Source organism: Peromyscus eremicus, chromosome 9 (genome assembly GCF_949786415.1).
Source record: "Peromyscus eremicus chromosome 9, PerEre_H2_v1, whole genome shotgun sequence".
Classification (NCBI taxonomy): domain Eukaryota; kingdom Metazoa; phylum Chordata; class Mammalia; order Rodentia; family Cricetidae; genus Peromyscus; species Peromyscus eremicus.
The window spans coordinates 89,649,349-89,877,159 of NC_081425.1; the positions used below are offsets into that span (position 1 = coordinate 89,649,349).

Here is a 227,811-nt window from a genome sequence, read left to right on the forward strand (position 1 = left end):
AGATATGGCTGTCTCCCTCTCGGGAAGATCTGGTCCTGTACGCAATTTTCTACCAATAAGCATTTTTTTCCTACGTGCAGTTTTAGCTGCTGTTAATCTTGTTTGGTGCTATTTTTACCAGTGATATTCATTATTACTTTGACAAAAGACTGAAAACTTGGATTTACTTCATTACATAGCCAGGAGGGAAAAGAACAGAAACCCAAAGACATTATGCATGTGTCTAAGAGAGAGCAAGGGAGATGGAGTGTGGGAGTGAGAAAGTGACAAGAAGGGACATGGAAACAGACTGAGAAAGAAACTACAGCTGTTAAGATCCTGTTTGCTAAGCTTCAGAGGGACAAATGCCTTGGGGGTCAAATGGCATCCTTAAAACAATATGGATGTTACCACAGGGTTGCCCAGAAAGGGTTGGACAAATAATTCAGAGCTTTAAATCCTGGGAAATTAAACACACAGCTGTCATCTTGCCACTCCTACCCCTCCACCACCCCCTTTTATGACTCTTTTTATTTCTTGTCTATTCTCCTCTGTTGAGCTCACTCTCTCTCCCTTGCCCATAAAGCACTCTTAGCAGAGGTGGCGGCCCCTTTGAGTTTTACTCACGACTAGAACAGCATCCTCCATTGAAAGCCCCGTATTTAATTGTCCGCTGGTTTATCTTAAAGTGCCACCCTTACGATTGCTTCCCCCTCCCAAGTTAGGCAGCTCTGAACAAATCACAACTTCGGGAACTTGACCCACCACTCCCTGGGGAGGGGGAGGGGGTAGGTGGGTGGACGGAGCCCAATTCAGCAGTTCTGAACTGCTGCGCGGCCTCTCTGTCTGCAGAATCGAAGCTTGAGAAGTTTTATTTTTTGCCAGCTTTCCCTAGCAAAAGCCTGCTGCACACCCACCCACACGTAGCCAGCAAGGGAGAAAAGAAAGGCTGCTGGGAGGACTGCTCCCCCTGGGAGCATGAATCACAGGAAGCAGCCACTCCGAAGCTCCCGTACCAGACTGGGTCTTCTAGTCCAAACTCATGCCTCATGGGGGCTGAAGCCACGGAGGGAAGCTTGAAGAGAAAGTGAGGAGAGGGGCCGCAAATAGTGACCTGGGAGAGGGACACGAAGACCCTGGGGAGTGACCCTGGAGAGGATGGAGCTGAGAGAAAGGCTAGCAGCGGAGAGCACAATCCCTAGGCTGTGTCTAGACACAAAGGTTTGAGGGCAGCACCCCACTATAAACTGTGTGGCTACTGTGCTCCAACCCAAGGGTTAGCAGGAAGAAAACAGCAGGCTGAGGCAATGAATCTTTTCTTTCCTTTTTTTTTTTTTTTTTTAAGGAAGGAGGGAAAAAGAAACAGCAACGGAGAGTAGGAGGAATCCAGTCTTCAAGAGTGTGGGAGCAAGAAGGAAGAGGAGGGAATACCTAGGTTCTCAAACTTGGGGGGCAGTAGGTATCACCCAGTGAGCGTTATGGCGCAGACCTGGGCCCCACCAGAAACTGATTTGGTTGCTATGGGTGGGTTCTGACCCTCAGGATTTGTTTAAGCACCCTGGGGAGACTCTACAATCCGCCTGAGTAGAAGCCAACTATGGAGGAGTGATCTCCCTGGCCTTCTGTGCTCTACTAGTACAGCGAGAGGGGCCTTGGATCTGACTTCCCCTGGTGTCTCTGGGGCAAGTTCTGAGGTTCAGTGCAAAGAACACGGGTGGCATAGGTCCTGGGTTCTAGTATGCGACAGGCCTGCAATCACTATGATCTTGAACACTAAAGATAGAGGAGATCCTGCCCCAGGATTCGCTGTGTGCTGAGCTAACTTCTCTCACTGCTCTCAGTTCCCCCATGAAAACCAATGCTGTTGCTCTCCAGCTCCCCAAACCCTACTTTCATTAAAATAGCCCAGTCACTTCTAGTCCGACAGATTTTTTTCCCCCTATGAATTATTCAAACTGGGGAGTTGGATGTTGAAAATACAGTGTTCATGGTTTCCTCATTAGGAAGCTGTTAGCTGTGAGTCTCAGCCTCTCTCTCTCTCTCTCTCTCTCTCTCTCTCTCTCTCTCTCTCTCTCTCTCTCTCTCTCTCTCTCTCTCTCTCTCTCCACCCTCCCCAAGCCTGATTTCTGCAGGGGGATGAGTACAGCACATCATTTATAAAATCTCTAGAAAATGTCACATGAAAATAAAGTAGGTAACGAACACTCTGTTGATAAACAGAAATGATACAATAAAGGTAGAACATTCAAGAACTCCACAGCTCTTAAACAAGTCTCCCAGCCTCTCAGGAGTCAGTGAATCTCTGTGGCATGTTTGTCTTTCATAAGGAAAGCAAGCAGACAACATGAATGTAAGGATCCCCAGTCTGGGGATCTGACAGACACAGAAACAGAAAAAAAGTGAGTATATGAATAAGGAACAGAATTGGATACAGACTCTCAAGAATTAGCTTTCTCCTTGACTTAAAAATTATGACACTTATTTACTTATGTATTTATTTCAAGTGTGTGCACTGGTGAACATGGAATTCAGAGGTCAACTTTTGGGAGTCTGTGTTTTCTTTCAGTTACCTGGGTCCCAGGGCTCAAACTCAGGTTGTCAAGTTTGGCAGAAAGCATCTTTACCCACTGGCCCCTCTCCTGGACTTAACCAGACTGGAATCCAAAATAAAGACTTAGAACTGTGGTGCGGCCGGGCGGTGGTGGCGCACGCCTTTAATCCCAGCACTCGGGAGGCAGAGCCAGGCGGATCTCTGTGAGTTCGAGGCCAGCCTGGGCTACCAAGTGAGTTCCAGGAAAGGCGCAAAGCTACACAGAGAAACCCTGTCTCGAAAAACAAAACAAAACAAAACAAAACAAAAAAAAAAAAAAAAAAAAAAAAAAAGAACTATGGTGCTGCCCAAGCTTCTGCCTGCAGGACATCATGACATCATCACAGATGTCACCACAATCCAGACAATCTGGGGCTTCTAGAGATGGGATTGTGATTTGCGTGGTGTGTAATACATCTGCAAATACACTGTAACTCTGGCAGAATGGTAATTATAAAGAGCAGGTGGCGGGGGTTGGGAGGTGGATATAAAGAGGGCTCAGTCAGTAAAGTGCTTGCATCACAAGTGTGAGGACCTGAGTTCAAATCCCTAGAATACATATTAAAAAAGCTGGGCAGGTTGGTATATGTTTTTAATCCTAGCGACAGAGCAATAGGCACTGTCGACTGGAGATTCCCCAGAATTTGCCAACCAGCTGTCCTAACCTACTTGGCAAAGTTGCAGGCCAATGAGAGACTCTGTCTCAAATAAAAGGTAGAATGACTACCACATGTACATGCACATGCGTGTGCACCCGCTCACACACGTGCAGAGAGAACAGAAGGAAAAGCAGATTCATTTGTTTAATGTGCAGACTCCTCTGGTATTGCTGCTTCCTGATAATCAGAGGAGTAGTCCATGCCCATGCCTATCTGTGCAAGGACTGGTAGGAATGCTGTCTGAGAACTCTGCAGTGTGCATGTGTACATCAAAGAGGTGAGGAATTTAAAGTACCGTGGCGTTTATGATTTGCACTGGGAAAGAGAGCTGTAAGCTCTTCTTATGTGCGCTAGCAAGCGCCAAACTCAAGATGCATCAGAGCCATGTGGAGGCCTTGCTAGAAACACTCCCAGGCTCCCTGATTCTTTACTAGGTTTCCAGGAGATGTTGACTCTGGGGCAGCCACACTTTAAGAACCACTGACAGGAACACGCAGTTTCACTGTGCAAATGTTGTGTGAAGCAGCAAATGAAAGTCGTCTGAGGACTCTCCATGGTGTTCCTTGTGCTCCACTGTTTATCTCTCTCCTTGTCTGTTCATGTTCTCTCTTTGCAGTGACGATGACCCATAGCACTGATCCATGGCCAATCAGCTGTAAGAGGAAAACAAAGTGTCCCTTCTGGGCCACCGTCACTGCAAGTTGTTATTAGCACCTAGGTGCTATGTGAAATCTAAAACTTGATTCATTACTGCAGATTCCTTTTCTCTCTTATTTTTTTCCCCAGAAACCCAGAGGCCTTAAAACCTTGCCCAGGGCAGAAGGGATGGCTCAAGGGGGAAGGCACTTGCCCCACAAGCTTGATAATATGGGTCAGATCCAGGGAACCCACAGCGGAAGAACATTGGCTCTCCAAACTTATCCTATGACATCCGTGTAGTAGTGTCGCTTGCGCATGCCCACAGTCATATACATCATGTCGCCATCATCATCGCCATCTAAAATGTTTAAGACCTTGTCCATGATCCCATGATTTTATGAAGCCTTTTTTGTTTGGGGAAGGATGAAATCAGTTTTGTACAACACCTACTTATCTACTTATGTGCTAAGTGCCATTTAACTATCCCAAAGCCATTTGAGAAGACACCATTTTAAAGACAGACACTAGAAAGTCCAGAAGAATATGGACACAGAGGCAGGGTTTGAATTCTGAGCTGTCCCTGCTCTCTGTGGTATGATTGTTCTTGGTGTAGGGACAAAGTGAGAATAATGTCAGAGAAACACTTCCTCCCACGGACTGCTCGTGGGCTTTGAAACTTCACTAACACTCATGTGTTTACACCCAAGAGAGAAGCTTTGGCCCCAGGCACCCTTGTTTACTGATCTGCAATCCCACACACAGGAAAAGTGAATGCAAGGCCAAGAGGGTAGGCAGAGGACTAGGCCAAGCTGGGATGGCACAATTGTCAATGCAGCAGAAACACAGAGAAAGGAAAAGGCATCTCAAGACTACAATCGGCCATTTTCTTTTTGCTAGAAATAGCAATTTTTGACCTTCTATTTGAATAGGCTTTTAGTTTGGTGTATATGTGGGGCGGGGGGGCGGGGGGGGGGGGTCTGTCTGTTTCTAACACTCCTAATGACAGACGAGGCCACAATGCTCACAAGGTGACAGGAGGAAGCCTCTCTGTAACACAGATGGGTTTGTCCAATCTCAACATCCACTAATTCAAAATCCCAGGCTCCAGCAACACTCCGAGGAAAAGGATCTCTCGTCCAAATCTGATCAGGGCTATCAGCCAACATTTCCCCAGGGTCCCCGTGGGACCATCTGGCTTGTCACAGGCAGCCTTGGAATGGTGTGCAGAGTCAAAAAGGCCACTGCAGTCAGCCCCATGGGCTGCTGGAAACTGCACCAGGTGACTCCCTGGATGATGGAAGGTAGACGCGCAGGAGACAAGCAAATGGCTGCTTCCCCTGGAACAAAAGGAACCTGAGCACAGAGTCAAGGCCAGGAAGAGAAAGCTGGCCCAGTGCTTTCTTCAACTCTTGAATTTTGCTCGTTGCAGATTCTGCCTCAACAGGTCTGGACTGGGCCTCCAGTTCTGCATTTCTAATGGTTCTCAAGTTCACCTATGTCAGTGGTCCCAAGAGCATATTCCAAAAGTGTTCCCACTTGGAACTTCTCACTTGGAATCCTGGGTGATATTCTGAGGGCACTTTCCAAATTCTCCATGCTCAATTATACTCTTTCCTAAAAACCTAAAAACAAAACAAAAAACGGGGTCAAGGCTGTAGATTCTTGTTTACAATGCATTCACCCTCTTTTCACAGAAGGCCCCCTCTCTTCCACTCCAAGTCTAAAAACTGGCTTTTTGCCTCAGGATACAAAAACTCAGGTTACCAAGCAAAGCCGCAACCTGAAATATTGGTGCCATTGTTGAGAATGTGACTAACAGTGTAAATCAGTGACAAATATTTTCACAAGTCAAATGGCATTGATTCATTGCTCTCAAAATTGTAAGAGGTGGGAATTATTTTCTGATGGCTGTTTAAAACTCATCTTGAGAGAAAAAGTCACGATATTCTTTTCACTTTTCAACTCAAAGAGAATTCAAAACATTAAATGACATTTCTACAATAAAGCTTCCAATCCTGCAGTCTAAACAGGAACAGAATTCCTCAGCATTTCTATCTACAAAAAGAAACAAAAAAGGGGGAATGTTAGCGATTTTTTTAATAGCAACAATAAATGTAACTAATTATACGAAAGCGAAACAACAACAACAACAACAACAACAACAACAAAGACCCTTTCATTAAGGAGTCAATTTCCAATAAAAGCTATGTTTCATAATCATCAAAACATATTCTGTTTTTTTTTATTTTGAGCTTTATTTATTTTCACTTATAAGCATATGTGTGAGCCTATGTGAATGAATGTATGTACCCTGTGTGTATGCAGAAACCCTAGGAAGCCAGAAGGGGACACTGAATCCTCTGGAGATGGAGCTATAGATAGTTGTGAACCATGTGAGTACTGGAAATCAAACCCAGGTCCTCTGAAACAGCAGCCAGTGCTCTTACTTGCTGAGCCATCCCTCCAGCCCCTTTGTGTTGTTTTGACTAAATATACACCAGTAATTACTGTGATAACTAAACCCAGAAAAGAGAGTCTACCTCTCAGGGCCTTATGAACTCTGGGATATTATATTTAATGACAATGATGTTCTACGGGGTAAAGAAGGATGATATGAATCCAACCAGAAGAATGATACAAAATCCAAGAAAAATCCTATTTCTAATGATATAAAATCACTTGATAAATATTAATTAATTAGTTAATTTGAAGATAGCATTCTACTGTGTAGCCCAGGTTGACCTCAAACTCAGGACCTCCCTGCATCTACTCTCTAAGCTCTGAGATTATAAGCATGTACCACCATGTCCAACTTGGAAATCTTTGTTCTAAAATATTTATCTAAAAGTAGTATTTCAACTATCAGTATTTCAATGAGATTATTCTTGTATTTTGCATGTATATGGTGTACATGCATATGTTATGCACATATGTGTATGCAAGTACATATGTACATGTGTGTTTGTATGCATGGAAGACAGCAGTTCACATCAGATTCAGATGTCTTCCTCAATTACTTTCACTTTATATATTTGAGGGAGAATCTCTCACTTCAACTTAAATCTCACCAATTTGACTAGCCTCATTAGTCAGCTTGCTCTAAAGATACCTCTTCACCTCCTGGGCATTGGGATTACACCCACTCACCAGTTATGTGTGTTCTAGGAATTCAAATTTTGTGTGTTCTTGTGTTTGCAAGGCAAGCATTTTATCCACTGAGCAACAACTCAGCCCCATGTTCTTGCATTTTTAAAAGATAAACATATATCAAATTACTGTAATATATGGAGTTCATTGAAATAAAATATATAATGGCTTGTTTTAAAACGTCCCCATGTGCAATAAGTGGAGAGTTGCATTCTGCTAGGGCAGGGTGCTTCCCTTGCCATTCAGGAGGGCATCTTGTTTGTTGTAGAATATTATTTTAAGGTGTGCTACTTTTGTTTATGTTGCATTTGTTTAACTCTGTGAAGCTGTGTTACTGTGCCTGTCTAAAACATCTGATGGTCTAATAAAGAACTGGCCAATAGCAAGGCAGGAGAAAGGATAGGACGGGCTGGCAGGCAGAGAGAATATATAGAAGGAGAAATCTGGGGGGAGGAGGAAGAAAAGAGATGGAAAGAACTAAGAACCAGAAAAGGAGGACTCCAGTGGCCAGCCACCCAGCTACACAGCAAGCCACAGAGTAAGAGTAAGATATGCAGAAGTAAGAAAACAGGAAAAGCCCAGAAGCAAAAGGTAGATGAGATAAGTTAAGTAAAGCTATCAAGAAACTAAGTCAAGCTAAGGCTGGGCTTCATAATTAAGAATAAGCCTCCATGTGTGATTTATTTGGGAGCTGGGTGGCAGGCCCCCCAAAAGAGCAAAAGAGTAAACTACCAATAACAATACTTGGTTTTACAGATTTGTTTTTTATCTTGACTTCATTTTTAAAGGCCTGATTTTACCCTCACTATGGGTTATTCACTTATCTAATTAATTTTGTTTTCTCGGCATGATGTAGCAGGGTTGCAGAATTTTGATAGAGAAGACACAAGAGAAACACTGAGCTGGCATCTCCAAAAGATGTCACTTCCTCAAGTTGTTGACTATATAGCCATTTACTTCTTCAATCATCTTCTCGTCGCTAATCTCCATTCCCCTTCCTTATTTTTTACTTGTAAATATCTATCAAATATATAAAGCTGATAATGGCAATAACATTAACGTGAATATTGATTAACAGACACACACACACACACCCATTTGCAAGAAACAAAATATTCATGGCTTGTCATGGTGCTGAGAACAAGCTACTGATGAGGGCTTATCATGAATATCACCCTTCTACATCACCCTTTCCAAGGTGCAGAGAACACTGCAGATGATAGCCCTGAAGGAATAAATGCAGGATAGTAGAGGGCAGGTCTAGAAAAGCTATTGCTAGGCATGATGTAACCATTACACTCATGAGCTTACAGCAGAGAGAAGCTCATGGGTCCCTTCCTTGGGAGCGATTGGTCTTTGATGGCTGAGAGGATAAAGGGAGACACTGTCGCTCTGTATGCTGTGAATGTGTTGTTCTGATTGGTTGATAAATAAAATGCTGATCGGCCAGTAGCCAGGCAGGAAGTATAGGTGGGATGAGCAGACAAAGAAAATTCTGGGAAAAGGAAGGGCTGAGTCAGGAGGCACCAGCCAGACACAGAGGAAGCAAGAAGTGAAGGCAGAACTGAGAAAAGGTACCAAGCCACATGGCTAAACATAGATAAGAATTATGGGTTAATTTAAGTGTAAGAGCTAGTTGTAATAAGCTTGAGCAAATGGCCATACCATTCGTAAATAATACAAACCTCTGTGTGTTTACTTGGGTCCAAGCGGCTGTGGGAATGGCGTGTAAGAGAATTTGTCCTAACCATGGGCCAGGCAGGACACAGGAAAACTTCAGCTAAAGTCTTCAGTGGTGTAGACACTGGTGCGCCTCTCATGCTCCACACCCATGCCCATGCATGTAGCTCTGCTTAAACTTGGTGGATCACAAAACAAAAGACATGATAGTGGGAGGGGGAGAAAGATGTTGGTGGGGTTGGGAGGGGGATAAGGGAGTATGTGAGGACAGGGTATGACCAGAATGTATTTTATATACATGTATGAAATTGTCAAAGAATAAAATAATTTGAAAAGAAGAAAGGAAGTATTTCTAGTTCTGACCCCTTCCTCCATGGCCATCTCTGACCATCCTTTCTCTGAAAAGCAATTTTGTGTCTCTCATTCCACTATTTCATTACATTAAAAAATTATTTATTATGTGTGTATGTGTGTGGGCACATTCTACTAAGCTGCCTTGTCTGTTAAGGTAGGAGGGGGAGTCAGTTAAAAGGACACATCTTATAAACATTCTTCCTCCTACTTCAGAGCATATCTTATATAACTGGTTCAACTGAACAGTCTTAGAGGGCCTGAGGATGTAGCTCCTTTATTATAGTGCTTGCCTCGGATGCATGAAGCTTTGGGTTCCACCCCCAGCACCATACTTATTGGATGTGGTGAGTCAGACCTATAATCCCAATATTAGGGAGGTCGGGAATTCAAGATCACTCTCAGCAACAGACCATCTCAGAAGCCAGCCTGGTATACATGCAAACAAATACATACATTTTTTAAAGATATAATCACAGTCCCATCTTGCCTTCCTTTGACCCTACCCACCTCTTTAGCTATGCAGCAAATGGTTGTGAATCAAGAAGACTTCCCTCTAGGTTTAGCCCACCCACATTCTATACAGATTAGGGATTTGCCTTGCATCAGTCCTGCCTCTAGGGGGTTCTTACGAGGATCAAATAAACCATATATATAAAATAGTTTCTAATCTTAAAAGTCCTAATCTAAAAAGCAAAGCCCTGTGTTCTGTGTATATTTATCATATCATCCTACTAGACTGTGGATGACTTGAGGGTAGCCATGAAGCCACACCCATGCCTGGATGCTCACACAAAGCCTTCGCAGAACTGAGCAATGACTGAGGTTCCAGACCATGGGGGATTGATCCTGTGTGGACAGACACAAAATTTCCTTATTGTCCAGGTAAGGCACAAGGCAAGCAGAGGATCCCACTAATACTTCCTGTCCCATGAGTCCCAGAGCATTGTAAATGAACAAGAAAGTGAAGAATTTTACATGGCTGTAGCTAGAGTTTTCCTGCCTGGCCCACAGTCAGGACAAATCTCTCTCACCCGCCAGTCCCACAGCTGCTCAGACCCGACCAAGTAAACACAGAGACTTATATTGATTACAAACTGTATGGCTGTGGCAGGCTTCTTGCTAACTGTGCTTATATCTTAAATTAATCCATTTCTATAAATTTATACCTTGCCACGTAGCTCGTGACTTACCGGCATCTTCACATGCTGTTTGTCATCGTGGTGGCTGGCAGTGTCTCTCTGACTCAGCCTTCCACTTCCCAGCTTTATTCTCCTCCTTGTCCCGCCTACACTTCCTGCCTAGCCAATGGCCAATCAGTGTTTTATTTATTGACTAATTAGCAGCACATTTGCCATACAGAACATCCCACAGCACATGGCTTCTTCACTTTAGAAGGAAACGTGCTGGTGACAGTTGCTGGGAATTGCCAGGGATGACAATGGAGATTAACAAGGAGGATGGATATGTGGTTTTGGCTGGAAAGAGTGGTTTCACATAAAACCACAGCTCATTTTTTTTTTTTTTACATTTTTCTTTGATTTCTTCCTAGTCTATAAAAAGTCTATTTCAAAAACTATAGACTATGGGCTGGAGACATGGATCAGCAGTTAAGAGTACTGGCTGCTCTTCTAGAAGACCAGCTTTGATTCTCAGCACCCACATGACAGCCTACAACCATCTGTAACTCCATTTCTAGAGGATTCGATTTCCACTTCTGAACTCCATGGACACACATGATGCACGGACATACACGCAGGCAAACAGACCCATACACACAGAATAATTTTTAAAAAATTTAAAATATTGAATACATTTTCATAAGCAAAGTCTCTATTTTTTTTCAAGGAGGAAAACAACTTGTCAGTGATTTATCTTTTCCTGATCACTAGAAATATCTTTTCTGGGGGTTGGAGGTTGAGACAGGGTTTCTCCGTGTAGTCCTAGCTGTCCTGGAATTTGATTTGTAGAACAAGTTGACCTTGAACTCAACAGAGATCTGCCTGCCTCTGTCTCTCGAGTCCTAGGAGTAAAGGTGTGTGCTACCATAATTTAGCCTACACCAGAACCTTCTGAGAGACTTGCTAAAACACAGGATACTTTGACTGGACCCCTATAATTTCTGACTCAGTGGTTCTGAGGAAAATCATCTAATGAGTCTCCAATGCTCTAGGACTAAGGATCAAGCCCAGGTGCCACTGTCCCAAACCCGGGGACCTTCAGCTACCTTGCGTTGATAAACTGCAGTATGCCAGGCTCAGTGCAGGAGATACCAAGATAGAAGGGTCAAAGTTCATACTCTTGAGATCACCCCCCATTCAGCCTCTAAACTACAGATTTTCACAATATCACCTTTAATTTCAGGCTCTGTTTGATGCTACCATTTCCATTAAGCATTTCTCCCCTAAGCTCCCCCTCCACTGCTCCCCCAAATGCCCCATGTTATTGTTGTGCTGCTGTGACAACATAGCAAGAGCAATGTAAGAAAGAGCTCATTTTGGTTTATGGTTCCAGAGGGCTAAATGTCCATAATGGTGGAGAAGACATGTGGTCAGGAGGAGGAAGCTGAGTGATCATATCATAACTCCACACAGGAAGCAGAAAGAGTGAGAACTGGAAGTGGAGTGAGGCTATAAACCCTCAAAGCCCGCCCTCAGTGACGTACTTCCTCCAGCAAGGTTCTTCCTCCTAAAGGTTTCATTACCTCCCCCAAACAGGGGACCAAGTTTTCAAATGAGTCTATGGGGAATAGTTCTGATCATAAAAATAATGTACTCTAGCTGGGCATGGTGGCACACGCCTTTAATCCCAGCACTTGGGAGCAAAGGCAGGCAGATCTCTGTGAGTCCCAGGCCAGCCTGGTCTACAGAGTGAGTTTCAGGACAGCCAAAGCTACACAGAGAAAACTTGTCTAGAAAAAAAACAGAAAACAAAGAACATACAAACAAAAAAATTCTAAATACAAACGATAGGATTTTACTCTTACCACTTCTCAGCCACTTCTTACCATTTCATAGAACATTCTGGGCTTACATCCTTTGCTGACTTTGAATTCTACCTTTTCTCAGAGTTTTCTACTGCATGTAGTATTCAATACACATCAGATTGTTGTGTGGTATTTTGTTTTGTGTTCTAATAAATAAAGCTGGCCTGGAGATCAGAGGGCAGAGCTAGCCACTAGTTAACCATAGAGGCCAGGCAGTGGTGGGTGGTGGCACACACCTTTAATCCCAGTACAATCGGGAGGTGGAGACAGGATCTCGAGCACCCCTTCCCATTTGATCAGAGGATCGAGAGAGGTAAGAAGTCACTGGTGGCTGCTCCTTTGCTTCTCTGATCTTTCAGGTTATTACGCTGATATCTGACTCCTAATTTTTATTGATAAGACTAATTAGGTTCAAACTTCATCAGATAATTAAATAATTCTTAATTCTGAAGAGTTATGCCTATAGCAGAGTCCACGCTATGGAAAGTATTTGCCCTCAAGTTCACAATGCAAAAAGGAGGTTGGAGCAGAAAGGAAGCTGAGGAGGAGGAAATCAGAAATGGAGGCAACCAGTTCCAAAATTCATGCCTATAACAGGGTTAGACATAATTACGGGTTTGCTAGTGATCATAATAAGCCAGTAGCAGATCATAGAAATGTCTGGATTTAGTCATTTGTTTAGCTTTTCTTTAGCCCTCTAGTATCCTGCATGCGGGCAGGTTCCCTTGGGCTGTAATCAAATCCTCCTTGAAGCAGAACTTGGCATCTGATACAGATTCCTCCCTCAGAAAATACTCACAATGTGTTAACAAAAGAAATCACTTACTTAACATTTTTTTGAAAGCAGAGAGAAGAGATTGACTCCATACACCACATAACAAACTTACCACATTCCACACTAGACTGTCAACCTAACGATGGAGAGTTACTTTTCGTGTTGCTGTGACAAAATATCTCACAGAAGAAACTTATGGAAGGGAAAATTTGGCTTATCATGTGGGATGATCACAGTCCATCATGGCAAGGGAGGCCAAGTACAGCAGTTCAGACCACGACAGCAAGAGCATGTGGCAGAAGTCTGCACCCAGCAGGGGCCGTGATGTAGAGGAAGCTAGGCCAGCCCCTTGTGAGCTACTTACTTTCGTCAGCCACACTCCATCTCCTAAGAGTCCCACAGCCTCCTAAAATATTACCCCACTCCAGAGAACCAACATCCCAAACATGAGCCTGTGGGGGACATTTCAGACTCAAACCACAGCAGAGAGAGATTCCCCGAAGATAATGGATTTATTCAGGAGTGAGCATTGCGGTTGGAATACACATGGGTATATCCAATGAGGGAGAGAAAGACAAAAGCTTTTAAGGGTAAAAAAAAAAGGAAAACATTACATAAGATTCTGTTTGAAATAATTATCTTTGTCCTCAAAGATCAATAGCGAGGTGGCTGTGAGCCAAGGTAAGGTGGTAACTTACTAGGCATGTGCTCTTGCAGAAGTATTTTTGTTGTTTGTAGAGGCCTTTGTGCAAGGCTGTGGTTCTGAAAGTCTTTTGTTGCAGTTTGTAGGCCATATACGCATGAATTCCTATCCTTCACAACCTCTCAGCCTTGTATCTTTCTTTATTCTTGTTAAGGTTGATTCCATTTTGCTCTGACTGCTTTCACAGAGCATCTTGGCTTCCTTCAGACGCTGCTTTGGTCAACTCTCTAAATTCAATACGCAAGCAGCTTCCAAAGTCCTTTTTGCTACACCAAGTACTTCAGCTCTTCCCAGGTGCAATACTCCTCTCTGTAAAATTGAAGCCACAGTCATGAGTTGCCAAGCAAGTTCCATTAGGAGTCCCCCAGCATCCCTCTCCCACGGTGCTGTGCATACTGTATGGGTTATATAAACTCTCAGTGGCCAGCCTCTGAGTTGTCTCTGTATGTGGTTCCCTCCCAAAAAGATTTAGAGCTGGCCCTGAGTAACAGAGTGATGGAAGTACACTGTGTGATATCTGGAGATAGTGCAGGACAGCCTTGGGACTCCCTCTCTAAGACAGCCTTGGGGCTCTCACTCTAGGACAGCCTTGGGATTCCCACTCTGCTCTCCTGGAGCAACTACCTGCCAGCTTCTAGAGTCTGAGCTGCTGGAGGGGATGACTAACTATCCCGAGATCATCATGAGGAACCTCACTGAGAAGCACTGGGACTACATGAAGAGAGAGTAAGAGGCCCAGCCAACACCTCACTCTTCATCCTGGCCATCCCAGTGACCTCAGCCAAGACCCCAGAGATAGTGTGAGGCAGGGAAAAGCCATCTCACCAAGCTTTGGACAAATCTCAGTTTCCTAAACAATTTCTGCTTCATAAGTCACTAAATTTTGGTATAACTTGTATAACAACAGATAACAAGAAGATCTTCCTACTCACCAGACTGCTCATTGGACATTGGGAAAGCGAGAAAGATGCTGACTGAAGTGTTGACACAGAGTCCCCTTGGAAGTTCTTTCTCACTGCTGTTCTGAGTGCCCAGAGCAGTTCCAGAAACCCAGACCAAAGGCCACCCTCCTCACCTGGTTCTTTAGAGCCTTCTCTAAATGTCCACTCTTGTCTTGAAGGAAGTCAAACTTTCTGATAAAAATCCCTGTTGAATTCCACGGCTCCTAGAATCAAACCCAAATGCTTACTGTGGTTCATGACTTAGACCATGCCTGGTTTCTAGCCTCATTCTAGGTCCTTCCTTCCATGGCTTCTTGGGTCACCACATCTCAGCCATCCTGGCTATCTTTAGTTCCTTTAACAAACCAAACCAGGTCCTTGCAGGGCCTTTTCCCACACTGTTCCCTCCCTCACCTAGACATTCTCTACACTTCCCAGGCTGGCTCTTTCATCTCATCCCATCGGTCTCTCAGTTTATAAAACACCTTCTATGAGATATTTTTTTCTTAGCCCCTTTGCAACCAAGTCTATCCCAGTCCTTATGATCATTACATTTATCATCAGGCAAAAAAAGTTTCCGAAATTTATTGATTTTTAGTTAATCATGCCCACTAGAATGGAAGCTCTGAAGGGTCAGGGCGGTTATGGTTTGAACATGAAACGGAACCAGTAGGGTCAAGTGTTGGGTGTTTGGCTAGCAGATAATGGGGAAGTAACTGGATCCTGATGGCTCTGACCTCAATGGATCAATGGATTAATCCGCAGATGAATGAAAAATTAAATAGACTGCTGGGAAGTGCTGGGCAGCTTGAGGACGTGAGGACTAGCTGGAGATGTGGGCCACTGGGGGGTATTCTTCCTTGCTGTATCTTGCCTTTGCTCCTCCCTATCCATCACTCCTCGCTGTTTCATTACTATCATGAAGTGAACAGTCCTACCAATAGTCTGCCACCCCCATGGTGCTCATCATCCCCATAGCCCTACAGTAATGGAGCCAGCCAGCTATGGAGTGAAATCTCACGAACCATGGGCCAAAAGCAATCCCTTCCTCCTTTGATATCCTCACATATTTTTCTTTTTTAAATTATTTATTTTTACTTTATGTCCAATGGTGCTTTGCCACGGGTGTCAGGACCCCTGGAACTGGAGTTACAGACAGTTGTGAGCTGCCATGTGGGTGCTGGGAGTTGAACCTGGGTTCTCTAGAAGAGCAATCAGTGCTCTTAACTGCTGAGCCATCTCTCCAGCCCCCCTCATGGATTTTTCACAGCAACGAAATGTGCTGTGAAGTACAAGGCCAGTGTCCCCTCATCAGCAGTACTCAGGAGTAAGGCTCTCTATGCATATGTGGGTACCAACTAAGCCTGACAAACTGACAGTTTTAATAGCAAGGCCTCAGTTTGCACGTATGTGCATGGAAGCTCTGTGTATCCACCACCGTCAAGATCCTTATAGCTTGCAAAATCTTGTCACCATCAACACATTATAAATAAACTGATTTCTTCTTATCCCTGACCCTGAGAGCAAATGATTTTTTAGTTTTCAGAAAAACATTAGTTTTAATCTACTGTGGATAATTTCAAACACATACAAAAGTGGAGGGATTATAGTATTAAACAAGCCACATAAAGCCAACCCCAGCTTCATTAAAGGTTAACTCCTAGGCAATTTCATTTCTCATATTCTCTCACTCCTTGCTTTCACTGTCCCATTCCATGTTATTCTAAGCTAATCCCAGATCTCACATCATTTTAGCTGTGAACATTTCAATAATGAGTAATTTTACAAAACTATGATAGTAACTTTGTTACACCTAAAAGAAATAATAAAAATTCCGGGTTGCTGTGACAAAATACACGTCCTGGGTGGCCTTAACAGTACATGTTTATTTTCCCTCTGTTCTCTCAATGTTAAGTTCAAAATAAAGGTACAAGTAGAGTTGGTGGCTGGGAAGACCTCCCGGCCTGGATGACAGATAGCCACCCTCTCACCGTGTTGTCGTGTGGTGTCTCCCCTGTAGGCTCCTAGGAGATAAAGAGTAGTCTTTTCCTGGTGTCTCTTTCTTTGCTCTAAAACAGTAGTCTGGTCAAGTGTGCTGGTGAACATTCAGAATCCCAGCACTCAGGAGGATTAGTCAAGAGTATCAGGGGTTAAAGGCTAGCTTGGGCTTACATAGACAGACCCTGTCTCAAAAAATACGCCAATAAATATATAACTAAACCAAAATATATTGTTAGCCTTAATTACCACCTTAACGGCTCTACTGCCAAACAGCCACACTGGAGGTGAAGGCAGTGATTTGGGGAAAACACAAATCAGGTCATATGGATACAGCCTTGACTTCATGTTACATCCCCACGATGATGTCGCGTGTGTTCTATGTCCTCTGTGTTTTCTGAATCTTAGACAGTGGATCTGGAAGCTTGATAAGATTAAGCTTAATTTCTTGATGACTTCATAAAAATATTGTATAGTTACATCTACAACTCTAATTCATATAAACAAGCCTATATATTAGCAGACTTACAATTAAATTGCCTGAGACTGGAATCCAATTCCTCAAAGCAATCAAAATACTGGGTGTGTTTTTTAATCCTGTCAGACTTCTCAAAAGTGAAATCATAGATAATAATAACGGCTAACAAATATTTATTGAGTACCATGCAACATTTTCTGTTCATTCTTTACAGCCTCCTTGTTAAGCAAGAATTTTAATTCTTGATTTTTCCAGTGAAGGAAATAGAATCTTAAATTTTTATTTACTTCTTTTGAAACAAGATCTCATTATGTAGCCCAGGCTATCCTCAATTTTGTGATCTTCCTGTTTCGATCTCCTGAGTACTGGGATTATAGGCATGTGTCACCAAGCCAAACTAGAATATTTTCTTAAACTAATTTAAAAACATCTTAAATATTGGGGCTGCAGAGCTAGGTCAGTGGTTAAAGATACTTGCTACTCTTGTAGATGATCTGGCACTCACATAATGGCTCTCAACATCTGTAATTCCAATTCCGTAAGATCCAATACCCTCTTCTGGATTCAGGCTGCTGGTAGTGTATATACATACAGGTAAAACACTCAGACACATTAAAAAGAAAGTGCATTAAAAAAATAGAAACTTCTTAAACATTTAGCCAAACACTAACTGGTTTTCTAAAAAGTTGTGAATTTGAGGCTGGAGAATGGCTGAGCAGTTAAAAATACCTACTGCTCTTGCAGAAGAACCAAGTTTGGTTTCCAGAACCCATGCTGGGCAGCTCACAACTGCTTATAACTCCAGTTCCAGGGATTCTAATGCCACTGGCCTCCACAAACACCTACACTCACATGCACATACTCGTATGCAGACAAACACACATAAATATAATTAAAATATAACTAACATAAAAATAAAAAGCTGTGAAGTTCTTGAGGCATTAGATCATGACAGTGTCTCCCTGGCAGAGTTATAGTAGATTGCTGATACGTATTCACCAAGTTAATTATTGAGTTTTACCACAGCGAATTGATCCATGGTGAAACTAAGATGGAAAAAAAAATAGCATGAGCCAAAGACACCCAACCTGATTCAGTATAATTCCTGTTATTTGCATTCCCACCAACAGCCAACATTTGCTTCACTTTAGTATATTTTTCACCATGCTCTTTTCTAGTAGAAAAAGAAAAAAGAAAAAATCTGTATCTGCTTAGACACTAGGCCTGAGAAGATTCTAATTTTTGTTTTCATCCGGCGACAAGGGTGTCAGTCAGTCTTTGACATTCATTGCTGCCTGGAAACCTCACGGGAAAAAGGAATTTTAGGTCAGAAAACTCTGAGCCTCGGGAAGGAATTTTACAGATGGGATTGGGAATTTTGGCCAGCACATGGAACTGAGGTGGCTTGAGGAGAGGTTCTTCCTCGTTTTGCTGGCCAGTGTGCTCCCGCACTAGGTGCTGTGGCTTGCTTCCTGTCCTGTTCCATGCTGAGAATTCTGACCCTGCTGAACTCCATCAGCCAGGTGCTCTGGCCAGCTAACATCAGGTGGGATTCTCCAAAAGATGACCAGGAGGGAGGAGAGAGAAGGCAGGGTGTTTCTTCTTTGCACACATCGGGCCATAGCTGCACCCTTCATAAGTACAGCACTCACACACGCTTTAGTAACTCTTCTCTTGGCTCTTTCCAGGTTTCCAGGGTTGTGCCCGCTCCCCATCCCTCTCACTCTCTCGAGTGCCTGTCCTCGACTTGACTCAAACCTCTACAGCCAGTTTCTTCATTAAAGTCTCTGCCTTTGAAGCCCGGACTGGTGGAACGCACCTGTAATCCTAGTACTCAGGAGACCGAGGCAAGAAGATCAAGACTTGGAGGGCAGCCTGGGCTACTTATCAAGTCACAGTCTCAATCCCTTCCTGGCAAATACAATTCTCTTCAGCTTGTATCATTGAGACGAACCTGGTTTCATGATGAGACTGTAATTTAGTGACCAAGGTGGTACCCGTGAACCTGGCTGAGTGGGTAGAAGATCCAATACACTACAGAATGGGCTGAGTTTATTTTAGAGCTGCCTAGCACCAAGTCTGTCACTTAGTCCCCAGCGGTGCTCCAAGAGGTGATTTGGAACCGCTGTATTTAACATCCACCAGTGTTGGTAGCCTCCTTCTTATATGAGAATGACTATCCCAAGTTTCTTAAGGTCCTTATTGTGGCTGGCAAGAGCATTGTCATTCTAGAGCAAGCTGGTAAAATCTTCACCAACACCCATGATTTTGCTGGGGCTCTAAACACTGCAACATGCCCTTTCTAGTGTGGATGCCATTACAGTGTTAGAACTGGTGCCAGACCATGGTTCAACCCCCAGATTGCCCCAGTGGCTCCAAGTAAGTAGATAATTCCTCTAGGATTCTATGTTTTCATTTGTAAAATGGAGTAATAATAGAGTTGGGGCAGGGACTTAATGACCTATTACACAGCTCCGCATAGCATGTGACAGATTATCTCTGCCACGTACGAAGCCACATAGCCTTGGGCAATTTACTCAGCTTCTCGTGTCTCCATATCCTCCTCTATTAAATGAGTTGATGGCACTGACTTAGATTGGATTATATGGAAGTAAAAATGAAAGAAATGTCAATGAAAGTATTCTAGGAACTAAAACATCTTATGAATGAATGGTCTCTTAAAAATACATGACAATAATTATCAAAATAAAGACGAGCAAGGGAATCTAAACAAGAATTCAGCACACTTTAGCACCAAACCCATAGTAACATAGAGGAAGAAAGTTAATAAAAAGGCCATGAGACATTCTTAAAGAACAGACCATGAAAGGGAAAAAAAGAGGAAGAAAGGGAGGATAAGAGTCTATTAAGAACAGATTTGACCAGGTGTAGTAGTGCATGCCTTTAATCCTGGTATTTGGTGGGGAGAGGGCAGAAACAGGTGGATCTCTAAATTCAAGGCCAGCACTGTCTATAGAGTGAGTTCCAGGAGAGCCAGGGCTACACAGAAAAACCCTGTCTCGAATCTCCCCCACCAAATACACTCAAAAGAAATAGATTTGGTTTTATTTAAACTGCTGTAAAGTAATTTAATCACAATAGATATTATCGAAATTAACTGACCATTAAACTGTGAACAGTAACTTAAAATACATGCATTGCGCCAAATGTAGTCACCCCCTGGAAAACTCCTAGAGCCAGCTTAAGGTGGTTTGAATGTGAAACATCCTTCTAAAAGGCCAATGTGTTGAAGGTGTGGCTGCCAATACAGCATAACCAGAGGCAGGGCTTTGGGGAAGTTATTTGGTCAAGACTTTACCAATAGATCAACCCATCAACGGGTTCATCATTTGAGGGCATTCTCGGCAGAAATGTTGGGAGGTGGGGCCCAGCTGAAGGAAGCAGGTCACTGGTGTTATGTCTGTCTGGATGTACCTTGTGTTCAGCCTCTTCCTCTCCAGCCACTCCCTGGCAGCTATGAGGTAAGCAGCTGTGCCCTGCCATGCTCTCGGTGTGGTTGATATTCTTCCTCACCACAGGAAAATCTTTGTTCTTTGAGTTGTGTTACTGGAATGTTTTACCACAACAAAAAATTGCCACATAAAATTGGTAGGGAGAGGAGGGGTCTCTGGTGTGACTATATCTGCCAAGGCATCCGGAGGGGTCACACCGTCTTCAGAACAGCACTCCTCCCTTCTACAACTGCAAACAGCTGCTCCCACTCAGAAAGCAGACAGCCGCAGTCCAGGTCCATGACCATGACTTTGGGAAACTAGACTTGTCAGACTAGGCTACTGCTCTCTCCCTGTCCTTCCCTCTCTACCTTTTACTTCAAAATAAAATTATTGGCTTTTGTCGTCAGGTTTCCCCAATTTTTTGTTTTCATTTGTATGTGTATATGTGTGCATAGTTGCATGTATGTGGGTATAGAGATGTATGAGTACATATATGTGCATATATAGAGAGGCCTGATGTTGACTTTAGGGAATCCTCCTCTATCACCTTATTCACCGACACAGGGTCTCTCAATCAAACCCTAACTCTTACCAGCTTGCTAGGGATCACCCATCTCTGCTGTTCAAGGCTGAATTACACACAGGCCACTGCACTCACCCACAGTCTGGTGTGTTCTGGGGATCCAGACTCTGGTCCTCAGGCCTGTGCAGCAAGCGCTTTAACCACTGAGCCATCTTCCCAGCCCCGTGGTCAGGGTTTTAACTTCCGTGGTCTGTGGTCTGTGGGCCAGCAGTAGTCAGCATTATCACCTTGAGATTTTTAGAACTGTACATGCTTGGATGCACCTGCACTTGTTAAATCAGAACTCCGATTGGATTGTAAGTCCTGGTGATTTGTACCCTTAGGAAAGCCTGAGCTTTCTCTTTCTGGACCTTGTGTGTATCTTGCAAGGCTTCTGTAAGGGTTAAACAGATTCAACAGCCTGGCAAACTGAGTGCTGAGTGTGTTATCTGTCTTCTTCCCCAGAACTGGCACTGTCCACGCCTCTGCCTGTGCCCTTCTCCCTGGTCTGGGCTCCTCAACACTGACCTTAACTTGCTTTTTCAAACTCTGCCTCTTGGCTGGAGCCTGGAGCTCTGACCTCAGATCTTTGCCTGGCAAGTTGGCTGTGGCCTGTTGCTTACTTTTTTACCCTCCCCAAACTCCACCTCTCTTGGCCTGTCCCTTTCTGGGGACACTTAAGAAGAGCCTACCGCATCGCTTAATTTAGTCATGCTGCCTCTGCACAAAATGACCTTGGAATTTGCCTTCACAGCCTCAGAAGGCAGTAGCCTAGCACAGGCACTCAACTAAATATTCCTCAGGAGTATGAATGAGGGACAAGGAGCCACCTCGTCTTGAGCCTCTGTCTTGGCATAGTTAGCTCCCTCTGGGGGTTCTCTCTGCTCTTCTTTAGTCCAGCTTTTCTTGGATGCACACAAAAGATATACCATGGGAGGCTGAGACATAACATACCTAAGAGGGGGTCAAGAGAAATGCTTTGCTTGTTTAGGACCTGGATCTTAAGCTTCTTTGTAAGGGAGTTCTTGTAGCCCCTCAAGACCCAGCCCTGTCTGCTGGGATTCCACCCTGAGGCCTGACGCCAGTCAATGTTCAAATGGCTCTGGTCCTGGCCTGTTCCTCTATATGTAGGTCACTGTAGGTGACTGACATCCTGCCCAAATCACTAGCAAGTACACTCTCTCCTAGCTGCTCCAAGTGCAAAGTCCAGCCAAGGCTGGACTCAAACTCATGGCAATCCTCCTGCCCAGCTGTAGCCAGGTTTTGATCAATTGCTTTGGTGTTTTGATCTTTCCTGTCTGTGTGCATCTTGAAAACACATGTTTTGGCCTGCTACTTGAAGACCAGTGTGCTTAGTAGCTCAAGCTCTTGAATTTACATCATCTTTGATAAGCATAGTGGTTTTCAACTTTCCTGAGACTGCAACCCTTTAGTACAGTTCTATAGCTAGAGTTTTCCTGCCTGGCCCACAGTCAGGACAAATCTCTCTCACCTGCCAATCCCACAGCCGCTCAGACCCAACCAAGTAAACACAGAGACTTATATTGGTTACAAACTGTATGGCCATGGCAGACTTCTTGCTAACTGTTCTTACAGCTTAAATTAATCCATTTCTATAAATCTATATCTTGCCACGTGGCTCGTGGCTTACCAGCATCTTCACATGCTGCTTGTCCTGGTGGTGGCTGGCAGTGACTCCTTCTGCCTTCCTGTTCTTTCTTTTCTCCTCTCTGTTAGTCCCGCCTATACTTCCTGGCTAGCCACTGACCAATCAGTGTTTTATTTATTGACCAATCAGAGCAACACATTTGCCATACAGAACATCCCACAGCACAGTTCCTCATGTGTGGTGACCCACAATCATAAAATTATTTCATTACTACTTCATAACTGTAATTTTGCTACTGTTATGAATCATATAAATATAAATATTGGATATGCAGAATATCTAATATACAACCCCCAAAGGGGTCACAACCCATAGACTGAGAACCACTGCTAGCATCTGATGAGGAGCAAGCCAGTAAGCAGCACCCTTCCATGGCCTCTGCATCAGCTCTTGCCTCCAGATTCCTGGCCTGTTGAGTTCCTGTCCTGACTTCTTTCAGTGATGAACAGTGATATGAAAGTGTAAGCCAAATAAACTCTTTCCTCCCCAACTTATTTTTGGTCATTGTATTTCATCACAGCAATAGAAATCCTAACTAAGACAGCATATAAAGCAGCCATTTATAGTCAGACAAGAGCTGATATTAATTCTGTGTCTTTAACTAATTCTATTTACTTTAACTAAAAGAACAAGGCTGAGCTACATTGTAATCTAGTGGAAGTGCATCCCACAATAGAGAGATCAATTGCCTCTTGAGGTAGCCTGGGGTAAAACCCTGCCTATCAGAGCTTTTCCATGGAGCATGGTGGCATAAGGACAATTACATTCTCCTTTGCAAAGGATGAATGTGAGAATCACAGGGGCCATGAAGGCCACAAGAACCTAGGATGAAATATGACCAAGACGAGACTCAAATACATAGAATGGCATCGGCCTTGGAGCTGTTGAGAAGTCTCAGCTGCCCTTGTGTCTCAAGTTGGGTTCCCTGAAGCAAACACTAGAACAGGAATTGCTGTGCAAACATCATTAAAGAATTGACTCAGAGGGAAACTTGTGGAAAGTGGAGGGAGCAGAAGACAGAGGAAACAAGTCTGGTGCCATGTCAGGCCATTCTACTGAGTGCAGAGTAGCTGGAACCTAACCTAGCTAGAAAAGTCTAGAATATAAATTACTTACTGAAGATGGTCCCGACTCAGAGTGGGGGCTATAGCTTTTGTACTTACCCACAGTCACTCCTTTACTGAAGGCCTCTTGGCAAGAGACATAAAATCGTAGATACATGGAACTTTTCAAAGCAGGTAGAGCAGTTTCAGGAGCTGAGAGAGTGACCAGAAACAGTGATGGAAATGAAACTTTGGTGATACATCCATAGTGTCCTCAATACTCTGCCATGGGAAGTCCCCTGTTTTTTTCCTGCAGCCTCCAGGGTACATCTGGATCAGCATGCTTATGATCTTTGTCCAGTTTGTCTTAAAGTCAGTGCTTTAAGAGCTCTCTCTTGGGCACTAGAATTTCAACTGATAGGGGATCCATTCTCTATTCAGTCCTAAGTGGAGAAATTCTGGTATTTTGTTTTACATATTGAGTGTCTATGTGTGCCTTTGCTGAAATACAGTTTTCCATGGCTACGGGAAGACTTGAAACTATTTTGATAGACTATCATCAAAATGAGCATATTAGTTTTCTATTGTGGTGTAACAAACTTCAGAAAACTTAGATTAAAACAGCACAGTTAGCCGGGCGGTGGTGGCGCACGCCTTTAATCCCAGCACTTGGGAGGCAGAGCCAGGCGGATCTCTGTGAGTTCGAGGCCAGCTTGGGCTACCAAGTGAGTTCCAGGAAAGGCACAAAGCTACACAGAGAAACCCTGTCTCAAAAAACCAAAAAAAAAAAAAAAAAAAAAAAAACCAGCACACTTATCTGCTCAATTTATACAGCTCAGAAGCCCAGGCTCAGCCCATTGTCTTTGCCACAGTCTACCATTTACCAGCAGGTTGGTCTTAAACAGGCAAGGTCTTTCTTATGTCTATCCCAGTAGGGGGTGAGTGTTGTAGCCCAGGCTGGCCTAGAATTCAGTGTATAATTCAGTCTGGACTCAAAGTCATGGCAGTCCTCCTGCCCAGCCTATCCTGGTTTTGATCGACTGCCTTGGTTTTTGAATCTGTCGTGTCTGTGTGCATTTTGACAACACATCTTGACCTATGTCCTGACCCCTGATTCTACCGTGCCTCTCCCTAGCTAATTAGCACCTTACCTCAGCATTCTTGCAGCTGTTGCCTCTGGGCCCACACTCACAACTGTTATGAAATGAATGTCCTGCCTCAGTTTTTACATAATTAGTCATAACTATCATATGAGAAAAGGACAAAGTTCACTCAGCTGTACATAGCATATCATATTTATTTCAAAAGAAAATCTTTGAATTTCTTCCTTTTCTTTTTTCTCCTCTTGTTTTTCAATTTTTCCTTTCTTTAGTGGTGGGGGTTTCTTTATGTGAATGGCAGGCAAGAACCCTACTACTGAGCTATATGGTAACACCCACCTTTAATTTCAACACGCAGGAGGCAGAGGCAAGCAGATCTTTGAGTTTGAGGCCAGCCTGGTCTACAGGGTGAGTTCCAGGACAGCCAGGGCTACACAGAGAACCCCTATTTCCAAAAACCAGAAAAAAAAAAATAAAGGTTATTTTACATTAATTATACTGAACCGCCTTAATACATTTGACATTATTTAAATTTATATTTAGCCTTGTGATAACTTTTTAAAAAAAACATGTAGATACTAGCTTTGGGGAACTTGGCTGACATTACTAAAAGCCACATTTTGCTGAAAGCTTTTGGATTTTATGTGAAAGCTCACATTTTGTATGAAATTTAAAGTGTTGATTCTTAATAGCTCCAATTTATTATCTCTCTTTCCTAAGATCTTAAAGTGTCACTGTATTTTATTTCACCAGTAGTAACAGTTAGCAGGAAACATTAGGAAATGAATAACATGTTACTTACCCAGCATTATCAGAAAGAAAAAAGAAACCCAAACAACTAATCATTTATCAGAGAAGCAAAGGGAATTTGTGAGTTAGGTCATCATTTCAGAGGTTGACTGAGCAGGAACAGAAAATATTCAACATAGACGCTTTAGCTTCCAATTCTGAACCATGACAGACATCATCGATCAATCACTGTATTCTTTTGCTGAGTCTGAATAGAGCTTCAGAGTTTTTAATCAACTCTGGTCAATTATTACTGATTTAGACAGAGCTCGTCTGTATTAAGTAACAGAGACCAAACTGAGTCTATTTGGGAAAACAAGAAATTGTATCCAAATGTAAAGGAGTGACCCAAAAAAGCCAAGCACAGGAATGTAGTTAGGCTTCAGGAAGTAGGAGCCACAAGGCCGCTGCCAGGACTCTGCTCTGCATGTGTTTGCCTGTTTCTTCTGTTTTTGCCTCCATGGTTTGGCTTCCTCTGCATCTCCAGCATGCTTGACATCAGATAGCTGCCCTTAGCACCCATGTTCATTCATCCCCATCTCTGGGCCCCCTTGAGGTAGGAGAGCCCAGTGAGGGTGGGCATTTAGGCAGGTAGGCTTGGGCTGTGTAAGAAGGAATTTGTCTCAATTTCAGTAGCAAATTCCCAAAGAAGAATCTCTGACAGACTGTGCTTGGGTCAGGTGACCACCTCTGGTCCAAAGAGCTCAAATCTAGAGGAACATGGCTGCCTACTCTTACCCTGTGGAATAGAGAGCAATGCTTAGAAAACGTATGGATGGCTACCAGGTGGAACTGAGACCTGAGATGCTTTACAGTACTATTAAATCATCTATCGGCAGTCTCACTAGAGGTGGGACAGATTTTCTCTTCAGGATCTGCAGTGCAGACCCAAAGAACTTCCTGTGACAATGTATGTTTTTATCTATACTCTCCGACACAGCAGCCACTTAGTATAGACGAGCATTGGAGTACTTGAACTATATCTGAGGAATTTAAAATTCATTTAAATACTTGTAGATGACAAATGGCAGCAATATTAGCTGGCCTAAACCTGGGCCTTTCCAGTTTAAAGATAAGAAAACTCAGCTCCTGGACTATGTACTTGCTCAACACAGAGCAACTAAAATTTCACTTCCTCACCCTTTAAAATCGTTCATTAGGTTAAACAGAATTGAAGAAGCCTACAGAACTGATCTTCTCACACAATTCTAATTTCCATTTGAATTTTAATTAATTTGTCTATATTTTATTTAATTTATGTTATTTTGTTGTTGTTATTTTAGGGATTTTTTTGAATTTTGTTTTTGAGACAGCATCTTATTATGTAGTCAAGGCTTGTCTAGAACTCACTATGTAGCCTATGCTGGCTTGAAACTTGTCATCCTCCTGCCTCAGCCTACTTATTACTGGGACTTCAGTCATGCACAACCACACCTAACTCCAATTTGCCACTGAAAATGTCCATATCTAAGGCTGGGGAGATGTCTCAGTAGGTTAAATTATCTGCTAAGCAAACACAAGGATCTGAACTAAGATTCCCAGAATGCCCCTGTAATCCCAACACTGGAAGGAAGAGAAGCAAAAGGTTCTCTGACATTTATTGTCCTAATTAGCTTTAGGTGTCACATTGATGCACCTGAAAAGAGGGAAGAACCTCAACAGAAGAATTGCCTCTACCAGATTGGCCTGTGGCAGCATCTGTGAGGGCATTTTCTTAATTGCTAATTGATAGGAAGGTCCAGCCCACTGTGGGTGTTGTGGGCCCTTGTCTTGGGCAAGGTGGGCTTGGGCTGTATGAGAAAGTGAGCTGTGTGTTGGACAGATAGTTAAGAGCCCAGCACCCACATCAGGTGGTACAGCCACTTGTAAGTCCAGCTCCAGGTGATCCAAAGCTCTTTTGGCCTCCAGAGACATCTGCTTTCACTTGCACCACCCCCCTCTGCCTCCAGCCCACAAACACACATAAACATAATTTAAAAACTTTTTTTGAAAAGAAAGAAAGACAGCTACCTGAACCGGCTAGCCAGGGGTCACAAGTTATTAGGTGACATTCCTCCATGGTTTCTGTTGGAACCTGTCCTGCCCTGCTGCAGTTCCTTCTCTGGCTTCCCTCAATGATGGACTGTAACCTGTAAGATGAAATAAAGCCTTTTCTCCCCGAGTGTTCTTGGTCATGGTGTTTATCACAGCAACAGAGAGCAAGCTAGAATATTCATTGGCCAGCTGTCCTAACTGAACCAAAGAGCTCAGGTTCTGTTAGTGACAGTCTATCTGAAAAAACAAAGGTGAAGTGCCATCAAGGACTGACACCTGTTGTTGACCTGGGGCTTTCCTATGCATATGCACATACATGCACATGTGCGCGCGCGCGCGCGCACGCACACACACACACACACACACACACACACACACACACACACACAGGAAATGTCCCCGTCTGACCATTCCTTATGTAAAGTCTTCTAACATGTAATGCATACAGACTCTCTTGCATTGGGGAGGAAAACCAACTGAGGAAACATGCAGACTTCTCTTAATGGCACAAGTTTACAGTGGGTGCCTCACTTGTCACTCTGGATCCTAACAGTGATGCCCTTGAAACACTACCTAGTGAGACTTCCAAGCCCTTCTTCATAGTTATGTCTGCAGCTGGGGGTGATCTGACAGCTTCCACTGTCATTGTCACAGCTTTTGACGGAAGCCCCGATCCCTTCACTAGCTCAGTAATGAACCAAGGGATAGACATTTGACCTGCCACTGGGCTCGATTTCATTCACACTTCTGAACCATTAAGCCTGGAGGAGAGGCAGGTATTCACTAGTAACACAGTTGCAAAGGGTTTTGTGCAAAATTCGCCAGAACATTCGGGTTTTATTTCTGTGTTCACAGTGAATGGTGAAAGCCTCAGAAAGCCAGCTGCCCCATCGATGGCTTGCCACCATATTTAGCTTTCCGTGTGCCATTCTGGATAGGTCAGTGTAGGAATACGTAGGGTACCAAAGCCAGGGAGGATTGTACACAAAATATTTTGAGAAATGAGATTCAAGGAGGTACAGACTATTTTAGTTTCCTGAGCTGTTTCTCCTGAGTGTATTCTGGAGTCACAGAATATGAATGATTTTAGGATCCTCTTGAAAATATTCAAAAATCAAAGTGCAATTTAAGAATGCTAAAAAATAGTCATAAACGCACTTTGGTTATTTTCCAGACTTGCAGTAATTATATCTATCCTCAACATATTTGAGATTGTAAAAAGACTCAGAGGGAGACAGTTGTCACAAACCTGTGCAGACTCATTTGTACCCAAGAAAAACAAGACACTCTGAGGACCCCTAAACTAGGTCTCCTGTATTGGGCAGGGGACACACACTGAGAATGTGTTAGCAGGGCAATGAGAAGGTAATCAGGTTCTGCTACTGAAACCTGAGTCACTAAAAGCCAATGAGTGGCATTGCATTTTGTCCAGCATTTCTATGGAGAATAGAACTCATTTTAGAAAGATTTCAAAATACAGGCTAAACTGCTGGATGTTTGGGCATCTACAAGGAAAGCTTCCGGTTATCTGGAAAAGGTGTTTCTGCAACGTGCTGCTGCTAAGCAGGTCTTCCTGCTTTTTGGAAGGGCTTGAGGATTTGCTCCAGGAAAACACTGCTTTCGCCTGTACACCCCTTTAGAAAATAACTTCGCTAAACAGGCGCATCCTTCCGTTTATTTATAGTCAAGTTTTGATTATCCACTAGGCAGGTTCCTGGCTCCATTTTCAGCCCTCTGTTTGCCTTTCTCACCTCCCACTGACACACACTTGCTGCAGCCTGCAGCATCTGAGAATTTCCCCTGAGTCACAGCTCTCCTTCCCTGCTCCAGTTCAGCACCTCCTTCCCCCTCCAACACCAAAGGCAGCTAAAAAACCAAAACAACACTTATCTACACCCCCCCCAGCTCCCCCCAAGATTGGCACAAGGTCGCCAGAGAAAACTCAGCTGTGGAGTGAGGCTGTGGAGTACAAGAGAGCCCTGGGGCTCAGGTGTCCCTGAAGTCAGAAAGCTGGCAAGGGGTCACTAGCCAGGGCCAGCCTGGGCTATTCAATAGCTCCCCATCTCTTTTCACAGTGCCGCAGCGTTTGTGGGCTGAAGTGTTATGTAGTCCCAAGACATGTGACACACCCTCTCATACTCAAATTCCAGATGCTCACAAAAACCACATTCCTCAGCCTCGTCTGAATTCTTTCTTTCTGACTTCTCTGTACTTTGAACCTCAGTGACAGTGGCCCTGGCACTTGTTTGCACTGAAAGATTTCTTCTTCTTGGCCTCCCCATTCCCCCAGGCAGAGCCATTTCCATGCTAGCTTAGAGTAACGGATGGCAGCTGTGGCATTCTGATGTCCAGGTCTCTGCTTCAGAGATTCTGGTTTTAGCTGATCTGAGGTGAAGCCTGAGCCTTGAGATTTTCCACAGTCCCCTAAGTGATTATCGAGTACAGCCAAAGTTGAGAACCACTGCCTGGGAGCCTCACAGGTTAAAGTGATTTCATATGTGGCTCTTCTAGTGTACACTATGGCTCCGCTGATGCAGAATAAATGTTGAGGAAGTCAGGGGAAAGATGTACACATATAAAAGCCAATTCAAGACTATTGTGTACTGCCAAGATCAATATTTCATTTACTCCTTGCCTTTAGCATTTATGGAGGGCAGCTACTAGGGTGGGTGTGTACAAAGATGCACAACAAAAATCCTGCCTTTCGCCGGGCGGTGGTGGCGCACGCCTTTAATCCCAGCACTCGGGAGGCAGAGCCAGGCGGATCTCTATGAGTTCGAGGCCAGCCTGGGCTACCAAGTGAGTTCCAGGAAAGGCGCAAAGCTACACAGAGAGACCCTGTCTCGAAAAACCAAAAAAAAAAAAAAAAAAACAAAAATCCTGCCTTTCGACCTAACCATCCCCCAGAATCCCTCTAGCCTCCTGGGAGCACATTCTCCACATCCCCACCTCCCCTTTGTGCACAACTCTAGTCCTCCTTCTCTATTCACTGTCCCTAATTAGTGTCTCAAGTCCCCTCCATTCCCATGTGACTATGTGTGTCTATGTGAATATACATGTGCACATGTGGGTTGCTCATAAATTTGTGTGCATGTGGTAAGGAGACCAGAGGTTGACATCAAATGTCTTCCTCAACACCCTCCACTTGATTTTTTTTTTAAGAGGTGTGTCACCGAACCCAGAGCTTACCAGTTCAGCCAGATTGGTTGGCCAGCAGCCACCAGAAACTCTCCTGTCTGCCTCCTGAGCACTAGGCTGGCTGGTATGTGCCGCTCTGCTATGATTGGCTTTTGCACATGGGTGTTGGGGCTCCAACTCAGGCCCTCACGCTTGATGAGGCAGGCCCTTTACTGACCGAGCTGTCTCTCCAGCCCCACTTGTATGTGATTTGACCCAACATATATAATCTTGATGCCTGTCATTCCTAGGTGCTCTATGGAGTACAACTGATTGAATTATGACAGTTATCTCTGCTAATAAAGTTCATTTCTTTTACTGCAGAGTTATAAATATATATGCCACTGGCGTATTTGAGGAGGCATGTGGGAGGACATGCCAAGCTGTGGGCCTCTCTAGAACAGAAGCTTAGTACCTCACACACACAGAGCTTTCCTGAACCCCCCCCCCCCCCCCAGAACCTTGCCCTTGGGTCTCTCTCATAGAAAGGATTTACTCTACAGAGTAAATCAGAAATCAGCGTCCTAACAGTCGAGTCTTTCTTCCGGTTCCCAAGATTCAGAACCAGCTTTCTTTTTCCCAAGGGGAAACCAGTCCTGCAGTCTCTAAGAAACTAGAATAGAATCCAATGGGTGTACTATGACAGCCAGCAGCAGAGAGAGGAGATGGCTGAGCCTGTAAACACCAGCTGTGCAAACAAGTCGGTTAATTCTAGGATGTGCCGGGATGCCGGTACAACCTATGTAGATACAGCAGACCAATGAATCTGGCCCACTGTTTGAGGGGGAGGAGCTAATGGAGGCGTTTTCTAGGGGAGCTTTAACTTCTTACTGAGCACAGTAACGTTAAACATCACCAATCAGCCAACTGTAATCTTACGGTTTAGCCTGGAACTGAATTGCTTTCTGGAGACTGTACTCTGTGGGTAATAACAGGCATGTGTATAACAGACAAGTATTATATGGTATATATTTTTTAAAATACATAACTAGCTACTTTGGTAACAAATATGTTTATTTGCAATGAAAATTTTAATTACAGTGTGGCACAGCAGGTAGGAAATACTGCCAGTTGTCTAACCAACTTTTTTATGTTGTTGTTTGTTTTTTTTTAACTTCCCTTGCTAGTTATGGCCTGATTTGGGAGGATGGTGGGTGGGTGTCAATTTCTCCCTGTATAGCCCAGGTGGGAATGGCCATAACCTACCCCTAGGTTCAAGGATGAACCTACATAGGCCTAAGGCAATCCCGGTGGCCTGTTTGCTGGCTGGGGCTGGTTCAGGAGTGGGTGTTCTAGAATGCCTGCTGCCAATGTGGTATCATGACCTTCCTTTCCAGGTCCAGGAATCATGCTTCCTAGAACACCATCCTTGTCCTTTTCCAGGTCAATGATCATGATAGGAACTGAGGCAAGATACAGAAATAGAAAAGCATTTTTCCTCTGGGAATGGTTGTAGCTATATAGATGGGCAGATGAGAGGTTTCCAGAAACTTCCTGGAACAGACTTGAGGAAATGCACACCTAAGCATTTCCTCTTGGAGTCTGTTGAGGTAGAGTGTCTCCGCTCTGTTCTCCCCACACTCTGCTTTCCCAGCTGCGCTGGATGCCCTGATTCTATGTTAAACCTTTTATACCCAGAATGAACAGGGTGACTTGAGAGTGTTCCATCCTTGATGCTATGGCATTTGAGGGGTACAGTTCCACCAACAAGAGGAGAGAGGTGGTGTGGTGGGGGGCTTCTTCTTAGTCTTAAGAAGGCTCTAGAAAAGCCATCTCCCACCTACATTTGATGCCCGAGACAGCTGTCATGATTTCCTGCCAGCCTGAAATAGAGCCAGTATGCAAATGGAAGGCAGCACCAGGAAAAATGCCCAGAAAGAGGAGCCAGAGTCCTGAGGTGCCTGCACTCAGTGGCTTTCTAATTGGCACAAACTCATGTCTTAAGGAGGGGAAGGTTTGAGACAGTCTGCGGTTGGCCACCAGAGTTTCCAGTGAAATATTGTACAGCAACTCACACCTGTGCTGTTCTCCAGGCAAATGAGTATCCAGAAAAATCTCAACTACAGCCCACAGTGTTGCACGAATCCTAAATGGTCTTATAATAGAAACCTGGAGCCAGATATCAGGGTGAAAGCTGAAAGATCAGAGAAGCAGAGCAAGCCACAGCCACCACCTCTTACCTCACCTACTCCTCAGCCTGAAAGAGCCTCTGCAAGAGAGTGAATTCTTGTCTCCTCCTTCCTTATATTCCTTTCTCTGCTCAGCTGTATCACTTCCTGTTTCAACCTTCCTAGTGCTGGGATTAAAGGTATGTGATCCCAAATGCATAAAAGTGTGTGCCACCACTGCCTGGCTCTGTTTCTCTTTTACACTGGATTAATCTCATGTAGCCCAGTGTGGCCTTGAACATACAGAAATTCAGACTGATCTCTGCCTCTGCCTTCCGAGTGCTAGGATTAAAGGTGTTTGACACCACTGCCTGGCCTCTATGTTTAATCTAGTGGTTTGTTCTGTCCTCTGATCTTCAGGCAAATTTTATTTGTTCAAAATACCAACCACACCACAGCATTGACATAGCTATGTGAATTATTGCTTTGTATTGTAGATATGTCTATAATATTACTGTAACTTTGTCATTTTTGAACCCTAGTTATACTTTAAAATACACTCACATTACTAAAGCATTATATGGTCCTGCTATTTTGAATTTCTTCTTGCCTTGCCAATAACAAGGCAGCTTTTATTTTTGCATGGTAGTGCATAATCATAAAAATGCCAGTGCAAACTGAGCAAGGGCAAAGCGATCTTAATAATCAATAGGTGGTACACACCTGTAATCCCAGTGCTCGGGATGTTTAAAGCAGGAGAACTACAAGTTCAAGACTAATCTGTGTTATATATCAAGACTCTGACAAAAAAAAAGGAAAGAAATTACTGTTTCCAAAATGTTTAGTAAAATATCAAAAACTCTCTTTTCTGCATTATGAATGCACAGGGATTTTTTTTTAAGCAAGGCTGATTTTTAATAGGTTAGACTGAGAACATTAGAAGCATTGATAAAATATTATTTCCTTGTAAAAATCTTATCAAGAGCAGTTTAATCAATGCTTACTCTCAGAGCATCTCTTTTGTGCCTTGACACACTGTCATACCCTTTCCAAGTTTGGATCCACTCCCAACATTTTATCCTTTGTGATTCAGCCCATCCAGACAATGTGAGATATCCCCAAAGGACAGCAGTGAGGATCAGAATGGACATCTTGGGGGGGGGGGGTGCATTATTCTGCCTACTGTAACTGCTTAAACAGAAGACAGAGAGCTGAACACATCTGCTTGTCCTTCCTTCTTCCTTCCTGGCACAAATGTGTTTCAGTAGTCACCTTAGTTGATAAAGTAACCTAACTACACAGTAAAAATGCAAATAGAAGAGACTTGTATTCCTAACAGCCTTGGAGCCACCATCCATTCCAGGCTTACCTTCCTCTGGAGTTCTTTTCAGTTTTTAATATTATTTTCTGTTTTGTGTATATGTGCATATGTGTGTATGATGTATGTGAGTACATTAGTGTCAGAGCACCCATAGGGAGTCAGAGAACAGCTTTCAGGAGTCAGTTCTCTCCTCCAGCTTTGTTGAGGGTGTCTCTGTGTCTGTGCCTTGCTCTGGATTCCTGGCTAACTGGTCTGCTTTTGGGTGATTTGTCTGTCTCCCGTCTCTCCATAGGAGTGCTGAGGTTACAGATGTGTGCCACTGCATCTAGCTTTTTATGTGGGTTCCAGGACAGAATCCAGGTCACTAGGCTTATAGGACAAGGGATTTTTACCTGATGAGCAATCCTCCCAGCCCCTGAAGTTCTTTTTACAAAAATACAAACAAAATCTCATTTCAGCCACTGTTTGTGGGCCACTTTTATTACTTATGATCAAAATAACCAAGGCATACAAGCCACCATTACTATCATATACAAAAACATCACACATAGCCATAGAAGAAAACTTTATAAAGACCTTTGATCTTGTTTCTGGAAAAACAAGAAAATATGCAATGTGAGTTCTGTCATCCTAATGAGTCTTGACTTTCTGAAATGCCAGTTTTCTTCCAAAGGTCCCCATTGTATACTGCAAACCTTCTGGATTGTTGGTCGACCCTATTTTTCCCTTCTGAGAAAAATAAAGAGCAGAGTGATGTCATGGTTTGTCCTGAGGCTGCACATTAAGAAAGCTGGTTTTGTTAGGTCACTGTCATACAGGCCAGCAAAACAATACGGTTTCACGGGTCAAATGACAGTAGCTTCCTAGAGTATCCTGTTAAAAAGGACTTCAGGCTATGTCTAGACTCACAAAGAAGAGCCCTGAAATTGAGTGGTGATGTCTAGTGTAGCTGAAGGAACAGAAAGTAAACAGCTGTGTACAGGTCACTTCTGGGCTGGAGCCTGGCTTTCTGTCATTAGGTCAGATAGCAAGTTTGCCAGTTTATTAAAGGTACCCAGTCTCTCAGGGATGGATTTGTGCTAACAAAATTCAGAATGCAATGATTTATAAATCATAAGTCTTTGGGCTAAAGAGATGTCTCAGCAGTTAAGAGCACTTACTGTTCTTCCAAAGGAACGGAATTTGATTCCCAGAACCCATGTTGGGCAGCTCATGGCCAACTGTGGCTCCAGCTCCAGGGGATCTGATGCCATTTTCTGGCCTCTGTGAGCACCTGCACACTCATGGCATACACTCACATAGACACACAACACATAAATAAAAAATAAAAATCTTAAAAATAAATAAACAAACCAAAAAGCCAGGTTTGGGACATAGCTCAGTTGGTAAAGCATCTGCCACTCAAGCATGAGGACCTGAGTTTGATCCCCAGATCCCACATGAAAAAGCCAGATGTAGGGGCTAGAGTGATGGCTCAGTAGTTACGAGTACTTGCTGCTCTCACATAAACCTGAGTTTGGTTCCCAACACCCATATCCCAAAGTTCACAACTAACTCTAACTCTAGCTCTAAGGGAATTCAGTGCTCTCTTTTGGCCTTCCTGGGTACTTGGCATGCATGTGCACATGCATATATACATACATGCAAATAAATAAAAATAAGATCAATCTTAAAAATAAAGCTGGATACAATTGTGTACTCTTGTAATCCCAGCCCTGGAGAGGCAGAGGCAGGCAGCTCCTGGGGTTCACATTTGAGAGTGTACACACGCACACACGCACTAAAAATAAATATTAATCAGAAAGCCAGTATAGTGATCTAAGTTATGAGCAAACATAACTGTGTACTTGTTGTTGGTTGTTTTATTACTCTTTACTCTTTGGGAAGTCCACCACCCAGCTCCCAAATAAATACTCAAGGAGGCTTGTTCTTTCTTATAAATGCCCGGCCTTAGCTTGGCTTGTTTCTAGCCAGCTTTTCTTAAATTATCCCATCTATCTTTTGCTTCTGTGCTTTTACTTTTCTCTATTCCTGTATACCTTTCATTATGTCTTACTCTGTGGCTTGCTGTATAGCTGGGTGACTGACCCCAGGGGTCCTCTCTCCTTTTCTTGCTCCTTCTTCTTCCCAGATTTCTCCTCCTATTTATTCTTTCTGCCTGTCAGCCCCACCTATTCTTTCTCCTGCCTTGCTATTGGCCGTTCAGCCCTTTATTAGGCCAATCAGGTTTTAGACAAAGTAACACAACTTCACAGAGTTAAACAAATGCAACATAAAAGAATGTAACACATCTTTGCATCATTGAAACAAATATTCTGCAGTATAAAGAAATGTAACACATCTGAAAACAATATTCCATAACATGTTCTTGTTATGACATGTTATCCTATGTGGTATAATGAAAAAATGCAACCTTTGGAATCCGGCAGCTCTCCTTTTTCAGTGTGTCTCCAGGCCTTACAGCTACTTAGCTTCTCAGAGCACAGTTGATAGGAACATTTGTTTTATCTGTGATCATCAGAGGAGAAAATGTTCTGCTCCAATAACTCTCTGAAATCAAGGTTGGGGAGTAGGGGACAGTCCCATTGGCACAGACTCTCATACTTTCTAGCTTCTACCCACCAATCATTCCCTCCCAATAGAAAAGTCTATTTTCCTAGAACTGAAAAACTGTTTTGTAGGGACACAGACATAAAAGATGTTTGCTAGGTGATTTTTATGGCTTTTATTATTGAACTCTTTCCACAGTATAAACCAAATGATACAGGAATAAGAAATGGCAGTTTGTGTTTCTGGATGCCCATTGCCTTGTTAAGAACTGGAAGAGAACCAGGCTTTGGTGGTACACCTTTAATCCCAGCACTCAGGAGGCAGGGACAGGCAATCTCTTTGAGTTCGGGGCTAGCCTGGTCTACAGAGTAAGTTCCAGGACAGCCAGGGCTACACAGAGAAACCCTGTCTCAAAATACAAATAAAATAAAATAAAATAAAATAAAATAAAATAAAATAAAATAAAATAAAATAAAATAAAATAAAATAAAATAAAATAAAATAAAAAATAAAAAAAAACTGGAAGAGAACATGATCAATGTTTTTCTTCTGTTTACCTTCATTTTATATATGCCTTATAGACCAGTATTAATAGAAATAAAACACAAGTCATGACTGTGAACTACATAGGTTAGAACTTTCTAGGAGCCACATGAAAACAGGACAAAATTTCATCATATAGTTCTATCACTCCTTGTAGACTGCCCTGCATATCCTCATTCTCAGAGGGTAATTTTTATGCTTAGCCCATGGCATTAGGTTTCCCTGGCTAAGGACTGCTATCTCAAAAAGGATGCTGGAGGCCCGGTCCTCACAAGCCTTAGTTAGACCTCTTTAGTTGCTCTTATTCCTGGGTGGCAGAGAGCAGTTGCCCAGCCTGGTGGTTCTGTTTGTGGAATAGGTTTTCTCCACAGCTACTGCTCTCTTACAACCTCGGCCAAGCCTTCTATTTCTACCTTCTATTCCTTCAAAGTTTCCCCTGCAATCAGCAAAAACATTAAAAGTGGGCAAAAGAACAGACTTTTTTGGGGGGACGTCCTTAAACTGCATTCACAGAGCTCTCCCTACTTTCCTCTAAACCGGTGGATCTAAAAACTTAAGCATCAACATCACCAGAGGGCTTGTTAAAACACAGGTCAGTGGGCCACCTCCAGACTTTCAGAGTCAATAGGCATGGGGTGCAATTCAAGCATTTGCATTAACCCTTCCCAGGCCATAGTGTTGCTGCTGACCGAGGGGTCACACCTGGAGATCCACTGGAGCATGGTATTTACCTACGGGGAAAGGAGGGCAAGAGGTCAACTGAAATGCATCGGGTTACATCTTTGCTCTCAAATAAGCCGAACCCACTTGCATTTTCTCCAGAGGCAGCATCTTAGAAGGTGATGAGATGCCCTCTTTCTATCTCCTGTTAAGGACATGGTAATCAGTCCCTTCTATGCTTTCAAAGTCTTGATATGGTCCTTTGTTATTTCATGGCTATAGTCATCGTTTTGCTTTTGTGGTGATGAAGTACTGGGAGGAGGGCTGCTAGGTGCTTGTTAAGGAAAGAAATGTGGAGCTGGAGAGATGGCTCAGCGGATCCGGGTTTGATTCTCAACACCCATATGGTGGCTCACAACTATCTGCAACTCCATTTTCATGGGATCTGGCCTCCCCAAGCACCAGGCACACACACACACACACACACACACACACACACACACACACACGAGTGCTTTAGGGTGTTGGTGGTGTATACCTGTAATCCCAATCCTTCAGGAGGCTGAAGTAAAAGAATTCTGAGTTTGAGGCCAGCCTGGACCTAGCAAGACCATATCTAAAAAGAAAGTGTTAATAGAGAGAACAAATTATATATGTTTGGAAGAGAAGGGCCCCCGAACACATTAGTTAAAAAGAGATAACAATTACACTGGAAATTATTAAAAATCAAGCAAAACAACAAAAAATAATTGATTCTCTAAGAACCCATTATAATTTTATAACATAGAGGTCTAAGTATCCATATAGCTCTTAGATATGTGCCTTCCAATCAATATAGATATTATTATATAAACAGTGGATTAAAAGTATGACTCAACAAATAAAACAGATTCAGTGTTCTTATAATGCTGCCCCAGAAGCCTTCCTTCTTATTTTAATATTTTATTTTGGGAAACTTCAAATATATTAAAATGTAAAGAAGACAATAAGAATAAACCTTATTGAACCGACCAGCCAAATTTCACTGATTATTAACTTCTGGGAAATTTTGTTTCTTGTGCAACTTCACTCACTTTACCAACTTATCTATTTTGAAAAATTATCAATGGAATAGTCTTTTTTCCATATACATGTTGTATGTATTTCTACCATATATTCCTTTAAAACATAAATATACTACCATTATCATATCTTAATAATAATTCCTTAATGTCATCAAATATCTCACAACTGTTTACATTTCCCATTACCCCATAAATGTTTTTTAGTATATTTGTTTAAATTAGAATACAAATACAATCAAAAATTCCAACTTGCTCATAGACTCCTTAAGTCCCCTTTTAAAAACATCATTAGGTTCTCTTCTCATTTCCTTTACATTTTATTTGTAGAATAAAAAGCTAGAGTCAAGTTTAATCGTACATGCCTATAATCCCAGCACTCAGGAGGCTGAAGCAAGGAGGATGGAGAGTTTGAGTATGTATTTATGTAGCCTGGGCTACATCAGGAGACTATCTCAAAACAAAAACAATGGTCAGTTATAAAGTGCTTGCAAACAAGCCTGAGGACATAAGTTTGAGTCCACAACACCCATGTGAGAGCCTAGCACAGAGCTGCATGGGGGAGCAGAGAGCGGTAAACCCTTAGAGCTCACTGGTCAGTCAGCTTAGATGAACTGATTAATTCTAGGTTCAAGGAGAGACCTTGCCTCAAAAACACAAGGTGGAGAGCGATCAAGGAAGACACACAACATTGACCTCTGGCCTCCACATACACCTGTGTACCCACCCCTCCCCAACACAAGCCTATACATAACACACGCACACACACACACACACACACACACACACACACACACACAGAGTTTGCATGGGAGTGTTCAGGGGTGGCTTGTTCCTTCTACATGTGATTGAGTGGGGCAACTTGGATGGGGCTAGAGAATTTAAGATGGTTTTATTCATACTTCATATGTCACAGCAGCTAGACTAGGGCACAACTAGATGGCTTCTCTCCATGTAGTTTCACAGCTAAGCTTCTTCTTTCTTATTTATTTTTATTCTATGTGCATTTTTAATGTGTTTTGCCTGCATGTACATCTGTAAGGATGTCAGATTCCCCAGAATTGGTGTTACAGACAGTTGGGAGCTGCCATGTGGGTGCTGGGAAATGAACCCAGGTCCTCTGGAAGAGCAATCATTGCTCCCAACTGTGGTGATATATTGTGTACCCTAACAAAATTTACCTGAAGATCAGAGAACAGAACAAGGCACTAGATTAAACATAGAGGCCAGGTAGTGGTGGCACACACCTTTAATCCTAGCACTCAGGAGATCTGGATCTCTGTGAGTTGAAAGCTACCCTGGATTGCATGAGATTGACTCAGTCTAGGGGAGAAACAGAACCAGGCAGTGGTGGCACACACTTTTAATCCCGATACTTGGGAGTCACACGCCTTTAATCCCAGCACTTAAGATCTCATGTCTTCGCTTGGGAAGCACATATGCCTTTAATCCCAGCACTAAAAAGGAAGTGATGGCTGAGCAGAGAAAGGTATATTAGGCATGAGGAGACAGGAACTAAAGGCTTTCCAGGCTGAGAAGTCCTAGAGGTAAGACGTGGCAGTGGCTTGTTCCTTTGTATCTCTGATCTTTCAGCATTTACCCCAATATCTGGCTCTGTTATTATTATTATTATTATTATTATTATTATTATTATTATTATTAAAAGACCTTTTACCATTCGAGCTACACCCAACCACTGAGCCATCTCTTCAGCCCTTTCATCTAAGCTTCTTAAGGATGGTGCCTAATCCTGTTGTGTAGTTGGGTTTTTTGATTTTGTTTTTACTCTTTGCTCTTTGGGGGCCTGCCACCCATCTCCTAAATAAATAACTGGAGATTTACTCTTACTTATGAATGTCTGGTCTTAGCTTGGCTTGTTTCTAGCCAGCTTTTTTTAATCTTAAATTATCTCATCTACCTTTTGCCTCTGGGCTTTTATCTTTCTATATACCTTTCTTTCCTTCTTATTCCGTGTCTTGCTGTGTAGCTGGGTGGCTGGCCCCTGGTGTCCTCTCTCCTTTTCTCACTCCTTGATCTTCTCTTTTTCTACTTCTATGTATTATTTCTGCCTGGCAGTCCTGCCTGTCTCTCTCCTGCCTTGCTATTGGTTATTCAGCTCTTTATTAGATCACCAGGTGCTTTAGATAGGCAAAATACACAGCTTCACAGAGTTAAACAAATGCAACATAAAAGAATGCAACACATCTTTGCATCATTACAAAAATATTCCACAGCATAAACAAATGTAACACATCTCTAACTAACATTCTACAACACTGTTGTGGGTTTATTCAGAAGTCCCAAGATCTTTGAAGGATCAGGTTCGAAAGTTACAAAATATTACTTCTACTGCATCTTTTTGGTCAAAGCCAGTCTCGAGGATGCCCTAGAAATGGCTCGGTGAGTAAAGGGCACTTGCCTAACTGAGTTCGATCCCTGAATGCACAAGGTGGAGAGAACCAACTCTTGTAGATAGTCCTCTGACCTTTATATCCATGCCACACTCCATCCCCACTGCCACTACGTATTCATACACAAACTAAGTAAATAAGGGTAAGTTTTAAAAGGCTAGATACAAAGCTGTTCAGATTCAAGGGGTGGGTGTGTGGAGATAGACTCAATAAAAATGAAATAAATTTATTTGTTTAAATAAATAAAACTCCTTTGGAGTTACCTCTATTGTTATGCAGTTGTATGCACTATATAGGTTATAAATATGTACTCTGCTCTTGCCTATGCCAGCCTCAGCAGAACTTGTGGAAAGCACCCATAGTGTCAAGAGTCGAAGCAACTCTTCTCATGCCATTTTTAGTTGTGAAAAGTGGCAAAGCTCAAGGGGGTCAAAAGCGGAAGTTATGTCTACCAAAGAAAAGGAAGAAAGCCTTGTTCTGTGATGGGGCAGGAAAGTCCATCACCTACCTAGGGCATAAACCTATAATAGCTCTCCTATTCATTTATCCTGTTTGCTAATTCAAGAGCATTGCTTCAAGTAGAGGCAGGAGCATCAGAAGTTCAAGGCCAGCCTTGACTGCAGAGTGAGGTTGAGGCCCGCATGGGCTATTCTAGATCCTCTCTCAAAAATAACTAAGCCAAAACAAACCCAAAACCGAAACAAACAAACAAATACACAGACTGCCACCTCTGCCTAGGAAGTATAAACAACGAAGTCTGGCATCTTAGCACTTACATTGCAAGTGAGGAATTTCAAGCAGTGACGCAGAGTAGACAGACATATAAGAGTGTGCTGTGGGATGTATGGCAAATGTGTTGCTAATTAATCAATAAAACACTGATTGGCCGTTGGCTAGGCAGGAAGTATAGGCGGGGCAAGGAGGAGAATAAAGCTGGGAAGTGGAAGGCTGAGTCAGAGAGACACTGCCAGCCACCACGATGAGGAACAGCTTGTGAAGATGCCGGTAAGCCACGAGCCATGTGGCAAGGCATAGATTAATGGAAATGGATTAATTTAAGCTATAGGAACAGTTAGCAAGAAGCCTGCCATGGCCATACAGTTTGTAACCAATATAAGTCTCTGTGTTTACTTGGTCGGGTCTGAGGCTGTGGGACTGGCAGGTGATAGAGATTTGTCCTGACTGTGGGCCAGGCAGGAAAACTCTAGCTACAAATGGCATCCAACGTGGTGGCAAGAGTTTCCACCTAAAAACTGAAGAAAAAAAAAAAGATTCTAAAACGGAGCTAAAAACAGTTCCTAATTGTCTCTCTCAAATGAGTGGCAGCTGCTGGTTTGAGCTACTGGCGGGTTTCTAGCTTGTGCACTCGACCTGCTGCCATATGGCGGGAATGAGGCCTCTGCAAATGGCACATTAAGCTGCATGGTGGATTTAGCCTTTGCTGGTACAAAACAAAAAAAGAGGTTTCTGGACTACACGCTGCTTGGATGAAAGCATAGACCCAGGATAGCTCCCAGAGCCAGTGGTAAAGTACCACGGCCATGTTAGGAAGCTGAGGTGGGCGGAGCCAGCAGCCACAGCTGCTGCAGTTTAAAGCAATAGATTCACAATAAGACAGATTCAGATGTAATAGTTTACAATGTGTAAAAGATACGTAGGCTTGAAAGAGACAAAAAAGGTGATATGTAGAGTTATAGAAACAAATACATAGTTTTAAAAAATAAAGTCTTTAAAGAGACAGTAAAATTAATATATAAAATAAGCCACGTAAAGATGAATATTATACAGAGAATCTGGATTGTGTTGTCTTTGGGATTTTTAACTGCAGAAAAACATTTGATTGTAAAAGCTGTTGAGTTATGCCAAAATGTATATTTTAAAGATACCTTGACTTCAAAATTTGGATATAAGGATATGTTGCTTTGGAAAAGAGTCTCTTTTGTTCCCACAGAAAGCCAGAGGCTATGGATTTGTTCAAGATTAAGATACATCAGGTTTGACCAGCCAAGACCCCCTGAAGGTCTCCAATGACACCATGGCCCAGATGATCCAACATCCAGAATGGTTTGAAGGCATCTGGCTCAGACGATACAGCCTCATGGACTATTCCATAATTCTAAAATTTTCTTTGTTTCCCCATAAGATACAGCGCCCCCTTCCAGCAGGAAGTAGTAAGAGAAGCTACGCCCAAATTCCCAAATTATATGTAATTTTACTTTGTTAAGGTTAAAACCTTCCTTTTTGAAAAAAAAAAAGGGGGGGAAGTGCTGTGGGATGTATGGCAAATGTGTTGCTAATTAATCAATAAAACACTGATTGGCCGTTGGCTAGGCAGGAAGTATAGGCGGGGCAAGGAGGAGAATAAAGCTGGGAAGTGGAAGGCTGAGTCAGAGAGACACTGCCAGCCACCACGATGAGGAACAGCTTGTGAAGATGCCGGTAAGCCACGAGCCATGTGGCAAGGCATAGATTAATGGAAATGGATTAATTTAAGCTATAGGAACAGTTAGCAAGAAGCCTGCCACGGCCATACAGTTTGAAAGCAACATAAGTCTCTGTGTTTACTTGGTCGGGTCTGAGAGGTGTGGGCCAGGCAGGAAAACTCCAGCTACAAGAGTGTCCTGCCCTTATGGAAGTTACAAAGTCATTAAAAGCAGAAATGATAAGCTGCCATGACCTAGCTAGAACGGAATAGAGAATAGAAAGACAAACTGAACATCTGCTCTGAACAAGCATCCACAGCACAGGAGGAGTGTCTATAAAGCAGCAGGGACCACGGAAGGAAGGATGGAGAGAAAGAGGGGTCATTGTAGACCTGACGTTTTGCCCACTCTGTTTCCTGATGTCTCATCTCAGGGTTCTTTTTCTCCACTCCTTCCTAACCGTGTTCTCCCATGCTCTTTCTTATCCCACGATCTGAAATCCTCACCGAAAGCATTTCATTATAATGAGTATTTCCTTCCTTCCTACTTCACTCATTCTGATAATCCCCTCTCGAACAATTCTGTAGTCCAACCGGGACCTGGATCTTTTGATTCCCATCGATTTTTCCCTGACCTTCCTCTCTCCACTCCCGTCTTCATCCAGCCTACAGTCTATGGCCCATCACAGTAATTATTCCCTTCTGTCCACCCACAAAGCCCTTGCCAGTGTCTTCCTTATCACACGTTCCAGGAAAATCATTGATTCTGGGGGCAGGAGAGACGGCTCAGGAGTTAAAAATAGATACTGATCTTCAAAAGGACCTGAATTTGGTTCCAAGCACCCATATCAGGCAGCTCATGACTGTCTGCAACTCCAGCTCCAGGGGTATCTGATCCCCTCTTCTGTTCTCTTCAGGCCCTACACTTACTTCTCTGCTGTCTTTCAAAGCAAGAGTCCTTGGGAAAGTTCTCCGTTTTCCTTCTGTCCACTTCTTTCTCACTCTCTTCTAGCTTGCTCCATCTTTCACTTGTAGTATTTCCCCCAAATACTTCTTACGGTTGCCATCAATCTCTATGTGGCTCAATTCAACGGCTGAGTCTTAACTTTCTGTGTGTGGTGCCAGGGATTGAACCCGGGCCTTTGTCCATGCTCAGCAAGCCCTCTACCATGAGACTTCAGCTCATTTTTCTTTTTTACTCTCAGTGTTAGCAGTACTCATCTAGTGAACATTCGTTTTTTTCTTTCCTTTATTTTTATTTTCATACATTTCCTTTTTTTTTTTTTTTTTTTTCAAGACAAGTTCTCTCTTGCTATAGCCCAGGAGATCCTTCTGGATCCACCCCTGTGGTGCTGAGATTACAAGCCTGCACTGCCATATCTAGGTTGTTCCTTCTTTCTTGAAATATGCTCTTTTAAGTTTTTGGGTTCTCCTGTTCCACATATTTCCTTTGTTGGCTCTTCTCACTCTATTGAGAACATATTCCACCTACCTCCTTTTATTGCAATAATAGTTTGTGTTATGTAAGTTGATTTTGAGGTATTGAATTCACCTTCAATAAATCCTTCAATTCCTTCATATAAATTGCTCAATTCCTTCAATAAATTCCTTCAATAAATCCTACTTGGTTATAGCACATAGTTGCTTTATGTTGCTGATTTCACTTTGATAATATTTGGAGGAATCTTTCTGCGTCTTTCCTCATAAGAAATATTAGAGTATAGTCATCTTGTTACATTCTCTGACTTGGATATCAAGGTAATCCTAGCCTTATAAAAGAAGCTGGGAAATGTCCTATTTTCTGAAAGAGTGTCTGAAGGATTATCATTGTTTCTTTTTAAAATATTTTATAGGATTCACCAGTAAAGCCATTTGGTGTTGGCTTTTCTTCATGAGATTTTGAATCATCAATCAATGTCTTTTCTCATTGTAAGTTTAGTCAGATATTTTGTTTCTTACTGCGACTAGGTAGTGACTACAAGTGAATTTCACCTAAGTTGGTTAATTTGTTACCAGTAGTCTATTCATTGTATCACTTTGCAATACTTACAAGGTGTGTGGAGTTGCCAGCAATACCCTGCTTTCAGCCCTGATTTTAACTATTAGTGCCATTTCTCTGGGTGTTTGTTTTGGTTTTTGTTTGTCGTTCTTTTTGGTCTGTCTAGTGAAAGGCATTCTAATTCTGTGTCTATATATTTTTAAACATTTGGAATTTCATCTTGTTGATCTGCTGTCTTCCTGCTGCAGTGTTGATTGTTTGGCTTGTTCTCTTAGTTCTTTGGGTTGAACAGCCCCTGGCCCTGTTTCTTACGGTAGCGGGGGAGGGTCTTGGTTTAAGACCTTTCTTCCCTTCTGACACAGACAGCTCCAGTTTCACATTCCATGCAAGCATGGCTTCAGCTCCCCACCACATGCTGCTGAGTTGAGTTTGTACTCAGCCTAAATAACTCCCCTTGGGACTCCTTCCACTCACGGGTTACTTAGATATGTTTTAAAATTTCCAAATACTTGATGTTTTTCCAGATTTCTCTCTCTTACATGCTCCTGCTTAATTCCATTGTAATTAGAGATTGTGCTTTATAGAATGTGGTCTCTCAATTTTATTGAGATTTATTTGGGGATCTAACATATGGTCTATCCTGGAGGATTTTCTATGTACATCTGAAATGACATGTTGAGTCTTTAGTGAAATGTTCTATAAATACCAGCTAAATTGATGGTGCTGTCAGTCTCAAATTTCTTAACTGTTTGATCAATTGAGAATTAAGTGCTAAAATCACACTTTTTAAAAATAAATTTTAAGCCGGATGGTGGCTTAAAGGCACATGCCTTTAATCCAAGCGCTAGGGAGGCAGAGGCAGGCAGATCTCTGTGATCTACAAAGCATGTTCCAAGACAGCTTGGGTTGTTACACAGAGAAACCCTGTCTCAAAAAACCAAATAAATAATTTTTTAATATATTTAAAATCTAACCAGGTGGTGGTGGTGCATGCCTTTAATCTCAGCACTCAGGAGGCAGAGCCAGGCGGATCTCTGTGAGTTCAAGGCCAGCCTGGTCTACAGCATGAGATCCAGGACAGGCACCAAAGCTACACAGAGAAACCCTGTCTCAAACAAACAAACAAACAAATAAAAAACCCAAAATATATTTAAAATCTAAAACATAATACCAGGAGACACACCTATACAATAAAATATAATGAAGCAAATTCACACATTCATCACTTCACATAACTATCTTTTTGTGGCAAGAACAGCTACAATACTCACGTAGTAAAAGGCCTGAATACGATATATTCTAATTAACTTGTTACATTCAATTTCTAGACATACTCATCCTACACATTTGATATTTTGCTTTGACTAATTTTTTCCCATTTTCTCTTCCTCCTGCCTCAGGTAGGTAATGTATTATCTATGTCTATTATTTGGCTGGGTTTTGTTGTTGTTTGTATGTTTTTTAGACTCCATATGAAAGGGAAATCATGAAATATTTTTCTATGTCTGGCTTATTTCTCTTAGCATAATGTCTTTTGAGCTCATCCATTGCAAATAGTAGAATCTCCTTCTTAAACTGATGATAGTGATGATGATGATGATGATGATGTGTGTGTGTGTGTGTATGTGCATCTATGTGCACGTGCAGGTAGAGGTCAGAGAAGTTAATCATCTTCTTCAACCACTCTGTATCTTACCTCTTGAGACAGGGCCTCTCACTGAATCTACAGCTCACTGATTTGGCTAGTCTGGGATCCTCCTATTTCTGTGATTATAGGTGTGCATGGCCTTGTTAGTGTTTTTACTTTTTAAACTTGAACACTTAGAGCCTGAACTCAAGTCCTCATCCTTTCCAACAAGCACTTTACTAATAGTATCATCTCCCTAACCATTTTGCTCATTAAAAAATCCAGTTATATGTTTTCTTGCTTGTGACTTGCACAAATTCTTTTTAAATTATATACCCCTTTATCAGATGCATAGTTTGCCTATTCTTCCAGCCTATAGGTTATGTTTTTGTTGATTGTTTTCTTTACCATGAAGAGACATCTTAGTTGGATGCATTTTCATTTATTTCTTCTTAGGTAGACTGAAATTTTTTTTTTTTTTTTTGGTTTTTCGAGACAGGGTTTCTCTGTGTAGCTTTGTGCCTCTCCTGGAACTCACTTGGTAGCCCAGGCTGGCCTTGAACTCACAGAGATCCGCCTGGCTCTGCCTCCCGAGTGCTGGGATTAAAGGCGTGCGCCACCACCGCCCGGCTAGACTGAAATTTTTGATGAGACATCCAAATCATTACCAGGGCCAGAGCCAATGAATTTTCTCCTAACAGTTTTATGATTTCAGGCCTTTTCTCCTTTTTGAGTTGATTTTTATATGTGGTATAAGATAGGGAACCAATTTCATTAATTTGGGTATGGAAATACAGCTTCCTCATTATTTATTGAGAAAGTCATCTGTTTCTAATGTGTCTTTTTGGTGGCTCTGTCAAGAATAAGTTGGTCATATATCTTTAGATTTATTTCTAAGTTCTTTACTCTGTCCCACAGGCCTGTAGCTGTCTTTATGCAAGTGTCATGCTGCTTTGATTACTATAGCTTTATAATATAACTTTCAATCAGTATGTGAGAGGCCTTGAATGATATTTTCGTTCTTCAGAATCACATTGACTGTTTAAGATTGTTTTGGTACCATAAAAATTTAAGATTTCAGAAACAATCTCTGCGATGTGTCCTTGGAATTTTGATAAGGATTTTACTGAATCTGTCTATTGCTTGGAGTGCCATGGACATTTTTGACAATATTAATTTTTATGATCCATGAGCACAGGTTATCTTTCCATTTATTTATGCCTTTAATTTCTTAATCCAACATCGAATAGTTTGGAGTGTACAAGTCCTTCACTCCCTTGGTCAAATTCATTCCAAAGTATTCCATAAGATTCATTTAACTATTTTTAATTATGTTTAGGTGTGTGTGTGTCTGCATGTGGGTATGTGCAAGTGAGTGCAGGTTGGAGTTACAGATAGTTATGAGCCAACCTGCCTGACATAGGTGCTGGGAACTAAGCTCAGGTCCCCTGGAAGATCAGGAAGCGTGCTTAACCTCTAAGCCATCTCTCCAGCTCCCCTAAATACTTCGATGCTGTCATAGGTGAGATTGTCTTCTTAGGAAATCCCTCCCTCATTATTCATTTGGGGGGGGCAGAACAAGACATCAAGTGTCCTCTTCCGCCACTCTGTCCCTATCTCTTTTGAGGTATTGTCTCCATGAACACGTGGCTCAAGGTTTTGGGCTAGGTGGGAAGCCAGCAAGCCCATCAACCTCCTTGAAGCTGAGGTCTGCGCATGCTTTGGATGCTGGCTTGTTATGTGACTGCTAGGACCCAACTCCAGTCCAACTGAGAGAGAAAGGTAGCCAGTTGCTACTCTAACTCTCTGAGCTCCCAGGTTTTTCCTCTAGCTTTTGAATCATTTTATTAGAACGATAGAGATTTTGTTAAAGCCGCCTTCAGTGGCAGCAACAGAGCCATTGTCTGGAGGAACAGAATTCCCCCCAGGCTATGGCCTTAGTAACTGGGCCACTCATAGTTTAAAGCACAGGCACTGCGACAAAGGTAAAACAGCAAGTTTTCACTTAGCTCATTTTGAAGCTAATTCTTAGCATTACAACGGTCATGCCTTCTGAGTGTATTAGCCTCTTATCAAAATATACAGTAATCTTCCTAGTTTTAAGCTTTTTTTGTTTGCCATACAATCATTCCAGATCTTATATAGTTACTACTGTATATTGTATCTTTGGTTTTGCTTTCAACCCACTTACATTTGCAGTCTTAGGTATTTATTTCAATGTCTTTACTTTGAGGGACTTGTTTTGTTGAGACAGAGCCTTGTTGCATAGCCCAGGCTAGTCTTGAACATGGACTTCTGAGTGCTGGGATTACAGCTAAGTGCCATTGTTCCCAGTTTAGGTGTGTCTCTTGTAGGCAACATAAAATAGGGTCTTGCTGTCTCACTAGTCTGAAAGAATATACTAAGTGTATGTGAAGCCACGGGTCCAGTCTCCAGGACTTAAAACAAAGAGGGCAAAAATAAAATGTAAGTGTAAGCACATTAGCTATGGGTAGACTGAACACACTAAGTGTATTCTCTACCTGAGCTCTGCTGTCTAGCCCCTCTTTTTCCATTGTAGTAATTTGTTTTGTCTTTCCTTATTCTACTGAATATAATAATTGAATAATATAAATGTACATAAAATCCTAATATAGTAAAGAAATTTTGCAAGATAAAGATTTCTCATTAAAGAAAATGTGCAAAATATAGAAAACAAATGGTTCATTTCTGTCATTCAATCATAACTCCAGTTAATATTAGCATAAACTTTCTCTGTTTTCATTTTCCCAAAATGTTTATTTTTTGTTTATATCATATTGTGTCTATAATTATGAAATGTTTATCTTATGCAATCTACTACATGTATTGCTCATATATGTCAAACATAGACGTGGCATCATTATCAGAGGGGAAGCAGTTGTGCAAAGTCCCCCTCAGAAGAACTTGGAGTAAATGAAACTATTCTCAATAGCCTGTTGTTGACACAGGTGGTCACTGGTCAAAAATGGGATGTCTGCTGGGTAAAACCTCTGAAACTGTGAGCCCAAAGAGAGCTTCTGCCCTCTATATTGTTCTCTCAAGGATTTGCCACAGCAATTGAAAGTCTAACACAGCTAAGCCTAGTGACTTAATAGTGTGAGACCCTCATGTTAGTTTGTGTGCTATTTGGATATTGTCTTTGCTAACTTTCTTAAGCAATTCCATAAATTTTTGCTTTATGTAACTAAATGCACACAGGTTCACAACCATGTATTTAAAAAAAAAAGATTTTGAAAAGCTTTAATTATGTGTGTTCATTGAGTGTGGGTATGTGCATGTGAGTGCAGTTCCCTGATGAGGCCAGAGGCATCAGATCCCTAGGGCTGGAATTAAAGGCAGTTGTGAGCTGCCCAACATGGGCATTAAGGATTCAGTTTGGGTTCTCTACAAAGAGTGCTCTTAACCACCGAGCCATCCCTCCAGCCTACAACTATGTATCTTCTTTACTAATTAACTGTGTCTTTTACTATGATAATGTATTACCTATTTATTCTTATCAATACTTATCTTAAATTCTGATACATATATTTGACACTGATATCTAGATGAGCAATCTTTTGTTTAGTATTTTCTTGGTATGTAATTCTTTTTCTTTTCCCAAACTTTTTTGACTACATGTTTGACCATGTGAATAACCCATAGCTATTATTTTTTTAATTGAGCCTGAACATGGATGTGTATAATGTCACTTTTTATAGACAGGTGTAACCCATTAACTTTTATTATGACTAATTATATACTTGGACTTCTTTCCATTATCTTGAACTAAATATCTGTCTTGGTGTTTATTTACCCTCCCCACTATGTTTCCCTGTCTCTGTCTTTCTCTTCTTGATTTATTAATTAAATTTTCTTTAGGCCATATTTGTCCTGTATAGGTTTGGAAGTTACACATTTTATTTTCCTTATTTTGGTGAGTATCTCCCAATGTAGGCAGAGTTTTCCTGTCTTGACCATCTGCTCCCAAATAACTAACTAGCAGCCGCTTCCCAAATAACTGACTCGAGACTTAATATAAACTATAAATGCTTGGTCAATAGCTCAGCTAATTCTTACATTTAAATTAACCCATATTTCTTATCTATGCTTTGCCACTTGGCTCATGGCTTGTTACCTTATTTTCTACAAGTTCTGCTTCCTCCATGGCTGGCTGGCATCTCCTCTGACTCTGCCGTTCTTCCCATCATTCTTCTAGTTTGGTTGTCCTGCCTATAATTCCTGCCTGGCTACTGGCCAATCCACTTTTTATTAAACCAATCTGAGTGACTAATCTTCACAATGTATGAAAGGATTATTCCACAGCATCCCAATGTTCCACATACATGTTAGTAACAGTTTATTATATTGAAGGCTGTCATATACGTTAAATAGTCTTATTGTAGGATAACTTCCTGGTTATAAATTCCGCCTCCCTGGAGTAGAATTCAGAACTCTCGACTTGGCTCAGGAGAGTGGAAGTCACCCACAGGCCAGCCTGGGTCCTCAAGGCCTGGGCTGGCTGAAGACATTCACAGGCTCACCCAGTGCTGGGCAGAAAGGTGTCATTATGATGAGCAAATGTGTTGTGGAGAAATGGGAGAGAAAGAAGTGGAATGGGTCGTGTGCTGTGGAAAGAGGTAAGGTGGAAGAAGTGAAGGTGGTGAGGAGCAGGATGAGATGGGTAGCCTGTCATGGGGTATTTGTATACTGTGTGAAGATATATTGTTATGATTAGTTTAATAAAGAGTTGCATGGCCAATAGCTAGGCAGGAAGAGGTTAGGCAGGACTCCTGGAGACAGAGAGGACTCTGGGAAGAAGAAAGGCAGAGTCACCAGCCAGATGTGGAGGAAGCAGCATAGGCAGTATGGAGAGATGAGGTAACAGGCCACACAACAGAATGTAGATTAAAATAAATGGGTCAATTTAAGTTATAAGAGCTAGTGGGACAAACCTAAGCTAAGGCCAAGCTTTCATAATTAATAAGAAGTTTCCATGTTGTTATTTGGGAATTGGCTGACAGGACAGAGAAAGACTCATTACAGTAGCCTGCTTGCCACCCAGGATCATGGTGACATCCCGGCCCAGGCTCCTGCCAAGGGCCATGACTGAGTTCCATGGTCCTACCACAGCCAGGGTCTGCGTTGACATCTGTCACCCATGTTGCCACCAAAGGCCACAAGGATGCCCAGTGTCTGGGCTGCCACCTGTGGCCACACGGGTGTTGGAGGGCCATGCTACTGCAGGGGCTTTACCGATCTCAGTGGCCTACACTGCCACCCAGTGCCATGGTGATGTCCAGGACCGAGCTATAGCTGAGGGGCATGTCTGGGTCCATGGCCCTACTTCAGCCAGAGTTTCATTTGATGTCCTTGGCTCCTGTTACCACTGAGGACCATACCGATACCCAGGGTCTGGCCCACCTCCTGAGGCCATATTGGTGTCTGAGAACCATGCTGCCTCTTGGGCCACACTGATCTGGGTGACCTGAGTTGCCACAGGGGTCATGGTGATGTCTGAGCCAAAGCTGCTGCTGAGGGCCATGTCTGAGTCCATGGTCCTGCTGCAGCTGGGGTCTGTGTTGTCTATGGCTCATGTTACCACAGGAGGCCATAAGAACCATACATGATGAAATCCAAGGACCAGGCTGAGCCGTCCCTGCCATTCAATGGCCCTGGGAAAGCTGGCCCTTCCCCTTGCTGGACACTGCAGCAAGAGAGCTGCCCCCCTCACTACGGGTGTGGGAAAGTTGGTCCTGACGGCATGGGTGTAGGAGAGCTGGCTCTGCCCCTCACCGGAGGGGGCAGCCACAGTGGCTAGGTCTGACCTGCTCAACTACCACCCAGACGCACATCCAGGGCCTTGGGTTGGCCCACCCTAACATCTAGCCCATCTGTGACCTACTAGAGCATGTGAAGGGACTGGTCCTGCGGAATGATACCCGAAGGATCTCCATGACTCAGGGCAGCCACTGGATATCCCAGAGGAGATTCAGTGAGGATCCAGTGATGATTGTGTACCAGAAACCAGAGTCCTTGAACCAGACTCATTGCAATGAACATTTGCAAGTAAAGCAGATAAGACAAAAGGGTACACTGAGTGACACACAGTGACTCCTAATGCCACTAAGACAAATGAAGAGATGTTGGAGAGGCAGGAAGGACCAAGGAGCAAAGTGGTTTGTTTGTTTGGTTGGTTTGGTTTGGTTTGAATTTTTTTTTAATTTTCTTTTTTTATTTTTTTTTTTGCAGGGGAGGATGCTGCAAGGGTGAAGGGTGGATATGAAGAGACTGGAAATGAGCAGAATTGGGATGTGTTATATGACATTCCCAAAGAATCGATAAGTTATGTTGAAAAAAAAAAAAGAATCCAGAGCTCTCATTTTCTGCTTCTCTTGCAGCTAGCATGAGGCCTATGGCATAGGCTGTGCAAACCAGAAAGACCAGTGAAAATGTGAGAAATGGATGTACATAAGCTCTGTACACAGCATCCATTTTGATGGTTTAAAGATTAGGTTTCTGACAGAGAATTGTCACTGATGTTGAAAGCAGAAGAAAATGAAGCAAAGTTGAGCTCCTGGTATTGATGCTTGATGGAAATAGTGCATCATGCCAGTTCTATTGTGTGGTTTATGAAAAAATTTTTTTTCAAAAGCCCAAACTTGTTTTTTCTAGCTCTCCCAATAACTCTATACTATTCTCATTTTAAGAAACCCCTCCATGGAACAACACTCCCCACTAAGGAGCTTAATGTATATAACAACTTGTCAAAGAATAAAGTCAATGAATATTTCTATTCTGAATAAATCTAGAACATCTGAACTCTGAACTGTCTCCTAGTATAATCTATTGTATTCCAAGGGTTAGTAGTTTAATTGCATCTAATTTTCAAGTTCTAAAATAGCAGAATCTAAAAAACAAACAAACAAACAAAACTAGAGCTTCAGATTGACTAAAACATTTACTAATTCATTCATTTATTCTTTCATCTCTAACCTCATCTCATTTCTTTCTTGGTATTTAATCTCTTTTTTTCTTGTGAGACTATATTATTCAGGATTTCTTCCTTCCTTCTTTTTAAGATAGTTTATAGCCCTGACTCCATAAGTAGCCGAGGATGATCCACTGAAGATAATCCTCCTGTCTCTACATTCCCAGGCTGGGATTTTTGACATGTACCACCACATCCAGTTTGTAAAATGCAGGGTTAAACCCAGAGCCTTGTGCATGCTCGGCAAGCACTCTACCAACTAAACTACATCAACAACCCTAGCTCCTTCTTTCAAGGAGCATCTGTGAGTCTGGATTTTAAAATGTGTTTACCCTTTCTCTTGAAATTTAGTTTAACTAAGCCTAGTGGTGGTGGCACACACCTTTAATCCCAGTACACAGGAAACAGAGACAGGTGGATCTCTGAATTTGAGGCCAGCCTGGTCTACAGAGTGAGTTCCAAGACAGCCAGGGCTACACAGGGAAACCCTGTCTCAAAACAAAACAAAGATAATTCAGCTAGTGTTTCAGGTATGGATTCTCGGTCCTTCGGAGACCTTTCCCATCATCTTCATGTCACTGAAATACCTGCTGGCAAGTGGGCTGTCATTCCTCTAGGTCAGCTTGGCTTTCCTCAGCATGAATGGCAGCATTTCCATATCCTGCTTGGTTTTCTAGACTTTCACTACTACCTGCTTCACTTTTCAGTTTATTCCTATTGAGACTCAGTTTCGTCCTTTACCTCATGTTTTCCTTCAAGTCTGAAACACTCAGACATTATCTCTATGTATATTACCTTTCATTCACTCTCTATCCCCCTCCTAAACTCCTTGGCCCCCACCATGTCTTCTGGGGCTCTGAATTCACCTTCACTGCTTTGGCAGTCTCGTATTTCCATCTTTTGGTAGTTCAGATTCTTCATAAAAAATCATTTTAATGCAGAAGAGATTATCTGGCTCAAAAAAAAAAACAAAAAACAAAACAAAAAAAAAAAACAAAAAACCCACCACCCTCGAAATAGTCTATTTCCTACCATAAAGGCCACTTTTCTGGTTTTTAAGGGTATTACACATCAGGTCCTGCCAGTGGTAAGCTGGGTGAGTCTGGGTACAGTTAGCTTCTTTAGGTATCAATATAAAGAGGTTAATGAAAATTACATCAGGTAAAGAATATAAGGAAGGTACTGAGTAAGTGTCTAACATATAGTAGATTAGGAAATAAGATTTTGTGTGGCTGCTTAGCTTACAGTAACTTTTCTGGTGATTATATCTCTGCCATTTATTTTGGACACGAGTTCTGATGGAGACTGTCATCAATTCCCAGACTTGGCAGTAGTGAATGGCTGAGGCATGGACACATGGGTTTAAGCCAGCTAGTCAGCCTTTACTTCAGTCTTGTTAGGAATACTGACTATTTTATGACTGAAAAGTAATGTGTGAGCAGGGTTGCTGGGGACTGTCAATGGTGTACAGAAAGAGACCTAAGAATTGGGAGATGGCTTAGTGGGTAAAGTGCCTGCCACACACGTGAGGACCGGAGTTCAGATTCCAGATCTTGCTGGCCCCACAGTTTAGCCAAAACAGGGTGTTCCATGTTCAGTGAGAGACCTTGTCTGAAAAAAATAAGGTGCAAAGCGATTGAGGAAGACATCCTGTTAAGCCTCCACAAAGATGCAAGGATGCACAGAAGCATGCACACACACACACACACACACACACACACACACACACACACACAGTTGTGGGGGGGGGAGATTATGGGCATCATTTTAGTATTTGGCCCCACTGGTTACTATGATGTAGTTAGGACTTTTCAGGAATATAGATTTATTGTTTTTTGTTTTGTTTTTGAAACAAGTTCTCACTATCCTGGCCAACCTGGAACTTACTATGTAGATCAGGATGGCCTCAAACTCACAGAGTTCCACCTGCCTACTCCCAAGTGCTAGGAGTAAAGGCATATGGTGCCACACCTGGCTGAGTTCTTTAAATTTTTAACATATGAAGGAATAATAATGTATTTTAATGTTACTGGAACTTGAACATGAATATTTCCATTTTATTGCTTAATTATATAGTTTTATTTCTACTTTTTTCCAGAGTCAACAGTTGTTACTATCTCAACAACTATGGAAACATAGTTGTTAAAATACTAATATTAAATTTGGATGGTCCTTCAGAATTTCCACAGCCTTTCATACCATTATCCTGCTTGGTTGTGTGAGATGAATAGGCTGGGTAAGATTAAACTTAATTTTCTTTCTTCTTTCTTGATTTTTAAATAAAGGATGAGCAAGAGACATAAGATGTTAAACTGTTCAAAACGGAGAAAAGTGAGTCCACCTAGGATTGAAGGCACCTCTGCAGTATCACCACGCCCACAATAACACATAGATAGTCCACTGTAAAACATTTTCATCAGTTACTCTTAATTAAAATGTCATCAGCTCAATCCTAAGACACTGAAATGCACATTTGGTCCATTCTCTCAATTCATACCCTCAAAATCACTTGTATGCTCTCCAAAGTCAATCTGTGCTGTGTTGTGCTTTTAAATTCCAGAACTTTAACCCAGAGAAATTACTGAGGATGGGTGTTTGTTCAGTTCTATCAATTTCTGGGTCAACCTCCAGTGTTAGACAGGCATAGATATAGAGGAGAATAAAATCTTATGTCCGCGACTGGCTGTAGTACATGGGAAATCGTAATCATAAAGTACTGTAGTAAGGTTGTCACAACACCTTTGTCTCGGAGAAGTGAGGCTTTCAGACCATCAACTCACTCAGTCTTCAATGCACTGATAAAAGAGAGATGGGGTGATAGAATTCTTATTTCATCTCCAGAGCTGATGGAGAAAGGAATCAGGTACTCAAGGAAAGGCCAAGCAAGAACCATTTGTCTTCCTTTGAAGCCTCTTCCATCAGTTAGGAGAATTCCTCCATTTTAAAGTAGCAAATACCGAATTCATATATGGTGAAAAATATAATTTTAGAAGAGATTCTTTCAACAGATTTATGGCATGGTTATGTTAAGATATATCAGAAGGCTCATAGTATTAGCTCGTTTGATCTTGCACTTTGATATTTTCTGTTCTTATGGGGCTAAAGAGTTGTTTTTAAGTGCAGTATTATAATAAACTGACAGTCCTGGCACAGATCCGCGTTTCTCTAGACTGCCATTAGGCTCAAATCGATTCTCTAAATAAAGTCTGTCCCAAGAGACACACTGATGCAGGGAAAAGAGGAGGTTTGTTTTTGTTTTTTTGTTTTTTAAACCAAGCCGCACGTTTGTGTTCTAACCATCTGTACCTTTTATTAACCAGGGGCTGGAGCCGCCCAAGCGGACAGACATAGGCGAACAACAATCTCCCACACAAGCCTGGAATGGTAACAGTGCGCCGCCGCCTAAGAAAGAAAAGCCTCTTCTGAGCAGTGGGTTGGCGTGGGTGCGTGTGTCAGGGTGAGGGAGTCATTCCTCTTCTCCATCCGAGGATGCTATTTATTGGAAATCTTGCACATCTTTTTGAAAAAAATCGATTCCTCTCGAGTGGGAGGCAAAACCCTTTTGATGATATAGAAAGGGGGAAAAAATACATGCAAGATTGAAAAGGGAGCTTTGGAGAAAAACGCTCGCCGGTCACAACCTGTTCAGGCTATGAAGACCACGCCCTTCCGTCCCGCGTGCCAGCAGTCTCCGGTAACCACTTCTCCCCCAAAGCCGCAGAGGCATTCTCATTCTCCCTCCACGTGCGGGTCCGGTTCCCCGGTGCCTTCGCTACTCTCAGGGAAGCAGCACCAGCCCCGAGGCCCCCCCTTGCACCCACTCTGGCTGCTTCATTCACACCTGGCTGAGCCGAACCTATGGGCGCCACCTCCACGTGCCACCCCGGGCCGTTACCCGGTCGGTACCCTGCTTCGGTTCCTCCCCACCTCCCGCCCCGGCTCCGCCCACCGCGCCCCGGGCGCGCTCTCAGCCGCCCCGCCACCTGGCCCGCCCGCTCCGCGCGCCGCCGCTTCCTGTGCCCCGCCCCTCCTTCGGCGGGGAGGCGGGGCCTGGACGCGAGCGAGCGCGGCGGCGTGGCCAATAGGCGCTCGGCTTACTCTGGCCTCTCCCCCGCGCGGCCGCCAATCGCGGCGGGCGGTGGTGGTAATATTGTGGAGTGGAGTTTGGATGCCGCCGCTGCCGCGGGCTGGAGCGGCGCGGCGGCGGGGGCTGCCGGGGTATTTCGGGAAGGGGGTGTGAGGTCGACGGCGAAGGCAGCGGCTGCGTGTGGAGGCGGCCGAGAGAGAGAGAGAGAGAGAGAGAGAGAGAGAGAGAGAAAGGAAGAAAGAGGGCGGGAGTCCTCCGTGGAGGAGGCGGGACCGGCGGGGCTCTTCGCGGCGGCGGCGGCGGCGGCGGGCGGCCGGGGAGGCGGCGCCGCCCCCTGCCCGCGCTCCTCTCCTCAACGAAGCCGGCCACCTACCCGCCGGCCCCGGGCAGTGGCCGAACGGCGGCGGCCGCCATGGCGTTCCTCAAACTCCGCGACCAGGTAGGTGAGGGACGGCGGAGCGGAATCGCGCCACCGAGGAGCCGGAGGAGGGCGGACCAGCGGCGTGGGCCGCCCGGGCGCCCGCTCAGCGCGGTGGCTGCGAGGGAAGCGGGTGTCCCGGGCCGGGAACGGCGCGAGGCTGCAGCCTGGGACCGCGGGCCGTCCGCCTGTCAGTGCAGCCCTGGCTCCGGGAAACCCACGTGCTGCCGGGGGATCGCGGCCGCCACCACAGGGGCGGGTTCCGCGCTCGCCGCCCTCGCGTCCGGCGCGCTGCCGGGTAGGCGCCTCCTCTTTCCTGCCAGGTGAGGCTCGGGCCTAACAGGTGGCTTTGCGATGCGGAGTGGCAGCGGTGCTGGCGGCCGTGACCCTGGGGTCACGACCTTGCTCTGGGTTGGCTTCGTAGGATAGTTCATGGTCCAATGCACTGCCTCGCAGAGAGGTGGTGGCGGAAGAAAGCAAACCTACCAGTCTTGACTGATTCTGCTGGAGACTGGTGGTTACTGTGCAAATCCCCGGACTTGTTTTCTCTTGACATTTTCTGCACCATCTTGATTAGTTTTCTTGACTTAGGAAGAGCTTGTCAAAGAACACCTGAAATACTCAGAAGACTCATTCTGAGGGTCTGGAAAAAAACTTTGTATCTACCAAATGAAATCGCAACTATGTGTGAATGCTTGTTACCTTTAAAAACGTGAGAAGGTGGACTATAAGACTTGGTAATCAGCATCAAGAGATGCACACTCCCCAATGTTTGGGTTTTTTTTTTTTTTTTCTTTCTTTGAAGGAAAAGGGAAATTAACTTGTGAAATTTCGGAGTCGTGGGAACCTACTAATGCTGAGTACTTATTTCACCATTATTTTCCTGAATAGGAGATACTGAACAGATTTGAAAGGAAAGTTATTTGCATGTATTGAAAACCATTTCGAAAGTGAGCACAGGTTTAACAAAAACAATAGGGAAAAACTTAATATGTATTATATTATTTTTCTACCAGTTAAAATTTAAGTTGTGAAAAATGAATATTCTATTTAGGCTGATGGCTGGCTCTATGTATCATTTGATATCAACATAGTTTTAATTGATACTGACATTAAGATATGATACTTTGAAAAACTTCGGTTGACAGTTTGTATTTCAGATTAAGTGAATAACTACTATTCAACATGTTACCATTAGCCATGTATAGAGACTTTAAATTAGTTAAATTAAGAAAACCCAGTTTCTTAGTTGTGCCAGTCACTTTTCAAAAGTGCTAGCCACAGGTAGTTCTTGGTTACTGTGTTAAATACCACAAAACCTTTCGTTGCTCAAAGTTCTGTCAGAAAAAAAAAACAAACAAACTGAATAACAAGCCTAAATCATCTAATTCTTATATAGTTAATACCATGAAACTCAAGATCTAGATTTTCCACTACTCTTTATTATTCTAGTAGCACTTTATACCTGCATATTTGGTTCTAGCTCTTCACTTTTGGAAAGATTATTTTGTGATTTGGTCATTGTGTACATTAGGAATCTGGTGGATTTTTAGAACAGCTTAGTTTATAAAAACCATGAAATAAAAGCAGTCCATTTGCGTTTTTGCATTTGAGTATTTGCATTTGAGTATTTAGGAACTACAATTTTGAAGCATTTATTATACTGATCCAGTTTTATGTAATATCCTTTAGTACTTGGTGGTGATATTGATCCTTAAAATGTCACCTGTAAACTTGAGAATACTTGAACAAGTTAATGAGATGGCATTGTGAGGGAAGACTTACTGTACTACTAAATAATTGTCTCATCTAGTTCCTTTGAAAGACTTTAAGAACTGAGTTTATTTTGCCTAATTTAAGGGGAAATGCCCTTTTTAGAAACCAGTTTATGTATTGATAAGTTACAAGCTGTTAGAAGTGATGACAGTTACAAAGTGGAATGCAAATAGTTTAACCTTTCCCATTTGTAGGAAAAGCACTTCAGCTAGATGAAGTACTTTTTTGTTGTTGTTGTTTTGTTTTTCAAGACAGGGTTTCTCTGTGTAGCTTTGTGCCTTTCCTGGAACTCACTCTGTAGCCTTAACTCACTCTGTAGCCTAGGTTGGCCTCGAACTCACAGAGATCCACCTGCCTCTGCCTCCCGAGTGCTAGGATTAAAGGCGTGTGCCGCCGCCGCCGCCGCCGCCGCCGCCGCCGCCGCCGCCACCCCCCCACCCCCCCCCCCACCCCCCCCTAGATGAAGTACTTTTTGGAGGAAGGATGATGTACACAGGATTTTAAACCTGGAAGGTAGTTGACGTAGCTTCTAACTCAAAAGCTTTATATACATTTGAGATAATGAGTAATATAATTTGTTGTTGCTGTTGTTGTTGTTGTTTTCTCTAATCTTGCAAAGCATAGTACATAGAAGCTAGAAATGAGTGAGGGTTTTTCTTCAGGCGTTTAAACATGAGGAGGGTTCTGCATGGTATAGATATAAAATTAGAGGTGAAGAGACGGCTCAATCAGTAAAGTGCTTGCCACCCACATAAGCATGAGGGTCTGAGTTTGATCCCAGAACTCATGTAAAAAACCTGGGCACAATGACACATGCTTATAATCCCAGCTCCTGGGAGGCAGAGACAGAGAAATCCCCAGGGCTTCCTGACCAGTCAGCCTAGCCTACTTGGCTTATTCTTAAAGAATAACACTGCAGGTTGACTTCTGGCCTCCATATGCATATATGCACCTACAGGTACACAAACCAACAATGTACATATAAGATACACAAAGAAGACAGATAGAAAATCAGTAAGCAAATAAAGGAAATTGTTCTCATCCATTCAGTAATCAGAATAAGACAGCATTCTCGGTTTGTGCCAGTATGTAATTAAGGAGATAAGAAATAATTACTGTGTTTTCTGCCTATGAGTAGATGAAAATATTTTTTGAACTGTTAGGGGCTAGAGAGATAGCTCATTGGTTAAGAGCATTGGCTGCTCTTCTAGAGGGCCTAGGTTCAATTCCGAGCACCCTCAGGTTCGATTCCCAGAACTCATATGGCGGCTCACAACTGTCTTTAGCCCCAGTCCCAGAGTACACAACACTCTTCTTACTTCCTAGGGCACTAGACACATATGTGGTACACAGATACACATGCAGATGAAACACTGAGACATACAAAATAAATTAAAAATTGTTAGTAAAATGAAACTTTTGTTTTCTGTTGGTAACAGTAGACGTGAACTTTTTTCCAGTAGCAAGAAAAAGGATAGGTGGGGCTGGCAGGCAGAAAGAATAAAAAGAGAAATCTGGGGGGAGGAAGATCAAGGAACAAGTAAAGGAGAAGAGGAGGATGCAGGGGGCCAGCCACCCAGCTACACAGCCAGCCACGGAGTAAGAAGTAAAGAAAGATATACAGAAATAGAGAAAGATAAAAGCCCAGAGGCAAAAGATAGACGAGATAATTTAAGAAAAGCTGGCTAGAAACAAGCCAAGCTAAGGCTGGGCATTCATAAGAAAGAATAAGCCTCCATATAATTTATTTGAGAGCTGGGTGGCAGTCTGCCAAGGAGTCAAAGAGTAGAAATAACTAACTACAGCTAGAGAAGGTGTGAGAGTCATTGTGGTCCTCAGGCCTGGAACTCTATATAGACCAAACCGGCCTTGAACTTGCAGAGATCTACCTGTCTCTGCCTCCAGAGTGCTGGGATTAAAGGCATGTGCCACCATATTTTTTCCTTATTACTCCAGCTGAGATTTAGTAAATGAGAATGTAGAGAAGGGACAGTCCTGTCTCATTTTTGATGCTTTCAGTTTTTCCCTATTCAGTGTGAAGTTGGCTATAGATTTGTTATAAATAACCTTAATATTTTGAGGTATGATCTTTGTATCACTAGTTTCTAACAGCCTTTTATCGAAGGACATGGATTTGTCATAGGCTTTTTAGGTTTCTATTAAGATCAATTGATTCCCCTCAATTTTGTGTATTTGTTGCCTTACATTTATTGATTTGTGTATGTTGAGATATTCTTACATTCTTAAAGAGAAACAGACTTGATCCTAGTCTTTTATTGAATTTTTAAGTTTATTCTGCAAATATTTTTTTTTTTTTTTAATCAAGGAAATTAGTCTTTAGTTTGTCATTGTTCTTACTGTTTTCTTATCTGTGCTGGACTAGTAGAATGAGTTTGTAGTCTTCCTTCCCTTTCTATTTTATAGAACAGACTAAGTAGCATTAATGTTCTTTAAAGATCTGGTAGAATTCAGCTGTCGAGGAGTTGAGAATTCATCTGCTTGAGGATTTTTCCTTGTTGAGATTTTTTTGTTACTGTTGTAATACTACTTGCTTTTGATCTTTTAAGGTTGTCTGTTTGTTTTTGTTTGTTTTTTAATATACCTTGTGTCAATTTTGATAAGTCATACATATCTAGAAGTTTGTTCTAGAATTTTCAATTTATTGGAACACAAGATTTCAAAACTACCAACAATCCTTTGTGTCACTGGTATTCTTTGATAAAGCTACTTTTTTGGTCTCTACTTTTATTAATTTGGGTCATCTCTTTTTTTGGTTGGTTTAGATGAGAGTTTGTTAATCTTGCTTAATTTTTCAAAGAGACAGCCTTTTGTTCTTCTTGGCCCTTTCTGTTGTTGCTTTAGTTCCCATTTTATTTATTTCTGTTCTGATTTTCTTTCCTTCTAATTTTGGTTTTATCAGACTATATGATGCATCATTAGATTATTCTTTTGTGATGTTTGGTTTTTTTTGGATATGCACGCCCGTAGCTATAAGTTTCCCGCTTAAACCCATATTTTTTTTTTCTGTATCTCATCCACTTTAATAATGTTTTCATTTTTATTGGGTTTAGGAAATTTTTAATTTAATTTCTTCAAAAATTTATGGTTTCTTTCTCTGTGTTTGTATATTTTCTGTAGTTTCACTTGGTTTTGATTTGGAAAGATAAAAGAAGCTATTTCAATATTTTTGTATTTGTTAATACTCTGGAGACTGGTGGTTACTGTGCAAATCCCTGGACTTGTTTTCTCTTGACATTTTCTGCACCATCTTGGTTAGTTTTCTTGACTTAGGAAGAGCTTGTCAAAGAACACCTGAAATACCCAGAAGACTCGTTCTGAGGGTCTGGAAAAAAACTTTGTATCTACCAAATGAAATCGCAACTATGTGTGAATGCTTGTTACCTTTAAAAACGTGAGAAGGTGGACTATAAGACTTGGTAATCAGGATCAGGAGATGCACACTCCCCAATGTTTTTTTTTTTGTTTTTTTTTTCCTTTGAAGGAAAAATTTGTTATGTCCTAAATGTAATCATTTTTGGAGAAAATAACTTGGGTAGCCATGAACAGCATGTATTCTGCAACTCTTGGATGGGATATTCTGTAGATGTTATTAAATCTATTTGATCTATGATATAGTTTAACTTAAAGTTTCTTTGTTGATTTTTTTTAATCTAGATAATCTGTCATGAACGAGGAGTATTAAAGTCATGTCTTGTAATATGTACACAAGTAGTACTTGTTTGATAAAATTGAGTGCATATGTATTTACAGTCATAACTTGACAAATTGCTGTCCATTAATACTCATTTTCTTCTAATTTTGGTTTAAAGTCTGCTTTTAATATACAAGTATAACCTACTCCTGCTATTTGCTTGAGATGCATGCGCTTGTGAGGTGATTTTCTTGCACACAGTTGGCTGTTGTTTTTAAACTAAACATCCAGTTTGTGTGTTTGAATTGAAAGATAAACCTTGCCTTTAGGGTTATTAAAGGCATGTACAAAATTTCTCCTTATTCACCTTAGAAGTTGGCTGTCATATTGAATTGATTCTTTACTAATTCTCATTTATTTGTTCTCCTAATGAGATTTTCTTTTTTCTTTGAGCTTTCATGATTGTGCTTGTCTGTCTTCCTCTTTGTGTAGTATTCTTGGAAGTATATACTGTTGTTTTTGTAGTCATGACTTACTTCGGTTTATGCTTATTGTGGACATTATTTCTCCTTCAGTTTTTTTTTCTTTTTTCTTTTTTTGTGACAGTTTCTCTGTGTAGCCTTGGCTGTGCTGGAACTCACTCTGTAGACCATGCTTGCCTTGAACTCAGAGATTTGCCTGCCTTTGCCTCCCGAGTGCTGGGATAAAAGGTGTGCGACACCACCATCCAAATCTCCTTCAATTTTCAAAGATAGTTTTGCTAGATACAGAAACCTTGGTTGGCAATTACTTTCAGGCTGTTAAATATATTAGTACATGCTCTTCTAGCGTTTGGGGTTTCTGTTGAGCTTTTTTGTTATTTTGATAGGTTCATAGTAGTAAGAACATAACTTCTGCCTTGAGGCTTTCAGTATTATTTGTTTTGTATTCTGGGCATTGTAACTGTAAGATAATATGGAGAGGATTTCTGATCACTTCAATTAAGAATTCTGAATGTGTCCTATACTTGGATGTCTGTCTCTTTCCTTGTATTTAGGGAGTTTTCTACTATAATTTCTCCTCCTCTCTTCCCTTCCTTCCTTTGGTGATAAGATCTTGCTGTGTAGCTCAGGCTGCCTTAGAACTCACTGTGGTGATCCTCCTACCTCAGAGTCCAAAGTGCTGGGAATATAGGCATGTACCATCATATCCAGCTATTGGTTGTTGTATTAAGGCATCTCCACGTAGTTAAAAGGGAGGTTTATTTTGTGGGGTAACTTACAAGTAAAGGGATAGGTTACAGGGTCCAGGAAAGGTGTAGTGCAGTCCAGCAGTGTTCTCTGGAAAACTCTGCTCAATCTACCTCCAGCGTCCAGGATCCAGGAACCAAGAGAGCTGGCACATCCGGATCTCAGGTCTCGGCCCCGCCTTGCAGGCATGACAGTCACCGAAGCCTCAATGGGGTAGTACTTCCAGGTCAAAGCTGGAACAGCTACCCACTGTACCCAGTTTTACAGCTTCCTCTTCTACACCAAAAACTTATATTCTTGATTCTTAATTATATCCCAGAGAGCTTAAAAGTTGTGATAATGATACATTACCCCCTTTGTTGCTGTCTAAAGTGTGTATTCTCAAGCATTTCTTCAATCCCTGCTTTTCTTCCTTCTACCTGCTCTAGTCTGTTGGTGGTACTTTCCATTGAGTATTTTATTTGATTATTGAGCTTTTCATTACCAGGAGCCCCTCCCCTCCCCATTATGTATGTCTTCACTGAATTATCCAGGTTGTTGACTTTCTTGTCCAAGACTTAAATTAACTTTGACATTTATTTGTTTATTTGACTCTTCTTTGAGGTCCTTGATCATTTTAAAATTCAATTTTTTAAAGTTCTTTTTAATCTAACATTCCAACCACTTCCATATTTCTGTATTTGGTTATGGAAAATTTATGCAGTTTTGTAGGAATTATGTTGACTTTCTTTTTCATATTGTTTCTCTGCTATGCTTGTGCAGCTGTTGGGACAGATGTCTCTTCTGGTTTATATGTGATCTTCTTAATGAGCAACCTTTTCTTGAGGACTCAGTTCCCAATACTATTCAGAGGAGAAAGCCAATGATGGTAACAGCAGTAATACCCAAGCAAGCCAAATATAGAAATACAATAAAACTTAGAGAGACTGCTCTATCACTGTTAACCATAGAAAAAGAAAGGGCAATGTGCAATAAACTGTGGAATTAAAACTATGAAGGTAAAGTTAGTAAAAGAGTGAAAAAGAGCAGGTAGAGAGAAAAAAAGGATAAAGAAAAAAAATAAAGAGAAGAGCAAGAGATAAAACTTTGACTGAAAAGTTAAAAAAAAAAGTAGGTAAAATATTAGCTCAAAGGAAGAAGAGGTAGGCTGGAGAGAGAACACAGCAGTGGTAGAGCAGCCTTGCATGCCCAATCTCCAGGACTGTGAAAATAACAGCAACAATAATAAAAACAGCAATGCATAATGAAACAAAAGATTTTTTTTTAATAAAAAAAAGTCCTAAGAGGTAATAGAAAGGAAAAGAAAGAATTAGGGTCTGGAGAGATGGCTCAGGTTAAGAGCACTGGCTGCTCTTCCAAAGATCCTGAGTTCCATTTCCAGCAACCACATGGTGGCTTACAACCATTTATAATGTGATCTGGTGCCCTCTTCTGGCGTGCAGGCAGACATGCAGGCAGAACACTATATACATAATCAATCAATCAATCAATCAATCAATCAATCTAACAAAACAAAAAAGAATTAGAGGATTCTTTCCAGAATCTATAATAATTGCAATCATGCAGGTCTGGAGGAAGAACAGTTGTTGCCATTCTTCACTGTTTTCACCATACTGGTTGGTGCTGTGTACAGGTCCTCTGTGTGTAGATCAGCCCCAATGGGACATTAGTGACAAGGCCTTAAATGACAACATAGTTTAGATGTTGTACTTCTGTGTATACCTGGGTTTGGTGCTAACCCCTGTGGGTGAGGAGAGTTCCACTCACACTGGTGGCCTCCAAGTCAATGTGCCTTTGAGTGATAAACATCCAGATGAGGATGTCTCCAAGTTCATATGAGAGTGAGGAAAACAGTACTGAAATCACTTTGGAGAGAACTAAGATATCCCGTCAATCACAGTGCCTGCAAGGTCTTAGTCCACAAGAAGCAGTAAACCACCCTGTAGGTGGGAGGAGGCTGTGGAAATAGAGCAGCCTGCCATTCTTGGGTTCCTCTTGTCAGGAAACTACTGTGGCAGTGAGGCACAGCTCAGACTGGAGGTAAGAATGGCATGTGGAGATGGAAGCAAAGCTTACAGTGATGTAGTTCTACGCCAAGGAATGCCTAAAGCCACCATATTGGAGAAGATAATTTTTCCCCTAACATCTTCAGGGTATGTCAATTTGAGATTGTTAACCTCCATGACTGACAGGAAAAAATGTTGGTTTTTATTTTATTTTAAGAGTTTTTGTTTTGTTTTGAGACAGGGTTTCTCTGCGTAACATTCTTGGCTGTCCTGGAACTCTTTTTGTATAGACCAGGCTGGCCTTGGACTCACAGATATCCGCCTGCCTTTACCTCCCAAGTGCTGGGATTAAAGGTATACACCACCACCGCCTGGCTGATTTTTATTTTCTAAGAGAGAAAAAGAGTGTGTGTGTGTGTGTGTGTGTGTGTGTGTGTGTGTGTGTGTGTGTACATACGAGTGAAGATGCTTGTAAAGGCTAGGCTTCAGGTTCCTCTTTAACTGTAGTTATCAGTGATTGTGAGTTGCCCAACACGGGTGCTGGGATCCAAACTTCGATCTTCTGCAAGAGCAGTACATGCTCTTAAGCACTGAGCCATTTCTCTAGCCCAAATTTCTATCAATTTAAGCTACCAGGTTTGCCTTAACAGTAGTCTTAAGAAACTAACAAAAAGATTTAATACATTTAGATTTGTAATCCATCTTGAGTCTTGTATATGCAGTGTGGTAGGACTACAATTTCATTTTTATGTCTATTTAGTTGTCCCCATACTATTGACTTATTATAACATCTTTATCACAAATTAGACAATTGTGAGACTTTATTCATTCTCTTCCACTGATCTCTGTGTGTCTGTGTACCAGTACTATATAGGCTTGATTTCTATAGCTTTGTAGTAGGCTTGAAGATGGGGAATGAATCCTAACTTTGTTCTTGTTTTTCAAGAATTTGTCTTTATGGGTCATTTATATTCCTGTATTAGTTTTAGCAACAACCCTGAATCTGTCAGAAAAGACATTTGGAGTGTTTCATAGCTATTGTATTTAATGTGTAAGTCAATTTGAGAAATACTGAATCTTACAAGTAAGTCTTTATCTGTGACTATGAATTGTTTCCCATTTATTAAGGTTTTTAAATTTCATTCAGTGTTACTGTGTAGAATGTATGTTTTAGACTTCATTTGTTCAATTTATTATTTTTACAATGTTTATTGGAAAATGGATTTCCTTAATTTTATTTTCAGAGTGTGTATAGCAAGACATTTTTTTTCCTCTGTGTAGCTCTGGCTGTCCTGGAACTCACTCTGTAGACCAGGCTGCCCTTGAACTCACAGAGATCTGCCTGTCTCTGCCTCCTGAGTGCAGAAGATTAATGGCGTGCACCACTACCTCCCAGCGACAATTCATTTTTTTAATTGCTCTTATACTCTGCATTACTGCATTAGTATTCATTTATTAGTACTAATAGGTTTTTAGTGGATTCCAGGGTCCTTTTTTTTTTTTCCCTATGTATAAGATGTATCATCTTACTGGATGTAACTTTACCTTTTCTTTCTGGTATGGATCCTCTTTATTTCTTCTAGCTTGCTTGCACCGAGGAGAATCTCCAGTACAATATTTCCAGTACAATATTAAATAGAAGTGATGAGAATAGACAGTTTTTTGGGTACAAGTGGTAACAGGATCTCAGTGATGGCTTACACTGTCCTGTAACTCAGTATGTAGCCTAGGCTAGCCTCAAACTCATGCCAGTGCTTCTGCCTCAGCTTCCCAGTTGCTGTAATTACAGACATGAGTCACCAATGTCTGGGTTGCACATCCTTGTCTTGTTCATAGTCTCCTGTCATTCATTATTAAATATGATGTCCTCTGTGATTTTTTGTAGATGTCTTTTACTAGACTGATGAAATTTTCTCCTCTGGTCTTAATTTGTTTATTGGTAACTTCTTAAACATGAATATTAATTGTTTCCTCTTGGGCATTGTAACTATTTGAGTAAAATGAGAACTTAGGAAGAAAAAATTAATCTTTGTTTCACCCAAGATTGTTTTATTGATACAGCTTTTCCATCCTTAAGACTTCTAAATACTTCCTTAATAGCAAGCCCCAATTTTTTGATTATGGATTTGAGTTTTTATTTAAGCTCAAATCTTTCCAGCATTTTCCTATTTGATAATTTCAGTCAGCTACATTTCATTCCAGATTTAACACAACTTTTTATTCCTTTGATTGGCTGATTCTATTTTGCATCAGATTCTATAACCAGACTGTAAAGCATACAAAAATGTTTTTTGAGAATTGTTGACAGGAAATAGTGGCCTCTGCCTGTAATCTCAGCATTTAGGGGAGGTTGAGACAAGAGAATTGCTGCAGATTCAAGGACAGTCTGAGCTACAGTGAGTACCAGCCCAACCCAGGACTACATGGCAAGACCTGGTCTCAACAACACCCCCCTGACCTCCCAGCCAAAATGTTAGAATATATGATTGGAGCATAGGGCTTATGGAGTGTGAAGAAGTTATTTTGCTGGAGAGGAGCCAGGTCATGAATAGTCTGCATTCTAGGGAGTTGGAACTTGATTCTGAATATCCCTGAATAATCTAAAACAGATAATACAAGATTTCTATTTTGAATGAATTCTGGAGAATTGATAATATTTTAGATTAGTAAAGTACAGGAATTGGTAGGAAGTTAAATCCATTTGAAATGCTGGACAGCCAGTAAGATAAATTTGATTTTGGAAGTATTGAAGTTTTGGTGGAACTTCTAAATGTTGAAGTGTCCTTGAGTAAGCTGTTAAATATGAGAGTGATTTCATAGAGTGTTGTAGGTAGTAATCAAAGTAAATGAATTTACTTTGGGCTAATGATCAAGGAGAATATAATGGAGAACATAGACTGGGTGGAGGAAAGAAATTCTGAGAAACCACAAGAGGTAAGAAAAAGCCACCAGAGACTGCTTATCACAGGCCAAAGAGGAAAGACTCTGCCAAGTGGCAACTATATTCTCTTGGGCTTTGTTTAACTTAGGCTTAAATTGCTCTGATTAAAGAAATAATGTTTTGAAGTCTGGAGAATAGGAAAATTATATCTAACATGATCTTGGTTGAACCTAGAGTAGTTTTCCTTCCAAGGCTTTTATTTTATGTAAATAGTTACAGTCCCCAAGGTGGGAATTACTATTGAATGTCCATCATAATTCAGAATATTATTTTAAACTTTTGTTTGGAAATGATTTTTCTGTTTGCCCCAAGCTCTTTACTACTTAGGTCACTGTTTATTTATGTTTATATTGGAATCACTTGGCAAACTTAAATACAAATTCTTGATGTATGTGTGTGTTGTGAGAGTCCAGTAAGACCATAGACCAAGGATCACCTTGGATATTGCTCTAGAATCTGAATCTTAACACTTCCTGTGGTCAAGGCTGTTTTGTTCTTAGTAAGTGGGTACCAATTAACTGATATTTACTACCTGTTCATGCATTTCGTGGTGGTGATGGTTATATGTATGTGGGCGTGTGTGTTTGAGATATAGCCATAGGAAATATAGCCCAAGTGCTGCATGTTACTTCATTTCTGGAAAATTTGTTTCCTCCCTTGAACATGCCTCTTATTTCCCACCTGTTACCAGAGCCGCTTTAGAAACAATGGGTTCAGATCCTGAACTTCTGTCAGCCTAAGTAGATTCTAGCTTCCTTAGTCTCCCAAGGTGATCATTCATTAACTTGGAGTTTTCTGAGGATCAAGATTTGCTAAGTGTTGCTCTCAGCTTGTGCTATTTGTGTTTAAAAACTTACTTGTATGGTAGGTGTATCTTCAACAGTTGACTTCCAGTTGTTGTATGTTGTTTTCTTTGTAATACTTTTAATGGAAACACCCTGATTGTTGGATTAAAAAAAAAAGAATTCATGTCTACTATCTATTGATCCTAGATACTGGAGATACATCTATTTATATAACAAGTTATTGCCAGGTGGTGGTGGTGGTGTTCGCCTTTAATCCTGGCACTCGAGAGGCAGAGGCAGAGGCAGGTGGATCTCTGTGAGTTCAAGGCCAGTCAGGTCTACAGAGTGAGTTCCAGGACAGGCTCCAAAGCTACAGAGAGAAACCTTGTCTCCAAAACAAAACAGAACAAAACAAACAAAACCCCAAGTTATCTTCTTCCTATTATGGGATAAAATGAAATTAGATAAGGACAGTTTTATTAGCCATGAGTTGGAAACATTGAAGAAGTGGCTAATTGCATCCAAGTGTGAAGTTGGAAGGATTTTTTGAAATTTTTAAAATTATTGTAATAGAATTTTATTTACTGGTATTACTTTTAAGTTTGCAGTTCTTTTGCCCTCCCTCCCTTGTTGTAGGGATTGAATCCAGAATCTTGGGCATTATAAGCTCAGCCTTTTTTTCTTTATTTTGACTCGAGGGAATTACTATTAATTTTTTCCAGACTGTACTCTTAATCTTATATTAACTGAAATTTAGATAGATTGTTTATCTCTTTTTTTTGTTTTGTTTTGAATTTTCCCCCTTTCTCACATATTGTTTCATATTAATGTCTGGGTGTAGTATGCCTGTTAGCTAAGATTGTAATAGTTAGGTTGGACAAAAATCAGATAACAATGCCCCTTTAGTATTTGGATTGGTTTTGTTTGTTCTGTTTTGTTTTGTTTGAGATGGGGTCTTCACTGTAGAGCCTAGGCTGACCTTAAACTTAAGATCCTTCTGCCTCAGCTGCTCCAAGTGCAGAGACTACATGTGGGAGACTGGCTCCCACTTTTTCCCCAGGCTACACTTGAGTAGGGAGGAGTGAGAAATATTAGGTAGAAGTATAGAGGGGGAGAGATACAAATAGAAACACAGGATAGCCTCGGGAGGGCCTGGATCAAAACCCACCAGCCCCTTCTGTCTCTTCTAAAGGGCTTTTTAAAGGAATGCCAAAGGGTGGAGCAAAAGACCTTCCCTTAGCACACCCAAATGCAGACCCTTCCAAATACCTGGTAACCAGCAAGTGGCCAAGCAATCCTTTAATGCAGTTCTGCTGAGTAAAGCAAGCTCAGATCTCACTAGGAACCTTTGTGGGCCTCCACAACTCCCCCTTCTTGATATAATAAAGGCTCCCCAGGCCCCTCAGATAGACTGTGCCTGTTTTAGGTTGTTCTCCTTGATTGATCTTCCTTACCTGTCATAGAGATATACTTTGCATCAAGCATACTCTGGCTTAGATTGGAAGCTAATCTTTTTTCAAGAAGAAAGCTGTCCATCTTTGACTACCAGCCTCTGGTACCAGGAGAGGGTACAGTGCTTAACTAAGCTCTAGCCCAGGTCCCTTCTGAGCTTGCAAACATCCACAGCAGTCTCCGTAGCTGCCACACCTTCCAGTAAAGGAGTAGAGGATAATAAAGATAGAATGTTCTTTTTGGAATGGGGCTAAGGTGCTTACAGCAGTCTCAGCTGCACCAAGACCTTTTCCTGGATCAAAACTCTCTCCTAACAGATGTTCAGTAAAACTTTCAAGAAACTATTTTGATTCCCAGGAGAAAACAGTCATTTCAAATCATTTCAAAGTGTCTACTCAAGTAAACAAAACCCAAGTTAATTATAAAGACACTTTTACAAACTTACTCAATTGTGGGAGACTTAACCCTTTGTAGGAGACATACCCCTTTCTAAACCGAAACAGAAGGAGTGGAAACTTCTAGGAAGAAAACAGAAAAGCTCCCCTAATTATGACACCTTCGTTAATTATATTTTGGGCTATCAAACATATTCCTTTAAAAATTAATGTTACCTAATTTGTCTAGACAGATATTAATGGAGTAATAAAAATAATTGTAGTATGAACTTACATTTAACATTTACACATTTTACAAACTTACATTCAACATTTACACTTTACACAGACCTACATTCAACATTTACACCCTTCACAAACCTACATTCAGCATATACTTATTTTTACAAACTCACATTGAAAAGGAAACTCTATAGAACTATTTTACAGACTTTATATTCAAAAGGAAACTATAGGACTGTTTTACAGACATTAGCACATATCTAGAAGAGAGTTCTTAGAACTATTTACCAAACTTATATTCAAGAGGAAACTCTTTTAGCAAACATCTAGAAAGAATTTTTTAATAGAACTAACTTATATTCAAAAGCAAACTCTATAGGACTACATTACAACCTTTAGCAAACATCTAGAAGAGGTTTTTTAACTGAACTATTAATAAGACAGAAAGTATACAAATCATTTCTAAAGTTCAGAGTTTATAGTCAGCTTTGATATCATTCTGAAAGTTTTCTTGAGAGTTTGAAGTCAGAGCCTAATTTATCAGTGACTCTTAAACTTGAGAGTAATATTCTCTCTTAATTTTTTTTAAGCTTAAGATTACCATGGGTTCTTTTAATGATGCCAAGGTTTCCCTCTTGTATCTTAAGCATAACTCAATCTGGTAAGGTATTTTTTGTTTGTTTGTTTTTTAACACCTGAAGCAATTTCTCAGTGTAAAGACCATTTTCTCTTGCTTTCTAAATGAGTTCAAAGTAGCTTGTTGAAAAACAGTATTAGCATTTTAATTATTTTAATTAATTAACAACTTAGAGGCAAGTTCACCTGTTCTTAGTTCTTAGGAGGTAAGACTAAGCTTTCTAACATTGCTTTGAAAAGAAACTGCATTTTGAGCTGAAAAACTACATTTCCCATACTGCCTTCCTCTATCCTCACTCTGTTATGTTATGTACTACATTTTCCAAGCTACTTTTTGAACTGTATTTCCCAGGTTGCCTTTCTGGGTCTGGCAGAAAACTTCCATTCACACAGTCTGTTTTCATACTGAAAATCAAGATCAAGTGAGCTTGCCTTTTTTTTTTTTTTTTTTTTTGGCCACAGGAGGTTTCTGATCTCCCTGAGCTAGCATTGATAGGTGTTTTTCCTTCATTATCCCCAGAGTGGGCCACATCTATCTGCCTGTGTGCAGATAGATAGATTGGATTGGTGCTTTGGTGCCAGAAGCAAAAACCCCTCAGGGCTTATTCCTTCACCTTACCGGATCAGTGAAAGAAAATGAAAGCTCTTGAAACAACAGCTTTTTCAGAAAGATTTTTCTTCCTGATAGATCTCTTTTTTTCCCTGCTTGTTCCCTCCTCCAAGATGCAGAGCCCCTAATGCCACTGCCCCAGCTTAGGACCCATGCTCTTCTTCTGCAGCCTGGATCAACCAAGCATCCTGCAACAGACACACCTCCTCTGCGCCTCTGCAAACACTCTGCCCCTTGCTGCTTTTTGTAATACTGGCTTGAAGGGGAGCCAGGACTAGCAGAGAAGATTTGCCATATTTCAAGAGGTTTTTTTTTCTTAGTGCAATTACAGGTGATTTCCCCATACTAATAGATGTTGTTTCCAGGTGAGTTAAAATTTTGCCCTTACAGAAAGAGAGAAAAATCTAAGAAAAACCTGAAAAGCTTTTAGTTTTTTAGAGAGAGATTACTAAAATTTCTGTAAGACCTTTATTATCCTTGGCTTCATAGCCAAACATAAATTACTTCTGATGGTGTTGTGTTGAATTGGGGTTTGCTGGCGGGTGGAAACTTTTGTTTCTCTTGAGTCCGCCTCAGGGAAAATTCCCCCCTGCTTCTCCAAGGTTTAGATCTAAACTGTCCCAAATCAACACCCACAGGCTAAAAGCTTCCACAGGCATCTTTTTCTGCCCATTTTTTCTCATTTTTGGTAGATTTTTCTGATTCTTCCCTAGGATTTTGCATTCGTAACCCCATAGTTAGAAAATCAAGGACATAGTTTAGAAAATCAAGGACATAGTTTCTCTGTCTTGTTGCTTATTCTAAGTTTTTTTCTTATACTATATTTCTACATTCTACTTTATATTTTTCCTTCTTACCCTAAGTTTTTTTTTTAATTTTATAGATAGAAATCAAGAGAGAGAGAGAGAAAAAAAAAGAAAGAAACCTAGATAGAATATATACTGCAGCCTCACTTTCTAACTTTGGCATTCCATTGCTTAACTTGACTCCCGAGAATAAATAACCCCGCTTTCATTATACTACAATACTAGACATGTCCAACTGCTTCCTGTGGGACCCTTTCCCCACTTTTGCCAAATCCCTGTTTGGTTGCCATCTGTGGGAGACCTGCTCCCACTTTTCCCCCAGGGTACTTTTGAGTAGGGAGAAGTAAGAAATATTTAGATAGAAGTATAGAGGGGAAAGAGAGAAACACAGGATAGTCTTGGGAAGGCCTAGATCAAAACCCTCCAGCCCCTTCTGTCTCTTCTAAAGGGCTTTTTAAAGCAATGCAACTGGGTGGAGCAAAAGACCTCCCTCAGCACAGCCAAGGGCAGAACCTGGTAACCACGCAAGTGGTCAAGCAATCCTCTAATGCAACTCTGCTAAGTAAAGCAAGCTCAGATCTCACTAGGAAACTTTGTGGGCCTCCACAACTGCAGGCATTTACTACCATGCTTAACCAGAATTCTATTTAATGGTTAATTATGCTGTGTATTGTAGTGCAACTTAAAAAAATACTACTTACTTCACTAATTAACGAAAACATTTTCCATTGTCAAATAAAAATTGTAAGTAAGTTTTGTGTTTGCTGGCAAGGGTGGTTCTGGCTTCTTGTCATTTTGCATAAATATTTTTAAGGTTCAATTATATTTAAACATGCTGGGTTTTTTTTTTTTTAACTACTTAATAGTATTATTTTGTGTGATATACTGCATACAGTCCAGTTGATGAAAACTTGAATGGTTTCCCAATTTTGGAAATTATGAATAATATTGCTCTGAATATTCACATATGAGTCTTTGTAAAGATGTGTTTTAATTTTTTCTGGAAGTAGTCCTAGAAATAAAATTGTTAGTTGTGGTAAGTTTATGTTTGCAGACTAGATGAATTGTATATGCTATGTATTCCTGGATTTGGCTTCCTGGCACTTTGTCTTTAACTTTCATATGGAGGTATTGCTTTCTTCAGAATACTTCTGAGTAGTAGTCTATCCTGTTAAATTATCTTCATGAGTTTATGAAAAATTAATTTTATTATTTAGACCATTTGATACAGTGAAACAATGTAGGTCAGGACTTTTTTGTGGGAGAATTTTAAGTACTAATTCCATTTCAAAAGGTATGGGTTTAGTCATATTTTCTGTTTTCTCTTGAGTTAGTTTTGTCTAGGAGTTTGTTCATTTTTATCATAGTTAGTTTGTTTTTACCAGTTTATATTTTTCTTTATAACCATTTTAGCTTCTTTAAGTTGGGTAGTAATTCACTTCCTTTCATTGCTTAACCTCTGAGCTACCTGGTAAATATTTTTAAACGTCCCTGGTAGTGGGTAACTCCACCCATGTAATAAGCCAAATCAAACTGAATTAGAAGTCCAGATTTAATGAGCAAAGCATCCCGGGGTGATCTCAGGGGAAGAGAAGAAACCACGAGGCTCATCCCAAGGAGGGGGGCCTTAAATACCCTCTAGACATGGTCTTTGAGCAGCTCCAGGGGAGGAACTGACCCTTGGCAGGCTTTCTGAGGGGCGGGGTCTGGGATGGGAGGAGTGGGACCAGAGCGGAGATTTCTAACACTACCTAACCCCAGTTTATTGCTTCTTGCTGGAGAGATGGCTCAGCGGTTAAGAGTACCTGCTGCACTTCGGGGGGTCCTGAATTCAGTTCCCAGCAGTGACATGGTGGTTCACAGCTGTCTATAGTGGGATCTGATGCCCTCTTCTGGTGTGTAGACATATGTGCAGATCACTCATATACATAAAATAAATCTTTTATAAAAAGATGAAGTCAAATCTTACAGGTTACATCAAGAACACTTTTTTTCCCTCTTGCTCATTTTTGGCAATACCTAGGGACATTTTTTGATTGTTAAAAATGGGGAGAGGAAAGGTGCCTCTGATATCTAGGTAAAGGCCAGAAATGTTGCTCAAATTTTGCACTGAATGGGACATTTCCTTTTAATAAAGAAACATCTTTATTAAAACATCCCCATCTGAGGATGGGGAAATGGCTCAGTAGGTAAACTGCTTACTACGTAAGCATGAGTTCAGATCTCTAGCATTCACATAAAAGTCAGGTGTGGTGGTATGTGTCTATAACCCAGTGCTGAGGGTCAAGACAGGCTAGTCCAGCCAAAATAATGAGCTAGGTTTAATGATAAACCTTGTCTCAAAATGTAAGGTAGAAAGGTCTAGAATATTAGCTTAGTGATTAAGAGCAGTTGGCTGCTCTTCCAGAGGACCAGAGTTCAGCTCCTACCTAGTATCTACATCTGGCAGCTCACAGCCATGCATAACTTTAACTCCAAGGGATCTGACACCATTTCTGGCCTCCATGGGCACCCTTACACATGGTGCATACATATACACACATACATATAAATAAAAATAATAAAAATCTTAAAGAATAACAACTAAGATTTCATATTAGAACAACTACAGGGATTCCACAAGTTTTCGTTATGGACTACTATCCAGAGGTAAAGAGGTTAAATAATATGGAAGATCTGACAAAATTAAAGGTGGAAAACATCACCTAAGAAGGACTTTCATTGTAAGTTACCAGTAGCAATTGTCTCAGTGACCTAGTTGGTTTCTACACAACCTTCCGTAGTTAGTGATAAGACATCAAATACCCCAAATAGCAAATCCTTTTGTGCATACTATGGGAATTTGCCTAGTATGAATACAAGTCAACTTGGATGAATGTGTTTGTTGAAATGATCACAAAAAGCTCCAGAAAGGAAGATTACATTTATTGGTACATGAAACGATAGTGACTACTAAGGATAGTTGGTGACACTGACAGACTGATTCAGGGTGTCTTGAGGGAGAACTAGAGTTCTCCAGGGGATAATATCCTCTTGTAACATCCACAGGCACACATATCCCCAAACATGGCATATGCACATACACAAACACAAAAATGTTTTTAAAAAAGAAAATAAGATAGAGAAGGGATTAAGAAGGATGTCACAGTGTCAACCTCTGGCCTCCATACATGCCCACACGGGTAAATGCACCTGCACACACATGCAACACACACGAGTGGTGGTGGGGGACCCATCTGATTGAAAATTTAATATTGCTGAGTTTGAGAAACCTTTCTCTATAACATTCCGTGTGGCCACACAGTCCACATCTTTATTATTGTGTGGATATGTATATGGATGTGTATATTCATGGAGACATACAGATACACTAGTTTTGGGGCCTGAGCAAAATGGTATGTCTCATGTACACAAGCCTGTAGGTGATTAATTTGCTTTCATGTACCAAGGAGTTTGATTTTGACCAACCTTATTTTAGAGGTGACCAAGACCATTGAGTAATTTGATTGGACTTAGAGGTCTCAGCAAAACAGATAAATTAATAATGTGGTTTATTACATCAGAGTAATACAGGTTTAACCCACTAATAGGTAAAGATGCACAGGCCTGGGTCCTGGAAACTTTAGGCACAAGGTAGCAATTGTCCTCTTTTTTGGGTGAGATTTGGTTTTTTTGGAGACAGGGTTTCTCTGTGTAACAGCTCTGGCTGTCTGGAACTCACTCTGTAGACCAGGCTGGCCTTGAACTCACAGAGATCTACTTGTCTATGCCTCCTGAGTGCTGGGATTAAAAGCATACACCACTCAACATCTTTAAAATTTTATTTATTATTATTTTTCCTTTTTTTTTTTTTTAATTTTTTGGTGTCCTCTTTTATAGCTGTGTGGTCGGTGGATGCTTACTTCTCCCAATAGTTATGTAAGACTGAACTTGTGGAGGTTTACTAACCAGTAATACCCCACCTGAGCTTTGGTGTGCAATGATTTTATTGAATAATCAATCACAGATAGAGTTAACCACATATGTGGCTGATCTTAGTCCTTTTCAAAGGTAAATCAGATGCTGTATGGCTTAAATTTCTGAACATATATCTTATTGTTTAGACTATTAGGAATAGACAAAGACCTCTAGTTTTTGTTTTTTTTTTTTTTAAAGTAGGTCATTCCAAGGACTTAGAGTTTACCTTCATGATTAGTAAGGGCCTAACCTTTCTTTGACTAAAGTTAATTTTTCACTGTATACTGTGGGCTTCATTGTTTTCATTTTTGTTTTTCTCCTTTGGAAAGAAATAGCTACCGGAGGGCTGGAGAGATGGTTCAGCAGTTAATTCCACTTGAAGCTCTTGAGAAGACCTGGGTTCTGTTCTCAGCACCCACTGGGCAGCTTACAACTTCGTGGAACTCCAGTTCCAGGTGATCTGACATCCTATTCTGGCCTCTGTGGGCATCCAAACACATACATATACACACATGAAGGAAAACACATATGTACATAAATGAAAATAAAATATTTTAAAATAATAATAATTATTATAGCTACCTGAGTTCTCAGAGACTAATTTAAGATCTATAAATGGATTTAAGATTACTTTGTACCATGTATTGTTTAAGGAACTCTTTTGTCCATTGAAAGCAGTGGTTTTAAAAGTATACTCCATGGACCCATAGTCCATTTTACCCTGGGGTAAGATTTCCACATAATAATTAAATGTTATATGCTTCTTGTACTTTGTTGAAATTTGTACTGGTGGTATAAAAATGGTAGTACCTACTGTGTATCTTGTTTAAGTGTCAAGATGTCTTAGTTATTGTTCTGTTGCCATGAAGAGATACCATAACTAAGGCAACTCTTTTTTGTTTGTTTTTTTGTTTTGTTTTGTTTTCAAGACAGGGTTTCTTTGTGTAGTTATGGTTCCTGTCCTGGATCTCGCTCTGTAGACCAGGCTGGCCTTGAACTCACAGAGATCTGCCTGGCTCTGCCTCCCGAGTGCTGAGATTAAAGGCGTGCACCATCACTGCCTGTCACCAAGGCAACTCTTATAAAAGAAAGCATTTAATTGGGGGCTTGCTTACAGTTTTAAAAGTTAAGTGAGTCTATGACCATCATGGCAGGAAGTAGACAGGCATGGCACTGGAGCAGTGGCTGAGAACCTTACATCCTGATCCACAGGCAGCAGGCAAAGAAAGAAAGCTGGGCCTGACATGGGTCTTTGAAACCTCCAGTGGCACACCTCTTCCAACAAGGCCACACCTCCTAATCCTTCTCAAACAGTTCCACTCTCTGGTGACTAAGCATTCAAATATATGGAGGCCATTCTTATTCAAACCACCACATAAAGGCCCTATGTTCCATTCCTACACAAAGAAAAAAGAGAAAACATGTAGAAATTACTTTGATTACATTTAGCTCTTGGGTCTGTGGAAGATAATGCTTCAGTACTTCACAGACATGCCTTGTGAATTGCTTACCTAAACTAAGACTTAAAAAATAAATAAGAGTACATTTTACTTTAAAGAATAACTGACAAATCATATTTACTCAGACTCAAACATTCCATTGAAAAGGAAAAAAAAAGTAAATTTATCACTTCAAGAAATATACCTATTAATATTTTTTTACTATCAAGAAAATTAGAACTTTAAAACAGAAGTTATAATTGGAAAGATCAGTACTGCCCACCTACGCTTAACTTAACAGTATTTAGACTTTCTGGTCATTAGCATGAGCAAATGTGTTGGGTGTTTTAGGGGGTTGGTATTGTATATAATGAAAAGTATGAATAATTGAAAGATTTGTATAATTTAGTAAACTAACATTTTCCAGATTATTGATTCATGGTGTTATTAAATCACAACAGGTAAAAGATCCATTCAAAGTGTATTGATTGTATATTTGTATATATTCTTTTTCTAGGGGTCAAACTCAAGGTTTCGTGTATGTTCTACCAAAATGTTCTATCACTGATTATACTTCTAAACCCTAGCCAGTGGATGTTAATGAAGCATGAAAAGTTTGTTGATATGGTTCCATTGCAGCTAGAGAGATCACTGTATCAATTTAAAAATAATACTTGTCAAGTTCTGATGTAGTCAAGAGAAAATCCACAGTTACCTGAAAAAGATTTTTAAATGCTGCCTTTTTCTGTTTACTTACAGATACAGATTTTCTTTATATAATTGAGCCAGGATGACTTTCTGCTACTGATTGGATACAGAAGCAGCTGAGACTTCTGTTAGTTTTTGTTAAGCTAGTCAGACATTAAAGAGTTTGTGAAAAGTTAAAACAGTGCTACTCACTTCATTTTTAACTTTTTGGTTTTTCTTTTTTTTTTTCTTTTTTCTTTTTGGTTTTTCAAGACAGGGTTTCTCTGTGTAGCTTTGTGCCTTTCCTGGAACTCGCTTTGTAGCCCAGGCTGGCCTCGAACTCACAGAGATCCGCCTGCCTCTGCCTCCCAAGTGCTGGGATTAAAGGCGTGTGCCACCACTGCCCGGCTTTTTTTTTTTTTTTTTTTAAAGTTTTTGTTGTGTGATATTTTGTTTGTGTTCTGACAAATAAAACTTGCCTGGAGATCAGAGGGTGGAGCTAGCCACTAGTTAAACATAGTGGCCAGGCAGTGGGGGCACAGACCTTTAATCCCAGCACTTGGGAGGAGGAAGCAAGAAGATTAGGAGTTCAAGACCACCCCAGGCTACACAAGATTGAATCAGTCTAAAAGAGAAACAGAGTGGGACAGTGGTGGTGCACGACTTTAATCTCAGCATTGGAGAGGCAGAGACAAGAATAAAAGGCAGGTGGAGACAGAATCCCGCCTCTCCCCCCCTCCCCCCAATTCTGTTTGAGGATTTGTAGAGATAAATCTCTAGTGGCTGCTGCTCTGCTTCTCCTAACTTTCAGCTTTAACCCTTGATCTCTTACTCTGGGTTTTTATTGTTAAGACTAATTAGGATTGTGCTTCAAGTTTTCAGTTATTTATATTTTTTTTCAGTTTTAATTTTGAATATAGTAACTATCAAAGGAATTACTCCCATAAGCAAAACTCTTTCAGCTCCCTAGGAATTTAAAAGTGTGAAGGGGTTAGGAGATACAAAAGTTTTAGAGCAGATGGCCCACTAAGATTGGTTGCTTAGGTAGTTTTGAACATACATTTTTTGTTGGGTTAGGCTGCCACAGACTAGATTTAAGTTCCTTGGATTTTGATGAAATTTTTTTTCCCCTAGACCTGAGTATAGTTTTAATAAACAAAATTTAGGGTAGAATTTAATAATAATCAATACATTCTGGCTTCATGTGGCTCAAAAATTTATTATAAATCAGATGATTGAAAAATTAAATTAGAAAGAATGAAAAAAAATTAAATGATGAATGAATTTTCCAGTTCATAATAGACAGGTGATTATGGAGAAAGCATTATGTTATGAAAGTTGAAAAGAAGCAAGATAAAAGTTTGAAACCTTAAAGGTAAGAAAATGATATACTGGTAAAAGGATAAATAATACAGAACATTTTAATTTTTGACATATCTTTATTCTAACCTTTAACAAAGATAGTAGGCTTTCTGTTCTGAAAATACTCTCTGTAGGTTTTTAAATTTTGATTTTTGTTGTTGTTGTTGTTGTTTTGAGATAGGATTTTTCTGTGTACTCCTGTCCTGGAACTTGCCATGAAAGAATTATCTGTTGTATGATATTTTGTTTGTGTTCTTGTAGTCAAAAGTTTCTCCAGGTCCTGCCTGGCCACATGGTTGGGACACATGGTTGTGACCAATCTCTCCCATCCACATCCCATAGCTGCTTGGTCCCAAGTAAACACACAACACCACTTGCTCTGTTAATGAATAAATTATTATTGGTTGGTAGTAGGACAGTATGTAAGAGAAGCTTACTATGAGTGATTTAGAGGACAAGAAATTCTTTCTCTTTGTTTTTTTTTTTTTTTTTTTTTTTTTTGAGACAGGGTTTCTCTGTGTAGCCCTGGTCATACTGGAACTCTGTAGATCAGGCTGGCCTCGAACTTGAGATCCACCTGTCTCTGCCTCCCAGTGCTGGGATTAAAGGCATGTGCCACCACACCTGGCTTCTTACATATTTCTTCATACAGTTCATCAGGATTGTCTTGTTTTTGCATTAGAATCCTGCTATTAACACCTTTGAAAGGGTTAAGTTTGGTCTGGTTTTAAGAAGACTTTGGGAAATATTTATAAAGCCATTGAAAAAGTATACCCAATAAAGCTATGAAGAATTCTGTATTAGTCAGGTTTCTTTAGAGGAACAAAACTGGTAGACTGAATCTATAAGTATTAAAAGAGGATTTATTTAAGTGACTTACATAGGCTGTGGTCTGGCTAGTGGGTTGAGGAGATGGTGTAGAGGGTAAGAGCACTTGCTGTGCGAAAATGAGAACCTGAGTTCAAATCCCTAGCAGGTACGATTATTATTCCTGTAATTTCAGCATTGGAGGGAGGAGACAGGTAGATCCTTGGAGCTTGCTGGCCTGCTAACCTAGATGAAATTTGAGCTTCAGGTTCAGTGAGAGACCCTGTTTCAAAGGTAAATTTTGATGGAACAGGAAACCTGACATCTTTCTCAGGCTTCTGCATGTGTACATTCATCCTCCTACATACACAAAAACAAGCAAAGACCACACATCTATACATCACACACAGAAAAAATTAGAAAGGGCATTCATAAAAGCCTATTTGAGTAAGATGCAAGTTAAAACATTAACTGAACAATTACAAAGTACAGAAATACAAGTTTTAAAAATTTTAAAATAAAATAAAATAATCTTAGTATTCTTTCCTACTTGGAATGATGTGGTTTCTACCTCTCCTTCGACTGTCTTTTGTAGGATTCTTTGTGAAACGTTCAAGATAAGTCAGTATCTCATGTTGAGGGGATTTCCCTGTGGGAAGACAACTTCTAGAATTTCTAAGGTCACCTTGCCACCAATTACAACCTTGTCCCTGGTGTCTTTAGAATTGTGCTTTCCAAGTGCCTGCCTGTTATTACTTTTGTCACTTGGAAATCTTTTCCCAGCCCTTTCCCTTAGGAGACTACTAAAATCCCCAGGGTACTTCCTCATTCCTGTATAATTCATTCATCCAGGCAGTGAGGAGGGTTTTGGCTTTTCCAGCATTTATCTCCATGGCCTCTGTGGAGAATCTCTCAGCTCCTACACTACACTTCAGGCTCTGTCTTCAGAACCTGCTATAGTTCAGCAGTTTTCCTCACAGTGTTTCCAGGCTCTGGTTACATCCCCACAAACTGGACAGTCTTCCCCAGCTCTGTATTGTCACATTGCCACTGTGTGTACAGGGAGAGTACCTCCTTAACTGATACCTCTGTCCCTGTCTTGGCTGTTGCTTTGTTGAGAAAAACGCCACTTTGGCTTAATCCCTTTTCTTTAGCTTGTTCTCTTATTGGAATAGATGATTTCACTGGGTGGTAGACAGCTAATAATCTGCCCTCTTACCCGGCAATCCGAGCATATTCCAGTATTATATTTTCTGTTTTAGCCTTATTTAAGGTCTTTTGTGTATCTTTTTGAGTTTTTGTTGTTTGTTTTGTTTTCTAGTTCTGTGGCTAGAATCTTGATGCTGGTTACATTGAATCTGTAGATCACTGTCAATACTGTAGCCATTTTCTTAGTATCAATTTAATATGTAACTTAGTTGGGAGATGCTTATTCCATCTAAGTGCCTTCAGTTTCTTTCTTTAGTGTTTTAAAGCTGTCACTGTAGAAGCTTTCTGCCTATTTGCTTATGTTTATTCCTAGGTCTTTTATTTTTTTAAGCTATCATGAATGAGATTTGTTTCTTGAATTCTTTTTCAGAAAGTTTATTATTGATAGTAAGAAAACCATAGAATTTTTGCATTGATTCTGCACCCAACTACTTTTGCTGAAAGTGTATTTAATGCTAAAGGTTCTGTTAAGTCTTTAGGCTCTTTTAAATATAGTGTCATGTCTGCAAGTAGGGATTTGACTTATTTTATATTTGTGTAGATGTAACCAACCATCTTATTAAATAAGAAACACAGAGCCGATTCAGAGAAGAAAGCCAAGAGGTCAGAACTAAGAGCCTTACCCTTCCTGCTTCAGCCAAGAGAGCTCTCCGAAAAGGGGACCTACTTCCTGTGTACATGTCTTTAAATAGTCTTTCTGTTCTGCCTTCTCATTGGTTGTAAACCCAAACACATGACTGCCTCGTCACTGCCTGTATGTACAGCCCTCCAGGTCCTCTATGGTATTGAGATTATCCAATTTTGGCTGTATCCTTGAACACACAGAGATCTACCTAGCTGTCTACCAAGTGCTGGGATTAAAGGCGCGCCACCGCCACCACGCTCTTGCTATGACTCTAATAGCTCTGACCCCCGGGCAACTTTATTTATTAACATACAATTAAAATCACATTTCAGTACAAATAAAATACCACCATATATTTGTCTTTTTTTTCTCTCTCCTCTTAACTGCTTGAGTACTACATTAATTATAAGTGGAGAAAGTAGACGCCCATGACAAGCTCCCGATTTGAGAAGAAATGCTTTTAGTCTTCTCCATAATATTGACTATAGGTCACATGCAACTTTATTATGTTAAGTTCTGCTTTTAGATTCTTTAGTGTTCATAGCCTGAAGGGATGTTAAATTTTGTCAAAGACCTTTTCTGCATTAATTGAGATGGTCATATGATTTCTGTCTTAAGTCTTTTTATGTACAGTGTTACACTTACTGATTGATGTATGTTGGACCATCTTTTTTGTCCCTGGAATGAAACTGACTTACTCATGGTATATATATCTTAATGTGTTCTTTAATTCAATCCCCAAGTATTTTATTGAGACTTTTTTTGTTGTTTTTTGTTTGTTTGTTTGTTGTTTGTTTTTTTGAGACAAGGTCTGTGGCCTGGCTGTCCTAGAGTTCACTGTGTAGACCAGGCTGGCCTCAAACTCACAGAGATCTTCCTGCCTCCTGAGTCCTAGTTTGAAGAACACTGGTGTTGGCTCTTCTCTAAAGCTTTGGTAGAATTTGACAGTGACTGTTTAGGCAAGGGCCTTTGTTGTGAGACTGTGTTACTGCTTCAGTTGCATTGTTTGTCTAGGTCTAAGTTGTTTGTCATCTCTATTTCATTTTTGTATGTCCTATGTGTTATGATACTGCACATAGCAGGCCTCGGCTGGCATCAGATAACTACTAGGTACCTGTCCCCCCCTCCACCCCCCCCCCGGGGGGTGTGTGTGTGGCTGAGACGGGGACCCCTTAAGAATGGGAGGAGTACGTGTTCTTCTCTCCTCTCTACCTCGTGGTCTTGGATGCTGGTGCTTCGGATCAAGACAGAGCTCTCCTGAGAACCACGTTGGTTCTCTATCTGTGTGTTCCATCCCTCCTGGATTCCGCGACCAACTCAACTATTCTTGTTGTGACTTAAACCCTGAATAAGTTCCTTTGACTTTCAAATAGACTCCAGGAAATTATCCCATTATCTAGCCCCCGCCCCCATTTAACCATTTATCTGGTGCCCAACATGGGGCAAACTCCAACAGGCATCAGTTCTCTATTTGAGCTACAGCTTATCCCCCACCCCCACCCCCTGCACACTGCTGGGTCGCGTACAGCCACTATGTATACCTAGTGAGTGCAAACATGAGTAGACTGGCGTTGCGGCCTGCGGCCCCCCCCCCCCCCCCAACACAGAGGCAAGGGATGAGGGGAAATTTTATTTTTATTTATTTATTTATTTATTTTTGGTTTTTCGAGATAGGGTTTCTCTGTGTAGCTTTGGAGCCTGTCCTGGAACTCACTCTGTAGCCCAGGCTGGCCTCGAACTCATAGAGATCTCCCTGCCTCTGCCTCCCAAGTGCTGGGATTAAAGGCGTGCGCCACCACCGCAGCAAGGGGCAATTTTAAAGGGTGCTGGGAAATGGAGTAGCAGTGCAGCCGGGCAGGAGAGAGGGGCACCCCCACCCAGGCTGTGGCATGGCATGAGCTGATGCAGAAGAATGAACTCAAGCCATGGGTTGGTGGCAGTGTTGGGGGGTGGAGGCTACACTTTGGCTAGCTTGACTGAACAATATGAGTGGCGGCAGCAGCAGCAGCAGCAGCAGCAGCAGCAGCAGCAGCAATAGCAATACAATCAAGTGACCACACATTTTGCTCAGCAGCCAGTGGAGCGGGGCTCTGGGCTGCACGCCAAGGTCCCATGGGTAGAATAGGCAAATGAGGTCCTGGCAACAGAGTTAAATGACAGAGAAAAGAGATTTAAAAGATAAAATTACAGACAAGGAGAGGAATTAGAGGCAAGGGAAAGACAAAGAGAACGAGCTTTGCCTGGTGGGCAGTTTCACATGTGGAAAGGAACCTGGCTACAGGTGATGATATAATTGCTTAGCAGAGACTGGAGGAGCATAGGGAGCAGGCATTGAGGTAGGAGCTGGGATAGGAGAGGGTAGGCACATTTTTCACAGTGAGGTACAGGGTCCAGCGGACTGACCTCCAGTGTCCCAGTGGGCCAACAAGGAACAATGATAATGATGCAAGATAGCCAGTGGACCATTGTACCAAAGGCTATGGGCCATGGCATTGAGTGGGCACATGCTTTCTCCATATGCTGCCGCATAGGGACAGGGGCCGGAGGGCTTAAAGCCCAAAAGACGTGTGGTTTCGGTACTGGGATGTTGAGAGACCACAGTCGAGCGATGAGTGAATCCTCACTTGTGGGAAATGGCCAGAATGGAAGGGAGGAATCTTACTGATAGGGTGAAGAGTCCCCACAGTCCTCCAGTCGGGAAAAAGTGGTGGATAGTACAGGGTCCCAGAGTTCCCCAGACTGCCAACGAGCAGGAGAAAGCAGTGGGAGGGCCTACCGATGTCATGGCACCAATGTTAGGATACTACTGCACGTGGGAGGCCCTGGCTGGGCAGATGCAGTGGCAGGCGGTGGCATGTGGACAGTCACTCACACCTAGGCACTGCATCCATGTGGAGAGAGTTTATTTGATAGAAAGATGGAGATAGTCAGAAGCGGGGGCGTGGAGGGGGATCGAGGTTGCACACCTCGTGGGAATGGAGGAGGGGAGGGACAGATTTCTTTTTTACAGGGACTTTGTGTCAGGATGCTGGGCGGGTCTCCAAGGTGTGAGTCAGAATACTAACGCTATGTAGAAATCCATCCATTTCATTTAGATTTTCTAGTTTGGGATAATACTGAGTTTTCAAAGCATTCCTCTGGATTTCCTTGGTATTTGTTGCAATATCTTTTTTTCAATTGTTCATGAAGTTGAATATATCTCTGTTTTGGTTTGTTTGATTAAGAGTTTGTCAATCGCCGGGCGGTGGTGGCGCACGCCTTTAATCCCAGCACTTGGGAGGCAGAGGCAGGCGGATCTTTGTAAGTTCGAGGCCAGCCTGGTCTACGGAGCGAGATCCAGGAAAGGCTCAAAGCTGCACAGAGAAACCCTGTCTTGAAAAACCAAAAAAAAAAAAAAAAAAGAAGAGTTTGTCAATCTTGTTTGTCTTTTCATAGAATCAGCTTCATTGATTCTTTATATTCTTTTATTCTCGATTTTTTTTTTAAAGTTTTACCCTCATTTACTTCTGTCTACTGATACTGGATTTGGTTTGTTTTTCTAAGACCCTGAAATACATCACTGAGCTGTTTATTTCAGATTGCTCTGCTTTTGAAATGTAAGCACTCATAGCTACTCATTTCCTGTTAGGAAATGCCTTTGCTGTATCTCAAAGCTTCTGATGATTTGTGTTTTTAATCTGGGAGTTTATAAATTTTTTCTTTAATTTCAAATATTTGGAGAGTCAGAAAATTCCATGTGCTGCTGAGAAGATATTCCCCAGCTGTTGAGTGGAATCTTCTGTAAATGTCTATTAAGTGCAGTTAGCCTATGGTGTGATTAACTCTGAATTTCTTTTATTGGTTTTTTTTTTTTTTTTTTTTTTTTTTTTACACCTGGAGCAACTATCTATTGATGAGAGTAAGATGTTGACATCACAGACTGTGTATCTGTTCTCTTATGTGTAGTAGCACTTGCTTTATAAAATTGGGAGTCTCCCAGCATCTAGTGCATATACATTTCAAAATGTTTTACCTTTTAAAAAATGTTTTAATTTAATTCTGTGTAAATGGCTGTTTTACCCACATGTATGTGTATGTATCACTTACTTGGCTGTGTGGTGCCCACAGAGGCAAGAAGAGACAGGTCCCCTGGAACTGGATTTGCATAAGGTTGTGAGCTACTATGTGGGTGGTGTGAATTGAACCTGGGTTCTCTGCAAGAACAGCCAGTACTCTTAACCACTGAACCATCTCTCCAGCCCCATAAAAATGTTCTGTCTTCTTAATTAATTATAGTGGCCTTCTTTATCTCTTCTGTCTAGTTGTGGATTGAAGTCGTTGATTTTTATTTGGGAGTCTTCCAGTCTGCCTATTTTTCAGGGCTAGATTTCTAGTTCCATTGAGAGGAGAAAACTGCTGTAACAGCATCATCAAACTGAGTAATATATAGATACAGATTTAAACATTGGTTAAAGGCAAACTTTGTTAGTGATTAAGAGCATGAACTGCTGCTCTTCCAGAGGACCCAAGTTTGTTTCCCAGTACCCACATCAGGTTGCTTACAACCAGCCACCTGTAAGTTCAGCTCTAGAGAATCCCACATTCTTTTCTGACCTCCAAGGCACCGACTGGCACACAGGCTTGAGAACACCACGTGAACATGCAAGCACATGCCAAATTAAAAAAAAAATTTTTTTGAAGCCCACTAATAGACCCCCCAGTGACCATAGAACAGAAAATGACAGTTTATTGCTCTAACACACTGTAATTACATAGACTTCAGTTTTGAGCAATTGTGTTATGATAGAAATTATGGTTTATCATTTTATCTTCAGTATTTCTTGATAAGTATTGGATCCCTGGTTGTTGGGTATCCTCCATCAATGCAACAAGCCAAATCTAGCTGAGTTAATAAAATCAGAATTAACAGTAAACAGAGCAAAGCAACTCCCGGGTGACACTCAGAAGGGCAGGAGAGAAAATCAGGGCAGGTCTGGTGACCAGGTCTTAAATATCCTGTAGGCGTGGTCTTGAGCAGCCCTCAGGGAGGAGCTGACCCCTGAGGGATGGGGTCTAGAGAGGACAGCTCCAGGCGAAGAACCACTGCTTGATGCCCTGAGGGCAGGGTTTGGAATGGGGGAGGGGAATGAGACCAGAGTGGAGATTCCCAACATTTCTGAGATTGATATGAGGAAACAGAATTACTGGTATATCTATATCTATAGATAGATCTTTATATAACTATAAAAAGATATGTATACATTTTATTATAATTATTTTCTTCAAAGTGATTATAACGTTATATTGCAATTATAGCAATTATATTGCTATAACCATTTGTTAATATCTCCTTATCACTTATTAACCACTTCTAATTTCTTGTAACCACTTGTTAATTTCTCTTTACTTCCAAATTTGCTAAGAATTATTTTAAATTTACAATCTGATGTGTGTATATCAAGTGATATGTTGTAATTTGCATTTCCATATTCCTACTGAGACTGAATGTTTTGGGAGTTTTTTGTTTTTGTTTTTCTGGTTTGGGTTTTTTTGTTTGTTTGTTTGTTTTTTGAGATAGGGTTTCTTTGTGTAGCTCTGGCTATCCTGGAACTCACTCTGGAGACCAGGCTGGTGCCGAACTCACAGAGATCTAGCCACTGGCCTCTGTCTTCTTAATGCTGGGATTAAAGGCGTGTGCCACCACTGCCCAGCACCTAAGTGTTCTTTCTAATGGTAAAGAAATTCTCTTCTACATTGTTTGAGTGTTTTAATCATGAAAGCATACTGGATTTTATAAAATGCTTTTTTCTTTGCATCAACTGAGATTGTCAATTTTCCCCCTCATTTAATTAACATAGTGTGGCATTTAAAAAATGTTAGACCACCCTTAAATTCCTGAGATTAAAGTCCCCTTCAGTTATGGTTTGTAATCTTTCATATGCTGCAATATTTAGTTTCAAGTATTTTTGCTGAGGGTTTTTATGTTTATATTCATAAGGGATATTGGCATGTGGATGTATTTTTCTTGTACTTTTTGGCTTGGGTAAAGGTTATACTGGCTTCAAGAATTATCAATATCTAACTCTTTTTTGTTAGAAAAACAATCACATGTTTCTTCCTCTGTTTTGAGAAGAGTTCATGTTAATTTTTTAAATTTTTGCTAGACTTCATCAGTGAAGCAGTCCATCCTGGTCTGCTCTTCATCAGAAAGTTTCTTTTTTAAAATTTTATTTGTGTGTATACATGTGCTGGTGCTTGCAGATCCCCTAAAGCTGGAATTACAGGTTATGAGCTATCCACGTGGGCTCAAGGAACTGAACTCCCATCCTCTGCATGAGCAGCAAGTGTCCTTAAACACATTTTGTGCTGCATAGAACCACATGTTTTTGGGGGCAAACTGCACATTATTTAAATCATAATTACAGATCATAATGTACTTTAGGTGTTGTTTTCAATAATTATAACATTTTTATTTACAAAAAAATTAAACAACTAATTAAACAATTAAACAATAATTAAACAAAGTTCCTAGTACTTTTTTCTCCTTTTTCCACAGGCGGCACAAACTCTGCAGGTTCTCATAGGAAATGTTTTCTTTCCATTCACTGAATACATGTAGGTTCATGCTGCTTCATATCACCTGACAACCTTTTGGGTGGATCTTTATGAGGTGCTCTCCTCGCACCCCCAGGGTGCACACATTTGTCTCTGTTTCCAGAGAGCCTTCATTATTGTTATCTGTTATCCATTTTTTTTAAGATTTATTTATTTATTACATATACAATGTTCTGCCTGCATATATGCCTGCAGGCCAGAAGGGGGCATCAGACTCACTATAGATGGTTATGAGTCATCATGTGGTTGCTGGGAATTGAACTCAGGACCTCTGGAAAAGCAGTCAGTGCTCTTAACCTCTGAGCCATCCCTCCAGCCCCCTGTAATCCAGTCTTGCACCACCGATTGCAGAAACTGTTTATATTTTGCTTTTGTTTGTGGACTGAGGATGTTGTACACTTTAAATGAAAAGTCCACAGTTTATAAGATACAGCACTACTATTTTTTCTGTTGTCTATTTCATTGTTTTCCTTGGAATGGAACAACACGAAAGGAATTGATCTGCACAGTCAACACCTTTCATGTGGGCATTGTATTCCTTGATGCAGGTTTTACAATATTCTCTCCCATTTTCTTTTTTCTGTTGTGGAGGCAGAAGTGTCATGGATCATTGATATCATTTGGGCCATGCACTTGTCTTTTCATGCTAGGAGAAGAATATCACCTTTTCTGGAAAATATTATGTCACCTTTCTTCATTCTTGATGTTTTCATTTTCAAATTTGGCAGTAAACCTCTGTTCTCCCTAGTAGTCCAACAGACTAGTGTTTTCTGTAGCAGCAGTTTAGCAGATGTAGCATGGTAATAATTATCCTGGTTAATATAGTGCCATATGCCAAGGTAGGGTCCAAGGACTGAAAGAATTACTTCTTGCAATTTCTTTCCTTCTGCAGTATATATCTCCATATTGCAGATGTAGCCAGTGTCACTCTCACACATCATCCAAACAAGTAAACAGTATTTTGTTATTTTTGCTGGGTTGTACGTGTGAAATTTTAAACATCCTCTCCCTGGAATCATTCTCTTATCCAAAGACAACTGTTGCTTTGGTTTGTATATTGTTCGGAATTTATGCAGGAAATAATTCAGCACAGTATGGATCTTGAAAAGTTTCCCCCAGCAACTGTCTATTTTGGTGTTACTATTGAAATGCCAGAATGTCCATATTTGTTCAAATCTATGATGACTCATTGTCTGTGGAAATACAGGAGTACATATCAAAGGATCTGTTGACCAATTGTCTTTCAAGTTATCTTTTCTTGTTTGACCCATCAGAATAAATAGGCCAAGGAATTTCCTATCCTTCTGTGTAACCAGATGCCCCGGCCAGCGGGGTGTCAACGGGGCGACCCACCTGTGGGAGAGAATGAGAGGGACAGGGGAGACACAAAAGGACGACAGCAAGACAGTGTGTTCTGATCAAGCTGCAAATTTTATTCTCCTCAGCAAGGCTTATATAGCATGGGAGGGGGCAGGAAGGAGGGAAGGGGTGCACGACGTGCCGTACGTGCAGGTGAAGGGGGACGTGCAGGTGAAGGGCTACGTGCAAGTCGTGAGGCTGCTAGATCGTAAGGTCACTGGTCAGGGCCCATTGTTCTGTTGCTATGCTACCTGACCTGCCTGACCTGTTCCTTATCTTTGGTTTAGGGTAGGGGCTTGTTCTCTAGCTTAGCTAGTACTTTTCCATGGTCCATGTTTGGTCTCTGACAACCAGAGACCACTTTACTGTCCTAGATGGTGTTTTGCATTTCATTGTGGTTTGATCGTGATAGTTGGACAGCTCTTTGCACAACATCTCAAACAATTCTCAACCAAAAAAGAGATTGGTCACAGAGGGTACAGAATACCACTGAGATGGATATGTAGTGACCCCAGCATGACCTTCAAACATATGTAAGTATGGTGGTGTGTCACTTTCAGACTAACAATTAAATCACTACCACCTTGCTCTTCCTTACAGGTCTAATAATTTCACTGTCAGTAGAATCAGTAGAGTTGTCTCCAGAATTGTCAAAACAGTCGTCTACATCTTCGATCTCAATAGGAATATCTGATAAATTATCATTAAATACTTCCAGAATTGTATCACTTCCATTGGTTTCTCTCGTTTTTCTGAGAGAGGGCATTTCTAAAAGCATTAGGAACTTGAAGACTGAAGACTATTTGAATGTAACTGTAATGCTTTATGGGATCATGCAGTTATATAGTTTTTCGTAGATTAGCCCGCACCGTTTCTACCAATGAGATCGAATGAGATTGCTTCATTCAATGTGGACAAGATAGTGTGTTGACTTCTAAGGTCCATAACAGATGGCTTGTGAAAAGTGAGAAAACTTGTGAGCTATAGAAAATGTATTAACTGCTGGGCCATCTTTTCCATCCCCTATTGGGAAGTTCTTGATTACCAGTTCAATCTTATTTTGTTGTTGTTGTTGTTTGTATATATGTTCAGGTACTTTTTGCGGGGTAGGGGGTTTGGGGTAGTTTTTTCAGTTCGTGTAAATTATCTTAATTTGTTGATACATAATTATATTAACCATAATAGTAGTACTCCCCTTCCCCCCAAGTAAGGTCAGTGTGCCTACTTCTAGTTTTTTTCTTTAAAATTTATTCAACACCACACAATCTCCATTTTCAATGAGATGGCTGACCACATCCATAACCAAAGCAGCCTCTAAACTAGAATTGAGTTGCTGAGCCAGCCCCAGCTTCAGCTTTCTTGTTGGCACCAGGGGGCACAGCACTCCTGTAGGTGTGTCTGTCTGCCTCCCCTCTTGTGAACCTTGCTGCTCACTCACCCTCTGGACCTTTGTGCTGAGGCCTGCCAGTTTCAGGACCACTACAATGCAGGGTGGGAGGCACGATCTCCGGAGGGAGGTGGAGGTAATCACGGAGATACTGGAAGCCATCATTAGTAAGGTACCAATAGAAATGTCTCCCAGCAAACTGCTCCTTCATGTAGCCTTGAGACTTTAGTGACTGCATGGCCTTCACTTCATGAAGGTTTGGCACATTCTTGTCTGCCAGCTCCGGGTATTTGGGCATATGGACACCTTCTTGGCAACCTCACTCCTTCCTTAAAAAGAAGTTCATAGATGGCAATCTGATTCTTTTTAGGCATTAATGTGGCAACTGCAGGGTCTAAGAGGGAGGCTAGAAAGGAAGGGGCATGCATGGCGCAGCGTCCCCCTAGGAATTGTTATTTCTGATTTTTATGACCTCCCCCCCCCCCTCTCTCTCTCTCTCTCTCTCTCTCTCTCTCTCTCTCTCTCTCTCTCTCTCTCTCTCTCTCTCTCTCTCTCGTAGGCTGCATTTATTGGGTCCTTCTTTTTGTGTTCAGCTGTGATTTGACAGAAATCTTCTTAATTATGTGCATCAGGACACAAAAACTCTCTAGTCTTTGCAGAGCCCTTCTGTATTAGAACAATTCAGTGTTTAGCAAAACAGCACTGCCTTTCTGAGGTCATTTCTGCTTGCATAGGAACTAAAAGGTGCACCTGAGGTGAAAGTTGAGGTTCTTACTAGATGTTTTCTGAGCTTTTGTGTAGTCATGGGTATTCATGGAGACTTTGAGAGTTTCCAACATGCATAGTTTTTAAAACCCGTGTTCACTTAATTATCTCCTTTTTCAGCCTCTTCACAAACTTTGAGGTTTGTCTATTGCTTGTTGCAACTGTTATATCTTGTCATGGGTGGCTGCAGGTGAACATTGGCCCCAAAATGCTTTTGATACATAACATCTGGGAAGCTACTTCAACCCTAGGACTCTCCAAGTCTTGGAAACCAAAACAAGGTCCAAACCCATCCTTGTACCCCCTTGCCAATAATTGAAAATAAGAGTCAGTTGGTACCAACAACTACAACAATGTGAATTGCTGTCATAGTGATTGCAGTCATTTAAGGAAGTTGTGGGTGGTGAATAGGTAAGTTAAATTGCCACAGAGCTTTACCAAAACTCAGCAGCTTCTCTCTCTCTCTCTCTCTCTCTCTCTCTCTCTCTCTCTCTCTCCTCCTTCTTTGTTGTTTTGTTTCTTCTTTTTTGGGGGGGCATAGTTTGAGACAGGATCTCACTATGTAGCTCTGGGTGTCCTGAAACTCACTATGTAGACCAGGCTGACCTTGAACTCATAAAGATCCACCTGCCTCTGCCTCCCAAGCATTTGATTTAAAGGCATGCGCCCTGGCAACAGCTTTTCTCTTTATTAACCATTTTTCTGGGTTTTGTAAGATTGATTAAATTTTACTTATGAAAATAAATGATTTTGATTGTTTTGTCATGTTCTTCATTACTTTGTGGTGGCATGGAGTTTTTTTGTTTGTTTTTGTTTTATTGATTGTTTGTGAATTTCATATCATGCATCCTAACTCTACTCATCTCCCCATCCCTCTGTATCTTCCCTGTGCCCTTGTAACCTCCCCCAAAAGAAAACAAAAATAAAAATAATAAAAATTAAAAAATAAAAATGCAAATTAAAGAAAGAAAAAAGTGGAAGCTGTGCTGTGTCACCCAGTCTACCCTTTTCCCAGACAGCTTCACTTGCAAGTGTTCATTGTAATGAGTTGTTGGTCTGGTTCAAGGCCTCTGGCTTCTGCTACACCATCAATACTGGAGCCATGGGACAGAGTTTTAGTGTTCCTTACTATGCCATATTTTAATTTCACTACTGCCTTTTTGAACAAGCTAAATGGAAAGGAATACAATGTTCATTGTCATGTGCCATTAAAAGTCTTTTTTTTTTCTTCTTTTTTTTTTTGGATTTTAGTTTTTTGAGACAAGGTTATTTTGTGTATTTCTTAGTTTGTGTTTTATATTACATTGCTTGATACCATGCTGGGCAAGTGCAGTTTATACCTTAATTTTCCAGAGTTTGAATGCCATTATAAATGGTATCTGAAAAACTTTAAATTTCTACTTGTTCATTAGTATTATCTAAAATGAACAACATACAACTTTTAATAAAATCCTACTTAGTTCTCGCAGCTTTTAAGTGGATTCAGTGTAATTTTCTACAGAGAAAAGTATGTCCTTTGCTAATAAAGGCAGTTTTATGCCTTCATTTTCCAAGCTCTATGTCTTTATTTCTTTTTACAGTGATGCTAGGGCTTCCACTGAATGGGAGCAGCAAGAATAGACATCCTGCCCTATTTGCTGTCTTAGAAATCAATCAATATTTCCCTCGTACCCTTACATTTCTTTAAATATATGTAATTCTCAGTATAGTAAAATTAAATAGTAGTCCAGTTTCCCTTCTATCATTAACTGACTGGAATATCTTGCAATTCCAGATGTACTAAAGTGCATGTATGTCTTTGTTTTCTTTGCAGATGTGCACATATGTAAACATCTATGAAAGCACTTCTTATATAGTTCATTTACCTTTCTTCCTTAAGAGAAGAACATTTAAGGAAATAGAAATGTTGTCTCTGGGAATTGTATGTTGTGGACACTTAGTATTTGATTGTGTGAAATTGCTCATTAGTTTGTAGACTGTAAATCTTACAGAAACAACAATATCCAAAAAAATGGAGGGAGGTTATGACACTTCTTACAACAAGATACAATTTTGTATTAAGTGTTCATTCATGAGAAAAAGTCCATCACTGTTCTATGTTCAGTAGAACACAGAGCTGATTCACATAATACACATGAATGAGATACAATCCATGCTCTTGAAGATGTTCTCTGAAGACTGAGCCTTTACAGTCTTCTTGTGTGTCTAACTACATGATTTATCTATCAGTATATCCACACATTTAGTCTGAGGTTGAATCAATCCACTTGTGATCCTAGTTTTATGATACCCAGTGTCTTCCACCATAAAACATTTTGGCAGTAATTTTGAGAACAGATTACTGAAAAACATACTTTGCTGTGCGATAATTTTGTGTAAGAAGCTGCTCTATATATGTTGTTATTATTAGTTTATGTGTGTGGCTGTTTTGCCTGCATGCATGTATGTGCATCATCACCTGCATGCCTAGTGCCCAAAAGAGGCCAGAAGATGGTAGCAGGTCCCCTGGAACTAAAGTTACAGCACACTGTGATCTACCATGTAGGTTCTGGGAATTGAACTGGGATCCTTTGGAAGAACAGCTAATGCTCTTAACTGCTGCACTATCTCTCCAGCCTCTTAAACACATTTTTAGGTGTTTCTAACTTAAAATATTTAGGTCAGGTTGTGGATTTGACAAGCTAAATAATTAATAAAGAACACCAGGTGCTTTTCCTTTCAAAATAAATATTTCAACAGAAGAGAAGGGCGATAATAAAGCAAACAGAATGGGGTTGTGCATATCCTTACTTTGCTCTTTTTGTGTAATTTTTTTTTATTGTAAAGTATGGGTGGAAGAAAACTACAGTCTCCTTTTTCTTTTTGGTTTTTTGGCTCTCAAGTGGGTTTTTTTGCTATCTGTTTTTCACTCTACTGTTCTGTATAACAAAATCTGGGTAAAAAATACATGCAAGATTTTGTATAAGATTCATGAAACCAAAAAAATCTTGTTCATTGGTGTAATTTTTGCACTTCACATATAAGTAGTTATTAACAAGTAATAAGTTGAATAAGCTGGGATAAATTGTTAGGCCGTCTAATTTGGTTAAAGTAAGAAAATGTAATTTATGTATTTTTTAATTTTGATACACATTATTTAGTAATCATCAAAAGAGTCACATACTTTTTGAAGTGACTAAATTGTGTCTGTCAGTGCTGTAATAGAAGGCTATTGTTTTTAATTAGAAATTTAAGCTTGACTGTGAAAATGTTGAAATCATTACTATCAAAGTTGAGTATGTTGGCTGGCACATGCCAATAATCTTAATAGTTAGGGAGCAGAGGGAGAAGAGTGAGAAGAGTTCCGGACTGGCATGGTCTTGTTTACGTATAACAAACAATCCAAAACCTCTCAAAGTTTTACTGGGCAGTGTTGTACATGCCTGTAATACCAGCACTCTAGAAACCAAGGCAGGAGGAGGGTTGTGTGAGTTTGAGGCTAGTTTGAACAACATAATCAGACCCTGTTGTTGTTTTAAGAATTATAAAGCCCCTCATTCATTTGAGACTTTGGTTTAAAATATAAGATTTGGAAAATACTTTTATATTGGTAAAATAGATGTACTGAAAATTTTTCTTTTGTATTTGCTGCCACCAAGTGGCAAATCCATGACATTACCAAGTCTGTTATATAGCTAGATAGTGTACAGAAAATATGTCCTTTTGTTTTGACTTAGTTTTGTTGTTGAAGTAGAGATTGACTCTACAGCTCAAGCTACACTTGCAGTGTAGCTCAAGCTGGCTTTGAACTCACAAGCCTTGAGTGGTAGGATTTACAGGTGTATGCCACCATTCCCAGCCACTGTGGTACTTGGAACTAGCTTCATTTGTTCATATTTTAACAAAAGATAAGTAACACAGTTTAGTACTTCACAAGCCATAATATTACCTTCTTGAACCAGAGCTAGATAAGATCATTTCTATGTTTCTTGCATTTTGCAAAGGCCTATTAGGACATTAGCATCTAGTTAGTGTTGACAAAGACGATTTTTTAAAAAACGGCAAGATTTTTCTAGTGTCGTATGAAACATGCTCGATGCATACTAGTTTACACAAGTTTAATTCTGACATGTATTCTTTAATAATATTGGACATAAGAATTATGTCATCATAATTTTTAAGAAGTGGTTTTGCTTATTTTGAAGATAAGCCATTTTGCTAAATTAACTAGTGGGCAACTTATTTTTATTCCAGGAAAACTATTATATAAGAATATATAACATTCTTAGCAAAGAAACTCAAATGTTTAATATTAGAAAATGGGTTGCATGAGCATGATTTACTTTTGTGTATAACTTGATGTCGTCTTTCAAAGTGTTATAGAGGACTGTATGGAGACATAGGTAAGTCACTCTCTTCAGAAGCACATGCCCACTCTTACACAGCTGTCCTTAAGTGTTTCTCCCTTAACACCCAGCTTAAATCCCTATGAAAACCCATTCTTAATAAACTCCCACTGTGTTTTGAGGGGAAGAAGCAAATTAAAAAGTACATAACTGAAAGTTTTTAGAAGCGTATATAGAGAAAATACCTAGCAGTATTTAATTTTTAAGAGGTATTGTGGTAAATTCTTAAATTTATATATTTGAAATTAATGTTTCATATATAAAGATGTAAACTATTTTATGCATCATTGGTGGCTTCTTAACTTAAAGCAAACCATGTATAAACATAATGGCTAAGTGGTTGGATATATTGTCAGAAAATATATTTGGACAAGGTTTTTGCTTGTGTGTGTGTATTTAAGATTTAAAAAGATAATTTGTTGCCATCAGTTCTAAAAAAGAAAGCCCCATACTTTGGGTTTCTTCAAGAATCCAGTAAGAATTAGCTTTTATGTAACGGCATTCCTGAAAAATATTTTCCTAAAGGATATATGTATACATAGTATGTGTTATATATAAATATGGCATGTATACATCTGTAATCCTCATAGTTGGAAATTGGAGGCAGGAGGATTGAGAGTTTGAGATCAGCCTGGACTACATAGAAAAACTTCGTCTCAAAAAAAAAAATAATAACAGGAATAGAAAAATATATCCTACATAAACTAGTTTTCTTCATAGAAGGATAAAAACTAAATTCTGAATTAGTAAAAATCAAAGTAAATTTTGTATCATTTAATAACTCAGTGTATTCTTAAAGCACATAGCCCCTTCACTTTGAAGGTTGGCATACTCTTGCTTTTGATGTCTGTTTTCTGTCACAGGCCTGTGATTGGAACTGAAACAATAGAACTACTGCTTCCACCAGAGGAAGTAATACGGAATTCATGTTAGGTAGGAAATTCACATTCTGTCCTAGTAGTCCTGGGTAGTAATACTAGCAGCTCTTGTAATTGTGGGTTGTTTTTGTTTGTTTTTCCACTACTTATACCTCCTTACAACATAACCTTAACACACATATAACTTATCTTTACACATAATTACATGTGAATTAATACTTAATGTCACTCCCAGTTGGAGGCAGTTCATATATAGTAGTGAGCTCTGTATTGGTGGAGGACTTTAATATGTAGCACCTTAGTGATTCTGATAGATTTTCAGTGAAAAGGGGCCCATATAGATCTTACTTAATGTTCTCTTTATAGCTTGGAGAAGAAAATATTAAATAGCTGAAGATAATGAGCAATGCTGCAGATTGTTTTATTTTGTCCTGTAAAACCAGTAAACATTTGCATTCTGTTGCCCAGCTGTCTGTTACTTTTCTCATTCTCTTAAATATTAAATGTAATACATGCTCTAATCATTATCAGCCATATTAATCATGAGGAGGCTGCAGTTATGTGAATGTCTCCTGTGGTTTTAGTGACAGTAGTTTAAAAACCTCAGACGGACTCCAGAGGAAAAGCGTTAGACTGGAGACACCAGGAAGGCCCTGAGTTTGATGTTTGTGCTGCTGTTTGTTGGGCTTCACGTTTGGAATGGAAACATGTTCGAGACTTTGTAGTCAGTAAGGAAGAAACTGGTGCAGTAGTTGTTGCTGTCTTCTTGTTAGATGTCTTATGCTCTCAAATCAGTAACGCTGCTTGATGTTAAGTAGAATCAATACAAAATGGCTTCAAAACAAAAGTACCCTGATTGGAGTTTTATGTAATTTGCCTTTAGTTTTATTTAACTTTTCCCCCTTTTTAAAGAAGAAGGCTGTTAGTTAGAAATGGAAAGCTACTTATTACCCGTCTGTGATAGACAGACTATTTGGTATGTTAAACTGCAGTGAATGTGATCACATTCACAATTCGTGTTCCCTTTAGCAATTCTGACGTATGATATGAGGTACATAACTGTTAGTGAGTCTTTACCTGGCCCCCTTTTAAGAAAGTCTAGATTCCGTTACAAACGACTACTGTTTTATTTTATTTTATTTATTTATTTTTTTTGCGGTGCTAATATGCACATACTAGGAAAGTGCTCTCTAAGTGGTCACCCTTCCATTCCCTGTTCTTTCCTTCATACCCCATTTCTCTCCTCACTTCTTACCACACCACAGTAGACACAGTGTCACTGTGTAGCACTGGCTAGCCTTGAACTCACTGAGATCTGCCTGCCTCTACTCTGGTCCACACCCAGCTACTCTTCTTACTTTTTTTTTCTCCGAGACAGGGTTTCTCTGTGTAGCTTTGCGCCTTTTCCTGGAACTCACTTGGTAGCCCAGGCTGGCCTCGAACTCACAGAGATCCGCCTGGCTCTGCCTCCCGAGTGCTGGGATTAAAGGCGTGCGCCACCACCGCCCGGCTACTCTCTTCTTACTTTTAAAAGTATATTGAATGGCTCATTTATTATTATTTGGGTTGGTTGATGATAACTACGTTTTCACTGGAAATCCTGTGCCTCATCTACTTTCTGTTCATAAACCGTTTTGTAACACCTGGGTCATAAAGGCTTTGGATAAATCATAAAATATACCCATTTTAGTTCTTTTCTCAATCCAGCATTTGAGAAATGGATGGGCAAAACAGAAAAACAAAAAAGTGCTATGCCAAAGAGAAAGACAAACAAAACAAAAAACATAAGGCTTTGTGTGGTAAATGATTTTAATTGGAAAAGTTGCAACAAATTGCAGATTACTAACAACACACAACACACATCTTTTTTCTGTTAGTAAGTGTTGGAGACAATTCTGAATTTTCAATCTGCATTTGCTGTTTCTTTGTAAAAGTTGTAGTTCTTATCTTTTGCCACTGGGTGGTGCATTTGCATTAGTACTACAAGCCCTTTCTAAATTTGTATAAGGGAACATTTGTGAAAATCCATAATAAAATTAAAGTGGTGGTATAGTTTGTTGTACAGTCGAGTGAGTTTTAAACTAGTGTTTGTGTGTGTGTGTGTGTGTGTGTGTGTGTGTGTGTGTGTGTGTGTGTGTGTGTGTGTTGACAGTGTCTCATGTAATCCCAGCATTTGGGAGGCAGAAGCAAGAGGATTTTTGTGAATTCAAGACCAGCCTGGTTTTCATAGTGAGTTCCAGGACTCCATAGAGAGACCCTCTCTCAATAAAACCAAAAAAAGTTAGGAAGTTTTGATAGTGTAGGTGGTAGTTTCATCAAACTAGGGATCTTATACATGTTAGGCAAGCTAGCATGACAAGCTAGCTAGACAAGCACACAGATGATATTGTAGTTTAAATGACATCCAAGTTAAAAAAAAGTCACAATTTCTTATAATGCTTAAAAAACAGGAAGCTCTGGTTTTAAAAGCTGTCCTTAATGATCATTTTGTCTTTCTCCTGGCCCATAGCCATTCACACCTTTATGACAAAAACTTTCCTTTTTAAAAAAATAGATACTACCAAATGGCTTATTGACATTTCTTATTTGAATGAGTCAAGATTTTATTTGGGGTTATAACAAGGTTCCAGTTCAGAGAAAAAAACAAACATTAAAAACAAGCATCTTAAATTACCCCACCTTGTAGTCTGCTCAGATTATCTGAGTGTGTCTGTTCACATATGAATGCAGGTGCTTTCCAGAGGCCAGAGGCATCAGGTCCACTGGAGCTGGAGACAGACAGACAGCTGTGAGCCATCTGGTGTTGGTGCTGGGAACAGAACTTGGGTCTTCTGCAAGAGCAGCTTGCCACTGAGCCAGCTTTCCAGGACTTATTTTGTAGCTTTTGAGGAGTAAATTTAGAGGCCTTTATAACCCAGTGAATTTAGAGCACTGGTTCTCAACCTTCCTAACGCTACAACCCTTTAATTCAGTTCCTCAGGTTGTGGTGACCCCCACCCATAAAATTATTTTCGTTGCTACTTCATGACTGTAATTAGCAACTGTTATGAATCCTAATGTAAATATCTGATGTGCAGGCTATCTGCTATGCGACCCCAGTGAAAGGATTGTTCTACTCCAAAGGGGTTGTGACTCATAGCTAAGATGAAAGGCTTTGGCTCTGTAGGTTTACTTTTTAAGCAGTGAGTTTAATATATGCAGTCTTTATGTTTTGGTAATGGGAGCTTTTGTCACTTAACCTTTCTGGGCCTGACTCTTCTTAGTTATAGGATAGTGTTTCAGTTTAGAAAAATGAGAGTCATTGCTCTAAGGAGTAATGTTACTCAGAAATAAGTATGTGAACTATGAAGGCTAGAATAAATAACTCATAATCCTACTGTGGTTTAATTGCCTTTTGTTGCTTTAAAAAAACAATCAAAACAAGAACAAAACACAAGCACATGTTTGAGTGTGTGCACATGCATGCACATGTGTGAAACTCTCCCCCTCCCCTCTCCCCTACATTTCTCCCTCCCTCCTTTCCCTCTCCCCCTCTCTCCCTCCCCCTCCACAACTGAGCTAGGGAATCTAGCTCAGTGTTAGAACACTTAACTAACATGAGTAAGGCCTGAGTTCAATCCCCAGCACTCAAACTTTCTGTCATAATTAAGACTATCTTACACACACACATACACATACACACACACACACACACACACACACACACTGTTTTATTCCATGTGACATTTATAAGTGTTGTTTTGTGTTTTTAGAAATCCCTTACAGAGAAGCAGGGATGTAGCTTGGTTAATGGAGTACTTGATTAGCCTTTGTAAGGCCTCTGGAGTTTAGTCTGCAGCATTGCAGGGCAAAGGGGATTTTGAATATCAGATACATGTGCATTATATGGCATGTATTATATTTTAAATCATTCTTTTATTCAGCATTAAGGTGGTTTTCATGTTTTAATGATGTTTAATTATTTTACTATGTACGCTTTATAAGCTTCATATTATTTCCTTATGTCAACATTTTTTATATAAGTTGAAATGATAGCCAAAAAGTTTGAAAGGCATATTGAAGTTATTGATAGCTGTTGGCAGATTTTTTTTTCCCCCTCCAGTTCACTGTCTTGTGGTCTCTGGTATAGAATTTTGCAGTAGCTTACTAGTGGTTATTTCTGCTATAGAGGCAGTTCATTTTTAGGCTACCTTTTTATGTCTACAGTGAGTTATTTCAATGTATAAACTTGATTTTCACTTTTCAACTTGGTTTTAAAGGTATATTCCATCATGTGCAGATTTAAAATGTCTTTGCTGTAATATAGCACTCATGGCTCTTCATGTCTTATCTGCTCTCTAATTTTCTACCTTATTTTATACAGCCCTACTATATATTCTGTTGGTAAAGAGGTGGCTGGGGAGCATTCTAGGCAGAGGGAACAGCATTATACAAAGGCAGAACTGTATGGAATGCCATGGCATATTTTAATTGCAACAAATTGGCATATATGAAACTTCAGTTAGTAGTAGAAATCATTTAGATTGTGTGTGTGTTACACCTCATAGAGGTAAAAAAACAACTTGTGGGGCATTGATTCTCTCCTACCACGTGGGTTATGGGAATCAAGCTTAGGTTGTCAGGCTTGGCATCAAGTATCCTCATCCACTGAGCCGTCTGACTGGCCCTGAGACAAATATCCAGATGAACTGGGTAGTGATATTTGACAGGTACAAACAACAAGAAATAGAAAGTTCACCTAATTAGATGGCACCTGCCTGAAAAGGAGCAATGCTTTTATAGGCAAGTATATTAGTAACATTTACAGACTAAAACATGCTACCTTTCCCTGTCTTTCCTCTCAACACACACACACACACACACACACACATACACACACACACACACATACACATACACACACACACACACACACACACACACACACACACACGGGTGCTCTGGGGATAACACTGCGTGTGTGTGAACAAAGCAGTAGCCAACGGTAGAGAAGACCTCTAGAGCAGCATGGACTTAGGAAAAGAGAAGGTAAAATGACCTCTTTAGAGTAGATAGATTTAAGAGTTATGCTTAAGAAGTTATGATTTTATTCAGAATTTAAGTGAACACAATGAAAATTCCGCCTTTATTTCCTTTCAAAAGACTATAAACAAAAAATTTTAATAGGCTAAACAGCAAGTAAGGTTTTTTAGAATATACCTAACATGTCAAAAGTAAAGGAGGTGAAAGGGAAAACTATTCTAATAATAATTATGAACTACTATTGTATTTTGGAAAGTAAATTTATTTCTTCATATATCAAGAAGTAGGTTGAAAGTAAGCAAAGCTACTAATCATTGGTGCTGATTTGAAAGCCAATATGAATTAGAGGGTCTTTTTTCTCTTTAATGTTTTGTTACTCTTAAATCTCCCATTTGATCTGTCTAGTATTACTATTTTTTTTGTTTAGTTTTGGTGATGGTTTTGTTGTTGTTGTTGTTGTTTTGACTGTCTTGCTGTGGAGCCCAGTCTGGCCTTGAGTTCATAGACATGTACCACCATACCCAGCTGAATGTGAATTATTCTAAACAGGCTAATATTTTGCCCTTTAAAAAACACTGAAGAGATGGCTTCTTGGTTAAGAGACTTGGTGCTCTTGTAGAGGATCTGGATTAAGTTCCTGTCACCTACATGGCAGCTCACAACTGCCTGTAACTCCATGTCTAGGGGATCTCATATCCTTTTTCTGGCTTCCATGGGTACCACACACTCACAGGGCGCACACACATACATGCAGGACTTGTACATACACATAAATTAAGTTCTTAAGAAAGATTATTTACAATTCATGTTGGTTTCTGTAATTTGAAAACACCTGGGTAAATGTAGTATTGCGTTACTGTACTTTAAAAGTTAAGGAGAGCAAGTTTCTATGGTTACCTTATGTTTACTAAACTTTTTAAGCAATAGTTACATGAGACAGCCAAAGAATTTCCACTAGTACCAAAAGATCAGTAGCTTATGTGTACGTTGGTTATTCCATACACAAATTAAAACTGTATATATCACTTTCGTTCTAAAGTAACTATCATTTGGAAAATACTAAAGAAAATGACTCATGTCTTCTTTAACTGTAACAGGGTGGAGACATACTGAACATACTATTTTAAAATTCAAGTAATGACTCAGATAGTTTAGAACATTTTTCTTTAGTTCTGTGTATCAAAGAATGCTGTATTTTTTGGGGTGTGGTGGCGAGTGCCTTTAATGCCATCACTTGAGAGGCAGAGGCAGGCAGATCTCTGTGAGTTCCAGGCCAGTCTGGTCTATAAGTTCCAGGACAGCCAAGGCTACACAGAGAAACTCTGTCTTGAAAAAACGGACAACGAAAAATGCTATGTTTGTACATAGCAATTTTTATGATTAAAAGAAGGAAAGTATTTTTCTAATGTGTTTGTGGTATAGAATTTCTTTTCTAAATAATTTTTATGACTTTAATAAGCTTATAAAATGCCATGCTTATAACTGTTAAGCAGTGTTAATTCCATTAGTTGTAGCTGGTACTAAACTTCTTTAAAAAAAAAAAAAGAAGATATCTTATTAGAATCTATGACTAGTCCATTCTTAGCTAATTTAGTTGTTAAACCTGCCAACAATCATGCTGTAATTTTTCATATTCATCATCTACAACATCACAGACATTCTTAAAAACTTTTGAGCCAATATAAGGTTAATCATATTTTATTTATTTATTTATTTATTTATTTATTTATTTATTTATTTAGTTTTTCGAGACAAGGTTTCTCTGTGTAGCTTTTGCGCCTTTCCTGGAACTCGCTTTGGAGACTAGGCTGGCCTCGAAGTCACAGAGATCCGCCTGCCTCTACCTCCCGAGTGCTGGGATTAAAGGCGTGCGCCACCACTGCTGGCGGTTAATCATATTTTAATGAGTCTTTTATTTGTAATAGAATATTGTTTGTTTTTTAATATTAGGGCTATTATAAACTGAAAATACTTTATATTTAAAATAGAAACTGGATTAAATAGTAAAGGGTCTTATAGCAGTAGAAATTGAAATACTGTGCTTTAGGTTGAATGGTTTGGTTACTCAATGCTGTGACCATAGGAGGTTGATCACTTTTTCTTTTCAGCTTTTCCCTCTTTCAGACTTAGCATGGACTCTAGGATAACTCCATTCAGTCATAAAATACCCAGCATACTTCATGGCGTTATTATCAAACATATTGTTGTCCAGTAGGAGAGCCATTTCCTCCTTTCTCTCCCTTTTTAGGTACAAAAATAAAGACTTTCCTAGAAGCACTACAGCTGACTTTTCTTGGCATGTGACAGAGCAAGCTAGCTCAGATTGCATGTCAATTACCAAATGAGTCACTTAGTAGATAGAATAGAATTACCATGATCACCTTACTCTATTCAAGATTTTTCCAAGTCATGTGGGATATAGAAATGGACTTCCAAACAAAACTGAAGGTAGGCTGTGAGAAGGGAGGGGTTAATGATCGTTAAATTAAAGTTGAATTAAAGTAGCAACCAGAGGCAAACTACATATTACATAGAAAGGTTAAACCTTGTCATTTTCTTCCAGAGTTAATTTTCCCACCAGTATAAGTTATTCACAACACACTAATAATGGAAAATACTGTGAGAGTTCTAGAGTTTTTTAAAGAGGGGTCACTCTTAGACTGAAGGAAACCCTTGTATAAATGCCACTGACATAAGAAAAAAACGTCAAATTTAAGAAAATATATTTGAGAATAGGAAATAGGAAAAATTACTCTTTAATTTTGACCAAATACAATGAAAGTGTTTTGTTTTTTGTTTTTTTCCCCCCGAGACAAGGTTTCTCTGTGTAGCTTTGCGCCTTTCCTGGAACTCATTTGGTAGCCCAGGCTGGCTTCAAACTCACAGAGATCCGCCTGGCTCTGCCTCCTGAGTGCTGGGATTAAAGGCGTGCACCACCACTGCCCAGCTACAATGAAAAGTTTTGTCTTCAAATGTTTTTCTATTAATCTTCCCTATGAAAACCATCTTCCTTTCTGCATCCTTGTGATCATAACTCATGAGTTAATCCTCTTCTAACTGTTGATTGGGGCACCCAGGCTTATTCTGTAGCTTGGTTATTGTTAGTGCTGTGATAATGATGGATACACAGTGTCTCTGTTACATACTATCTTTGACTTCTTTGGGCATATACTGTAGAGTGTTATAGATGGGTCATATCGTAGTTGTACTTTTAATTTTTCAAGGAACGTCCATGTTGATTTCCATAGTGGCTGGACTAATTTACATTACCATCAGCAGTATGTAAGAGTGATCATATTGGAGTTGGACATGGCAACCCAACAGGAGGAAGAGTTCTGACAGTCAGGAGTACCATAAAAAAATAAGCTAATAGCTATAATATATACACAGAGGTCCTGGTGTAGACCCATATAGGCACCGTGCTTGCTGCTTCAGCAAACTCTTTGAGCTCATGTGTGCCTTTCTTAGTTGATTCAGGGGGCCTTGTTCTTGTCCTCCATCATCTCCTCTGGCTCTGCTAGTCTTTTCCCCTCATCCACAGGATTTTCTGAGATCTGAGGGGAGGAATTTGATGGAGACCTCCCATTTAGACTCTCTGACTCTCTCTCTCTCTCTCTCTCTCTCTCTCTCTCTCTCTCTCTCTCTCTCTCTCTCTCTCTCTGCCTCCCTCCCTCTCCCTCCCTCCTTCCCTCCTTCTCTTCCTCCCTCCCTCTCTTTCTCCCTCCCTCCCTCCCCTTCCCTTCCCTCCCCCTCCCTCTCTTCCTCCCTCCACATAATGCTTTGGGTCTCTGCATCTTATTTTGGACATGTTAAAAATTTAATTTTAGCAATTTTTGCTTACCCTTTTAAACCGTGATGACTATATAGGAGTATTTAAATTACTCATGTGGGTATCTTCATATCTATTAGATCATACTGGTCTAAGATTTGAGTAGTTTATTCATGCAGTACAAATGGTGTTTTTAAAATTTAGAGCCTTTTCCCTCAAATGTAAGAATGAGTTCTGATCCTAAAAGCTCCAGCTAGTTGGTACTGGTTTCTTTGAGAGGAAAAAAAAAAAAAAATCGAAGTTAAAACAAGAAAACATAACAGTGAAGTTTGTGGATAGCTTTATAAAAGCATCCATTAGTGTCCCAACCCCCTTTTTTTTTAAGAGGCTGGACAATTGGAAGTTACCTTACATGCCAGTTACAGTTAATGAATTTGTATGCTGTTCACTTTCTCATGAATGTATGATCTGTGTTTCATATGTAAGCCTCTGGTCTATGTTGCTGTTCAGTATTTTGTGTTCTTGTACTACTTATTTTTCTTATTTATAATATAGCACCCTATTTATATGTATAAGGTCTTAGCAGATGAAGATTTTTATACACATACAATATTTTCTGGTTATTTGATATGCTGTGCATAGAAGAAATAAGACTGAATATTTGTTCAATTAATGCTATGTATTTTGGTAAATGTCTTTAAAATAAATATCCTTGTTCAAGGTGATTTTTGTGTGCCTTTAGATTATTACAGTATATTACATTTTGAATAGAGTTGGCCAGGTCTTGCCATCCTTTATGAATTTTTCTAAATTCATTAGATTTGTGTAGTACTGATGTGTTAACACTTCATTTTCCAATCATGGTGTAGATGCCGACATAGGGGCTTTAAATTAAATTTTAAATTTTTGTAGGATAAATTTTATGTAAAGAATGATTGGGAAGCTGGGCAGTGGTTGCGCATGCCTTTAATCCCAGCACTCGGAAGCAGAGGCAGGCGGATCTCTCTGAGTTCAAGGCCAACCTGGTCTACAAAACAAGGACAGCCAGAGCTACACAATGAAACCCTGTCTCAAAATCTCTCACCCACCCACCCCACCCCACCCCCCATACAAAATGGTTGGGAAAAACTTCAGGGTAAAAGTTGGGCTCAAACAAGAAATAGGATGCAACTTCTTCAGTCAAAACTAGGTGAACTTACACACTAGATATTTTGGAACAAGTTAAAATTATTTGTATGAAAAGAGGTTCTGTTTTGGAGAAGAACCCTGAAAATGGGCAATAGAATATTACTATAATTTTATTTTTATATGTATCAAGTATTAGAATGATATATTTGATTCAACTATATGGAGATGGATAAAACATTTATGTATGTTACAATAGTTGCATATTTGTCTTTAAAAACATTTTGTATATTTTAAAGTAACTAACAGAAGCAGACATGTACCTAGAAAACCATCTACTAGGGAGGTTGAAGCAGGCAAATCTGTTCAGTGCAGTAGTTCTAGGCCAGCCTGAGCAATATAGCAAGAGCCCATCCACCCTCCCCACAGAAGATAACCGTTGAACCCATGTGAATGTTGGTTCTTCTGTAGATGGATATTTACAATTTTCAGTAATTTTTGTTTGTAATTTCTGACGTTCTTACCTATATTAAGTCCCCCCCATAATAATAAATAAATTGGCTTAAACAAAGAGTAGCATTGAAATGCTCATTCAAAAATAACTAATTCACAAATAAATAATATCTTTTGTTACCTAAACTTTCAACAGTATTTATACGTTTTCTTTAATGATCATTTCTACTGCATAGAATTAAAGTTTTAAAAGAATTTTATTGGTAGTATGAATATATGTTTTTGGCATCAAGCATTATAGTCATTTGGATGACTGGGCAAAATAATAAATTTCTGAGTTATTTTTTCCTGTATAAAATGGGAATATAGGAGATTATTATATTGAGGAAGGACATACAGCACCAAGCGTAAATGCTCAAAAATAGCATGAGTTTGCTTATAAGAATATGGGATGATAAAAGGGGAAAATACAGACCAAGGTGGGGCATAGTATTTCTTTGTAATAAATTGGGAAATACTCTCAGTCTGGGGCCAAGTGAGAAAGGTAGTGAAGGCCAACTTCAAAGGGGTTGGGGTGGTGTGTTTGCAGTGTTTAAGATGAAACATGTGACCTGGGGCATGCTAGACTAGTGCTGCAACCCCAGTCCCCAAACGGTTGGGTTTCACACTTCATTGTAGCTTTGGAGAAATTATTTTTCGGGAAGGAGGGGTTGGTTGGTTGTTATCTTTATAGGATTCTGTGCTCTTTTGACATGTGAGTAATTCGGGACAAGAACTTTAAACAATTATTTTATGCAGCTGCTTAATGGGTCTTTAAGACTTTAGAATGTGTTCAGATATGAAGGTATTCTTGATTTTTTTTCAGTGAAAATTCAAATGATTCATAAAATTTTAACATTAGGATTTCCACCTTTATGAAATTTTCAATTTTTTCTTTAAAAAAATGTATGAGTCAATAAATGATTCACTCATTAACCTAGAAGTCATAGCAAGCCTTAACATTTGTTTTCTTTAAACCTCGTTTCATTCTAGAAAATAACATACATCCAAGGGGGGAGAGGAAGGAAAGGAGAGGGGGAGGAGGAGGAGGAAGAAAAAGGTCTTGGCAAAAATAAGAGTAATGCACCTTAACTTAGCTTCATGGTTTTTAGTCTGATGGAATATTTCTCTTTCTTCTTGAGATCTCTCTTAGGAATTCACTACAGACATTCTTACTGCAGCTGTTAGCATGGAGTTAAACATTTGCTGTACTGTGGCATACGAAAGCAGTTAAGCTGTTTGGGATTGTTTACTTGCTAAAGCCAGTGTTAGTCAGCAGAGGCAGTACACCAGATTTCCTTGTGGCTTTTAGTGGAAAATGTTAAAAGCGCACTTATTTTTCAGTTATAGAATTTTCAGTTTGATCTGGATTAGTCACAGAACTGGCATGAACCTTCTAATTGTGAAGGCTGTCCAAATGCACTATTTTTTTCTCCTGCTAGAGGAAGTTACATCCTGAGCAGTCGCTCAGCTCTCTGGTAAGTGTAACATGTGAGCATTACTAGGCATTTCATCCTGCGGGTTGCAGTCTTTGCTCTTCAGACTGTTGCTGGGTTGAAATGCTTCTGCGGGACCGATTCTGAGGTTGTGCAGATATTTCTCAAGGGCCTACTCATTTGAGGATATCAGCGGCATTTTGCAAGATCATCTGAGGAACAGGAAAGCATCTGAAATCAACTGAAAAGGATAACTGTAGCGGTTTTTACCAGGGAAGGAAACTGTCTTGGCACAGAGGCAGATGATTGAATAAAGTAGTTGGCTCAGAGAAGATGCACAGTCTGCTGTTTTTCCTCTGAATGAAGACCGTTTAATGGAAGCTGTATTCGTGTAGAGATGAAAGGAAATACTAGCGTGATAAACTACTTTCTTCCCTTCTCTTTTTAAAATGAAAACTCAGAAGCAGTAATTGGAGCTCAAAGGTCTTCTGATTCTTTTCCTGTCTGCTTGTTGTGTTAGGATTCTCCACTGACACCATTTCTGCCTGGTGCCTGTTTCTTTTTGCTGGGCAGGCAGAAACAACTGCCTGATGGAGAAAGAATGAAAGCTCTGCTTGCCTATGTTACTGATGGGATAAAGCTATCTATGTTTCGGCTGTTATATGCGAAGTCTGGATTCATCAGTTTGTGTTCTCGTACCAGTAGTCCTGTTGTCTCCTGTGATCTGACTCATCACGTGTAAATGTGCTGCAGCTTTGCTGTTAATGCAGAGTGGTGGCTGTTTGTTTTTTTCTTTCCTGAACACAGGAAGAATTGTCAACCCTTCAACTTTGAGGATTTATGCTAAATTCTGTATCTTTTTGTTTGTTTCCTGGATAATATCTGTATTAAGTCAGTGAAGCTGAAAAAAATGAAGACAAAGTAGAAGTGGGAGCAGAATAGTGAGATTCTGTTTTTTATTTTCAGCTACAAGCCGCCCAGCCTACTGGTAACTATATGACCTTGCAGACAAGAGTGGGGATATCCGTGGCCACCTCTATCATAGCAGTTGTTTCTAATTTCATTTTTTATGCTGTGGTGGCGTGTCACCCAAAACAATGATTGTTTTGTACAAGTAAATTTCAGAGCTCAATGTAACTACTTTGGTGGCAGAAAAATATTTTTTAAAAGAATTAGTCCTTGACGGAGTTTTAATTATTGACACATTGATGTGAAACTTTTTATAGATTGCAATAACCTGGCAGAAAGAAATAGGTTTTTATTTTAGGAAGTTATGTATCATAATTTTAAACTTGAGTTTCTCTAATATTACCAACTATAAAACCAGCTGCACTGTTCAGAGAATGTTCATAAGTGGTATACTGAAGAGGAGGAAAAACTGCTTGTGCTCGTCCCACTGTGACTTCTATCACATAGCGTGGAGTTGAATGTTTTAAAAGAGCGAATGAGTCGAGTGTGTATTGTTGTTTTGGAGGAGGTAGAAGATGATTCTCCTGTATTCATTTCTAAGTTGCCCCAGGAAAGTAAATCTCTACATTCTCCACCCTCTGGAAATGTATTGGTAAGCTATGAAAGTTTCTGTTGATTATATTTTATAGAGCTAGTTATGTTAATTTAATTTTTTAAGAATACACTGAGTTAGATTTTCTAGTTTCATTAGAAGCTCCAGGCAGTATGTGGGTCTGTATGATGCAGTATTATTTGTATGTAAAATGAGCACATTACTGAATTTTTCTTTTTCAAATGCTTAGGTTCCACCTTAGACTACGTCTGTTCATCTCCTTATGAGGACTTGAAAATAAACTAAGAAGTAGTTATGAAAACATGCTCTTGTTTTCTTTTGGTTTTAGAACTGATTTGACAATCAGGAACTCTGCATATTTTTGAAAAGGTTGACTACTACCAGCAGTGTCAAGGCATAGCCTTTTCTATAAAGAATTTTACCTATTTGCATGCAAGACTTTATATTAAAAAAAAATCAGGGTACATCCTTAACCTTGTTTTGAACACTGTTGTCAACTAACTCCTTATTTGACTAGTATAGTATGATGCCTTGGAGAGGCTATGCTGTTTTTAGGAAATTATATTTAGCCATGCATATGTTTATCTCTTCATATTATTCAGATGTATGTTATTTCTTGGTTTTGAATTTTTTATCAGTTGCTAAATTTCCTTTCTAGGATTTCTGTGTGTGTGTGTATATACAGATATATATATATATATATAACCCCATGTATGTTATTCAAAATCTCCTTTCATAGCCCTCAGTGGGATTAACAATTGCATATTTGACTGGTTCTATTCCAAAAATAGATTTGAATTATCAGACTTAAATTTGTGTGTGTATATATATATATGTCTTTATTTTCATCATATACAATCAGAGGGCTATCACATAAGAAATAAAATGAGTGTCTATTACTTTAATTTGGTCAAATTACTTTTGAATAGATTTATTAATTAAGCTTCTTTATTATACATGCTCCCCACAGGATGAATCCCATACTTTGATATGATCAGGCTGCATGAAATGTCTGATTTATGTTCCCTATCCTCTCAAAAAAGATTATGGCCGTGAGGGAGAAAAAACATTAGATTTAGAAACCATGCAGAAATATCTTTAAAATTATACATATGATATAATTAATGTTTTGTTACTTTTTTTGGTTTTTTTAGCCATCACTGGTGCAAGCTATATTTAATGGTGATCCAGATGAAGTTCGAGCACTAATATTTAAGAAAGAAGATGTTAACTTTCAGGTAAAGCAGTTAATTCACTTACACCAACCTTTTTAACCTACTTTTAAAATACCTCTTTCCTAGTATTACAATTTTGTTTGCATGTTTTTGTTTAAAAGCATAATTCTGCAACAGTTGTTTTCAGTGAAGGCAGGAGAGTCTTGCTTGGGATCCAGAGGGGTACACTGGACATATGTAATGTACTGTCTGAAAACCCACAGCTCCTCGAAGCCAATTAAAAGGTTTTTGTCCTCTGACCTTTTTACTTTAAAATTTTCAAATACAGGAGTGTTAAAAAAAATAGTCTCAAGACCCTTCCTTTGGTTCAACATTGATAACATTTTACTATTTACTCTCATTCACAAAGATAGATCGTGTGTGTGTGTGTGTGTGTGTGTGTGTGTGTGTGTGTATATGTGTGTATAGATACACATGTTCTTCTTTTGTTGAACCATGTTTTGAAAGTAAATTGCAAATATGACAATTCGTAGTAATGTTTTTTTAGATATAAGGGTTCTTTTAAAAACTTGATGGAAAAGATTTCTGTAAAGTTAAAATGTATCTACTTTGATTATGAAGTCAGGTGTGATTTCTGTAAATAATTGTGGTGAGAGTTTAATGAAGACTTTTTATTAGTGTGTATTTGCTGTACAAAATGGTGGGCTTCATTAATGACATTTTTGTTTAAGTAAATCATGTACTTTGATCTTATTTACTTTCCATTACCCTTTCCTATCCTTCTCATCCCTTCCTCTTTTCAAATAATCTTTCCATTTTCGTGGGTCATATTTGTTTGATTCTATGTAGATAGATAGATAGATAGATAGATAGATAGATAGATAGATAGATAGATAGATATGTTTGATTCTATGTAGATAGATAGATGGACAGACACACAGAGACACATACATATACAAAGACTCTTGATTTCTAATTAGACTCAATTATGAGGGACTAATTGTTTGAAAACTTTTTGAACTTAAGAACATAGTGGATGTAATATTCTCTGGAAACAAATGTTCCTCTGAGCTAAGGATGGCATGAAAAGTCTCATGACTCCTAAAGCTGCTGTAACACCACCAAAAAAGATGTTCTAGAATTTTTTGTTATTATAAAAAAGCATATACCACAAACACATCTTGAACTCTGATCTTTCTCTTTACTTTTATAGAGTACTCTGACTATTTAATATTGGTAAATATTTAAAGTTTATCTTTTTTTTCTGAGTTCAGATTATCTGAGTAGATTTGCATTATTGTCTCAAATGGTTGATTTCTAAGAACATGGAGTGTTGACCTAGAGACTACTATCATAACTTTTTTTCCCCCAAACCTTTTTTAAGTAAATGGCTTCTTGGTTTATATTTAGTTGGAGAAACATGCACCTAATTCAGGATTTATTTATTTTAAATGGAGTACATGGCTCACTTTACCTAATTAGGCTGTCTTAGCAAGTCTACTTTGCCTAGCAAAGATATAGTTGTAGGGGTATAGATGTATGAGCAGACGGGAAACAGACATACACTATTTCGTTTGGGTTTTGATCTTTAACTTTAATAATCATTACAAAGCTCGTTGGTGCCATTGCTTCTCTTATTTTATTAGGTCAAAATACCTTAAACGGAAAAAATAATTGAGCCTTGTTTTTGAACATCATTAGCACTATAAGAAATATCAGTGGCCCTTCTTTGAGAGAGAATGTAATAGGTTCCTGGTCATAACAAAGGTTAAGTGTTGAAGAATTATACTTCTTGAAACTCAGATTTCGTGTTTTTAAAGGTTATTTTATGCAAATGTGTATATGGTATATGTGTGTGTGCCTATGTGTCTCTGCATGTGGAGGCTAGATGTTGACATTGGATGTCTCCTCAAGTTGCTCTTTACCTTATATTCTGAGGCACAGTCTTTCATTTAATCTAGAGATTTACCTGTTTCTAACCACCCAGCACTGACTGGGGTTACAGATGCTTGCTTCCACCCCTAGCTTTTGCATAGCTCCTGGGGATCTGAACTCAAATAAGGCAATTTACTGGCTAAGTAAATGGAAGCTTATTGCATGTGTAATTTGTTGATGGAAGTTATTTGTTGTGGTGTTGGTGATCAAATTCAAGGCCTTAAGCATGCTTGTTGAATAATTTACTCCAAAGCAAGATGATTATCAGTTAGTTGTCCTTATGACAATGCAGAGTTTAGGATCTGAGCCTTGTCCTGACAGCATGGGATGAGTAACAACTGCACATATTCAAAACAGACAAAGCAGAAAGAATATTCTCTAGATTTCCTTTCAAACCAGGGGAAAACATCTTTTCTAGAATACTGATGAAACAGCCCTGCAGTCTTGGTGGATACAGGCCTGCTATATAAGCAGACAAAATAGAAAATGATTATTTATCTATTTAATTAATTAATTTGCTTGTATCAGTTGTGATTTGTTGCCTGCTTCATTTCTTGGGGAAAGAATAGGAACTTGTTTTCATTGCTGTGTCTGGATTGGATCTGTATTTTCATAGGAAGGAGGAACAAAAAAGTAGTTGCTTACATACGTAATTACCAAGGATAAATAACTGGTTCTTTTACAACAGAAATAGCAAACTTCTGGAAAAATGAAAATTTACTTATGAAAGGAGCACTGTAAACCACTAGGGATAAATAACATAAAAATTAAAGCTATATGGTGTTTATAATATAAAGAACATGTAGACTGTGAGTCCAATTTTTTTCATCATTTTAGACATACACCTTTGAACAAGTCCCACCAACTTCAGCACTGACATTATGTTTTTGTTGTATATGTGTAGGGTTACATTAATGAGCTTCGGTCATTCTTGAACCCAAATTTAGGATTCTCCAAAAAGCCTCAATGACTTTGAATGCCTTTCTGACTTTACCCAGAAGATTTCATTTGTTTTTTTTTTTATTTATATGACTAAAATAATAATTAAATATCTTTCCTTAGAATATATAAGAATTTGATGTCATATTGTAGTTGTCAAATAATTTAATCTGAAATATTGATGGCACCCCACTTCAGAGAAAAGTCTGATCCATACTTACAGGAAAGCTGTTTTTCTACAAGTAAAAATTATTTTTCTCTATCCAGAGTGGTAGAAATTAGTGTTACTTACAAAATTTGACTTCAGAGACAGACATTTGTATGAACTTTTTAAAAATGTTACTTAGTTTTACTCAAAGAACCATCTTGTGAAGTTAGCAGAAAAATATTTCTATTTCATCATTCACTGTCAAAAAGATTCACAAAAGTTAAAAATCTCTAGGATTAGTAGATATAGCACAATATTTAGATTTTTTTAGCTTGTGTACTTAGATAAGTTTTAGTTTCTTTTAATAATATTTTATACTTTCACTGAGTATGATTTTTGTCAGATTTTTCTATAATTCCGTACTTTTTGTTCCTAATGTAAACGGTGTTTCATTTAATTTGAAATGCTTAAGTTTTCCTTTGTACACAACCTGTTTAACAGGCCCTCTTCCCTGTAACACAGCCATTCTCACTGAAGATGACCTTTTTATGAGTATGTTGGAAAAAGCTTACATGCTCTAGAAGCTCATTGCAAACAAAAGGCCAAGGTGTATAAATTATAAACACTGTGATTTTAACATTCCATACCTGAGATGAATCAAATTACATGGAGTAAAGTTCTTTCTGGAAGTACATCTCCACTGGCCAGAATGCACAGCTACCATTAAGATCCTTCTGCTCATTTCTGTGACCCTCATCCTTCTTCTGATTGTAGATGGTCTGCCCTGCCACCCTAAGCGTCTCCCATGGGGTGAGACTGTCTACAAAGAAGTATCAAATGCTAGGACTCTGAATTTAGAATCTACCTCGAGCTTTGGTTTTCCACTATAGTAGAAACAGGGCGCCCAGAAGAATCCTCTATGTAGTGGTGCAGTGCTATTTTGGGTGAGGTATGATATAAGCAAAATGGAACTTATCTTACCCTTCCAATATAGTTCCTAAGTTTATGTCATCCAGTGGGGTCCCTAAACCATACTACATAGCTTTTTTGGACATTTGCTTAGGTAAAATTTATGAATAGTTACTAGTTGGTATTAACAACTAAAGTATTAGTTACTTTTAGAGGGCAGTCGGTATGAGGAAAAAGCTGCCGTCCCTTTATAGATGAAAGTTAATCTCTGTGAGATTTGCGTGTATCTGTATGTATGCACATGTGTTGTGTGTGTATAAATGGAGATCAAACGTCAGTGTTGAGTGCCTTTCTGTCACTCTCTGCCTTATTCTTTGAGACAAGGTCTCACTGACCCTGAAGTACTGATCCAGCTAGACTAGCTAGCCAGCATGCTCCATAGATCTGCCTGTCTCTGTGCCTCCTACCTGTAGTGATGGAATTATAAATATATGTCTGTGTGTGCTAAGGATTCAAACTCAGGTCAGACTTGGCAGCAAGCACCTTGACCCATTGAGTCATCTTGTTGACCCTCATAAGAATTCTTTATTACTCAATCATATTAGAACGCCTTATCATCTCTTAAACCCTTCCCCCACTCCCTTTCACTGTCCTGTTGACAGTACCTACATTTTGGGGAGATCACATTCAAATCATTTTGCCCTCAGTGCTCAGGTCAGGAACCTCAACTTCTAGAGAAGCCATTTTTCTAAAAGTTCTTGTCATTAGAGTTTTTCTGACAAGCTGAGTTTTTATTATTGTATCACAGAGAGGAAAGTTATGATTTATAAGATTATCAAGCACGAGATCATAAAAGTAACTCAAGAAATTATGGAACCCTGGGGCACGGGGGAGTAGAGACAGGATGGATGCTGATCACTGCCATTCTGCACAAATACTCAAGTGAGCCAAATGTGTAGCTTTTGGTAACATGGGGCTTCCATTTCAGATCATGTTGCCAGATTATTGGTACATACAAGCCAGTATAAGTAGCTGATACATTCAAAATTGTGCAAATCAAAATACTTTTACTTTGAGTCAGACTGAAAGGGAAAACTTGCCTCATCCCATTCAAATGCTGTAGTCACAAAGAAAATATTTTACTCACACTACATAATTGAGATTCTCTACTATGAAATGAATGATTGTAGAGTAATTATTAAATAAATATGCAGTTTCATAAAATTGCTAGGAAGCCTTAAAATTTTCATGTCTTATAATCACTGTAGGATACATTTATCTTAGTTACACATTTAAAAATAACACTGTGCTTTTTTTCCTGTTGTTGTCTTGGCACTCCTATGCCAAAGTTACAGGCAGACGCAGCCACACCTGGTTTTTCCCATGTTGGAGGTTTGAACTTAGGTCCTCCTGCTTGCAGAACAACCACACTTGCACACTGAACCATCTCCCCAGCTTTTGTTAGCTGTATAGAGAATCAAGGATTTGAATAAATCTCACCAAAGTTATTTCAGTAAATGTAGTAAATTTACTACATTTCAGTAAAATGTAGTAAATAAAGTGTTTAGGATGTGTCATATATGCTTTAAAAAAAAATCAGGTACAAAATGTAATAGCTCAAGTATTTCCAAACATTGGTTTGGAAAAGAAATGGCATTCAGGGAAGGTTTGTAGTTGGTTTTTGTTTTGTTGTTGTTGTTGTTGTTTTTGTTTGTTTGTTTTTGTAGAAACTGGGTTGCTTATTTGCCTCTCCAAGATTACTTTACATGAATCTTCAGTAATCTCTTTTAGTCTTAGTTTCCATATAGAAGCAAATTGGTATTCAGGGATATAAAGAGTGAGCATAGTATTTGAATTTTTTTGACAACTTTTTTGAACTCAAAAGGCTTTCCCAGAGGAATAAAACAAGCCAATAGGTATGCTTTGAGTTTTGGAAGGGGATTTCAGTGCTAAGGATTGAACATAAAATCTGGCATTTGAGAGGAAGAGCTGTATCCCCAGCCCTCTTATTTACCTTTTTTTTTTTAATTTTTAATTTTATTTTATTCATGAGGGTTTTGCCTGCACATATGTCTTGTGAACTATGCAGGCAAGGCCAAAAGAGGGTGTTGCATCCCTTGGAACTAAAGTTAAAGTTGTGAGTACTACGTGGGTACTAAGAACCAAACCTTGGTCCTCCAAGATGAGTAGCAAGTGCTCTTAACCACTGAGATCTCTTCAGCCTTTTTAAGACTTTGAAACTTGCCAGCCAGTGGTGGTGCAGGCTTTAATCCCAGCACTCAAGAGGTGGAAGCAGGCAGATTCCTGTGAATTTGTGGCTAGCCTGGTCTACAGAGTGAGTTCCAGGACAGCTAGAGCTACACAGAAAAACCCGGGGAGGGGGGGTGCGGGGGGGGGGGGGATGACAGGATGACAACATAAGCTTTGAAACATGTTCTCACTGAGTTCCTAGACAAGCCTTGAATTTTCAATATTCTTGCCTTGGCCTTCTGAGTATTTGGGATTACAGTACTGGCTTTGGCTACTGGTCTTAACTTGGATATCCCATTTCAGAGCCTACATCTTCTGCTAGTACTGATATACCTCCCCCCTTAGTTTAAATGGACCTTAGTTGATATTTTGTAAAAATGATTACTGGTGTCCAGTTTTTTTCTCCTCTTGTTGTTCTGAGTATTAACACCTCAAAATACCATTTGTACTACAGAATGATGAAGTTTTCATTTTGGGGGACTAGAGAGGTGACTCAGTAGTTACAAGTATGTATTGCCCTTGCAGAAGACCCAAGTTTGTTTGTGATTCACAACTACCTATAACTCCAGTTCCAGGGAATCCAGCAACCTCCCTGACCTCTGTGGATACTTACATATGTGTATACATGCACACAGAAACGTGTGTGTGTGTGCGCGCACACACACACCCACATATAGTCAAATCTTACTTTAAAAATCTTAGTTTTTATTTTTTTTAATTTCTGCTCATAATTTAGTCTTTCATATTTTGAATCCAATAGATCATATAATATACAATATATTATATATATTATTACTTGAGTCTGAGTTCTCTCTCCCTCCCTCCCTCCCTCCCTCCTTCCCTTCCTTTCCTTTTCATTTTTCTTTTTTCAAGACAGGGTTTTTGTGTGTAGCCCTGGCTGTTCTGGAACTCACTGTATAGGCCAGGCTGGCCTCAACTCAAGAGATCTGCCTGCCTCTTCCTCTTGAGTGCTGGGATTAAAGGCGTGCGCCACCACTGCCCTGGTCTGAGTTCTTTTCTACAGTAGATTTATTTTAAAATTTTACCTAGTTCCAGTGAATATACAACCCAGTTTATACATCCTGCTATTGCTAGGTTATTTTCAGTTTTTGTGTGCTAGGAACAATGAAGCTTATTTAAAACATGTCTCTGGTATACATGGTATACATAAGCTTGTGTTTCTATAGGGTATACATGTGGCCTATAGACTGTGTGTATACATAGCACTTTATAATGTATATTGTTAATTCATATTCTCATAAGTGCTGTATCAGAATTGTTAGTGTATATCTTTGGACCACATTCTTGGTTTTTTAGTAGACTCTGATATTATAAAGTGTTTGACTTCCCATTTATTGGCACATAGCACTTAAAACCCTTGAACTTTTAAGTGTGATAGCGTCTTTTGTATGTTAGTCAGATGACTAAGTCTAGGAGCCCCCAAATAGCTTCAGGATGGGATTCAATCACCTGAAAGACCAAGGCATTATTAACGTCTTTTATATCCATCCACCTTCTAGCTTCTGGAGAAGAAAGACTGAAGATTGATGTGATCACCAGTGATCACACACGGGAGTTCCTGAAGGAATGGCATATATACAGGAAAACAGGAGGTCATGAGAACCCTTAATTTATAGTCAGAAGCACAGAAAAGAAACATGGAACTTGTGGCTAGTGTACGGTGTCATTTAATATTACCTCCCAAGTAGGAGTGTTAGGACTGAATTTGAATTAAAGGTCATCCAAACAAGTCCACAGCAGGACTGATTGTTTGTTTCCTGATGGTAATAGGAAACCTAAATATGTGACACATTGGTCACAGACATAGGACAAACTATGTTTGTTTGTTCCTATATCCTTAATAAAAAGACAAGTAGCCCAATTAAAAAAACAAACAGGCAAAGGATGAATAGACCTTCAAAGAAAGTGCATAATAGTTGATAAGCATATGAAGACATATGGAACATGATTAGCCATCAGGAAATATTAATTAATAAGAGCCACTCGATACACACTGGGATGAAGTTGTGTTTTTTGGTTTGGGTTGGGTTTTTTTTGTGTTTGTTTGTTTGTTTAAGTTAGAGTCTCACTGTGTCAGCCTACCTGGCCTGGAACTCACTATGGTAGACTAGGAACACCTTGAACTCATAGAGATCTGTTTCCTGAGTGTTGGGATTAAAGGCACGTGCCACAGTGCCTGGTTTGATGGAGATAATTAAAAAGACAGACAGTAACAAATGATGTCAAGAATTTCCAGATAGTAGAGCCCTTGTTCACTCTGCTGAGAAGTCACTGTAGAAGACAGAATAGTAGTTCAACTCTAAATATGAGTTGCCATATTACCGAATTGTTTCATTCCTAAGGCTATACCTCCTAAAAATAAAAAACAAGTCCACATGAATATTTCTCTCTCTCTCTCTCTCTCTCTCTCTCTCTCTCTCTCTCTCTCTCTCTCTTTTTGTTGTTGTTTTGTTTTGTTTTTCAAGACAGAATGTTCTCTGTATATCCTTGGCTGTCTTGGAACTAGCTCTGTAGATCAGGCTGGCCTCAAACTCACAGAGATCCTTCTGCCTCTGCCTCCCGAGTGCTGGGATTAAAGGCATGCGCCATCACCACTTGGCAAGATTTTTCTATGTAGAAATAAATGTTCCTGGCAGTATTACTGGTAATAGACAAAAAAAAAAAAAAAAAAGTAAGCAATTCAAATTTCCATCAACTGAGTGAATAAAAAAATGTGGTATATCCCTACAGTGGAATATTATTCATCAATAAAATGGAATACTAATAATTCTATGGTATAAACAAACCATGAAGATATGTAAGCAAAGCAGGCAAACCTGTAGAGATGCAGTATTTATTTATTTTGGTAGGACTAGGGAGATGGAAGTAAGGAGGATGGTTTAAGTCTGTGGTTCTCAACCTTCCTAATGCTGTGACCCTGTAATGCAGTTCCTTGTGTTGTGGTGACCCCAGCATAACATTATTTCATTGCTACTTCACAACTAATTTTGCTACTGTTAATGAATCATAATGTAAATATCTGATATATAGGATATTTGATATGTGACCCTTGTGAGGATTGTGTCCCACAGGTTGAGAACTGCTGGTTTAAGAGGAAGAAGCTTCTCTGGCATGATGAGATGTCCCAAGGTTGATTGTGAATATATATATAATTGAGAGTACCACACAGCACAGGATTGTATATTCAGTATGTTTGCAAATAGCATTTCAATAAAGCTGTTTTACAAAGAAAATTTACCAAACTTTTTAATCTACAAATTAATGCAAAAGACAGGGCTGCCTCTACAAACTAATGTATGCTTCCTATTACAGCATTTATTTCTTTTTTAAAAATGAATGTATGCATGCATTTGTGGAGGACAAAGAGCAACTTTGGGAACCATCCTTAGGAATATCATCCTCTTTTGAGATAGCTTCCTTCATTAGCCAGGGGACCACTAATTAGGCTAGACTGACTGGCCAAGAAGCTTCAGGGTTCCTCTTTCTCCATCTCCCCAACACTGGGTTTACTCACACACATACCACCATGAGATCAGACTTACTCATGCTTACAAAGTAAGCACTAACTAAGTAAGTACCAACTAACTGAGACATGTTCCTGGCCCTATTTGAGATCTGCCCCAGGTTCTGTTTATATCTTTTGGGCAATTCACTTTTAGATCCAGGAAATAAAAGGTAGTACTCAACTATAATAGCTCTTATTGCAAGATTTCTGTAACAAATATTTCTTTATGATCCCAAACCCTGAAGTATAGAAAAGATGGACATTTGCTAGGCATGGTGGCACGTGCCTGTAATACTAGCACTTGGGAGTTAGAGGCAGGATAATTGTGAGTTCAAAACCATGCTGGACTACATCAGAAGTTCAATGTCAGGCTAGGTTACAGACCAAGATTCTGTCTTAGAAAAGGAAAGGAAACCTTTACATTTATGACGAATATAGATGAGTGAATCCCTATTGATTTATAGATTAAAACATTGAGTTAAGTCCAGTGTCATAGCTTTTGCCTGTAACTAACAGCACTTGAGAGTAGGGCCAGGAGGATTGTACACAGACTTGAGAACAGCCTGGACTACAGAGTGAGACCCTGTCTCAAAACCAAAATTTACAAGAAAAATGACCTTTCATTGACTGCTGGGTTATGCACTGAAGAGTCCTATTAACATTTTTTAAATTAATATTACATAATAAAGTTGAATGAATCACTTAATTATACAGACATGTCTCATTTTATTGAACTTTGCAAATTTGGTGCTTGTTAGACATTAAAATAATTTGGCAGCTCTAAATTGAGCAAGTTAGTCAATAGTGTTTTTAGTAGATCAAGTGATCATTGGCATCCTTAAGCTATAAAGTATTTTTAATTAAGGTTATATCTTTTAATAAATGAAGCTTCTGTACACTTAATAGGCTACAGTAAAGTGTTAAAATGCTATTGCTGCTGCTTTTGTTGTTGTTTTATTTTTTGAGACTGGGTCCCTCTGTGTAGCCCTGGATGTCCTGGAACTCACTATGTAGACCAGGCTGACTTTTAATGAGTTTGTTTGGTATGTACACACACAGCAAGCCTCTTAAGTCTCTTGCCCATTTTTCTTTTGAGTTTTCTCTTGGATTTGCAGCAGCTTTTCATATTCTGAATGAGTCCCCTTTGAACTGTAGGTGTTATAAATTCTATTCTTGTATTCCAAGTTGCCTTAATTCTTTGTGGTATCATTGAACATGAGGTATTAATTTTAACTTAGTTCATGTTTTCATTTGTCTTGTTAAAGAAGTCAACCCATCCCCATGTGTGTTGCACCACAGAAACCATTTACTTGTTTGAAATAGGATTTCATTGTTCTAGAGCTCACCAATTAGGCTAGTGTGGCTGGCTAGTGAGTCCCAGTTATCTTCTGCCTTTGCTTCCCAGATGCTGAGATTGCAAGAACTTGCCACTGTGCCTCTATCTTTTAGAAATCTGTATATGTTGAGAGAGGAGCAGTATATACATACAAATTGTTTGCTTGGCACATGGAAATCAGGGGACAACCTTGAGTGTGAGCCCTTGAGAGCTTTGCACCTTTTCATTGAGACAAGAGCCATCATTGACAGGCTAAGCAATTCCCCAGGAACCTTCTTATCTTCATCCATCAACACTCAGATTACAAGCACATGCCATAACTCCTTTGTTTAGTGTGTGGATGGGGGTGTACATTAGTGCAGGAACTTACCTGCACATGGGAGGCTGTCAGTCCTCAGGGGCTTTCCACCTTTTGTTTGAGATAGTCTCTGATTGGCCTGAATCTTGTCATGTAGGCCAGGCTACCTAGTCCAAGAACCAGGAATCTGCCTGTCTCTGCCTCCCATCTCACTATCGCTGAAATTTGAATTACAGGCATGGTCTCCTGCACTTTTTATGTGTGTTCTGGGGATTGAACTCAGATCTTCATGCATAGTAAACACTTTGCCAAATGAACAGTCTCCCTAACCCATAAAATCTTTAATAACTTGAGTCAAAGATAATATTCCACATTTATGAGAGGTTTTAAATTTTTGCTCTTTACATTTAAAAGCTCTGCAATATACTTAGATTAAATTTTGCATATAATGCAGAGTAACTGGGAGGATTGTCTTTGAGAGGGTCAATATGTACAAGTGTATATATGTATGCTCACATTGATATTATTTGAAATGGGATATCATTTCTGTCTCAAGTTTTTTGCTTTAATACAAAGGTTTTAGCTATTATTTCATTAAACGTATTTTCTGTCTTTCCCTTTATATTTTGTTTTGGGTTGTTTGTTTGAGACAGAGTTGTCATGTAGTAAGGATGGTTTATCCTGATCCTCCTGCCTCTCTGTATCCTTCAAGTGCTAGTACTATAGACATGCACCAACAACTCAGCTTCTTTTCCTTCTTGAACTCCCATAATGCAATGTTTATTCTCCTGTGACCTATAGCACCCCCCATCTACCCATCTCTCCCTCTCAATTTAAATTGTAAGCACAGTATTTGATTGTGTAGATGTCCAACTCATAATCTTATTTTCTGGTGTTAAAAGTATGATATTTGCTAAGCATTTCAATGTAACAATATATTCACCAGGAATTTTTTTTTTAATTAAGCTGAAGGTTTTTCATTAATAATATATAACACAGTAATGGGAATATTTTTCTTGGACTATATTCACAGTGCATTATCTGTACCTTCCATTTTGAGTTTCTTTAAGTGGTATGAGAAATTAAGCTCTTAACTGAACATCTTAAGCCAAGCCTGGTGGCACATGCCTATAATCTTGTCACCATGGCAGCAGAGGCAGGATGATCTTGAGTTTGAGCCTCCATGGATTACATTAGAGTTGTAGGCCAGCCTGTGGTACTAAGGTAAAGCTAGTCTTGGAGTAAACTCCTGTGATTTTTACTTTCACTCTTTACGAAGGCTCAGAGCCTAGTGCTTTAGTTGTCTGACCCTCTTCAGTTCTCTAGCACTTTTAAATGTTTTTACAACTGTCCTTTATTAAATTTTAAAAATAATATTTGGCCTGTTGATCATAGAAATATTTAGTTCTTCATTCCTGATTTGTCATTTTAAATGCTATTTAAATAAACCACATATACATAAATTACAAACACATTTTAAACACAGACATCATTGTATGATCAAGAGTGTATGGATTTGTTAGTGGAAGACTGTATGAGTCAGAGTACCTCATGTGCAAAAAATACTTATTCATTTTATCCAGGAAACCGAGAATATTGGTTAATCATGTGAGTTAGTTAAATAAAGGTTGATGAAGAGCTTCTTGTGTCTCATTATTTAAGTAACCATTTAGGGGACATCCAGTTTGTTTTCAGCATTTCGTTTCTCACAGTGATTCAGTAAACTATCATTTATTCTAAAGACAGATTGGAATTTTTTCATTTTAAAAAAGAAGTAATTTTAAAAGCCATACTTTGCTAAAGGGAATTTTAGCTATTTATTGCCTAATTTTCAGTGTTTAACTGAAGTAAAGTAAAATAAGATCTGTATTTTTTTGTTATTAATTAATTCCCTGCTTTTATTTTGATTTACATAGAGGAATATTATGTTCATATGAGTCATTAATAGCTTCATAGTATTCCAATCATTGAGTCATAGAATTCCAGGCATCTCTCAGACACAGATGGTTCCCTTTCTGTGTCATTGTGCTTTCTGTCCTGTTTATTCATTGCAATAGAGATGTTTTTCTGTTTGACTAGGTCTATCACATCTTTATATCAGCAGAGTTTGTTTGGTTAATGAGTAGCACCAGAATGTCTAAATTTAGTATTCAACTTTCAGTAAATCTTTCTCTTTCAGTGTTTGCTAGATACTCTGTGTTGGCATTTTTAAACAATTGTTTGGTGTGTGATTTCTCTCAATCTATTCTGTTTCCTGGGATGAAAATTGAAATAAAAAAACCTGATGCAGTAGATTCTAACTCTGGTCATAGAGCTAAGGACTCTTAGCTTACTAATTCATTTATCATTTATAACACTAAATTAGTTTCCCATGTAGTATTTTTATATGGTATTGCTAAGCCCCCCCCCCAAACCCATTCTTAGCTGTTCTTTCTTAAAGTAATTTAGAGATTCTCAAACTAGAAAATTATTACAAAGTCAATTAAATTTGTTATCTTTTAAAATGTTGAGGCTGAGGAGATAGCTCAGTGGATAAAGTACTTGCTGGACAGGTGTGAGGACCAGAGTTCGAACACCCACATAAAAGCTGGATATGTTGATCCATGCTTGTAACACCAGCACCAGGAAGGCATAGATTCCTGGAAATCACTGGCCAACCAGACTCGCCTAATCATCATCAAGTCCCATGTCCCAGTAGTTAATCCTGTCTGAACAAAGTGGACAGCTCTTGAGAAATGACTCCTGAGGTTGATACCATCTGGCCTCTAAATGCACACATACACACCCATGTATCTACACATACAACCCTCTCCCCCAATAAAAAAAGCTGTGAAGACTGGGGATTATTCTACTTTATACAAACTTATTTTTCTAAGTAGTTTAGAGGTCAGTGTTCCAAGATGGTGACTCGGTTCTTATGAAATCATCACAATCTTGTTTGACAGTCTGCTGTGATACTGGCCTTACATCTACATGTTCAAAGCTAGCTTGGTTTCACATTGGCCTTTTAGCCTGTGGGAAGTGGGAAACACTCTAGCTGTAAGCTAGTTTTTGTTTTGCTTTTGTTTGTTTTGTCTTTTTAGACAAGATCTTGCTATGTAACTTAACTTGATCTGGAACTCCACAATGTAGCCCAGAGTAGAGCTGAACTGTATTTCTGCCTCAGCCTCCCAAATGCTGCTATTAGGCATGCTTAGTCACCCAGCTTGACAGTTACCTTTTAAAATGAAGGTGATCTGAAAGTTCTGTGAGTTGATTTCATTCCTCTACTATTGGTCCACACTAATTGTAAGTAACATAACTAGGTAATCTAGGGATATAACCTCTCATCATACAGTAAATGACAAGCTACAGCTTGCTGCTTCTTTTTTTTTTTTTTCACCCCCAAGACAGAGTGTTTTGTTAGTAGTTGTGAAGAGACACCATGAACATGGCAACTCTTGTAAAGGAAAACATTTAATTGGGTGGCTTAGGTTTAGTCCATTATCATTATGATGGAACATGGCAGCATGCAGGCAGACATGGTGCTGGAGAAGATCTACATCTTGATCCAAAGGCAACAGGAAGTGAAATGCAACTCTGGGTGTGGCTTGAATATACAAGACCTCAAAACCCACCCCCACAGTGACATACTTCCTCCAACAAGGCCATACCTATTGCAACAAAGCCACACCTCCTAATGGTGCCACACCCTATGAGTTTACAGAGGCCAATTACATTCAAACTACCCACACAGTTTCTCTGTGTAGCCCTGGCTGTCCTAGAACTCACTCTGTAGACCAGGCTGGCCTCAAACTCACAGAGATCTGCCTGCCTCTGCCTCCTAAGTGCTGGGATTAAAGGTGTACACACCACCACAGCGTGGCACAACTTGCTTTGTATAGACAACAAGTAGAACATGGCGGAAAAGAACTTGAATCTATTACAAAAACCCTCATTAACAATACTAAATGTAAATCTCAAAATAATTATTTCTAAATGATTTCTAAAATATAGCCATGTCATTGATAGTCCAATGTAATTTTGTATGTGCTTTGTTAATTAAAAGTCTCTTAATGTGACATTATGTTGTACCTTGCTTCATCAATTGGAGTACACTTCTTTTGGAGGAAGAGAATTTTAAAGCTGCACATTAAATGTAGCTTCCCTTTCTGGAGGAAGATTTGGAAAAAAAAGATGTGCTTTTATATTAAAACAAACATGTATATATTTTGAGTGTGAAAGTAAAAACCAATAGAAACATTAAGACTAACCTTAGTATTGTGTTAAAGGATAATTCTAAATTCACAAAGACATTTTTTTTTCCTGTGCCCCTATGAGTACTCTGTGGAAACATTTGATGAGTAAATTATCTGGTATTTTTAAGTTTGTATTTAATGTGTTAAGCTGTCAATTCTAAACTGTTTTAAAATTGTGGAACTGTATTGGCAAAAGAAAAGTAGCATGTAAAAAGTATTTGCTCAAGCCAGGCATAGTGGTGTACTCCTTTAATCCCAGCATTTGGGAAGCAGAGGCAGGCAGATATCTGTGAGTTTAAGGCCAGCCTGGTCTACATAGTGAGACCTTGTCTTGAAAAAAATATATATGTATGTATATACATACTGTTTCCTCATCTCTATTTTAATTTTTATTTATTTGATGGATTTTATACAGATTGAATATCCTTTATCTAAAATTATTGGGACCAGAGTATGTGAGATTTCAGATTTTTAAAAATATTTAGGGAATAGATATGGGGTGGTTGTTTTGAGGATGAGATTCAAGTTTAATCAGTTGTCATCTCACATATGCCTTATACACATCAGCTGAGGATAAGTGTGCATAATATCTTTAAGAATTTTACATGTGAAACAAAATTTCTTCAAAGTTAACTTTCCATTTGTGGTGTCATATTTAGCCCTCAAAACCTTTTAGGACCGAACCATTCAACTCAAGCCGAGGTTTTAAAGCCAGCTACATTTGTAAAGGCTCTTTCTCATCTTAGCAATTGAAATATTCTATATCTTGTTGTTGAGACTTGCTGAGTAGAGTTGTGGAAATAATAATTTGGTAGTTAATAATGTTTTCATTTCATTTAAACTATATATTTTTATTATTTTAAAAGTGCTATTTCATCTTTTCACAGGATAATGAGAAGAGAACTCCTTTACATGCTGCTGCCTATCTTGGAGATGCAGAAATCATTGAACTGCTTATTTTATCTGGTACGACAACTCCTGTGATGAGTTCATGTTGTTTGGTTTTGTCATAATTAGTGTTTCTCAAGCCTGAGTGCCTACTGAATATATAACCTGTCTCTTAATATTGGTTTCATAAGCTGAAACCAAATTATTCACTCTACAGTTTCTGATCATAGAAACTGTATATATATATGCTTAAAGTACTTTAAGAAGTAGAACAAAGGTTGCTCCTTACAAACTTTCTACTCTGATAAATACAAGTAATCTTACAGTTTGTTTTAAAAGGGGGGGGGGCTACTATGAAAAAATGAAAAACATAAATAAGGAGGAATGGGAAGGAAAGAAATGTTACAAAAGGCCTTATGTATTGTAATTTTCATGGACCTCATTGAATACAGAGTTACGAGGAGATAATGCATCTCTCCAAAGCTGACTTCTTCAAAAGAGAAAGGGTAGTAGTGGTAATAGTGGCCTAGCAGCTAGGTGGGAAGAAACAAGTCTTAGTGTATACAGAAATTTAAGGCAGTGCCAACAGAACTTCTGTGTTTAAATGGCTTTTATTGAGATCTGAGGATATAATTCAGTTGGTAAAGTGCTTGTTGTGTAAGCATGCAACTTAAGTTTAGCTCCGTAGCATCCTCCAGATACAGCAGTATACAGCTGTAATCCCAGGACTGGGGAGGCAGAGACAGGTGGATATCTGGAATCAGATGGCCAGCCAGAGTGCCTAGCAAAAGCAGTAAGTTCTAGGTTTAGTGAGAGACCTGGTTTCAAAAAATAGATAGAAAATTATTAAGGAAGATAGCCCAATATTGGCTTCTGATTTCCACATGCCACATATATACCACATGTACCTACATAAGAAAACAACACGCGCGCACACACAACACACACACACACACACACACCACACACACAACACACACAACACACACACAACACACACACACACACACCAAAAAGAAAATAGCTTTTATTTCAAATTTTTTGAAGGTTTTTAAAATGCCTTTTTAGAAATTATGCTTTATAGGCTGAGTAGGTAGCTCAGTTGGTCTAACATACAGGAAGCCCTGGGTTCCACCCACACCTAGCTCCCAAGCACTGCCTAAACTGTATGTGACAGCATACACATTACTGTAATCCCAGCTCTTGAGAGAAAGCAGCAGGAGAATCAGGAGTTCAAGATAATTCTCAGCTACATAACAAGTTTGAGGCCAGCCTACAATATATAATACCCCATCGTGCATGCATGAGCAGGGAGGATTCTAGTTTATTTCTATTTTTTAACTTCTCTTAAACTTTTCAAGTCTTTTATTATATAACACTAGAACTTACTCTTATTGAATAGCTCTTGTTGATACCAGACTGCCTATGAATCCCAAATCAGGCAGTCAAATAGTTGAGAAATATTTTTATTATAGCCAGATTTTTTTATGTATATGAATCGAGTGTGTATGTTCACCACATCTATGCCTGGTACCCACAGAGGTCAGGAGAGGGGCTCTAATTCTCTGAAACTAGAGTTAATGGATGGTTGTGAGCCACCTTGTGGGTGCTGAGAATTTGAACCTAGGTACCCTGCCAGAGTAGTAAGTGCTCTAAATCATTGAGCCATCTCTCCAGCCTCATAACCAGATTATTTTACTGATACTTATAAAATATACATTTGTAAAGAATACGAGACACTGAATTGTTCTTGTATTGCTAGACTGAACATATAAGTTAGTTCTGAAATGGAGTAATATCATTCTTTTGATATTTTAATGTAGTCTCTTTAAAAATCCCTCATTAAGGTTGGAGAGATGGCTCAGCAGTTATGAGCACTGACTGCGCTCTTCCAGAGGAACCAGGTTCAATTCCCAGCACCCACATGGTAGCTTACAACTGTCTGTAACTCCAGTTCCAGGGGATCCAGCACCCTCATACAGACATATATGAAGGCAAAACACCAATGTACATTAAATAAAAATAATAAATTATAAAATACAGTTTCAAAAAATACCTCATTAAAATTTTGCCATTATACATGTATTTAAAATTTTTAAATCTGGCTCTTATAACAAAATCTACAGTTACACAGAATTAAATATGGTGTGGTGTGGACCTATCTAATATAGTTAGTTTCTTTATGAATTATTTTATCTGTTTATTCCTTAGTTTTCAGCTAAAACTTACAAGAAGTTCAAGAAAAAGCATCCTGTTTCCTCTTAACTAAGGCATCTTTTTAATAGAATATGTTGATAAGTCAAAACTTAATACATGAAATTTTTGTCACAAAATTGTTGAAAAACTTTTTTTTTTATGTTGAAAAATAGCTGTGCTAGGGCTCGAGAGATGACTCACTGAGCAAAGTGCTTGTCATATGAGCATCAAGACCTGAATTCAGATCCTCCGAAGCCACCCACGTGAAACCAGGCATGATAGCAGTTTCCAATCCCAGTGTGTCTGTGTGAGATGGAAGGCAGAGACAGGAGAATCTCTAAAAGCTTAGTATGTGGTGGTGAACAGCAAAGATAACCCTGTTTCAACCACAGTGGAAAGAAAGTACCAGCACCCGAGGTTGTCTTCTGACTTACATACACAGCATGCATGAAAAGATAAAAAGTGACTGTGTAAGAAGTAGCACAGGTCTGTTTATTTTGATGTCTAGGACTTTTGATAACTCCACTGCTGTAGGTTGTTTTTTGTTTTTTGTTTTTTCGAGACAGGGTTTCTCTGTGTAGCTTTGTACCTTTCTTGGAACTCACTCTGTAGCCCAGGTTGGCCTCGAACTCACAGAGATCCGCCTGCCTCTGCCACCTAAGTGCTGGGATTAAAGGCGTGTGCCACCAACCGCCCAGCATATAGTCTCCTTTATTGAATATGCTATGGAACTTAAGGTGGCTCTTTTCCCTCAAGTTCGTAGGCTTTTATTGAGTGATCCGTTGGTGATTAACTGTTACTCTTCCTCATCACCACTAGTGTAAAAACGAACCATATTGTCTGCTTGATCTCTTCCTTAGCACAGTGTTCTTTGTGGAGAGATGACCTAGACAGCTCCAGATCATCTAAAAGAGTATTTGGGATTTAAGAACATGCATAGCCAAGAGAAAGGAACACATTGACACTAGCACAAAGTGTTCTTTTAGAGAACTCAGTAGCCTTCCCTGTATCTGAAGAAGCTTCGATTGAGTCAGTGTCTATCCTCATTGGGTATATATTTTCATATAGTAGGTAGAAATTTTTTATATTTTGGCTTATAGTAGTGTTAGTTGTTTTAGTATTATTTCTGTGATAAAACACAATAACCAATTAACTTATAGAAGGAAGGGTTTATTTGGGCATGTGGTTCCAGTAGGGTTCACAATGATGGAGACAGCATGAGAGCAAGAGTCAGACATAGAGGCTGGAGGCTGAGGGCTCCCATCTCAAACCTCAAACTGGAATGTAGAGAGCGCTGGAAACCACACATGGCTTTTAAAACCTCAGAGCCAGCCCTCGTTGACACACTTCCTCCAACAAGGTCACATCTCCTAAGCTTTTCCAAACAACTGGGGACCAAGTATTCAAATGCTTGAGATTTATGGAGGGCATCTCATTTGAACCTCCACATTCCACTTGTTGGCACACATAGGCTTCTGACTATCTCATAATGCAAATAAATCCATTTAGTCTAACTTCAAAACTCTCCATAGTCTTTTGTAGAATCAACACTGTTTCAAGGTAGTCTCTTCAGCTGTAACCCCCTGTAAAATCAGAAAACAAATACATACTTCCAACATACAGTGATACAGGATACATATTACCATTCCAAAAGGGAGAAATAGAGGCATAGTGTGGAAACAGTAGACCAAAGCAAGACCAAAACCCAGCAGGGCAAACTCCAAATTCTGTAGCTTCTTGTCTGATGTCAAAGTGCTTAGATGGATGGCACTGTCCTTCCAGCTTTACTACCTGCAAGATTACCCTCACCACCGGGACCTTGGAGTCTCCAAATCTGATATCTTGGGGTTTCCAGCACAACCCAGATTTTACTTTCCAAAGCTTCAGACAATGACCTTTTCAGGCCTTCATGCAGGGACCCCCCTGCCACATACCTAGCCTCAAGGACACTCTTAAACTGCAGAGGAAGTTTAAGAATCCTTCATGACTCTAAAGCCAGCACCATGTGGGTGACTCTGCCAACTAGAGCTGCAAACATGGACTGAATTCTGCCCCAACACCTTTCACCACATCAGCAGCACCTATTGTTTCTGTTGTTTTTTAGGAGCAGAAAATTTTTTCACAGGTTGGAAACTTAGTTGTCTGGGGTCTTGTCCTAAGGGCACCCTTCCCTTTATTCCACTGCAGATTTGGCCTCTCCTTAATAGTGTGAATCTGTGTGTAACATTTAGCTTGCCAGTGTCTTTTTTTCCCTCTCCAAACTGTACATTTTGTATTTTTTCTATCCCATTTGCTCCTTTTCATTGTAGACCTACATATTAATGATTGCTAATAACCATGCAACAGCGCCAATATTAGGCTATCTTGAAATTTCCAACAAAGAAATTAGTCTATTCCTTTTAAATTTAGCCTTAGGAAAGTTCTTAGGGCAAGGTCAAAAAAGCAGACATATTTGCCAAAATATCAGGAATGGTCTTTAGCCCAGTTGCTGATATTGTTCCATCTGAAATCTCTTGAGCTGGGTCTCTACTTTTCCCATAGTTCAAAGCATATTGTTTTGCATGCTCCTACTAAGATGGCCCTCTAAGCTCCCATCAAGCTTCGCTTAAGTGTTCAACTGCTTTTCTAGTTTAAAGTTCCATATTCCTTTAAAAAGCAGCATGGTCAAGTCTGTCACAGCAGTAGCCCACTCCTTGGTACCAATTTCTTTATTAGTTATTTTTTTTATTTCTGTGGTAAAACAAGACAACTTGCAGAGGGAAGGGTTTCTTTTGGGCTTACAGTTGCAGAGGGTTAGGGTTCATAATGATGGGGGCAATGTGACAACTGGGAGCTGAGAGCTGAGGGCTCACATTTTTTTTTTTTTTTTGAAATCTTTTTTTTTTTTAATTTTTATTTTGCAATACAATTCAGTTCTACATATCAGCCACAGATTCCCTTGTTCTCCCCCCTCCCGCCCCCCTCACCTTCCCCCCATCCCGCCCCCCATTCCAATCTCCTCCAGGGCAAAGCCTTCCCCACAGACTGAGATCAACCTGGTGGACTCAGTCCAGGTAGGTCCAGTCCCCTCCTCCCAGGCCGAGCCAAGGGACCCTGCATAGGCCCCAGGTTTCAAACAGCCGACTCATGCAATGAGCACCGGACCCGGTGCCACTGCCTGGATGCCTCCCAAACAGATCAGGCCAATCAACTGTCTCACCCATTCGGAGGGCCTGATACAGTTGGTGACCCCTCAGCCATTGGTTCATATTTCATGTGTTTCCGTTTGTTTGGCTATTTGTCTCTGTGCTTAATCCGACCTTGGTCTCAACAATTCTCGCTCATATAAACCCTCCTCATTCTCGCTAATTGGACTCCCAGAGATCCACCTGGGGCCTAGTCATGGATCTCTGCATCCAGATCCCTCAGTAGTTGGATGAGGTTTCTAGCACGACAATTAGGGTGTTTGGCCATCCCATCACCAGAGTAGGTCAGTTCGGACTGTCTCTCGACCATTGCCAGCAGTCTGTTGTGGGGGTATCTTTGTGGATTTCTGTGGGCCTCTCTAGCACTTTGTTTCTTCCTATTCTCATGTGGTCTTCATTTACCATGGTCTCCTATTCCTTGTTCTCCCTCTCTGTTGTTGATCCAGCTGGGATCTCCCACTCACCCAAGCTCTCTTTCCCTCGACCCTCGCCCTTCACTACCCCCACTCATGTCCAGGCTGTTCATGTAGATCTCATTCCATTTCTCTGTCATTGGGCGATCCCTGTGTCTTTCTTGGGGTCCTGTTTTCCAGGTAGCCTGCCTGGTGATGTGAGTAACAGTCCAGTCATCCTTGTTCCACATCTAGTATCCTGTTATGAGTGAGTATATACCATATTTGTCTTTCTGAGTCTGGGTTACCTCACTTAGGATGATTTTTTCTAGATCCATCCATTTGTCTGCAAACCTCATGATGTCATTGTTTTTCTCTGCTGAGTAGTATTCCATTGTGTATATGTACCACATTTTGTTTATCCATTCTTCAGTTGAAGGGCATCTAGGTTGTTTCCATGTTCTGGCTATTACAAACAATGCTGATATGAACATAGCTGAACAAGTGCTCTTGTGGTGTGGTTGAGCATTCCTTGGGTATATGCCCAAGAGTGGTATAGCTGGATCTTGGGGGAGATGGATTCCCAATTTTCTAAGAAATCGCCATATTGATTTCCAAAGTGGTTGTACAAGCTTGCATTCCCACCAGCAGTGGAGGAGAGTTCCCCTAGCTCCATATCCTCTCCAGCATAAGGTGTCTTCAGTGTTTTTGATCTTAGCCATTCTGACAGGCGTAAGGTGGTATCTCAGAGTTGTTTTGATTTGCATTTCCCTGATGATTAGGGATGTTGAGCAATTCCTTAAATGTCTTTCAGCCATTTGAGTTTCCTCTGTTGAGAATTCTCTGTTTAGTTCTATAGCCCATTTCTTAATTGGACTGTTGGGCATTTTGATGTCTAATTTCTTGAGTTCCTTATATATTCTGGATATCAGTCCTCTGTCAGATGTGGGATTGGTGAATATCTTTTCCCATTCTGTAGGCTGTCGCTTTGCTTTGTTGACCGTATCCTTTGCCCTACAAAAGCTTCTCAGTTTCAAGAGGTCCCATTGATTGATTGTTTCTCTCAGTGTCTGTGCTACTGGTGTTCTATTTAGAAAGTGGTCTCCTATGCCAATGCGTTCAAGACTACTTCCTACTTTCTCTTCTAGCAGGTTCAGAGTAGCTGGATTTATGTTGAGGTCCTTGATCCACTTGGACTTAAGTTTTGTGCACGGTGATAGATATGGATCTATTTGCAGCCTGCTACATGTTGATATCCAGTTTTGCCAGCACCATTTGTTGAAGATGCTTTCTTTTTTCCATTGTGCACTTTTGGCTTCTTTGTCAAAAATTATTTGTTCATAGGTGTTCGCGGATTAATGTCAGGGTCTTCAATTCGATTCCATTGGTCCACATGTCGGTTTTTATGCCAGTACCAAGCTGTTTTTATTACTGTAGCTCTATAGTAGAGCTTGAAGTCAGGGATCGTGATGCCTCCAGAGGTTGTTTTATTGTACAGGATTCTTTTGGCTATCCTGGGTTTTTTGTTTTTCCATATGAAGTTGAGTATTATTCTTTCCAGGTCTGTGAAGAATTGTGTTGGTATTTTGATGGGGATTGCATTGAATCTGTAGATTGCTTTTGGTAAGATTGCCATTTTTACTATGTTAGTTCTGCCTATCCATGAGCATGGGAGATCTTTCCATTTTCTGACATCTTCTTCAATTTCTTTTTTCAGGGACTTAAAGTTCTTGTCATATAGGTCCTTCACTTGCTTGGTTAGTGTTACCCCAAGGTATTTTATGTCATTTGTGGCTATAGTAAAGGGTGATGTATCTCTGATTTCCTTCTCCGCTTTTTTGTCCATTGTATATAGGAGGGCTACTGATTTTTTGGAGTTGATCTTGTATCCTGCTATGTTGCTGAAGGTGTTTATAAGCTGTATCAGTTCCTTGGTGGAATCTTTGGGGTTGCTCAAGTATACTATCATGTCATCTGCAAATAGGGAAAGCTTGACTTCTTCCTTTCCAATTTGTATCCCCTTAATCTCCTTGTGTTGTCTTATTGCTCTGGCTAGAACTTCAAGTACTATATTGAATAAGTATGGGGAGAGCGGACAGCCTTGCCTCGTTCCTGATTTTAGTGGAATTGCTTTGAGTTTCTCTCCAATAACCCCTAACGAAATAGAAACAGTCATTAAAAGTCTCCCAACCAAAAAAAGCCCAGGACCAGATGGTTTCAGTGCAGAATTCTACCAGATCTTCAAAGAAGAGTTAATACCAATACTCTCTAAATTGTTCCATACAATAGAAACAGAAGGAACATTACCAAACTCCTTCTATGAGGCTACAATTACCCTAATTCCCAAACCAAAAAAGGATACAACAAAGAAAGAGAACTACAGACCGATCTCCCTCATGAACATTGATGCAAAAATACTCAATAAAATACTGGCAAACAGACTCCAAGAACACATCAAAAAAATTATCCACCATGATCAAGTAGGATTCATTCCAGGGATGCAAGGATGGTTCAACATACGAAAGTCTGTCAGTGTGATACACCATATAAACAAACTCAAAGAAAAAAACCACATGATCATCTCACTAGATGCTGAAAAGGCATTTGACAAAATCCAACACCCCTTCATGATAAAGGTCTTGGAGCGATCAGGAATACAGGGAACATACCTAAACATAATAAAGGCAATTTACAGCAAGCCAACAGCCAACATCAAATTAAATGGAGAGAGGCTCACATTTTAAACCACAAACAGGAAGCAGAGTAACCTGGGAATGGTATGTCGCCTTTGAAACCTCAAAGCCTGCCCCTGGTGACATACTTTGTCCAGCAAGGCAGTATCTAAACCTCTAACAGGACTACCAACTAGGGACCAAGTGTTCAAATTCAAATGCCTAAGGCATCTCATTCAAACCACCATGGCTAGTAGTAACTATTTCCTCATTGACGGTGGTGTTTCTTTATATTAGTTTTGATGAATTGTTTTAAGATTAAACTTTATAAAATTTGTAGTCAAATTAATTGGAAAGTAAATATGTCTGCATGATGCAGCTCCAAGATTTGTAAGTAAATAGTGTTTTTGACATTGTACATATAGCCAAGCTTTCTTAGAATCTGTGGTTAAGCTGAGATCCACTGGAACTAATAATTGTTTTAGAAGGAGTAAAATAATAGCAGTAAGCAATAATTACTTAATGTATCTCTTTAATACTATACTAAAACCTTTTCTTTTACCCTAAGCTCTATGAAAGAATTACAAAGCAAGAAAACTAAGACAGCTAACTTTTATTAGCAGTGTGACTTACAACTGAAGCTTGTACTAGTGTAGCTGAAAAGCTAGAGGCAGAATTCAGACTCACATTCTGTTCAATTCACATTACCCCTGCCATAAACTGAATCTCTCTTTTCCCCTGTTCCTACCCTTCTTCATTACCACTATTGCTTCACATAGAGTAGAATTTGCATCCACATCAATTTTTATTGTAGAAGGTCTGTTCAAAAGACTAAATTTTATCATCACTTAAAAATTGATACTTTGTTTGGAAGCTATTAATTTAATGCTTCCATTCAAACCATCTTAGCTGCCTAAGTTGACTGCTGAATTGTTACACTGCCAGCATATGGAAGGCATTACTCAAAAATTCATTTCATTGTTCTCTTAGAAAATAATTCTTAATACACAACAAGAATCTGCTATTTCTACCTTTAAGAATTAGACCTAAAGTATGAATAATCCCTTGAAAGCTTGCAACCCATGTGTATTAATTAGCCAGAGCTGTCATTGAAAAAAAAAAAGTGCCATCAAACAGGTAGTTTAAACAACAGAAATTTCTCTTCTCACAATTCTAGTCAGAAACCTAAGATGAAGGCATGAGCAGGACTACTTCCTTCTTGAAAGCAAAGGCTCTGTTGTGTGCCTCTTTCCTTGGCTTGTGTAGAGGCCTTCTCCCTCTATTTTCAGTCTGTCTGTATCTGTGTCTACATGTCTTGTTCTTTTAAAAAACATTTTTATTCTCTGAGAACTGTGTATTGGGGGCTGGAGAGATGGTCCAGCAGTTAAAGTAGTCGTCAATGCCATCTTCCTTCAACTGCTTTCTTTTTTGCCTTCACATTATTTGCAGTGATTTCTCCTGCCAAAACAAACATCTACCAGTAACCTCGGAGTAGCAGTGGAGATAGGATTCCTAGTGTATAGTTTCTGTTTGAATAACCAGGTCATAGTGAAGAGGTTAATCTTTTCTTAGTGACTTTGCATCTTTCTAGCTCATAGATTTTTATCTTTTGTCATGTGTAGAGCATGTGATGACACTGCTGCAGGCTGTTACAGGTTTGTTTGTTTTCTATTCTCTCCACAGAGAGTTTGTGCTGTAAGGGAATATAATGCTCTCCTCCTGCTCCTTTCTTTCTTCCCATCTTCCCTGTTAACCTTTCTAACTAGTATTCTATACTCTTTTTGTTGTTGTTGTTGTTGTTGTTTTTTGAGGCAGGGTTTCGCTGGGTAGCTTTGTGCCTTTCCTGGAATTCACTCTGTAGACCAGTCTGGCCTCGAACTCACAGAGATCTGCCTGCCTCCCAAGTGCTGGGATTAAAGGCGTTCATTACCACCGTCCGGGTAGTATTCTGTACTCTTGACTAGCTGTTGGACCACATAACTACTCTGGCTATATCTTTTGCCTTACTAGATTGGCTTTGTTGTCTAATGTATGTATTAATGTATAGCTAATCCTAGGAGAGTTCCTTGTAGAACAGAACTCTGTTGCCTTCAGAGAGTTTACTGAAAGAGGCTCTAGCAATCTGGCACATCAAAAATGTGCTGCTTTGCTTGTGGCTCTTAGATCATTATTATTGTTGCTGTTATTATTTCCTTTTATAGGAATATAGCCAACTACTGTTCTTGAAAATATGCATTACTATATCATGTTTGTTAATATGCAAATCACATACAAATTAATGCATGTGTGTAAGAGAGAGGCCTTTTTCATTGGTGCCCACAGAGTTTTTCATAAATTGGCCTTTGCATACAAGAAATTAAAACATTTGGTTAGTGCTTTTATTTTTATTTTTTAACATAATATTTTTATTGATTATTTGGGAATTTTACATAATGTACCCTGATCACTCTACTTCCCAGTCTTCCCAGGTCTGCCCCCTGCCTTGTCCACCCCCTCCAAAAAAAAAAAAGTCTAATTTATGTTATCTATATAGTCACTGGAGCTAGTCAAACTCCCTATGAGCAGCCCCTTAAAGAAAAGTGAGTCCTTCCCTACCCTCACCACCACCAGCATCCATTTACTGTGGAAAGCTACACTTAAGCACGTCATGCTGCACAGAACATACACTAACCACAATTTTTAAGAGTTCTCTTTGATGGCTTCCTGTCTAGGTTATTACTTTTGGGGGCTTGTGTTGGGGGGCTGTCTTGATTAGTGCTTTTCAAAGAGGCCCAGGATGTAACAAGATAGCCATCTTCTAAAAAGAAAAAAAAAAGTTTAAAATCCCATCATTGAACAAGCCCTATATTTTTTAGTATTATTTGTCACAAATAGCAGTGTGATATCCTCAGTTAATTTTTAATGGATTCTTTATTGTAGTTGCTTGTTTCGATAAATTAATTTTGATTGTTATTAAACTTGAAGAAGGTAAAAGACTGTCAGAACAAGACAGAATGAACAGGGAGTTTTCTTTTGAATTTTGATCTCCTTAGTGTACCTATAATTAGATTGTTTCCATGTCGTTATGTATCTCATAACCCATGTCCAAAAGGAAGACTTAAAAAAAGAAAAAAAATTATCCAGTTCCTGGTTCGTTTCCTATTGTTTGTGCTTGAAGCCAAATTCTTGGAAATTTTCATAATCATCCTTTAATTCCTTCCTGAATATGTTTTATTTTTTGAATAGGCATACAAAGATTATTCTGTACATAAATAGAAAATAACATGAGCTATAATAGTAGAGAATAGCAATGAAGTAGCTCTTCCCTCCCCCCATCCTTCTGTGTGCCTGCCCAGTATTCAGTGTACCCCATAACCAACCAAACACTCAGGCACCTGCTCTTGTAATAGCTTGTTTTCCTCTAGAGTTTCAGTATTTGTATTAAGCAAATACAAATATAGACTTATCTCTTCCTATTTCTAATTAAGGTAAAAGATATTTCTAGTTATTGCTTTTTTTTACTTTGTACTTCTCAAAGCTGTAGTAGCACACGGAGCGCCTTGTTTCTTGGTGACCACCACATTCTGTTGTCTTGTCATTACTTTAATGCTGACTTCTTGAAGACATTTATGAAATCTCATCTTTTTGCCTTTTTGTACTTTCTCTTTTAGTTGTCTGTGTATATCTTCAGTCCTATATCTCTACTATGTATGTCTACATTTGTGGACATGAGTATTTATGTAGAAAGAGCCGCAGGGATAATAGAGAACGATGGAACTCCTCAACAGGCAGATGAGAGAGTGACAGACCCTATTGTCCTTTATGAACTAGGACTTGAGCTTTCCAAAGAAATGAAAATTTCAAATATTTTTACCTAGATTCAAAACAGAGTCTGACTTCACTGTGGTGGCTTGTGTGCTTTAGCCACCTTGGCCTCCAGGGGCCTAGATAGTTATTACACGGATGTACTCCAGTGTGAGTTGCGCTTTGTTATAGAGCACTTCTGTACCTTCACAAGATCCTGAGTTTGAGCCCTAGCATGACAAACTGTTTAAAATGTAGACGCTACTCCCTTTGATCAGGTCGTTATTTTTTACTTCACTCCTTCCTTCTCAGCATTCTTGAAAGCTCCCATTGGCTCTTGTTGTGTCATTGTCATCACTGTTGATGTCTAGAGAACTCAACTACTCTCAATTTTTTCTTTAATTTAAAACAATTTTTTGTATTCACTTTACATACCAACCACAGATACCCCTCTCATTCCTTCTTCCGCTCCCCTCTCCAGCTCCTTCCCCCCCAGCCCACCCCTCCTCCAAAAGGGTAAGTTCTCCCATGAGGGGGACAGCAAAGCCTGGTACATTCAGTTGAGGCAGGACCAAGCCCCTCCCTGCTTTATCAGGGGTGAGCAAGGTGTCCGACTATAGGTAATGGGATCCAGAAAGCCAGCTCATGCACCAGGGATAGATCCTGATCCCACTGCCAGGAGCTCCTCAAACAGACCCAGCTACACAACTGTCTCCTGTATGCAGAGGGTCTAGTCCGGTCCCATGCAGGTTCCACAGCTGTCAGTCTACTCACATTTTTAATACATTTGTTTTCTGCATGTTTTATAATCTCTTGTGTTTAGAACTTCTAAATCTACCATCAACATATGTACTGGGTTTGCTATATGGTAATCTTTGTACCAAGATATTATGAAATCTGTTTTATAGATGAAGAAACTTAGGTTCTGAGGGGTCACCCAACTACATTAGGGCTATGACATAAAGTCACTGCACTTGATTATCCGTCCCCTGGACCCTCACACTTAAAAACACAGAAGCAATGTAAGCATTAGGAAGTATGAATTCTAGCAATACTTGACTCTGATTTGTGTACATAAGTATAAAACTACAGAAATTTATTAAGGGTTATTCATAATACTTTTTTTTTTTTTTGATCATCTAGGAAATTAGGAATTGGGGTTTACAGCATAAATGTAGAGTGATGTATAGGACAGAAACTGATGGCCAGTTGAATAGCCAGAGTAATTTCTTTTCTGCTCACAGCATACTACTACTATAATCCTCTTGTATTTGGTTCATTTTTTTAAAACTTTATAATGTAATATTTTTATCTTGTTGGATGTATTTATATTTTGTTGGTACTTTTGTCTGTTGACTTAAATTTTTTTTAATTACACATACTTGATTTTTTTTTTTTTCGGTTTTTCGAGACAGGGTTTCTCTGTGTAGCTTTGTGCCTTTCCTGGATCTCGCTCTGTAGACCAGGCTGGCCTCAAACTCACAAAGATCTGCCTGCCTCTGCCTCCCGAGTGCTGGGATTAAAGGCGTGCACCACCACCGCCCAGCACATACTTGATTTTTAAAAAATCTTTCTTTAAACTTTAGGTATAACCAAGAAAGATACGTAAATTGGTTTGTTTCTTCTTTGTTTTCCTACATTTATAAACATTGGATCCATTTTTTTACAATAACCTTATAATATCAGTCTGTTTATAGTTAGACCTGTACAACTATCTTTGTGTTACTTTATGACATAATACATTCATTAGTAAAGAAATGCAATGAAGATTTTAAATTAATATACAATTCATCTTGGAGTAAAATTGTGTTCATTTCTTTTAAGTATTTGAGGTTAACACATACTTTAAAGTAGGATTTGATTTTATCTTGAATATGCTCTGTATAAAGGTGGCTTTTCTAGCCTAGATATAAAATGGTGTTTATTTTATTTTTAATAAAAAGAACTGATTCCTTTTTTGATAATTACATCAACTTAAAAGAATGATTTTGTTTTATAACTTAAGGGTAATTTATTGGCAGAAAATATACAAGTAATTTTTCAATTGTTATCCAATTGGGACTACATCTAACTTTAGATTTATTAAAAATAATTCGTATAAAATATTTCAATTATTTTTTCTTCTTGTTACAGGAGCTAGAGTTAATGCCAAAGACAGCAAATGGTTGACACCTTTACACAGAGCAGTTGCATCTTGTAGTGAGGTATGACATTTCTCTTAGTCAATGTATATAAAGAAGCACTAAGTAAGCCTGCATGGGTCCAGCTTAAAACTGCATTTTTAAAAGAAGAAAAAAAACTACTAAAATGTCTAGGCTGGTCATTTTACTTCAGAATTTGTACAAACTAAGCTAATTATTGCGTTTCTCCTTTTGTGTGTAAGGCTCTTAGAGTCTGGAGTAAACAAGAGTAGAAACCCTGTATCTGTCCCTCCAAGAGAAAGAAAGCATTTTTTTAATTTATTTATTTTTATTTTTTATTGGTGTTTTGTCTGTCTGTATGTATGTCTGTATGAGGATGTCGGATTCCCTAGAACTGGAGTTATAGACAGTTGTGAGCTGCCATGTGGATGCTGGGAATTGAACCTCGGTACTCTGGAAGAGAAGTCAGTGCTCTTAATCACTGAGCCATCTCTCCAGCCCGAGAAAGTGTTTTTCTAATACATAATCCTCTTTAAGTCTTTTCTTTACTGGTTCATAATACCCTGTCCCAAGGCTTTGCTGAACATAGTGTCATCAATATATAATGATTAATTTGAAGAATTTATTTGAATGTTGAAGTTAATTTTAGGAATATTACTTTTAAGTACATTTGTGTGTGTGTGTGTGTGTGTGTGTGTGTGTGTGTGTGTGTGTGTGTGTGTGTCCCCGTCTGTCCATGTGTCCATCCCTGCATTCATGCTCTCGTGTGTTTGGGCATACCTGTATATGTATCTAAGTGTGCTTGCATTTGTATGCACATGCATGTGGAGGCCCAAAGTTTACATCAGATGTTTTTCTTGGTCACTACCCACTTTATTCATTGAAATGGGGTCTCTTTCTGAACTCAGAGCTCACCAACTCTGGTAGGCTAGCTAGCCAGCTTGCCCTGGGTATTTTCTGTTTCTGCCTCCAAAGTGCTGGGATTATAGGTAGCTGCCACACCTTCCTGGCTTTTTTTTTTTTTTAAACAATGGTTCTAGGGATCCATACCTAGGTCCACACACACTTGTACTTTATCAAACACTGTGCCATTTCTCCAGCCCTTAATGCCCATTTTCGTTTGAAAAGTATTGTCTTAATGTAATATGAGGTGTCTCCCATGGATAAAAGACTCTTTCCTGTTTATAAGTCTATATACTGTTTGTGCATTAAGATAACTGACATTTTTAGAAACTATTCTTAATGTTTTTGCTATCTTCTAGACCTTATAACACCTTTATAAGAACAGATATTTGAAGGCAGCTGTTGAGTGACAGAACCCGGACCTTACTTTTTCTATCATTTTACTGCTTCATTAAAGTACATGAGATACTTAACTTGCCCTTTCATGTCTCTTTTTATTCAGTTTTCCGTATCCCCAGAGGGAGCTACAGTTATGATTTATATACTGTCATTTTCCCTGTAGAATTTTGTAAAAATTGAATCAAACAATATATACTATTTTTGTTTTAATTACTGCAACATAACCTTTTTAAGATTTGTTGATGCTGCCAATGTTAATAATGAGTTTCCCTTTATTGCTGAGTAATATTAAACAGTTTGCCTTTGCACTTTCTTATTGATAGATATTGGCATATTTGATTTTATGACTGTTCAAAAGAAACTGATATGAGCATTTGTCCTTATTGGGTTTATTTTGTTTGTTCAACTTGACACAGCTTGTTATCTGAAATGAGAATTTTTTTTTCTCTTTTTTTCTTTTGGGACAGGCTCTTACTCTGTAATGTAGGCTGACATCAAACTCCTGATCCTCCTGCCTCATCCTCCCAAGTGCCAGGATTGTAGATGTGTATCACCATACCCAGCTTGGTCTGCTGTGTGCCGGGGGTGGGGGGTGCTTTGCCTGCATGTATATCTGTGTACCACATACGTGATTTGTGCCCATGGGTACAAATACATCCAGTACCAGTTCTCCTGGCACTGGAGTTATAGATGATTGTAAGCTGCTGTGGGTCCTGTAAATTGAACCCAAGGCCCTTTCAAGAGCAGCCAGCACTCTGAACTGCTCGACCATCTCTCCAGCCCCAGAAGAGGGAATCTTTATTGAGAAAATGGTGTTATTAAGATTTTGGCCTCTAGGCAATTCTATGGGCTGTTGTCTTGATTAATGGTTGATGTAGGAGGGCTCAACCCACTGTGGGTGGTACATCCCAGGGTAGGTGGTCCTGGGTTATATAAGAAAGCACACTGAACGAGTTAGGAAGAGCAAACTAGTGAGTAGCACTCGTCCATGGCTTCTGCTTACCTGTCCCAGGTTCCAGCCTTTAGTTCCTGCTCTGCCCTCCTTTCCTGACAAGCTGTAAGATGAACAAACCCTTTCCTCCCTAAGTTGCTTGTGGTCATGGTGCTTTATCACAGCACTAGAAACCCAACTGACTAAGGCAGCAGCCTTGAAGAGGTCTGTTTATTTTCTCTAACTGGAATGGAGTTGTGGGGTCATGGGCCTCTGTCTATCTTTGATACACTGCCTGACTTGCTCAACAAGCTAGTAGATTACTGAGCACCTCCTCAGTTTTTTTGCCGACCCTATCAAGTACTAATGCTGTTTCCTATATTTCAGATGGTTCTGATTGATCTTTATTTCAATGACCAAAGTTGTGCTTATGTCATTTAGTCACCTTAAACCCTTGTAACTTTATAGCTATTCACACTTTAATGTTCTCCATTCTAGCGGCCTGCAAGAATATATTATGGAGATTCAGCTGTATATTGAAGCTATACCTAGAAAATTCAAGACATTTTTCTAGAGGAAGCCATTTATCAAGGAATATTCGGTGTTATTCAGTTTTTAATATATCAGCTGTCTTCTGCTATGAATTCTTGTGTGCCCATATACTAGTAGGCCATTGGTGAACAGTTTAGCTTCTCAGACTAACTGCTGATCCACTTGGTAACTAACACCCCTGCAGGGCCTAGGAGACAGGCGGGACTGTGGATGCATAGCTTTGTTTCTTGTACAAATGAAGCTCAGACCATCCCTTGCCTTCAGGCCTAGTAGCACCACAGAGCTATTGACTCAGGACAATAGGGCTTTTTGCATAACCAGGTGTAGTAAAGACAGGGGCAGATTTTCTGGTCAGAGCAAGAGTCTTGTGACAGGGAGAGAAAACAGGCAGAGCAGTGTGTTTTCTCAGCAGAGGAGAGGAGAACAAGGAGAATTTCTATAGATGGTAAGGCAGAGTCATGTGGCTGGAGAGGAGAGGAGAGGGCAGAGTTTCCCAGGGCCAGAGTAAGGAGCAAGGAAGGAAAGATGGAGGATGAAGGAACAGAGGACAAGATGAGTTCAAAGCATAGTTGCTTGCTAAAACTATGAGGACAGGAAAAGTGGGCACAGAGAGAAGCTGAATGTGAGGACAGAGCTGAAGCCATATAGATAGAATTTTGTCATAGAGGAATAAAGTAAATGGACAAAGAGCATGGTGTATGTTGTGCCCTGGGCGCAAGACCCCCAAAGAGACCACCAGAGACTTGAACTCACCGAAATGCAAAAGCAAGGTTTATTTCAATTCAAGCCACGGCAGGGACCTCGGTCGAGCACCCCGACACAGTGGAGGCTAGAGGAGGTACCCACCCCTCTGCAAGCTCAGTTTTTAAAGGCAAAAACCACAAGGTTACATCATTTAGGGGTGCTAGTTCGGGTACAATTCTGATTGGCTCAAGTTATAGGGGCTTTTCAGAATTTGTGTTATCTTACTTTGTAGTTTTAACCGGTTGTTTGATAAACTTTATAGATTACCTCCGGCATTGGGGCATTCTGTGGTTAATCAGTTCCTACCACATGGCTCTTCAAACATTCTGACTTTGTCCTGGCACTTATCAGCAGCTCTGAGAATTTTGAAACTCAGGCCTGTTTCAAGTTGGGGCGAGCGGCTTGTTTGAAATGGGGATGCTTTGGCTCTTCAGTGTATATAGATTCTTTCCCTCAGATAACCTCATGCCAGATGTAGTGTCTTCCCCAGGACTCTGGGAGGAATCTTCTCAGGGCAGGTCCCTAGGAAAATTCTGTTACTCCATGTGAATTAGTTAGTTATATCTTATAGTAATTTTGAAAAGAATGGTGGTCAGTTAGTATTCTCATTTTCCCAGATAAGAGCACCAAGGGGCAGTTTTACAAAACTTGAATAGTATGTCTTATAAGTGATAGAATTAAGTTCTTTATGTGCCCAGGAGTGAGAGCTGAGTAATATAGTAGTTCTATTTTTTTTTTTTTTTTTTTTTTTTTTTTGGTTTTTCGAGACAGGGTTTCTCTGTAGTTTTGCGCCTTTCCTGGCACTCACTCTGTAGCCCAGGCTGGCCTCGAACTCACAGAGATCCGCCTGGCTCTGCCTCCCGAGTGCTGGGATTAAAGGCGTGCGCCACCACCGCCCGGCTATTTTTAATTTTTTAAGCAACCTCCAAGCTGATATCCATAATGGCAGTATTCATTTTCACCTCCAGCAGTGAATATGGGTTCCTCTTTCTCCATATCCTTCCCAACATTTGTTGACTGACAAGCAGAGCCAGTGAGCTGTGAGCTTGACCAGCATCTGCTAGGAGGTCTTATGTCACCTGGAGTGTGGCACTGTTGGAAGTTCCAGAAAGTCCTTAAGAGCACTGGCCAGGGGCTAGTTCTGCCAGGTGGGCCTGTGTGAACTCATCAACTATGCAAGAAATTTGAAGGTGAAATTTGACTCATAAGCCAGAGTCACACAGTGGGCAGTCTCAAAGTCCCTTTGCAGATGAGGATCAACACAGTGGCTTGAAGTGCCCCATCTCAGGGAGGACAGTAAGATCCGGGGCCACCTCCAAGTTTTGTACTGTTCCAGTAGGCATTAACTTTGCACTCTCAGGGGTCACAGCTTAGGGTTGGCTCATTAACACATCAGAGAGCCTCCCTTAGGCTTGGCTCCTCTCTGAGCTGCCTTAGGACTGGCTCTTTAACACAGCGTGCACACGTGACATTTTTCAAAATCACACAGAATAGTTTTACACAAGATGGTTTTATGTTCCCAGCACTGTCAGATTTATTTATTTAGATTTATTTACTTTGATTTTATGTGTCTGAGTGTTTTGCCTGCAGAGGCCAGATGAGAGCCTTAGTCTGTAGCATGAAATCTAATGGTTAATGTTATGCCCAGATTGGGACCCCAAAGACATCACCAGAGACCTTAGGTTCAGAATGCAATAGCATGGTTTATTTCTGTTTGTTTACAAGCCGCGGGCAGGGAAGCTCGATCCAAAGCACTCACTCGTAGTCGTGAGGCCAGGAGGAACTTGCTTTTTCTTTGTGTGGCTAGCTTTTTAAAGGCAAAATCCTCAAGCCCTTCAGGGGGGTTGGGGGAGTTTTGCACGGGTGCAACTCGGATTGGTTTATTTTTATCTCTGTTCTCTTTTAATTGGGTGAGGGTATGTAACCTTTGAATTTACTGGTTGGTGGTTACAATTTATTACTTTGGGGGCAGTCCAGCACAAGTCCCAGGCTTTGTCCTTGAGCCACCATGGGGGCTGGCTGGCCAAGCATGTACTGCACATAACTCTAAGTTGGTGAGGGGCCCCAGAGAGTAAACATCTGGCTGAACTTTGAGCAGTCAGAGTACGTGCAGAAAGGGAGCTACTGCAAGGGCTATGTCTTTTGTTCATGGCCCTCCCAGAAACTGCTTGCTCAAGTCTCAGGAAACTGAAATTGAGGCCTGATCTCTGAGAGAAGACTGAGCAGCCTGTTATGGCATCTGCTTGGTCCTTTCAGTTAATATAATAAAAAACCGAGAACCAGATATTGGGGTGAAACTGAAGATATTGGGGTGAAGCAGAACAAGCCACAGCCAACCTCATCTCACCAACTCCTCAGCTTGATCCTGTCTTCTCAGACTGAAAGCCTCTGAGTCCTCACCCAAAAGGATCTCAGCTGAACTGCTTTATTGATCCCCTAGATCTGGAGTTACAGATGATTGTAAGCTGCCATGTGGGTGCTCAGATCCAAACTGGGGTCTCCTGCAAGAGCAGCAAATACTCTTTAACCTCAGAGCCATCTCTCCAGTCCCTGTTACTAGTTTTCTTGATGATGAGTTGGGGTAAGAGTAGTTTTAATTTGTGTTTCCCTGATGGTTAGAGAGACTGAGTACTTTTTAAAATCAGTTACTGGCCATCTGTTTAAGACAAATCTTAAAAGGTCTTATTAATTTATCGGGGACTATGGGGATCCAGCCCCTAGATAGTCCCCTCCCAGGGTCCGGGAAGAATCTACAACCAGCTGATAATTAATCTTTGATGAAAGGAAATGAATCTATGTACACGAGACTCCTTAGTTCGTACACTTTATTATTCTGTGACAGTTCTCTCTCTACACAGCTTCTATTCTCTCATGTCTAGCTCCTTTCTTGCCTGATTTCTCTATATTTACCTACCTCTAGGTTCTATCTTAATTCCTTCATATAGTTCTGACCCTTCTAGGTTCTCATCTATCTAGTTCTTTCCCCTATCAGCTCCTCTCCCATCTTCTCTCTCATCTGGCTCTTCCTCATCTTGTTCTTCCCCATCTTGCTCTTCCTCATCTTCCATCTCGTTCCTCTAGTCCTCTCTTTTAGCCCTTCGATCTAGTTCTTCCCTATCTCAGTTTGTTCCTCTCAAGTTCTTACCCATCTAGTTCTTCCATTCTCTTTTCTCTTCTCCTCTCTGTGCCCTGGAAGTCCCGGTATATAAAAGGGAGGGTCCGAGCTAAACTGTGTAAAGCTATTACTTAACATCCACCTCTCCTAAGCCATGTCTCCTTGTGGAATTTACCTTAAGTCAGGAGACTTGTATGTGGGCTCTTATCACTGTTAGTCCTCGGAAATTGGGTGACCACCTGGGCGGTGTCTCCTTGTGGAATTTACCTTAAGTCAGGAGACTCGCCTGTGGGTGGTTATCACTGTTAGTCCTCGGAAGTTGGGTGACCACCTGGGTGGTGTCTCCTTTAGTCCTTGAAAATGGCTAGGGGAGATATCTGATTCCAGAGAAAGCCTTTCCTGGGGCTGTTCTCCAAATGCCTGGAATGTGTATGTCTAGAGAGTGATCAGTGCACATTGTTAGCCCTTCTTAGGGAAAAATCAATTGGGAAGACTATGAAGGCACACGTGATTTTTATAACAGAATACAGCTGATATGTAACAAGCCAAGTAACACCAAAAACTCCTTGGGATTTGGCTTCCTCTGGAGGAATTCCCTGATTCCTCCAGGTAGTGACTTTGCCATAACCAGCTGAGTTCTTATGACATATTCCTGCGGCCTGCAGCATTAATTAAAAACCCAGAGCAAGATACTGGAGTGAAAACTGAGAGATCAGAGAAGGAGAAAGAAGCCAGCCACATTCTTACCCCTAGGAAATCCTCAGCCTAAGAGAGAGCTACTTCCTGTATACTCACACCTATAAACCCTTTCTGTGCCCTGCCATCTTACTTCCTCTCTCTGGTCAGCTTCTTCTTTCCACCCAGCTCTATCATTTCCTGTCTGTACAGACCTCCAGACCTCTATGGTTAACTAGTGCTGGGATTAAAGGCATGTGTCACCACGCCTAGCTCTGTGCCCAGTGTGGTCCTGAACTCACAGAGATCTGGATAAATCTCTGCCTCCCAAATGCTAGGATTAAAGGCATGTGCTACCACTGCCTGGGCCTTATGTTTAATATAGCGACTGGCTTTTTCCTCTGATCTTCATGCAAGCTTTATTTTTTCGAGCACAAATAAAATATCACCATACATCTGTGTCTCTCTGTTTGAAAACTGCTCAGTTTACTTGCCCGTTTGTTGATTGGCAATTTTATTTCCTTAGTATTTAATTTATTCAGTTCTTTGTAAATTCTGGAAATTAGCCCCTTGTGTAAAGTGTAGCTGAAAAGATTTTCTCTCTTCTTCGCTGTTTCCTCTGTTGATAGTTTCTGTTGCTAATAGTTAAAATTTCATATAGTCTCATCTGTTGGTACTTAAGGCTAGTTCCTGTATAAATGGTGTTTATTCATAAAGTTCTTGATGAACCTAGTATCTTGAAGAGTATTATCTGTTTTCTTTTATTTCAGTGTTTCAGGTTTTAAATTAAGGGATTTGATTCAATTTTGAATTTTTTTTTTTTTTTTTTGGTTTTTCGAGACAGGGTTTCTCTATGTAGCTTTGCGCCTTTCCTGGGACTCACTTGGTAGTCCAGGCTGGCCTCGAACTCACAGAGATCCGCCTGGCTCTGCCTCCCGAGTGCTGGGATTAAAGGCGTGCGCCACCACCGCCCGGCCTTTTTTTTTTGTGTGTGTGTGTGTGTGTGTGGTTTTTTTTTTTTGTTTTTTGTTTTTTTTTTGGTTTTTCGAGACAGGGTTTCTCTGTGTAGCTTTGCACCTTTCCTGGAACTCACTTGGTAGCCCAGGCTGGCCTCGAACTCACAGAGATCCGCCTGCCTCTGCCTCCCGAGTGCTGGGATTAAAGGCGTGCGCCACCACCGCCCGGCTGAATTGTTTTTTTAACAAGTTGAAAAATTAATCTGATTTCATTCTACTGCAGATAAAATATCCAATTTTGAGAGCACCATTTGTTTGAATAGGCTATCTTATTTTCAAATACATGCTTTTTGTCTCCATTGTCAAAATTAAGTGAGCATAGCTTTGTCTTTTATTTCTGGGTCCTCCTTTCTGTTGGTCCTCCTTCCTGTTTTTGTGCCAATACTAGACTGTTTTTATCACTATACTGATGATATAGTTTGGGAGCAAGTATTGTCATAATCCAGCAGTATTCTTACTCCTTAGGAGTACTTTGGCTATTTGTGCTCCTTTGTGGTTCCTTATGATTCTTTAATTGGTTTTTCTAAATATATCTAGTGTGACAGTATACTTACTGATTTGTTTATGTGATCTGTGAATATATCAGATTTTCGATAATTACAGTAAGTCTGTATATTTTTGATAATACAGCAATTTCCACAATACTAATTCTGCCAGTCCAAGAGTATGGAAGGTCTTTCTATCATCTAGTACCTTGTGTGATTTCCTTTTTCAGTGTCTTGAAGTTTTTGTTGTTTGGGGGTCTTTTTATTTTTTGACTAGGTTATATTCCTAAATACTTCAGGTTTTTTGGAGTTATTTTGATTGGAATATTTTTATAATTTATTTCTCTGAGAGTACATTGTTGGAAAATATGAAGGCCACTGTTTGTTTTTTTATGTTGGTTTTTTTTTATTCTGCAACTTTATTGTGTTTATTAGATCACAGAGATTTCTAGTAAACTATATAGTACCTTTTAAGTCAAGGATCATGCCATCTACAAATAAAAATAATTTGACTTCTTCCTTTCTTATTTTTATCCATCTTCTGTGTCTTTCTTTTGCTATAACTAAGACTTTGAGTACTGTATCAAATAAGAGAGGGGAGATTGGGCATTCTTATGTTTTATTCCTGCTTTTAGAGGAAATGCTCTCAGTTTGTCTCCATTTAATATAATGTATGTTATAGGTTGGTTGTACACTCTATTATTTTGAAGTATATTCCATCTATTCCTAATATCTCCAAAACTTTATCATGAAGGTATAATGTATTTTGTCAAATATCTTCTTAAAATCAGTCAAAATGATTATGTGGTTTCTGTCCTTAAATTCATTTATATGGTATATTATATTTATTAATTTATGTTTGTGAACCAACATTGCCTTTCTGGGATGAAGCCCACTTGGTCATAATATATAATCTCCTTAATATAATATGTTCCTGAATTCTGTTTGCCAAGTATTTTTCTGAGAATTTTTGCATCTATGTTCATTAAAGAAATGGGTCGGTAGTTTTCTTATTGTTGTTCTTGTGTCTTTACCTGGTTTGGGCATCAGAATAATACTCACTTCATAGAATAAATTTGGTAGTGCTCCTTCATCTTCTGTTTTGTGGAAAAAGTTAAGAATTGGTAAGAGATCTTTCTTGAAAGTTGGATAGAATTCAGCAGTGAATCAGCTTTCTGGACTTTCCTTTGATGAGAGGACTTTGACTATGGCTTCAATCTCCTTTCTTGTAATGAGTCTGTTTGCATTATTGATATCTTCTAAGTTTAATTTTTTTAGGTGATATACATTTAGAAAATCTATTTCTTCTGAGTTATCTGGCTTTTTAGAGTATAATTTTTTATAATGGTCCTAGTAATGTTCTGATTTTTGCTGGAGTCTGTTATGATGACACTCTTGATCTAAGAACCAATTCTGATTGATTTTGTGTTTTGTTATTTTAATGTTTATTTCTTTAATTTATTCCCTAATCTTTATTATTTCTAGCCATCTGCAGAGATATGCTTTATTCATTTTAGCAAGGAAATGAAAGGAACCTAATTATTCATCAAGAGATGGATGGATAATTAAAATCTGATACAAATGGAATATTATTCAACGCTAAAGAAAAATAAAATCACAATTTGCAGAAAAATTGATGAACTTACAATATATAATATTAGTTGAGGTCAAACAGTTTCAGAAAGGAAAAATACTGCATGTTTTTCCTCATGTGGACTCTAGTCTGTAATTTATATATTTATATATAATGTATATAAGCAAACAAATATGTGTGTACAATATACCATGTAAGAATGGGAACAAGAAAGGGTAAATGTTAGGTGGTGAGGAAGGGTGGAAAGCAGTTATCAGACACAAGCTATGAAAGAATATAAAGCTCATTGTTTTTCTAGTTTGGCTCTCATGATTTGAGGTGGAGGTTGTGGTAAATTAAATGCATAAAATAATAGTTGATACTGAAAGTAAGATCTTTTGTGAAGTTCCACAGCTTCAGGATGACTCTTCTAACCATAGAAGTTCATGCAATTTGGAGTCTGGCTGACTTCTTTGTGTGATGTTTTTTATTTGCAAGTTCTTGAAAATAAAGTTTTAATTATTTTAAAAAGTCATAGTATTGAGATTCTGTTCTAGTTCTGTTGCTTTTCATTTTCATATGTGGTTTTGTACTTACCTACTAAAGATAGGATTATCACTGTAAGGAGACAGTTTTGCTGTTTTAATTATGATTATATTGCTAAATGCCAATGACATGCTAAATTCCTGGAATCCTGCATACATCTACTTTATAAAAGTGATAGTGTAAGGTTCCCATATGCTTCTAAGGAGATGAATTTCTCAGTACAGTAATGCTTTAGTTGCTTCAGTAGTAACATGTTAAATATCATTGCAATAAAAGACCTTTTATGTACTAATTTAATGAGCCAGACCTAGTGATTTTTTTTTCACTTGGTAAAATGTAATGCATAATTCTTTGAGAGATGAAAAATATCTTTTTAAGTTTCTGTATATTTAATATTAAATAATAAATCTTATTAAAGCTATGCTATGTATATGCTAATGTATTTTGTTAATAAGAAACAAGATATGAACACTTAATGAAAAACATGCATTTTATCAAGATACATCGTTTTATGGCTCTAAGTACTATCTTTAAATTCAAAATACTTTCTTAAATTCCCATACTTGCCGGGCGTTGGTGGCGCATGCCTTTAATCCCAGCACTCGGGAGGCAGAGCCAGGCGGATCTCTGTGAGTTCGAGGCCAGCCTGGGCTACCAAGTGAGTCCCAGGAAAGGCACAAAGCTACACAGATAAACCCTGTCTCAAAAAAAAAAAAAAAAAAAAAAAAAAAAAAATTCCCATACTTATTGTGAGCTCCTTCAAAACTTTTATTTTCTCCATATGTCTACATCTTCATAATTTCTAAAAGTATTCACTCCTCTTGTTTATATTTTAGGAAGCAGTTCAGATACTTTTGAAGCATTCTGCCGATGTTAATGCTCGAGACAAAAATTGGCAGACCCCTTTACATATAGCTGCTGCTAATAAAGCTGTAAAGTGCGCTGAGTCTTTGGTACCTCTTCTGAGTAATGTGAATGTATCGGATCGAGCAGGGAGAACTGCATTACATCATGCAGCTTTCAGTGGGCATGGCGAGGTAGGTGCATTCAATTAGAAACTGATTGTCTTTCTTCCAGCCTTCGAGTATTAATGAATTTGCCTTCTTTTAATTCATTCATTTCATAGGAAAAGCAAACAGAATTTCCCAGCTTTTTTCTTTTTCAGTGATATAAGTGTTCTCAAATTTAAAATTTTACTTAGTACTTAATACACATACACTAGAATTTCACAATGACTTAGAATGACAGCATTGTGAGCTCTAGGATAACAAGATATGTATTCTGTCATTGTCTAGAAAGTACAGGGAGACAGCAATTTCACTGTTCTTTCAGAAGGAAGGATAATAGCAAAGAAAGGCAGTGTTTAGAAACACTGCTTTCTTCTAGCTTGTATTGAGATAATTCCTTAGTGACAGAACCAGCAAAAGAAAACAGATTAAGAAAATTAGTCAGGCTGGAGAGATGGCTCAGAGGTTAAGAGCACTGGCTGCTCTTCCCGAGATCCTGAGTTCAATTCCCAGCAACCACATGGTGGCTCACAACCATCTGTAATGAGATTCGGTGCCCCTTCTGGCCTGCAGGGATACAGGCAAGCAGAACACTGTATGCATAATAAATAAATAAATCCTTTTAAAAAAGAAAATTAGTCACTACAGGGCTGGGGAGATGACTCAGGCCATCAGTACTTTCTATGCAAGCATGAGGGAGGACCTGAGTTCATATCCCTAGCACCCACATAAAGAGTAAGTGTGGTGGTGCACACCTATAACCCAGTCAGATCTCTACAACTTGTTGGTCAGCCTGCCTATCCAAATTGGTAAACTCCAGGTGAGAGACCCTGTCTCCAAAAAAAAAAAAAAAAAAAGTTGGAGTGCTGGGCAAAGGTGACGCATGTCTTTAATCCCAGCACTTAGGGAAGCAGAGGCAGGCAAATCTCTTCTTGAGTTCAAGGCCAGCCTAGTCTATAGAGTGACTTCCAGGACAGCCAAGGCTACAACAGAGAAACCCTGCCTCAAAAAACAAACAAAACAAAAACAAAATAATAAAAAGGTGGGGTATGATGGAGGAAAACACCCAATATCAATCTCTGGTCTACACACACACACACAAACAGGTATACACTACACACAAAATAGTTATCTTTCATCAAGCATTGGTAAGTAAGCCTAGTTGAACCAGAGTTAGAGGAACCTTTGTTCAACCTCCCCTTCTCCCTCTCCCCCACCTTCCTTCTTTCCTTCTGTTCTTTCCTTTTTGTACTATTGTTCTTACTCTCTTCGCTTCCCTTAATTTAAGATGAAGTATTATGTTCCAAACTCCTGAACTCCAGGCTATCCTCCAACCTCAGCCTCTTCTAAGCAGCTGAAACAAGTTGCACTCTAATGTACCCAAATCCTAGTCCTAGTGTGCAGACAAAGGAACACAAATTTTTGAATGGCATTTGCAAGATTTTGCAGCTGGAAGCCTAGTGGCTGTGTTGTTCTTTTCATTGTAATGCTCTGAATTCTTGATCAACTGGAACATAGATCACAAAATAGAGAAACAATCATAAATATTATATTATTATTGATTCACTATGAGATAATAGACTTTGTAAATATTGAATTTGAAATACAGACTTTAAAATATAAAATTTGAAAATAGACTGTAATAATTTGATTTAAACATAGTAGATCTACCATGAGGGATAAAATTAAATTTCAGACATTACTGGTAGGAGACAGTTCTTTACATTCTAATAACACTTTAGGCTATTAATAGCAATACAACTTCTATTTAAGTATTCTATCTTTAGACTTGCAAGGTTTGTACTTACTTGGATGTTCATAAAATACTGAGTTGCAAAGTAGCCTCTTTTTTTTTTTTTTTTTTTTTTTTTTACAAAGTAGCCTCTTAAAAGAGGCTGCAGCCTGACTTTAGTAACAGTGAACTCCCTTCCATGTTATCATATTATATTAAATGTCCTTCAATATTTATCAATATTCAATTTAGTTCCTTTCTACAACTGCAGTGATTCTACAACTGCAGTGATTCAGTGCTAGAGAAATCAAGTTAAATAATCACAAGGCATATTTATAAACAATTCTACTTCTGAAACTGTTTACTTTTATTCCAGATGGTCAAACTACTCCTGTCCAGAGGTGCCAATATTAATGCTTTTGACAAGAAAGATAGACGTGCCATCCATTGGGCAGCATATATGGGTATGTTCTTTTTAAATTTACTTTTGACAATATATTTAGGGGAAATAATGCATTTTGGATTTGGCATTTATGCAACCTTTTTAAGTATAACAATAAGTTATACAGTATGTGAGGTTGCAGCCCAAACAGAACAAGTAGAAGAAGTTTACTACAACAGTACACTGGAGTTTATAAAACTGAATGAAACAAGAGACATCTCAGATGGTTGCCTGGGATATTTAACTTAAGATGGGTGTTTACTAAAAGCTCATTCTCATATCCATTCTTCTTTTTATTGGGTTTTTAAAGTGTAAGTTGTAAAGATGCATTGAGAAGCATCTTATTAAACTGGAGGTATAGCTAAAGTGATACTGTGTTTTGCCTTGCATGTACAAGGCCTTGGGTTCAATCTCCATCACCTAAAAATGTGGTATGACTACCAAAAATAATGGACCTCTTCTTATATGAGGACATTTTTTCTTGTGTTAAAGGTAAAATAGCCAGAAGGAGTTGTGCTTCATCCTAAAGTCTGTCCACTTTGTGGAGTTTTATATCCTTAAGTTTTGAATACTTTCCTGAATATTCTGTTGTTGGTTATTCATTGAGACGGTTTAAAACTGTGTATGCGATTTAAAACAACACGTTTTGTGTTAAAAAGGTTGGCACAGTCAATGAAGTATAATGAGCCTTTCACTTTGAAGAAATTAGGTTTGACTTAATAGTTATTTTCTTGAAATAAAGGCCAGAATAATTTTGTGGCTTGCTTAAAGTTGAGCTTCTAAAATAGTTAAGTGTGTGAATCTTAGTCTAGTCCTAGCATGGGTCAGATGTCCTTGATACACTTGATTATGATTTAAAAGGTCTTCTGTGCTTTGGAGTTAGCAGTACATTCTTGATCTACCTTTGTTACTATAACGGAATACCCATGATTGGGTAATTTATCCCGAGCAGAATTTCATTTCCTTTAAGTTTTGGAGCTTTGGAAGTCCAAGATGAAGGTTCTGTCATCTGGTAAATGTCCTCCTTCCACCTATGTCATGTGATGACATGACGAAAAACATCACAAAATAAAAGAAAGAAGAGATGTTAAATGACCTTTGGGCAGAGGAACAAGATCTAGTCAAGGATGACACTAGATAAAATAGTAAATAATATTATTTTTAGTTGTTCTCGCTACCAAGATTTGTCAAAATTTCTCTGAATTCTTAGATTTTTTTTCAATCCTCTTGAATTACAGCATGAATTATTAGTCGTCATGCATCATAAACTTAATGTGTTGTTTTACATTTCTTTGGGGGTGGCAGATTTGGTTGTTGTTGTTTCGTGACAGGGTTTCTCTATGTAGCTTTGGGGTCTGCCCTGGAACTCGCTCTGTAGACCAGGCTGGCCTCAAACTCAGAGATCCGCCTGCCTCTGTGCTGGGATTAAAGGCATGAGCCACCACTGCCTGGCCTGTTTTACATTTCTTAAAATGTATTCAGGATATATTTAATAATTTCTTTGTGCTGATCTGTTTGGATTTGTTTGCTTATTTTTATAAATGTATTTTCAGGTCACATCGAAGTAGTGAAATTACTTGTGTCTCATGGAGCTGAAGTGACGTGCAAGGATAAGAAGTCTTACACACCTCTTCATGCAGCAGCCTCTAGTGGAATGATCAGTGTAGTCAAGTACCTTCTAGATCTTGGAGTTGATGTAGGTATATAGAGTAAGCAGTATAAATTAATGTATTGTTCTATGCTTTTTTACTATATTGTCAGAACTTAGGTTTGAAAGATAGCAGTAATATCTTTGTCTTTTTACCAAATCTTTCCAAACCTTTAATTAGCTAGTATCATGATATGATCAATATATATGTCTTAGTTAGGGTTACTATTGGCTGTGCTGAAACACCATGACCAAAGCAACTTGGGAAGGAAAGGGTTTATGTGGCTTATGCTTCCATATCACTGTTCATAATTGAAGGAAGTCAGGGCAGAAATCTAGAGGCAGGAGCTGCTTCAGAGGCCATGGAGGATTGCTGCTTACTGACTTGCTTCTTATAGTTTGCTAAACTCTCTTTTCTATATCACCCAGGACCACCAGCCCAGGAATGGCACCACCCACAATGGGCTGGGCCCTCCACATCAATCATTAATTAAGAAATTGCCCTATAGGTTTGTCTACAGCCTGATCTTATGGAGACAGTTTTCTCAATTGAGGTTCCCTTCTCACAGATGACACGTAACACTAACCAATACAATAGGTAATTAGTCAAAATATATAAAGAGTTAAAGCCAATTCCAAAGATGAGTGATTTGCCCAAAGTTTTTATTTTCCATCACATTTCAGGTCCTGTAGCTCTGTTTCTTCCGGTTCTCTGGGAACCAGCAGATCAGACACACGTTGACTAGGTAGTTGTTCTGTTGTCAGTTTTCTGAGTAGTAAGTCTAGCTTTATTTAAGTGACTGTAGCAGATCACATTATCATTATGGGATACTGACAAAAGCAAAGGAGGAAGACAAAATACTTATTAACCAAATGTACATATGAGTACTATAAACACTATAGTAATACCATTCATTTTGATTAGGGAAGAATCCTGCTCACTTGGTATATATTTGATCCCTGAATAAGAATCCATGTAGCTTTTATATGACATTCTTTGGATATATGTCCTTTAGTCCTTCTTTTATTATATTTACTCTTGGTTTTGGGGACAGTCTCATTGTGTAGCCCAAGTTGGCCTCAAATTTGGAATCCTCCAGTCTCAGCTTCCAAGTGCTTGGGTTATAGATATATGCCTCCATCCCTACCCTAATGTTATTTACTCTTATTGTAGGGGCACGTGGATCAAACCTACTGATTCTTGAAAGCAGTGAATAAGGAGAAAGAAGAGTACAAAGAGAGGGAGGCAATAAAGCTGTCAGAAAGTATATGGTTCTAGTTAAACAAGACATGCTAGGACTATAGAGGTGCTCTGACTGTTTGAGGACTGTGAGAAACACTGTACTGAAAAAACGAGGAAGGAAGACATTGAAAATGTGGGAATTGGTAGAAGTTGCAAAACACCCAGACATATTGTTGAGTGGGATCCTGAAAAGTACAAGATGGCTAAAAGTTTCATTTTTGTTCACCAATGTCTGTAGCTGTTTCAACCAATTAGCATAATGGCCTTAAAAGATCTCTGAAACAGATGAATGAAGCATCCTTGTTTCTGCTCACCATTTGTAATAAATTCTCCCTTAGCTCAGACTTTTGAAAGTACATTGTTTTTTTAAAATAACTCTTGTGGAGGAATTTAACATTATATGTGTGAAGTACATTCTCTAAATGTATGTAACCCATTTAACAAATTGCTTATTGTTATGTTCATTATTGTAAGACAACCTTAACATAAGTCTTATCTTTTATTTATCCCTTTTTCCATAACTGATAATTTAAAATAGCTTACAGTAGTAATAGAAGAATTACTTAACATTCACACTTTTTCTCCTATAGATGAATGAACCAAATGCCTATGGAAACACACCTCTTCATGTGGCCTGTTACAATGGACAAGACGTTGTTGTGAACGAGCTCATAGACTGTGGTGCTAATGTGAATCAGAAGAATGAAAAAGGATTCACTCCTTTGCACTTTGCTGCTGCATCCACACATGGAGCACTGTGTTTAGAACTCCTGGTTAGCAATGGGGCCGACGTTAATATGAAGGTATGAAACAAAATTAGAACCCATGCTTTCTGTACTTAGTTAACTGTCTAAAACAATATTCATAACACAGACACCCAGAATTTAAAAGACTACTGGTGAGCTTAAGAACATGGAAACGGCCAGGCATGGTGGTGCACGCCTTTAATCCAGCTCTCTGGAGGCAGAGGCGGTCGGATCTCTAGCTTGAGGCCAGCAGAGCTGCACAGTGAGTCCCTGTCTCTACTGCCAACCACCTCCCCCCCTCAAAAAAAAAAAAAAGAACATGGATAAATCTCTAAAATATTATACTGAATCAGGGAAAAAATTTAATACATTTTCCATCTATGCAAGATTCTAGAACAAATGGAATTCTGTTTATTTGGAGTTCCAGAATTTATAGTCAGGGGCCAAATAACAGATCAATTGTTGCCCATGGGAAAGAAGGATCGCCTAGGCAAGGGGCATGAGGAGACCTTACAGGGTAATGGTGCTGCTTTTTACTTGACAGGCCTTGTATAATGTAGATAAGCACTTGTGGAAACTCACTGGGGTTCTTAAGAAGCACTTGCTTCGTCTTATGTAAACTTTGTGTTAGAAGGGAAACAGTAGGTGTTAAATAATGAATGATACACCCTGATTGTCACATAGTGATGACACCTGTGACTAACTCTAAAGCGTCAAATAATTGTATCGATAATGTGATGAAAAACATGGAGTTAAATGTTGATGGTAGAGTCCACATATGTATATGGATATTCATGCTATAATACTGTTTTGAAACTGTTTTCTGAAATTTCTGTTATAAAATTTTTCATGGTGTTAGGATAGAAATATTATCTGTATTTACACGTAAAGAATAGTCATTTGGCTTCTTGTTCATAATTGCTTTCAGAAGTAAGCATTTTAGAAATATGTTCAAATTCAGGAGTCAGATTTATTTTCACTGTGTAATACTGTGAAAAACACAGGTAATCAAGATTTCAAGCATTATTATTTCATAGTATATAATTATTTTACATTGTTAAAAAGTTTTTTAGGCTGGGTGGTGGTGGCGCACGCCTTTAATCCCAGCACTCGGGAGGCAGAGGCAGGCGGATCTCTGTGAGTTCGAGGCCAGCCTGGTCTCCAAAGCGAGTTCCAGGAAAGGCGCAAAGCTACACAGAGAAAACCCTGTCTCGAAAAACAAAAAACAAAAAACAAAAAAAAAAAAAAAGTTTTTTAATTTGCTCCTGTATCATTCATCAGTTTATCATTTATAGTACTTGACAAACCCCATCTTGTGTTACCAAGAAAGCCACAGTCAATCAAATTTGAATCATGTAGGATTAGTAGAAATATGTAAGCTTACAAATACTGCTTATTGAGAATTTCTGCTCCTTTTGAAGGTGAATGTAGATGAGCACTGCCTTTCTTAATTGAGAACACTAACCTACACAAGAGAAGTGAAGCAGCGTTAAGTCTAGTGGGAGTTAGTTCATTCTTTTCTCTCTCAACTGAGGGACAAATTTACTTAGTTCATACTCAGGGAAGGAAGACCAGAAATTATCATTAAGAGCCTCTATTATGCTTTGAGCTAAACTCTCTTTCTAAAGTTCTTTTAAATTTTAAATTATCTTAATATTTTATGTGTATGGATATTTTGCTTACATATATGCCTGGTGCCCATGGAGGCCAGAAGTGGGAGTCATCCCCTGGAACTGGAATTACAATTGTGAGTCACCATGTGGGGGCTGGGAGTCAAACTGGGGTCACAGGTGCTCTTAAATGCTGAGCCATCTTTCCAGCCCCTAAATTACCTTTTTAAAGAATTTACCTTAAAGGGTTATGGAAACTCAGTAAAGTGGCTTGCCTAGCAGGTCAATGATAAACCTTCTCTTAAAAAACAAAGTGGGTGCTTCCTGAGGCACAGCCCAGTGTTGTTCTTTGGGCTCCATGTGCATGCACATTCCCACTAATTTGCACACACAAACAAACAGGTACACAATGTATACATTTAAAGATAAGCATAATGGCAGACACTGTAATCCTAACACTTGGGAGCTAAGACAGGAGGATGGTGATTTTGAGCCCACCCTATCTCAATTAAAAACAAAACATATGCCGGGCAGTGGTGGCGCATGCCTTTTATCCCAGCACTTGGAAGGCAGAGCCAGGCGGATTTCTGTGTTCGAGGTTAGCCTAGTCTACAGAGCGAGCTCCAGGAAAGGCACCAAAACTACACCGAGAAACCCTGTCTTGAAAAAACAGAACAACAACAACAACAAAAACCAAAACATACATGTATATATGTATATGTATATGCTTTCAATCCTCAATTCACTTAGTAACATTTTTTAATAGTTTAGTTAAAGTATATTTCACAGTTTTCAGGTTTTCACTGTTTTGTTTGAGACAAAGTCTCAGTGTATCACCTGACTGACCTAAAACTGGTTATGTAGACCAGGCTGAAGTGGACTCTTCTGACAGTCCTGCCTCTGCCTTGGGAGTGCTGAGTTTAAAGGTGTTCACCACCACACCCAGGTGATCATTTTAACTTGAATTCTTACCCAGCCCAGAAAAATAACAGAATTTGTGTTGTAGGGAGAATTGCTTTTTCCCCCTAAAGATAAAATCTTTCAGTTTATCTTAATGGACCTCAGAGGCAAAAATCAAATCTAGTTTTTTGTTTTTTGTTTTTTTGTTTTTTTTTCTTTTATTGGTTTTTCGAGACAGGGTTTCTCTATGTAGCTTTGCGCCTTTCCTGGAACTCACTGTGTAGCCCAGGCTGGCCTCGAAGTCACAGAGATCTGCCTGCCTCTGCCTCCCAAGTGCTGGGATTAAAGGCGTGCGTCACCACTGCCTGGCTGTTTTGTTTTTTGTTTTTCAAGACAGAGTTTCTCTGTGTGAATCTAGTTGTTTTTTAAGTGTTTATGATAAAATATCTAAAATAATTATTTGTATCACCTTATGTGTTTCATGGAAATATTGAAGGCTTATTTATACCATTAGTTATTCTAAACATTTCAGTTATGTGCTGCTATATTTAAAGGATAAAGATTAGATTTTAAAGATATCAATATCTATACTGGCATTTAGATATTTCATGAAGCTTAATAATAATGAGCCCCTTGGTTCATATCAGTGTCTTTGTGGTTGCCTCTAGTACCTATGATTAGTTCTGTTTATCTTTTCCTTCAAAATTTAAATTGAGACTCTTTTCTCTAAGAAGTTTTACTTATAAAATGTTCAAAACTAGACCCATATCCTGAATAATCTATAAAATTCAGTACTTATACATCACATGGTGATTTTTGTTTGTTAGCAAAGGGTATAATTTAGTGATTAAGCAGATTTGAAGCCTACACTAGATATCATAAAGCTTGCCTAACAATATGTAATAGCCCTTTAAATTCATTTGTCTGAATTATATTAGTACTGAATTACATTGAAGTCTGTTTCTTATGTTTTGACTTCTGAAGTTCCACCTTGCTGTGAAATTGTATAAAGATTATTGATGGCTCTAGGTTTTCAACCAATAAGAATGTTAACTCTCAATGACTTGTTTTTCCTGTATTTCTCAAGTCACTGTTTATTAACCACATCCTTAACATTTGGCCTGTTAGGAAAACCATTTTACTGATCATTTACTCCCTCTCTGCTACTGCTGTTTTTTCTACCCTTCTCTCTGTTTTGTTGTTCCTAACCTTAACTTGTAAATATAGAAATTGAATTTGAATTTAAATTTATAATAATTCACTTTCTAAACATGTGATCTTTACAAGAGCAGTAGAAGTAAATGAATGGGCTTTAAAATATAATTATGGTCTTGTTTTTATAACTTTTCTTAATATAAGCCTAACTACATTGATTGTTTTGTTTGCATACATACACACCTTTTCGTACTTCCTGTGTTATTCCATAACTTCCTCTGTCGCTCCCTTTCCTTCTCTTCTTCCTGTGCTGGCTAGTGTTATGTCAACCTGACACAAGCTGTAGTTATCTGAAAGAAAGGAACCTCACTTGAGAAAATGCCTCCAGAAGATCCTGCTGTAAGGCATTTTCTTAACTTGTGATTGATGGGGGAGGGCCCAGCCCACTGTAGGTGTTGCCATGCCTGGGCCAGTGGTCCTGGGTTCTGTAGGAGGACAGACTGAGCAAGCTCGGGGAAGCAAGCCCATAAGCAGCACCCTCCATGGCCTCTGCATCAGCTGTTGCCTCCAGGTTCCTGTCATGACTTCCATCAATGATAAAAAGTGCTGTGGAAATGTAAACTGAATAAATAAACCATTTCTCCCAAGTTTTGGGAATGGTGCTTCTGAAAGGATGATAAACTGTGCTGTGGCGGCACTGGTTACCACATGGAAAGGTCACAGTCACGAAAGAACCCAGTGTTAGTTTTCAGAGCTTTATTAGGAGGGAAAGGGGGGAAGGGAGAGAGGAGAGCCAGGCCTGGAGAGAGAGAAAGATGGTGGGGTTGGGGGAGAGGGGAGCAGAGCAGGGAGAAGGTGGGATCTGCGTCCAGCTTTTAAGGTGTGTGCATAGTCACCAGCACACACTGATGACCCTGAACTGTGCATATGCAGTCATGTAGCTGGAGTGAGGGCAGAATCCTAACATTCCAGACTTTTTGCTTATTGTAAAAAAGCAAGTGAATAGGAATAGGGGCATCGTTTCTCCTGGAAAAACTGCTTCCAGCTGACTTCGTGGGCGTTGGTTGCCTCTTGGTGAGACAGAAAAAGCCTGAAGTAGATCCGTCGTGTAGCTGGAGTGAGGGCAGAATCCTAATAGCTTCACCACAGCAATTGTAGCCCTAACAAAAACAATTTCCCTCCCTGTTTCTGGAGACAGACTCTCATGTAGTCCAGAGTGGCCTTTAACTTGCTATATGCCGAAGTTGGCCTTGCATCTACATCATAAGTGCTGGGATTATTTATAGGTGAGTATAGCCACAATGCCTGATTGTCTTTGAGACACTTTTCTTACTACATACCCCAGCATGACCTCAGACTTAGTGCTCTTCCTGCTTCAACATCTTGAGTGCTGAAATTGTGTACAAGACCAAATGCTCTGTTCATCCTTAAGAATAAATTTTTCACCTGGACTTTAATCCCAGCACTCAGGAGGCAGAGGCAGGTGGATCCCTGAATTTGAGGTCAGCCTGGTCTACCAGTGCTACACAGAGAAACTGTCCGTCTCCCCTCCTCAAAAAAAAAAAAAAAAGAAAAGAATAATTTTTGTTCTGGGCAAGGTGACGCACTCCTTTAATCCTGGTACTCGGGAGGCAGTGGCAGGCATATCTGTTAGTTCAAGGCCAGCCTGGTCTACAGAGTGAGTTCCAGGACAGCCAGCACTATGTAGAGAGACTCTGTCTTAAAAAATAAAGAAAGAAAAGAATAAATTTTTCAACTAAAATAATATCACTCAAGTTTAAGCGTAAAACTACTGTAAAATCTGTGGCTTTTGTTATTACTGGGTTCTGATAACAACTCCCAGAATTATGGTTTATTTGCTGCCAAGAAGGCTTAGTGGATCAGGGCACTTGCTGCCAAGCCTCACAACCTGAATTTGATCCCTGGAGCCCACGTAATGGAGAAGAGAACCAACTCCTGCAAGTTGTCTTCTGGCCTCCACACTGTGACACATGTACATATATGCACAGAATAAATAATACATAAATAGATGTGAAAAATTAACTCCTAACTTCATTCTAATATGATTTTAGATGATTGAAAACAATCTCTGTATTTTTCTCCATTTCAAAGAGAAATAAATATGCTCTCCTACTGGTGTTAAGGTGTATTTTTCAACTGGTAATCTTAATCTCTTCTTCCTCTGAATATTTAAGAATACCTTCTATAATCAGTATGTAGAAAGTAAAAATATTTTAATCAATGTTTTCTGTAGGCTTATACAAGCCCATTTCCTTTTTTTAAAAAAATAATTTATTTTTATTTTATGTGCATTGGTGTTCTGCCTGTATACATGTCTGTGTGAGGGTGTCAGATCTTGTAGTTACAGACAGATGTAAACTGCCATGTGGGTGCTGGGAATTGAACTCATGACCTCTGGAAGAGTAGTCAGTGCTCTTAATCACTGAGCCATCTCTCCAGTCCCACAATCCCATTTCTTATGAGCTAGAAGACAAAGTGAAATTCTTTCATCTCAGGCTGTATGTTTCCTCACTTATAAAACAGAAATAATAGTGTATTTTTACACCAATTTTTTAATATTTGTATACTTAAAGTGTGTGTGTATGCGTTCATGCATGTGGAGGTTAAAGGACAACTTGCAGGATTAGGTCTCTTCTTCCATCATGTGTATCCAGAGATCAAACTGAACTTATCAGTGAAATGAAGCGCGAAAAGGTCGCAGTCATGACAAGACCCAGTATTAGTTTTAGAGCTTTATTGGGGGGGCGAAGACAAGAGAACCAGGCCTGGGGAGGGAAGCACATGCAGAAGAGAGACGGAAGATGGTGGGGGGAGAGAGAGCAGAACAAAGATTGAGAAGGCAGGGTCTGAGTCACGGCTCTTTAAGGCACAGATGGGCTTACAGAACCACGCCACGCATGTGCAAATTGTGTGACCGCGCTGCGCGTACATGATCACCAGCGCACAGTGATGACTAAGACGCAAGACCCTTTGCTTAACTACTGAACTGCGAATGTGCAGTCATGCAGCTGGCGTGAGGGTAGAATTCTAACAATCAGACGTGCCAGCAAGCTGTTTTTCCCAGTAGGCCATCTCACTGGCCTGAAAATAATAGTGTTTATCTTATAGGGTTGTGAGGATTAAATGACTGGCATATATGAACTATTTCAAAATTATGCCTAAAACTTATTTACAATACTTAAAAATGTTAACTGAAGTTATATCTTTCATATTTCACTGTATTATGAATACTCTTTTCATTATACATTTTTATTTGCTTTGCTTTTTGTCTATAAAAAATGGCTGTAAAATATCAACACTGAGTTGGAATTTACCACATAGTGAACACTTTTGAAAACATAAAACTAGAATGCTTTTGTTAAATATCTTTGTGCTTTTTTTCCCTCCTAGTTAAAGGAATAAAATAACAAGTATAGGTATGCTATGTAAGCAGTTTTAGACTGCAACAGACCTATAAGGTGTAGATAATATTGTCCTCATTTTCAGTTGAGGAAGTAAAGGCTCAAGAAAGTTAGCAACTTGTCCAAATTCTTGTTTCAAGAATCAGAGCTGAGATTCTTTGATTAATGTTGCTGTGGTTCTGGAGTCTGCATACATACATGCTTTCTCATCCTTTTTCCAATGTTTCCAGATTATTAGAAATTCCTCAGGATTACTAGATGGTTTATGCTTTTAAAAAAAAAAATCATAAAATTAAACAAGCTGGGCATGGTAGCACATCCCTATAATCCCAGCACGTGGGAGGCTGAGATGGGAGGACCACAAGTTCAAAACCATTCTGGGATTTTTAGGTGACATAAAATGCCTGTCCTAAAACAAGGTAGCAAAATTATAGACTCAAACACCCCGATAACTATTGATGCCCATATAGCGTGAAAAGTTTTACAGGGTTAATACAAACTTGGAACATTTGTTATAGTATATGTACAGAAGGCATACCAAATAGTGCTGAAGGATTAGGAGCGCAAAACAGTTTCTTTCCTTTGTATAGTTTAACTACCACAAGATTAAATGATATCATTTAACCAGGAAGAAAATAGCACATCAGTAAGTCATTGTTTTTTGCGTTTGGAATTTCTTCTCAACTATAGAAATGTACAGCCAGCCAGCCTGATTATCTTAATTCAAGAAAATAGCTAACAATATTGATTACAAGTAATTATAAACAAATGAAGACAGTGTTTTTTTTAAATGACTTATAATGACTAAAGATGGGAAGTTTTGGGGTTTCATAAAATCAAAAGCATCGATGCAAGGTGAAAGTTTGAATGTTAAACTTGGGAAGCATATTGTGACTATTCCACTTGGGATTATGGTGCCCGTGGTTGAATCATTTAATATCCTATGTTTTAATTTTTCTACTTGTAGAATAGGAATGTTAAGATTATACTTTACAATGCCATACAGAATTTGTATAAATAGTAAGTGTGGGGAATTTTGTATGTTTTTGGTTTGATATACAGTTGATACACATTTGTTATATATAAAAATAAAAAGCCAGTTAATACTTTGAAAAGCTGGTTTACCTCCAGAAGACTTGATTCTTGAGTAATATTTATAAAATTTATTTAAGAAGATATCCAAAGTACAACTGAGGGATGCATATTCTGGTACAGCATAGTAATTAAACTTTGTTGTTGTTGTTACATTATTTCAGAGTAAAGATGGGAAAACCCCACTACACATGACTGCTCTCCACGGTAGATTCTCCAGATCACAAACCATTATCCAGAGTGGTAAAAAGTATTTCTGTTTGTTTCCTTTATTTCTTCAATGTAGTTTTTTGGTTTTTGTTCTTAATCTACTCAGTGAATGGCACTGTGGAATTGCCATAGCAGTGTGTATACTATTAAGATTTTATTTCAGATCTCTTGAAAATCAGCAGAGGATAAAATACCATGAATATATATGATTCATAGTTACTTCTGTTCTTCTGAATTATTAATTTCATTTCTTCTCTTGAGTAGATAGGAAGGGAGGAGTCTCCCTACATAGCTTTGGCTGGCCTTCAATTCACATTCCTTTTACACCACCTTGTCCAGCTATGAATTTTATTTCTATAGCAATTAGTGTTGACCTTTTTTCCCCCCAATATTGCTAATTGGAAAACTGCCTTTCTACTTGTTATATATTAATATTTGCTTTGTTACATTTTTCATTTTTCCATGTTTGAATGCTTTGAAATGAACTCTTTTTAGGATTTTAGATTATTTTCTGCACTTTATTCTCATGTGTTTGAATTATTACTGAGTAAATTAAACTTTTAAATAAAATAATTTTTATGGCTATTAATGTAAATCTGTATTTCTTAGACCATGTTCTAAAGGACTGTTTGTTAATAGTCCCTAATATATAATTTTTTTTAAAGGCTTTGTTGTTCTTTTTAAGATTTTATTTATTTTTATTTCATGTATATGAATATTTGCCTGAATGTATGTCTGTGCACCACATGCATGTGGTGCCCATGATGATCAGAAGAAGGTGTTAGATTCCCTGGGACTCATGTTACAGACAGTTGTAAACTTTGATATAAGTGCTGGGAAGTGAACCCAGGTCTTCTAGAAGAATATGCTATGCTCTTAACCAATGAGCCATCTCTCCAGCCCCTTGTTGGCATTTAAAAAAAAATTTCTTTTATATGTATATGGTGAATTGTGTATGAGAAAGAGAGCAAAAAAAAAAAGGCATACAAATGCTATAGTGTTCATGTGGGGATCAGAGGACAACATCAGATGTTAGTTTTTACCTTCTGCCTTGTTTAAGATAGAGTTTTATGATGTTAGCTGCAGACTGGTCAGCCCACAGGCTTCCGGGGATTCTTTCATTCCCACTTCCTAACTCATTATTTGGGCATTTGACTTACAGATGGGCACTACCATACCCAACTTTATGTGAGTTCTGTTCCTCATCTTTAATAGCAGGCATTTTACCCACTGAGTCATCTCCCCATGAACCCTTTGTTAGTTTTTTTGTTGCTAGAGTTCTGCAAGGGAAAATAATAATAATAATAGATTCATGATCCAAAGATTTATAAAGTACTGTGTATGAGCAGTCGACTTCATGAAGCACAGGACTGCTCTAAAGTGCTGCTCTAAAGCAGTGTCTTTAGCATAGTGGTCTTTAGACTCTTTGTACCCTAGGACCCTTCTGTTAGTTTAAAATATGTTTAAATCCTATGTTCAATTCACAAAACTTTTAAATATGCAATTGGTAACCCCAAGTAAATATACTGTGAATGAAATTAGTTAGAATTTCTATATCTAGCCAGTGGTGGTGGCGCACGCCTTTAATCCCAGCACTCGGGAGGCAGAGGCAGGCGGATCTTTGTGAGTTCGAGGCCAGCCTGGTCTACAGAGCAAGATCCAGGAAAGGCACAAAGCTACACAGAGAAATCCTGTCTCGAAAAACCAAAAAGAAAAAAAAAAAGATTTTCTGTATCTATTAGTCTGCTTAAGCAGCATATTACATTGCATTTTACAGTATTGGCCAATCTGTATATAATCTAGTATCTGACACTGTGTCCTTTATTGTAGGAGCTGTAATTGACTGTGAAGATAAGAATGGAAACACCCCTTTGCATATAGCAGCCCGGTATGGCCATGAGCTGCTAATCAACACTCTTATTACAAGTGGTGCTGACACTGCAAAGTAAGTAGGACTTACAGAGGTGGTGATCACTGTCTAGGGAATCACAGAAGCAGGTGGACGGGTTTTTTTTCCTAGAGATTTCCAGTGGGAGCATGGGTTTCATCTTCAACATTGTAGGAACTGGCTTGTTTGTTTGTTTTTTTTCTTATCTTTTATTTTGACTGGTAGATTTCATATGTTTTATGTATAATTTTGTTTGATTAGCCAGCATGGCATATTTTTATATTTCTGTTCCCTTTTTCTCCAGCATAAATAGTACACAGTTTTGATAAGAAATTTAACTTTTATGATCCCTTTGTTTTCAGTCTAGAAGTTACAGATATTGTACACACCAAGTGCTTTTCTTGGACCATCTGTAGACAGTGGTTTCAGACTGTGCTGTGCAGAGCTCAAGGAGTCCCTAGTTGCTGATGCAAAGGGGTCCCTAACCTCATACATATTAAAGTTACCCTATAAATTTTTAAAATACGAATTATTTTGTATATGTTCTACAAAAGTCAAAACCATAATGAAATTGGTGTTTCTGATTCTTATATGTCACTTTATATGTATTAATGGACAAAGTATAAACGCTTTGTGTATTCAAAAATGAGAATGCTATTGTACACGTGGTCTTTGCGATTTAAAAATGTACATAGTTGATTTAGCAATGTGTGTAGAGGCTTAAGATTTTTCAGATTTCTACAGATAGCTCTAGTTTACTGTATGGGGTTTAATTTTACTATATAAGGATACATAAAATATTCTCAATTATTTATAATTAAGTTGATTTCAAGTTTTCACCATTACAAAATGACTGAGATGAACATTCTTGAACACAGCACCTTGCAGAAATGGTTTTAAATGGGGAGGTGAGGTGGGGAAGAAGTTTTGCTCCCTGAGCAAATACCTAGAAACGTTAACCCAAAGGTGGTGTTGAGCATCTGACATTTAGAATATAGAGCTCATAAATACACAGTGAGTCTTGCTGGGTGGTGGTGGTGAACACCTTTAATCCCCAGCCCTTGGAAGGCAGAGACTGGCGGATTTCTCTGAATTCGAGGACAGCCAGGGCTATCCAGAGAAACCCTGTCTTGAAAAAAACAAAAACAAACAAACAAACAAAAAAATAGACAGTGAGTCCAGAATGGTGATAGTACTGAGGTTAGAAAGACAAGCTTTGGGAAAAATATAGCTGGGTAGTTAGTTATGCCACTTTTTAATGACTGGCCAGATTTTTGTCTAAAGTATTAAGAGATTTCTATTCAACTAATTTTTACGTAAGTAATGTTTTTATAATATATTTATATTATTGCATTTTTCATGTGTTTAATGAAGTTTCTGTCCTGTTAATTTAAGGCGTGGTATACATGGAATGTTCCCACTCCATTTGGCAGCCTTAAGTGGTTTTTCAGACTGCTGCAGGAAACTTCTTTCTTCAGGTAAGTGGAACCTTCACAAATCAGTTTGTACGTGCTTGCTCACATGTTCTCTCTCAGCCTTCCTGCCTCTTCCCTCTCCTTCTCTGTGGTCACAGTTATCAGCTCTGAGAATTCTTTGTGTAGCTTTGCACCTTCCCAGGAACTCACTATGTAGCCCAGACTGGCCTTGAACTCACAGAGATCCGCCTGCCTCTGCCTCCCGAGTGCTAGGATTAAAGGCGTGAGCCAGCACCGCCCGGTTCAAAATGTTTTATTCTTATAAGTGATTCCCTATGTTAGTTGGTGACATGGGGTGTGGACTGTCTGTAGAGCAGCTTCTATCTAGTGATGGTAGCCTTCTTAACTTGTCCTAGAAGCAAAATACCTTAATTGGCATGTTTCATTGGTTTGAGTCTTCATTTTGAGAGTTAAAGTCATAATATGAATATCTTATAGGCTTATGAAATTATTAATTCATTACCAATACATAGTTGAAAATGCTATAACTATAGTTGACATGGATTTTTGTCAGTATTACTGCTAACTATGATTGTTATTAAGTGCGATCAATGAATTACGACTATAGGATTTAATTGTTTTTAAGTTACTTTCTATTTCGCAGTATATAAGTAAGTTAAATATTAACACTCATGTTTACTGAAATTAATTAATGAGGTTTCATTGAAAATACAGAGTGAGACAGATACTCTTCTGAGGTTAGGGTTTTTGTTGGCGGGTTGTGCAATACATTTTTATGTGAGTAACTTTATTGTTGTTGTTTTATTTAAGTTTGTATCAACAAGTATTCATGTGAAACTGTCCATTCCCACTTTGCATGAAAGGGAATATGAAAATCTCTCCCCAGTATTAAGAATAGCCACATGGAACAAAGTACATGTCTTTTTTTTTTTTCTGGAAGGGAGGGAGATGATGAGTGGAGAGTCTGTAAAGTCCGGGCTGACCTTGAACTTGCAATTCTCTTGTTTCTGCTTCCCAAGTGCTCAGATGACAGGTGTGTACCATCATGCCTGGCTAAAAATGCTTTATTGAGATATCTGTGTACTATACACTTGTAAGTTCACTTATTTATTGTATACAGTTCAGTATTTATAATATGTTCATGTGGGTATATAACCATAAATTATATCCATTGGGGAACATCTTTAATTCCCATCAAAGAAATGCCATTAGCATAATGTGGTGTATTAGTCATCACTCCTGGGTAATTTCTATAGAATTACCTAACAAAATCTTTTATGGTGGGCCTTTTACACTTCATGACCTTAAGGGTTCTGTTTGTATCTGTTACTCATTTCTTTTTTCTTGTTGACTATTATCCCTGTTGTACTTTACAGCCTTTTAGAAATTGGAGTGGTTTTGTTTGCTTTCTTGATTTTAACAGGTTTTATACCATTTGCCAAGGCTAGCCACGACTCCTGGCTTTGTCTTAGTGATCTTCCTGCCTTAGTCTTCTGTGTAGCTGGGAATATGAGATTGAAGGTGTGAGCCATCACTCCTGGCATAGCTTTTCAAACAAGCAATATAGCACTTGTAAAATTGCCAAACCTTTAGTGGAATTTTTTGTAATATTGTACATTACTAGTGTTCTTTCTTTATTTATTTTGTACTTGTTATGAATATGTAGGTTTGCTTGAGATTGAAAAGAACAATGTGATATATGACATTTTTTGATAATACTATCTTAAAATACATCTATAATATTATATAAGAGAAGATATATATTCATTCTTACAGGATTTGACATAGATACCCCAGATGATTTTGGCAGGACCTGTCTGCATGCAGCTGCAGCTGGAGGGTATGTTAATAGTATTTTTATTTCTTTTATGGAAGTCAGTGTTATGCAGTTAGTATCCCAAGAGCACCTGGGTTCATTCCAGAGAGAAAGACACACAGGCAAACATCAGCCATGGAGGCTATCTCTTTGTTCCTCTATGTTAGTTCTGAGTCCCCACAAAATAGAAACTGAAACATACCTGGAACTTAACAAAAGGAAGTTCAGGGCAGCAAAAATTGCTTCCTGGCACCTGCCTCCCCTGTCGTCGTCGTCCCCCTCCCCCATTCTTTCTTCAACTAAGTCATAAGTATTAAGTAGGAAAGAACCTACAAAATAACCTACAAATGGAAGTGTTAATTTTTATAAGGGAAAATAATTCCTAAACAAAGAAAAATGTTTATGAAATGATGAGAGTATTCAAAATACTGAAACTATTGTGAATTATTGTGAATGTTCTAAATAATACTATGTACTCTGCTGTAAATGGTTCTTTAAAAATTGTGTCTTCAGAGGAAAAAAAAAGTTGATGAAATAGTTATGTCTTCGCTCAGAAGAAGAAAGGTTGTGATTAGAACATTGTAGACTAAATTTCATTTATATTATTTTAGTTTGTGTGTGTCTGTGTGTGTCCTGATTTTTGAGACAGAGTCTTGCTATGTAGCCAAGGCTGGCTTAACTCTCAGTCCCCAACCTCAGCCTCTGAAGTGCTGGAACTACAGGCACACAACACTCTCCTTGTTAGGATTACGTTTTAAGAAGCTCTCTAGGGAAAGCTAGTCAGTTCTACTGAATGACCAGAACTCCTGGTCTCTGAAAGCTTTTTCTTACCTTAATGCTTTTGAAAACTTAGATTTGTGCTAAGCCATTTAATTCATGATTTATCAAAAAGGACATTTTTGTAAGCACTTTATTTCTAATGATAATTCCTTAATATTTCCTGGTTATTTCAAAGAACAAGTCTGCTGAACCAAGACTGCCAGCAGGCAAGCCTAAGTTAGAAAGATGAATTGAGAGCACATGCGACTCACTCCCTTGTTCTTCTAAGGTCACCAGAGTTTTAGTTAAAACCTAATCTGTATGCAACTTGCCTGCAGAAGTCAACAGGCACAGTTTTCATTCTAATATACAAAGTTGTTCCGGTTTATAAAAATTAAGTTATAATAAGCATGTAAGCATGTCCTACAATTTTGACCAACTTTCAGTCTGAATAGGAGACAGTGGGGTAAATTGACTTATTATTATGTGTTTTAAGGGTACAGGAATGTTTTGTTGTTTGTTTTTAGTTCATTTTAATTGAGTATTTTAACACTCCTTAAATTTAAGACATTTAAATATAAGTGTTGGTTTCCTACAAATTTCTTAAGATCTTTTACAAAGTGATCTTCCTTTTTTACAGTCAAATAATTCATTTGTTTATTTCCTATGTGGCAGTATGTATACACATAACTTTTTAAAGTGCTAAATATAATGAATTTTTAATGTTTTATTCTTCATAAAATATAAAGTAATCCTCAGTTAAAAATATCATTTATGCTTATTTAAGCCTACCATTTTTATCATAAAATCATTGATAATTATACTTTTAAACTTTCTTTTTTCCTGACTAGAAATTTGGAGTGCCTAAACCTTCTGCTGAATACTGGTGCAGACTTCAACAAAAAGGATAAATTTGGGAGGTAATCTGTGATACAGTTCCTCTTTAAAGCTATGTTAAATTTGCCTACTTAATGGTTTGCTTGACCTTTAACTGACTTCTGAAATTTAACTTTGTGTTACATAGCATCTTTGGGGTTGTAATCAGGATGAGTTGAGTCTGAAGTAGAGCTAGGGTTGTGGCTTATCTTCCCAAATGCACAGGATTAGATTTGATCCCTAACATTGCCAAAAGGAAAAGAAAAAGAGCACACCAGTGTACACCAGCCAGCCGAAGTCAGTGGGTTCTAAGTGTTTGTTCTTAACCCCAGTCTTTTAATTGGGTTCCCCCTACAGTCCTAGCTACCTCTGTCCCGCCCCCCTAATTTTTTAAAGAATTTATTTTTTATGTAGGTGTTTTGCCTGATTGTATGCTCATGGAGGCCAAAAGAGGACCATCAAATCCCCTGGAACTGGGGTTACAGATCATTGTGAACTCATCATGTGAAGGCTGAGCATTGAACCTAGGTCCTCTGAAAAAGCCAGCCAGTGCTCTTAACTGCTGAGCCATCCCTCTAGCTCCAATCCTATCCTTCTTGATATTAATTGTCCTTTTCCCATAATTATGGCATAGAAATGTAAACCTCTCTTGTCCCAAAGTGCCTTCAAAAAATTCATAGTACCTAGAATTTTTCTAAGTCATTCTTTTGTGAAAGTTCATACTTCCCATACCTGCTTCCCACTACTAAAAGGAAAAAATAGGTTACAGATATATGTGTGATTCCCCCCCACACACTATTATACACATCCATATTACGTACTGAATACAGTCTGCAGGAAAACAGCTTTAATAAAAGGACAAAATCTCATTGTCTAGCCTTATTGCTACTAGCATTTGTAGTAATAGCAGTTGAAGTTTCTATTATCTGTTTCTACTTATAGCAGGATTAGACTCACAAAATACATTAAAACTATTCAAGAAAGAATTAAATGCAGTTTGAATTTATTTGAAAGATGTAGATGACAGTATGACATATGTCAGCAGGTAAAAACTATGTAAGACTGTGTGATGAGAAGAGTGTAAATCAGAAGGAAGTGTGTGTGTGTGTGTGTGTGTGTGTGTGTGTGTGTGTGTGTGTGTGTGTATTGGTGCATATGATAGTACCAATGCAGACGGAAAAGAAAGGATTGTGTATGGTAGGAGGTAAGAAATGAATAGAAGAAAACTATGTTTGACCCCATAATACTTTGAAAAATAGATTGAGCTCATAAATCTACTAATAGAGGGAACAAATGGCCCACAAAATGAATTTTAAAACTAAATTTTTATTTGTAGTAATTTGCACATTTCATGCAACAAATAGTAAAGAGGGATTTTGAAGCATATTCTAATAGAGTTTAAAGGCTTTGTATTTCCAGGGTTAACTGCATTTTAAAAATCTCTATAATCGCTGGGCATCATGGCACATGCTTTTAATTCTAGCATTGGGGAGGTAGATCTGTGTGAGTTCTATACCAGCCAGTGCTACATAGTGAGACCCTGTCTCAAACTAATAAACAGAAAACACTATAATATCCAATAAAGCAAAATAATGTTTTGGTATGGTTTTCCTGATAAAGGTATTAGAGGGGGAAAAATAGACTGTAAGGAACTCTGAACTGAACTTAACTATAATTTTTGTTTTTCATTTAATAAAATCATAGAATCATCTTAATTTTATCATTCTAAAATAGTTACTCCTATGTTTAGTAGCATTCTGTGTGATTTTAGTAATCAGAGAGAAAGTAGCTATGATTACTAAGTCTTTAGAGATTGAAACAGTACATTAGCTCCTCTGAACAGGAAGTTAGTCTGTAAAACTGCACCTAGCTTATTCTTGAGAATGCTGGTATTGCTGCTGAGGCCTGTGTGGAGTTTTAATAACCACTTCAGTGTGCGTCTTGTGTTTTTCTTTTGCTTTTATTACTCAAGACATGGACTATGGGGCATTTTTGTTAGTGTATGTAAGGCAAACTTTATTAAAATGAAACTTTTTAGGTTTCTAAGCAGAATATAGAGGTTATGATTGACTTGAGACTGTATTGTAACTAAATGTGTGGAATAAGGGTCCGCTATGCTTATGTTTACAAATGTATATTCCTGGCTTTTGTATTTCCTGTGTTAATTCGGTCACAAAAGATCTCCACTGCACTATGCTGCCGCCAACTGCAATTACCAGTGCCTGTTTGCTCTTGTGGGGTCAGGAGCAAGCGTGAATGACCTTGATGAAAGAGGCTGCACACCCCTGCACTATGCAGCTACGTCAGACACAGACGGCAAGTGAGTACATGGGGGCAGGAGAAGAGGGTTGTTGTTTCTGTAAACTGGCTTCTTCATATGGGGACGGTTCTACTGCAAATGTGTATTTCCTTTTTATATTTTGATTATCATTCCCTGAATCCACAGTTTGTAAAATAAAGACATTTCATAATTATTATTAAATCCTAGCTGTTGCTGTCTCCCAAGCATCTGGTCCTTACTTGAAAAATCTGATAGAAGATGATCTTTTCTTATTCTTCCTACAGAACAGTGTGTGTTTGTTGTTTGGTTTTTGGTTTTTGATTACAGGGTTTCTCTGTGTAGCCTTAGCTGTCCTGGAGCTCACTCTGTAGAACAGTGTGGCCACAGACTAATTGATCCGCATGCCTCTGCTTCCTGAGTGCTGAGATTGACATATAGTAGGTCCAGATTGCTTAAATAAATATTATTAGATAGCAGACCAAGTAAATGTTGGTCAAAAGTGATGGGTGAGAAGAAAAGAGTAAGTGATATAAACTGGCATAAGAAATCCCATTACCAGATCCATTTGTAGTGCCTCAGTATAATATTTGCCTTCTTAGACTAAAATAAACTCAGTGAAAACAGCAAATTAGATCTTCATGTTTCTAGTTTTCCCCATGTGTGAGTCAGCAAAGAGTAAAAATGTTAAGAATAACGATTCCTCGGGAAAGATGCTTTAAAAAAAAATAGTTCTGGGAAGTTACATTTAACATAAAAGTCCATCTTTTGTTTTTCACTTTTTTAATCCTTTTTTAAAATGCATGTAATTCGCTGGGTGGTGGTGGTGCACGCCTTTAATCCCAGCACTCAGGAGGCAGAGTCAGATGGATCTCTGTGAGTTCGAGGCCAGCCTGGACTAAAGAGTGAGTTCCAGGAAAGGCACAAAGCTACACAGAGAAACCCTGTAAAAAAAAAAAAAAAAAAAAATCATGTAATTCAGGCTGGGGAGATGGCTCAGTAAATAAAGCACTTGACCTCAGAACTTACGTAAATCCAGATTAGTAGTAGACATCTGAAATTCAAACACTTGTACATTGTGATGGGAATCAGATACAGAAGAATCCCTGGAAGTTCCCTAGCCGGCTAGACTGAGATACATAGCCACAAACCACAGGAAACCTGTCTCTATGGTAGAAGTGAGGTCTGACACCCAAGGTTGTCTTCTGACTTCCACATACCTCCTATGACACACACAACCATGTCCAAATACATGTGCATACACACACAAAAGTTTTACTATTTATTGTGAATGTATATTATGTATGTAGATATGGACATACATGCCACAGTGCACATATGTAAGTCAAGATAATTTTCAGGAGTCTATCTTCCTTCTACTTGGGGACCAGACAATTGAACTCAAATTATCAGGCAATTCCTGCTTGAAAGGATGCTATTTGCTACCATTGAGAGTATCATAATGTATAAAAGTTCTAAAAGTAATTCCTGAGAGGCCTAACTGGTTTTAAGCTGTTCAGCAGTAAGGGAATAGGTTTAGAAACTGGGAAAATGGATTTGTAGGTAAGAATGCTTGCTGTGCCAGCATGAGAACGTGAGTTAGGATTCCTAGCACCCATGTAAAAAGTTAGACATGGCTACACACACCTGTAACCAGCACTGGGGGTTAAGGGCCGAGATAGGTGGATCACTAGAGCTTGCTGGCCACCAGCCTAGCTGAAAAATAGCAAGCTCCAGATTCAGTGAGAAATCCTGTCTCAAAGGAGTAAGGCAGAGAGTAGGAAAGTGTCCTCCTCTGGTCTCTGCATATACATGGGTATGCACCTTGTGTACATATACATAAATTAAAAAAAAATAGAAATAAAGGTTAGCATCAGAATGTGCATACCTACACATAGACACACATATAATTTTAAATATTTTTTTTAAACTAGAGAGCTAAGTTATCAAGAACTGTAACCTGATTCTGGCTATCTTATGAGTGTATATTGACCCATATTATCTGAATAAGTAAATAATACCTCCTACACCCCACACACACACTCTATCTGAATAAGTAAATAATACCTCCTACACACGCACACACGCACTCACGCACACTCGCCTTGATATGATCTCACAGGAGTGGGGTTGGCAGTAAGTCAGTACTCAAAAACCTTTTGGGGCCAAGTTTTAACAAGTAATAAAGACCATAAATAGACTTACTATCTGATGTGCAAATGTATCTGAAATATATAATAGCCCTATTGTATGAAACCAGTGGTCATTTAGACTTCCCAAATAGTTATGTAAAAAAGCCCTTTCATGTTAAAAGCCTGACAAAATTAACAAAAAACACAAGCAATTATATCTTGGATAGAATACTTACACTATGTAATCATGCATATAAAAATTTTAATGACAAGAAGAGAACAATTACCAGGATATAATCATTTATTTAAAATGTATGTGGAAAGGCAAGGCATGGTAAGAGGCAGAGTCAGGAAGATTGGATTAGCCTGGTCTATGTAGAGAGTTTTAGGACAGCCAGATCTACATAGAGAGACCCCATCCCAATTAAATAAATAAACAAAATGTAGGTGAATAAGTATATAAAAATATATTCAATACTAAAAATATAAAATCTAATGTGAAGCTCCAGCTTTCATTCCAAATGGTTATTCTTTCTTGTGTGTGTGTGTGGGGGGGGGGTTTGTTTTTGGTTTTTTTTGTTTGTTTGTTTGGTTTTTTTTGAGACAGGGTTTCTCTGTGTAGCTTTGCACCTTTCCTGGAACTCGCTTTGGAGACCAGGCTGGCCTCAAACTCACAGGGATTCACCTGCCTCTGCCTCCCAAGTGCTGGGATTAAAGGTATGCACCACCACCGCCTGGCCCAAATGGTTATTCTTTTTTTTTTTTTTTAAGATTTATTTATTTATTATGTATACAGAAGAGGGTGCCAGATCTCATTATAGATGGTTGTGAGCCACCATGTGGTTGCTGGGAATTGAACTCAGGACCTCTGGAAGAACAGTCAGTGCTTTTAACTTCTGAGCCATCTCTCCAGCCCCCAAATGGTTATTCTTACTGTATAGTGTAGGCAGACTTTTCTGTCCCGCCAGCCACTCCCCAAATAACCACACAAAGACTTACTATTAGTTATAAATGCTCAGCTGATAACTCAAGCTTGTTTTTAGCTAGCTCTTATAACTTAAATTAACCCATTTCTATTAATCTATGTGCTGCCCTGAGGCTCTTTTACCTCGTGTACGTACTTCCCATCCTGTTAGCTTTGCATCTCATGGCATCTCCTTGAGACTTCTCAGACTCCTCTCCTTCTTCCCAGCATTCTCTTAGTCTGGTTCTCCTGTCTAATCTTATCTGGCCTAGCGACATATATTTTCCTGCCTAGTGACATATATTCATTCACACAGTGTAAAGGCATATTCTACAGTATAGAAAAATTTATTCAGTTTTATAGTATTTCTTTAGATCTGGTTAATTTTGGCATGTGATTTGTGTGTGTGTGATTTTTTTTTTTCATAATAAAGTATTTAAATGTAAAATTTGGAATTGTCATTTTGCTGTTATTGTGTGTAGGTGCCTGGAATACTTACTAAGAAATGATGCAAATCCTGGGATCCGGGACAAGCAAGGATACAATGCAGTTCATTACTCAGCTGCATATGGCCACCGTCTGTGTCTTCAACTGGTAAGACTTCTGAGTTCTCATGACAGGACTAGTGTGAGTTTTTAGTTTAGTAACATAACTAAAATGAGACTAAATGGTCCAGGAAACATGTAGTTTTATTCTTTAACATTTTCATACTCCATTTACTTCTTAAATCCATAGTTGCTTTAGTAACATAACTCTCATTCTTTATTTTCCTTTTGAAAAAGGAAAAAAAAATCGAATCACTGATCCTAATGTGGTAGGACATACCTATTTATAATCCTAGTCCTTAAGAAGCAAAGGCAGGAATACTGTAAGTTCTGGGCTATGATGAGATGTTGTCTAAATGATGGAGCATTTAATCTCTTGAGAGGGAGAGTCAGGCACAGTGGTGTATCCCTGCAGTCCTACTTGGGAGGCTGAGGAAGGACACTGGCTTGAGTCCAGTACAACATAATGAGACACTGCCTCAAAAACTGATCAGTCTCTGAAGAAGGCTTCTAAAATCGTTGTGTTTCTTAAGACACTCACACATATCGAGCCTGGCCTCAAAGTAGCTGTGTAACTGAGGATGACCTTGAATTTTTGAGCCTCCACGTCCTGGTCCTGAATCCTGAGCATGCACCATCACACCTAATTTAGGTGGTGCTGGGGATTTAGTTCATATGAGCACACTACCAACTGAGCTATACACTACCAGCCTTCAAATCCTCATATTATTCAACATCTAGGTCTATTGCATTTATTCTACCCTTTTAAATAAATGTTTTCCATATATATTTTTTAAAGCTGTAACCATGTCTTACTTGAAAAAAAAAATAAAAGCCTCTGAGAGAGTTATGTTTCCCTCATATGTTTAGAGAACTCTGCAAGGCCCTCTTATTTCCCAGTTCTTCTTAATAAAGGGTAATCTGCTTCTACAAAGGAAGCATGGATTCCAACTGTGGTCTTGTCCTGGAATATACATACCATTCAGAACCCTACTTTGCCAAACTGAAGAGAAGGAATGAATTAAAATATACTACTGTGTGACAACCGGTTCAGGTTAAAGCTTCCTTTATAGACATGTACATTAAGCATTGCTTCCCTTCAGTAGGAAAGAAAACTCAAGGAAGGTATATAAGAAGGTCAACATATTTAATATAGCATTTCGTGTACTACTATAAAAATAGCCCATAATTTCATAGGTCACTATGCATCTTTAGAATAAAATTTAGGCTTCGTATATAGATTTGTTGTCTACTGTAGTGACTAATTACCTGTGTAAAAGACTTCTTTTCTGGAGACAAAGAAAGCATGGGTTTAAAACAGGAACTAACAAAGCCCTGTATCAATAAAGATGTCAAATGGTCCCGTAGCCATTCAGTCCCAAATAAACACACAGAGACTTATATTAATTATAAACTGCTCAGGCTTGTAACTAACTAGCTCTTATGCTTAAATTAACCCATAATTCTTTTTTTTTTTTTTTTTTTGGTTTTTCAAGACAAGAGTTTCTCTGTGTGGTTTTGGTGTCTGTCCTGGAACTCACTCTGTAGACTAAGCTGGATTCAAACTCACAGAGATCCACCTGCCTCTGCCTCCCAAGTGCTGGGATTAAAGGCTTGCACCACCACCGCCCAGCTATAATTCTTGTCTATGTTTAGCCACATGGCTTGGTACCTTTTCTCGGTCCAACATTCTCATCCTACTTTCTCTGTGCTGGCCGGAAACTCCATCTCTGCCTTTCCTCCAGCTTCTCCTAGTTTGGACACCCCATCTACACTTCCTGCCTGGCTACTGGCCAACAGCATTTTATTCAACCAATAAAAGTAACAAATCTTTACAGTGTACAAGAGCATCCTTGCACAGCAAGTAACTTCATAAAAATGTCTTTTTTTTTTTTTTATTTCAGATTGCAAGTGAAACTCCTTTGGATGTTGTAAGTATTAATTGATTCCCCTCTAACATTCAAAAGTTTTTTCTTTATTCTCGTTAGAACTAAAATTAGACATGTTTTCACATAGTACCCCTGAGACCAAAGATAGTAACAGGAATATGTGTTCAGGAAGAGGAGGTATTTACCTGATGGGAGAATGTTTCCCCAAACATCTGATTGATAAAGCTCAGAGTCAGCGATTCTTACTATACTTTTGTGATATCCTGTTCTGTGAGCTTGCTGAGTTATTGACATACTCTAAAATGGAGTGAGGGATAGGAGAGATAACGACTAATGATATATGTAAAAGTATCATTTCTAAAATTTTTACATGCCTCTCCTTTTTTCAGTTGATGGAAACCTCGGGAACAGACATGCTGAGTGATTCAGATAATAGAGCAACAATAAGCCCTTTACATTTGGCTGTAAGTACTGCCTTCATAGCCAACTTGATGGCTGCTTCACTACAGATCTCTAGTATCTGCTTGTGTTGACTCAGACTAGTACCCTAGACATTTGATTGGTGTAGTAATTACCATGGAATTACAACTTGAAGAACTTGTTTAATCCAGAAGCTTCTTTAGTGCATTCCTGGTTATCTACTTCTCACTTTTCTTTAACTGGTGGTTTTTGGCTTCCTCAAGCTCTGCTTTTAAGTGAGGGAATCAGACATGAATTTAAAAATGTGCTGCCCTCGTAAAAGGACTGTAGTTTGTTAAGCAGATTATATAAACCACACACTTTCTGTAATCCAGCAGTTGTTGGCTTGCTTGTGGACATGGGTGCTGGCTAACTGTAGTCAGTGCCACTTCACTTGCTCGTTGCTATAGGATTTGGGGACATGCTCCATAATTTCCCATCCATTTTCAGATTCCTCTGACAAGGAGATTAGGAAATATTAAGTAAAACCCATCTTAGCTCTTCTGTACTGAAAGAATTTATGTTTTAAACAAATTTGGGTAGAGGACTTTGATCATCAAGAGACCAAGATTTATCACTAGCTATTTATGTGGTGTTAAGACTAGTACTTCATTTAACAGGATCACTAAAAGTCCAGTAATCCATTTATTTCTTTTCATGTATTCTGTAACTTTTTATCTTAATATTCTCCTTACATATGGTCAAACACTGACATACTGAATCAATCTTTCTACCCCTTGTACTTCTCCCCCACCATAGTACTACTTTCTAGTTATCTAAATGAGTAAGACTGTGCCTGGCTTAGTTAAGGTTTCTATTGCTGTGATAAACCAAAAGCTAATGGGGAAATGTCTTAATCACTGTTACTATTGCTGTGATGAGACCTCATAACCAAGGCAGTTTGTAGAAGAAAGCATTTAATTGAGAATTTGCTTACAGATTCAAAGGGTTAGTCCATGCGCCATCGTGGCGGGGAGCATGGCGACAGGCAGGCAGTCAATCATGGCACTGAAAGCAGTAGCTAAGAGCTTGTGTACTGATCTGTAGCCAGAGAGAGGGCAAGACTGGGCGTGGTGTGGGCTTTACCTCCTCCAGCTAGACCACAGCTCCTAATCTTTCCTTAGTAGTCCACCAACTGGGGAATGAGCTTTAAAGCATCTGAGTCTGCTGGGGCCATTCTCATTTAAAACACCACAGGGAGGAAAGGGTTATTTTGTTTATACTTCCACAGTTCATTATTGAAGGCAATCAGGGCAGGAACTCAAACAGGAGCAATCTGGAGGTGGGAGCAGATGCGAAGGCAAGGAGGAATGCTGCTTACTGTCTTTCACCTTTAGCTTGTTCAGCCTGCTTTCTTAGAACCCAGGACCACCAGCCCAGGGTGGGCTGAACCACAATGGGCTTGGCCCTCAAACATCAATCACTGATTAAGAAAATGTCCTCCAGGCATGCCTATGGCCAGATCTTACTGGTACTTTCTCAGTTGAGGCTCACTCCTCTCCAATAACTCTAGCTTGGGTCAAGTTGACACAAAACCTAGCTAGCACAGTATATTCTGAAGCTTTCTGCTTCCTTGTCTCCTTTACCAAACTTGAATTCTAAGTACTAGGTCTGAAAATGTGAAGTCAGGATGGAGAAAGTAGCTGTTTCACTATTGGTGACAAGAAAGGAACTTGGAGCAGATGACTAGGCATTTCTGGCATTGTCCCTGTCACTCAGCCACTCATTTCTTGAGTATTTGCCAGGTGCTAGTTTTGCCCTCTGGTGAGAGTCAACAAATTAGCAACAGTGGTTTCTGAAAGTCTTGCAGTCTGTCATAGGACTATCTTACTAACTTATTGGTGTTACTTTTCTGTCCCCAGTTTGACAAGTTCTTCCCTCCCTCTTCTCCCCCTTCCTTACTCATAGGGTCTTTCTTGCTGCTTTGTAGGCTAGGCTAGCCTTAACTCACAGTCCTTAACTTAGCCTCCCATGTGCTGCAAATATAGCCATGTACACATGAAATGTACTCTTATGCGTTTCTTAGAGTATTGTTCAATAGTGTTAGATCTCTAGAACTTTTATGTCTTAAAAATTGAAACTGTAAATTCGTTAAAACAACAGCTGTACTTTCCCCTCCCTCTAGCTAGTATCATAAATTTGACTAATTTCTTTTTTTTTTTTTTTTTTGGTGTACATAGGACCTTACACCTTTATTAAAGAGTAGGGGCTGAGGAGATAACTCAGTCAGTAAAATGCTGGTAATAAAAGCATGAGGACCAGAGTTCAGATCTCCTGAACCCTTGTGAAAAGCAAGGCATGCTTGTAACCCCAGCCTTGGTGTTTGGGGTGTCGAGCAGCGACTAGAGGATCCCTGAAGTTCATCGTCAGTCAGCCTAGCCGAATCAATGAGCTCCGCGTTCAGTTGGAGATCTTGTCTCAAAACAATGAAAGTGAAAGCCAGCCAGGGTGGGGCATGCCTTTGATTCCAGCACTCAGGAGGCAGAGGCAGACAGATCTCTATGAGGTCAAGGCCAGCCTGGTCTACATAGCAAGTCCTGATCCAGGCAAGCCTGCATAGCAAAACCTTGTCTCAACAAAACAAGCAAAAGAATGAGAAGAGCAATTGAGAAAAGATATTCTACACCCATCTAAGGCTTTCACAGACATGTGCATCCATGTGCATGCACAACTACTGCTACACACACACAATACCACCCACAGCAATAAAACACATTTGCATACTAATGAGACAGTTGTGTTTGTTTATTTTTACATAAATTTTAACCAAATATTTATTTTTCAGAGTTGTTGACTAATTTCTATATGCCACATTTAAGTGGACTCATACAGTATTTCCCTTCTGAATTTTTTTTTGAGTGTCTTATTTCATTTAACATACTTTCCCCAAAGTTCATCCCTATGCAGTTCTTTTACTTTTGAGCTTATATATGCACACTGCAGTTTATATTCAATCAGCTCATCAATGGACACTTAATGTTGCTTCATCCTTTGGCTATGTAAGTGCTGCTGTGTTAGTTTTTCTAAACTGAAATGGACATAGTTTTGCAATTTAATGACTAAATTCAGTGAAGTGTGATTATATTGCCTTTTTAACTTTTTATATATAATCCTAAGAGGATTTCAGAAATTAGTTGAAATAGCCTTTTTTCTTTTTTTTTTTTTTTTTTTTGTTTTTTTTTTTGGTTTTTCGAGACAGGGTTTCTCTGTGTAGCTTTGCGCCTTTCCTGGAACTCACTTGGTAGTCCAGGCTGGCCTCGAACTCACAGAGATCCGCCTGGCTCTGCCTCCCGAGTGCTGGGATTAAAGGCGTGCGCCACCACCGCCCGGCCCTTTTTTCTTTTTATTACTGATTTAAACTCCCATTTTCAGACAACCTGATACAGCGGACACTGGAGTAAGGCTTAAGCAAAGTGTTATTTCTTCCTAATGTTGGTGCTAGACATACAGGCTTTTTCCTTTGATCCTATAGAGGAAGTGATGAGAACAGCCCTATAACAAAGCATCATGATTCCTGGTCTTCATTTTCTTTCCTCTAATTTATTTATTTTTTTAAATACTATCTTCTGTGTGTCCAAATGAGATTCTTCAAAGCTCATTCTTGGAGTAGCATGAGTTCATCCACTTAATATTACCAAATAAAATTGGGTGTGATCCAAAAATGAATTCTATTGTCTACACTCACTTTATCTTCAAGTTAGTTAAGATTGTAGATAAACTTTCAGTACAGACATCAGCAAAGCCTTGCTTTCTCTTTGCTTGTACTTTCTGACTTTTTCTTTCCTTCTTTTAAAGTGGACACCCTGAACCCTCAGTCCATCTCCTAAATTATTTTGATTCTGTCCTACCTTTACATGAGTTCTGGAAATTGAACTTACGTCACCAGGCTTGCAGAACAAGTGCTGTTACACACTGAGTCATTTACCAGCACGGTGTTTGGGTGTTTTGCACAAGAAATACTGCTTTATCATCCTTTGAAGCTTATTGCTTTATTCTCTGTACAGTATCTGGTCCATTGACATCTGGATTTTTAATATGAACTGTCTGGAAAGCTTCCTTGTTATTAGCCTTACAGCCAGGGCTTCCAGTGACTCCATGTCACATTTAGTTTTTGATATCTGCCATGATTCAGGCATTGTTACCACCTGTCACTGAGGTTTTATTATTTACAGCATATGTATTTCTTAATATGGGAGAGTGGTGGTGGTTATTACAATAAAAAAGTCTATGATTTAAACTTTCCGGCTTCTCAGTATAAAAGTTTATATTATCTCAGATATAACAATGTAAACATGAATTTGCTTACTTTACATTTTCCAAAGCAGTGGGGTATTGGGCATATAACTCAGTGGTAAAACTTGCTTACTTTCTTACTTACCTGGCATGCACAAGTCCTTAGTTTCTATCCCTAGAACCATGAGAGAGAGAGAAACCTACTTAGAGAGTCAGTCTAAATATGTTTTTTTTTTAATTTTATATATTTTTATTTCTAGGCCTATCATGGTCATCACCAAGCCCTGGAAGTGTTGGTACAATCTTTGTTAGATCTTGATGTAAGAAATAGTAGTGGGAGAACACCCTTAGATCTTGCGGCATTTAAGGGCCATGTGGAATGTGTGGATGTACTCATTAATCAGGGAGCTTCAATCCTCGTAAAAGATTATGTTTTGAAGAGAACACCTATCCATGCAGCAGGTATGCCAAATATTATACTTGATAATGCCATTTATAATCTTAATGTACTTTTTCATACTGCTACTGGTAATTGTGTTTTCTTTTTATGTTAAGTAGTAAAAAATCATATACCTTCAGAATTGGATTTATGAAATAAGATATTTAGATTATCACCAGAGTTGTGTTCTTTTACTTCTTCTCTCCCTCCCTCCCTTCCCTTCCATTGTGTTGTGTTGTGTTGTGTTTTGTTTGAGACAGGGTTTCTTTGTGTAGCCCTCGGTGTCTTGGAACTAGCTCTGTCTGTAGACCAGGCTGGCCTCAAACTCACAGAGATCCGCCTACCTCTACTTCCCAAGTATCTTTTACTTCTTTCTAATGGAAATTAGTTTAGATTAACATGTACTTTCATGGCAGTTATTAATGTTTTTAAAATAATTCTTTTTATTTTTAAGACTTATTTGAATTTCATGAGTATGAATGTTTTGCCTGCGTATATATGTGTGTGCCTGGTGCTTGAGAAAGCCAGAAGAAGGTGTCAGATCCCCCAGGACTGGAGTTGTGGGTGATTGTGAACCATCATGTTGGTGTTAGAAATCAAACCTGGGTCCTTTGCAAGAGCAGAAGCTCTCTTAGCTACTGAGTCATCTCTCTAGACCTAAGTCATTTTTATTTACTTTACTGGTGTATTATTGCATTGAACTCTTTGAAAAAATTACAGAAGGTTAATTTCTGTAAGAACTACCCCAAGTTGTAGTTTCATAATTTTGCCAATGTACTAAAAAATGCAGGGATGTGTAACCAAGTTATTGGTATATAGGAAAAGATTGGCAAAGGGGAAGGAAACAATCATAGAAATGACTTAGTACCAGCCGTATATTAATAGAAGATACAAATTTCCCAATTCTTTTTAAGGATTACTTACTATGAGGCGCAGTACTCTTTTTCAATAACCAAGACTAGTACAGTTAAAAAATAATAGTCAAGTGTTATTCTTAGTTCCAATCTTTATGTGATCTGATTCAGTTCACTTTGTGTTTATGAAGTAATCCTTAAGAACACATTCAATATATGACTTGAATTGTACTTGCATTGTTTGGGGACAGATACATTTTAGAAGGCTATAGAAATATAGAAAACATTCCCTGTTGTTTCCAGAGCAGCTATTAAAAGGGACAGATACATTTTAGAAGACTATAGAAATATAAAAAACATTCCCTGTTGTTCCCAGAGCAGCTATTAAAAACTATTGGATATTCAGGTAAGGCTTAGAGACAAATATTTTAATGAGTATTTAAACTCTCTGTAATAAAGATGTTTGTAGAAACTATCAAGTGGTATGAATAAGGAGTCATTTTCTATTATAAATAAGAGTGGAATCATCTGGGCAGTGGTGGCACATGCCTTTAATTCCAGCCCTCAGGAGGCAGAGGCTAAAGGATGTCTCTTGAGTTTGAGGCCATCCTGGTCTGTAGAGCGAGTTCCAGGACAGCCAGGCCTACACAAAGAAACCCTGTCTCAAAGGAAAATAAAGAATGGAGTCATGCAAATCTATCTACAAAATGATACTGTAACCACAGCATATTTACAGAACCAGTTTAGAGCATTCAGTGGAGCATCTGTCATCATTGTCGTTCCCTCTTTTTTCAACACATGGTCTCATCACCCTAAACTGGCTTGGAACTCTGCTGTATATAGCCCATGACTGCTTCAAACTGACAGTTTTCCTGGATCCAGCCTCCCTCTCAGGTGCTAGGCATACAGGCAGCCACTAGTCTAATTCATATGCGTTCTTGAAAAATAAAGAACACTGAGACACTCTGCCATATAATGCACCATAAGTGCTACCCATTAAAAAGAAGAAAAAACACTGAATGAAACTGGTTCTGTAGATGTCTTCCACATTCAGAGATCTCTTAGGAAGCATCTTACTACTATGCTATGGGAAAAGCACAGATTCCCCCCACTTCCTGAAGGTTAACATGCTTTTCTCACAATGATAGATACTATGGTGGTATTGTGATTATTGAACTTAGAACACAAAAACATTCATCAGTATCTGCTATGTACTGAATGCAAAGGAATTGGCTTTTTAATAATAGGCCAAATTAGATCTCTTTGAACTATCCCTAAGTATTTTGATACTTGTTTATTACTAAGCTAAGAGCTCTTCCTAGAGTGCAACATACAGATTGAGTGAGGGTGGTTTGGAGTCATAAATTTTTGTAACTTACTAGTTTCGTATAACTGTTAAGAAGTACTGTAGGAAGGCTGGAGCTGTACTGGCTCAGCTGGTAGAGTGCTTGCCTAGCATATGTGCAGCCCTGGGTTTGACTTCAGTACCACATAAAAAGTCGAATGGTGGTGCATGCTTATAATCTCAGTAGAAAGGTCAGAAGTTCCATCCCCGGTACCGAATAAAGACGGTATAGTGATACTCACCTGCAATTTCAGATAGAAGCACAAAGATCAAGAGTTCAGGGCCATTCTTTCATAAACAGTTAATTTGAGGCTTGCCTAGGCTGCAGGAGACCTTGTCTCAGAAAAAAAAAGAAAGAAAGAAAGTACTATAGACAATTAGGCATCTAGTTTTCTGTCATTACTATTTTCTATCTTTTTTTTTTTTTTTTTTGGCTTAGAAATAGTGGAAGACTTCCTTTCTATATCATTGTGTCACTTACATATTTCCATACACTTCAAGTTTATTACTTAAGGCAGGACCTGAATTTTGAAGGAGATACATTTTAAAGGCTTCTTATTGAGGTGGAGGGGTGGTTCTTCTGCTTGCCAGTAAAGCTTTGGGGCATATAAAAACATTCCTTGATAAATCATTTATTATGTGTATGCCATTTGGGATTCTTTTCAGCTATAAATCACCTAACCAAACGTTTCTTAAATTGACCGGGGTTTAGTCTCACCCTAGAGAGTGGTGCAGTTCTACAGTTGGCTGATTCCACGATGTCAGTCAGCAGTCCACCAGACTCTTCATTGCCTCTTGTATCAAAGGAAAATAGGATTAATATGATTGACTTGGTCTGTGACTGACTTAATCTAACATGGTTGACTTGATTGTACCCTTAGCTGGAGACAGGTCATTCTTTGTAGTGGCAAGCTAAATAAAATGAGGATTCTGTCAACATGAGGGAGGATGAAGGGATGGGGGGTAATGTGCATTCTCCTTGCTGTGTGCAGGAATGAGTCCTTTGACAACAAATACAGTGTAAGACTTACTTTGTATATGTAGTTGTCCTTCTGCTTATTGAATTCAGTGGAATTGCCCCCAAATTATATTCTAAAAGATGTGCTTACTCTAAGATATTTTTGTTTTATTATGTATATTAAAATTATTTTAAGGGGGCTGGCAAGATGACTCAGAGGTCAAGGGCACTGGCTGCTCTTCCAGAGGACCTGGGTTCAATTCCCAGCACCCTCATGGCAGCTCACAACTGTCTGTAACTCAAATCCAGTGGATCCAACTCCTTCACAAAGACATGCAGGTCAAACACCAATGCATACCAAGGGGGAAAAAATTATTTAAAATTTTTTTACTTTACAGCAACAAATGGTCATTCGGAATGCTTACGGTTATTAATAGGAAATGCAGAACCACAGAATGCTGTAGATATTCAAGATGGAAATGGACAGTAAGTTTTAATAATTTTTAAATTAACTTTTGTTTTAAATATCTCATTATATAACCCAGGCAGTCCTCCATTCCACAATCTCACCCTTTTCAGTGCTGGGATTACAGGCATGTGCCACTACGCCTTGCCTTTAGATTGCTATTACAATACTAGATATTCTAATACTTTGACCCCTTTTTTAGTAAATAGGTCATAGTTTATATACTGAAAAAACAAACAAACATGTATAGTTTTTCTTTTAAATACATATAAAGTTATGTCACCGAAGTGCAGATATAGAAAATAAGCCATCCCATCATTGCTGTTTTAGAGTTTTGTAAGTAATAGCACTAACCTAATTCTGTTATTGTTTAGGACACCTCTTATGCTGTCTGTTCTCAATGGACACACGGACTGTGTATACTCACTACTGAACAAAGGAGCAAACGTAGATGCCAAAGATAAGTGGGGAAGGACAGCATTGCATAGAGGGGTAAGCCAGAATTAGATTAACTAACATTGGCCCATGGTGCCCCACATCATGTATTTAATATACCCAAATTGTTTTTGCAGGCAGTTACAGGCCATGAAGAATGTGTAGATGCATTACTTCAACATGGTGCTAAGTGCTTACTAAGGGACAGCAGGGGTCGGACACCTATACACTTGTCAGCTGCCTGTGGACACATTGGAGTTCTTGGAGCCCTTTTGCAGTCAGCAGCATCCGTAGATGCAAATCCAGCCATAGTAGACAATCATGGGTATACAGCACTTCACTGGGCTTGCTACAATGGTTAAGTATCAGATAAAAACTTGCACTGAGTGCCTGCCTACTAGGTACTAAGTAAAAACAAGCAACACAAAATACATTGTGATATTGATGACCACAGCATATTTATAAGGCGGGCTTAAAATGTAACATTAGTGAAAAGAGTAAGAATAATCTATCTACTCTCTAGTTGTATGTTACTCCTGTCCTTTATCACGCTAAAGACACTAATTTTCCATTGTTTGAGATAAGCCTTTACGTTCTTTTCCTTTCTACTCACTTGGATTGATGTTGAATGGTTATAGTACAGTAGCTAAAGATTGTCCCTGAGTCAAAGGGATTGCTGTATATTGCCATTGAAGTTCAATTTGTTTTTATAATATGAATTAACATTTTGTGAGTCTGATAACCTGAGAAAGTATTTACAAATGTGAATTTTATGTAAAAATTAGTAAGATAAACTTTTAAAGCAAAATTCTTTTAGGTGGTGGGTTTCAAGACAGGGTTTCTCTGTGTACCCCTGGCTGTCCTGAACTTCATTCTGTAGACCAGGCTAGCTGCAAACTCAGATCCGTCTGCCTCTGCTTCCCAAGTGCTGGGATTAAAGGCATGCACCACCACCACCTGCCCAAGGCAAAAATTTTTATTGGCTGATTTTTTTTTTTTTAAATAAATGTTATCAGTCACCACCATTAAAAACCATTTCACACAGAAGTGTATTTCCTAAGGTAGAGCATTTACTTGTCTTTTGGAGGTTTACTCTCATAACATTTCTTATCTTGTACATTTTGTACAAGAAACAGAACTTTATACAACTAGCATGTCTGGTTGCCCTTTAAAAAATTCAAAACAGATGTGTCTAATTTTTCAGACAAGCAAAATTGTAGTGATTCTGAATTGAACTGGAAGAAATGTGTGTTAGTTCATGCAATGAGACCACACATTCTAAAAAAATTACTGCCATATTTTTAACCAAATGCCTGCTTTATAATTTGATGTTACAAAAGTGGAATATATTAAATGGTTTTACTCTGATTAGTAATTTTTGTTCAGAAAAATGGAAGTATTCTAATTAAAACAAATATTTCTCTCAAAATGAAATGATGACCAGATTTTAGAAAAGACTTGGCTATAAACTTAGTAAGCTTAAAGTCCAAAATTTCAATTTATATAGTCATTTGCTTGTATAATTTTGATTATTTTGCTTATCTCATTTATTCCTTTCAAAAGCTAATCAACTTTTCTTGACGATCTAAGCACCCTCAGAAATAACTTTCTGAGCTGGGCAGTGGTGGCACACACCTTTAATCCCAGCACTTGAGGCAGGCGGATCTTTGTAACTTCAAGGCCAGCCTGGTCTACAGAGCTAGTTCCAGGACAACCAGGGCTACATAGAGAAACCATGTCTTGAAAAACCAAAGAGAAAGAAAGAAAGAGAGAGAGAGAGAGAGAGAGAGAGAGAGAGAGAGAGAGAGAGAGAGAGAGAAGGAAAGAAAGAAAGAGAGAAAGAAAGAAAGAAAGAAAGAAAGAAAGAAAGAAAGAAAGAAAGAAAGAAAAAGAACTTCCTGAAATATTAAGAGAAATACTGAGATTGTCAGCTTGGTTCTACTCAGTGCTGTTCCCTGGAGATAGCAGATAGAGTACTCCATTCCCAACACAGATAGTGGGTTCTACCCAGTGCTGCTCCCTGGAGATAGCAGATAGAGTACTCCATTCCCAACACAGATAGTGGGTTCTACCCAGTGCTGTTCTCTGGAGATAGCAGATAGAGTTCTCCATTCCCAACACAGATAGTGGGTCTCTAACCCTTGGTGTCAGGGTTTGTGGGTTACAGCTACTGGTAATGTCTGCATTGTTAACATGACCTGAGAAGTTTAAAAATCTTTACAAGAGCAACTTTTTGAGGGATGCGCAAAATGGTTCAGCAGTAAAGGTGCTTGCCACCAAGCCTGACAACCTAAATTTGCTTCCTGGGAACCAACTCCTAGGCTAAGAAAATCTGAAGTTTTGGTTGAGATTTATTGTTTTGTTGGGTCTTCTGTTTTGTTTATGTTTTTAAAGTTGCTTTTTAAAAAGCTATCTGCCTACTTCTCTCAGCAGGCAGTGTATTTGTCCTTTTTCACAATACCATGTTTTAGGACATTGTCTTATACATGCTATTATGGAAAGATACATATAGTTTATTAACTGAAAAGGAAAGTTGCAGAACAAAATATACCATTTGAATTGTAAAAAGAAAAAATAAGTATATGCAGGCAGCTGTGTATGCCTGGAAATTTTCTAGAGCTATTGAGATCACTGGTTATGGTCAAAAGAGTGGAGGTGGTATGGAGTAGGGTCTTAAACATTCTCCTTTTAGATACTTCTGTGCATTTGAGATTGTTGCAAGTATCTCTTGGATTTTAATATCTAGTTCTTATGCACCTACTAGGTCATGAGACATGTGTGGAACTGCTTTTAGAACAGGATGTTTTCCAGAAAATAGATGGAAATGCTTTCAGTCCATTGCATTGTGCTGTGTAAGTAAAATCATAGTGAATCAAATTCCTTGGGTATTTTAAGAAACACTGATACTGTGACTGATAACCTTGTACCTTCCTTGTACCTTGTCCAGGATCAATGACAATGAAGGTGCTGCTGAGATGCTTATTGATACCTTAGGAGCCAGCATTGTGAATGCCACAGATTCAAAGGGAAGGTAGGATTCCAGTTAGTAGCATATGGTATTACTCTCAATAAGAGAAGGCACTGTAATTATTGACAACCTGTTTGAGAGCTTATAGAGAACTTAAAACTAATTGAAAACAAGATTTTGCAGATGTTGTAAATTATTATAAAGTCTTAAATTCTTTGCATTATTAGGACATTTAAATTTTTTTTGTCATTTTATTTTAAAATATAAACATTACACTCCTGATTTAAGAAGTATGATTTTAAACCCAGAGAAAATAGCTTAAAAAGTTAATAGTTTTCTAAATTGGATTAAAGACTGAAAGAAGAGTCTAACAATTGTAGTAAATAGTGTTTTGGAAGTAAATTATTATTCTTTTTAAGTTTTCTTTAACAATACAGTGTTATTTTAACAGTATTATATAGTTCATCTTTAGTTTAGACAAATTATAGTTTAAGATAGATTGTGTAAAGTATACATATATAAAGTAGAAATTTGTGAGTTCCGTTGAGCTTATTTGTATCTTAGCAATGCTTTTATAACCTAATGTGTAAACCCTTGAAAATTTTCTGTCCTGAATTAAAGAATAATTTTTCCAGCATATGTGCCATTCAGCTTTTGTTCTGTATTTCACTGTCCCAGGACTCCTCTCCATGCCGCTGCCTTCACAGACCACGTAGAGTGTTTACAGCTGCTGCTTAGCCATAATGCTCAAGTCAATTCCGTGGACTCTACTGGAAAAACACCCCTCATGATGGCTGCAGAAAATGGACAAACTAATACAGTTGGTAAAGAAACTGTTTAGAGAAGCTGAGGCAGTAGAACTGCCTAGAGTGTGAGTGAGGTCAGCCTTGGCTACATAGTGTCTCCATAAAGAAAAGAAAAATTGTTTAGAACCTGGCTTAGTGTGCACCTATAAACTCAGCTACCCAAGAGCCTGTCAGAAGATTGCAAACGTAAGGCTACTCTGGGCTAGGTAGTAAAGCACAACCCATGTTGCTTTTTTTTTTTTGGGGGGGGGGGTTTGTTTTTGTTTTTTTTGGGGGGGAGGGGTTTTGAGACAGGCTTTCCCTGTGTAGCTTTGCGCCTTTCCTGGAACTCACTTGGTAGTCCAGGCTGGCCTCGAACTCACAGAGATCCGCCTGGTTCTGCCTCCCGAGTGCTGGGATTAAAGGTGTGCGCCACCACCGCCCGGCGCTTTTTGTTTTTTTAAGCTGTTTAAGAATTCTGTTCTATGTGTGTAACTTAGATTCCCAACCCTTCTGACTTCCATGAATTATCTCACCATTCCACATTTTCATTTTAGAGCATTGCCCTTACTGACTGAAAAGTTTTCTTTAACAAGGTAGTTCAACCTCATGGTTTAACAACACGAGCTGTGGAATGAGATTGCATGAGTGTGAGTCCTAGATCTTAAGTGACCTCCTGCCTCAGTTTGTTCACTTGTAAAACGAGAGAAATGACAACATCTGCTTTAGAAGATTGATGTGAGGGTTAACTATAAGCTATAAATCCAGGGCATATAAAACTTTGACATTTATTAACACTCCAAAATGTTAATTATTGTTGCTACCATCTGATTTGCATAAGAATGTAAAGGTTCCATATTATATGATAATATAATGCTTATGTTATAGTGTTTTTCTTGCAGTTAAGTATTTGCAAAAGGGATATTTTTTGCTGTATGTCTTCATTTCTCTAGTGATTTATTGGTAGTCTGTAAACATGTTCATAAAAATAAGAATTGATGCACTTTTTCTTCCCAGAGATGCTGGTTAGCAGTGCTAGTGCAGATCTGACTTTACAAGATAAGAGTAAAAACACCGCCCTTCACTTGGCTTGCGGCAAGGTATGTACATAGTTTAAGAATGTAGTTTCATGGTTACTATTGAGTGACATTAAATTTTTCTAGCTCACTAAAATGAACAGAAGTTAGAAACAAACCTAATGATTACTAACCCCGAGTTTCTTAGGTTGGGGGGGGGGGCTTACTAGGTTTTGAAATACAAGCTTAACACTTAACTGTTGTTGACCTGTCTTCTTATTCCTATTTCTGATACCTTTGAATAAATACTTCAGATGTTAACTTAGAAAAATTGTGGTATGTGTGTAATATTGTACATATGGTAGAGATGATTGAGTTTATATGTTTATTCTTAATAGTGTGCAGTTTTTAAGAGCTATTTGCCACAATTTTAGGGTCATGAAACTAGTGCCTTGTTAATACTGGAAAAGATAACAGATAGAAACCTCATCAATGCAACGAATGCAGCCTTGCAAACGTAAGTACTTTGAGTATCTGGGTAAACTTAGTGATCTATGTAATTCTAAAAAAGGATAAATGCACTTTTTAAAATGTGACCAGTAGGGTTGGGGATTTAGCTCAGTGGTGGAGCCCTTGCCTAGCCAGCACAAGGCCCTGGGTTTGGTCCTCAGCTCCAGGGGTGGGGGGGGTGGGGGGGGGATTTGACCAGTAGTATAGATCAGTTACAAACTGTTTAAATAATAACTCACTTCTGAAATCATGTAACTAAAAAATAATTACTTTAAAAGATTTTGAACTGAAACTTTATTACAACGTTGATGAATTTTTTTCTCAGTTTACTTATTCATATAATTTTCTAAAGGAAGGCAATGCTATTCTGTGTGTTATCAAAATTAACTAAAAAGTGCCATTGCATACTAGCAGTAAATGAGGTTAGAAGTTCTGTGTGTGTGTGTGTGTTAAAGAGGTTTCAGAAAGAATCAGTCTCTTAGTATAAGCAGTAAGTCTTGAGTTTGACTGACAGAGATCTTAGGCCCATATTTCCCATCTTTGTCTTCCAGTTTCCATTGGTTTTAAAAGAGAAAAAAAAGCTTGAAATAGTTCACATTCTGGGTTCAGACAAATCCCTCAACGGTCCAAATATTAGTCATGAGGCCAATAAACATCTTTTAAAGATTATTAGAATTTGTGGTATTGTAGTTTATAGCTTTTATTATGTATTTATTAACTTCATTTCTTAACAAGGTAAGACTGTAGTTCCCCTAGTCCCAGTGGACATCTACATACAACATTGTGGAAGAGGGGATCAAAAGATGGTAAGAGCCAGAGGGTCAGGGAATTTTTTGTTTGATTGTGTCTTCTAGTAAGGTCAGAAGCTACAACCCATAAAGTCTTGCCAACATAACTGTCTAAACATGACCCAAATAAGGACAACATTAGCCATGCCAGAGTGGACCAGTGAAAACCCAGGAGGTCTCAACCCCTTACAAAGAACTACTGGTACCTAAGGAATGCTGAGAGCAGAGAATGGTCTTCTCCAAGGAAGAGCACACCAATCCAATACCAGTAGTCAGCCCAGAAAACATACATACAATATATCCAAGTGGCATTATACAAACTGAACAGGTTATATTTAGGAATATACATGTATATACATATATACATGGAATAGAAATAAATAAAAAAAGAGGCTATGAATTTGAAAAAAAAGTATATGGAAGGGTTTAGAGACAGGAAAGGGAAGGGGAAATGATGTAGTTATATTAAAACCTCAAAGTACAAGAAATTAAAAAAAGAATGTAAATCTTTTTAAATATGGAGCCTTGGAAAGTACAAAGGATTCAATGAGCTCGCGAAACTACTACTGATGTCTAAGGCTGAGCTGCTTCTGGAGGTGCTACTGCCTCTCCCATCCTCATTGACTGAGAACTGGGTGTCTTCAGTTCTTGTCTCTAGGTCCTCACAACTTGACCAAATGCTCTGTGCAGGCAGGTGTATGTCTGTGCATGCACTGCACATATATGTACAATTTTCCCCCACAGGCCTCTGCATGTTGCTGCCCGAAATGGGCTAACAATGGTTGTTCAAGAGCTTCTGGGGAAAGGAGCAAGTGTACTTGCCGTGGATGAAAATGGTAAGTAAGCTCCGTGCGCCCTTCCCTTGGCCAACTTCTTGGTAGAAGTTTTTTCTTGATGGTGCATCTTTGAAGTAAAATAAAGTTCTGTACTTTTTTATTGGGCAAAGAAGAACACTGAAACTAATATTGAGGAGTTCTTTGTAGTAGAGAAATAAGAGCAAAAGGAACAAGAAAAAAGTCCATCTGGTAGGTGAGCATCTGAATTCATGTATCTTCTATTAAACCAAATGTGATGTTTACTATTTGGTCACCACTATTATTAATTTTGGTAGCCAAAGATTTGTTCAACAAATATTTACCAGGGTCCTACTAAAATGTCATAATTTTAGGCAAAGCCAGTCCATCTACTCTTAAATGAGATTCTGTTACCTCTTTCCTATTAGAGACCCTCACTTTAGCAATTACTCCCTATCAGTATATCACTTTATGTGTTTGTGGTGTTGGAATCAAATCCAAGGCCTTGTGCATACTCTGCAAGTGCTCTACTGAGCTGCATCCTCAGCCTCACCTGTCAACATAAAGACATTCAGTAGTCTGCCACCTTAGCAGTCACTGATCTCACAGCTGCTGCCAGCTGCCACTGTGTTTTACTCCAGGGTTGACTTCGTATAGGCAGGCCTTTGTCCCCACCGCACTGTAGAACTCTTCTCATCAAGGTTCTTGGTTCTCCACGGTATTAAGTCAGTTCTTGTTTCACTTGGCAGGTCAGCTTTTAGTATGTGATTACTCCTTTTTTCTTGGTAAACTTCCTTTACTTGGCTTTTAGGGGATCCACACTAATGTAGAGAGTTCTGAAGTCTAAATCCTTTTTTCTTTTTTTCTCTGTCTACATTTACCCTCTAGGTGACTACTCTAACCCTTGATTCTAAAAATTATTTGCTGAGACTTCCTAAATGTATATTGCCAGCCCATCCCTTCCTAGTGTCTGCATTCATATATCTAACTGCTTAACTAATAATACCATATAGATGTCTAATAAACAGAACTGCCAACCCTTTTCCTTACCCTTCCAACTCTGATTTCAGTTGAAGACAGGTGCTTTCTTTATAGCTCAAGGCAGGAATGTGAATTGTCCTCGGTTCCTCTCTCATGCCCACTGTACACTCAATCAGCAAATGCTATTGATTACTTTTAAATAATCCAGTATTTGTCCATCTTTCTCTCTGCTTACTACTCTCACAGATATTTTTAAAACACATGATAATATATTTCTCCTGTCAGTTTATTCCTAGTTCTCACAGTGACCTACAAAGTACTCCACTCTTGTGACCTTTCTGCCTCATTTTGCCCCTCCAGCAAAACTGCCACAGAGTCTGTGCATGCATTATAGTTTTTGTTTTAGCTGTCTTCTGCCTGGAACACTCTGATCTGCAAATTTTTTTTTAAGATTATTTATTTATTATGTATACAGAAGAGGGTGCCAGATCTCATTGCAGATGATTGTGAGCCACCATGTGGGTGCTGGGAATTGAACTCGGGACCTCTGGAAGAGCATTCAGTGCTCTTAACCTCTGAGCCATCTCTCCAGCCCCTGCAAATATTCTTTGACTAAATTCTTCACCTGTTTCAAATCATAGCTCAGATTTCATCTCCTTGAAACTTTACCTCACTAATTAATTGTATTACGGTATTCTTTGTCCCAGTTAGCCTATTCATCTCATTCTCAATAAAGCTTATTATAGTCTAACTTACTGAATATGATGTGTTTTTTTTCATGCTCATGTGTGTCTCCTCCATTAGAGTGAATATGCACTCCATAAAAGCAGAGAATCTGTCATCTGTGTTCACTGATGTTTTCTAAGTGCCAGAAGAGTTTGGGAGTTCAGTACATGTTTGTTAGTTACATGTTTTATTATGTCAAACTGTTAAGCCTGAGGCTTTTGTGTGGAATAAGTATGACATAGTCTACTCTCTATAAAGGAACATTAAAGAATGTTGACCCTTCCTTACAAGATCAGATAAAAGACATTCCAGAACAGCAGCAAGTGGGGAGGGAAAGTACGTTTGTTTGTTTTTCGAGACAGTTTTTCTGTAGCTTTGGTGCCTGTCCTGGATCTCGCTCTGTAGACCAGGCTGGCCTCGAACTCACAGAGATCCGCCTGGTTCTGCCTCCCGAATGCTGGGGTTAAAAGTGTGCATCACTGTCACCGGCTTTTTTTTTTAATTGATAATTTTTTTCATATAATATATTTTGATCATGTTTTCTCCTTCCAATTCTTCCCAAATCCTCTCTACCTCCCTACTCACCCAATTTTATGTTCTCTCTTTCTTTCACTCTCCCTTTCCTTAAAATTAAACAGAAAACACACAAAAAAAAAAACACAAAAAATGGAAATCAAAATAAATAAGCAAAAGACCAATAAGAAAAAAAAAGTCCAAAGCAAGTGAGACAAGTCTACAAAAATACAAAATATAAAAATATTTAAAAATATGAAAATAATAGTTTGGTTGGCCAACTGTTCGTGGGCATGGGGCCTGCCCTGAAATATGGTTAATATAGTCAGGAGACTAGTGGAGAAAATTAATTTTTCCTTTGAGAGTGGTTATAAATTGCAGATATCTTCTTGGTTAGAGGTGGGAGCTCTGTCTACTTTACCCTCTCAGTGCTGGGACCCCTTCTGGCTTGAAATGTATAGGCTTTGTGCATGCTCCCACAGTCTCTAAATTCCTATGTGCATCAGTCCTGTTGTGTCTGAAAAACATGTTCCATGAAGTCATCCATCTTCTATGACTCTTTTTTTTTTTTTTTTTTTTTTTTTGCTAGGGGTGGGGTGGGGGACATTTCACAAGAGGGTTTCTCTGTGTAACAGCTCTGGCTGTCCTGGAACTCCCTCTGTAGACCAGACTGGCCTCCTCTGACTCTTACAATCTCTCCCCGCTCCTTCCACAGAGATCTGTGAGCCTTTGAGGGGAGAGGTTTGAAGCAGACATCTCATTTAGTATTAAGTGCTGTAATGTCTGTCACTCTGCACATTGTCCAGTTGCAGGTCTCTGTGTTAGTTAGGGAGAGAGCCTTCTGAAAGAGCAATAACCCTATTGAGAGAACTTGAGGTGAGTCACGCGTTAGATCAGGTTGTTAGGAGTCTAACATTAGAAAGGTGGCAGCCAGTCTGAAAGGGGAGCAGCAAGACTAGAATGGGGAAATAAGACCTAGAGACATAGATGGCTACCAGCATTGAGATGAGGTACTCAGAATGAAAAAATAACATAGATGTTCCCTAGAGTGTATGATCATAGCTTCTTTGGGATCTGATAAAGGAGTGATGAGGTTTTTGTAGATGAAGTCATATTCACTGTGACTTGAGAAGCTTGTGTGGATGGCACTTTAAATAGCATTGAGCCGCCAGGCGGTGGTGGTGCAAGCCTTTAATCCCAGCACTCAGGAGGCAGAGGCAGGCAGATCTCTGTGAGTTTGAGGCCAGCCTGGTCTTCAAAGTGAGTTCCAGGAAAGGTGCAAAGCTACACAGAGAAACCCTGTCTCGGAAAAAAAAAAAAAAAAATACCCAAGAATACCTTGTATTAAGTTTATTTGAACACAAATGGAAAGCTGAATGAAACTGGGCAGTTAAATGTGTGGATCTTAAACACAGAAGCAAAATCTAGATATTTCTAGGAATACAGCTACTTGTATAGATTAAAATGAATGCTACATTATGCATATTATGATAGCTGCCGATATGTACTTCTTTGTTGACTGTTTATAGGAATTCATGTTGTCTTTTTAAGAAATGAAAAAGAAATGGGCCAGTGTATGGCACCACTTTATTCCCAGCACTCAGGAGGCAGGGGCAGATGGGTCTCTGAGTTCGAGGCCAGCCAGGACATATAGAGAAACCCTGTCTCTGAAAGAAAGAAAAGGAAAGGATAATATCCTGTTGATGAAGGTTCCACACTGGTGACCTAGTTATCCTCTAATGCCTTTGACAGGTTTCATAGTAATGTGGCTTTAATTCACAAGCTAAAATGTCAATCTCATTTTATGATTGTGTGTAGTGATAGTTGTAAATCAGTCTAGTAACAACAGGTTGATGATTAATTATGTTCTGAAGACTAAATAAAGACAAGATGAAGGGGCCAGTACATTCTGTGCCTTTGTTCACTCCCAAGAATGGGGTTAGTGGTATTGAGGTGGATTTTCTGAAGAAGAAGAAGAAGAAGAAGAAGAAGAAGAAGAAGAAGAAGAAGAAGAAGAAGAAGAAGAAGAAGAAGAAGAAGAAGAAGAAAGAATATGTTACATATTCATGGACTGTCCTCAAGGAGTTTCTCATGTAACCACACCAGCTTATGTAGCAGAAGAGAGAAGCCTACAAAAACTGATGAGAGATGTGTTCCCACTCACTCAGGTCATCGTGTCCTATCTAATGATTTGGCTCTGCTTTCCAGCATCAGGGTAATAGTAGCTGCCACTTTCATATTTCCAGAAGAGCCTTAAAAAGATATGTGAGAATAAAGCCATTGCTCAGGCACTTTGAGGAAGTAGTTTAATTAAAACATGCTTGTCCTTCAGCCACTCTTGCCAATTCTTTGGGGTAGTCAGCTAGTTGTTCCCTTTGACCTTTAGCAAAATGGCAATTTTACATGAAGGCTAATAATACCTTCATAATAATGATAATGAAAATATATGGAAGAAGAGGGAACAGCCAGATGCCCAGTAGTTAAATGTATATATTGTGGTATGATCCTATAATGAAATACAATACAGCAGCAAAAATTACCTGACTGTAGTTGCCTGTAACAAAATTAGGTCTCATACATAATTAAGCAAAAGAAGTCATATTTAAAAATATGTATACTGTATGCTTCTATTTATATTAGGTTCAAAAAACTAAGTAACAAGGAAATAGTTACCACAGAAGGAAAAGGTCAGGATAGAGTTACCACTGTGGAGGAGGAAAAGACATGTAGCACTTGTGGTGTCTGGTAATGTTCTCTTTCTTTGTTCTTTCTTGTTCTGGCTGGTGACTGTATCAGTATTTGGTTTGTGATAAAGCTATTTTAAAAACAAATAAGTCTTTTCAAATATATATGTGAATGCTGAAATAAGCATAATATGAAAAACAATGCAACAATAAATGAAGCTAGAGGCTAAAATGATAAGACATCTGTGGCATTAGCACTTTTGGGCTCCATATGGTTAAAACAAGTAAAAACAAAACTTCATATGGAGGAATTGAAACTTGCCATCACACAGTGTTACTTTCACCATCTCCTCCCACTTCATCCACAGGTTAGTTCTTTGCCAACCAAGGTACCACGTGCTTCCTCCATTGTTTGCCCATTGATGCTTGGTGTTGGGGCACTTGATGTCTGAAGGTTGTCTACTAAGATAAAAGGAAATACTTGTCTTAGACTCCTGGCTTTTAACATCTGCCTGTTTAGTTTATCATTTTCTTGCATGGATGTGTCTACCCAGTAGACCCCAGGAATCTATAAGTGCCTACCACTGTGCCTGGTTTACTTACATGTATTCTGGGTTTGAACTTAGGTCTTCATGCTTACAGGGTACTTTATCTACTGAGCCATCTCCCCAACACCCAGTTTACCTACTGTAGTCTTCAACTGAGGCAACTGACAAACACATTAGGAGATGTTAAATTGACTACTATAATTCATTTGGTATGTAGTTAATGAGCATCTCTTTAATGCTTAATTCATATACATTTAGATTCTCAGCATATAAAAGTTGAATTACACAGGTATAAATTGACACTAAGCCTTGGCTCACTGTTTTTAAAGGGAGGTTGGTTAATCTATGGGTTTGTTGGGTTTTTTTCTTCTCCTTATTCTAAGAATGCCCAATATTTTCTGAGTTGGTTTGGATGTGTGATGGGTTGGGTGAGATGTTGGGGAAAGTGTGTATCACAAGGCCCTAGTTTCATTTAGTATGAATGCTCTCCTTTCACCCTGCATTTTTATGATCATGTCTCTTTCTGCTTACTAGAAAGTTATCAATCAATCTGCTGTAAGAATTTGTTATAAGAATCTATGTGTAAAGTTTAAGATGTTTAGACTTACTACCTCATGCTTCATGGGTCTTAGGATACTAATTTTTAAATTTTAAATTGAATCCTAGGCTATACTCCAGCTTTGGCCTGTGCTCCCAATAAGGATGTGGCTGACTGCCTGGCTCTCATTTTGGCCACCATGATGCCTGTCTCCTCAAGTAGCCCATTGTCATCCCTGACATTCAATGCCATTAACCGTTATACAAACACCTCAAAAACAGTTAGCTTTGAAGCCTTGCCTATCATGAGGAATGAACCTAGCTCCTATTGCAGTTTCAACAACATTGGTGGGGAGCAAGAGTATTTGTACACTGACGTGGATGAGCTCAACGACTCTGACTCTGAGACCTACTGAAAGGAAGTTCTGACACTGAAACTTCAAACCGGGCTTTTTCAGGAGAAAAAGCACTTTTCTTACTCATATACAAATTCATTCTGAAGAAAGATCACGCAGTGAACGAATAGAAGAAATGTGATGACATTAGGAAGAAGAATCTTAAAGGCAAGTTTTGCAAAAGGAACTTCTAGAATCTTAATAATGACTTGACCAGTGGAAAACACATTGATGTCGATTGCTTTGTGGGATTGTTTAATTGGCTTTGCAGGGCCAGAAACTGGGACACTGCTCCCTGACCTGCTTATGCAGGCAACACTGCTCTAAAGGAAGAGATAAGGACACTAGGTTAAATTGTACCCAGAAAATTACAGCTAAATTTAAATGCAATAAAAGTTTGGTATAGTAGGCATTATGTACACACCAAATTGCCAAAGGACCAAATAGCGTACAGATTTTTTTATTGGAACGCCATTTTGTGGAAACAGAAGTAGGTGAAATGAGACGTCATCTAAAGCACACTTCAATACTTCTGAAAATGAAGCTAAGATTCGGTTTGGTGTTGATTTTTGTAAAGAAAACATCGGAAAGCCTTACAGTGCTGTATTAATCCATGAAAGAAAGCAAATGTCTTTTTATGGTTTGTTTGTTGTTGTTGTTGTTGTTTTGCATAAAAATTTTAAGATTCCAGTTTTTATAGAATTCAATGCCAGCTGACTAGGTACAGTGTGAGTGGAAGTACTTGTGACAGAGATGTAGATAGGTCAGAGCTACTGCCCACTGTTGAGTGGTTTGGTTTTAAATTGAACTATTTTTCTTTAAGGAATTCCATAGTGGAAATGTTTTTGATGAAATTAAAAATCAGATTATATCACCTGTTGTAGCTCAGTGGTCCTGGGGAGTGGGACTGTTTGAGCCTCTGCTTGGGTGACACACCTCCACCTTTGGGTTGGAGGACTTTTGGTGTCATTTATTAATGTTTGAGCTTTGCAAAGCAAGAATCAAAATTTTTTTAAAAATTAAACTCTTGTTATGAGAGATCATCTAAAGCTGGTTTTAAATTGTATAAAAACTAGAATTTTAAATTTTTTATATAAAAGAAAAAAGACGTGCTTTCTCTCATGGTTTAATGCAGTATAAAGGCTTTCATATGTTCATACGTTTTCTTTTCTTTTTTTTTTTTTTTTTTTTTTTTGAGACAGGATTTCTTTGTGCAGCTCCAGCTGTCCTGGAATTCACTGTGTAGATCAGGCTGGCCTCAAATACACAGGGATCCACCTGCCTCTGCCTCCTGAGTGCTGGGACTAAAGGTGTGCACCACCATGCCCAGATTCAGGTGTTTTCTTTATAAAAATCAACATCAAAGCATTTGGCTTCATTTTCAGAAGTGTTGAAGTTTGGTGTAGATGATGATTCATGATATAAACAGAATCAGGTCACTTGGAAGGCATTTCTATATTGGGCAGAATTTAAAATTCTTCAGGCTTTAGGTTCGAATCAGATCTAGAGTAGCATGTTTGCAGCTTGTACTGTTGGAGAGAGATTGCCTGCCAAATTGGAGACTGCCTTTCAGGTAATAGAGAAGGGGCTGACATTAGGCTTTTAAACAACACTTCTCTGTGGTTCTGCTTTTATTGTAACTGTTACTTTCCCAGTAAAAATGATTTCACATGGTGGGGGGGATCTTAATAGAGCTGGATAAAGTTCCATACATTGCAACAAAATGATACCAATTCACCTTATCCTTTTTGTATTGTGAAACTGGAACTTTATGACATTGTAAATTATCAGCTGGTTTTTCTGAATATAAAGTGTGAAAACACAGAACAGTATTTTGATCTATTTGATAATTTTGTGGGTTTTTTGAAGAATTAATGAGCATGTACATAGAAATAGTGACTGCTTGAATACTGTATTTACTTGCACTCTTTGAGTACATCAAGATTCCTGTATATTTTAGAGTATAATAAAACACAGATGTGAGTTGTATTTAATGAATAATGTATTTGTATCTGTGCATATTACTTAAAAATCTATAAAGTTTCTAGGGCATTGACTACTAGATTTTAAGCATTTTTTTCTAAAATATTTACAAAATTATAAATATAATCTCCATCTTTTCTTTATAATATAAAGAAGTTGTAATGAACCCTTCCTAACTAATAGTGGTAGGAGGGTAAATATGCATTTTAAAGACCGTAGACTACATTTTCTATTGTACCTTTAAAAAAGAAAACTCAAGAGGATTCTAAAAGTATACCATATGTGTGCTTTCTCTCTCCTTTTAGGGATTCTCTTCTGAATTCCCTGAGGGAATTTTCTAGAATCTCAGAATTGAAAGAGACCTGAGGTTCATCCAGTCTAACCTCTTAACCAATGCAGGCGTCCCTTCTCCAAGGTTGTCTTTCCACCTTGAACACTTGCAGTGACTCTACCTCACAAGCAGTGCATTCATTGTTGAGCAGCTCTTTAGGAGGGCTCCTTAACCGAGTTGAAGCCTCTCTCCGGGTAACTTCTGTCCTGGGCCCAGCTCTGTCCTCCAGGAGAGTGTGGGAAGAATGAATCTTCCACCCTCTGCCACGTCTTCTCTTTCACAGGCTGTTGACTCCTTTGTTGCAGTGATTTCCAGAAGGACTCATTAGACACATTGTCTCCACATCTAATGAAATCCAAGGTGTAGCTATAAAGTAACAAACTCATCTTTTCATTTATCCTCCTGTGTATGTAGAGACCGTAGATCCTGCCTCACTTTATGTAAATGATGCCATAACTGAAAACATTTGGGAGGTGGTTGGTGCTGTTGCCCACCAACTAGGAAAGCTGTTCCTTTGCTTTGTGGTAGTTTGTCCCTGACTTGAGCAACTCACTTCATTTGGTGTGCACCGGAAGAAGGAAATTCTGAAGTACTGTCCAGAAAGTGTTGGCCAACACCAGTATTTGGAATAAATACACATATACGAGCAAAGCAAAGGACCCTAAGTTACTTTATAGTTACATGCACCTCGTGTGGGAAAAGCACTGGACCTGGTTCTGTGGTGTTTTATCCTCGCCCAGAAGGGGAAAGCCTGTCAGCCTTTAACCTCTGTGTGAAAGGTGATACCCGAAATACGTGTATTACAGTAATACCAGCTTTTGCTCAAAAACAACTTTGGGGAAATAGTGATGATAGGTGACCTCGAACAGTGCCATTTAGTTCAGGAGATCTCTAAATGTAGCTGTAAATTTGGGGTTAATTTGGCTTCATACATTGGATCTTTTAAATGAAATAAAAATTTTTAATGCAAAAAAATCAAGTGTCTTTCTTTTTCACACGTAAAGAATGTTTCCCTTTAAAATGTGTGTTGATAAGTTATGGCAGGTTTTCAGACAGGTGTTTGCAGGTTGTTTCTGGATCTCAAATAGCCCAGGACGGATTCCTCGTCATTCTTCCTCCACCTCCAAGTGCTGGGATTACAGGTATGTGCCTCCATGCCCATTTCTGACTTTTGTCCTTAAAAATTCAGTGACTTTTTAATAAAGTTATCTTGGACTTTTAAACTTATCTAAATGAATCTTTCAAATGTATTAGGTATTTATTTCTTAACTGCTATGTACCAGGGGTAACAATATGCAGAATGGTGGTGGTACCTTCAATGGCGAATAGTTTGATCTTGAGACAATAGAAGCAGAAAGTGATAAAATATGATTGAGATAAACTGTTGAGGAAGGCAGGAACAGTTCATCTTGAGGAAGACAGAACAAGCTTCATGGAGAAGGTGGCACAGAGATTGACATTAAGGAACAGGCTGAGTTAAGCAGGTGAAAAAAGGCTAAGTGGGGCGGTGGTGGCGCATGCCTTTAATCCCAGCACTCGGGAGGCAGAGCCAGGCGGATCTCTGTGAGTTCAAGGCCAGCCTGGGCTACAGAGTGAGTTCCAAGACAGGTTCCAAAGCTACACAGAGAAACCCTGTCTCGAGGAAAAAAAAAAAAAAAGTTACATGGACGTTTTCATGAGCCTGAAAGGAATCTGACCACACCAACATGATGTGTGCCCTCTGTGTATCAATCACATCTACTGCCACCCCATTGAACTTAACAAGTGGCATGGCAAACCCAGCCTCTCTAGGACAGGGGAGGATGGTTTGGGTGCAGCTTCCAAGTTCATAGTTCTAAGATGGTGTGCCCACTGGTTGGTTGCACTTAGAGGTCTACTTCATGCCTATTTCTTCTTCCTTTGAATTTGTGCTCCCTCCTATGTGTTTCCTTTGAAACACGGTCTTGCTGTGTAGTCTAAATTGACATCAAACTTGGGATCCCACTGCCTCCAGCTGAGGGCTTCAGTTACAAGTGTGTCCTGCCACCATGCTCAGTTAGTTCTTGAGTCCCTTCTAGTGTGGGTGGGTCTGGGAGGTGGAGAGGTTTGGGGAGTAAACAGAAAAGTTGACTCTCTCCTGAAGGTAGAGACCCAACTTCTGCCTATCAGTGTTGCTCCAAGAGAACCTAATGTTCTCTAGTTCTTACTGTGATCATCCTTTCCAAAGCAGACGCTAGACTAAAGGAAGATTATAAGGTTTGCCTAGTGGCTGCTTTTAAAAATCAGAGAAGATGGTGACGTGTACAGTGTTGTCTACTGCCGGTTCTCCATCCTTCAGCACGACTGTGTCTCCATCCCTGCCCAGTTCTCTGAGTTGTTTCTCTTCCTTCTGGTTACTCACTCTTGCATTCTGCCTACTGGGGTTTTTGTTTTTAAAGAAAGAAAAATGCCCTTTTTAGCATTAATTGTAGGTGATGGGTTTATTATATTTCTGTCTGATGTTTTAATTAGATTTTAAAACAATTTGAATAGTGATTTAAGCTTAAAATATTTCTTCCTCTCTACTCTTTTTTTAAGTTTTCAGTTTTAAAGCTTTTTTTCCACACTCAACAAACATCTTTTAAGCACACAGTATGTCGAAAGCATGGTCTTAAATACTGGAGATGCATTGGGACCAGGTGAAGTCCTTGCCCTCAGACTGCTTCTGCTTTGGTCAGACAGACAAAAAAAATTCCAGATAATTAATTGCCAGAAAAAGATTTGAGAGCAATGCTGACTGAGTCCTGGTGTGTGAGAGAAGCCCTTGAGGATGAGAGGGTCGCTTGTTCACACACCAAGGATTACACAAATATTTGTGGTATAGTGTGACAGAAGATGCTGCTGAATATGTAGAAGAATGTTCAGACTCCTGGTAGCAGTAGAGGATGGGGATGCTGAGCTAACCCGTCAACATCAACCACAGCATGTCACAGATTCACCCAAGAACCCTTTATCCTTTGCTTTGTTGTTGAGTTTTGGTTTTGGTTTTTTGTTTGTTTGAGCTGTACTGTGGATTGAACTCAGGGCCTCAGATACACTAGACAAATGCTCTCTGCCACAAAGCCCTATCCCCAGCCCTTGGATTTTCTTTTGAGCTAGTTTGTTGAGTATGAGCCCTCTGAATGTCTGCTGACTGTACAGTGTTGAATTGCTTTGCTTCCAGAGAGCCTTAAAGATGGCACCACACTTTGAGTTGGAGAAGCACTGTTTCCTAAAGCATGAGCTGTATGCAAATAAAGGATTGGTCAGAACATTAGATAAGTTGGTTCTTTTCTTAAGTAGCAGCAAGCACTGTGGTTAATAGGCTCTGATCTAACAGAGACAATGCACATTTCATATGGACAGGAAAACTTGCCACTTAACCTCTGCTGCCTTGGTAGCCTGGCATGAGCTCACATTCTGATCACTAAGGCACAACATACGTGAAAGAAAAGTTCTTTGTGGTTCAGATGGCAACGCCTCAAACAGGAAATGCCAAAACCCGAGAGAATGAATAAAGAGAATCCAAGGCAAAGTTGCTTCTGGAGGAGAGTGGACTCCTTTCAGCCGAGCAGCCACAAATACTAATAGCATGAGCGGACAGGGGTAGCTGGGCAGTGGTAACACACCTTTGATCCCAGTGCCAGGAACACGGGGGAGGGGAGAAGGCCTGCAGTTGCCGGCATCGTTGATGTAGGAACAGGGCATGAGAACCGTGGTCAAAGGCTGGGCATCAGGGTCTGAGTTTGGGACTCCTATCTCCATTCTTCCCCAGTGGTGTACTTGTCGTGGAGCTAAGTGCCCAGAGCTGGCTAGAGGCTGTGTTCAGGGAAGGGGCCTGGGAAGAAGGATGGCCAGGGCCATAGGAATGTCCATTCTGGGCACCTGAGGAGCTTGAATTTGTAAGGTAGCAGCTGCCTTATCCAAACCCTAGCCAGATGCCTCACCAGTTGAGCTGAAAGAGGACTTAGGATAGATAGGCTTGCTCACTGCCAGTTTAGAGAGCTGCTCTATTGCTTACATTCTGACTCCATCAAAGATAGGAAGTAAGGAAAGGAAGGACCATTCTCCATCGAGGTGGTGACCAGAGAATGTGCCACCCCATTCACTAGCATATTTTGGGGGTGGACTTCAAGAAGCATGCCTTGGCATTCCAAGAGTTCCAAATGTTTACTATGAAGTGTGGAAACTCCAAATGTGCACATTGATGCCAGACTCAATAAAGATCTGGGCCAAAAAAATAATGTGTTCATGTGCATCTATTCAGAAATCTATAGACAGTATAAAGAACTGTCTATATGTCAGTTATAGTCATGAAACTTATTTTTAAAAACTGCATGACAGTGAAAATGGCAGAATAAGTAGTTCTAAAATTTGCCTCCATGGAAGCAGTGATAAAACCAGCAAAGTGTGTATGTCAGAATCGAATTTCTCAAAAGTGGACGTATTAATGGTTGCCAGCAACCTCCAGAGTGTGTGTGAAGGAAAAGGCACTGACTGTAAGAACAGCAAGTGTCCCAGCCTTTGACTGGTTGCATCCCTTACTCTCCAGCTCTGTGTAAGCTTGGAAACTAGCAGCCCACATTCCTGATGCAGCCTGGTAACCATGAGACAACAAAGCAAAGCTAATGCTCTTTCAAAGCAACGTTCCCATTCTTGCCCTATGTTCAAATTCTTAATCTTGTTCTTTGACACTTAACAGTCGGGTATCAGGTCCAATGATGAAAAAATTGAAGTTGCCAGGCGGTGGTGGCGCACGCCTTTAATCCCAGCACTCAGGAGGCAGAGCCAGGCGGATCTCTGTGAGTTCGAGGCCAGCCTGGGCTACCAAGTGAGTTCCAGGACAGGCGCAAAGCTACACAGAGAAACCCTGTCTCGAAAAACCAAAAAAAAAAAAAAAAAAAAAAAAAATTGAAGTTGATGCATCCACTTTTATACTTGAAGATTTCCCTACCAGTTAATCAGTGACTGGAGACTAGCAAGTAGAAAATCAGCAGCATCAACAGCTGCACATAGTGGACAACTTCTTTAGATTACAGCAGCAAAATACACATTCATCTGAAACACACCAAATAGACTGTATTCTGGAGTATAGAACATCCCTTAGCAGACTTAAAACACCAGAAAATATATGGAGTCTACTTTTGGGCACCGATAGCATTGTTAGAAATCAATATAACAGAAAACACTTAAATCTTAAATAACATATATAAACCAAGCAGATCAAAGAAGATACTGTAATTTTTAAAACAATGTGAATTCAATGAAATGAAAAGAAATTTCTGTGTTGCTACTCAAGCAGTGTTTAAGTGTAAAGTTCCTGGCATTGACTGTCCATGTGAGCATTCCATCTTAAAAAGATAGAAAACACAGAGTAAGTTAAATCCAAAGTAATTAAAAAGCAACAAATAAGAGTGGAGGCTCACACCTTTAATCCCAGCACTTGGGAGGCAGAGGCAGAGGGATCTCTGTGAGTTCAAGGACAGTCAGGGCTACAAAGAAATCAATCAAATTGAAAGTCATTTCATTACCAAGACAGGAAATCCAACAACTGGTGCTTTGCAAAGATTGACAGAAATCTATCCAAGCTTAAAAAAAAGGCACAGTAAGGAGACCCTACTACAGAGCCCATGGACATGAGTAATAAAGGATTGCCAAGAGCAACTTCCTACACACAGATCTCATAATCTAAATTAAGTAGACTAATTCCTTGAAAGACAATTGGTAAAAGGCCACAAAAAAAGTGTATGAGCTACATAAATTTTATAAAGTAAATTTATAAAACTGACAAAAAATAAATGAACATTTCATCCTCATACATCAATAATGTGAAGATAACAGATCCCTCCCCCTTATTTATAGAGTCAATACAACCCAAATGAAAATTCCAGCCAGCTTATTTTGTAAGCAAATTGATTCTAAAGTTTGTATAGAGGGAAAAGGACAGAGGCATTCATAGAATACTGGAGAACAAAGAACTGACAGGAGTTGATTTCATAGCATAATATAAAAAGCTATGGTGGACTATAGACTACTGACTATAGAGAGTGTGACTTTGGGAAAAAACTGGAGCAGAATAGAGAGTTCAGGCATAGGAGTCACAACATCATCAGCTGATCTTTGACAGCAGAGTTAGGGTGATAGAGCCAAAGAAAACCATTTAGACAAACTCCTGGGATTCATGGACATTTGCTAAAAGTCAGTCTTAGGCACAGCATATACACACTTGGACCCTAGTTCAGAAATGGGTTGTGGATATAAATGTCAAACTCTCAGAAGATGCCATAGGCAAAATCTCAATGGCTTGGGGTTTGTTTGGCAGTGACTTTAGGTACAACACCAAAGGCACAATCTGTAAAGGAAAGAAGCTAGACCTCAATAAAGTTTTTAAATTCTGCTTTGCAAAAGTTGACTGTAAGAGAATGAAAAACGAGCTCATAGACTTGGATAAAATACTAACAAAAGGCATAGCAGATAAAAGAAAAATTCGAAACATACAGATGACTTACAAATCAGTTATAACCCTTTGTGTGGAAAACAGACCACAGAATTTGCATCTCACCCAACCAGATAAACAGTATTCTCCCCTTATTTGGGGTTTCACTGCAGGCCAGAAAATTGGAATGTCAAAATCCAGAAGTAATCAATTCTCAAGTCCTGAAGTTGTATGTCATTCTTTAGTGTGGCGAAACAGCTCCCTATCCTGCTTTGTCGCATGAGGGACATAGATCATCCCCATGCCCCACAAACCCATGCTGGACACACTAGCACCTGCTGATCACTTAGCCATCTGGCTATCAGACTGATTGCTATAGAGTCTCAGTGCTGGTATTAGACTAACCCTTAGTGTGCCTAATAATGACCCCAAGCTCGAGCAGTGCTCTGAAAAGCAGGCACACCGTGGAGAAGCCATACAGTGCTTCCTGCAGCAGAAGGTAAAATTGACGACTTTATATGGAAATAAATTGCTGTACTCAAATTTATAGTAGAGTAAGGTAGTTTGAGAGGTCACACATAACTTGCTACAGTATGTTTCCATACTTCTATTATTGGTTATCAATCTCTTGCTAAGATTTACAAGTTAAATTTTTATCTTAAGTGTATACAGATAAGAAAACAAATAGAAAGTCTGGTACTGTGAGGTTGCAGGCATCCATTGAGGTCTTGGAATGTTTCCTTTGTGGAAAAAGCGACAGACAGTACAGAAGACAGATTGGAAATATGCTCCACGCTATGAAAACAAATGAACCACTACACCAAGTAGAGTGATAGGGATCGAAGACGGTGATACCACAGAACACTTTTGCTGAGCAGTCAGAACTCCGTGCATTGCTAGTGGGAATTCAAAATGGTTCAGCCACTTTGAAAACCACTTTGGCTGTTTCTTACAAAACTAAAATACCTTTGATTCCCCCTCAGCACAAAGGGAGGCAAAGGCAAGTGGATATCTGTGAGTTCAAGACCAGCCCTAGTCTACATAGCAAGTTCCAGGGCTACATAGAGAGACCCTGTCTCAAAAACTAAGACATACTCATGTTACTCCATGGTTCAGCAACTGTGATCTTTGATATTTACCCAAAGGGGCTAAAAATGTATGTCTACACGAAGGCATGCCCATGATTGTTTGTAGCACAGACAGTTGCCAAACCTTTGAAGCAACCAAAATGACCTTCAGTAGGACAAAGGTCAAGTAAACTAATACATCCATGGTTATTCAAAGCTGAGAAGGAATGACATCATGGAGCTGGGGAGATGGCTGTGTTGGCAAAGTGTTTGCTATGCAACATGAGGACCTGAGTTCAGATTCCAAGGACCCATATACAAAGCTAGGCACATTGGCACATACCTATGATCTCAGAGCTAGGGGCAGAAACAGGATCCCTGGAGCTTGCCAGCCAGTCTAACCCAAGTGGCGAGTTCTAGGTTCAGTGAGAAGTGCTGTCACAAAAATTAAGTGGGAAGAAATTTAATGCACCCAATGTCAACTACTGGTGCCTTCACACACACAATGCATACACACATACATGCAGACACACTTGCATACAAACACATACACATGCACCACACACAACACACAAATCCAGGTTACCAAGTGAAAAGCCAGAAAGATTGTGCATTCTCTAAGTCCAACAATATTCTCTTGGGGGAGGAGACATCTCTAGAAAGACAGCAAGATCCATGGTTTTAGGAGCTGGGTTGGGGAAGCAGAATACCCGATGTCTGGAGCACTAGACTGCTCTGATGCTGTGAAGAGAGCTGCCCAGTCTTACTGCTAAGAAACCATAAAGCACTAAATTGGTTTTGTATTTTTCCAATGCAAGTCATTTTTAGTGACATCAAGATGTTTATACTTTTTACTTTCAACACTTATAGTAAATTTCCATGTCAACATGGATCTAAAGACATTTAGACAGACACTCTAAAAGACAAAGCACATTATATGTAAATGCATTTTGTGCTTAATAGAGTCTTGGTATTCCATTAAGACTAGATACATGAGCAATTGTGTCATGTGTGTCTCAAGTCAAGGACAAGCAAAGCTAGAACCAAATCTGCCCTGGGGTTCAGGCAAAAGGAAGGTGGATTTAAGAGTTCATGGAAGGAGGCTGGTATGTAATATGCATTAAGCAAATGTTACCTATCTTATATACCCTGTTGTTTTATGGAAAAGATTAAATGAGATAATAGGCAGCCTAGACTCTGAACTCGGTGACTTGGTGGCTGTGTGATTTTAAGACTAGTAATTTGCAGCTGGGTGGCAGTGGTACACACCTTTAATCCCAGCACTCGGGAGGCAGAGCCAGGCAGAGCTCTGTGAGTTTGAGGCCAGCCTGGTCTACAGAGTGAGCTTCAGGACAGGCACCAAAACTACACAGTCACAAAAAAAAAAAAAAAAAAAAAAAAAAAAGGACTAGTAATTTAACTTCTCTGAACTTCAAGTGTTTTTATTGGGGAGGCTCATTATTTAATTTATGTGCATTAGTGTTTTGCCTGCATGTATGTCTTTGTGAGGGTGTTGGATCCTTGAACTGGAGTCACAGACAGTTGTGAGCTGCCATGTAGGTACTGGGAATCAAACTCAGGTCCTCAGGAAGAGCAGCCAGTGCTCTTAACTACAGAGCCATCTCTCCAGCCCAGAGCATGGGCAAGAAAACAGTAGGCTGTGTGCTGAGAGCCTGTGCTTAATGGCCTGGCAAGATTGTTTTGGTGCCAGGCACTTTCATTCCCAAACACTATTGTTTGTCTATGTGGGGCAGTGTGGCATCACTTAGGTAAGAGGTATGAGAAGATGATTCATTAATCAGAGAAGAGCTATCGAAGGAGCTGACACACATCTGGGCAGACCAGGGCTTTGTCAGATGTGCTCTTGCTTGTCTACAGACCATGGACACGAGTTCAATGACACCTGTGTTCACTGTGAATTGTTCCTTCGTCTCTGCTGCCAGACTGGCTGTGTCCTAGGTCCTGATCTATTCTGGCTGCTTGGAGACTTCCATCTTGTTCATAAGATTCATGTCCAGAGAAACTGCCAGACTGCTCTGGAAATGGCCTCAAGCAGCCCTCCCCTCACCCACAGGTGTGATCTGTCCCTGCAACAAAAAGGACCTAGGCCCATCCCATCTAAAAAGGGCATTGCCTGACATAGGGAGAGGCCATCTCTGGCAAATGCTTAGGCATGCCTTGCCACTGCTATTCATAAACACAGCAATTTATGAGAATAAATACCTTAAGTAATTCATTAATTTCTCATGCACAGACTACCCAGTTTCAAAATCTTGATCAGACACAACCTGAGAGTCTCAAGGAAGTTAGCCTCTCATTTCCTCCTCTGTGAAATAAGTTAGTAAAAATGTCTGTTTTGGGCTCAGTGGTTAAGAGTGCTTGCTCTTCCAGAGAACCTCAGTTTGGCTCCCAATATCCATATTAGGTAACTAAGAACTGCTTATAACTTCAGCTCCAAGGGATCCATGCCCTTTTCTGGCCTTTCTAGGCACCTGCATGCATGTAAGCGTGTGTGTGTGTGTGTGTGTGTGTGTGTGTGTGTGTGTGTGTGTGTGTGTGTATGTCTCACACACACACACACACACACACACACACAAATAAATAAATAAAATTAAACCTCTTTCTAAAAATCTTCTGGACTGAAAACATTAAATTAGCTACTACATCTGGCATAATAGTAACCCCCAGTAAATAAAATCTGCTAACAGTATAAAAGTCTCCATTGAGACAGGCTTAAGATGGCCATGAATTCCTTTACCAGATTCTGACTGGCAAATGTGGTCACTTCCTCCATTCGACTGTAGGAGGGAGCTGGAGTAACACAACCCACACAAGGCAGATGTGTCACTGTACCTATTTACGGTCCAGCCTTAAGAAATTTGAATAGTGGATTTGAGGCCAGCTTGGACCATATGAAACCCTGTCCCTCCCCTCGAAACAAAAAACAGGCTCGGCAAGATGGCTTGGCCTGTAAAGGCATTTGTATGATGGACAACCTGAGTTTGATCCAGGTCCCATGGTGGATGGAGAGAACCAATTACCAAAAGGTTGTCCTCTGACCCCCACATAGTCACTGTGACTTCATTCATACACACACACATAATCTAAAAATAAATCCTAGCATATATGAGGCCCTGGTTCCCATTCCTAGTACTGAAATTAAGAAGTAAATGACATAGAAAATGTAGCTATGCTGTGCACACACACGCAATGAAATGGCTCAGCCAGTAAAGGTGCTTTCCATCGAGTTTGACCACCTGACTTTGAACCCTGGGAGTCCAATGGTGGAGAGACAGCCAACCTCCACAAACTGTCCTTTGACCTCCATATGCACACTGTGCACACACACAATAAGCAATTTTTAAAAGAAGAAATTGGAGGTGGTGGCACACACTGCAGGCGGACCTCTGTGAGTCTGAGGCCAGCCTGGTCGACAGAGCAAGTTCTAGGACAGCCAGGGCTACACAGGGAAACCCGTCTCAAAAAAAAAAAAAGCGGGGTAGGGGAAGGGGGGGAGTGTCTGAGGGCACTGGCTGGCTTAGTCTCCTTGCCAGAGACAGGAACATTAGGCCTAGAGAGGTAAAGACATGTCTGAACCCAAAGTCACACAGCAATTTTGTAAGACACCAAGCTTCCTCTCAACTCCCCAAACAGTTCTCTTAAAATCTGGTGTGTCGTTTAACTTTTTAATTTTTTATAGCATTGCTTTTCAGGAATGAATCTATATTTACATATGTCCATTTTACATGTTCAACATACATTGCCCATTCCTTGGAAAGATCTAAGATAAAGTGTTCAGGGCTTGTAGAATGTAAGGCTCACATTGTATACTTTCTGAGAAAAAAAAATGTTCTAACACATTTTAAGTTCATTTACTATGCTGAAGTATTGATTTGCATGCAAGTACATCTTTGTGTTTTTTTTTTTTGTTTTTTTTTTGGTTTTCCGAGACAGGGTTTCTCTGTGTAGTTTTGCGCTTTTCCTGGAACTCGCTTTGGAGACCAGGCTGGCCTCGAACTCACAGAGATCCGCCTGCCTCTGCCTCCCAAGTGCTGGGACTAAAGGCGTGCGCCACCACCGCCCGGCATCTTTGTGTTTTTAGTTCATCAAAATAGTCATTTGTTTCATGTACACGTCAAACTCTTGGCACAGTTCAGCCCCATTTGCAACAGTTCCCATAAAAAGCACATCATAGACCAGAGGACACAACCTTCTTTGTTCTTTCAATGTTTTCAGAAAACTCTGGATTGCAACTATTCTTTGAAGATGCATTAATTTTTACAGAAAATATAATTTCTGTTATCTCTGGAAGTGGGCCTTTGTTGTCTTGGTTTTGATGGGCTGGTGAGAGGGCTCAGAGGTAAAGGTTGACAACCTGATTTCAATCCCCAGAGCCTGCATGACAGAGGAGAGAATGAGCTCCTACAGGCTGTCCCCTGGCTTCCACGCTGTACCACGGTACATGTGCCCCACCCATATTCCCACACAAATAAATGGAGGGTTGTTTTTAACTGACACAGGATAAATGTGACTGTTAGCAATGTAAGAGAAAAACGGCAGATTCATGGAGGGAGAGTTTGGCAGCCATAGGGGCCTCGATGGGGTCTAACGTGGAAAAGCATTAGAAGAGACATATCACACTGTCATACTATGGGCAGCACAATGTGGCCTTGGAGGGGGAGAAGAGCCTTCCCTCCAAATCCCAAGGGCAAAGGGGTTTGTGACTTACAGATCTTCAGAAGGGGAGGCATCTTCATTCCATTTGATCCTGCCTAGGCTGGCATACATCTGAGGAGCACAGAGCAGGCACTCAATACGACCATAAACTAACCTTTCAGCTGCAAGCTGCAAAGCGGGGTGGAGCAAGCTACAGGGTCTGTGATCTAACAGTGGATCATGTCTGCAATCCCAATACCGGGGAAGCAGGAGAATCAGGAGTTCAAAGCCAGCCTGGCATAGTACTGCATGTAGAGAATATTAAAGTTAGAACGAGTAAAGCCGGGCGGTGGTGGCGCACGCCTTTAATCCCAGCACTCAGGAGGCAGAGCCAGGCGGATCTCTGTGAGTTCGAGGCCAGCTTGGACTACCAAGTGAGTTCCAGGAAAAGGCGCAACAAAGCTACACAGAGAAACCCTGTCTCGAAAAAAAAAAAAAAAAAAAAAAAAAAAGTTAGAACGAGTAACTCCAAAGAACTCCAACACACACTCTCTCTCTCTCTTCTTCCCTCCTCCCTCCCTCCCTCCCTTAAACTGTTCTTTGTTATGGAATATTATCTTAACTGGGCAAAGGTGGGTTCATTTGTTTATGTTGTGGAATATTGTTTTAACTGTGAAGGTGTGTTATATTTGTTTCTGCTGCCTTTGTTAATGATGCAAAGATATGTTACACTTGTTTGTGCTGCGTTTGTTTAATTATGAAAAGATGTGTTGCATTTGTTTCACTTTGGCTACCTAAGGTCTAATAAAAAGCTGAACGGCCAATAGCTAGGCAGGAGAGGGATAGGCAGGGCTGGCAGGCAGAGAGAATAAATAAGAGGAGAAATCGAGGTTTGAGAAGAATGAGAGAAGAAGGATAAGAGAACAAGGGAGAAAGAGAAGAAGACACCTGGGGCCAGCCAGGCAGCCACCAGCCAGCCAGACGTGAGAAGCCATGAAACTAAGATATACAGAAGGCAGGAAGAAAAAAGCCCCGAGGCAAAAGGTAGATAAACAGGTTAATTTAAGTTGAAAGAGCTAACCAGAAACAAGCCTAAGTTAGGCCGAGCATTCAAAACCAGTAATAAGTCTCTGTGTCATAATTTGGGAGTTGGTTGGTGGCCTAAAAGAAAAAGCCTGGTACAGTTTTTTATTCTAAATTCTAGCAACTGTTACATTTCCTAAAATGACTATTTTATTGCTCTCCACTAGTTGGTGAGCCCACTAGCCGGTATATGTGACTGAGAAGGGGACAGGGCTTCTGAAACTCAGCAGCAACCAGGAGAATCAGGTCAAATGGCCTCACTCCCCAGCTCAACATTGCCATTGTTGTGCAGATCCACAGTCCTCCACAGCCAGCAGGGCACGCAGACAGGAGTCGCTAATGTCTCCTCACTGACCTTTTATATGTTTAATTTCTTTTTAAGACTGTCAAGCAGCCCAAACCATATGGTTCACTGATGCCGGCTCTGATTGATTGCTGCATAACAAGCCATCCCAGAATTCAGTGGCTCTAAACAACAGTCACTTCTTTTAGCTGACTAGACTGCAACTTGTCCTAGACAAAGTGGAGATGGCATCCCTCTGGCCTTTTTAGATGCTGTGGTTCCTCCGGGGCTGTGGAGCTTGTTTCTCATGGGGCAGCAAGCTGGCCAGGGCTGAGGCTGGAGGCCACATCCTCTCACCCTTTGAGCCTGCACATATGGCTTACATTTTCTGAGTAGCTGTTTATGGTCACAGAAATAGCACAGCCTCCATGATCCTCACGGACTGTCCTACACATCCCAGCCCTGAGTTTAAACAAACTTTTTGTTGGTTTATGTTTGTCTGTTTTTGAGACAAGATCACATTATGTAGCCCAGGCAGGCCTCGGTCTTTCAATTCTCCTGCCTCAGCCTCCTGAGTACTGAGATTACAGTTGTGTGCCGTCATGGTTGATTTGAACCTAGCCCTTTTTGTACAGTACCTTAACTGTAGAATCCATTTGGTATTTATTTGAGTACTATTAAGTTTGTGAATTTGTTAAAACAGCCATGTTAACTAACACAGTCCCATGCTGTTTCACCCATGAAGTGGTCACTCAGGCAAGTTTTTTTTTGTTTTTTTGGTTTTTTTTTTGTGGCAGCAGGGGGCATTTTTGCCCCTGTGGCATGGGTGGTAGACACTGGACCTGGGCCAATCTTCAAGAAGGCTGTTGAGTTTTGTTTTGTTTTTTTGCTTCTCCAGGGTCCAGTTGTTAAGCTCAGTGTGAATACATCTCATTGTGCCCTTCCTTCCTTTGTGAGAAAGGCCAGTTAGTCACAGCTGTACCTCCAGAAGAGCCCACACAGACTAAGCAAGCCACTTCCCCCAAGTCTGCCTCCACCGAAAGTCCACTTGGCTTCCTGCCTGCGTGCTGTGGTCAGGATTGCCATTTGCTTCCTGAACTTCAGGATCATAGTTAACAAAGGCATATCATAACCATTAGTCATCGGTGTATTTTTATCCAGAAATGGTTGGTTTTCTCCGTTTTCCCGTCCTTCCTTTTGTTCTGCCGCCTGGCAGCTCCTTTTAATTGTGAGAGTCTTTTTGTCCTGCCGCCTTTATTTGCTGCTGCCCTTCTGTCTGCAAGAGCAATTCCTTCTGAATTGTCATTAAAGAGGGACTCTCAGGAGGGTCTGGGCTCCAGGCAGCGTGACACAATGCAGATCTGACAGGTGCCTAGGCTGTCATTTACTGAGAGGACTGGTTGAAGCTGGTCTGCATTCAGGGCGAGCCTTTCTATACCTGCTTCTCATGCTCGTTTGGGTCATCCTGGCATGAAGCAGTGATACGCATTTTTAAGAAACTTCCTGTCTCTCTGGGTTTGGGGGCAGGGAAGCAGCATGGACTGTGCACAGCCACATCTGGAGCCACATCCGGCCTGCCAGCTCCCGCCTCCTGGCAATGTCTGCACTGAGAGAGCAGGCGGAGACTTCATCTGGTGGGAGAGGCCCTGCACCATCCTTGGGGACTTCCTGAGGGATTCTGAATTGTTCATCCCTGCTCATTTCCTCAAGACTTGACTCATCCCAAGCCTTTGCAAACCGTGAGTCAACCAGGGCTGAGGCCACCGGGTGCCTTTCCCTTTTGACATGATGGCTTGCCCCAGGGATGAGACAGCACCAGGAACTTTAATCGCACTGCCTAGCCCTGTGCAGTTACAGTGAACAACGAGGTCAATGAACAACACTTGCAAGAGCTGTCCACTGGAACCCAGGATACACGCTCAGCTACCCTGCCAGGGACCAGAAGAGGGACTTCCCTGCCAGAGAATGGGAAGAGTGCAGTTTTCATATCATATACAGTTTTGTATTTTTGTTGTTTTCTGGGACAGGGTCGCACTATATATCCCTGGCTGCCCTGGAACTTCCTATGTAGACTAAGCTGGCCTAGAACTCATAGAAATCTGCCTGCTTCTACATCTGCCTCGCAATTGACTCTATGGTACATGTGCCCACACACATCATGGGCACACTCCCATGTACACACACACACCACAAACTTACATTTTTAAAGGAGTTAAACAGCAACATTTAAGAGGCAAATTTCATAAGACTATCATCCATTCTGCACTCAAAAAATGTATAATAGAAACAATCACTCTGTATAAAAGTAAAATACTTTTTAAATGGCTTTGAAACATTGGATCCACATTAGGTATCAGTGGCCTATAAATATCTTCGCTCTACTACCCGTAGTTTCTCAGTTTCTGGTGTGCAGCTGTTACTGTGGGCAGCCCTTGCCCTGTGCTTCTGGGGGCCCTTGGAAAACGCCTGCTGTGACAGGCTGAGCAAAAATGTGTGACCGCAGCAGGCTGACCAGGCCGCC

General features: G+C 39.5%; 1 protein-coding gene, 1 long non-coding RNA gene and 1 pseudogene across 4 annotated transcripts; 1 reads left to right on the forward strand and 2 right to left on the reverse strand.

Annotated features, from left to right (window-relative positions):
- Positions 1 to 57,729: 57,729 nt before the first annotated feature.
- On the reverse strand, positions 57,730 to 58,390 carry LOC131920130 (uncharacterized). Its single transcript, XR_009381512.1, has 2 exons — positions 58,287 to 58,390; positions 57,730 to 58,004 (listed from the first exon to the last, which is right to left on the reverse strand). It is a non-coding gene; the product is annotated as an uncharacterized LOC131920130 (long non-coding RNA).
- A 459-nt stretch (positions 58,391 to 58,849) lies between these two features.
- On the forward strand, positions 58,850 to 209,476 carry Ankrd28 (ankyrin repeat domain 28). Of its 3 annotated transcripts, none has more exons than XM_059274071.1 (28): positions 58,850 to 58,971; positions 115,435 to 115,518; positions 131,922 to 132,000; positions 146,284 to 146,354; positions 158,067 to 158,267; positions 160,346 to 160,433; positions 161,965 to 162,107; positions 163,893 to 164,105; positions 172,392 to 172,470; positions 174,268 to 174,382; positions 175,721 to 175,803; positions 177,538 to 177,601; positions 179,188 to 179,256; positions 181,392 to 181,532; positions 185,069 to 185,180; positions 187,036 to 187,062; positions 187,410 to 187,484; positions 191,973 to 192,174; positions 195,707 to 195,794; positions 196,149 to 196,266; positions 196,347 to 196,566; positions 198,974 to 199,061; positions 199,157 to 199,240; positions 199,856 to 200,001; positions 200,980 to 201,062; positions 201,413 to 201,495; positions 203,021 to 203,112; positions 209,189 to 209,476. In XM_059274071.1, the coding sequence occupies exons 1-28, from the start codon at positions 58,945 to 58,947 to the stop codon at positions 209,473 to 209,475; spliced, it is 3,162 nt and encodes a 1,053-aa protein (XP_059130054.1). In that variant the 5' UTR covers positions 58,850 to 58,944; the 3' UTR covers position 209,476. The 3 variants fall into 3 exon arrangements, with proteins under 3 accessions (XP_059130054.1, XP_059130055.1, XP_059130053.1); XM_059274070.1 differs by lacking the exon at positions 58,850 to 58,971 and adding an exon at positions 112,818 to 114,319; XM_059274072.1 differs by lacking the exons at positions 58,850 to 58,971; positions 175,721 to 175,803; positions 177,538 to 177,601; ... (14 more) ...; positions 203,021 to 203,112; positions 209,189 to 209,476 and adding an exon at positions 112,380 to 114,319 and having other exon boundaries at positions 174,268 to 174,386.
- On the reverse strand, positions 94,774 to 95,314 carry LOC131919800 (small ribosomal subunit protein eS10-like; annotated as a pseudogene).
- Positions 209,477 to 227,811: the final 18,335 nt, after the last annotated feature.

Bases quoted from the DNA above. Each gene is read 5' to 3' on its own strand.
- Ankrd28 (XM_059274070.1), top strand. From the start codon at position 114,203: ATGAGTCGAGTGTGTATTGTTGTTTTGGAGGAGGTAGAAGATGATTCT. The intron at 158,268-160,345 runs GTAGGTGCATTC...CTTTTATTCCAG, and splicing joins CTTTCAGTGGGCATGGCGAG to ATGGTCAAACTACTCCTGTC. The intron at 196,567-198,973 runs GTTAAGTATCAG...TGCACCTACTAG, and splicing joins TCACTGGGCTTGCTACAATG to GTCATGAGACATGTGTGGAA.